Source organism: Lepisosteus oculatus, chromosome 8, assembly GCF_040954835.1.
Source record: "Lepisosteus oculatus isolate fLepOcu1 chromosome 8, fLepOcu1.hap2, whole genome shotgun sequence".
NCBI classification, from domain to species: Eukaryota; Metazoa; Chordata; class Actinopteri; order Semionotiformes; family Lepisosteidae; genus Lepisosteus; species Lepisosteus oculatus.
This window is the reverse complement of record NC_090703.1, coordinates 6,470,102-6,697,592: the sequence shown is the minus strand read 5'-3', so window position 1 is coordinate 6,697,592 and position 227,491 is coordinate 6,470,102. Positions and strand designations below refer to the sequence as shown.

Sequence of the window (227,491 nt, the reverse complement as noted above, 5' to 3'; positions counted from 1 at the left end):
AAGGCTTGTGAAACCATCTTAGCTAAGGCTGAGGAGTCTCATTTCTTTTTTAAAAAACAAGAGCAAGGCGGAAGTACCTTCTTGTCCTTCGCCTTTTCGTTTTCTCCAGGGCCTGGCCATTCCAGCCCCCGGGGGAGTCCCTGGACTTGAACAGAGAGGTCAAGCAGTTTTTTTTTCCACCTGTGATCCACTAGGTGGAGCCTGATCCTCAATTTTCCTTTCAGGGAAAAACATGCGATGAATGCTGGCGGAGGGGGGAGAGTAACTGTATATTAATATTTTTTTCTGTTGCGGATAAAATCTGTGACAATAATAGAACGGAACAGCATGAAACATCAAACCTCGCACGTTTAGGTGTGCCCTGGCGGCTGGCTCTGCAGCTTCACAGTCATGGGTTTGATTCCAGAGGTGTTTTCTTTGTAGAGTTTGCTTGTTCGCTGCAGGTTTTTCCCCCCTTGTTTTCCTCCTACAGGAGCACTATCTAGGTTATTTGGCGCCTTGGTTTAATCCTCTGTGTGCATCTGTGTGCCAGGTGACGGACTGGCATCCCTGTTCAGGGGCTATCCCACCCCGGAACCCACCGTCTGCCTGCTCAGACTCCAGCTCCTCACAATTCTGTGCCCGGACCGAGCCGTTATGGAAAAAGGATGGATGGATCGCGAGTTTCTCTTGACTCAAGAAGAGCTGATGTTTGGTCATGAAGGCAGCGGGGCAGCTGTGTGCGAGGTGGGAGTGGCGCTGTCCTCGGAGAGCCGGGCCGGGTGTGCTGTGTCACCGCAGCGCGTGGCCGGTGACTGTACTGGCCAGGCTGGAGCCCAAGGAGACTCAGCCTGTCTGGTCCAGGCCGGGATGGGAGGGGGGCTCTGGCTGCACATACCAGCCCAGAGAGATCACAGCGGCCTCTCGGGAAAGGGCATTCAGAAAGGGCACTGCAGGGAGAGTATGATCTACTATACAGAAACTACCAGATCAGCTATATCCCAGTAACCAAAGTAAAAGAAGACACATTTCACAGTGATTTTAATTTTGTAGGGCTCTCCTCTATTGCAAAAATAGTTTTTGCCTTGGTCTTGCACTTACGCACTAAAGCAATGCAGAACACCTCCTGCAGATCTCCTGACCATTCGATAGCAAGAGATGAGTATCATACTGTGATCAGAGTATTTTGTAAGGGGGTCATATAATTGAATTACAGTTTCAACTAATTACATTCTCTGTATCCTGTGCTGTAAATGAGGTGTTAACAAGGTCCTAGAATATCATGGGAACCACCAAACATCCTCACATTTACTGTGCTCTCCAGATTATCATCCAAGCATCATAATGTTGCCAGGGTAACAGCCAAGCTGAAAGCTGAATCGCTGCAAATCTTCTGAACGATTTTAATGATTTATATTGCATTAACAGGTCATTTCAAATCTTCTTCGTCAATGCTTTCGAGCTGTCAAAAGCGCAATGCTTCCACCTGGTGTCAACAGATTGTATTGCAGCACAAATTACGTTTGTTTTTTTTTTAATTCCGCACATCTGTCTTCATTCGCTCTCGCAAGCCTTCACAGACACTGGCTTTCACTTGCTATTATACTCACACGCTTTTAAATCTATTTTAAACTCGGTTCAAATCAAACTAGAAAACAAGTCAAGAAAGACTTGATTAACTTTGGCCCGGACCCTGCTGTTGACTTGCCTTAGCTATTCATGTAATAATGATGAGTATAACATGCTTTTGCCTTTGCTCAGCCTGCCTGTTTTCTGCATCCTACTAGAAAAGGAGAAACATGAGTCAGTTCCGGTCGCTGTCTTTCATCCTGTAGCTCTGCAGAAAGAGGAGCATTACCGATTTCACCCTTACGATGGCGCAGGCAGTAGGGAAGCAGTTTTTGCCAGTGGTACTAGTTCAGATTCAGAAAGCTAAACGTGACATCATTGGTCTATGGGTCAGAGAGCAACAGAGATGCCTGGAGTCCAGGTCTGGTGTTCCTCCGTTGGGAAAATAGCTCTGCGGTGCCAGATCACTGTCTGTGACGCATTGTGGGTCAGGAACACGTCTCTGATTTGTCCTTCCTGGACCATGTTGCAGACGCAGGAGTTTCTTAGGCAGTGTTTGAGCTGCAGAGCCCGTTCTTCTGAGCAGCGAGTATTGCTGACTGAGGCCTTTCTCTCCAAGCCTGTCTCAGGTAGCTCCCAGCAGTCGGAATGACGCCAAGCTGCAGTGACAGTCGGAGGTGACGGAAATGTTTCTGGGCATCTCTGTGGCCCCGCAGCTGGCACTTGATGGCACAGTGACAGCCCCCCTGCAGGAAAAAGGGTGGGCTTTCAATAGCACTCAGCAGTGCCTACAGGAGCTGCTCTTGCCGGCTGGCTCTGTGACCGATTTTATTCGGCAGCCTCTGCATGAAATTCCCTGCTGACTGGCTTTGCTCCTGACATGTTTGTGTGTATTTAAAAATATACAGCTGGAACGTACATCTCCTCTCCACGAGGGCTACAGGAGCCACCGGATTTCACTCCACCTCTGATCTCAATGGCTTCATTGAGTTGCTGGATTGAAAAGCCAAATCCTTCTGTTTCCAAACGCTACATAGTGAAAAGTACCTGTGAGAGCAGCAGCAGCCCAGCCCTAATGTGGAAGCACTCCGACTTATCTCGACCACTGCAGCCTGTTACCCAGTCCTGCACGTGTCTCTACCCTGCAGGTCTCATGAGTCCTGCTCAAATCACCTTCTCTCATCACTCTTACACGTACAACACTTCTGCTTTGACCTCTCCGCAGGGGATTTGAACCCTGAAGTAGCTGGGAGGTTGGCTGAAATGAACTGGACAGCTTTCACGGTCTACAGCTGGCTGTTCTTGACTTTGTTGAACTAGTTAACTGACTCGATGGAAAGTCACTCGTTCCACGTCTTTAACAACTGACGGTTTTGAAGCCGACAGAAGCCTGCCGGACTGTGGCTGTCCAGGGCCAGGACTGGCCACCCGTGACCTAGAGCCAGTCAGCCGGGGTGCAAACGTCTGTGAAGAAAACCCCCGAAACAGAAAAACCAGCCTGTCGCCTCTGGGAAGGAGCTTCTGCAGCTGCCTTTCCACACTGGCTGTACTCAAATGTTTGTTTGTTTGTTTGTTTGTTTTTAAGGCGGGGCCTAATGCCAAGCCTGCGATTATGGGGAAGAAGAGCAGGTGATTCAGGCTGCAGTTGTGCATCCCGGAGCTCTGGTTTATTCTAATTAGTCTCCTCGGAGCCGAGGGGAGAGAGTGGCGGCGCGATTTTTCCTGACGACCGGGGCTCGGGGAGCAGAGAGGCAGCAAGGGGCAGCGTTCACTCGTGAAGCTGAGGCTGCGGCTCCAATTAGCCCTGGGCGCTCGTTAATGAGGCAGAATTTTGCATATACACGGACCTCCAGCCTTCGCTGCCCGGATTTCAGAGCAGCCTCCTGCCTGTTGTCTGCTCAGGCCTGCCTCCTCATCTGAGGCTAAAGAGACAGAATGAGATTTGGGAAGAGGGAAAGGGGGGGCGGTCACGACTCACCGTGTCCCTGTCTCGGGACTTCACAGAGCTGTCAGAACTGATTATCATTTCAGCCGTTTTTTTTTTTCATTCACAAATGTATTTATGCAAATGGTGAACTTGTCTCGCCCTTCGGTGACAAAACAATTTGCCTGGCTGCCTGCCTCAGGCGTTTCATTGTGGAAATAAAACAGAAATTTCCTGACGTCTCTATTCTAAAATAAGATTTTTGTTTTATAGATCTCATATTTCTTTCTGGGGCCATCCTTTTAGCCTTTCTAAAGATGCCTTGATGAAAATGGCATGTCAGAATTAGAGTTCTTCTTTTGCAGTTTTGAAAATAACAATAACTTATTACTTGAAACTAAGAAGAAAGTAATAATGTAATGCACCACTAACTCATTGACTGGAGGAGGGACATCCATCAGGTCTGAGACCCCCAGAGGTGTCTTCCCTCCCGTTGGGGGTTTTCTTTAACTCCCCTCTCTGCCCACATGGCCACCTGTTGCTTTTTTATTGTTTATTTCCCTTTTAATTTATACATAATACAAGAGGTCATCAGAAAAAAAAACTACACAAACAATAATAAGGAAACAGAAAATAACTGGTCAAAAAGATAAATTAGATCGACTGATAATAGTCAATCAGACGTGTACAGAGAAAAATACATTTTTTCTTTTTATAGTCTACCTTCAAGCTCGAACCCTCCCCTGCTATTATGAGATATATAAAAGCCACATTAACTGGAAAGAAAATATTTTTTTTTCCCACCGTGCCCAAATTTTGATTTCAATATAAAGCTGCATGGAATGTCAAAGCCCCTCTAGGGCTTCAGGATTAAAATAATTGACAAAGGGGATGCAGATTGCATGGAACTCTTTCCTTTTATCCTTACACTCGCACGTAGGGGTTTCAAAGTTAAAATAGTCAACCATGAAAGAGAGCCATTGTGCAGAGGACAGTTCGTTCTTTTTCTTCCACTTAAGGAGAATTAACTTCTTGATAGTGCCAAAGAATTAAAGAAGAGCCTTGAAAAGAGACATTGAGCCTGGACAGGTCCCCGGTAAGGCAGAATGCAGGATCTGATGCAATGCTGTAACACTAGAAATGATACTGGTCATTTTCTCCCAAGATTCTATTACAGGTTTGCAGTTCCAGAACTTGTGCACGTTAAAAACACCATCCTTTGAGTGTAATGCACTCTATGCAAAACCTTGTGATGAATGAACTGTATTTTGGAAATGTGAAGGTGTCCAGACAGATGTTGTATCAAAAAACAGGTTGACAGTACAAGGTTTGTAGTCCACTTACATAGTGGTAGATACAGTAAACCTTCAACAGAGATAAATAGGGCATATAGTTTAGAGATGATTTTACCTTCCCATATCAGTTTTTTAATGATATAGTTGGAGTCAAATCTAAAGACAAATTATCTTTACATTTAATAGAGTGTAGAAGTAGGTTATATTGAAATATCTGAGTATTCAGAAGTGAATATACCATAGCCAGTTGATAAAAGGGAATGTATTGTAAGAATCTTATTGAAATGCAAAATTATCTTGTTTAAACACAAAAAGTATCTTGTTCCAATGTAAGAAATATCTTGTTTAAATGCAAAATTATCCCCCCCAAAATATTTTTTCTCTGTGGCACTAATAAGCTTCTATAGTTAGCATTTCTATCCCATATGTTGGAGGAATCTTGTTGAAATACAAAATTATCTCATTTAAACTCAAATTATCTTGTTTACATGCAAAATTATCTTGTTTAAATGCAAAACCTATCTTGTTTAAACTCCAAATTGATTTTTTTCTCCATGGTGCTAATAAGCGTCCATAGTAATGAATTCTCCATTGAGTATTAACGGGCCAAGCTTAGCAATGCCCTTGAACTTCCATACTGAAAAGTAAATAAGTTTGTTCAGTGAAATCTGGGTTGTACCCAACTGTTGACTCTAAGGATGGAGATATTTCACGCTAATTAAATGATGGAGGTTGTGCCAAACGTCTATTGTTGCAGAAGTACATGGAATATTGAAAATATTGAAAAAAAGTTTTTAAACTGATTTACTGCTGATAAAAAGGAGATATTTTAAACACAGTGGATTACAACCAAGTCTGGCCAAGAGCCAAAAAGGTTGTTTGTGATTTAGCCATCTAGGTAAATATTGAGGCTACTGTTGTTGTACAATGCTGTCAGCAGCTGTGTAGTTCAGTAAAGGGCTCTGTGGCAGACAGCTGTGAAGGGCGCTATAGAGAAAAACATTGAGTGATTGACAACAAACCATCAGGCCAGATGTGCCAGAAGAACAGATGTGGTCTAACACATAGAAGCTTTTCCGGAGCATTTTGAAATATTTACAAAGAGACGTTAGCCTCTCATTCCCCATGTTTTCAGGGTGTTTTTGTCGTGCCAGCTGTACCCTGCTGTACCCTGTAGCCTCGTGTGAGATTCTGCCCTGTGCTCTGCTAAGAAACGCAGCGATATCAGTGCAGTCCAGTGATCTGGTCAGCTGCCTCCGCTGCTTGCCAGACCAGCTGAACGGGAACCAGCCCCGATTTTATTCCCCTTCAGTTCACAATGGAGCCAGCCGGGGCAGGGCCACAGCTGTCATGCGCATTCAGGGGGGGAAGAAGGGAAACCCCCCAGGAGCCTGGCTTCTGAAGAGGATAATGTCATTCCCATTAGGACAGCTTCCTAGGAGTGCAAACACTGGCAAGAAGAGGGAACGTGTCGGGCTGTAACAGACAGCGAGCAGGAATCCAATATCGTCATGAATCTTTCAGGCGGAGACCATTTGCCTAATGATTATAATATTTCCATGCCAGCAGTTTAACTGCATTTTCTTTTCACATCAATTCAGAATCGACCTTGGGAGCAGTTCAGGATTTTGTGCAATGATGGTAAGGAGGTAATGAAAGACAACCTTAATCTTCAAAACCTCAGATTGGGATGGGAAACCTTCCTTGTCTGTACTTATTCAGTTAATGACCTGTCGATGGAGGTGCCGGGCGTTATGTCACGCCTGTGAAACTGCAGCAGGCGGAAATGATAAGTGCACCTGGGCCACACGGGGGGTCCCATTTCGCCTGGCATGGAGCCTGTGAGTGTGCCCCCAAAAACAGCCTCTCAGGGCAAGTGCTGGATCAGACTCACCACCCTCATAGAAATCTGTGAGCTCACGTCACGCGCTGGTTGGAAGGACGCCGAGTCGATAACACTGATCGTGGTTTAAAATAACCGGCTTAACTACTGATACTGACTCAGTGCTTGCTCCAGTTTTGCTAGCACGTCGCGGTAGATAAAGGTTTGAAGTACACAGTATTCGCAGAAAATCTGGGCTTAACAGTTAAAAAATAAAAACAGGCTACAGATCCTCAGGTCTGCCGTATGATGGCAGAGAGCCTCAGAGAGGTGTCCTGCCTGCACCAGGGCCGGTCAGGAAGCAGCTCCACTGTCCCAAGTGAGGATAGAAGTGCCTCATTCTCTGAGGCGTAATTGTGTTTAAATGCACCATGATACCCTGGCCTATAGGAATCTGTAATGGTTTATTCCACGCTGAAAGGAAAGGAAAAGAGACACAACATTTTGGCTGTGGAGCCTTCTTCAGGTGAACTATGGAGCCTTCTTCAGACACCTAAAGAAGGCTCCATGGCTGAAACGTTGTCTTTCTTTTCAGCATGGAATAAACCTTAACCTGTTCCTTTGGAGCCTACGCATGCTGCCACAGCTCCAGTACCTGCTTGAGCTTCTATTGGAATCTATAGGGTGAGGCTCTATACTTCAATATCGACTAGAGTGATACAGCATACTTAGACTGTGCATGTATTATTTGTACTTTGCATAAGGAATTTTAAATACTGTCCAGCTTGCAGGTTATTCCGTGACACCATCGTGAGATGCTTTCACTGCAATAACTGTAATAATGTGAACCACAGCTGATAAAACTGACATAAACTGAGCCCTCTTGTGTCTTAGGTGAAGGTCATACTCCCACTCACACATATGCCTGTTGTAAAACAATGATTGTTTATCCTTTGCATAATTGTTTTTCATATTTAAGATAAAGCACACTTTGTATATTTCAGTTGTCATTTTTTCCCAGAGTGGACTGGACAGTATAACAGTAAAACAGGATATGTAAACCACATGCACCATAGATACAGACTATTTACATATTCTGTACTTGCTAGATTTCCTGAGATAAAAAGTGTGTCACAATATTCTAGCCATACAGATCCCTAACTACAGGGGCTCGTTAAAATAATTTAAAAGATTGACGGAGGTGAGAAAGCAAAAAGGAGTTAATTTCTAAGTGTAAAGTAGGTTTTATTGATACATTTAACAGAGAGATATACATTTTTAAAAATATTCTGTCAAATACTGTTTTATTCAGCTACCAATTCAGTCTGTTTTTTAACACAGTTCAACCTCTTCATTAACGAGCATGGAGTTTGTTATAGATTTCAGAAAAGTGAGAATGCTGATAAAAGCATGATAACATTGTATGCTGACCCAGTGTGTACTGTTAATATAGCTACAGTCTCCACGCAGATAATTTGATAGCGATACTCATCTGCAGATCAGCTCCATGCTTCATCTTGTGACTCTTCAGCAGAAACACAGTTACATTTCAAGACCACAGTGCATGAAATGACATCAAAGTACTTCCAGAGTGAAGCTTTTCTCTGGCCAGCAGTGACCTCAAAGATGAAATTATCATTAGTTTTAGTAGTAATGTTTCTTCCTACACAGCTACAGAGCATTGACATCCACCCAGATTCGACATGATTCAGCTGATAGTCACTCATGTAACCCTCCAGCCCAAGCTGAGAATTGAGAGGAAAAGAGAATCGCAGAGGAAATATGACAACTGCACTGCAGATTATTTTGATTTACTACACTAAGGCCCTGTTTTGCCAAAGGTGCAGTTGTGCAAACACCATTTGCAAAAAGATACATTTGGAAAAAGACACACTGAACAGTACATTTACACACACCTTTGTGTTTTTCTTCCCAAAATAAGATACACTTTATTTACTCTTCTTTTGAGGTAATCTAAATTTACCCATACCCTTAATTTTTATTACAGTAAATCCTGATTGATTTGACAGATTTTGACTTTAATACCTGTATGTATTAGTAAAGCCCTTACAAACTGGGAAAACCAGACTATTTCTGATTTCTGCTGTAGGCACCCCTCTTGTGTTGCACAGGTTTGCAATGCAATATACAGCAGATTCACTTTTGTGAAAAGCTTCTGTGACATTTATTCTGGTTTTATAGACCATATCTAATTTTGGCCTTAAAGGCATAGTCTGCTTTATTTTCATATTTTTATGCCACATCTGTAAAATCTGGTATCACAAGATATCCTTACAGAGCGCTATGTTTTCTTTATGAAGGGTTTTTATTTTTAGAATGGCTGAAAAATGTATAGTCTGGTATCTGGGGACCATGTGCTCTGTAGTCTTGTAACAGCCGAAAGTCTGATGCACTGGAAGAACCACAGAGATTTGTCTGAGCTCCCAGATATTTATGGAAGCACGGCTGCAGAGATTGTCAGTTATGGAAATTGTTTCTGGAGTATTTGCTTAAGCTGCGGGGCAGAGACCAGCATGCATCTGATGGCTTCCCGCAGGCCCCAGAGTCCAGGAAGTGAGAGGAGCAGAGGCGAGGTGTTTTAGCGCACATCTTTAGCAAAAAATGCAAAGATGGCAGCTATGCAGAACATATTTAAAGCTTACTTTGCTCTGCCCTTTTAGAAGAAGGCTATGCACGCAGGACCCAGACATTCTCAATTTGTGCAGCCTTATTCATGTGATAGCTTTGAATGTTTCAGAAGCCTGCAGAATATAACATCAGTATTTAAATGCCCCAGGGCTTTCTGTAGTGCATCCAAAAAACAAGCATGTGAATTGTACATGACAGCATTAGTAGTTTGAGGGTTGTTGTCTTAGTATCAATGTGCTTATTTTTCCACTGTTTTACGGATCTATTTAGAGGCAACATTGATTTACACAAGCATTTTAATTACTTGTACTAAATGGAGTTTAAAGCAAAAAACCCCACTCCTAATCCCACTAATCCCACTCCTTTATGTGTAACTTTCACACTTCCCGCTGACTCGTCCGCTTGTCCTGTTTTTTGCATCCCTCCACCCCAGGTTCGCCCCAGCAGCAGCTCTCTGCTTCTGCTCTTCATGAGAGGGGGTATCAGCAGCCAGCCCCTCCCTGACACATGGGCTGTTGTTCTCCTCCTCCAGGTGAGCTACCCCAGTAAAGATCTGGGTCTTGATTGGTATCAAATCCAGACATTATGAATTGATTTTCTTAACTACAGGTAACAGGAAAAAGTATCCATTTACTCATTTCTTCATTCATTGAACAAAGACGTTAAGACATTCATGATGCAGCCGGTAGTTCAAGGTCGATATCTCTCCCTGCCTACTGCCTGCTCTTGCACAGCAGCCGAGATTTTATGACTTCAGAGTGGATACATGCTTGGCCACCATACACCCACTGTCAACAAGGAGAAGTGTTGTCTTGTATTTACCTCAGTTTCTCTGAGATACAACTTGCTAAGTGGAATATATGCACACGCAGCTGTGGAATTGTCTGTGATATCTTAGACAATAATATGTCCAATATATGTATACTGATGTAGCAAATAAGTATTGAACCAAAAGCATTTGTTGCTTTTTTAATGCCCCACGATATAGGTTAAGAGTATCAACAGCTTACGCAACTTACCTCCACCAGTGTTTTCTACTGTTCTAACAACTTTGACAGTAAAGACCACAGCTTAGTCTGGGTGGAAGGAAACAACATTTTTCATTCAGCTATCCTTAACTCACATTGATCAGCAGCTCCAAAAGCTTAACCACAACTCAAGGTGAGCCAAACATGAGCAGATGTTATGAAGTGTATACGGTAGCAGCTAATCCATCACATTTACCAGTCAAATCTGACTGACTCATTGTCAGGTGTTCCTCATCATGAACATCATGCATTTCTCTCTCCACACCCATGCAGCTCAAGGCTACTTTTGTTCTAGAAAATTTTAATCTAACTGTTAGCAAAAAACAACATGGCTTATTTCAGCAGAATATCCCCCTAGAAGTATTTAGGAAGGAACACGGACTGAAAAAGGGTCAAAAGTAAAAGTAATAATGTTCAACAATTATTTAACACGCAAAATGTTTAAGACTTTTTTCTATTATTATATTATTCATCCGTCCATTTTCCATACGGATGTGCCCAGGACAGTGTCATTGAGGAGCCGGAGCCCAACCCAGCATGCAACGGGTGCAAGGCAGGATACACCCTGGACGGGACGCCAGTCCACCACGGGGCAGACACACAGGCACACACGCACACTCACAGCAGGGCCAGTGTTCCCAGAAGCCAATTAACCTCCCACCATTTCTCCGGACTGTGGGAGGAAACTAGAGCACCTGGAGGAACCCCACGCGGACACAGGGAGAACATACGGACTTTGTGCAGATACAGACAGCACCCCAGGTCTGAAACCGAACCCAGGGCACCAGCGCTGCGAGGCGGCAATGCTCACTCCTGTGCCACCGTGTCTCCCATGTGACATTATATTATACCCATGACCCTGTACTGGATAAAGTGGATAGAAAATGAATGGGTTATTTTGTATTGTAAATATTCCAGGACAGAACCCCAGTCTGGCTTTGTAATCGCTGTCCTTTCACCACCAGTGCCTTAGGCAGTGTATAAATCGGGCCGAACAGCCTCCCCTCCTCCGCGACCTTTGTGGACACATCGCTCCAGCGCTCCTCTGAGCTAAAGTAGCCTTTGAAGTGGGCAGGAGATTAAAGAGAGGGGAGAAGGGGTGGAAGGCAGCAGAGAATCCATGGTGAAAGCTCTGAGAGGTAATATCCACTACTCTGGTGCTGGTGTCGGAGCTGAAGGGGGAGGGGAGGGGGGCAACCACTGAACATCAAACATCGGTGCAATCAGGTGTGAAAACCCATTAGTCTGTATGGAGTCTGTTTCATTCAGCCTGGTTCACTGGGGTCAGGCAGTGTTGCTGGACCAGAAATAAAAAGCTCCAGAAACAAGGAGTCTTGACAATCAACCCTCAAAAAAAGTAATCAGCGCATGTCAGGGCTCAATTTGCCAAGTCGACTCTGTCCCTCCTGCAAGCGCTGCATGAGGGAGGGAAGTACTTTGACATTGATGGAGAGCGCACCGGTCTTCACTGAGCTCATCTGATGAGGTTATATATAGTGCCTGATTAGAATGTATGAATTTTAATCTTGGTTTAATGAAACCGTGTAGCTTTTTGGAGCCTGTGATGTCTTTCCCACACCTGCAAATTAAAAAAAGGGAACACGCTGGTGGGGGGAGAGACTCATTGGCATGCAGCTCAGAGGCAGTACTGGAGTTTTCAATCAGCCTGGTACAGTAGCTTCGAATGATAGCCGCTCAGTGACTGAAGCCTCTCGTGCCCACAGGTACTCTGGTCTGTGAGCAGAGCATGTAACTCCGGGAGGCCCTCATGTCTTTTGGGTTTTATTACAACAACATTCTCAGCTACACAGGTGGTCTCATCATTTAATTATCTGGATAACTGTAACACTGCAGTCCAGGCTCTAAGCAGTGATTTATAGGTAACTATACCTTAAAAGAAGTGAATGACTTCTGTAATCAACTGTAAAAGACCTTAAGGCAAATATATATACTGTATATCCTATATACACAGTATGTCTCATTTAGAAAATAATTAGGTTCATTTTTAATTGACTACTCCAGCTGGAACAAAACCCAGAAGACACAGACCTTCCAAGAGCTGAGTATGAAACCCCTGATATAAAGGATGATAGAGCAAAACCCACATATATAACTGGAATTCCAGAGAGGAGTGTTTTAAACACACTGGACTCAGTGGTTGCACTGGGAGGTCAAAGTCTTTATTGTGAATACAAAAGATTCACGTTATTAATTAATAGCTCTGTACATGCCCATCAGATGGGACCTGTACAATTGCAAGAGGGCCTCTTTTTTTCACAGAACCACTAAAGCCTTAAATCTAAAAAGCCTTAAAAAAACATCTGGTACCATAGCTGAGGAAAGTTGCTAAGATGTGCAAAAATGAACATTTCAGACCGAGCAGTTTTTAGTTGACAGCAAAAACCCAAAGCACTTTGCAGTCTGCTAAACACCCAGAATTGGATTAGAGAAGCATTAAGAATGCAGACTGGCTAAAACCTTGAGATAATGCCTGGTGACCATGCAGTAGAAGATCCTCTTAATTAAGCTCGGCCCAGGCAGTGTGTGTGGGCAGTGACAAGTGAGACCTGGCCTTCAGCTCTTCGGTGTGAGGGCCTAGAGATCAGCCCTACCACATGTCAGGGCTTAGCAGGATTAGGCAGGACAGAGCCAGATCCCACAGAGAGGCTGCTCCGGCCATTTTAGTGCCAATATCCATTTCACACTTGTTGCGGCAGTCCTGACATCATGACACGAACTGTCCTGCTTCATGAAGAGTCGGAAAAAATAAAGACTTTATTTAATGGAAACCCAAGTACTTCCTTCATCCATCCATTTCCAGTCACTGTATTGTCCCTGGAGGGTTGCTGTGAGCTGGAGTCTATTGAGGGGGGGCACAGGGCACACCTTGGACAGGATGCCAGTCCATCACAAGGCACTTGCCCACAGAAAGCAGGGGAGGCTGGAATTTAGGGATGCCAGCTAACAGAGATGGCATGTCTTTGGACAGTGGGTGGACACTGAGTACCTGCAAAAAAAATCTATGTGACTGGGAGAGAAAATGTACACACAGAGGGTTCTCCATCCCATAATTGAGCCCAGCACCACACCAACCCCCTCATTTCATTTTTAATCACACTTTTACACCACTTCTACTGCCGTAAGTTGCTGTTTTTGAGAACAAAAAAAGAGATGAGGATTACAGCATGTCTTTGTTAAAAAATTGTTTTGAAGTATTGTTAAAAAAAAGAACAGCACCCATTGTGAATGAGTTAGAAATAAATAATAGGAGAAAAAAAAAGATTTTTGACTTGGGCAATTTGACTGTGTTCTGACACAGCTGTTAACTGAGAAACACAGACTGAGAGAGCCCTGCCCACCTGACATGATTCACTTCATGTAAGTTGAGAACTGCTTGGAACTGGCCTATGGAAATCAGTTGATTTGCATTCAGTGTGCCCACTGTCTTACTTAGTGGAAAAAAAGGTCTCATGATACTGTAGGTAGGATATAACCTGGGTCCAACCTTAACGCAATGCTCAGCAGAGATAACATGACAAAAGAGCTTTTACTGAACCCAAGGACCCTGTGCTGAGCTCACAGATAAGGAACTCAAGGGAAGGCTCCTGCATTCTAAAATTTCATGGAAAAGGCTTGGAAATGAGGAGGGTTTGATACTTTAGGTGGATATCATTTGGAGTTGCGGAGAACTGAAATAGTCTTTTTCACAGCTGTACTAAGAATAGAGCATTCACACCTGTCAAAGGGACCAGGGGAGGAATGGTATATCACGCAGGGATCGCTGTTCAACTTTACACATGAGCGCAAGGGCTTTTAAGTAACTGTGTGCTCAGCTCTAAAACATCTTCTTTGGAATAAGCTGTGCATTGAGTCCATATAATTGATGTTTGTTTTGTTTTTGACATTGGAGCTGCGGGGCTGTGTAATAGCTTGTTTCCTGTCTTATTTGGGGACATAGAAGAGATCTTCATATCTTCCAGTCTTCACAAGGAATTGCTCACCTCAGAGAATTACAGGAAATTAGAATTAATACTTGGCAGGGGAAAAAATGTGTCCAGCTGACCTCTTACAGTATTTCGTTTTTTGCCCTCATACGCTCTTAGATTAAACCCAGAAAGGGTTGCTCTGGGTTATCGGGAGAGGACGGTGGAATATCGAGGCCTCTGCGCAGGACTCAGCACCTCCACCTTGATGGATAGCAGCTGGGGTGACTGACCCTGGCAGGGGTCACAGACACCTCACAGAAGAACAAGATGAGTGATGATGGCATGATCCAGATGATGTGAAAGGATAAAAACTCGTAATGTCACTTCTAAAAACATGACCCCTGACTGCATGTCTGCTTCACTAGAAACTGCAATGGACTGTAGAGGCCATCACTCAGGGAGACTTTGTTTTGTGTTTGAGGTTGGTGTGCATTCTCCAGCCAGTATCTACTGAATAGCAAATTCCAAATGGACCCTCTCAAACCTCAAGACTGCTGGTCACTGTAGGACAGTCATTAACTACAGCCAGAGACAAATACCCCAGCTCGCTGTAGGACAGTCATTAACTACAGCCAGAGAAAAATACCCCAGCTCGCTGTAGGACAGTCATTAACTACAGCCAGAGAAAAATACCCCAGCTCGCTGTAGGACATTCATTAACTACAGCCAGAGAAAAATACCCCAGCTCGCTGTAGGACACTCATTAACTACAACCAGATAAAAATACCCCAGCTCACTGTAGAACAGTCATTTACTACAGCCAGAGAAAAATACCCCAGCTCTCTGTAGGACAGTCATTAACTACAGCCAGAGAAAAATACCCCAGCTCTCTGTAGGACAGTCATTAACTACAGCCAGAGAAAAATACCCCAGCTCGCTGTAGGACAGTCATTAACTACAACCAGATAAATATACCCCAGCTCACTGTAGGACAGTCATTAGCTACAGTGAAAAAATACTCAAATTTTTTCATTGTTAATATTTTAAATAATATTAAAATAACACTGGAAATAAAAATTGTTCTTATGGTTATGGTTATAGTTAGCTGCCACGCCTGTGATCTCAAGTTCTGCTGCCTTTATCTACCAGCACTTGGAATATGTGGGACTTTGCCCACACTTCCACCTTAGCTTGTGTGTCAACAGAGGTAATGCAATAACTCACAGTTACCCCGTAAACTTGTTCTTAATTTTTAGAAGAATTCTATAACGTACATTAGACACGCGTGAGGTACTAAGAGAGGGCTTTGTGAGAAAAGTTTCCTCGTGGCTCACACTGCTGGGACTACGTTTTGAGCCAAGACTGGGGCTTTCTGACAAAGCCACCTCTTATAACAGGTTTCTCTGTGCTGTGTTTTCCAAGTTATTTTTCCTGGATAAATTGGTATCAACAGACTACATATGGTTTTGTTTCTGACATGTAGAAAAACACTTGTATTCCAGCTCAATTGTCTTTCTCTGCTGATGAAACTACTCAGTCGGCATCGTGCCTGGGTTCCTTCCATAGATAAGAGATGAAAAGACCAAAGGGTACGAGCACTCGCAGATAAAAAGCACATACAAGCAATATATTTCAGTCTGTAGTCAATTTTCTTTGCTGTGACATTGCCATGAGATGTATTTCTAATGCACTTTTCATGTCCACACAATCTCATCTGGTCTCCCCGGTACAGGGAGGGCCTTGTGTCCCCTAAATAGAAAACATGTGCCGTCATAAACAGATCTCCGTTTTGCACACCGATTCTGAAGCTTTCAGCTTGAAATGATCATCTGAAATGATCCGAACTTTTCTACAGTATTTCTCCACAGTGCTAAGATTCTGCTGATAATCCTACTGGAAAGGGGGAAACACGTTTGGCAGCTGTGGGACGCCTGTTCTGATAGCGGACGACATGAATAGGCAGAGCCGTGTGTTACCATGGACTGCATGCAGCGAGGCTGATGGATGGGTAAGTGCCGAAAACAGATCCATTCTCGGCTTTTTGTGTGGCCAGATTTTTTTAAGCAGTCCAGGTTTTCCGAGTCCCCTTCTTCTTCCCCGTTGCAGGTTAATTGGGGTCGTTCCTGCTGACAGAGGGAGCCGTCAGTCTGCAGAAAACTCTCTGCTCGCCACAACCTAAAAATAGGCCTCCCGCGCGCGGAGTCTGGCGGAGGGGTCACCCAGCTGGGCTCGCACATCACCTCCACGTGCTGCCGAGGAGCTCCTGTGGAGCCCTCCACCTCCCGACTCCTCTGGGGACACGTGTGAGCAGCACTGGGCCTGATTGAAACAGGCAGGCGTCACCTGTGGTAATGGCCTTGCATAGATTTCACAGCTAATCTGGTCAAAACACAGCAATATCTGTCCAGAGCACGCTGCAAGTCTATCGCAGACTCAACGGGCCCTGTGGAGTGGGGTAACAGGATTTACAGAAGGAGGAGGATCGAGCTCGGGACAGGGGGAGATATAATTGTGCTGACACAGCCGAGAGTGAATGTTTTTATATGTTGAGTTACAGTTTATTTGGTACGGGCCATTTGAATAATTATTCTGTCTATTCACCTATCCCTTTTTCCTCCTGCTCTTCTGTAGCACACTCCCTCCACAACTCCTGGAGGTTGTACCCACATGCCAGCTTCCTCGCAGAAGTGTCTGCCAGACAGGAAGACAAAGGCTCTGATCAAAAAAAGCCTGAACACTGTCAGAAAGGAGATAGACCAGGAGCCATTCAAGTTAAATGTCAGGGCCTGCTCAGTGCTGTGAGCCTAATGACAAGGGATCCGAGCAAGGGAAGGGGTTGAAGATGGTGGAGCCCTTTCTTCAAGTGGATCCCTACTTACTTTTGTGTCCTTCTGCTTGACCACCCACTCTGTCAGCCCCGTGCCCTGCTGTGTAGACTGACATGCACATTAGTGAGAAGTTTAGAGTAGCAGACTGCAGCTTTATTCTGCCGGAACACACCTGGAAGAAAGACCTTTGCAATAATGCAGTTCAATCAGAAGTCAGTGAAGACCTATAGCAGTGAGCTATAGCAAACACCAGGTCTGTTCCTGATCGCCTGCAGGGAGTGTCATTTAATCTGTAAGAAGCCACAGCATCCCAACAGGAATTCGGTCTTTAGATTTAAAATGCTACTGCATCTTATCTCACAACTGGAGCACACAGCATTTACCAGCTTCTTCTAGTTTTATAAGAGACTGAGTGCTTGAAGCTGTGGGCGTATTCCTTCTAAAGTAATTTTTATGAGACTCAGTTTAGATTTAAAAAGTCTGTAAAGTTACAGATGAAAAACCTTAAGCATGGGTTTGTACAGAAATCCCATTGGTCGTTTCAACAGATTTCAGCCGGCAGCTATTTTGATCCCTTGTGAATGCACACTGTGCACGTACTCTGTCATTTTCTGTCTGTTTGGATTGCAAAGTGGCCTGAGGTCAGTAATAACAGGGTAATTTTCAGCACCATTAATCTCTGAGGAGATAGAGAGCTGAGCAGTACAATGACAACACGTGAAAACTGTTCAAGATCATGTTTGTAATCCACACATGTTGCCACAGTCATGACTATGCCGGGACATTTTTTCAGCTCTTGCAAAAGTGTCCAGGAGGACGCAGCATAAATATTATTTTCAGTTTTAGTCTTCTGTCTCACAAATCCAGGAAATAAGTTTACTCTGTGGGAAAAGGAAACAAATTTCTCCTTCCTGTCTGTGCTTCTAAAATAGAGCTCCCAGAGTCTGTCTCCATTGACCCAGCTCTGCAACCATGCCAGTCCTTCTCTTTGCAGACCAGTCTGAGCAGAAACTGCATCCCAAATGAATGTTAAGTGTGCATGCACCTAGGCCTACAGGTGTACAGGTGGAATTTCAGATGCTTCTAATTAGTGCCAGGGAGAAGGTAAAAGCAGTGTGGGAGGTTCAGAGCACTAGATCTGAATCATATTCTAAGGATGCCAGAATGCTGAAGTGAGGATCTGATGGAGTTGTGGATCCTCCCCACTGAAGAGCCACTCTCTCTGTCTTTCCGGATGGAGCAGTACACAGGCACAGAATCATTGCTGTAATAATAATCACCGCAGCCGAAAGGAATGTGGCTCATTAAAAGGGAAAGCAGACAAATTACACAGCGTTGCTGGGGCAGGACGCACAAGAAGGCTGCCAAAAATAGCTCTCTGCTGGTCTGTCTGAGGAGCAGCTGGACTGGGCCCAGCAAAGTCACACAGCAGGAAGCACACTAAGATTAGGGAAGTGGCTTTTGTTTTTCAGACAGACTGATCTACAGTAACACTCCAGTACACATAGATTTCTAGTCCTGCTCAAATACTGCACCTATACAATTCAGTCTCATCTTTCATAATTGTAAAAGATCCATTCACACATTGGAACCTACCAGATATTTCAGTGCACTCTGTTACCTGGGACAACATGCTAAAAGGGGGGGAAAATGGTGTCAAATCGCCAATCTTTATAAATCCTCGCAGATGTTTTGACAAACTACATTTTGAGAATTTCTAAGTAGTGTGGAAGAAGATTCTTTGTTTTTCTGGATAGAGCCTGAGAAGTTCGAGACTTCACTGCACATCCTGGTCCACATGGCACCACATCACATTGTGTTAATTAGCTCTGCTTAGGAACACGTACAAGATGAAGTGATCATCATGAGTCCCATCTGTCTCTCTGTTCTCAGCGGCTGTGTGCTGTGCCTCAGGGTAGCACCTGTCACGGCTCCTTGAAGGCACTGATATCCCCCTCTTTATGACATGAGAGTCTGTCTGAGCCCCTTCTCTCACCCACTTCTGTCCTCCAAACAAAGTGTTTACCAGAGGGCTCTTGAGGCTCCCAGTGACAGCTCTTCATTCCATGAACTGGGAAGAGGAGCTCATCTCTGAGTGCGAAGTTAATGAAGGAAATGACCTCGTGTCAGAGAGGTTCTTGTCCTGGTCACTTCTGTACTCCACAGAGTAAACAGCTCCGTGACAAGACCCTGTCCTGCTTCATTAACATCTACACTGCAGTCTGAGAGCTTGCACATCAGAGATCATTTGGGAAATGAGCTATAAAACTATTCAAGAAACTAGAAATGTTGACCACACAAATTGCCACACTTTGGAGCAAAATGAGGCAGACTAGGGGAAAATCTTGCAGAGGACAATTACAATGCTATAATGTCATATACTACGCACAGTAGTAGACTATTCCAGCCTGACTTCAGCTCAGCTGGGCACAGGAGGAAAAAAACCCAACTCTGCTTGACATTTTAACTGCAAATATCACTTATTATTTTTGTATCAGCGGTTCCAGTGACAGCTTGAAGATGGCAGCAATGCTATTTGAACTTTGACTCAGCGTGAGTCTTCAAGTCCCAGCAGGCAGCAGCCTTGCACGCAGTCAGTGGCAGGGAGAGCACAGTCACAGATGTTCCTCTGCAACCTGGGAATAAATATTGGGATTGGAGTGGGAGGGAGATGCAGCGAGAGCACAGCTCTGATGTGGCGGACGGGCGGTGAATGCTGGTCAGCAGTTAATGGTTTTGCCGTTTGCCAGGCAAGGTGGGGGGGAAGCACGGGCCACGTCATGCCTCGCTCGGGTTGAAACAGGGCACATGCGTGTTGTTAATGTTCCTGACCTGCTTTGGTTCCATCTTTGATCTGCACTGGCTGTTTGTGACTCTGCTTCCAATGCATGCGACAGTTCTGGATGGGCTGCAAGAACAAATATAACAAACCACAGACGCATCTCGCATTTAGACATACAGTACCAGCTGAGGTGTACGTGCGCACATGTGGTAAGTGCAATATAGTCAATCTTTCAAAGGAAACCCCCAATCATTTAGGAAAAAATCTGCACAACTTGTGCATAAGAAGGTTACAAATGAGAGCAGACCATGCAGCACCTCTAGCGGTAATAAAGCCAAAAACTTGGAGCACATTTAGCTCTCAGCGACACCTTGGAGAATTGGATATAATACAGAGCATCTCCTCCGTGAGCTGGGTGACCCTCTGTTGGCTGCCCTAATGGGAGCTGTAATCCGTCCGGAGAGGCTGGGCATGCTCCTCTCCCAGGTGTGTCAGCCTGAGGGCAGTAACCTGAGCCCACGCCTCAGGTCACTGTGCTACCTCTCAAGGACCGGTGAATGGGCCGCTGAAAAATGTGCATTGAGAGAGTGGGTAATGAGCGGGGCCAGGAAAGTATGCCGGCTCTTAAAACATGCATAACGCTGTAACATCAGCCCCGTGCACGATGGGGACAGCACACAGAGCAGGCTGCTGGGAAACAGGAGAGGCTTGGATTCGGTGTCAATCTCTCACCCTTCGACCCCCATCGCTCTGTGCCCTAGCCTGCTGCTTCCTCGGTCTCCGCACGGACGCATCCATACAGTGCTCTGTCAACATTCACATCGGTATCGGCCATCTTAAACATAGAGCACAACTAAACATAGGGCCCGAGAAGACCGAGCCAAAAATACCACTGAAAAGCACCACTCCTCGCGGCACTTAAGTACACTTAAGATCAAATTTAAAAGCCACGTGAGTCTGCTAAGCTTTTGCAGGTGCTTTTTATAATTCCCTTCTTCTGGCTACGTATAGGTTCCAGTCGGACAATACGCAAATATCTTCCGGTAAGGGATACTTTTAGAAATCGGGTTCTTTTGAACAAAGGCCCATTCAAGTCCCACACATTTCTCTTTATAGCAACAGAGCCCTTTGCTCTGAAGCCGCCCTCCTGCCACGAGTCTGGGGACCGGTCTTTGATGCTTTGCGTTGAGTGGATTTAGACCCATCCTGGCAGATTGTGTTCCGAGCCCCCAGCAGAAAGCAGGTTTGATTATTGATCAAGCAAGGCTGTGGGAGCTGTGCTGTGAGTGAACGGTGAGGGGCTACTCGTCCTCTACCTCCAACGCCGATAGCTCTCAACGCCATGAAGTGGCCTGTCTATTGATGACGCTCTGTGGATTTTGAAAGAGCTTTTTCATTGTGAGTCATTGCATTGCATTGCAAACAAAGCCAAGTGGCTGTCGCTTCTCTATTTATTGATTATTTATTTAATTTCAGATGCCTTTGTGTATCAGAGCCCACGTTTGCTCATGTGTAGAGGGCAGATTTGGCGTGGATGGTTACATCTATCACCCTTTTAGCTCATTGTTAGGATGACATTTTGCAGATCTTCAGATTGTTATCTCCCTTTATCAGGGACAGTCAACAAACTTTTTTCTTTATTTATATATAACAATAATAATGAAGAAAATATCTATAATCCTGCCTTGCGCCCGCTGCTTGCAGGAATCAGCTTTGGCTCCCCCTCGACCTTGTATTGGATGAAGCGGGCAGACAATGGGTGAATGCATCGGATTTCTCACGCTTCTTGTTCCCTTAGAATCTCAAATCAGCAACATCTGGTTGTCTTGTGCGTTATTAGGTAGTTATTACTTGGTGATTACGTAGTGATGAACTACAGGAGCCCCTCTGTGCCCCGCTCCGAGCCGATCGATCCTGATAAACGCTGACAGTCGAGCTCTCCGCCTGACTCGTGGCCTTACGAAGAGGCTTCCACCCAAGTTCTTGCTCCTCTTCTCCCTCTGCCAGTCTCCGGTCTGCCCCCAGGAAATTAAACGCAGGATTAACGTCATCACCCGACCTGTGTTGCACATGGCTGAGCATCTGCAGAACATGCTAGCAAGCCAAAACTGTTTTTTTGAAACCTTGGAGGACAGGAGAGGTTCAGATTGTCCTTAGCAAAGAAAAAAACCCACCCTACTCCTAAAATGACTTTGAGCTTCAGAGGCCAAACGTGCTCTCTTCATATCGGGCAATTTTTTCTTGACGATTACACCTGTGCAGTCAGTGAGGTATTTTTGGACTGTGAGCTGAGATGAGCAGTAATTTCTAAGCAGTGTTTATTATAATAATTTTCTATTCATCACATGCTTTGTACAAATAGGTTCTGTCTTTTCATGAGCCCATGGACCTAATCAATCATTCTGGACTCCAGGCTAAGACAACTGGTTTCTTCCCCTTGAGGTCCACTGGACAGAGAGTACTGGCCTGTTTTCTGTATGGGAGCTACACCCTGGTCTCCAGCATCTTCACAGTTAAAGAGCTGTGAAGATGCTTATGTACGGATGTTTTTACAAACATCAGAAAAAAACCCAACATGAATGCTATAAGGAAATTCAGCATGTTGTAATTGCATGAGATCGCAAGCATACGACACTATATCTATGTTCTAATCCAATGGCAAGTATAATTGAATTCCACACAGCCTTGCCTGCTATTCAAGTTGATGTGATAATACTGAGAAATCTAAATCACTTGTTGCTCATACTGAGTTATAGAACTAAAAGGCTAAAGGGGACTCTGGAGGCCTGGATTTCTCATCTCCTCTAATTAGGCCTTCAAGAGAGAAAGGTTTGAAGAAGCTGTGGAAGTGAGTGCTGGGGTGCTTTGATTGACTGCTTCTGTCAACTGGAGGGCTTTTTACATTATAATGTGTATCACAGTACATAAGGCAAAAGAGATAAGACTCCAATTGTATGACAGTTTAATCTGTTCCAGTTTTCAGAGCTGCTGACTCTTATGTAAACCACACTAGGTTCTGCGTGTTTCATGCTAGTAAGATTTAGCTTTACAGACAGTATTATAACGGTTAAATTTCTTGCTTCTCTGCTTCGTCTGTGCTGTTGGCAAAGGAGCCAAATGAGGACTGACTTGAACCACCACACAGTGGGTCCTGGGGGCCCTGATACTGGTCTTTCTCCCCTCGGTACAGATTCTGGTGCTGTTCTGGCTGTTGTCAACGAGAATCAAAGCAGTCTCTTTTCCATCCCTTGTTCAGCTCTCGGGTCACAGGTGCGCAGGTGTGAAATCTCTGTGGGAAAGTTAATGGACCAGCTCAGTTCAGCTCAGGGCTGACATCTCCAACGCAGTCTGGCTCATAATAATGGAGCTGCCACTGGACTCACAATCAAGATGCTGATGGAAGTAGAAGTTTGTTCGTTATTAAGAATCGTCGTGCAGGATTTGGGAAAGAAACGTATGTACTGCTTTGGAAAAAAAGAAATCCTGATGGGTCCTGTCATTGGATTCAAAAGTATAGTTGTATTTTAAGTTTAGAAATGTTTTACTTCTTAGTCATTTTTGTTTTTTTTTAATTCTGCCCAAAATAAACAGAAGAAATAACTTCAAAAATAAGACAATAATATATGCTGCCTGGGTGTGAAATTTCACCTTCTTCTGCAAAAGCAGAAACCCGCAGTAAATTAGACATCTGTCATGTACTGCATGAAATAATCACGTACTTTCACACTTCAAGTACTTTCACCCAAAATACATCAGTGCAACCGGTGCGCATCCCTTGCGTTATTCTGGGTAGGCGAGAAAGAATGTGATCGATCTGAAGCCGTTGTATTGAGACACTTGTGTTTAACGGGGGCTGTGTGTTACAGCCCAGCACCCCAGTCCCTCTCCCTGCAACGACAGGAGTACGATTCCTGCAGCCCGCACACGGCTGCACGGTATTGAAAAGACAGTAGCGTCAGTGATTCCCGCACACTGAAAAACTCATTTGTCTTGGAAAAAGGGATGAATGCCTGAGTTAACTGTGAGAGACACGCCAGTGGAGAATGCCATGATGTCACCCACAGAGCTGGGTTCCCACCTGCATGAAACACAGACCAGCGTTCTCGAGGTTCCTCCTGTCAGAAATCCATTTGCAGAATTACAGCTCCTTCCTGTCCTCTCCTTATTTTCTGCTGCTGCAGTGAGGCGGTGGGACTACGCCACCCACACTGCCTCCCAGAGTCTCACATCAGACTGCTGCTTGGAACAGAGCTAAACCACGCTTGTGAAGCGAAAGGGAAATTCCTTGCCACTTGTATGACTGGTACCATGTAATTAAAACACACAGCTGCTAAAAGTCTGAAAAATGTTACCAAATCAGGGACTTAATTCCTAGTAAAACAATTGTCATTAAATTACATTAAAGTAGGTAGCTGCCCTTTTATCATAAATTATTTTTAGGCATTTTATTAGCTCAATAAGACACAACAGGATATGTGTTCAACTTTTCTAATGCACAGCTGCAGTTTGTTCTTTAAAAATTGCTGGTCATTAATGGACTTCAGCTGCCTGTGTGGATGAGGTCCCAATGCTGGACTTGTGTTCATGCCTTTGATTATTGACGGCTATCATCAAAGCTGAGGAAGAAGAGCACCCAGATTTTTTTTACCGGTTTTAGATATTATAATTTCCCCATTGATCAAGGAAACAACAACCTTTTTTAACAGCTTTTCTCAGGTTTCCGCTCCAAAAAAGAGCCACACGCCCTTTCAGATTGAAATGCTAGTGTAATTGGTTTTTAACGGCGGAAGAGCCATTTCGTTTGAGGGGGAAGAGACTGTGAAGAGACTGTCAGGGTGGGTGGGGGCTTGTCGCTGTCATCCTGCAGCACAGCTCACTTTGAAAGTGAGCATTTGAAGCCACCAGGACTCGGAGATAAAAGTCCCTACCTGATACTGGCACAAAGCAAAGTCCCTTTCAACACTCTAAAAATATCCGGTTAAGTGACATGTTTCTATTGCACGCCATCAAAAAAGCATGAAAATAAACCGATTAAGGAGCATTTGACTGATGTTTTCATTAATTGATCTTGAAAGCAAGGTAGAGAATGAAAGTATAATATATGTACAGTGTATGTGCATAATTGTCAATCAGTTCTCCTTCTTGTTCTCAATAATAATAATTAATAATAATAATAATAATAATAATAATAATAATAATAATAATAATAGCAGTACAAATAGGTCAAGCGCATTATATTAAAAACAAGAGACAATGATTCTGTAAATGCGGTATGGTAAGTGATTACCATGGCGACCCTATTCTTATATGACGTTGAAAGATTAAAGCATTAAAATGCACTCCACTGGACAAAAGACTTCACTGCAGACAGTTTGCCGTTTTGACATTCATAATGCCAGAAAATCCTTAAAGGGGCAGCATTGCTTTACGTTAAACCTGCACAGAACCCACAACTCCCCTATGTTGTTAATACAAGTTTAATAATTAGATCACCGAGATAAACAAATCAGGCTGCTCTGCTCTGTCTGGAAGCGTGACAGGGGTGTATGCTCAAAGCCAGCTTGAGGAATGTCAGCCTGGGGTTTTAATGATACTGCCAAGGCCTAGACAGGGGGAGTCCTATTAATCATACCTGAGAGCTAATTGAATTCCTCTCGTTTTCTTCTAAGTAGAGCAGACAGATTGCAGGGTTCTCTAAATGGGCCGCATTTATCTGTCTGTTTGCTCTGATCAGCACAGGGCAGGCTGCAGCTTTTGGAAGGACGGCCTGGTGGACATTATGTCACTACCCAGAACTGAGGCCATGCTTGTTTCCTTCCAGTTGCCGATGCCTTCCGAGGCATGGCGCGGCACCAGCACAAAAACACGCGAGAACATGATTCATGCTCACACACGGCTCGGTCCTGTGCGTCCTGTATTTGCCAGTATCAGACGACACTGTGGTCTGGTATTCCAGCTGCAGGGCAGGAATGCAGTCGCCTGTGTCGAGCCCCGAAAACCCCTCAGACAGAATGAGCCCGCCTTGTGAGCACAGACAAGCAATTAAACCAACCGGCTGCCCACTTGGTGAGGGCCCGTGCCATGGCATTGCTCTTGACGATGGTGTCGCGATGAGGTCCAGGTGAACATCGTCATCTTCGTCTGCAGGACTGTCCCGGCAGCAGTGTGGAGTGACTGGCGTTGTTGCTCCAGGCTTATACTGTATCTCTGGTTGATTGTAGGCTCAGATCTCAGGTATAAAAATGCTGTTATCCCCTTGAGCCTGAGTTGTCCCAGTAAAATGCCCAGCTGTAAATGTGTAAGTTTCTTTGGACAGAAGTGTCCACTACCTAAATTAATAATTAGCTATAAATACAGATTATGTGGCTCTCATGTTTCCTATGCAAAAGTCCTGCTAAAGCAAAGAAGTTACCATTGTAACCATGGAGAAGGGATTTATTAACAGCTGCTGCTCGTCAGTTGCTCACCTGTTCGTGTTGCCATCTGGCAGAGGACTGACTTCAGTGGAGGAGGAAGCTGCCTTTGTCCCCCGTCTCTGCTCACATTAGGGAACAACTTTCACAGAAAGGCGCCCCTCTATTACTTATTACTTTTGTCACCAGCTCCTCACGTCCTGTTGTTATCTCGTTTTGTTTTTGCAGGTCAGTTTCTCAGGCTGAGACTTGTCAGCCTGTTTTACTGTGTTCACGGCTCTACCTCACAAAGCCTTTCAGTTCCCCAGAGTGATCTGATCCTTTGTTAAAGCGCTTTCAAGTGGTTGTCATGACAGGATCTTAAACAAAAACAAAATAAATTAAAGGTTAATAGACTAGAAGGGGTGACCTAACCTGTCATTATCTTACATAGATAAGTTTTTGTAAAAATTCTTAAGGGATTGTTTAAGTTCTAGTTTCTACAAACAATTACTCACTTGACAGCTACAACTTCCTTAGAGCAGAAACCATTGAATCAGAGTACTGTTATAGTTTATTTTAATGACCTTTATTTTAATGAATTCTTGCAGGTAGCCTGTTCTGCCAAGTGCTTTTGTATGAGTGCCCCAAGCTCCACTCTGATCTAAGCCCGGTGGTAACCTCAGTCAAGAAACAACCGAGGGAGACACCTCGACCAGGCCCCTGTATCAGTTATTGACACCTGAAGATTGCAGTGAAATTGGTGGTATAATCTGACACTTCATGTTTGACCTTACCCGTGTACTTTAAACCATAATTTAAAAAGCAGTTTTATTTATGCCGACATGCATTTCCTGGTCTTTTCACTCTTAAAACGTAAAGTGTACTTAGAGTGTACAAGTGTAAAGTGTACATCTGTCGCAAGCTTCACACCAAACGTGCTTAAATTGACATCGAGGCTGTAAACTCAAAGCAAAGACCTGTCACACTGCTCCACTTACACATCTGACCCATGCGCATACCGAGTGGGTTTTCACCTGTTTTCGTCAGCTTGCTCGATAGTAAACGGGAATTAAACTGCACTGAGGTCGCGAATTTGCTTCAGCCAGCGGGCGGTAAACGCGAGAAGAAAAGACCATTTCAACCCCGGTCCCCCGAGAGAGGGACGGTTCTTGCTCTAGTTCGTCTGGGAAGAAGCGGCGGAATGGTCAGACCCTACAGACGTAAGGAAAATTATTTAAGATTTACAAAAATGGGCATAAGACGAAACCCGAAGTAACAAAAGTCTAAAAAATGGTTGATATATTTTTATTTGAACTACGGCCGTCAAGGTGCAACTTTGTTCCAAAATTATTTTCTCTCTTTAGCTACTGTTTGCGATTTCGAGGCCTGCAGAGGGGGGGATGCCTAACCGGGAGCAGCTGACCTTGGTTGGCTATGGAGGACTGGGTCAGCTCGGAGACGTTAGTGTAGAGGGGTGCAGCTCGGTCGTGTTCTTGAGAAGCGTCACCTGAGGTCTCTGTGAGGAAATTAAGGGAGTCCGACAGCTCTCGTGGAGGTCGTCAGCAAAAATACCCTAGAAGACGTGCTGTTCCCTCGGGTAAATAACCCTGCTTCACCCAGTTTGTGGCGAGCGTCACATTGTCGTTACCGTCACGTCCACACAACTAATACTTCCCATTCACGTTAAAGAAAACACACCGCATCAACAGTCCTGTTCAACACTAGAATTTATTATAAAGTTGTTCTAACTGTTGGTTTCAGCAACATATCCAGATATTCAGGAAAGGTGTTTATACAATTAAAATCGGTCAATGCAGTTTTATCATTAATACAAACTTAAAATTTCCTTTATACAGTTCAGCAACAAAGAAAAACGTGTTTGTACTACATAAAATAGAATCTTCAAGTGAATTATTACTATACGCACATTGGTCATTGTTATACAAATAACAACTGATATTTATGTCGTTTTTTTGTGGACGTTACTGCCCTCTGAGACTCCCTACACCAAGCTAGGCTACCAGCTGGGACAGAAGGCACAGTTCGAGGTTTAGCACAAGGGCAGAGAACAGTCATTGTGCTTTTGTGATCACAATCCCCATCCGACCTCCACAGCCTTAAAGATTGCGCACAGACTTGCACTATGGAGCGAATAAGGTGTTTATCGTGCAGACTACTTAGAAAAATCACACAACTGTATGTACTGCAAATGGAATGTTCTTGCGTGACAGCTTTTTTTAAAAAGCTTGTGAAGCCAATCTATAAAGTTTTCATAAAAAGTTAATATCTACACAGTTAAAACAGCCAGTGCCAGCTGTGTTTTTTCATCCAGAGAGTCCCATCTCTTCCAAAGAGTTTTTTTTTTTTGCATGTGCTCCCTCCCATGGACCTCAGGACTTAAAATACCCCTTGTGGGAAAAAAAAACACAATTTCGTCAGATCCATGGAGACACACGCCACGATTTTTCCATCTGAGGCATTAATGTGGTCAATGCAAAACACACAAATGTGCCTTAACATCCACGGACAGCCAACTTGAAATTAAAGGGGAAGATTTTTTTTTTCCTCTGCCTCTGTGTGTATTTTAATGATCAGAGAACTCCCCCACCTACAATCACCAAACCCTGGAATGCATCTGGAAAAAAAAAATGATGAAAGAGATGAAACAAATACTTAAATACTGCGTTTCCAACATTCGATTTACACAAAGCGTAATGGAGTGCTCCTGCCAGATATCTGCAAAGAAAAATGAAAGGGCAGCCAATACACCAACATCTGAAAGACTTGAGCGGTTTCTGTACAGAGCAAGGAAGGAGCACCTAGAGTGTTAGGAGTGTGGACCTGACAAGAGGCTAATTTTAACAAAGAACAGCAAAAACGTTAGAGATTGAAAGAAAAAATTTAAGACATAAAAGGATGCTCCGGAGCGGGGGCAACAAAAAAGATGTTTGTAGTTTTAAGTGACTAAAGTTAATGCTTCTAATTTGGACAAGGTTTGAAGGAAGTCAACTAGACATTTATACACAGTACTGTAGCTACCACCACAGTTTGGCACATGTGAGCTATTTAAGACAGTTTACAGGGCTGTGCCCAACCATGAAGAACAAGGGCCGTCCCGCAGGTGTCTGGGCCTAGTGTTCAGGCTGCCCCCTGTCGGTCCTCATGGCTCCTGTCTGCCTGGAGACATTCACAGTGAGAGCTGGAGCTGGCGGGGCGCTGCGCTTCAGTTAGAGCCTCCCTCCACTGGGCTGTCCGCCACAGCGCTGTCTTCCTGGGTGCCCCGCGAGGCGTCGTCACCTGGAAACACAGATGCCATTGAGACCCGGCCCGGCGGGGGGCCGGACGGCTCGAAGAAGACCTAACCAGGAGGACATGTCCAACAGCCAACTTCCACCCAGAAGAACGTGTGTCGGCAGTTGCTGCTGTGCAGTATGATGGCCTGTTGCCTGCCCTGTTATATCAGGTGTAATTCTGTCTCTGGCCACAATGTGCCCGTGGTGTGGCTGACCCGAGGTGAGGTCTGTGCAGGGGGGCAGAAAAAATGCCCCCCCCGTTTCAAACTGTTCATCTGACTCTTGATAGAATCTGCCTTAAATTTCGGCTCTGCCACTGTGCTGTGGATGTCACAGTTTCCGAGGAATCTGGCCTTCCGTTATGGCATGTCCCTCAGCCTGCGTGTGTTACAGGAGCTTAAAACAGTGGAAAAATGTGAAAACCCTGAATTTCTAAATGGAGAAACTTGTCAGTAACCTTGGGATGTGCGAACACATTGATTCCCAGTGTAGCATCTGTGATCAAGAGGGAACTTACTGCAAGCGACAAGGCACACTCTGAGTCCTGGCATAACAGGTCTCTGAAGGAGATAACACCCATTTGCAAGGACAGTGATGACAGTTGGAGGAAGAGGACAAAGTACCAACATGCACAGCTTGCATGGAGCCAAGTCTCTGCAAATAGCACCGTTGTCTAGTGTAGGAGGCAGGTGATTGTGAGCTGGATTCTTTCATTTCCAGTTAAAACAAATTATAAATAAATCAGTCTTTCACTGCAGAATAATGAACCTCGTGGGCTGGTTTCAATGTGCACCACCCCCTGGTGGTCTGATACCATGAGATCCCACAGTGGCACCAAACTCAAAGAATTTCCCAGCTACTTCAAGCAAAGAACGAGGGGTCAAGGCTTGATAATGATGGAGGAAACGCAGTCCCCTGTCAGTGAGAAGCCGTACAAAAAAAAGCACAGAAAACTAGCCTGCCTTACGATCACCACCTGATTCTTTTTAATTTCTGTTGACGACATGGAAAGATGAGGGTTTTTGCATATGCAAACATTCTGTCTGACTGATCCTTCAAAGCTTGTTTTGTATAATACCCTCCAGAGATAAGTAGGCAGTGACCTTCGCAGGACGGGGGGGGGTCACGTTTTGGGGGAAAACAAGCTTTCCCGTTTCCCGTGGAGCCCCACACCGCGTCCGAGCGAAGGGTCGTAATCGTTTTCGCAATTAAGCACGTGTGCGGCTGATCTGCACAATCATGCTCACAACAGACTCGATCAAAAATGCAACCAGTCCTGTCACTTCCTGTTTCGCAGACAATCCTCCACACCTGGGCTTGTCAGCTGGAGAGTTGTGAAAAGGGTTTTTTTTTGCCCCACCCACCAACAACCCGTCTGGGTGCAGTGCGCGTCGGGGTGCCTCTAAGGTCCCGGAGTGTGCTGGGTACCGAGAGCCGGTAATTCCAGCCCTGTGCCGGGGCTCCCACCCGGGCAGCCCGCTGTGGGCTGGGGGGGGGGTCCTACCTGCTGTGGGATGGGGCGCAGGGGGCTGGCCCAGCGGGGCCTCCGCGACGGGGTCCGTGGTGCTCAGGTCATCGGGGGGCCAGCGCAGCTCCCCGCTCTCCACCTCCCCGCTCTCCGATGGCTCCACCACGATGGACGGCAGCCTCTTGGACAGCTTGGGATACCTCTCGTGGGAATCTGGGAAAATCTGACCGCGCAAGGCCCCAGAGGGCAGCTGTTATTCTTAGCTCCTGCACAAGCACAGGGAACCTGTCACGTCGCAGGGGGAAGACAAATTGAAGCAGTGTTTCTTGCCCTCTACATACATAGTGTGCACCCTGCGGGCTGTATTGAAATCTAAATATAAATGAATAAAATGCCATGATGTCTTTTATTTCTAAGTATAAATCTGTCATATGAATGCATTATGCAAGCACTTCATTTGGGTGTTTTTCAAAAATGTTAGCACAGAAAGAGAATAGGGTTAAAGACAGTAATATTTTCTGAAGCTTCTGTGATAAAAGGGTTAAAAACATCCGCATCACTCTTCAGAGAGTGAGAGGATGTTTGTGGTAAAGGCTCGGTGTTTACAGCTAATTAGCAGTGATTCTGTGAAGGCGAGTGTTTAGCTGAGGTTGAATGTTACATGATTCACTGGGATGAAGAATACTTATACATGTAAAAAATACAGATTAACAGTGATTTCCCTTAACCTGCCAACTTCACCATTGACAAAGCCATGTTTGTTACCAAAGTCACAGATCTCAACTCTGTTGATTACCTCCGTTAATATTTAAAAGGCTCATTTATCATTCACATTTTAAATGAATCTTTTAGATCCTAGAAGCCAGGAACTAAGCACTTCGTCCTAATAATTGATATGTCAGCTGTAGCTGGTAAAATTAATGAGTTTCTCATCGAATTAGTAGTTTTTGATCAAATTTCCTAGAACATGTACTAATGACAATTCCATAAACAAAACATTATTATTATAATTATTATTATTATTATTATTATTATTATTATTATTATTATTATTTTAGTAGTGGTAACAATAAGGAGAATTTTAATACTGAAAGCAAACGACTCCTGTTAAATATCCCTCACACTTGCTTGAAATCACTCCCTATCACAAGCACTCCAACAGCCAATTTTCCTGTTTCCCTTAAATTGACTTATGGAATAGATTATCAATTTATGAAGCAGGTAAACTGGCTTCCCCATCCAGGGTGTACCCAGCCTTGCGCCCACAGCTTGCTGGGATAGGCTCTGGCTCCTTCACAACTCTGAATGGAAAGGAGCATTTATAAAACAGCTAAAATAATGCTTTTGTCAAGACTCTGTCTTGGAATGAACTGAAACAGGGAGGCTAGCAACTGTTTCCCTTGGCGTCTGAGCAGGTGTGGACACCTGTCTCTTCCGTGATGAAGATGAAGACCTCTAACGCACCTGGAAGGAGATGCCCTGCTCCTCTGAGGCTGCGCCCACGCTGAAGTCCTCCATCGCAGGCTCACAGGTGTTCAATACCTCTGTCATTCTGCACAGACAAAACCTCCAAGGCATTAGTGGACTTCCAATAGAGATACTCCAACAGCTAAAATCAAAAGTACAGAATTTATTGAATGAATGCAGGTTTTGCATAATCAAGGCGAAGAATGGTATACATGTATAACTCTAGTGCTGGACTCACTACCTTGGTTTCAGTGTATTTTTAGAACCAGATACTAAAGCTCTGTTCTGCTCTTCTATCAAGGTTGTAATTGGCACTGCTGTCCATCTAGATAGTGGAAAACTCAAAGTCATGACAGATCCAGTCTGGATGCGTGGCTTAGGCACAAAAAGACCTCTGACACAGGGCAAAGTCTCTTTTACAATTTATTTCAATTTATTTCTTCAGAAGAAAAATAGTGTGAATCTTGTGTTTTGGCCTCACGGAATGTTTAAGAGATTGCTTAGTCCATTTTTGCTCATAGAACCATTTCTATGAGATCTCTTTATCAGATCATTACATAAGCAATAAATAATCAGATCATTACATAAGCAATAAAATACACTGCTCTCTCCAGCTTTCAGCTCTGCCAACAAGCAATCATTTTTTGTTCTGCATTTTACTTTTCATCGGGAAAGAACAGAGATTTTCAGGAGTAACGAGAACTTGAATACTTAGGAAAGGCCAGGACAAAGTGCACTTGAAAGAGAACTGGATTACCTCACCTGGTCTGTATACCCTTTGCTGAATAACTTCTCTGATGTGATTTGTAAACCTGTGTGAGGATTCTGGAGAGTGTTTCCATTGAAACTATTAAAATGGTTGCAGTGAAACATGCTGTAAACAACTATATACTGTATCTGTTTAAAAACTGGTATCTTATGTTAAGTGACTCTGAAGGCACTATTTTCCTCTACGACAGGCTCCTTAAAACAGGTTATTTGTACGAATGCGAAAGCTGCTGCTGTGATGGAAAATTTAAATGTAGCTCTGCATTGCTTGATTCGTATCTTCCTTTTGCTTTCATATGCAGCTCAATATGTAAATGTGTACCTCACACCCATATAGCTCTATATGTGCTGTTTGCTCACGTATTGCTATGTGAGCAATCTCACAAACTCTCTCTAACCACCCTCAATCCACACAGGCAAGCATGACTAACAGAGATCATTTGCGTTTTAGCCCACGTTTTGCAAAAGCTTGGAGCAAGTGTCTCAGATCTTTAGTGCTGGAATCAAACTGCTGAAGACTGTTTAGAGTTCAGCGCTTTGGCTCCTGTTAGAAACAAGTCGCAGATTCACACATACCTACCGGCTCCATTTAAAAGCCAACCCGCCATGGGGAAACATATGTGTTTTCAACTAGGTGAAAGAAAAACTGCTCAGCAGTATGAGTGAAGCACAGCCCTCAGTGACACGTTGCACAGACCGATTTATCAGACTTTTGTGGAGGTTAAGACTGTTTATACAGAGATCGCTCAGCCATTACTGTTCAGTTATTGTTGTTTTTTTTTAATAGCACTTTTTAATGTGATTTGCTCACTCCATTGAAGTATTTGAAAGCCGTTACCAAATTCGGGATGGTTCATTCTCTCTCTCTCCCCCGTCTCTCTCTCTCTCTCTCTCTCTCTCCTTTTGGCACAGAAGCAATTAATTGTGATTGCTGAAATTCAAGAGGTGACGACCCCGTCCTGCAGCAAAACAATGAGGTTTCTAGTGCACTGTCTCGCGGTACCCTGTTACGACAGCCCCTCCAGCTCCTCAGAGAGAGACGAATTCAAAGCGGAGGGCTGTCCTGTCAGGCCAGAGCTGAGCATCGGGATTGTTGGTTGGCCACAAAGTCACTCCCAGCTGCCCATCCGTGCAAATTGTGTACATTACCCCTGGGTTGCCATGGAAACCTCATTGTCGCAATTGGATGTCATTTAGTTGGAGAGTAACACTTCACGGCTTCGAGTGGCCGTTTCTCGATTGTTCATGTCATTTTTGCATGTGAGGGTGGAATAATTAAATAATTAAATTAAAACAAACTTAAACACCCTCCTCTTTCCAAATATCCCTGGTGTGAATAGGAATGTTAGATAATACTGCCTTGTCCTAGTTCTGGTCAGTAATTTGATTGGCTGGTCTCGTGAGTCTAGAGGAATGGTTTCTCAGCTCCTGGGGGGCTTATGTCTTTTGTTTACTGTTCCAACCTGGCTACTCAATTAAACAATTAACCTAATTATTTTATAGATTAGGCACATAGAGGATTTTTTCTTAAGGTTTTTTTAGAGTTGGTAACACAAGATGCTAATTTTAAAGATATACTGTAGTTACCTAGAAATCACCTCAGAGCCTGGTTAGAGGTTATGCAGTTAAGTAAAGTAAGTTAATTAAGTAAACTTAGCCAATTACGGAACTGACAATTTAGGTAAAACAAAAACCAGGAGACGCCAGGCCCTCCAGAAACTGGGTTTGAAATCTTTGGAATAGAGAGGATCAGGGAATATTCATTGCCATAAAACTTTCTTATTTCCTACATTTGGAACAGAAACATCAAAATTAATCTCTGCGTCAAACTCTACATGGGGGATTACATTGAAACAAATGATACTTGAGTAAAACCTGATTATTTTCCAGAGCAACTTAATCCTGTGCTGCGTGTCAAGCTGGTGTAGACAGGGAATGCTGGGACAGATATTCTCTCACTGAGGAGATGAGACTGCAGTGTGGAGGGTTTGAACCAAGAGGATTCTGCACAGTGGGCAGATTCCTCACAACAGTCTACCTGTTGTGAGTTCTGGGTAAAAGGCAGCCTGGCGTGAGTTCTGGGTAAGAGACAACCTGGCGTGATCTCTGGGCAACAGGCAGTCTGTTGTGAATGCGGTTATCTGGGAAGACTTCTGAGGCCAATGATCAGTCTGTAGTGCAACACGAAAACATTTCCTAAAAGAACCCAGCCCTCTTCTTCCCTGGGGCCTGGAGGGGGGGGAATGGGGTTAGAGCAACAATGCAACATTAGGGTCATTGCAAAACTGTTGTTTAACTCCAGCGTAGAAAGTGGAGCAAAGTAAAGCACATAAAATCCATTGTTTTAAATAGCTGGTTTGGGCAACAGGCAGCAGTCTTGTTCTTGCTTTTCTTTTTGAGGCTTCTTTTTGCGTCCCTGTGACACTGTCACAATGCAACCGCTCACACAGCGCAGCACGTCCGCAGGACGAGAAAGGGGAAGCATCTCTCTGTGTCACTGCTCAGTTAAAAAACAATTATCTTGTGCCCAGCACAATGAACTGATCTATCACAACCACTCTAGATGTAACGAGATATCTGAAGTGTGCCAAACACACTGAACGGACACCCGGAAAACTCACAGTGAGCTGAGACAGACAACTTCACGCTACAGAGAAAACTGTGCAGTGCTGATCATACAAGACAAATCAGAGGCTGGAATAGCAGGATAGGTGTGAAAAAGTAAGTCATGCTGTCTGTAGCCGAGCAGCATCGACAGCAATGTGCAAATGAATGTGCAAGAGCCAGAGCAACATTTGCAGTCGTGCACAGGACAGAGAAGACAGACCAGTGACTTCACATTAAAGAACAAGAATCTTCAAAAGAGTTGGTTCAGAGACCCCTGAGCCTGATATAGAAGAAAAGGAAGGATTGCATTGCCTGTGCCTCTACTAAAAGCAGAGATGGGTAATCCTGATCCTGGTGGACTGGTGTGTGTTCAGGTTATCTAGGTCTTGTTAAACCACCAGGGCCTGAAGAACTGGGAGAAGCCATTGAACTGGGCTTATTATACCAATAAAAAGCTGAATTAGCTCATTAAGATCTGTGATGGAAAGACAACCTGCAGGCAGTCTGTCCTTTCAGGACATAGATTGCCCACTTCATGTCATGACATTTGATGTGGTTCTGTTCCTCGTTAAAGCTTTGTGGTATGAAAACACTCACATCATATTTATAACTACTGGACCTGGCAATAGCTTTATTAGTGCCGATACATCCATACTGGGAATACCTCTTTTATGAACTGTAATCAGTACTATTCTTTGACTTGAGGGGTCTTTATTAATGTTCAAGTATTTATTGATGCTCCATGTGATCACCCTTTAAACAATAAATGCACCTTATAGTCATGTAGCAGTCATGCTACAATCATCATGGGTTACAGCAGTTTTGGATGGTGCGTATTTATCCTAGTGAATATGTTTGGACAGTGCACGCAACAAGCAGCCTCTGGTGAGTTCTGGGCAACAGGCAACCTGTCGTGATCTCTTTGTAACAGGCAGCCTGTTATGAGTTTGGGAATCAGGCAATTGTCGTGAATCTGGGGAACTGGCAGCTTGTTTTGTGCTCCGTGCAACAGGCAGCCTGTTGTGAGTTTGGGGAACAGGCAGCCTTTTGTGAATTTGTCACTTCTCTGTGATAGAGTTCTCCAAAACAACGAGCTGGTTGCTATTTTCTTAACATCAGGTACACAAAAACAGAACGAAAAGAGGCACACCACTCTTTAGTTGCCAAGGAAGCCAGAAAATCCTGTTAAGAAGTCATTTTCAACCAGTCACATCAGCATGTCTCTGCAAATTAGGAAGGACTGGACACGTCACAGTCAGATCCACCGAGCACAGACGCACCAGCTGAAGAAATTGCCCTGAGAAAATCCTGCGGTTTTCTATCAAACATTTTTTCACATGGAAAATCTGATGGGATACTTTTTGAGGGGGTGTTCTGGTGTCTCGGAAAAGCTTCCGACCCTGGGCTTCCGGATTATCTCATTCTGTTTGCTTTCGTATCACATCAGAAATAACTCAAGTGGGCAAGCACCGTAAATCAGAAACATTTCACTTTGAAGAAGCCTTCCTGAGTGGGAGCTGTGACGCATGAAGGGACTGAACGAGTACGAAATGGTGTTTGTCAATTATTGAACAAGGTGAATTCAGATGACAGACAGCAGAGGCGCATACAGATTGCACTTTTCACAGTCACTCTGGGTTTCCACGAACTGAAAGAAAGTTTAATTAAAAACCAAAGGAATGTAAGCAATACCCAATATCCTGCACCGACACATAAAAGCAATTGTACTGATCCTATTTCACCCATTTTATCATTTTTTATCTGAACACTTTTCTTTGCGTGGATACATGCAGTGCAGGACCCATTAACAAAATTAAATGATTGTCTTTATTCGAGAAGGCACTTTTTATAAACACGCGTTCAAATCGTACCACATATATGGTGAATTATTGGGGGGGGGGGACAGAGGAGATCCATCTGGAAGAACAAACGTTCAAAGCTGGAAGGAGAAACAGGCTAGAAATTAACTCTGCATTTGCATAATTAAATGTGTTTATAAATGGAAAATAATGTAAATGAAAACTGAACAAGAGCAGTGCTGTAGGTGTTCTAATAGAAATGCATGATAGATCTGTACTGCTAACATTTCAGCGTTTGACTTGCTAAGGAAGTTGAATACGTGTAAATGCACATACTGTATATATGATGTAAATGCAAATTAATATTAGAAATAATCTGATACAACGGCGGTATTTTTCATTTTGTTGAGGTCTCATGAGTATTGCTACAGTATAGTAGAGGTGGGAAGGTAGTTATATAATCAATGTTTTATATTCGCACAGGAAATATACAACAGTGCACATCAGATATCACGAGCAGTCAAGAGTATCCCGTCGCCACAACATACAGCTTTGTTGAAAATGAATAAATCATTTTCTCACAACACTTTTTATTTTCATCTTAATACAGGCCATTGTAGAAAAGTCGGGGTTATGTTTGAGGTGTGTTTTTGACATTTAAAAAAAGATATCGCACTTTAAAAAAAAAGTATACATGTTTTCGTCACAGACCACACACAGAGACGCTTTATCTTAGTTCCTTGTCATTACTGCTCAGGAAAGAGCTCACAGATCCATAGTCGGTCAGTTTTCCCCACCAGCAGTCTGTCGGCGAGGTGCGAGGTGCGACGCCTATTTCAGGAAATTACTGCCATAAAACAAATGCTGCCGTCTAAACCCCTCACTGGGTGTTCATTGACATCTGTCTGATTTTCTTCATTATTTGACACTTGCTAAAATAACTCCTTACACCACACACTTGTTACACACCAGCAGAGCATGTCCCTCCAAGACTGAAATATACTGGTGCCGTGAACTGCAACAGAGCCACAAGTTTCGGACTGCCTACCTCGGTGAACTTAGACGATTCTATTTACTGGAGATGAATATGACTACATATAACTAACTCGGCAGTAAACGAAGAAATGCATCGGCTTACCTTTCAGAGATGTCCCTTCTGCACTTGGAAGTCAATATTCCGTGTTTTTTCTTCCAGCAGAGAAGAATCGGGCTCCGCTAGGCGCTACCCTGATGTATCTGACTGTAAGCCTGCAGAGAGGTTGTGAGCGTCTATAGTTGGCACAGAGGCGGTGGGTGAGGGGGGGAGAGAGAGTGCCGATTTGCGCATAGGCTAAGAGAAAATCGGAAAGAACAGACAGATGGAGCCCTTGCTCTTTTTTTCTGTCCACCTGAATTGATTAGAGACCAAAAAAAAAAAACAACACCCCTCTGGATCAAAAATGACCTTCCGGTGAGAGTGACACGGTTACATCAGAGTTTACTACCACATCAAAGTATTTTTTTTCAGCGCCGAATTTAGCAAGATGGGCAACGATGCAGCTGTATCATAAAAATGAAAAGTAACACGGAATGAAGCACATCTGCCTCTGCTTCTTGTGGTTTTCCAACCTGTTCAGGAAGAGCAGAGTGAGGAGTCCTCAGGGATTGCAGGGGTGTATTTCTGTCCAATCAGATTGAATGATTGCCTCTGGAAGTCCTATATTCGCTCGCGTACAGTGTATTCCTTCACATTCCAGAAATCATGTTCGTGACTGGAGTTACTCTCACCAAACTGAGAATAGCTAGGCTACAGTAAGTCCCGATGGCAGGTCTACCTGATATAAAGAAATATTTGAACAGGAACTCCCACGGAACACGTGAACTGCCTATACAGTACTTCATTTCAGTCAGACGCCCGTTGTATTGTTTGTAGAGGAAGGTCGTCTAAAAATGGACACTGTAGCGGGGGTTGTTCGTGATTAGAGCACTGGACCTTAACCTTTAAGAATAAACTGATGGCCCGTACGTAAGCGAATGACCAATGTAGCGAGGCAGGAGGGAAGAACGGACTCTCGGAAGAGTTCAGCTGGAGAGACTTACTTTTGCTCTGAAACATGAAACTCCAGCATCTTCGACTGTAAAAATGCTACTAACAATAAAACTATAAAATACAAGGTATGAGGGCCATAGTCATTTTGGTTTTCCGAAAATAAATCAGTGAAGGTGTTTCAGGTGTTGCCCACTTGTACTGTATAAACCTTTTTGAGTCACGGCACTTCCTGAAATGATTGAATTAGTATAATTAATACATCATTCTGACTAATTGGGTGAATCAACTAATTAGTCAAGAGAAAATGCTGTTCTGGTGTTGGGTTTAAACAGAGAAAAAATAAGATTTGAGAAATAATGCCTTAGCTTACCTGAATTTGAAACTATATAATTTCATTGTAAAAACTCTTTATTGGACCAATCTTCAAGCCAAAATAAGGCATTCTTCAGGTTCTGTCAGAAAAATGTGCGTTTACTTTTCTCAGTCACAATATGCACATGGAAGTAAAATCAAGCTATTATCTTTCCCCACAGAAGAACTCTTGCTCTCTGGTATGTTATTTTATATAAGGTAACGTGAGTGAACGTCTAATCCAGCTGCTGAAGCATATACAGTATTGCACTTGAAAACATTTGGCTTTGATGCAGTTCTTTTCATCACTGTGCTCTGTGTGGTTATATGCTATTTCTACGTATTGGTACTGATCTTTGGTATCAAATCTTTGTTTGCCGAAATCCTCGCAGCATTGCCGCAGGTTTCGGTCAGGCAGTTTATCGGGGCTGGTTGCTCTGAAATCCCGTACTTAACGGTCACGAAGGCTGCTCTCGGTGTGTTGACCGCAGGTGTAAGAAAGAGCTGGTGAGATATCCACAGTAGTGAATAAATCATGAGCGGACCATAAATGCTTAATAGTTCCACATTGATCCTATTACAGGCTCCGAGAGAGATCGACTTACAACCAGAGTGTGTCTTTCCCTCGCTGCCCCTCCTGATCTGTTTGCTCAGAGGGGCGCTCCCCGGAGATGTCTTGCTGTGCGCAGCTGATGCCCGGGAGTGCGGGTGCCAGGCAGGCGGGGCCGGGGCCGGGGGTCCGAGAGGAGTCGTCCGTAGCCAGGCCCACGACCACATTGCCCACAGTCCTTCTTCGGGGTGCGCGCCCGCTGCGGCGGCCTGCCCTGCAGGGGACAAACCGAGATGTTTCACGCGTTTCTGTCCTTCAGGTACAAGTGCTTTGCTCTGTATGTACTTCAACACTTTGCACGTCTAGGAAACCCGTTTTCACATGTCAAAGAGTTCAGCACCCCGAGCTCTAATAAGAGCAGCGCCTAGATCTTTAAGACATCAAAGAATTTATTTCTTAAATGGCAGGGACGTATAAAGGCTGGGGTCACTTAAAACGTCTTTTTAAGGCTCTTTTCATCAGAACTGTGGCCAATCAAAGCCAACCCTGGACATCATGTGAGAAATGAGTGTGTGACTTTTACTGCAGACACACCATTTCTGTATTAGATAGCTCGTGGAAGACGCCTGTGCCGAGATTCATTGCGCTGTGCTCTCAGTTCGGAGGAGAATACAACCCCTGCACTCTCTTTATGAATGAGACCCAGAGTGCCTGTTCTGCCTTCCACTGGTGAAATGAAAGTGGGACTGAAACACAAGCATTTCCTTCCCTGGTTAAAGCTAACCTCACAGAATAAACCCAATTCTTCGGTCCTGGCTGAGGACAAAGCTGAAAAAGTAATTTTAGCATCGTTGAACAGCTGGCCATTACGGAAATCAGAAAGGCAATTTCACTGCTTTCAATTTAGCGGCTCAACCTGAGCAGCTGTAATCTGGATTCTGCAAGAGAGCGAGGAGAGTAGCGTGTGACCCCAGAGCCCTTACCTGTTCGCCCTGGGGCCCCGCAGGGTTTTCATCAGTGACTAGTCAAGAGAAAGATCTGTCCTGGTCGTACAGTGCAAAGGACTGTCATGTGGATCGGTGTTTAAATGACTGCATGAATGACCCAGTACTGTATGAATGACCCAGTACTTAGGTCAGATGCATTTCACCCTTTTATGCACCTACACCAGGCAGACAGATGAGAATACACTTGTGTCTGCGCCCCTCTGCACAGACGTTGAGACGTTGCAGAGAGATTTAAATTCATTTCCATTTAAATGCATGGATGTAAATAAACACCTCCGTTTGTGAGATTTTGTGTATTACGTCTGTATTTTATGCATTACCTGGAGAGCTTATATACAGAACAGCGCGCTTGAGTCACAATAACATCATCAGCTGTTTGGAGTAGTGCGTGATCAGTATATAAAAATGGCTATTCAAAGAGGAGGCCCATCTCGCCACTTAGTGACAGGCGGAGAGGAGAGGCACAGCTTTCTGTCTGTACAGACTCAGCACTGATAGCACCCAGCCCCCATCCCAGAACAGCGCCCAAGACAGAGATGTCTCCACCATCCCCAGCACTGAGCGGACTCTGACACAGCCAGTCCACAGTGAAGCACACCCAGAAATAGACAGCTAAGGCAATCAACACTGCCAGATTTCCCGGGTGCTGGTATGCTAAGTTTTCATTTATTTGAGGTATAGTAAAAAAAATATTTAAAACATTTTAAGAAATGCATTATCATGGTTAACTTCTATCAAGTGGTACAAACATTGGTACCTGACAGATGCAGTGTTAGTAACAAATGTTAAATGTTAGCTATTGAGTTTTAGGCGTACAGTACCACATAAAAATGATCTCAGTGTAAAAACATTCTCTTTTAAAATCTCAGATTCTCTGAATCTTAACCATATTCCCCCACCTCCCCACCGACCCCCTAGAAACCCTCAGACAGATACCATGATGTCTAAATAACCTGTGTCTCTCTATTCTGTTCCTGCCCTGGAAACACAGAGCATGAGTGCAAGCTCACCTACTCACCTGGCTTCTGCAGCATGACTGGCCAGGCCTCCTGATTATGTCACACACCAGCGGGTAACTGGAGAAAGAGCTCACCGCTGTTGCAAGGCCTCTCCTCATGATTATGTGACTTGAATGTTCCAGCAAATGATACAGTACATGCCACAGTGATGGTTGGTCAGTTTTTCCAGCTCTCAGTTGCACTGCAGGCCACAGTGACAAGGCAGCCTGGTAAACTGACATAAATAATGCTTTGCTTTGAATTTTTAAACATTATTCCATTGTTTTGTTGCTGAAGTTGCCAGCAGAGGGCGTTACCTGGAGAAATCAAGACTCTGGTGCCACACTTGGGGTCTGCCTGAGGTGACTGTCCAATAGGGCAATTTAATTAAAACCCAGTGCCAGTGATAGCTAGCAAGCCTCCCTTAAACAAAGCTTTTTCTCCAACACGACAGTCAATCTCAATGCCCTGTCCCCTTGAGTGTGGAATTATTGTCCTTCTCTCCAGAAAACAGTCAAGTGAACACCAACCTGCCCTGCAGCGAATTGGAAATGACCTTTTCTGTGTCTAACTTTTGTATTCAATGTTCTTTCTTAAATGGTGTCTGCCTCTGTCTCTCTGTGCAGCTTTAATTGGGGCTCAATTTCTATTTGGTGTGTTTTAAAATATTGCCTTGCATTCAAACCAGTGTGCTCACATTTTTATTTTGAAGCAGCTGAGACAGAAGGAGAAACAGGACACAGTATTCTACCAGAACATCACAGGGCTGTTCCTTTACTAATGAAATAAGTACAAGCAAGCTGAATTCCAACTGACAGCCATGCTGGCCAGACACCGGCCCTCCTGCAGCTGAAGACGACTGCATAACGCATAACTCATATGGTCAGGGGTATTCCTTTAATCCTCTTTCAGCACAGCGCAGTACTGTCAATTTACCGAAGTCTTGAACAGAGGAATCCACATTTTAAAACAAAGGTCGAATCTTTCAACAGAGTGAGCATTTCAGCACAGATTTCAAGGCATTGTCAGTGGGTCAACCCATCACACACCTGGGGTTCAAGAGCAAGATGAGTGCTTTTATCACAGTCAGGTCTGCATACATTTCCACTGGGCATCACTTCATCGCATTGTAGTAGAATTGTCCTTATTCTCCAGTTTCTTGTGTCCCTTTGCCTGTGAAACCAACAGCCTGTGTTTATCAGAGCAAGATAGACATCTCAGTCTCCTTAGGAAGCTGTTAAGAAACTAAGGGAGGGCTCTTTTTCTCTCCTCCCTTTCTGGTATAACTGGATGTGGATTTCCTTCTTTCTGTTTTTCTGGATTTTTAGATATTTTTGTATTCCTTGTGCTGTGATGTAAGGCCCCAGGTTCCCACACCAGGCTGCTTATGAAGAGGTTAGGGAGTTTATGTTTTAATCAGTGATGCATTTTCTGAAATATAGTCCAGACACGACTGAAGTGAACCTATTTAAAGCAAATGCGAACACATTTACATTGCCTGTGGGATTCTTTCTGAAGCTCGTATTCTCAGGAGGGTATCTGTTTGCCTCACATTTTCTGTGCTTTTTTATTTTTGTTGAGGAAAAAAAAGTCATTTCTTTTTGAAAAAGCTCACGTGCACTGGTTCATCAAGATGCAGATGAATACTCACTCGAGATTTTCATAAAAGAAATGCTGCAAGTTTTTTGTGGCTCACTCCTTTCAGGGCCACAGTTCAGATCATACTGTATCTTTGTGCATTCCAGATGAAGTGAAACACAGCTGCTGTTGTGAGTAGAGCTAGCGCTGAAATATGTTTAGCAGTTATTGCACATTTTTTTTAAAAGAATGACACTTTCCAGAAGGTTATCAGATACCGTGATAAACAAGCTGGTATAGGATCATGATGTGTTCACCTGGAAGGACCACATCAGAAAACCCCGGCTACTAGACATGTCTGAATGTGTTTCCTCTTGTCCCCTGGAGCCCAGAGAGCCACACCAGGACACTGTGACCCAAGCAGGTGAGACAAGCATCCTAACATCAGCCACAGCGTTCGATGAACAGACTGGCTGCAAATCCTCTCTGGGTATTCAACATGTCTTAGTATCCATTTGGTGTTCCTGTCATGTCAGGTCCCTTCAGCTCAGGATAATTTCATTCAGATTAATCCCTCCCAACCTCTTTTGACATTCTGTTTTCAAGTACTGTATCAGTTTCTCAGCAGAGAAAATTTGCATCCGGTTCGGTCGCTGGTGAGTACATCTAAGCAGGGTTTAATTATCATCCCACTAACGAGAACCCTTGAAAGTCATAAACATGTCTCAGATACCTGGTAATATGAAGAAGATAATTTTAGTGCATCGTCAGGCAGCTAGACCAAAACAAATATAATGGTAACCAAATGGAATAACACTTATATACACATGAGCCTTCAGTATATAGTTAACCACTGTATACGCCATAGTAATACACCCTTATTATTATTTGTAGTAGTATTTCTGGTAAATCGTTTTTTTTCTGCTGGGGATAACATACAGCTGTAAATTGTTTCCTAGGAACTGATTCAACTTACAGGACCTTAGATATAACTGTGCTGTTCTATAATAAAAATGTTTTACGTCTGGGTAGTGGATATTCTCAGATTATTACAGGGATCCCACAGACAAACATTTTGTGCTTCAGCACTCCCGAATCTCCCCCAACACAGTGGCTTTCGATAGTAATGTAATAACACTGAAGCCCTGCAGCTGATCTGTGCCCCCACACAGCAGGACAAAACATTCAGGGTCCCCTTAGCATCTCCACAGCTACTGCTTCGGGACCTAGGTCACCTGAGAGATTATAAAGTATGATTATATGATTATGCGATTATATATAAAAAATATTGGACACCTTCCTCTGTATGGCTCTTGGGATCTCTCTTATACGTACCACATGTATAATCGATATTGGCAATATTTATTTGCGTTACCATGAGAGTCATGAAAGACGGCTTGGGGAATATTAAACTTCGTGGGTTGACTCCAAAGAGGGAGTCGTTTCAGAGTTGAGGGGGCGGGGGGCTGCAGGCTGCAGGAGGCTCCCAATCCATGCTGGAAGACAGAAGCTTTGCATCAGGGAGGTTATCCGGAGTGACCGAGAGTCGGAACACCATGGTACTGGCTTCTCATACACAGCACTTCCAGCAGGGGGGGGTGAGGGCAGACATCCTTTTCCAGGACATTACAATTCCTGTAAGCAGCTTAAACGGATTGGGAAGGATGGGAGCAGTTTGTTTAAATAGCTTTTCGGATTACCAGAGAAACACAAACGCAATCCACTGCTCGAAACTGACCGCTGTGAATCAGGATGCGTGTCTGCTGTGTCTGCTGTGTCTGCTGTGTCCGCGTGGGAGATTAGTGACCTGTGCCTTGTCCGTAGGCTCACTGCCTGCTGCACAGAAGCCATGTTCATGTTCTGCCACTGTCTTGTCACCACGTTGGCGTATGGTCGCCGTGAAGAATACAGTTAAAGCCAAAATTAACAGATTACGTGCTCATACTCCAGTACCCAGATTATTTTTTAATTACATGTCTGTTACAGGATTACCATCAGAGTATTGTTACTCTATATCAGACATGTTGCTGCCTCCTAGCCTAATCTCTTAAGATCTCAGAGCTCAGCAAGGCTGGGCCTGGCCAATACTGGGATGGGATAACAATCTGGAGAAACCAGCTGCAGCTACAGGTGGTGGTGCTGGACCAGTAAGTGGCGCTCGTTCCTCTGGAACAGGATTGCCAGACCTTTGCCCCAGTATGGTGGCGGATCACATGTGCTGTAGAAGATGCCATCCTTTGGATGAGAAATTAAACCGCGGTACTGAATGGACGGTCAAAGATCTCATGGAGCCGACTCCACAATTCCACGGTCTGACCTGTCTGCTGTTCCTGCCTGAATTCAACAGATGAACCAGTGTCTGGCTTCTGTGCCTGAGAGATGTGGCGTGTGACCCCTGGAGTAGATGGGCCGCCACACAGCAGTGAGTGAAATGAGTCTCCTCCTGTACGTAAAGTGTCTTGGTTAGAAAAGTGCTCAGTATAAACGAATTAATAAGAATTATTTATCTTGTTATTTCCATAAGACAGCATAAATGCCACTTGCTAGAATATGTCAGTGTTCAATAATTTAGGAAGAAGTATCATTTACAAGCATAGTTAAACAAACCATCTTTTACACATGTATCTCACTTGTTACATGAGGGAATAACAGGTACTGTAAATGACGCAGTATAAGATTACGTAGTAATATAGAGACAAGAATACTGTCATTAAAGGAGTGACTGGAGTCATTTATTTGACACGGATACCATGACTGTGTTTTATTAATGGTGTTTCAGTGAACCTGTCATTGCTTAAGGGCAGCTATACTGTACATCTTGGGAGTTCAAACTGTATGTGCAGTCTGTGGATGCATGCACTGTACACAAAGAAAACTGCAGTGCTTATTCTGAAGCAGGGGTCTGCAACCCTGATCCTGAAACTCCAGTCCCATGAGTCTTTCAAGGCACCCTAAACTGCTTGTTTCTAAAAACCAGGAACACTTAAATGTTATTGATCAGCTAAGCAAGTAATGTGCTCAATTAAGGGACCTCTGCTCCCTGAGGGATAGATTTCTTTCCACATGACTTAATTTACCAATTCACCTACAGCTGATCCCAGCTGAATTGTTCCTGGAATTTGCAAACTGATGATTTAATGATTAGGCATAAAATCTAACTGCCCTACAGTTTGAGAACCTGTGCTAGAAAAAGTGTCTCAAACATAATTTATGTACAGACTGCAAAATAAAACACAACATTTTAAAAGAAACATATAACGACACAATATTTTTGTTATTACATACCCATCTGCACAGCCTTGTGCCATGTGGCAGGCTGTGCTGATTCAATCAGCAGAGTCAATGCTGATTGGAGGGGCTGTACCTCTCTCGCTGACATCACTGCATGTCAGCAGGGGCCCAGCAAATAGCAGGAGTTGCTATTGAGCCAAGGGCTCAGTTAAGGATTCCTTATTAATTTCAAACCTATCCTGGGAACACATAGCCAATTGCAATAGCTTTCCTGGGGGAGGGGGTTAAAAATTAAAATACCTATACTTGACCTCTGTCAGTGAAACAGTTACTTGCCATGGTTCAAACAAGCTCTTGAAGACTCCGCCCCCACAGTGATGCATGCTGCTGCAGGATTGGGCACAGGGGAGCAGAGCCGGATTTTTATTGGACGATGCAATGTTTAAGAGTGAGTTTGCAGAGGGGATGAAAAACTTCCTGAGTCTATTACCTTTACACCTGGGGACACAGAGGAGGGGGTGAGACACACACTCCATAGTGCTTCTTAACTACCCACTGCTTGTAGGGGGCATTAAGGTGGATCTGATCTACCCCAGAGATTTTGCTACTTTGCTGTTCATCAGATAAGTTGACAAAGTTAGCTCGAGTTGGAAGTGCAACACAAGTAATACGCTTGGGCAGATTGAAACAGTAAGATTGAAAAGGTGTTGGAATAGTGTGAACCCCAAGCAGTAAGGACACGAGCCTGGTGCGGTGTACTCCAGGTTTGGAGCGCGTAAGAACACTGGGAAAATCACGTTGCCGGCCTGAGAGACGAGATCAGACTGGAGGATGTTATTGAGAGTTGAGGGACCACAAGTGTTATTTAATAGATGAGTCCTGAAGCCTTGTGTTATCACAGATACTGTAGTGCAGACTCTGCCCCAGTCTGCCACAGCCGTTGTGCATCGGAGCTGCAGTCAATACGTTACACTGGCTCAGAGCTCCCCCTGCTGGTCGGATTGGATTTCACTCCGGTGTTGGGGAGGAAAATGGAAATTCAGATTGTTCAGATCTAACCGCCTGTTTCTTAGTTTAACCATTTAAATTCTAGCTCCACCGTCGGTATAGTAGTCACAAAATCTGTGGGACGTGAGAGCAGTTCCAGTTTCAGCCCACAGTCCACCTGTTGCGTACTCTGATGCTCGTCTGCCTCGTTCTCGGCTGATTTGACTCCTCAGTGCCTGACGGGAGAGCCAGCGGTGACGTCATGAGGAAGACCCCGGAGCCGAGGCACGAGCAACGCTGAACACAGATCCAGCTGGTGAGCTCAATCGCCCAGGCTGAACAAATAGCATGAAATACCATCTTTTTTAGCTTGTTATACAGGAGGGAACATGGCAGACAGCCCTATGTGCGATACGAAAGACTTCTGGAAGCCTAGACTTCAGGGTCAAGTAGTTCGTTTTTTAATTATTCAAACTTCCTTTATCTCGTTTCTTTGTTTAAGAATTAAGCTAATGTAGAGAAACGCTTGTTTTTTTTTTAAAAAAAAACTTTTTATTCTTCTGGAATTGTGATGAAAGAAAAAAGAACTTTAAAATAAAAATAACTTTAAGCAAACATACTCCAGGCTGCAGATTGCTCTTTGCTTTACAATCACCTACATCGCCTGTCTGAGCCCTGCACCGGAACACAAAAGAAATGCAAATCAGAGTGGCAGGGAGAAATTTAAATGACGACCCCCCTCCCCAATGCACCCAATGCAAAATACAACATTTGGGTAACCAGGCTGTAGAGGAGCAGAGCCGAGTCTGCTCGCGCGGAGCGGAGATTTCCATTTCAATGGGGAGCGGCACGCGCCGGCCCGGGCGTTCTGCAGGGCAGGTGCGCTCGCTCTGCCCTTGAGAGCATCTCCCTCCCCCGTCTCGTCTACAACAATCACTCGCTGATCATCCCCCCCCTCCTCTCTCGCTGCCGTTGCTCGGAGTAAATATTGTGTCATTTGCTTAACTGTCGTTCCCTTCCCCGGGCATTGTTTCCGCGCGTTGCCATCAATTCTTTTCATGCTGCGCTCAAGCTGCAGGGTCTGCGTTGTCAAGCGGCTCATTACACGTTGACGGACGCCGCCCCACGCCCCACGCATGCTTGGTGCGCTGTTTGCCGCTGGGGGGCGACAGTGAGACGGGCGCGTCTGCCTTTCTCCCGCATGCCCGTGGTCCGGCATGAGAGAGAAGACGGGGACGATCTAACGAGTTCGGGTGATGACCGGTCTGGGGCACTGGAGAAGCAGGCCTTGGTGTGCTTGAAAATCCAGCAATGCTTTAATCCAGCCACAGGATCGAGGGCCCAAGCATCGCATTGGATAAAGCTGTTGAGAAAATGAATGGAGGGGTTAATACTGATAAAACATGAAAGCAGAGCTGCTCATAAACAGTACTAAGTGTAATCAAGAGTAGTTTCACTGCCTGAGCATGCTGATTTTAATCTCCGCTAAAACTCGGGGGTGAAACATTTCCTTTTGTGTCTGGGGAACCCCTGGACAGTCCCTGTGGTCTGTAGCTCTGCTTGCGGTTTCTGTGGAGGAGCATCTTCATCCTGACTAGGCCCTCTTGCGAACAGACAGTCCCAGGTCTGCCCCAGGGAGACAGGCCGCCCGCCTGCGCACCTACATTAACAACGCTGGTCTCTGACGCGCCCAGAAATGAATGCTGGGACACAAGGATGACCACCTGAATCGCAGTCGGTCTGTGTGGTTACATTTCAGGCAACAGATCTGATTAAGGCCAGTTCTGAAACCCAGAAACTGGTACAGGAGTGATACAAATTAAAAATCCCACTAGTAACTGGCTTGAGCAAAACCCAGAAGAGACAACTGTTCCCCAGAACCAGGGCTGGTAACCACTGTCCCCTTCCCCTCCTCCGCCTACTACTGAACATAAAGTAGTTCTTGTAACTTTCTTGACAGTATCTTGGGGGCTACAGTGTGTGGTTAAAGAACTCACCTCCGGTTGCACCTTGTTTTACACCAAATGCATCCATCTCTGTAATTCTTAAAAGTCCCCAGTCCCCAGTAATTCGGTTTGCAGTGAAACGCAGAAGTTCTGTTTTCTTGCAGTATTTCTGGGAACTCACCTGATCAGCTTCTGGCTTCCCGACTCCGTCTGTTGCGTACATGTGTGTTTGTCTCCCCCTGGTGGGAATACGCCACATTACCACTGATATTACAGTATTACAGCATGTCACTTTCAGATTAATTCAATTCAACTTTATTGTCATTAAACTTACACAGGTGCATAGTATAATGAAAAGTGTTTCTCATTAGTCACTCAGGTGCAGTATATAAATAGGACAGAAGATAAGACAATAGACAGTTACACAATAGCAATAACAGTAACGTAATAACATAAAATAAATAACATGTAATCAAGTAATCAAAAGTATCGATTAAATCGAACTGATTTCAAGTTAAACTTCAAAATTAGCAATACTTCCCCTTTTGGAAGCTATAAATATAAATGCATAATCATTTCAAAATGTGATGTGTATATATATATATCAAGATTAATGCATTCCAAATTTGAGCTATGTATGTGCACCTTAATTCAACACGTTATCTAAATATTTTTCTGTTCGACACCCCTTAGTAATGAGGCCGCTGACATCTGGGAGTTTTAGATAACAGTAAATATTCCGAAAACCCTTTTTCTTTCAACCTTTTAAATTCTGCATAAAATCTGGTACCACAGATGTATTTATTTCGGTATGTATGCTAACCCCTGAGGCCCTCAGATTTTACAAAGGATAACAATAATGAATTAATCTTATTTGAAATATACTATTTGTATTGTGTATGTATTGTGATTGTGCCACAATGAAGTATTATTCTACTTACGTTTATGACAACGCTGCTTTAAGAATCAAACATTCAGATCTGTTTTGACTAGTAAATCTGTATAACACTGAAACGTAATTCTTAGAATTACACATTTAAAAATCAAAGTATTTCCGCGTATCACGGTGTTCACAGCACCGTAGCACCAATCCAAACCAACAGCAATGTCATTTTCAAACAATTTTGTCCCTCCAGGTGGCGTCCTGTACAAACTTTTAATAGAAGAGAAATTGTGGAATTCCCGCGTGGTAACAAAGTTGTAATCGTAATCAGATTTTTTTTTTAAAATCAATGACGGTGAATATTTAATGCTGTAAGTCGGACATTCACATTTTTAAACTTTTTAAGACGCACTGTCGTCGGCCTGTGTTCCTTTTTGAGGAGGTGTCTGCCAGAACAATTTCAAGGACTGTGAAAAGCGCAGACTTTAAATCGAGAGCACTGTTAAAATTGTATTAAGAAACTGGTTTCTAGTAGCTCATCGATCCAAGGATCCCATCCAGCCCTTTCTTTCAGGGCACAGGCTACAACAACACTGCGGGGTGTTTTGTTCCATACACCCACAACCCTTTGTGCAAAGAAACGCCTGGTGGTCTCAGTTTTGAGCCCTCTGGTTCCTGTTTCACGGCTGATCCCGAAGAAGCCCACTGGGGTCGCCTTTGTCAGTGCCTTGGAGGATTTGGTGAGGTCTCTTCATAGTCTTCCCTATTCCAGACTAAGGAGGTTCACCCTCTCCGGCCTGTCAGAGTGGAGCCTGCGGGTGCTGAGGTTGCCTCTGGGCCTTTGGCTCAGCTCCTTTGGTTTCTGTTGCTCATCAGCTGCTGGGCCCTTCTGCTCGGGGGCTACCTGCGCTCCTCTTACGCAGAAACTCATTTGCAGTCATCAGCCACTATTCTTGAATTCAAAAGAGACTGAATTTAAACAGATCTCTTTTTTAGAAAATAGCTGCGATGTTTTTGGAATGGCTGCATTGTTTCAGACGTGGGCTGGCCTTATGGGTAAAACCCACACTCTTCTGTGGCTGGCTGGGGTTCGAGTTCCCCTGAGGACAGCGAAGGGGTACACGCAGCTGACACGGCGCTCGGCTGTCTGTGCTCACTGCCCTTCACACAGGAATGTCTGCTTCCAGGATCACTGTGCTTCGGCAGGCAGGGCGGCCGAGCTGTGGTGAATCTAATGGTCGCTGAGTTACTCATGCACGGCCAGCAGACGAACAGACGTTTTAAGCCTTTCGGTTAAGGCAGGGAATGCTAAACAAGGGCCACATACTACACCAAGCACTCCGTCACCTCTCAGGAGGACCCCTTGTCGGCTATTCACCACCACTAGGCCATTTTTCATTCTTCACCGCACCCCACATTGACTCCCCCCTGTGTTCAATTACCTGTCCACCCGTCCATCCTGGGACACCAGCCCATCCCCGGACACACGCAGAGGGGACAAGAGAGATGGATTGTGGGGAAAAAAACTGGAGCACCTGGAGAAAACCCACATGGCACCAGGCAGAACATGCAAACTCCTCACAGAAGGCACCCCTGTGCTGGATTCGAACCTGAAACATGGATCTGTGAGGCAGTAGCACAATGCACCACAACACCACGCTGTCCTACAGGACAAATTGGCCTCCCCAGTCCTCAAGTCGGGAACAAAATCTCGGGCTTAATACTACTAGTATTTTAATGTTGTCCTTTGTTAGTTTACATTGTTCGCCTTATTATCAAAACTTGCCGTTTGTCCGTCGTGTCGGGGGCTCGTGTCTTTGTCCTCATTTGCCCGTTCCCCCTTGCTCTCTGCCCGTCTCTCTTCTGACCCACTTGGAAAATCGGCGTATGTGCAGCTACATATCTGACCCGTGAGAAATGGAATGTTCCACTTTCCGTCTCTGAAAGCTAAATAAAGACCTTGACAAATGCTGAATCCGTGGAATGCAGAATTGCGGTGGGGGTGCTGGTTCAGCCAACCACCCTCCCCGAGCTGCTTGTTGTCTGAGAATGCTGAGTTACCGGCGGACTGGTTTATGACACAGGCTGTGGAATGTGAGGGGATATTAACTCCGAAACACAGGATGGACACACATGACACAGCACGGACACAGCTGAGTCACAGGACTCGCAGTCGAGTGACGCACTGCTGATCGGTCACTGGGGTGTTGAGGTGAAATCTCAAGGCCCGCTGTGCTGCTATAATGAGGTCAGAGGCAGAGCCTCACTCACGAGCTCTGCTCTAGCTGGGAAGCAGGATAGGGTAACAATGCAAACAGCCCTCATTGTCTGAAACATCTGCAATGGCAAATGCCCGTTTTCCCCTGCAAAATTGCTTCTCTCTGTTTATATTTTAGCAAAATGATTCCCCTGTCTCTGGATCAGAGTAGCTCTAGTTTGTAGTTCTTAGCACACAAAATATGCAAAACTGGAAAACATTATTTTACAGACTTAAAGTAAAACTATTGCAAGGTTTATTTATCGTTATTGGATCAAAGAGAAATATTTGTTTATTTCCAATGAAACTGCATCCAATGGTCTACTGATCACATGGTATTTACACAACAAATTAAATGGTTTGTCCCAACTTCCATGTCTTTCTCCCTGCAATGTTTGCATTTTATTAAAATGTTTTCAGCATTTTATTCTTTAAAACTGTGTATGATTATCATGTAGACACAGTGGAATTAAAAATATATTCATGCATTTTCAATACATGTACAGTGGCTATACACTGTGCAGAGATCAGTAGATATGTGTCTAGCAATGCATATATTATTCTATGTAGGTACATATAGTATCTTGCTCTAATGCCTTGCTATTTCTGCAGTGTAAAGGAGGGGTCCCACTATAGCTGTAGTAGTTGGTGAGTATAACATAACATGGCTTTATCAGCCCTATACAATTCCTTTTACAAGTCTTTTAGGAATTAGTCTTCATACTCCAGGTTGCTCTCCATGAGACACAGACAGGGAGAGAAGCTGGGGGTCAGAGCGCAGGGTCAGCCATTATACAGAGCCCCTGGAGCAGTTGGGGTGAAGGGCCTTGCTCAGGGGCCAAACAGAGTAGGATTCCTCTGCCAGCTGCGGGATTTGAACCGGCAACCTTCCAGCCACAGGCGCAGGTCCTGAGCCGCAGAGCCACCACTCCGCCCAGCTGTCCATACGGAGTACGTACCAGTTGCACAATTTGTAGGGGTGTGTGTGTGAGGACAGCCCATTGACAAAGGACTGGTGCCTCCAGTCCTCAAGGCTGGTCTCTGTGGGCGAACAGCTCTTCCCAAAGGTTACTGGGGGGTCATCACCTCACCATGTCCTACCGCCCATCTGCGCTGCCCAGGATATCCTGCCGGCACAGGAAAAACAAAAAAAAAACAGCCTTTCTACCTTTGAGGCAGGAATTACACATGATTTAAAAACTAATGGCATTGAAGAAAAACCTGTGAGAAAGGATATTAGGAAAAGACCAAGAGTGAACAGCGTTGTCATCTGATTTTCTGTGGATATGCGTCCTGGTTACTTGTTGTCGGAGAACAGGATGAGCACAGATATATGACGATGGCTATTCAGAATAATTAGGCCAAGGAGCTGTAAGAGCCTAAATAACATTGGAAATAATTTTGTACTTTTCCCTGTGTGGTAAACATGAACTAATGAAATAGCTGTACCTTACAAACACTGTTAAATAACTGTAAAATCTACCTGGTGTAGAAAAAAAAGGCTTTAGGTCAATAATCTAAAATAATGAGGAATTATGAATGGATTGCTGCCATGAGAATTGAGTTTACTTTTATTGATTATACTGTAGGCGTCCGGTGTGCCTCCAGTCCAAATGCATAAAGTCATCGATAGCAGTTAAGAATATCATAGGTTATAAAATCAAGAAAATGGCAACTAATCAGTGTGATGTTAGTTATTAGTTAGTTATTATTAATAAGAGGGGTCACTCCTAGGTCCCACGTAGCCAGCCTGGAAGGACAGACTCAATAACAAAGACTCAGAGGCTATTTATCAGAAATCATCAGCAACACAGTTATTTATCTTTTTTTTCCTCCAGGAAAAAATAAGGGATATTTACTGTCTTCATGTGAGCTGCGTAACTATAGAGAAAAGCTATTAACGTTTGAGGAACCTCTAAAATAATCTCTTAATCTTTTCTCATACCAGTTTTCACTTTCAGGATGTCTGCTTGTTTTCTTGTGTTGGGTTTTATTTGCTTTAAACGACTGGCCAGTTAACCACGCTATATCTTTAAAGTGACGTCTTATTTGTTTGATACAGGACCTTGACGGTAAAGTACACATGATAAGGTTATCTGCAGATAAAACGTATTTTACTGCAGTGCTGAGGCAACATTGCAGCTGCCGACCCCAGGAATTATAACATGGGCAAGCAGGGGTTGAGATCGCCTGCCGGAGTACAGTCTCGTTTTGAATTCAGTGTGAGGGCTACTTGAGACATTTTAATCTGCAAGTATACCAGGTCTGTTACCACGTTTCGCTTCGGGTTTCGTTTCGAACCGCAGCTTCCTTCAGCACCACTAAGTATTTCAGCTAACAGTAGATCCCACGCCATCAACACCTTTGGGAGCTGCGTATCCCCCTTGCTCAGACCTCAAGTCACGGTGCTTGCTCCAATTCGGTGGGAAAGGTGTGTATTTTCATTGCAAAAGGAGACGGTTGGCACAATGCAGAAACAAGACAGCGGAACAAAACCGGACAAACTTATTGAACAGTACAGTATAGAACAGCAAACGTATAGGAACGTATAGGAAGGCTAGCTGGGGCAGAATGCCTTCAGTACGCTGCGTTTTTGGCATGTCCACATAACACTGCTCCAAGCAGCTTGTTACTGCAGAAGCTAATAAAGGAGCCAAACACAGGGCCACCTCTGTAAATGCGTGTTTGTTCCCTTCCAGCGTACGAGCCGTGCGGTGTCTTCCAAGGGTGAAGTCCGTGCCAGCTCTCTTCCCGGCGGTTGTCAATCAGCACATGACGTCACCCGGCTCGGTAGCGTTTCCGGTGTGGATGGGTGGGCGGGGCGCTGTGGTCCCGGCCTGGATTCACAGAGAGAGAGAGGGAGGGCTGGGAAGAGGCTTCAGCCATATTCTACACACTGCCGCTACCGGGCAAGTTGGAGCCGTTCAAAGGAAGATAAATATCGTGATCTTCAGAGGCCGGAAGGGGAGACCTAGAATTCATCCGCTTGCAAAGATGTATTCCGTTTTACGGTCATGGGGATATCATAGTTTGCATTCTTAAAGCACTGCGGATGGAAGGCGTGTGTTAGCTGAGCCTCGCTCGACGGGAAAAAAAACAACCTGAGACATCCCCTCACCCCCCCCCCGCCCCTTCCGAGTGGAAAGTAGAGATTTGTTCAGGATTAGATCAAATGGGACAAGCTGGGCCCGGAATCCGAACGTAGAAGGACATGGTGGCGACGGGAGCAGCCCAGGCCGGGGGAGAAGACCGCAGAATCCCGTTTTAACAAAATGTCGGGTTTATTCTAGCTGAGGGAGTCTGGGAATCGGCAGTGCACCTCGGCCAGATAAATCCTCTGCTTTTCGCTTGCAGAGGAGGCGGCAGCAGGGTCATCCCCATCCCCCGGCGCGCTTCCCGGTGGAAATTTGTCGGGGGGGGTGCCCGATTTTCTTGGAAAGGAGCGGAGGAGAGAGAAGGAGAAGGAGGAGGTGGGGAGGGAGAGAGGGGGGTTGCGCAGGCTGTTATACCACCGCGGCGTTAGAAAATGTCAGCGAAGGTGAGGCTGAAGAAGTTGGAGCAGCTGCTCCTGGACGGGCATCAGAAGAACGACAGCGCCCTGAGCGTGGAGACCCTGCTGGACCTGCTGATCTGCCTGCACAACGAGTGCAGCAGCTCGCCCCTGCGCCGCGAGAAGAACGTGTCCGAGTTTCTGGAATGGGGTGAGTACGAGCCGGGCGCTCCGGGCCGGCGTTCCCGAACTCTCCGGGCCGGCGTTCCCGAACGCTCGTTCCGCGGAACCATTCTGTCTGCCGGGACCCACAGCGCTGGTGACAGCAGCCGGGCCTGGCTGTGATTTACACGGGCTCTGTCTCTCTCTCTCTGTGTCTGTCTCTCTTCTTCGGGTCGCCGAAGGGCCCTGGCTCCCGGCTCCCCCACCCGAAAAAACAACGAAAAAGCCTGAATGGTGGTGGCCTCGATCGTTTTTGGGCCGGGCCGGGTCGGGCGTGCTCGCTCGCTGGCGGGGTTGGAGCCGAGCAGGAAACTTGCTCCGTTGTTAGGGGTGCTGCGATGCGCAGAAAGGCGACGTCCGGAGCAGCTTGCGCGGTGACACAACGTGCAGGGAAAACTGGGCTTTTTTTTTTCTTCTTCTTCTTCTTCTTCTTCTTCTTCAACGGCGACCTTGATTGAGACGTTGAAAGCTGGACCCGTTACAGTGAGGGAGAGCGTGTGTGTGTGTGGGGAGGGGGTTACGTCCGGACAAAGCGAGCACTTTTAAGTTTTGCGATATACAAATATTAAGCCTCCGCGTTAGGGTCACCAGTGAATGTCACCACCACCACCTCCGGCGGTCTTGTCCGTGCGGAAGCGCCTTGTGCCTTACTCGGGGTTTACTCCCAGCGTGCGAACCGCGCCGGCCTGTGCTCTGAAGTTAAAGCGCCCCAGCCGGTCTTCAGTCAGGGGGGCGTTTTATCTGTGCGCCTCTGGGTTACAAAGCAACAGACTTCGGTACAGCCGGCAGCTTTCTGAAGCCCCCAGGTGTGGAGTTAAGTACTTCGTGGCATTGGGCATGCCTCTCTTTCTCTGCAAGGGTACTGACAAAAGCAGACACTCCACCACCGGTAGGTGGGTGGCTGGAGAACGTTTTGGTCTTCGTTGTTTTAAGACGGGGGTCAGTACGTCACGACCCGTCTTGAATCAGGGCCTTCGGATTCCCTGATGTTTTGCGAAGGGTTTCGGGTTTAAGAAGCCAGGTGAGAAGGTTTGCCGAGGTGTACACAAGGAAAACTCCACACCTACCATACACTCGCATGTGTGATAGTAGATGATGTTCTCTGGATGAGAGCTTGGGTCGCTGGCAGACTTAAGCGCCGGGAGACTGTGGAGGTAGGCAGGCGACTTGTGCTGGTTCGACAGACGCTTGGGATCACTGGCCAAGCTGTCCGGTCGCTGTCCGTGCAGGCGCCCTGCGCCGGCACCTGGGTGCTGTTCCGTCTCCGGCGCTGGCTCCCGGCCGGCCCCGGGATCCACATCAGCGCACTAAGAGGATTGGCTTCCTGGAGCGCCGTGCTGACGTCAGCGATGGGATTACACACCGTCGGATCTGCTCCCCCAGCTCCGCGGCCCGGTGCTTCCCGGCCCCCGCGGGAGCTGTCTGCCGGAGCGGGAAAGGAGGGAGAGGACACAGGTGCAGCCTGGGCCGGCCAGGGCTCCTGCAGGCCTTCTGTTAACGGGCAATGAACCAGCGGATGGCAGTTTCCATTTTCATCATCATCATCATCATTGTCGTTCTTATTACTAATCTGGCAGGAGGACGAGCCCAGGTACGCTTGGATCCGCTCAGATCCCGGGAAGCGGACCACGCAGCGCTTGCGTCCCGCTGCTGGGAGAGAGAACTGCCCTCCCAGCCGCGCGTTCCAGGTCCCGGATCACTAGTGCGGCCCTGCAACGCGAGCACAGGCGTGGGCGTCTCTCGGAGCTACAGGGGCACCGCGGAGTTCTCACCCACAGTGCAGTGCGGAGGAGGCGCTGTGCTGCGGTTCAGTAGTGTCGTAACCGTCTCCTGTAACGGCAAGGCGTGTTAAGGTTCCCCTTAACACCAGAGCGACGGAGCGATGCGGAGGGGAGATGCGGCCTTTGGCCCTGGCCCGCTCGTCCAGATGGCTCTATTGATCCAGGGCTTGTCCGTCAGTGGAAACAGTTGCTCAGCGGGTGGCTACGTTGTCTCCCCGGAATTCTGTTCCGTACCCTCGCCCGTCCCCGTGTGGAGGGCAGGAGCGCCTGATCTGCCCCGCGGCGTTCTCGTGGGCCAGAGGGCGCAGTGGTGCCCTGGGGTCCAGCAGTAGAAATCGCAGCCCTGCGGGGCTGACAGGTATTTGGCTGGGCTGCTGTGGTGTTCCCAGCGCCGCACGCTGCCGGGACATTAATAGCAGGGTCTTATCAGCTGTGTGTCTGAGCTGCGTGCAGCCCTTAAAGCGCCCTTGATAGCAGTCAAGTGTCCAGTTGTGACCAATCTGAGCCCAGTTACCATCGGAGTCCAGCCGGAGTGTCGTCTTATAACTCACTGAGCTCACAGTGGGGTCCGTAATTCGGCTGTAGTGTCACTAGCAAGAGCTTTGGTCCTGGTAGCCTTGGCTTTTGATGTGATGAATCGGCATAATTTTCGGCAGATTCACCAGGGTCTTTCGTCCCCTGGTTGTCCTGGACACTGCTGTAAATGAGCACATTTAATATATGGACCTAGTTTTCTGTACTTATGTGTGCCATGTGGATTTAGAAGAGTATAGCCTTGCCTAAGAATTGTGCACTGTTCAACTCGGGCTCGGAACTAAATAGGTCTGTGCTCTCCTGTTTTTCTGATGCAGTCTAAACCCAGGTTTTCTGGACAGTCGGACAATCGGCAGCACTCAGCTAAGTGCTGAACTGAAGAAAGAATATGAGATTCATTTTCCGTATAATGACGATATTCCCTGCATTTGTGCTTATTTTAATATTTTATTTTTCATTAGGCATTGTGCGACTCTATTAAAATTGTATTTGGAATGAGAGTGTAAAAGCTGTGCGTTAGACCTAGCAGACTCCATTTTAGAATTTAATTTCCATTCTTCCAACATTTCTTTTTTTTTTTCCTTGACAAATGAGAGCGTTCATGCGTTACAATTTCAGGCAGCATCATGGGTGAATCGTAAGCCCTGCTTTCCAGGCCGAATTAGACTCCGAATCTGCACGGATGAGTTTTGAGCAGATTAAACCCGGTGAGATATAGCTTTATCCCTGCATTAACAGCCACTGTTGACCTTCTGTGTTCACTACTGTTTGCCTGTGCTTTAATGAAACCAAGTTAATACGCCCTGTTAAGTGAATAAAATAAGCAGGTTAATGCTTTGCTTGCTTGCCTTCTAAAGATGTCCGTGGAGGCTGTGAGGAGGGCTTGCTGTGCTGTCCACAGTGCCAAGAGGAACAGGAGAGCGTTACCTGTGTCCGATAGAAATGTGCATAAGCAAGGTTATACATGAGAGGAGGCCCTTCGGCTCAGTGGGCAGTAAGGAGTTTATTGGAACAAGTAAAGGGTTATTCCATGCTGAGAAGAGAAGCAGCTCAACGTTTCGGCTGTGGAAACGTCCTCAGGTGTGCGAGCCGAAGAAGGCCCACGGCCTAAATGTGCTTCTTGTCTTCTCTTTCCAGCGTGGAATAACCCTTTACGTGTTCCTCGGCAGTCTAGGCCTGCTGACGCAGCGCCCTTGCCCGAACAACTGGTCGCTTATCGATCCAGTGATCTCACCCAGCCACATCTTAAAGGAACTCCCACAGCTTGTCCCACACTCCCGCACTCCCTGTGGATAAAGAAGCGCCTCCCGTCCTCAGTTTTCAACACACCTCCGCGTAGTTTCCACCTGTGCTTGGCTCCCCCCCCGCCGGGGCGTGTTGAGGTGTGCGGGGCCGAGACGGTGTTGGTGCCCCCAGGGGTGCGGAGGTGGAGCGGCGCTGGGAGGGACGAGGAGGCTGGGAGTCTCCTGAGGAAGAGCGGAGAGGAGGTCAGGGAGGGAGGCAGGGAGGCACACCTGCTGCAGGACCGGGTGGTTTTCTGTCAGGCTCAGCTGTTGGAGCAGACCTTACGAAAACACGGAAACCGAACAAGGAAAAGGGTTAAAAAACCCCAACAAATCGCTAGACAGAAGTTCACACCACCTCGGGGTTCTCACAACCTTATTTCCAGTTGCGCTACTCCTTCCCTTCTTTTCAGACAGGTGACAGAGGGGGGAGGGTTGTCTCGCGTATGAAGTGCTCGGCTCCAGCAGTGCTTGGGAAAGATTCCCAATGCCGCTTGTAGTGGCATTTATTTTTGGGGGGGGGTGGGGTGGATCGATTTCCCAATGTCCGAATGCGAACGTGACTGAAGATGAGCTGAGACGCGCAGAACCAGAAGAGGGCGGACATCCGGTTGGACCATCGCTGCCCTCGGCTGTGCAGCGGGCAAAACTCAGTTGGAGGTATTCGAGAGATGGTTTGAAACCGAAATCTGATTGCTCCCTTATCCTGCAAGGACCGGAGTTTTTGTAATTGAGCAGATTAGGGTCTTAATTGATTAACTTAACAGTGGTTGCCGATCGTCGGACGCGGGTGGCTTATATGATTAACATGTAGCTCTCCAGGACTGGGGTTGGGGTAGGAAGTGCTCTTTTGCCCACTTAATCTCCCCATCATGTTTCTAGCAGTACTTTATTTTAAACCAATCCTATTTTATGGCCCTTCTTCCTCAGGACTAAGTAAATCCATCACTCGTTCCTTGTGCATGTAGCGTCTTGTCCTCCCTCCACTTTAGCAGATTAGTGGTAGGAGTGTGATGCAAATGATACATGATGCATGTCCACACTTGGTGTAGAAAGAAGAACATGGAGTCGCATTTGTAAAGTAATGGGCAATTTGTTCAGGGTGGGAAAATAGGAGATTCGTCTTTGCGCAATAAAAAGTTGTTTCTCTAGAACTGGCTTCAAGTATTCAACACAAGTATTTCATTTCAGACCCTGCGAGACCAATGTTGCAGCTTTTTTTTTTGTAGCAACGTTGAGCTTCCAAGCATTGTACAGGGTTTGCAAGTCGTGTCAGTTGATTTATGCAGCCAGAGGTAAGAAACATGTGAGGAAGAAGGACAGCTGGTGCTTTATCATAGATACAGAACTGAAGAGCCAAAGTTTGAGTAGACTTTCCAGCACATTGAGCCCCTTTAATTACCAAGACTAATGTTTAACACTCCCCCAGATATGTGTACGTATATATGTATTTAGCCAGATGCAATGTCAGTGCTGTCAAGAGTGTTGTGGAAAACCTTTCCAGTTGTAGCGTTTCAGCTGCAGTGTTGCTGTCATGTGGAGGATTTTACTGGCAGCTCTGTTCTGTCTTGGGTGGGGAGTGGGAGACGAACTGGACGGTTCTTGTCTGACCGGCTGAAAAAGGACCTTCCAGCGTTGCATTTGAAGTGTTCCGTTGCCAAACCCGGAGCGCCGCTCTGGCCGAGCTTGCGTGGGGGGCTCGAGAGGACTGGGAAGTGGAAGGGAGAGGCTGTGGGCCCGAACAGCTGTTCCCAGGTAGGGCCGCGCGCCCGTCGCCATCTTTAATAAATAAGACATAAACAAGAACGCGCAGTCGATGTGGAAAGGTTTAATTAAGAAAAATAATGTTCTTGGCTGCCTTCAGCATTCTTGCTACTGAAACGAGGAGGTCTGGCAGCCTCGACCGCATTCTTGAAGAATTTATTTCCACGCGCAAAACGGGAGAATTTGGATCTGGGGAGTAGATAATTGCTGGGAGTCCTGCAGAATCGCCACAATCGCCGTACAGGCTGCCGCATTCCTTGTTGTTCTGCTCCGTGTGAAATCCTGGCCCAGTTCAAAAGCTTATACCTTCCAGTTGCTTTTGGTGGTGGGCGCCAAGGCCCGTGGGGTGGAGCCAGCAGCCCCTATACTGTAGCTGTCAGAAAAGCAAGGAAATCAGAAAGTATGTTTAAAAAAATGCCCGTCGTGGAATATATATCTTTTACAGCGTACTGCATCCGGTAATACGTTTGGTACCAAGAAAGGATGTATACAGTTAGTTACCATGTGAACAATATGGGATTGAAAGGGCTTTTGTTTTTTCTTGGCAGCATCTGGGGGAAGTTTAAAAATGAGTAACATGTGAGTCAAGGTAGCTCCTATGTTTTTGAAGCCAGTTTCCTTCAGGAAAGTGGTCACTGCGCTGAGCGTGCGCAAAGATTCCATTCATTCCATTGCAATTTCCTCTCCGGCACCAAGGCTGGATGTCCTAAGCCACTGGGGTGCAGGCGTGAGAGAAGTTAGTATTTCTTGCCTCTCTGGGGCAGTATCTTGCTCGGTGGCCCCAGTGCCATGTCCTGTTGGGTCACCGTGGCGTGTTGAGGTTTCTCAGCTGACCCCTGGTCCCCACAGATGCCAAATCTTCATGCCCTTGAAATGGTACAGATGAGTGGATACTTTGCCCAGTGAGGTTCTGCAGGAAGTAACCAGTGCCAGCCTTGGAGAGAGAGTGCAGGGAGTTCTTGGGGGAGCATGCAAGGATTCCCGGGAGGAATCCTGGAGAAGGTACACAGGGATTCCCAGCAGGCACTGCTGGAGAAGCTACAAAGGGATTCTTGGAGAGGACAGACAGCACTTCATGGGAAAGTGTATAGGAATTCCGAGGAAGACCCTGCTGGAGAGGGGATACAGGGATACAGGGTATAAAGAGATGAATGTTCTCGGAGAACATTGAGATTCTTGGTAGAGTGTGAGGAGTTTCCAGGAAGCAATGTCTTGGTAGGCAGGTTTCCCAGGAGGGTGATTTTGATACTCTTGAAGGCCTTCCCAGGAGAGTTGTTGATACACACAGTAGGAAAGATTAACTCTAACATGAAGAAATACTTTTCACTTTGATGATGCAACACTAAGGAGCATCAGAGACACTGCGTTTTGCAGCTCATTAAGCAGCCACTGCCAGATCGAACAAAGTGTAGATGTGAGCTTGCCATTGGTGTGCCTCTTCTACAGAGGGGGGGGACACCAGTCTTTAGGTTGGATGAACTGCGTTTCGCAGCAGGTGGGTGGCAGCGGAGGCCCAAAACGTTGGGTTCATCGTCTGAGGGCCCTGCTGATTTGAGTCTTGGTATGGTGGTTCAGCCGGCTCCCTTGTGTTTCTTGAGTGCGTGAGACGCATCGCCTGGCCTTGGGTTCGACTGGCCTGTTCCTGAAAGGTAGCGCTCCCAGGATTTGTAGCTCACCGATGTGTTTGCAGTAGTGCCCGGCGGCGCTCTGCTTCAGGGTGTGCAGACGCACCGTGACGTGCAGAAATCCCTCTGTAAATCTGACTTCACATAAGTTTACATAGGATTGCACACAATTGCTTTACTGTGTGGAGTAAGAGCTGCAGAGCAGTGAGACAACCATCTTTATCTTTGTGGCCAGCATCGTCAGTCCTGTGTCACAACGCTTGGTATGTGCATGAGCGCGCTTCCTCTTCCAATATGTTTAGCTATATGGATAGTTGTATATTCCTATATAAATACATCTATATAGTTATAGATCAGAGCAAAACCATTCCAGAGGAAGTGCTGGCAGCATGTGAAGGCAGTATTGTATTCCGTATGGTTGGTGGGAAATGTATTTGCATTTATCTATTTCAGCATCCAAACTGCTGGTGGAATTATTTTATGTTGCAGTACTATATACTAGAGGTTTTTTTCTCATGGTTGGGATGCTGTGATATTAGAACAGGCAGACAGAGTATTTTATCAATAAAAATAACAACTCATAGACCATACAGTTCCAAGGGCGGTGTTTTAGAAGCCTGTGAGCACTGGACTATCTGAAGAACAGAGGCAAGGCGTGTGAGACGCACAGTCTGAAAGGATTCTATTTTATGTCTCATCTTGTCACGTCCATATCGTGATATCCCACCCCCACCTGATCTTAATATCAAGAAAAGTCCCATCCTGTGTGACATATAGCTCTTAGTCACAATGCTGGAATCCTCACGTGCGCAGTTTTGGTCTTACTCCAGTGGAGTCACTGCCTCAGGATGCTCCTGCTCCCTTCCTGTTCCAGTACAGCCCATGCTGGTTTCTTCCCCCTCGTGTGGTGGGAGGGCAGTGTCTGTCGCTCTTACGATTGCAGTGATCAATAAGTGGTTTTCCTTTCTGGGAAGCTCTTAATGGACCCAGCCTCTGGAAAGTGATGGAGGAAGATAAGATTGGTATACCCCTGGGGCCGTCACGCCCTGGAGCGAGAGTTTTTTCCTCTTAGCTTCAGAGGCTGGTGTGGTGGTGCTGGTGGGGGGTGGGGGGGTATATTTACAGAATGCTTCCTTTCATTTCCTTTTTTTGGCCTAATTGAAATTCTCCCTGTAAGGGGGGGCTGAGGGGGGAGAAGGAGGGCGTCTGAGGTAGCAATAGCGGGAGCTGTTTTGTGCAGAGGAGTGAGGGCTGGGGACACTGGTGCTCCACCGCGGAGCGAGGCGCCTTGTTGGAGCTGTTTCAGTCCTCCATGCTGGATCTGGGCCGGGAAGCAAGAGAGTCCCCTTCCCTCTGCAGAAGCTGCAACCAAGCCATCTGACTTTGCATGCAATTTTATTTTTGCTTTCTTATTTTAAATCCGTTCCTCCCTTCCCCGCAAGCGGTGCTGTTCTTTTCCGCGGGGCTGAGCGCTCGCCGGGCCGTCCTCTCGGTCGACGGTGCCAGAGCTCTGAAGGGAGCAGCTCTGAGGGACACCTGCCCCGCCTGCCCGAGATTTCTTCCGGGTGAACTGTGCTTCCTGTTCCTTTCTCGGAGAGGCCCGCAGAAGCGGAACTGAAACGGTGTCTGAGTTGTCCGGGTCCCGGATGATCTTCGGTAATCGGAGGGGATGTGGCCTCACAAGGAGGTAGAGCTGTGCAGTGTCCCTTGACAGTAACTTCTGCGTTCATCCTCTTTCAGGCTGTCGTCTGCTGCAACCTAGCAGGTTCCATATCCCTTCCTCTTGCCATGCTAGAAATAAGTCTGATTTTGTGATGCAGGCCGCATGGGATTCAAGAGAGGCAGTGTAAAGATATCCAAAGGTTTGCTTGTCCCACACACAGCTGCCACATTTGTACAGGTTCGGCAGCCGTTAAAACATGATTAATTAAGAGTGGCTGGCATTTGAAATCCCTCCCCAAGGATCTCGAAGCAGTTTGCGTCTAGGAGGGGCGGGGCCACCAGTGACTCCTCCCACTGTAGTGCAGCCCACTCCTGCGGCCGATTGGCTAGAAAAACTGCTCTGGGTGGGGTCTGTAAAGCAAGTGTGTGCAAATGGGCCTTTCTTGTTCTGTCGTGGATTTTTCTCTCTATGAAAAACTAGCCACAGAGTGGGAGTTAAGTCCGGTCTTAGCCTCTCTTTGGCAGCCCCTTGAAAGTTTGTACATCTTTTATTTAGGAGGGACCAGGAGCACCTGTGTCCTTCTGCACTATAGAACGTATTTACTTCTTTAAGGTGTACAGACACTGGCTGCTGGGTATCTATCAGCCTCTTGACCCCAGTCTGAGCCCGGCGCCGGCCCGTCTGTGTTCGACTTCGTTTGTGGGATTTACAGAACCGGGTGTCTCTGCGCTCACTGGGTGTCTGGGTGCCCCCTGGAGTTTGGGGCATCGCTCTCTCTCTCCCTCTCTCCCTCGGTCCCGAAGGTCGAGAATGGTCAGCGTGCTCATGACGGTCTGAATCCGCTCCAGTGAGAGAGAGTCAGGATACAGGACCAGGGTGTCACCCACGAGGCCGAGGAGCCGCAGGGCCGTGACCTGGACAGGGACACTGCCTGGAGAACCGGGAGCCAAGAGTTTCACTAATCCTCACGCTGGCGAGAGCAGAAATAGTCATCCGGTTTTAAGTTGTTAGTGTACCGTGAAATAAACCTTTATTGAAGGGGCTTAACAGAATGTTTGCCATTAGTTTTTAGTTAGTTTTTTCTTATTTTTTTCCTTTTTTGTACCGGTCGGCTAAACAATTTTACTTTGTGTGAAATGGTCATAATCTGGGCCTGTTCAGGCTTTTTTTGTTGTGCTCCTAAATGGCTGTAAGTGCCTTTGCCGTCACATTCCCTGGCCTCCACCTCCAGTCCACGCTGGTGCAGTGAAACGCGTGGTGGGGAAAAACGGGGATGGGAATTGGGAAGGAGCTGGTGCGGGGGGAGTACAATGGTGCCGAGCCCGGAGGAGGGCCGTCTCAGCAGGAGGGCTGGGACTGGGGGTGGGGGTGGGGTGACTAGCCCTGGAAGTGAGTGGCAGCTGTTGGGGGGTAATAGATTAACCCGGGGCAAGATGATTTGGCCTTCCTGCTTTTAACTGCACCTCCGGCCGTCTCCGCCACTTCAGACCGCACAGGGCACTGCTCCCGGCGCTGCAGAGAAATGGACGTCTCCATTAATGTTTAATAACCCCATTAGTGTCCGCCAGCCTCACCGGCCGGGCAGGAGCTTGCTTAATTGTAATTGTGCATCACCGCTGCTCAGCGGCCGGTGATCTGGGCTCGCGGGCTCCCGTCTCGGCGCTCTCTAGTCTTGACGGGGCAGAGTTCAGCTATTGATGGGTCCAAAGTGCCTTAACAGAGCATCGGGCTGTGTCAGAACAAAACGCACGAACAAAAGGTTTTTGTTTCAGGGTTGTGATCTGGGATGAAGAGGTCAAACACAGCGCCAGAAATTAGTGACTGCTCTCTCGTTAGGGCAGCCTTTGTAATGAGGACCGCGGGTGTGCCCTTTACCGATTGTCTCTGGCTGTTCTTTGCCTGAAATGAAGGAAGATGCATTGACATGCTTCCTGTACGGCAGTATCACACTCTGGCCGAGTCAGCAGTAATACCCTTCCGCTATGCTCCGTCAAGGTTTGCCTGCCACATGTTGTGTAATGGGGGAACTCGGCATCTTCTGTCTTGGTTTTCCGCATGTTTTAGGACAAAGCCTTGGGGCTTTACATTGACACGGCGTTTGAATCTTCTGGACACGGTGGGGCTGCAGCAGAAAAGGCAAGCAGAATGTTTGGGATGCATAATGAATAGAGTAGAATAGAAACCGAGAGGTGTTATAATTGAGCAGTGCAGCAGTTAGAACCCATTTAGAGTTAGCTGGGAGCAACCAGGTGAGGCGATGAGCGTCTGTAATGTTAAGGGAGCCCCCCCCCAGCAGCAGTCTCTTCTTGGGGCTGTCCTGAATGCTCTCTGCAGTCTGTGCACTGGGCTGTAGCTGTGTCCCTACAGGCCGAGAGCTGATGGGATCGCTCTCCGGTCTGAAAAGCACGGTGCTGTTGTGTGCCACAGAAAATACAGTGCTGAACAGGATTTCAAAGCTGGGCAACGCAGAGGAGTGGCCAGAGTAAATCTGGTGTCCTGCACCAAGTGGACCACCTCAGAATCACCACGAACCAAGACACAAGTGAAGATTGCGTTAAAAAGTGCTTTTGAACACCGAAAACGGGAGGCAGTTCTTTTTGCAAAGGGGTGTGGGAGACTACAGGGGCAGAATGAGTGCCTCCTGTTCGTAACCCTCCTTTCACTCTAATGCTGTGTAATTTAAAACAACAGTTTAAAATGCGGTTTTAAAAATGACAAGTCTTTTTACTGGGGAAAAAAGGTAATCTTAAGGCAATTTGGGTTTGAAGTGCGTGGGGATGCTTATAAAACCTAGCTGTATTTTGAAAAGTGTCCACAGTGGAGCATTGAATTTTGAACGGGCTCCTGTGGGCAGACTAGGCATTGAGATGCTCCACACTGATGAGCTGTCTTTCCAAGCAAGCAGCCTGCGTCGGGCACAAATGACGATCACATGGAGCTACTGTGGCAAGACAGTGTCGTGTTCTTGTCTTTTGGGATACATCCTTAACGTGTTACACTTCATTTTGGTCAGTGTTCAACTCTTTTCAGAAGTGCAGTTTAAGTAGTCCAGCTTCAGCGGCTTCATAAACGCCCCTGTTAGACTCTTGCTGGATGGAGTTTAAGGATCAGTTTTAAACGGGTTTTGTTTGTTCCTCGACTGTTTTCCCTGGACCTGAAGAGGCGAAAAGAGGGCTGGAACCTTTCTCTACAGACAGGCTTGTTTGTGAGCTGACGCAGTTCCTGCAGGAACAATAGGGACCTCGTTCCTGAGGGGTGTGCGGGGCTGCAGCTCCTCCGAGCCCCGGCTGTCTCTGGGAGGCTGTGGTTCAGCGTCGCCTCGGGCTGGGACCTGACTTTCTCCGACCTCTCCTTTCAAAAGCAGCTGCTTACGGAGCTCTTGCACAAACTGGGCGTGTGTTCTAAACCAGCTGAGCGCAGCCAAGTAATCTGTAGGCAGTCGCGAAGAAGTACGGATCAATGGAATACAACAAACATAGTTAACTCCACGCACCAGGCCAGTGAGGTCATCCGAGCCGGTTGATGAGTCGATCGCTTGTTTCCTCCCCGCCCTGCGATCTCAGGTGCTGGAACGCCCTCCTGCTTTTCAGGCTCGGGAGCTGGTGAGGGTCTGCCCTGTGGCACTGTGGCCCTGGGCCTTGCAGTCTTACCGGACCTGTTTAAAGGGCTGCTTCTCTGAAGGTGATGTGGCAGGGAGACAGAAGGAACTCCTTTTTCCTGCAGTATCCTGCAGCCTTGTCTTAGACACAAGTATACTTGTCTTAGATGCCTTGTATAGGAAACATGTAAATTAATTCAGAATGTGGTGACTTCCTAATTTTTTCGAATCGCCTTTTTGAAAGTGAATGTTGCTTTTTTTACGCAGCAGTCCAGTGAGTCCGGGAGCCATGTGCCCGGGGGGTTCGTTCTAAGCCGCCTTTCCGGCCTGTGGTTTCGGAGGATGGTGTGGAAAATAAGCAGTGTGGTTCATTGTCAGGTGTCTGTCTTCTACAGCCCCATGAAGACACCAGCGGGTGGAACATGAATGACATGCCGTATGCACAGAGACGCAAGCAGAGGTGAATTGCACGCTGTAGGGAAAAAGTGAAATACAGAATGCTTTGATTTTTTTTTTAAGCCCGACACTGTCCTCTCCTTGTTGGACTGGCTCCCTGGCACAGGTCCCTGCTCGAGCTATCTTAATGTACAGTGCAGTTTGTTCAGTTTCGACTGGGACAGAGACACGGCGCTGCAGCGCTTTGAAGCTCAGTGCTGTCCTTGACCAGGCGGTCTCGTGACCGCGGGAGGTGACTCTGTGTATCAGAGAGAGGGATTGTCGCTGGATTAGGAGGTGTTAGAATGGGAGTCATGCACCAAGTTCGTCATTTGGCTTCAGAGACGGATATAAACACTCATTGTGAAGTGATTTTTAGCATAGTGGGTTCTAGAACATATTTAAGGGTTTGTTCTGGGTTAAAAAGCACTTTTTCTCTTTAGCGCATATCATTTGTGCAAGACAATGTGGTGAATGCCACAGTGCACAGCATTGAAAGGTGGCCACACCGGTGTGCAGTAATGCTGGTGTATTCCTTTTGTGAAACTCCTGGTATTTGATTTAGTCTCAGTCCATATGTGCTGTTTAACGCTCCAGTATTTCAGATCAGATTGTGAGTTTTTGTCGCAGAGCAAAACTACAGCGTGGAAACTGGTACTGGATAGGTCCCAAGTTTTTCTACACTGGGAAACCCTCGATCGCTGGTGGTGTAGTTGTGGCAAAGCGAAGGAATAGCAGCAGCAGCAGGAGGTGTTACAAATCATCAGCTCGGGGCTAAAGAAGCAGAAGTGTCCTTCTCCATCGATTATCTCTGCACAGGAGTGCCATCACTCTGGTTGAGTCCTGTAATGGCTCTTTTGGGAGTCGGAATACAAACGTTGATAATCACTCCACAAACACTGCGGCAGATAATGAACAAATAAAAAATAATCATGTTTGCCTGCTGTGGTAGTCACTGCTCTGCCTGCCTGGACGTGGAGCAGTTATCCTCTGGCCTTTCTGCAAACCCTGTGATGAAATTCCTAGCTACTGGGCCTCCTGCACAAGGTGCATTTTTCTCCCAGGTTCAAGACTAGCAGCAGCTTTGGAAGGCTCTGCACCGAGCTGCTGTTCTCACTGGAGGGTGGTAGGTTCAGATCTTGGATGGGACACTGCTGCTGTACTCTTTATTAAGGTACAACACTCAGATCGCAGCTCAGACTGCTCCAGTAAGTGCAACGCTGAGCAATTCTTTCAAATAATAATTCGTTCTCCATGTGCTCATCTGGCTAAATGATTGAAAAGACATGACTTCCTTCCATCTTTATATCTCATTCTGAGGGACCAATTAGATTAAAAAATCACTAAGTAATACAGGGAACTTGTGGCTAAATTTGACAGTTCCTCTTTTCTGAACCTCTTGAGCTTTGGTGCAAAAGCTAGGAATAGCATAACTTCTGCTGACCTTCAAAATGAGTATTATTTCTTGTCCGATCTGGCTTTTTAGCCGTCACTGTGGTTGCTGTCTCATTGCATGGACAGTTGGTTCAGCTGGTGGTTTGGAAGATAACTAAGTGAATTTCTTCACTTAGCAGGGTGATAGGTGTTCAGCCCTGAAAGAGTGTCCCTACTGGGTCAGTCTGCTGGTGCACCAGAGGAGCAACTTGGAGGACTGAGGATGGTTTGGGAGCATGCCAGGGTAGCTGGACAGACCCGCAAGGGGCAGGCATGTGGAGTGGACCCCTGCGGGGCTCACTCTGAAGCGGGATCTGCAGTCTTGCAGCTGTTTAAGAGGGCTGAGTGTTTGCACAGGGATCGTCTGCCACCCCGCTCTCGATCGTTGGGTTTGTTCTTTGTTCAGTGCCGCTGTTAATGCTGGAGGCATGGCTCAGGGGTGGGCAGACACCCTCACTTTGTGTAGCATATCTAGAGCTCAGGCTTTTTATTCTGTAAGGCGGCTTCCACAGCGCCCTTTACGTACTGTTAGATACACGCCACAGGCCAGAGAACGGTCATCCCAGGCACATTCCAGTGCACAGTCCACAGGAAACATGATGCCCACTTAATCTTTGGAATATGTCAGGAATTCTAATGGTTTTGTTTTTTTTTCTGTATTTTCTGGTGATTGTGTTTTGGACGTCTCTCCAGCGTTTAGATGGCCACGCATTTGTGGGAAACACATTTATCATAATCATTGTTGCTGTTGGTGCTATTATTATTACTGTTGAAAATCTGTCACTGGACCTGCTTTTCCTCAATCTCTTCCTGCTGTAGCGTTTATTTTTAACAGCTTTTTAAGACGTTGCTTTGAAAAAGGACGATTGAATGCGAATGCCGGGATGGGAGATCATGTGTTCCAGTGCTGTGAACTCACATGATATAAACATCACCACCTTACTTTCTAAGCGTCTTTTCAATTCTTTATTGGAGAGCATCTTTTTAAAATGCAGACCATTCATGTGTGGATGGTGCAGTTCAGGCCTTATGATTGAGTCTGCCGCAGCGCGGCCCCTGAGACTGGAGAGAGCGTCTCCTGTGAGCCCTTAGTGAGGGAGCCGTGGTCTTCAGGAGTGGGAAGGGGGGGCATTATCAGAGTTTGTTGCCCCTCCACTTCAGAGGGTTCCTTTGGGGGTGTGTGGTCGACGCAGGCGCGTGCTCCGAAGCGCAGTCGGCTCAAGAGTGACGTACAGCACAGTACGGCGAGACTGAGCAATCTCCCAGCCGCGCAGCACAGCGACCCTCTGCTGGAACTGCAGAGCACATTACCACTCGCATGCCTCCTGTCCTTCCGCGTACCAGCCCTGGCCCGTGTGCAGGGCTCTGCTCTTACAGCACCACTGGCTGTTAATGAGCCTGACCAGGCTGATGTTACGCACTGTGAACAGGCAGTACTTGCCCTCCTCCGCGGCTCTCGCAGCTGATTTTGACCCAGTTTTTGGGAGGGAGCCACAGCAGCACTGCCCGGGGGGCACCGCCTCTCCCCTCGGCTCTGAAGAAGGAGCAGAGAAGCACAGTGAGCCCGAAGAGCAGCCTGGGGAACGCTCGGGCTTGGGGAGGGGGGTTTCCCTTGACCTTTGCTGACCTCTTGACCTCGCGCTGGAAAGGTCACGGCGATGGGCTGCGTGGACAGGCTGCCTGTGACCGGGGAGGGGGTCTGGGCCTGTGTCCTGCTCACTGTACACATGGACTAATTAGCGCATCCATTTAATTGTCACCGATCCCAGACACTTCCCTTGATGCGGAGCCGGCGACAGTTCCTTTGTCATTGCTCCAGTGGACTTAGTGGCAGTGCCTGCCTGACGGAGGGCTGAATCATACCGGAGATCAGAAGGTTTTTTTTAATTGGCTGGGAACATTTCCCAAAGCTCACGAGAGCAGCAGCGGGCATATTCCCACCCACGGTTTCGGAGAATGAGAAGGAGGTCGTTCTATTTATGGCTTCACAAGGCAGACTGATGAAGGGGGGCGGGGGGGCGGAATGGGAAGTGTTGTGGGGTGCTCTTCCCCGGTGAGCGTGCACGGAGAGGAGCAGGAGCTGGGCTCGGCATGGACCGGCCTGCGCCCGGAGGAGCAGGTGGTCCCGGACGCTTGGGTTCGAGCCCCGAGAGACAGAGAGAGCAGGCGAACCCTCCCCGCGGCTGAATCAGTCCAGCTCGGGAGTGCGGATTTCACATGACTGCTCTGCGTCCTCGCTGCAGTTTTAGTTTCCCGTTTTCTTTGCGTGTGTGTATGTGTGTTGGTCTTCCAGTTTGTGTCGGCCTTGTTGTCATCATTTATGTTTTGCCTTACACGTCCCTCGTCTTGACAAGCGCAGAGTCGCTGTGAGGGAGGGGGTCTGTTAAGTGAGTATACACCCAGGCCCATACTTCCGAAATGTAAGCCTAGCGTTTTGATAAACAGTCTTTGTCGGAGGAAGATGAAAGGTCACGGACGGGCTGCCACGCAGCGGACACGCGGACGTGGAACATGCGCACGGCATAGAGGGCGAGCCGGTGGGCCTGTCCGCATCAGGCCTGCCTTGCCGTCTGCTGGTGCCACAGGCTGGTGGGGAGCACTGCAGGGTTTCTCACGGGCTGCAGATTCCTCCCTCCCAGGTCCCGGTGTTCCGTCACCTTCTTCCCAGTTTTAGCGCTGTGCAGGTGTAGCCGGGGGCCCGGGCAGACGTGAGGCTGGTGCAGCACGAGTTTCCCCGTACAGTGCCATGCCCGTAGGTCGGGACTTGGCGTCTCTGCTCCGAGACGGCCGCGGGGATCGGCGGAATGTGTAGGTCTGTCGCGGCCCCCTGCGGGCTGCTGTCCCCCGCCAGCGCAGCCCTGTGTCTGCGCCTGCTGGGAGGCAGGGGGGCCGGGGGGGCGTGATTCAGATGAGCCACAGCAGGCGCGCGCGGCAGACTGGCCGACCCGGCGACTTGTTTTCATTACACGCCTGAACTTTAAGGACTCCAGCCTTTTTTTGGGGGGGTTTGTTTTGCTCTGTTCATTTCCTTACTACTTCCTGAGAAGCGCTTGAATCCTTGGCGTGGCGAGCAGGGATGTCGCCGGTGGATGTCACGGGTCTCGGGCTCGTTGGCCCCTGGTGTAGCGCAGCCGGGTCCCAGCCTTTACTCTGCGAAGAGCTGCGCTGGTTACTGCTCTGCCGGCAGGCGATGTCACATGATTTGCCGACGGTGACGTATGGATGTCATTGTCAGACACTCCAGCTCATTGCAGTTCTTCACAGAAGCTGCAGATTGCTCTCTCGGTTATGAATGAGCAGTTAAATTTAGCCCTGCTATTAATTCCTGAGTGTAAAGGGGAGAGTCATTTTTAGCCCTGCAGTGACTAGGGCACTTGTTTGGCATAAGAAGCTCTGTTATGCCCTAATAAATTTGTGTGAAATGACTGTACGTCATGAGGCTGTCTCATGATGCTGAGAGGCTGCTGCTTTGAATATACAGTACAGTCTCCGTTATCTGACAGCAATCAACATGCTATATATATACATGCTATGTACTGTATGCGTGCGCATGTGTAATATTTTGCCCAATCCTATGCTGCTTTGTCTGTCAGTGCATCGAATACTGCCATTGACGTAGCTTCGCTTGTTCGTTTTATGCTCGTATATATATATATTTGAATGGTTTTAGAAACACGACAAGTGCAAAGAGAAAGAAAATAGTTCTTTTAATGGAACAAAAGCTCATCTAAAAAAAAGACTAGACAAAGGCGAGTCCGTGCAAAAAATTGCATCTGAATTCGGTGTGGGACGAGTTCCAGTTGGTGACTGGAAGAGGAAAAGAAATGAGATAGAAAAGTGGTGCTCTGATCAGGCCTCGGTTGAAGGACTGAGGGACAGAAAAATGCCGAAGAAATGTAAATATGAAAAGGTCAGTGAAGCTCTGTTCTTGTGGTTCATGCAGCAAAGGGACAAGGGCATGCCTGTCACAGATCCCATACTTCAAGAGAAAGCTCTGATTTGCCGTAGATTAATAAACCAGATTTCATAATTACACTGCACTTCCATTCATCTATGATTTGTCTTCTCAGTTTCTGCATTATCCGACATTTTCAATTATCCGACATCATGTAGGTCCCGTTTAGGTCGGATAATCCTGTATTACAGTATGTGTATTTACCCTGTGCTTCAGTTACAGTTTTCATGGTTTTGTTTCCTTGTCCTAAAAAGAACAAAAGTGTTTTGCATGTCTGGGTGCTGTGTACATGTGTGTAAAATATTCAGTCGTTTGTTCAATAACGAATATGCACCCATTAGAGAAAACCATGCATGAATCCCTTCACTCGCTAGTTGCAGAATGATACCAGGCGACAGATATTTCAGGTTTGTTTCCTTTTGTTTGCAGAGGCAGACCTGAGGAATTAGAGCCTCACATCTGGTGGTCTTCTGCTGCATAAGTAGGAGTTTACATCAAAAGCCTGCAACTTATAAATTCTGCAGTAGGGTTTAGCCTGCTGTGCATTGAGGATCATGCTGGGTCGGTTTTCTCCTGCAGTGTGATCTTAAACAAAACTGTATGTAGAATTAGGGCTGTTTACAGTCGACTCAAAACAATCATGAAGAATAATCCAGTCCTGAAAAGTTTGATCTACTTGATCTCAGGCACTGAAAGTCTCGTCTTGTGGAAAGTTGGCCTTTAAGACGGAACATGAGGCTGTTCTGTGTACAGCTCTCTCTTTTTACTATATTCATCAGGATTTTAATCTCGCTGAGATCTGGAGCTTTAAAATGTGCAGAGAATCCAGTGCCAGTCAGACACATCCAGTCAGAGATGCTAAATGTCCTCCAGAGGTTTAGAAATGTGGAATAAAGGAGTCACAGTTCTGATGGCAGTCCTGCTATTTCTGGATAGTAATCTGTGTGCAAAAACATCATCTGACGGGTTTATTGTGTGAAAATGATTAAGTGATAGTGTCCCACAGCCCTGGCTAGTGCGTATGGATTAAAAGACAGAGTAGGTTGCTGTGCTCGACGGAGTCTGTGAAGCTCTGAATAGATCTGCGCTGCCCCTGTCGAATCAAAATGGGGATTTTCAGTTCTTAACCCCAAAAGAATTTGTCGCCTTGGGGACTTCTCTGCTTAGCAGTAGCTTGCAGTACCCTGCTCGCTGGCTGGTAGTTTCTCTGAACCTCTCTCCTTGACCTGAGGTTCATCTTGGTTCATTTTAATTAAACACAAAAGATCTAACGCTTTGCTTGCAGGAGCACGGGAAGAGCAGCTGTCTCTTCCACACCTTGAAGAAGTCTTGAAGCTCTCGTACCTGGCTGTTCAGACAACAGGAATAAATAATTGGATTCAAAGTGCGTTATCGGTTACGTCACTGGGCTGGGCATACTTTAACCTGCTTTTTAGTTAGCAGAGCCCAGCAGACTTGAGCTTCCGGTTTTCTCTTCCAGCATGGCTTACGTTTTGGTTTGGGATTGTGAGATTCTACCTAATTTTAAGGCACTACTGCAAATATTCTGTCTGCTGTGTGGGGAAAATTCCAAGCAGATGTGATTGTATTGATGTCTGAGTAACAGTGCTATACAACTTGAAAAAACCTGTCCATTGCCAGCACTCTAAAATCCCCTCTCCCACTCCCCCCAGTAGTCTCCTTGTGCTGTGACTGGCTGTTGATGTGCCAGGTCACAATTAGCTGCACCTGATGGGTTGCTGACGAGCTGCAATTTGCTGCGCCTGATTGGTCGCTGACCTGCTGCACCTGATTGGTTGCCGACAAAGCCGTGTGGTTTTGCCACATCTGATTGGTCATCACTTCGGGACCTGCGCCCTCTGATTTCGAGGTTTGATTTCAGCAAACCCTGCCAGACATGTGAAAGAGAGGGCAAGTCTGAAGAAACAGGAAGCAGGACTTGGGTTCCTGCGGGGGGGGGGGGCAGGAGGGGGCTCTTTAAGTTCTTTCTCTCGCTTGGGCCATATTCATAAACTTTTAAAGCAGGTTCCTTCGTTCAGGCAAGCCAGTTTGCGGGAGACCAGTTTGCGGTCACCAAACTGTTCAAACTAATCAAACTGAGTAGATTGATATTAATTCAAAAGGGAGTAGTCAAGGGGAAGTGGTTATCATTAAAATATGTGAAGTGCTTTCACAAAGATGCAGACCAGCTCGGCTATTGGTAAGCTGTTAAGTACAAAATGGAGTCTGTGTAGTTTTAGCTGATCTTGCTTTGTAGTTATGGGAGTTTAAGCATCTACAGGTTGCTTTAATCCCAGTCATATCTGGGGAGTAACAATGTGCCACTTCAGGAATACTAAATTTAAATGCCTGTTGCCATACATAGGAAGAGAGGACTTTTCGCTGTTCAAAATATGTTTCCAGTTGAAATTATTTTTATAGGCAGAATACTCCAGACACAGGGGCCTTGCAGTGGCCTTGTCCGAAATGTCAGGTGGGCAGGCAGAGTGGACATGAGTTCTTCAAGTAAGGAGCTGCGTCAGCATGCGTAGGCTGCAAAGGAACAAGTAAAGGTCTATTCCATGCTGAAAAGAAACGACGTTTCGGCTGTGGAGCCTTCTGCGGGTGTCTTGTTGTTTGTTGTTCCCCTGATTCTAAAGTGGCGCTGAGTTGCGATCACCCGAAGAAGGCTCACCAGCCCAAACAGTTTCTTTTCTTCTCCTTTCAGCTTGGAAAAAGCCTTTACTTGTTCCTGTGTGGTCATGAGGCCCTGCTCGCCCAAGGGTGTGGCACTGAACTGGGTCTGTTTAATATGGGCACCCTGTCACTGATCCTGTATTCTCATCCCTCGCTGGCACGGCTGACTGCTTCAAGGCTTAAAACTGTCTTAAATAACCCACACAACTTAGGGGGTGTCATTTACCATCTAGCAAAATAACAGAACCTAACGGAGAAGTCTAAAACTATTACTGTAATTACTGTAGTTGAAGGCTGAAAAATCCTTCAGTATGTCAAGTATGTTATGGCCTCAATATGACCCTTTTTGGCGCAACGTGTCGCTGTAATGAAGCAAGATCCACTCTATTTCCAGTGGCCTCACTAATAAAATCCTTGCAGGTGTTAACGCATCAGAGCGGAGGTGAACGAGCACTTAGAGGAGGCATGTCATCAGTCCCGGTGGTGAGTTAGAGGCTCTACGTCTGCTGAGCAGCAGTGAAGAACAGCAGGAAATACCCAAGGCTATTATAGGCCATTATGCTCAATTTTATATGTAAACTGCTAAATCACAGGGCGTTTCAGGCAGGACGAAGAACCGCCGAAAGGGAAATGGGAGACACGCTGGTTACCCTCACAGCATGACTGCGTGCATGAGCAAGCCCAGGTCCTGTTCTTCAGACTTACAGGAAAAACCAGTTGACCACGCACGCGAATGGGGGGGTGGAAAGGCAGTTGTTCTCCATTCAGCTGACTTTAGGATCAGGGGAACGACAAACTACTGGGCTCGAGGAAAACAACCAGGCGAGTGAACAGTCGCGGGGGACAGTGGAGAGGCGGCACTGGCGACTGGAGAGGAGAGGCCCGCCAAACTCTGCTGCGCCGCGGGGATAGTCAGTCACTGCTCCTACTTGACCGCACAGAGAACAGGGACAGAGCCTTTCTGGTGACCCGACTAGATCCCATTGATCTTTTATCCGTTACGGGGGTCGCTAATCTCAACCCGGCGCCCCCGCCGGCAGCTGGAACGGCACAGGCCAGGACCCGGGTCCGAGATCCCTCGCCGGCACGGCTGACTGCTTCAAGTCGGGCAGCCGAGGGGGGGGGGTGTGGAGCCGCGTTGGGAGCGAGACCCCGGGTCGTGGGCTCACAGGGCTTCACCGCTTCCTCGCTGAACCCCGAAGCTCTCCTGCGTCTCGTCGCGCCCGACACTCTGACCCACGCGGCGTCTGAGAGACGCCAGCGCCCGTGATCTTCCACTGCGGCCCTTGTGTTAACCAGAGCAGTATTTGGGCTGTCACTGCCGTCCTTGAACCCAGGCTGTGGGCTAGCAGTTTGAGACTTGAGCATGCCATGACTATTGCCCGGCTCAGGCAGCCTCTTATTGCCAGCTGGGGTCCCGCCGGGGTTCGGGGTGCCCGGCGGCGCTCTGGCTGAGCACTGCAGTGTGTGTTCAGGTGTCCCGCGGGTGGTCTGCGCTTGACTGGCACAGACTGCACTGCGGCGCTGTTCTTCACCGGACGGCGCCGCACTTCAGACTGTCCCATCGGTCCCTGTGCCGCGGCGATTGTAGACCTCTGGCGACGGGTGGAAGACATGATTTTTTTTCTTAATCATGTGTAAGCCAGTTACCTTGGCATGCATGGTCATTTTTTTACCCTAATTATTGAACTTGTGAGTGTTATGTACAGAGTTCAGTTTTTATCCAAAAGATTAAAAAAAAACTAATGATTTTTGTAATAACCGCATTTTCTGGGTGCTATCCCTGTGCAGTGTTCAGTGCCCATGTGCTGTAGTGGGCGGTATAGCGTGTTCATCGTAGTGCAGTTTATCAGAAAGCTTGAAATCTGTCCCAGTATGCCCACATTGCTTAGGGTGTGTGAAGTATTGGTAAGAAGAGGTGAGACCTTGGACATTTAGTTTATGCATGAAGCGTTTTGTCTTGTATAAAAAAGGGGGGTGATGCAGGTTTATGATCCAGGCAGAGAGGCAGTGTTTAAAGTAAGGCTGGCGAAAGATAAATACTTCTGTGTATGGTTTTGAAGCGCACGGTGTGGAGCACATAATCTTTTTTTTTTTTTGCCCTCATATGGTAAAGAGCACGGTTCTGCTATCAAAGCAGGCCTGGCAGGCTGCCTGCTTTTTGTGTGGCTGCCTTCTCAACCCCTCCTCCTCCTCCTCACCTGAGCTGGAGTGCAGCCAGACTGCTGAGTGTCGGAGACCGGGGCACAGCTGGGTAGTTATTGCCCTTCACTCACATCCTGCAGGGCCCTGCAGTCCTACCTCACTATCAGTGGAAGACACGTGCTCCTTCCTGGTGACAAGGTGCTTTTTCAGTAATTTTTTAGAAGACTTTCATGTATATGGGGTTTTACGCCTAGGAGGGACCCCACCGCTGAAGTGCAGCAAGGCTCAGCGACATGGGTCACCACACTGGGACGCTAGCGTGGAGGTGCTGGTTCAGAGTCAGAGCGCCACCTACTGGTCCATCAAAAGCACCTACAACAGCAGCACAGATGTGTCCCTTCCCAATGCCCTGCACAGTTCTACCCCAGGCCCAACCTTTCCTGCGTCTGAGGTCTACCGGGTCGGGCTAGGAGGTGGCGACGCTGTTGTCTAATAACCTGTGTGCCATTAGCGACGAGAGATGGCACAACACATCTACCCCTTTCGCTACTGTACCTGCTTTATTCAGTTAGTTTTAGTTTGCACAGGCTTGATCAAATGGTTTGGTTAAAAACACACAGATATATGAGAATGTACAACTGTCTTACAAAAGTCCCAGACCTGCTCTCCGTTAAAAAAAAAATAATTAGATGCATTCCTTGACAATGTTTTTGACCCTAATGGAGCCAGTCACTTAATATAGCACACACAGAGTGAGAAACGCATTTCAGATGCACATAAAAGGAAAATGTCTTTTTAAAGACCGTTACACCAAGAGACTTTCTTTGATCAGAAACTGCTCCTTGTGGTTTCGTTTTACTCTAGTGATCCAAAGTTCAGCACCAGAGCCAGTCTTGTGGAAACAGTGACAAAGAAGAGACGTGGTCTAGTTTAGTCACAAACACGCCTCTTGTTCCAAAATCCAAAAGGCTACCTTTTTCCCTTTAAAGCAGCAGATGGTCAAAGTACGTATTTTCTCCTTTTATCTAGGTGAGCTGTGATGAAAGGCTGGCCTGCCTGGACTGATTTCCAGCTGCCAGGAGAGGGAGGGCCAGATTATTATGCAGCCCTGGTGGTCTTTTGTTCTGTAGCTGTAGTTAACTGTCACTGCCCTTAGACTGCAAAATTGTATTTTATTTGGGAAATCGTTTCGTTATGCTAATTTATTTAAGCCACAAAGACGAGCAGCAGCTTGTCTAATTATAAAAAAAAGGCAGAATACCATGTATTCATCCCGTCCTGGAGTACTGTGCGATTGTGATCAGGCGCCGTATTGCACATCTTTTACCCAGAAAATTATCACCGCAGATTTTTTGAAGCCTCCTGTTCTGAATGGTGCCGATTGTGACAGATTTATTGATATTCTTCTGGGGCTGGACCACATTATTGAGTGAAATTAATAGTTTTTCTTTTTCCTTTTCTGGAGTTATTTTAATTCCCAAGGTGTCCCTTTTCCTTGCTTTTTGTAAAGGGTGTCCGCTGGAGTCAGTTTATATGTTGAATAAGTTCCTGTTGGGGGGGGTGGGGTGTCGGCGATCACACAGTCCAACGCGCTTGTCTCTCCTGTTTGCAGTGAAGCCGTTCACCACCGTCGTGAAGGAGATGCGGCTGCACAGGGACGACTTCGAGATGCTGAAGGTGATCGGGCGAGGGGCCTTCGGCGAGGTAAGAGTCCGCCACTGTTTTGTGCCCTTTCCAGACTCCCCCCCTCCCGTACGCGGGAGCCCTCATGTTGGATGAGCGCAGGGAGACTCCTCCCTCTTGTGCGCGGGAGCCCTCTGTTGGATGAGCGCAGGGAGACTCCTCCCTCTCGTACGCGGGAGCCCTTGCATTGGCTGAGCGCAGGTAGACTCCTCCCTCTTGTGCGCGGGAGCCCTCATGTTGGATGAGCGCAGGGAGACTCCTCCCTCTTGTGCGCGGGAGCCCTCATGTTGGATGAGCACAGGGAGACTCCTCCCTCTTGTGCGCGGGAGCCCTCATGTTGGATGAGCGCAGGTAGACTCCTCCCTCTTGTGCGCGGGAGCCCTCATGTTGGATGAGCGCAGGTAGACTCCTCCCTCTTGTGCGCGGGAGCCCTCATGTTGGATGAGCGCAGGGAGACTCCTCCCTCTTGTGCGCGGGGGCCCTCTGTTGGATGAGCACAGGGAGACTCCCCCCTCTTGTGCGCAGGAGCCCTCTGTTGGATGAGCGCAGGGAGACTCCCCCCTCTCGTGCGCGGGAGCCCTCTGTTGGATGAGCGCAGGGAGACTCCTCCCTCTTGTGCGCGGGGGCCCTCATGTTGGATGAGCGCAGGGAGACTCCTCCCTCTTGTGCGCAGGAGCCCTCTGTTGGATGAGCGCAGGGAGACTCCTCCCTCTCGTGCGCGGGAGCCCTCTGTTGGATGAGCGCAGGGAAACTCCTCCCTCTCGTGCGCGGGAGCCCTCATGTTGGATGAGCACAGGGAGACTCCTCCCTCTCGTGCGCGGGAGCCCTCTGTTGGATGAGCGCAGGGAGACTCCTCCCTCTTGTGCGCGGGAGCCCTCATGTTGGATGAGCGCAGGGAGACTCCCCCCCTCTGGTGCGCGGGAGCCCTCATGTTGGATGAGCGCAGGGAGACTCCCCCCTCTCGTGCGCGGGAGCCCTCATGTTGGATGAGCGCAGGGAGACTCCCCCCTCTCGTGCGCGGGAGCCCTCATGTTGGATGAGCACAGGGAGACTCCTCCCTCTTGTGCGCGGGAGCCCTCATGTTGGATGAGCGCAGGGAGACTCCCCCCCTCTTGTGCGCGGGAGCCCTCTGTTGGATGAGCGCAGGGAGACTCCCCCCCTCTTGTGCGCGGGAGCCCTCTGTTGGATGAGCACAGGGAGACTCCCCCCTCTTGTGCGCAGGAGCCCTCTGTTGGCTGAGCGCAGGGAGACTCCCTCCTCTTGTGCGCGGGAGCCCTCTGTTGGATGAGCGCAGGGAGACTCCTCCCTCCCGTGCGAAGGGAGCGCTTGCGTTGGATGAGCGCAGGGCAGGGTTTTCCTCGGCTGAGCAGGGCTGCACCCTGTAGGGGGCGTGACTCCACCACGCAGGTCAAGGCTGAGAGGGTGGCGTGTCCAGAGAGGAAGAGCACACAAGCTTATCAGGATCATTCATACGGAGGCACAACTGCCAAAAGAATCGTTTAAGCCCCTCTGGGCTACACTTGGAACATAAGGGCCCAGACAGGGACAGCTGGAATACAATTGGAGAGCTGGGAAGAGTCTGGCTCGGAGGCAGGATTTGTGTCCCAGTGTCATGTGTGCAGGGCTTCCTGTAGCTGTTGTTCAGACTGGGTTGGAGGGCTTCCTTAGTACAGAAGTCCTGGCTTGTCTTCCCGTATCATAAGTTGTATTTTTTTTTTACTTTTAAAAGGAAAAATATGGGGGTTGATGGGAAGCCAGGCACTTAAAATTGATTTAGCCTTTTCTGTTGTTTTGGAAAAGTACTTATGATTGTCTTTTGATTCGGGGATATCTTATGTCCCAAGGGTACGGAGGCGAACTGCTTGTGGAGTGAAACGCGTCTTTTCACTTCCACAGTATAAGAAACGTATTCAGCAAGAGAGGCCCTTAGGATAAGGAGAAGCTGAGGAGGTGAAACAGGGCTCTTCCTCACCCATGACCTCTCTCTCTTCTCCCGTGTGACCTCTGATGGACAGGGCAGGGAGCCCTCTTACCAGAACAGTAAGAGAGACAGGCCCCTGGACTTGTTTCCTGTTGTTCCTTAGTGTGTGGTGCGACAGCCTTTTCATTCATCTGCCAAAGCTGGAGGCACTGAATTCCAAAGAAACGCTTGTGCAAGGGAATTTCCAAGTAAGGCTCGTGATCGGGGTTTGCAGTTTCACACGTGGGAAGTTGTTGACCTGAGGCTGCTGGGCAGGTGTTTTGTCCTTACTAATGTGACTGCAAGCAGACATTGTGTCGACAATCCCCCTGGTGCAGGAATAAATTACGGTAGAGCCTGCAGTGACTTCAAAAGCAATTGAACATTGGTCTGTACTGGATTAGAGGAAAAACAGGGTTTCATTTTTTTGTGAGGGAGTAACTGGATGTGGCTTAATTTATTGTTGAAAAGGGGAGAAACTGCTTCACCAGGTGAATTAAGCGGTATCCTGAAATTGACACCCCTAGTATTACGTACTGTGTGCCCTGGGGTATTTGAATATTCGTCCTTCAGTGCCGTGATCTTGGTTTCCGTACAGGGGCATTGGTTTGGAATTTCCGGTCCTTGGAAAACTTGGAAGGAAGAGCATCACTTTCTGGTACAACCACACCTCTCACAACATGCTTCTTTTTGGGGGGGGGGGGGGACCTCCAAAAAAGTACTGACCACGCCCGTCGGTATTTATATTATTTGCTGGATTTGTACCTATTTAGTTAAAAGGAATGCTGACATAAAAAAAAAGCTTATTTCCTGGCTCGTATTTAAATACTTGTGCATACAGATCCGGACCTGAAGGCTTGGTTTCAGTTCCTTGTTTAATTTCATGGAATTGGGAAATGGCCTGAAGAGGGAATTGGATTTGGCTCCGACCAGGCGGAACTGAAAAGCGGCTGTCCCCATGTTCCGTGAGGCGCCTCTCTCCCGAGGTTTGGTCCTGCCCGCCGGCGTGGCACAGGTCTCCTTCCAGAGGAAGTGGGAAGCTCCATTTTTGATATGGGGGGCGTCCACTGCCGCAGGACTCTGCAGTTGATCTCGCAGACGGGTTTATGCGCGGACACTTGAATAGAAACCGTTAAAACTCTGAAGCGCCGCCAGCCCCTGATTTTTTCGTTATCTTCAGTCATAGCTTTTTTTTCGTGGACGGACGTATCTCCTCACTGATGTCAATCATTGGGCTTCTCCAAACAAGCAGGCTTGTATCTTCTCCCATCAGATCCCCCCCCCCACGAGAAGTGGGCAGAAAATTCCCGATAGCTGCTGCTGGCGAAGTGGGAGCGGGCACAGCGGACACGGCTGCTTCCAGGACAGCCTCAGGAAAAGGATATTTTGTGGGAGAGGAAGCTGCGATAAAATAGGGCTTCCTTCAGAGGACTGTGCCTTTTCACACACAGGATAGAACTTAACACAGTCCAGCATTTTTTCTCTCCGTCCCACAATAGAGTGCTACCGACAGGCAGGAAGGTTCTTTTTACAAGTTCCTCTAATTGTGTGTGAGTTATGGTGCCCACAGTGTGTTTAATAAAACTGAAGCGGGGGCACACGCTGGGGCATTTGCCTTTGGAAATCATGGGGAATTAACTGACACATTGAGACAAAAGGCTGTTTTTTTCTTTTGGGGTCGGTAGCTGTCAGTGAAGGTCACGGTCATGGGGCTTGTTTTTGCTTTCTTTTCACTCCCTGGAGCGTCGCATGTTGTGGGTCCCGCCTCTTGCCCGGGGTGTTTCATAGCCTAATTGCCCCCTGGCCTCTGCCTTGCTCATTAATACAGCCCGTCCAATATCTGGGCCTGTGGAGGCAGGTCGTTTCCGGGACTGGGATTCTGAAGGCAAAGAGAGGAAGAGCCCTCGGAGGGGGGGGGGACTTTGAAGGAGGGGTCAGCAGTTCATTCATGTTTTGTTGAATTTCTGCCATAACTGCAGAATTCTGCAGCATCTTGTAAAGCATGACCTGGCTTTGTGTGTGTGTGGGGTTGTACGATTTGTGAGATTTGACATCTCATAGCTCAAATCAGATGCTACCAAATGTTCCCTCATAATAATGGTTGACCCTTATGACAGTGATCATGCGCTCATTGACTACCGGGGAGCTACAGATCTCCTCTGCTGCCTCTCAGAAGGGGATCTAAGGCGAAGCTCCTGCCTGTGCATGTTTAATGTCTTGCATGACAGTGTCTTGACAGGACAGGGGTGTGGACCCTGGCGTCTGGCGTCTTGATCGAATCCAGTCCAAAGCAGGAGAAAGTTAGCGCTTTAACTTCAGCGCCGCCCTCCCATTCAGTCTGTTCCAGGCCGTTGGCCTTTGGTCTGCCCCCCTGTTGGGTGTGTTTTGTGGTTTGACGTGCCAGCGCTGTCACAGAGGCGTCCCCTCTCCCCACAGGCATGGCTAAGAGCACAGTCCCGTGTGCTCTCTGGAGCGCGCCTGGAGTTCCTGTGCGGTTGAGGAAGAGCGAGATCTAAATGCAGGTTGCGTTCAATATTATTTGTGCAGGGCATCCATGTGGTGCATTGCCAAAGGGCAGGACAGGAAGAGACGGGGTCAGTGCTTCCTGCTGGCCCAGCAGCATGGGCAGGGAGTGGATGGGTGGGGGTGTCAGTTCCAGGGCACAGGCTGGGCCCTGGCTCCTTCCCCGGGACGGTCCTGACCCCACCCCCACCTCCCAGCTCAGCCACTGTGCTTCCTTAACGCCCTCATTTGGCTGGGTGGTAGAGAGGCGGATGGACCTCTGAGTAATCCCACAAGCTGCTTCATTAGCTGTGCAGCCTCACATCCTGACATTGTGCCTCTTCAAGAAACTTCCTTACCAGGAGAGATGTTTATTACTGCTATTTTTGCTAGAGGGCAGCAGATAAGACTCCGAATTTTAATCGAGTTCTGGGTTTGAGGAGCAGTAGGTTTCTGCTTTGGTACAGATTTTGCTGATTAGCCTGATTAATGAAATACAGAATTATTTTGGGGGTTCTGGTTGCTGGATATGTGTGCTCTGTTTGTTACTGGAAATCTGTTTGTCAGTGGTGGGGGTTGTGGTTACCCAGAGCTTATCCCTGAAGTACAGTGCACGAAGCACATGAGGACTTGCACCCTGGGTGGGACCGTCAGTTCTGGGACGGCTAGTCAAACGCAGGCAGCTTGACAGGGAAACAGAACGCCCAGGAAATGTTCCTGCCGACGGGAGCAAAGCAGGCAGTCTCTATATAGAAGTTGTCGCAGTCCGGAATCGAACCCAGGACCCAAGGGAAGCAGCGTTCCTAAAAACCATGCTGCCGTGCCATCTTCAAAACACTGTGCTGCCCCTGTTTATACTCATCCATGCAGTAATTAACGTTGACAATTAACATTCATCATTAACGTGCTGCTTAATGCAATAGGCTGCATCCTGTGGAACAGTTTTGTGCAGTATTTGATCTTATTTTTCTGTGGTATTGTAGTGTTGATTAAAGAAAAGATGGCTTGTGCGGTTTAATATTAGAACACTATTGGGAATTTAGAGGTGGATGTTGGTTTTGGACTGTAAACTGGATGTGCTCCTGTACACAAAGGGTTTGAAACAAGCTTCCCTTGGCCCTTTCGATAAAAGACCGAGTGAAATGAGCAGATCAATAACATTATGAGCAGCCGCTCGAGCCAGCCAGGCCAGGTTGCCCTCTCTTAGGGTCCTTAGTAACATTTGTGGTTCTGTTCTGGTGTCGGTCGGTCCTCCATCGGGAGGCGTGTGTGCAGCCCCCTGCTCCTCACCTGTGCCGTGCTCCGTCGGCTTATCTCCCGCCGAAGCCGGGCTCCGATCTCGGGCCGTCGGCGCGGACGGCAAGCATTCCCGTGTCTAAAAAAGGAAAGGAAGAGGGAAGGGGGAAAGTGGCTCTGAGCAGAGACCCGGGCTTGTTTCTGGAAGGGGGACAGTTCTCGGCTGCGGCGAGGGGGTGCGCTCTGAGCCTGCGTGTGGGCACGTGGCTTCAGCCTTGCTGAGGCAGTGGAGCAGCTCGTGCCAGATGTCTCAAGTGCTCAGGGGGAGGTGTTTTTTTAACTCCTGTGTCGCCACTGGAACGCTGCATCTGCCGTAGGATAAATCCTGTGTTTAGGAGGGGAAAGACTGTCGCACCCTGAGGTCCAAGAGTGTCCGAGCAGCACAGCTCTGCGGCGTCCCGATTCAACACAGCTCCACTGGGAAAGGAGCCCTGATCTCAGAAGGAAATATTAATAGATGCAGAAAAAGCATTCCGACTAGGCTGAAGCAGTTGCTCTTACATGGCTAGTGGACAGACTACTTTGTGCAGTTACTTGCATATTATATTTGGTTGAAACCAGATCTGATGCATTGTCAGATTCAGGATCTGTGTATTGATACAGGGTGGTGTTTTTGCCTTTTCATTCTGTTTGCTGAAGTGCAAAACTTGTGCTGCAATAATACCAAATATCCTAAATCGCTTATTCAGAAAAGAGGACAAAAGCAAACTAAAGCAGACCCCAAATATTTTAGGTATCCACAAGTTGAGTCAGATCTTACTCCATTGTCTGTTGCTCAAACACGCGTAGTCCAACTCTTCACCCTCCTTACTTCTGGGCTTGAAAAGTAAAAGCTTTCCAGAGTGCATTTAGTTTCTGTGCTGGTTAGCTAGGATAGAAAGTGCTTGGACCACCTGGGTCCTGACTGCTGGAGTCTGGGGTCATTGCTGCGCCCAACAGCGACACAAGAAGAACGGGCTCTTGGCATTTCGCTCTGCACACCTGCAAGAAACAGAGGTGTGGAACGGGGCATATTCAGGCAACGTTAAGGCTGTGCATCTGAGGTGTGCTAGCTTTGTCCTCAGTTCTCAACCTTTATAGTGTTTTATTCACTTGACTTTTAGTATCATATCGACAAAATGCTGGTCTCCTTTGATACATATTCAAACTTTTGTGGCAGTAAAGATGGCAAACGTCTATTGGCTTGAGGCCACAAAGATATATCATGTGGTTTCTCAGGAATGCTATGGCATCCCGGAAAATATTTGCTGTGACTAAACCACATGCTTTCCAGCTTCTTCTTCTGAGTATGTTCTTGCTCTTGTGAAGTCCATTCTTTGATGTGATGTTTTTTTTTCCCCGTTAGGATGGAGCTAACTGGATTTTTCCATGCAGGAACTCCTACTGCATGTCTGCTTAAGTCTTTTTTTAATAAATAACTGATACATAGTCTTTGCTCTGTCCAATAAAACTGTCCAGTAAATGGTTAGCTAGCAGGAGTTTCTTGTTCTGGTGTAAATATACCACTGGCTCCCTCACTGACACACACCATCTGCTGAACTCCAATAAATTCATTAAACTGGGGAGCCAGACTCGGGGATGTTTTACTGAAATCCATGTGGATGTTCTGCCTGGAGTCACTCTGACATGGGGAGGAAAGAGTTTGTTGGCTTCTTTTTCTCTATAAAAACATGCTGTAGAGCGTTTGCAAATACGCCCTTCTGGGCATCACTGTTGGGTTATGTGTGAGGTTATAGCAGTCTTGCTGCAAATTGTGACCTGTTCACAGCACACGCAGGAGCAGGCCAGTGCTCGGACATTGGATGATGGACAACTTTGGCTGCGAAATAAATGAAACAAGGGCCAAACCTTGGTGTTATAAAGGTAGTCCAAGTGAACACGTATATCACCTGGACCCACATGAACCTCTGATAACATTCAGTGGGGAAAATATGCCAAAATTCAGAAAATGTGTAATAGGGTGAATATTCTTTGACGGAAATGTATCTGTGCACATACGATGCGTGTGAAGGTGCAGCTGTCCAAGATAGGGTGCGTGCATAGAGCATGCAGTTGCCAATCGTTATGCACATGAGTATAAAATGGCTCTCAAAGGGTGCTCATTCTAATAAATAGAAACGGCTGTGTCACCGGTCAGGGCTAGCTGCCATGCTAATGAGCCCTCACAAGGTGTGATGATAGGTCGCAAGAGCTTTCCATCTCCGTATGGTTGTGATGGAATGAGGTCGATATTGATTCATTGATATTGATTCCCCTAAAATCCCAGGCAGAGAGTCCAGTCCAGGGTGTGGGTTAGCACCAGTAGTGTGGAACGCGCCCGGAATGAAACCCCTCAGACACGGGGCTGGTCGTGCCCTGTCCTGCGCGTTTCCCAGGGAGAGGGGGGTGACCGAGGTGGCACCGCACAGCGGCCGGAGCCGGAAGTCCCTCACGCCTCCGTTCCCGACCTTGGAGCGCGTTTGCATCCCGTGACCAGAGTCCGCCCGTCTCTCTCTCTCTCTCTCCTGATCGCCTCCCCCTCGTTTTTCAGGTGGCGGTGGTGAAGATGAAGCACACGGAGCGGGTGTACGCCATGAAGATCCTGAACAAGTGGGAGATGCTGAAGCGCGCGGAAGTAAGGCCCCTGCCTCCTCCTCCTCCTCTTCCTCCCCCTGCCAATCCTGGAGCAGCCACACGGGCCGCCTGCGGGCCTTCTGGGTGTTTCGTCTTGCTCCTCTCCCTCTTTTCCCTGGTGCCGTCGCCTAGCTCCTACGTAAATCCTTCGCTCGGTAGAAATGGGAGACGGACCCCCAGCTGGGTTATATTTTAGCTGTTGTCAGGAGGGTAAGACGCCTGCCAGAGTCGACAAGGCAGCTTTGCGATGTGTGCGCGTGTGTGTTTTTTTTTTTAAACTTGACCCAGTTTTTCCGCAATGAGGTCTGTCAGCCCCTACAGGCAATCTGGTCTCCTGTACCAATTTTAAGTCACTAAGTCTTTTGTCAACATCACGTCGGTCATTAATCCTTCAATCCCCATAATATTGTGTGTTACACAAGACGGAGGGCGACCACTGTGTTGCAATAAGCTACTTGCATAATTTGGTTTTCTCTGTTTTGCCATTGTGCTGCTCAGGGTCATTTCCTACCACCTCTTAACGAGAGCCACTTGACTTCGGTAATTGAAAACAGTCTGGAGTTTGTTGTTATTTCTTTTACACGTTCCCTCTAAATGCACGATTTCCAAAGCTGCTGGCTTCTGGGTCGTTAACAGAGGCTCAGACCTGGGCGTTTTAACACTCCACTCCCCTACAGGGATAGAGCCGTTCTCTAGAGCTGAGAAGAAAAGTTTTAAAGCTACAGTTTAAAAGGCAGAAGTCCTAATGATACCTTCTACGCTACTAAGATTTCAAACATGATGGTGGAATTTTAAAACACTTGTTAACTTCTTGCAATGTGTGTCTGCAATGTCTGTTTTCTACAAAGCTAAAATGCCCAAAGTTCATTTCCTCACGCAGAAGAGAAATAATGAAACACTTCTCACTAAGGCCTCTCTTCCATCTCTGACAACCCTTCCTGTAGAGCTGTCAGAGGCAGGTCGTGTTACAAGGAGGTCATGTAGTCGATTGATTTAATTAAAGGTAATGGCCACTTAGGATTGCAGTGAGCTGTCCAGGTTCATTAGTGGGGCTGGTGAAAGGAGAAGACAGAGCCAGTCATGTGTTAATGGATAAAATGGAAGGGGAGTTGCATTGCTTTCTAACGCACGTGGATCGCTGAAACGCTATATTGTGTGTCCTTTCCCCCAGACCGCCTGCTTTCGGGAAGAGAGGAATGTTTTAGTGAATGGAGACTGCCAGTGGATTACAACGCTGCACTACGCCTTCCAGGATGACAACTACTTGGTAAGAGAATGTGTGTGATCAATGTGCACAGGACACGTTGGCTTACTTGGAGAGTAGTGCCCCTAGAACCCTAGAACAGGAAGTATGTCTTTACGCAAAGGATGGTGGGAGTGTGGAACAACAGCCCTGTTGTTGAAGGCTTGTTTCAGGAAATGGCTAGGTGAGTTCCTTGAATCAGTTATCTTCTAATGGGGGAGTCCTCTCACTTCTAATCTTTATATTCTTGACTGTCAGTTGCTTTAGATTTTTTTTTGGGTAATGTGACAGATTTATGAAGGAGTTTTAATCAAAATGCTCACGCTTTCTGCATGAAAAGGTGCAGATCCTTCTTCTTACTCTTTAAAACATTTGTTTTATTTTATGACTTAAACTGGCTAGGCGTCACAGTTTGGAATCGCCAGATGAGTCTCATAAATCTGTCCCTGACTGTTTTCTCACTCACTCCTGCGCTTTGGCCTGTTCAGTATCGCTTACTAGTGTTGTCTAGGGAGGGGGCTCAGATTGATCAGTGACCACCAGGACCTGGTCATCTCAGGTTCTTTATATAACGCATCGAGGCAGCACAGCACAATAAACGCAATTCAATTAACTACAAAACATAAGAGTCCATAAACTCGTCCCAGATGAGGCTAGTGTTGGGTTCCTGTTTCGTTCTCAGAAGATCAGGAACAGTGAGCCTGGGAAGGTTTGTACCTCCCCCAGATGCCAAGTGGAAGTGAGAGTGCCCGTTCTCACGGGTCTCTGACAGTGCCCGGCTCTGGCGCTTGAAAAGAAGAACTTCATTTTAAAACGGGAGGCGTTGTCTTTATTTTTCCAAAGTGCCAATGTTCTGCTGGTCGCCTTGCTTGCTTGACACAAAGGATGGGTTCGCGGAAGGCGCGTGCATCTTTCTGACTAATAAAACGCAGCTTGCAGCACGTCAGCTGAGTTTGTGGCAAGACGAGCTGGGGCTGCTCAGACATGACCTTGCACTGGAACTCGGCAGCCGCCTGCTTGTGATACCAGCTCATTGTTGCGGGTGCTGTTATTGTTGGGGCGTATCCAGTTTCTATGAGGGATGAGTTCTATTAATAGAGACTTCGGAGTATTTCATAAACACTCTGGGAAGAGCATGAGTATTATACAGTACAAGGGGAGCACCACCGGTGTCCTCCAATTGTGCACTCTTGGTTGTCCGTATTGATAACTTTGACCTTGAGGTTTATTTCATTTTTGACCACATGAACTTCTTTTCCCTCTTGAGTCCATTTCATTCATTTAAGCGACAGCAATGAAATATCACATTTTGTTTTTGTTATACAGTGTATACATCTACAACTCTATTCACACTGCCTTAGATTAGAGATATTGAACAAGTATCACCCAATATTCTGTAGCTTTGGCACACTCCCTGTCTAGAGCTGAGCGAAATAATACCGCCTGCTCTGCTTTCTCTAGTATCTCGTAATGGACTACTACGTTGGAGGGGACCTATTGACGTTACTCAGTAAGTTCGAAGACAGGCTTCCAGAAGATATGGCCAAGTTTTACCTGTCAGAGATGGTCCTGGCTATCCATTCCATTCACCAGCAGCATTACGTCCACAGGTAGGTGTCTGCAGCGTTGGACTCACTTTGTCAAATTACATTTTTAGGGACGTTTTGCATCAGTGCCGCCAAAACTCAGAAGGGCTTTGGCTGAACTCAGAACATATCTCTCTCTCTCTCTGAAGACTTTGCTCGTGTTTAGGAACAGGCTGTGGTCTAGGAGAAGGGAAGGGCCCTGGATTGAGTGATTCAGTGTGTCCCAGAAGAGGGGTTGAAATTCACGTGAGCTGTTTGTGGTTGGAGCCGTAAGGACTGACAATCTCCGTAGGTTCGGTGACCCGCTGACCTCGGCTTCCTGCTTCCTTCTTGTCCAGCGAGCAGAGGAAAGACATCCGGAACTTCACCAGGGTCTTTTTGTGTCATCTGTTCCCGGGAATCTTTTTTTTTGTACCAAAGACATGACCTGAGGAGTTGTTATGTAGCATTGCTGTCTCCTTAGAAAATTCAGAATCCTCTCTAAAAAAAAAAAAAAAAAAGTACTGCTTTGTGGTCTTTGAGCAGGAATGGCGCCGGGGCAGGTCTCAGGATGTGTGCAGACTGACAGTACTCGGTTATATTACCATGAGGCCACATGCGCTGTGTAGTTTCCTATTAAATAAGAGAAAAGCCTTAGCATTTTGTTTTTAAGCCATCACTTACACTTTAAGAAGGGCTGCATTGAAAAGAAGATTGGATTGCTTTGTTCACTAGTGTTAACGTTGTCAAACAAACAACTTTGATTTCCGGTTTCCTTTTTCCCCTCTGTGCACGCCTGATGCTGTTCTTGTTTGTTTTGCTCGTCTTTCTCCTGCTGGTGAGGCAGTGACTTGAAGCCCTTGCCAAACTTGTACAACAGAGGGCCGTGTGTGCCCAGCGGGCTGTGTGCCCAGCTGTGGCTCTGCCACTCGAGCAAAACATGGAGCAGGAGGCATGGACAATGCTCGGGTTGTTTAGGGGGCGCACAGTTAGGCCTGTCTGCGTGCAGCTCGTCACCTCTCGGGGAGGGGCTGCTGGGGGGCGCAGGACTCTTGACTTGTCGGACTGTGCCGACTCTCCTAGATGTTCCTGTGGTCAGACCGTGAGCAGGCTCCCCTCTTCATCCAGAGCTACAGTATGATAGTGACCTTTCCACTCTACACTGTTGTGTCAGTGCGAGGGTTAGCTTTTCCTCTGGGGGGGGGCAGCACAGGCCCCTGTGGCATGACGGGGGGGGGCGGAGCTCTGGATTAAGGGCAACACGTTGCCGTAGCAACCACAGCTGCCCTGGCTAATTGACGACAAGCCTCAGCTGTGGGGGGGCCCTTTAGCAGGCACTGAGCAGCGCCCCGGAGGGACAAGCAGACCCCCACAAGGGGAGAACCTTCCGGCGACAGTCCCAGTCCCGATCGTGACGCGAGCGTAAGGCCGGCGTTTTTACTTCACTTTGTTTTCTTCTTCCTTTCTCCTCTCCTGCCGTGTATCTCCACTGGGAGAGGTCGAGCTCTCTTTGTGTTTTTGGCCTTGCACCCCTTTTCTCCCAGGCTGGACCCAGTTAGATAGCGGATGTCCAGTCTGGGTACCGCAGTGCCGAGCGGTTCTTTTTCCCAGGCTGCACCCCACTAAATAGGGACAGTCCAGCCTGGACTTTTCTTTTTCCTTTTGGCCTTGTCCCTTTTCACTAGCCTCACACCAGTGCTTCTGCCCCCTCAGACGGGACGTAGTCTTTCACTGGTGTTCGCCACAGATCCTCCCACCCCCGCACTGGTACACCCCCTACGGTCAAGGTTGAAGACCGTGGCCTCTGCTGTGCTGGCAAGGAGGGAACAGGAGCTCGATGGACTCATGCCTGCTGTCAACGGTGGTTGACCTGTCAGATACACGCAAGGCCCATTGATTTACTGTTCAGCTCTGACTGTTCCTGCCTGTTAGTCCATGCTGCTGAGAGAGCCACTTGAACTAGAGAAAGGATAATCCCTAAGCATAATTTGGGCTTCAAAGTTGCAGTCATCATTTCTGTCCAGTCTTAATCCCTTGTCCTCTTATTTCAGTGTTGCTATATAAAAACAGCAATTAAAAATAAACGAGAAGTAATTTGATGTTTCAGATTTATTTTTTTATAACGCCAGAATAACTCTTCTCTTTAAATGCACAATAATACAGATATTTAGATCCTTCTGCATAGTTGGAATGCTCCTTGTCATCTTATATTGATTTTCAATATATACCCATGCCTGTAAATAATTAAATGGTGGATTTTTCTCTCTTTCAGAGACATAAAGCCAGACAACGTGTTACTGGATATGAACGGCCACATTCGCCTGGCTGACTTTGGGTCTTGTTTGAAGATGATGGAAGATGGGACTGTAAGTACAGTGCTCAGTTCAGGTTGGCCACTGTGACATGGCAAACACTGTTCCTGGTGAATGTTCTGTGTGCCTCCGGTTGACCAATGTTAGATGAACCGTTGCTGAATGTTTGAAGAATCTGAGGTGTCATGCTTAGGTCACCCAGTTCCCTCTGCCTTTTCTGTTTGTGTTAAATTCTGCGTGCCCAGTTTTAATCTTGTAACAGTCTTCAACTGTTATAAAACAACAGTTGTTACTTAGAAACACTTTTATGGTTCTGCTGAGCAAAACAGTTGTTCCCAGAGACTGTCCAGAAAGCCTCCAGACAGAAAAAGTATCTGGGAGGCCTGTTTACGCAATCTGTGTGAATCAGTCTGTTTAGGGTCAATGAACCGCCTTCAGATCATTGCTCCACATGGTTCTGCTTCAGTGTAGGGAGCCACAGAGCTGACATGTACACATCCTATCCAGGTGACTCTGTGGTATCTATCACTTGACAGGCACCTGACCTTTACGTTGGGGTTTTCATTGGTGAGGGATCTAAATCACATGGAAGGCACGAGTTCTTTCTTTATCCAGTTAAATGAATGGCATCTGCAACATTCATCCTGAACTGGCTTCATCATGCCCCCCTGGAAATTGCAACAATGAAGCTTACTGTGTGTGTGTGTTGTGCAGAACTCTCTTTTCAACAGGGAAAAGTGCATGGGGTTTGTAAAATGAGCGCATGTGTCTTGATGTGGAGTTAATCTTCAGTCATCTTGATCCTTGCTAGACTTTGGGACCAGTGGCTGATGGATAAAAAGCTCCCTTCTGCTCATTGTCCTCGAGCCCAAACAGGTTCCTGAATGAGAAATGTTTGCGAATTAAGCTTGGGGTCACCCTTCCCCTTGTGCGTGGCCATGAGAGCTGCCCCTGGCCTGCTCCATGCTGACACCCCTGTGCTAACCTTGCCTCTGGCCCCTTTCGTGTCTTCAGCACCTTGCACACATTGCCTGCCTGCAGTGGCTTTGCTTCACAGGAGCTAACACTGAAATGAGCAGAACGCATCTGGATTTAAAAGAACATCGTCTTGCTAGAGTAGTCATTCTTACTTAGGCTGTACCTTTAAGAATTTTGATTAAAAAATTCAGTCCATGACTTTACTTATACTGAAAAATACTCGTATCACCCAGTAATTAGAAGGTAGGAAAAAATATTTTTTGCAAGCTGTGATGCACACATTAAAACTGGCAGCAGTAATTTAACATGCAGAATAATTGTTTTATAGCTCGAGTATTAAGTTGAATTTTAAGCCTGATGCACAACCTATTCCTAACTTCATATCAAATATCTTTGCTTTAATGCAAAAGGCCTCCATAATGGATATATTAAGCTGTGGGTGGGTTTGTTTAACTGTTGTTCCATTTCATTTTGCAGTTGTTTCAATTTACCCTGCTTTCAGTACTTTTCAGTAACCTGCCACTGCCATACTCTTCCGTAGCTTCACTTGGGTCAGGTACAGGAGCTGTTCACTTTCTCTGCTCACCCCTCAGTACACTGGAGCAGGAGGAACGGATGACTTTGGCACTGGGCATCTCACTGAGGGAGTGCAGGGGAGTTAGGCCCTTTCTCTGTAAAGTGCACTATACAGCAATACAGTACCCAGTGCAGCTGGTAATAAATTAGTGGTTGTGATCTCCTCAATGTGTTCTACTATAATTTGCACAGTTCTAGTGGTTACAGGCCTTATTCTTGATAATTTATGTGTTGTGTGGAATGCATTGCTTTTAAATGGGCTTCCCTTTCATTGACTTTGTAGGGAGCAGTCAGTTTCTGCTATTTGCTCTGCGTTTCATTATTGTTTAATTTGTTTTTTCCACACAAGGGGGAAGCTTTTTGCATGTTTGCACTGTGTGGCGGTGTGTGGTGACCGGCAGTAAACCAGTTTAATTTGAGCTGCTGCTTTCAAAGAGGGGCTGGGATTTCTGTTTTGTGTGTTGTGAGTTTTCATCACAGTGTGAAGTACAAGGCTATGATGGCAACTCAATGCTAGAGATATATCAGACTTTGGGTTTAGAAAGAATAGCAGTTGGCATTGCACTTTGCCTTGTTATCATTTTGAGTTTTGACTCCCTGATCATAATCAGTGTGAGAATTGGGTCCATGCTTGTGTATTTCAGACATGAGAGCTTTTGAAAGACCTATGTCAGTGGCCCTCAAATTGAGACTACACACCATCAGATATGGGCAGGGTGTAGAGCTGCAGCCAGAGTCCTTTCTCGGTACTCTGGAGCCATTGCCCAGCTTAGCCTGACAAGTACACTGGGCTTGGGACTTCGTCTGTTTGCTAATGTGTTTGCTAATTGCAGACGCAGACCCTTTTACCTGAGAGCATAAGACTAACTGGCACTAGGATTTTTTTTTTCAAAGAATCTCCGCAGGAAGCAGTCAGTGAGCGAAGCACAAGAAGGTCTTTATTTCTGCACTGTCTGGACTCCCGATTTGCTTTGTGCCAATGTGTACTGTAGAGGAGCTAGTCCAGCCATTGGGCTTTGGAGGAAAAAAGGTGAAAAGTTGGGATAACACTCTGGGTCCCACTGGAGCTCCGCAGGTGTGAGCCTGGCCAGTACCTGGATGGGAGACCTCCTGGGAAAGCTGAGGTTGCTGCTGGAAGTGGCGTTAGTGGGACCAGTAGGGGGGCGCTCACCCTGCCATCTGTGTGGGTTCTGGGGCCCCAGTACAGTGGCAGGGACACTATACTGTAAAAAGGCTCTGTCCTTCGCATGAGACTTAAAACCTGACTGTGGTCATTAAAAATCCCAGGGTGTTTCTTAAAAAGAGCCTTTATAATCTTGGGCTCCTTATAATCCCCATGTTTGATCTGGCTTCCTCACTCGGCTCTCCGGCCCACTGGTTGGTGGCGGTAGTGGGATCGCCCAACGCCTGTCCAGCGCTTGGCGTTCAGTGTCCAGGGCAGCGCTATGTAAGTGCAGGGAAGAGGCTGGGAGCAGGACCCGGGGCTTGGGGGGAGCTTCTCAACGCGGTGTTGGCGGTTTGCAGGTGCAGTCGTCGGTGGCGGTGGGCACCCCGGACTACATCTCGCCCGAGATCCTGCAGGCCATGGAGGACGGTATGGGCAAGTATGGCCCGGAGTGCGACTGGTGGTCCTTGGGGGTCTGCATGTACGAGATGCTGTACGGGGAGACGCCCTTCTACGCCGAGTCTCTGGTGGAAACCTACGGCAAGATCATGAATCACGAAGTACGTCTTTCGCCGCTCGCTGGTCTTTTTCTTCCTCGTTTCTATCCCAGCCTGGATGCCCAGTCGCCCCCCCGTCTCTCCCATCTGCTTTAGAATTAATTGCAGTGTTGTGTCAGTTTATTCGTCACAGGCGATAATCGATAACGAGGAGATAAGCCCGGTTCATTTTCCATCTGCGTGTTGACTGGAGAGCCCTGCTCTCTTTACTGTACTGTGCATAGCATGCTGTTATCAGGCATTTCGCAATGCTGTTTGAGGTTCCGGGGGAAATGTGCCAACTGGGCAGACTGCCTCACCCCTGCACGGCATTGTCAGGAGTAAAGAGAGACTCGCTGGTATCGACTTCAAAGGTAATGGGTTTACCCTGCAGCAAAGCAGTCGGAGCTCCTTTGAATTGAGTGTGTCTGGATGGAAGACTGTTAAGTGTGGGGGACATTAAGAGACGTTTTGCTCAGCTTCAGAGTGCATGCTTTCCGTCTCACATTCAATTCCCAGCATCTCCAGGGATTTCACGACTTCGTTGCACAGAAGCAAACTGTTGAAATGCATTTAAAACCGAGAACAGTTGGCACTTCTGTACCCAAGGGATTGTGGGACATGCTGACCATGCTGTCGAAGCCGATATCCTGGCTTCTATCAGGAAGCAGCAGGATGAGATCCTCGTATCAGTGGACTACTAGTTACTCCTCTCGTTTGTAACCGTTCTTATGTTCTTACTGGTTCTCGGCACCTTTTCAAACCCTCTCTCCCGTCCCTGTGTGCCCAGGAGCGGTTCCAGTTCCCGTCTCACATAACGGACGTGTCGGAGGACGCCAAGGACCTGATCCAGCGCCTCATCTGCAGCCGGGAGCGCCGGCTGGGCCAGAACGGCATCGAGGATTTCAAGAAGCACCCCTTCTTCAGCGGGATCGAGTGGGACAACATCCGCAGCACCGAGGCCCCCTACATCCCTGACGTCAGCAGCCCCTCGGACACCTCCAACTTCGACGTGGACGACGACGTTCTGAAGAACCCGGTGTGTCTCTCTCCCCCCCCCCCCCCCCGTCCCTCCTTTCTGGCGCCGTCTCCAGACCCGCGTGCCCCCGGTTGATCTGTTCGTCACAGAGAAACACGCTGACCTTTAGAAAAGGCTTCGACTTGCAGCGGTGCAGCAGCTGTCCGGGGGTTCAGTGACACGGCAGCAGTGGGAATGCTTCGGGCCTGGCGCATCGCTCGTCAGATTAGAAAGATGGCGCCCGTTTCCGAGTGGCGTCTGTTCTTCAGCAGTGCTCTCTCTCTGGGGTGTCTGACCCCCTGCTCTGGTCTGCCTGCTCTCTTCCAGGACATCGTGCCTCCAGTGTCCCACACCGGATTCTCGGGGCTCCACCTGCCCTTCGTCGGCTTCACCTACACCACGGACAGGTGAGGGCGGACGCTCCCCGCTCACTTCCTTCGCAGTCCAACGGTGTGCGTCTGTGCTCTGACAGCTCGAGGGAGTCTTCAGAACAGCAGTGCAGACTGAGGAATGGGAATAGCAGAATTTGTGGTTGTGCTGTTGCGTCAGGAGTACGTGCCTGCTGTGTGAACAGTGTCCAGCGATGTTGCTGTCTGCGTGTTTCAGAGTGCTCGGTTTCAGTACAGAGCTGCGTTTACCCATCACACAGGGGAGGGGCAGGGCAAATGTGTGGGGCTTTTTGTGATTGGAGGTGATTTTTCCAAACACATTAAGTGATTAAGGACCTGCACTCGGCCTGTTTCTGATACTAAGGCTGCTTCAGGCATTAAGAAGTACCAATTCTGTAGGTTAATAAGCCCAGTACTGTAGACCAGACATTGGTTTTCATTCCATCCAAGCTAAATTACCTCACTGAAGCCTTAATTGAACTAACAAGTTGCTTGACTGGAATATTTAAGAGTTTTTTTTGCACAGGAATTTGGGATTTAACACCTCCAGCACGTTCTTAGAGCTGAAAGCAGTCAAACAGTTTGAAGTAAGTCAAAGTAAGGGTTCAGCTGTGTACCTGGGAGTCGGGCTAGAACAGACATTGGCGGGTCTGTGGCGCCCCAGGCCCATTCTGCAGATGGTTGTGGGTGTCGTGGGGTTTGGGGGTGTGTGACGCGCCTGCGCTTTGTGCCGTGCAGCTGTTTCTCAGACCGCGGCTCTCTGAAGAGGGTGCTCCTCTCGGGCGGCCTGGACTCGGACGTTCAGCGGGACGTGGAGAACAGCCTGCAGGTGGAGGCCTACGAGAGGAGGATCAAGAGGCTGGAGCAGGAGAAGCTGGAGCTCAGCCGCAAGCTGCAAGGTGCGAGAGCAGACAGGGGCTCAAATCGTGGGATGCCCCCCCTTTCCGAGTGGCAGAAATAGATGTCCTGCAGCTCGTAGGAGTGTCCTGCTGTGACAGGCTGAAAGAGCTTCACCCTCGTAGTCTTGAAGAGGTCCAAGTATTCCAAGTTGATGATGGGCCAAACGACTTCCTCGTTTCTTACGTTCTGTTGAAGTGAAAATGTGATTTTACAGATTCTCCAATGTGGAGGGCAGATGCGGAATCAGAGCTGATATCCGTTTCTTCCTCGCCTCAGCTTTGGTTTCAGCAGCTCATTCCTCATTTTGTAGTTTATGCCTGGTGACCATAGTCACAAATACATCCTGGTGTCGCAGTCAGAGCAGTGAGGTGGTCTTGAAGGCAGCGTCGGCTGGCCTGGGGCTTTGAGCAGATCAATATGCGACTGCCTTTCTCTCCTGTTTTGCTTATTTTATTGTCCCAGAGGCGAAATGTGCTTTGCAGGCAGGTAAAAGGTGTAAAACAGCACACCGTGCATTTATCACAACATGAGCCCATTAACAAATAGGGGACATGCGCTTGTGAGGAGAAACACACTGTCAGTTGTCTGTCTGTCTGTGTTTGGTTGTGTGACTGTGCCATTTTGCTCCCCAGAATCCACACAGGCGGTCCAGACCCTGCACGGCTCAGGGCGGGGATTGGGAACAGCCAACCGGGACAAGGAGATAAAGAAACTCAACGAGGAAATTGAGCGGCTTAAGAAAAAATTAGCAGGTTTGGAGTTTTACGTGCTTCCCTCCTCCACTTTCAGACTTCACACAGGAAATCCCACAGGAGCCGAAGCGGTGACGGCGGATATAAACTGGATGGTCATCGTCCTTAGATGGTTCTCAAAGCATTCTTGCCTATGGAGTGCAAATCCTCCATTTCATTCTTGATGAATTATGTGAACATCAATGCAGAAAGATTACGAGTCCGAATTTTCACAGCTGACTCACGCGGGGCGTTTGTTTTGGTTTTTTCCCCCTGTGTCTTCCTCCCAGACTCGGACAGGCTGGAGCACCAGCTGGAGGAGGCCGTGACTCTGCGGCAGGAGTACGAGACCTCGTCCACTAAGCTGAAGGCGCTCGAGAAGCAGGTCAGGGCACTCCGGCAGGAGAAAGAAGAAATCCACAAGGTAGGAGAGGGCTGTCGGGGGGCTGTCTGTGTTCTTGGGGGTGGCCAGCCCACCCCAGGTACATGGTTTGACAAGAGTAGCATTGGGTTCAGCGGTCTGTGGAGTTTTGTCTTTAGAAGGCTTTATAAATTGTCAAGTTTCCGTTTTGGATGGCATTGAACAAATACGGGTGTGTTTAATGGGAAGGTGGGAAAGCCCCTAGGCTCAGTTTAGCTCCTCTGATTTCGGTTCGAATGCATGGGGAGTGAGACGCCTGAGCTTGCTTCGTTATTAAGGTATAAAAAGCCCACTGATACCTCCCAGAGTTTCAGGACAGAAGCAGGCAAGGTCCTGGCTTTATGCACTTATCTGTTTCTGGATCATTGTGAGAAAAACATCCCTGCCCTGCTGTTGTTCAGATTTTTGGCAGCCCTGCCTCCTTAAAGCACAAGAGATCCTTATGAAATAAACTTGGTCTTGTAATTTAATTTATCCGAAATGCAAGAGGAGTTTATTAAAAGGACGTTGGGGGCTTAGTTAAATCTAATTTCCTTTAACTGCGTCAAATCCAATCAAAGATTTGGTTTAAAGATGTGCAAGTGGAAAACGTGCGGTCAAGCCGAGACAGGGGTAGAGTTTTCCTGTTGAGCAGGTCAGAACTAGGGTGGGAGGTTTGGGTTATGTTGGGATTTCATTCTGCGAATAAATATGTTCCTTCTAAATCAATTCAAAGTAACTGAGAGCTCCACTGCAGAAAAGACAGGGTGGTTCTCCAGAGTAGATCCCAGTCCTGGTCCTGTTGACCCTCAGACCTGCTGGGTTTCATTCCATCCCTCCTTCATCAGATAACTCAGGCCTTGCTCCATCTGAGAAGTTGCTTCAATTAAATGCTTGCATTTGTTTCTAGGCTCAAGTTTGGGGAATTTATATCGCTTATGAAATACAACAGTCAAAGCACCAAAATATTTAAGGGCTGTGAACGAACAGTTGAAATTTATTCTTGTTGTTGTTGTTGTTGTTAACACCTGAGGGGTTTGGTTGTGTAACTGGGGGCTCGGCTGGTGTGCGGGTCACCAGCACCGGGACTGGGAGCCCCTGTTCCAGAGGTTTAGAAGTGACTCTTTCTTCTAAAGCCATGCTGGCCGTCCCTGTCCCAGTCCCTGACACGGTTGACCTCTGCCCTTCCCAGCAACTGGTGGAGTCTCTGGAGCGGCAGAAGTCGCAGACCAAGGAGCTGAAGGACGCGCACCAGCAGCGCAAGCTGGCCATGCAGGAGTTCTCGGAGCTCAACGAGAGGATGGCGGAGCTGCGCTCGCAGAAGCAGAAGCTGTCCCGCCAGCTCCGCGACAAGGAGGAGGAGATGGAGGTGGTCATGCAGAAAATCGAATCCATGCGCCAGGAGATCCGCAAAACGGAGAAGGCCCGCAAGGAGGTAACGCCGAAGAGCTCGTCGCGCTGGGTTGTCAGCTTACAGGTCATGTCAGCGCCCGAAAGGTTGACATCGGCACAATCCAAGAATTTAAAGCATTTAAAATAAACAGTGCGAGTTGTTGTTTTTTTTTCTTTTTTTTTTCTATTTTCCCCCTGGGGCACGTATCTTCCTCTGCCGGCGACGGCAGCGCATTCCGCCCCTGGAATGCGTCGCCTTCGGTTTCTCTTTAACCACCACGCGAAAGACCGGCCAAGGGGCGAGTGCGTCGTCTGTGTTCAATAGCGTCTCCGCGGGCGACGGCAGGAATGTTTGCGTGTCTCCCCCGACGGGCCGGGTCGCGCGGGACTGCCCCCACGCCTGACTCCAACACTCGCTGCTCACACCTCCGTGCCTAATGACATCCAGATGGGTGACACTGGCCTTCGCAGTGAGACACCAGCCAGGAATGCGCTGCTTTATTGTGAGAGTGAGAGGGATGTTTGACCCTTTCTGCTCTGCAAGGGCTCTACCCATCTCTCTCTCTCACACACACACACACACACACACACACACACACACACACACACAAGTGAGAAAGGGATTCTGTTGTGTGTCGCTGGAAGAAGTCATCTTTCCAGAACCCATGCATTGTTGTCTGCAGCCTTCCTGGAAGCCTCATGTGAAGAGTTTTAAGAAGCAAAGTAGCTGTTTTCTTTAGTGTTAAGATACACACAGTATCTCTAAATGAGCATCCTCTTGTTTTCGCTTTTGTGAGTTGTGGGTTTCCACTCGGGTTCAGTTTTCTTTCTGGGTTTGGGCTTGGGATCACTTCTCTGGTACCTGCGTGTGCTGTATCGCCTCGGTCTGACACTGTGTTCACATCCTCAGTGTCCAGCAACAACATTACCACTTGCTTCGAATTTTTACTTCATCAAAGGCTTAATTTAAGAATGTAGTTAAAAGTTTTAACATGGAAAGTTTTGGTTTCCTTTGGATTTCTTATTTTTTCATGCACACCTGTCTTTTCAGAGTGTATAATATTTACAATCCTTTTCTAAAGTACAGTACAGTAAGCAGTTGAATGGGGGGAATTACTGCTATAACTACTCAGGAATGTTATTACTGTAGTATGTAAGTACTGGTTGTGGAGATGAAATTTAGTTTTACTAAGTGATTTTCTAGATCTCTGGAATGTATTGTAAGCCTTTACTTGAAATCGTATTCTCACTATATGTGATTGTGCTCCCAAGCTTATTTTCTGGAGAAGCTGAACTCCTATATGAAGGGATGACGAGTTCCTATTGCAGACGCTGAGTGTGCATCTATCCAAGCGAAAACTCGCTTCCTTTGGTAAACTGTTACTGAATATAGCAGAGGAGAGCTCTGAACAGGAGTGTTCTGGAGGGATAACGTCTTTGTGGGTCAGCGGTTATTCAACAGAAAATCTGTTTTTAAGCCGAAGCTGGTAGATAGATATTCTTCACGGTTTCTAGAAACCTTGAATCCTGAAGCTCCGGCCCCGGTTGGCGTGTCTGTCCCCTTGCCTTCCGACGCGTCTCGCTGACGGCCGCGCGCCTCTGTCGTTGCAGCTGGAGGCCGAGCTGGAGGACACCAGGGCGGAGGCGTCGAAGGAGCGCAAGCTGCGGGAGCACAGCGAGAGCTACTCCAAGCAGCTGGAGAGCGAGCTAGAGACGCTCAAGGTCAGGGCGCCGGACAGCCGAAACTCTCGCCCTCCTGCGCGTCTCCGATACCTGGAGCCGTGTGTGTGTGTGTGTGTGTGTGTGTTACTGCACAGCGTCGCGTTTCGTTTTGGTCTGGTTGCATCGTGCCGTCTCTTGAAAGAGGTATTCCACGGGGGCTCTCATCGCAAACACCATAACTGATGTCAAAGGAGCGTTGACTGTTCTGTTCACTGCGTCTTTTAGAAGTGGGAACGTTTTTTTTTGCATCTTTCAATCATCTGTTTGAGTGTCTCTGGGATTCAAGACGGGTTGCCGCTATTAAAATGTTAAAAGGGGTCAGACTTGTCCAAATCGTAACGGTAAATGAAAATTGCTTCAATATTGGAAGTCAAGGTGCGAAGAGGAAGATTGTTCTTTCATAGCATAACTCCCACGTCTCAACGCGCGTAGCAGTCGTTTCACGGTGCTGGTGGATGTTTTTGTACTTGTTGTGTGCTTGCGTGGGCCAGGTCGTCCCTGGTGACCGTGTGTGTGCTGGAGAGTCATTCGGCCGCCATGCTGGAGGTTCTGCGGAGTCATGGCTATTGAGGCAGACGTCCCTGCGTCACTCTGGCCTGCTGGTTAAAATCCGCTGGTCAGCCTTGAGGGGGGCACAGTAACCACAGGCAAGCACAGTGCGTCAACAATAGGTCACTGTTTGGTTGACGGCAGGTCATGATGCCTCACTAAGACCGGCGAGGAGGAGCAGGAGTGGTGGTCTGAGCCTCACTGTAGGGCTCTGGATCGATCAAGTCCTGAGACCTCGCTCGGCTGCCTCTTGTGCAGGCTCACCCTCACGTGGCACCATTCCAGCAGGACAGCACTAGATCCAGTTTCCCTACAGCCTGCTGTTTATTCTTAACGGCCCCAGATTTCCAGATTTTGTGTGCAACACCGCCAGTGCCAAAAAAACAAGTCTGCACGGAGGTGCAGGCGTCCTGCGAGGCTGGAGGGGGAAAGGCGCCCCCTGAAGGCCTCGCCCTTTGCGTCCGTGTGCTCCGCAGCTGAAGCAGGGGGGCCGAGCAGCAGGCCTCAGCCAGGAGAGCCAGCAGGAGCTGTCCAAGGTGAAGTCGGAGCTGGACAAGAAGGTCCTGTTCTACGAGGAGGAGCTGGTGCGCCGGGAGGCGTCCCACTGCACGGAGCTGAAGAAGCTGCGGAAGGAGCTCCACGACACGGAGGGCCAGCAGCTCACCCTGCACAAGGAGGTCCTGATGCTGAAGGACAAGCTGGAGAAGGCCAAGCGCGAGCGGTAGGGCGGGGGTGGGGGGGGGCTACGCTAGGAAGAGGGATGGGGGGGGAGTCTCAGCCCACACCCTCAGAAATGTTCTGATGTACGTTTTCCCTGTAGCGCTGATTCTGATCATATCGGCTGTTCTCAAAATAGCTGAAACGCTGCACAGGCTTGGAGGTGGAGATTTTTTTTTTTTAATTATTTATGGCCCAGAATCTCAGATCGCTAGGAAGTGCTGTGCACATGTTGAGTTTGCACATGAAAGATTGTCTAATCAAAGCCAGGCAAACAGTGGCAGCTCGGCAGACCTGGCCACATTTCCGGGTCAGGCTCAGTTTGGATTGCAGGACCTCCAGTACAGGTGGTGTTTAAAACTCCTGTTGCACGGTGATTTGCCCCACAAGTGTCCTTTTTTTTTTTAATTCACTTGCCACACAATAACGCGTACGATCGCTTGTCACCAGTGACTTCCTCTCACACAGTTCCCCGCAGTGGGATGACCGTGAGATCTTCCCTTCCCCTTCCTTGAGCTGTGACTGAGTTTACACACCCGTGCAGCAGGTTCAAGTCCAGCCGCAGACAGTGCAGATTTCTCTCCCCATCGCGTTCGCTGCTGTACTGCAAGTGAACGTGTGTGTGACAGCTCTCGTGTTGTCCACGCCCAGACACAGCGAGATGGAGGAGGCCCTGGGGGCGCTGAAGGAGAAGCACGAGCGGGAGAAGAGCATGCTCACAGAGGACAACCGGAAACTGACCGGCGAGACCGACAGGGTGAGCTCTTTCGTTCTGCGAAAGAAGCGCCGCGCGCGCGTCTCTTGTCCCTTCGTGGGCGTCTCCTCGCTGCCCTCCGGCCGCCCTGACGCGTGCCTCTCCCGCCCTGCTGCAGCTCTGCACCTTCGTGGACAAGCTGACGGCGCAGAACAGGCAGCTGGAGGACGAGCTGCAGGACCTGGCGGCCAAGAAGGAGAGCGTGGCTCACTGGGAGGCGCAGATCGCGGAGATCATCCAGTGGTACTGCTTCCAGCTCCGTCGCGATTGTTTTCTCACGGGTTTAAAACGGCAAGGCGTGGCTCAGCCTGTGTCCATGCCACGAACAAGCTCCGTGTCCCTAGGAGATAGAAATGCTTGGCACCCTTCAGCTCGTTAAACAGTATTTCAAAGGTGTGCTCTGCTGGGCGGAGGGCTTGCTGTGTGACTCCTGTGCATGTGATGCCCCCACCCCCACACAGGGTCAGCGACGAGAAGGACGCCAGGGGTTACCTGCAGGCGCTGGCCTCCAAGATGACAGAGGAACTGGAGTCGCTCCGGAACTCCAGCCTGGGATCTCGACCCCTGGTAAGCCGGCCTTGTCTTGTCTTGTCTTGCCTTGCCTTTCTCTTCCCTGCGTTTCCCCTGTAGCTTGTGCCAGAAGTGAGCTCAGCCTGCAAGCACAGGAATGAAAGAGCCACCACTGCCTGTGTCGTCGCTTTCTTTGAAATGGTTTTCTTTCTTCCTTGAACCAAGCCCTGAAGCTGCAGTACGCTTTGAAGATGTGAAGCGCCCATAAAAAAAGAAAAGAAACCAAACAACTCCCTGCACTAGAGACTGAGGAGTGGGTAGCGTTTGCAGGCAGTGCAGCTCGAAGCTGTGCTGGTGACTGATCACTTGGGGTTGCGGTCAGCGATACAGCTCCTGCTCGCTCTGGAACGGAGCTGACATGTTGCAAGATTGGCCAGTTTTCATAAGAGGCACTCCACAGCAAAAAGTGAAATACATTTCCTTTTTGTTCCCCCCCTCCACCTTCCATTAGGTCTCTGAGTGTTGCTACGAGACTCTCAAATCTGACTTTGAAAATTCCCATGATGTTGTGGCGTGGTATTGACAATCTCATCAAAGCCCGCTCATTTTGTTTTTACTAACTTTTTTAAAATGGCATGAATTTCCATAACGCAGAGAATGGAGGGGCGTTCTGGAACCAAGCCTCAGAGCTCCGGAACCGCGCAGGGATTCCGCCTGCTTGTGTCCCTTAATTCCGCTGGTCCCCATCTCTCGCCGGCTGTGAGCTCTTGAGTGACCGTCCATAGGGAACACTGCCTTCGGTGACCCCCCACCCCCCCCTTGTGCTCTTGTTTCTCCCAACTGTACAATGATGCAGTGTTGTCTTGCCACTGCAGCAGGGCTGGGCCGTAAACAGTCCGTTTCAGAGGTCTGTGGCGCCGCACGTAGGCGAGAAGCTGGTGAGTGTGCGCGGGCACCTGGGCTCGACTTCTCGAATCAGTCCGGCCCGGGGTGATCTTTCGTTTTCCAGCCGCGCGGAAAGGGGCCGGAATAAAATCTCTGCCGCTCCTAGACGCATTAGTGCTGCTTTCCGTGGTGCTCTGCTTGGTGCTCCTCTCTCTGAAATCATTTTGATCACGCGGCCTCGGGCGATTCCTTTCTGGGGCTGGGCGGTGCCTGAAAGAGATGATTCGCTTCTTCCCTGACTTCATTCGTGCCGGCGGGTGACGGCTGTTGAGACAAATCAACCGCCTGTTGCGACAACCCCGAGTGTGAACCCCCCGGCCGCAAGGGCACTGGGCTGGCACGCGCTGAGCAAGAGGCCGTGGACCGGGTCAGTGGGCTGGCACACAGCGCCAGTCACACCTCGTTACATCTTTCATCAGGGCCCCGCTGTGCTCATTCTGGGCAGGTGACAGCCCGCCATCTGTTTACCATGCAGCACCAAACGCTTGTTCTTTGGTGAGAGGCCACAGCTTTGTGCACAACAGGTACCACCACGGATGCTTCCGGGATCAGCTGTCAGTTCCTCGTTTCGGCGGTTTGTTTTTCGAACTCAAAAGCCTGATCCGATCTATCCTTCTGAGTAGACGCCCCACAACAATAAATTGTGTTTTCTCAGTACGGGGCTATTTGGTCAATATGAACGGCTGTTTCGACAGAATATTTTGATCTCTCTGCGGTTCTCTGCTGATAGCCGTGGTTAGGTTAAAGAAGGAGAAGGGAAATCCTGTTCCAGAGCATGAGACTCCTTTGTAAAACTCCAGAAAACCAAAAACTGCATGTTGAAAACTTCCCAAATCTGACTTTTGGAGGCCAAGTCATTTTGGCTTCTTTTCCCCATTGACTTTTTTGCAGATGGTTTAGCTTTTCGTCCGTGAAAAAAATCAAGCTGAAGTAGAATGAGTGCTAGTCTTAGTTGAAATGATAGACGTGAAAAGGGAAAGAGGAGGTTTATGATGGACCTTTGGTCTCACATGATGAAATAATAAAAGGAATGTGCCAGTGATGAAAATAAATCTACGCTGTTGCAGTGTGGTTTGCCGTTTGTTTTACCAATAAAGTGCTAGCTCTTCCTGGTCATGGGAGAAGCCCCAAAGTGCAGCACAGCTCTGCATGTCAAAAGGCATGTCCAAAACTGCCAGTCTCCACCTGTCCTCCACCTCCAGCCAAAGGAAACCTCAGCTTTTGCCTTTCTCTGCTGTTTGTTGAAGATAAGGACAGTTCTTCCTGGATTCCGGAGCACCAGGGCGCTCACTTTGAACTGGGGCAGCTTCTTTTGAGGAGATAAAGGGTCTGAATGAAATGAGCAAAATATAATAAAAAGAATTCACAATCACAATTCACAGAAATCGGTCGTCTTCATCTCCGTAGGATTTTTTTTACTTGTTTTCCGATTTTGATCATTTCACCAGTGCCGGCCTGTTTGGTAATTAGTGGATAATTGATCTGAAGATCTCATCCAGTTGTGTCTTGGAAGAAACCTGGGTATAGCCTTCAACAAGGTAGACTTATTCAGTACTCCCACAAATGATGGACTTTATAACTCCCAATATTTCTCAAACTTGTCGAAACCTTTCCACATCATGTCCAGCCTATAGGTACAGTATGTAGGTAGAGGCCCAACAGCTTCTGATCCTCATGTTTTAGGCAGTGCACATGTGTTGCCAGCGGACCTGATCAGATTAAGATGACGCCGCCCTGATTTGTAATGGCTTTGAATATGATTTGATCAAATCTTGATGCAAATTCTCTCCTGTCGTCTTCCACCCCTGTGATTTTCCTGTTCCACTGTGCAGCTGAATGTTTTGATCTTGGTGCATCGGTGCTTGTGCCACTAATAACGTATCTGGGAACAGCTGGGTCTTCCAATCCTGTGATCCATTTGCGCTACGGGGTGATGGGGGGGATTATTAAATGAATTAAATAAATAAGACTTGAGCGTTTGCAGGCAGGTCCCAGAACGCCTCATGATTGGCAAGTAGCTGATTTCACCTAGATTAGAAGAAGCAGTGAAAAGTAATTGAACAAATTTACGATGAAATCCTGAGCTCGCCATGTTGGCTGATCTGTGCCCTGAGTGCAAAAGCATTGGCTTGCTTTCTGAAAGGCTCGAGATGATCCCAGTGTGTGTGCACTGAATGTGCTCCGCTGTGCCATGTCACGTCCTCTCGGGACGCGGGCCTGGTTGTTCCTGCCCAGCGTGCCGATCGAGATCCCTGATCCTCTCCCTCTCCCCCCCCCTCAGGACCCCCTGTGGAAGGTGCGGCGAAGCCAGAAGCTGGACATGTCCGCGAGGCTGGAGCTGCAGTCGGCCCTGGACGCCGAGATCCGGGCCAAACAGCTGGTCCAGGAGGAGCTGCGCAAAGTGAAGGCGGCCAACATCTCCCTGGAGAGGTCAGCGGCTCTGCCGTCTCGCTCTTTCACCTCCACAGGCTTCTCGTGGAAACATCTCCAGCAGACCCAGAAACACAGCGGTGTCGAGGAGGTGTCGGTTTTTTATCACCGCTTCAGCATTTGTGTTTGTGCCAGTTTTCCCTCTCTCTCGATAATTTAATCTGGCTCCTAGTTTTTAATGTGCACGGCGTCATAAACATTTCAGAGTCTCCCCCGGGTGTTTTGCACAGTTTTTTTTTAGTTCCACAAACTGGACCCTTTTGGCTTAGTCTCTCCACTAAGAGATCCAACCAGGATCTCTTCTCCCAGTCGCGTTACGTGGCCAAGCGAAGAGAGGCTTTCAGTCTCTTAGATGAAGTCACGCGTCACATGTCAATGACCGGGCGCGTCTGTCCGCCTGCGGGCCGTCAGTCGCCCCTTCCCACCCTGAGCTCCTTTTCTGTCACAGCAAACTGAAGGAGTCCGAGGTCAAGAATCGCGAGATGGCGGAGCAGGTAGACAACATGAAGAGAGACCTGGAAGAGAGCAGGTCGCGCTCGGACAAAGGTAACAAGCACTGAATGTCTTTCACGAGCTGGGCAGCTCTTGTAACATCCCTGGAAAGATTCAGCTCTGTTTAGTTGCTAACACTTCATAGGTTCAAAGGCCTCCCCAGGCTGCTTCCTGAATCGCAGTCATTTGTTAGCTGGTGCAGATGAGTAAAACGTATTTAATTAGTAATGCAAAACCACAAATAACCTTTTCTCTGCTTTTCTTCTCATTCCTTTAGGCTTAAAACTTCCTGACTTCCAGGAATCTATTTTTGAATACTTCAACACCTCACCATTTGCCCAGGACTTAACATTTAGAGTGAGTCTTATCTGTTTTTTTCTTGCTTTGTTTGGATTCACTTCTTTGCTTTTATCTTGATGAGGCTGATCTTAATTTGTTCCTTGTTTAAAGCGCACACATTGAGAAATCCTGCATAGGCCCAGGCTTTTAGAGTAGTGCCTGTAACCCAGGCAGAAATGCATGAGGTCCCTTGTACATGATCAGTTAAGGGAGACATCAAAGGCTTTTGTTTGTGCAAGTTGTATCAGGAGCTTGATAATCAGCTGCTCTGATCTACTCTATCCAACCACCTATTCATATCAGACACTTCAAACAAACACAGCTTTCTTTGGGGGAAAAACTGGGAAACACTGCATCCTCAGTTAAATCTTTTCCTGCTTTTTCCCCCATTTGTTTTCTTGAGTCATCACTGAGCCATTGCAGCAGCCATAACTGTTTTGCACACAGTGCATCTACAGATCCTCTCACAAGAGCATATATATGGACAAGATAGTCCTAAGGTGGTTTTATGCTTTTAACAAGTAGGATTTCATTGAGCTGGACCTGCACTAGGCTGCTGTGCCATCTGATGTATACTCAGTACTATAAACACAGGGCTAAGCTCTCAGATTCTTGTGATCCCTGTCAGTCAGTCAGTAGCCTGTGTTTCATGATCTACAAGCTGTTCATATGCGCTGCTTCGGTTGGGTGGACATGTGGCTCTTTGTCTGCTAGATCAAGGCAAATTCAGATCAGTCGCTTCTAAAGTTACAATGCGCTGCCCTGGAATGCAACAAGCTCCTGTTTGTCTGCGCCTGAAGAGAGACTGATCCCAGCCCCTCAGATTTCTAAAAGCAAACACGTCTGTCGGAGGCGTCGGCAGCATGAAGGTAGGGCATCATCAGTGTGGCCCTCTGGAGCTGCAGATGGCCTTGGGTTGTGATTGAATTGGGAGTCATGTGCCACATGTCCACCTGATCCCACCTGAGATCATCTGGAGAGGTTTTTTCTCTTGGAGAGGAAGAAAGGGAGACTAATGTAGCTTTTTCACATTGAACCTCCACACACCCAATCCCCTTCCCACTGCTGTAGAGATCTGATTCCAAATGCTGAAAAAGTAAAACGACATGATTTTATTTTCTGTCCCTCACATCTGTTACCAAAAACAAAAAAGGACTCTGTCTCTTCCTCGTCTGCGTCCTCTCTGCTAGCGTTTTGGGATGAAGTAAGTTGGCTGGAAAGAGCTTTTCCCTGCCGTAACCTTCCTACCCTGTGCTGTAGTCTGAGTGCCTTACAGTATAACCCACTGACTGCTCCCCACTCTGCTATCCCTCGTAAACTGCTGCTGTAGCTCTTAGCTCCTAACCATTAGCAATTTAATGTGTAGGATGTGCTTCTGAATTAGTGACCCGGACATCTGCCATTGCACATTTTCTGAACATTAACCCTTAATAAATGAAGATGACTCTGCCAAGCAATACTTTATTTGTCGTGACAGTGGATTAAAACGACGTAAGTACTGGTTATTACCGCTGACCTGCTGTCCAATGTAGTACGCACTTCGTACTGTAGATCTGAAAAAGACCCCGTAGGAATAAAGCTGAAACTGGTGCACTTCTTTCCCATTCACTGATGGACAGTCTTTTTTTTGTGCAAAATTCGCCATCAGTTGGACCTTCTATTCTACATATTTGTTCCTTTTATGAAATAGTGAGATTTCCAGTAAGCAACAAGATTCACTAAATTTCCATTTGTGTTAAATCTGAAGTGAGTTTAAGAAATTGCAGAAATCTGGGGCAGCCTTGTTGTGAAAGGCGCTATATACAAATAAATTGAATTGACTAATCCCCTTTTTAATGGAAATTGCAAGGAGCAAAGTCTGTTGTTTGCATCGTTCTTATTGAGTTGTATTCACATTCGCTGCAAAACATGCTTTTCTACAATGGAGTTCTGTTCTCAACGGTCAGCATGACTGCCAGTAAGAGTCTCACTGTCAAAGCAAACATTATTATTGGCTTAGTTTGGTCTTAATGAGATCACCTGAATCTCCCCTGTAACCTGTTAGACCCTGTAAGACTTCTTAACTTTCTCAAATTTGCTCAAGGTGTTGTATCTGCCCTTGTGGTTCTGTCTTTGTTTACTGTGTTTTAAGCTTTTCCTAGCCCTGAACCGTGTGAAGAACAACAGAAAGTGGGTAATAGCGCCCCCTGCTGGTAAAAGAAGCGGCAGACTGGCGTGGATCTCACCAGCTTGCAGACATCTGGAACAGTTGTTCTGTACTAGGGAAACGGGATTTCCATAGGCTGCCCCCTAATCCCACAGTATATGTTTGATAAAAGGTTTAAGTCTCTGAATTCTGCTTCAAAGTACTGTTTCAGTACTATCCTTCTGTATTGTTGAGCTGGCCTTGTTCATGTGATCAGTAGCTCACTGCCTGGAATTGGACAGTAGTGATTTCGAGGCACAGATCACAACCACGCTGCCTGGTCCTCACAGTTTGTTCACAAGTGTTTTCTAATGATTCTGCACAGGATTGCATTTTTTATCAGAAGTGTTTTTCAATCAGCAGCACGAAAAAACGAATAGTAATTATTAGCGTGTCTGGCTGTCACATTTTGCCCAAAGCAACTTGGACCCAGTTTCAGAGCTCAATTTACAGACGCAATCCTAAGTGAGGCACCTTGCTCAGTGGTGCAACAGCAGCTCCAGGCAGGAAGGCAAAGCCCAAGCCAGTAAAGGACAGTGAGGAGGTTCGAGCAGTTACAACAAATAACACTAGGGGGCGCAATCACGCGTGTAGCTGTGGTGTGGTTCTGTAATGTGGCTGCGCTTCCAGTGACATAATGGATCAACAATCTCATTCATCCTTCTGCAAGTGCAGCCTGCCCCCTTTAATGAGCTCTCATCAGGCACTGCTCAACCTCAGATTAGATCTGGTTCCGCTTTCTGAAAGAAATCTAATTCTAAACCGAGAGGCTGTCGTTTTTTTATTTTACTTATGGGGGGAGGAAGTAAAGAGTGGAAAATTGCATGGACTCAGCCTGGTAACAGTACTGATTAGCTGGAGCCCTTTAAGAAAGCGGCCCTTAATCGGGACTGTGCTGACTTGTGCCCGCCTTGCTTCTGCAGACCAGCTCTGTCGGTGAGCTCGACACCACGCTCCAGAAAGCCGATGCCTCCTCTTCGCCTGCTCTGGCGGCAGAACAAGATGTAAGTATCCGTCGCCCTGCCCTGGGAGACTGCAGTGGGCGAAATTCAGTGTAGTCGGTCGGCAGGAACGCGTTAATCCGTTAACGCTTGCACAAAATTCACTTGCTCGGTTCTAAATCCGTTTCATTGTTTTGTCGGTTTGGGAGCTGATGAGCTCCCAGCCTGTGTGGCATTGGGCCCCGTCCCTCTGTGCCTCTGCCCGCCTGGTTTAAAGCGCTCCTTCTGTGTTCTCTCTCCCAGGAGCCAGCGAAGCCCCAGCCGGCTGCTCCAGCTGCTACTTCTCCGGCGTACCAGTCATCACACCTGACGGCACCCAAGGTCCCTTCTTCTAGTACTGTGCTGCGGCAGTTGTTACAGTGTCCCTCGGTTAGCCTGTCCCGTGTCATGCAAGTGGTCATGCAAGTGGTCATGCAAGACCGGATAATGTGGAGTGAGGAGGTGTGAGGTTTCTTCCCACCCGGCACAGCCCGCTGAACAAATTTCTGTGGAAACTCAGCTTCCTCTTAATAGAGCTTTAATTACTTGTTCCCCTCCGCTTACAAACTGTAGCGGTTGTGTAGAGATTCGTTAGGAGCTGTGTGCTCCTCAGTGCCTAGAGGAGAGTGTTGCCGCCGGTGTAGACCATGTGTGTGAAGGTCACTCTGTTGTCTCCCAGCCTAAGGCTCATCAGCTCAGCATCAAAACCTTCTCCAGCCCCGCGCAGTGCACGCACTGCACCTCCCTGATGGTCGGACTGATCCGCCAGGGCTACGCCTGTGAGGGTGAGTAGCCAACCCCGGTGCTGTGCCCTGGAAATGAGGGAAAGGAGGTGTTACTTTACACAAAGGGTGGTGGGAGTGTGGACCAAGTGCGTGTTCTCTCTGTTCTTGTACCCCATGCTGGAGGTGAATATACTCAGTTTGCAATTGCATTAAAAGTCATTTAGAAAAAGGGAAGTAGAAGAACTCCTGGTGCTACAGAGACTGTTTATTATCCATGTCTAGTTGTCCCTGGAAAACGGTCAGACTCTCAGAAAAGGTGTTCTGGGTTGCATAAGCCCATCGTATTAGTACACAGATCTCTGACAGACTCACCTTGAGCCTCACAAGCAGACGTTCCTCGTGCTTTCTCTCCCGATGAGTGCCGTCCTCTGAGAGCCCACTGTCTCGTGTTCCCTCCCTCACACCTCAGTCTGCTCCTTCATCTGCCACGTGACCTGCAAGGACCACGCCCCCCAGGTGTGCCCCATCCCCCCGGAGCAGGCCAAGAGACCGCTGGGCATCGATGTGCAGAGGGGCATCGGCACGGCGTACAAAGGCTTTGTCAGGGTGAGGCCAAGCGCTCAGCAGCCCTACTGTGGTGGCTTTCTCACATCCGACGTTTCGGATTTTCTTTTCCTGAACGAAGTACTTTTTTATTTGGAGTTCTTAGAATGGTAGGGAAATTGTGAAAAATATCCAGATTTTTAGGTCATTTTCTAAAGGTAAGGCATGTCTGTTTTTCAATGCTTTTATTCTTTTAATCCTTTCAGCCGGCTGTTTTTAGTGTTTATTTTGATATGCACAGTAGATTAAATGTCATATCACTTGCCTTTCCTTCATTCTCATCTTCTTTAAGTGAAGTTTCCCTTTTTCCCTGTGCAAAGCATTTGAGATTCTTATCTCAAGATATCGTTTTTGAAACCGTAATCCAGTAATGTTACAAACATCCGTTTCCAGTAGCAGAGCTTGTCAGTTTTGTGCCGCTGATCGGATATGGTCTTGTCAGAAACTTTGATGGAAATGAGGTGATTATGGCCTCGGAAACTATTTTCTGTGGTCTTGTGATTCAGTATTGAACAGGCAAACTGTTTGTTTGTGACACAGGATACCAAGCTAATAATTGTTTTAACTGACTGTAATGTCTGCCGCTGTTGGATGTTTCTGTCTTTCAAAAACTTTTTTTCTTTCTTTTCTGTATATTTTATATCTTTTTTTATATATTTATGTGTTAAACATGATTTCTTATTATCTATCACTTTGAGACCATATGATCTCTTTTTTTTTTTGTCTATGGGCATATCTGTTTTACGAAAATCAGTGCGGCTATGTGCGATTGCCCAGGAGTGTGAATTTAGATCTGCAAGTGCGGGTGTGTGTGTTTGTGCAGGAGGGAGTTGGCTGAGTTCATGCGTGGGTGGGTGTGTCGGTGCGGGTTTGTTTGGTGGTGCAGGATTGGGCTTGCCCATGCAGGTGTGTGCGGGAGGGGCCGTGTCTGCGCAGGTGTGTGTGGTGGCGCGGGAGGGGGCGTGACTGTGCAGGTGTTTGCGGGAGGGGGCGTGGCTGTGCAGGTGTTTGCGGGAGGGGGCGTGGCTATGTGGGCGTGTGCCCTCAGGTCATGTGGTTATGCTCTCCTCCTTCAGATCCCCAAGCCAACAGGCGTGAAGAAAGGCTGGCAGCGGGCATACGCCGTGGTCTGTGACTGCAAGCTGTTCCTGTACGACGTGCCCGAGGGGAAGTCCACGCAGCCGGGCGTGGTCGCTAGCCAAGTGCTCGATCTGAGGTCAGAGGTCACATGCAAAGCAGCTGCATACACCTGGTTGAAAACCCATGAGCTAACTTGATGTTAAAAGCCTGCAAGGTGTCGAAAGTGACTACTCCAGCAGGTCCCCATTTGTTTCTTTATAAACAAACATCGAAGAGGTGTGAGTTTCAGCAGGCCTTGTTATGCCAAACTGCTTGAATAACTTACACGATGAAACTATGAGGCTCAACAAAGCGAAAATTGGTATACCTAAAATACATAGTCGAGATTGTTCGTGGTGTGCTGATGCCTTAAAAAACCATGAACATCAGGAGTCAATGAAGTTGAAGGCTGGGTAAATTGCATGCACTGCATTAAATCGTGGTGGCAAGAGTATGGCAGACTTGAGGAAACATCCCAGAGCTCAGAGTGAGTGTAGAAAAACCGTTTGACTTCCCTGTGAAAGTATTCAGGTTTGAGGTGCCTTAAAAGTATTTTTTTGTTACTGGGTTTTTCAGAGATGAAGAGTTTTCTGTGAGCTCTGTCCTGGCCTCTGACGTGATTCATGCAACCCGGAAGGATGTACCCTGCATCTTTAGGGTAGGCTGCTTTTACACCAGCCCCTTTTCACTTTCCTGTGGGCATTGTTACAATTAAGTGAATAAACCTTTGCTCTGTTTTTTTTTTTGCCTCTTCTTTTGTATGTGCTTTTTAGAAAAGGGATTGTGAGCAGTTTTCTATTGTATATGAAGTTCAGATCAAGCTGATATTCAGCCATCTGGCCCAGGCTGTTTCAGCTTATGTACCTGCTGAAACAGGGGGGTTTTGTGGTCACGGGGGGGGAGCTGTTCAGTGTGGTGGTCCTGCGCTGCCTGGGACTCATGCTCCTGATGACCGGCTTGTCCATCCCTCCCTCCCACTGCCCCCCCCAGGTCACCTCCTCCCTGCTGAGCTCCCCGCCTCGCACCTGCTCCCTCCTGATCCTGGCCGAGAGCGAGACGGAGAAGAGGAAGTGGGTCGGCATCCTGGAGGGTCTCCAGAGCATCCTGAACAAGAACAGGCTGAAGAACCGGGTGGTGCACGTGCTGCAGGAGGCCTACGACAGCACGCTGCCCGCCATCAAGTCCACCCTGTCTGCTGCTATCATAGGTGAGAAGTCCCGATCCTTCGGGTGCAGGTCCGCCGCAGGTCTTTGCTGCAGCCCAGCTCCGTGATGAGGTCGCTGAATAAGCGCATGAAGTAAATCGCGCGCCAGGTCCCGGTCTGTTGTTTTTGCCTGCTCCACCTCTTTCCTGCAGCTCATAACGAGAGATGAGGACTGCTGCCAGAGATGTAGCCCGCGGCCCCAGACATCTCGGGCATTAGGAAAGCTAGCTTTTGTGAACGTGATGCAAAGTACAGAATTGGCCAGAGAGGGATGCTTTAAACCAGATGCCTAGATATTCCTGTCAGGGCCAGGAATTCCGTGATCCATGCTTGCACTTCTTCCCAGTGTGCCAGGTGATGCTGAAGGGCTTTATACGTTTGAGAGAGACCTCCGAGTCTGTCATTGCTACCTCCAGCTTTGGTCCAGAGAGATGGGAGAGTGTTACGTTTCGGCAGCTGCTGTTTGCTGTTCTTGTCCCACCCCCCACCCCCCCGTCAGAGATGAGCCTCCTCAAAAACGCACTTACTGCTCAGCAGAATTTCCTGAGCAAATTGACTGAAGGTACTTCCGTTACGTTAGTAATCCTCTGGCAGTCAGGCAGCAAGCAAGACACAACAAGAAGAATCACTTTCCCAAGGAGAGGGAGGAGATAAACCTGGAAGCCCTTCGGAGAATGTGCCGTTTCATTTAACAAGGTCAGAGGGGAGCAACTGGAAAGCTGTTGTCTCTCATATTTACATCCAAGTTCAAAGTCAAGCTGACTTTTTTTTTTTGGTTCACATACTGGACTGGTGCCCATTCATCTTTCCCAGACGTGTGCTGGCTCCTGAGGAGCAGTGCAGTCAGCTTGGCTTACGTCCGATTCAGTCCGACCCCACGATGGAGTCGATAGTGTTACTTTTTTTACTTTATGTAACTGTCCTCCTTTGCTTGACCGGTGCTCAACACGGCCAAGAAGGTAACTGCGGTTGTCCTGGAGATGTCCGATACCCGCTCCCTCCCCATGACCTCCGCTGACCCCTCTGCAGTAGCGCTGGGGCCCGGGCGGTGCTAATGAAATGGCCATGTGCCTGGAATTATGGCATTCCGTTAATGTGATCGCATATCACTGGGACTGGCTCGGAGCGCCGCACTGCCTGCTGATGTATTCCCGGCATCAGTTAATTAAGTGAATGTTTCCAAATTATGTGAAATCTGGAACCCAGGAGAGACTTGGAGTTCAGGGCTGCTGCCTGTGCCAAGCCTGGAGGAGGTTGAATCTGGCTTTGAAACCCTAGATCAGTAAATACTTGCAAGTGGTGTATAGCCCTGGTTCGTGCAGAGGAAACTGGCCTCTTGTAGGAGGAGCGGGATCGTTCTGGGATAAAATCCACGGTCCTGCCCCGCAGGAACTGAAAACAAGACATAAATGACCCAGATACCCAGATTCCGCTATAATTTACCAGGTTTTCCATTTGTAGGTGATGGAAGGTTTGGAAGACTAGCTTGTGTTATTTCTGGCTCCACAAAAGCATGAGGCAGGCACTGACGCATACGAGATAAACACGTGAAGTTTTAAGTCCGTAATCTTGGGTAAAAACCACTTTTGCTAAAAAAAAGCCGGTTTTCAGAAGGCAGTGTGGAGCTGTGTTGCTCACTGCAGGCTTCCCTGTCTCCTTCCCTCAGACCGCGAGCGCATTGCACTGGGCACGGAGGAGGGGCTGTACGTGGTGGAAGTCACTCGAGATGGTAAGAGCGCCACCTAGCGTCTGATTTACATGAGTGATTTAGTCTAAATCTGATTTTTTTTTGTCACCTCCCTGTGGTTGACATTATTAATGTCCAAGAGACTATGTAATATCAAAAAGTCAAAACACTGTATTGTCTTGTGTCAATTGCGTGTTTTTGTATTTAGTATTTGTGTATTACAGTCAAATGTTCTTTTAACAAAATCGCCTGCAATATAAGAAAGATGCATGATGGCTGAATGGTGAGAGTTGGCCCTGGGTGTCTCGGATCCTGCCGGAGCTGTTTGGATTCACCGCGACCTTTGTTTGGCAGTGATTGTGCGGGCCGCAGACTGCAAGAAGGTGCATCAGATCGAGCTCATCCCCAAAGAGAAGATCGTGGTGCTGCTCTGCGGGCGCAACCGGCACGTGCATCTGCACCCCTGGGCTGCGCTGGACGGAGCCGAGACCAACTTCGACATCAAGCTGCCCGAGACCAAGGGCTGCCAGGCGCTGACCACGGGCATCCTGCGCCAGGGCGGCCCCCCCTGCCTGCTGGTGGCGGTGAAGCGCCAGGTGTTGTGCTACGAGATCTACAGGACCAAGCCCTACCACAAGAGGGTGTGGGAGGTGCAGGCTCCCGGCGTGGTGCAGTGGCTGGGCCAGCTCTGGGAGCGGCTGTGTGTGGGCTACCCCTCCGGTTTCTCCTTGCTCAGCGTGCAGGGGGAGGCGCCCCCCGTCGGCCTGGTCAGCCCCTCCGACCCCTCGCTGTCCTTCCTCAGCCAGCAGCCGCTGGACGCCCTGCACGCCCTGGAGGTCGGCTCGGGCGAGGCCCTCCTGTGCTTCAGCCAGCTGGGCGTGTACGTGGACACGCAGGGCCGCCGGTCGCGGACGCAGGAGCTCATGTGGCCGGCCACTCCCCTGGCATGCAGTACGTCGGCTTGCACTCTCCTTCTCCCCGTTCGTGCCCCCCCCGGGGCGAGAGAATAAGACAAAACAGACGAGCTGTCTTAGCCGAGGAAAATGGTTCATATTGTCGGGGCTGTTCTGGGGGGATGAAAAAGGCTCCGGTCAGAGGGTAGAGGTCATCTGTTCCTCACCTTTAGAAAGGGTTAAAGCCCTGTTTCTAAACGCTACAGGAAAACCTGTTCTCCCTCATGTGCTTAATGGAGGTGACCTCCTTTTCCACTGTCAGCTGACTTCCTGTTCTGTCCAGAGCTGTGCCGAGGGAGTCCCCTGACCCCAATTGATAAACCACAGTGTAGATACAGAACAGTCTGTTCTTCAGGTTCTGAGCCTTGCACAGGACTATATAACCTGTACCTCTCACTTCAGATTCTCAGTCAAGATCAGCTTCTTACCCTTTTAGACCAGTTTGTCTTATTTATGTTTAGCTGGCACAGTGTTTTGCTTCTGGGGAGCTGGCATCTCCTGTGTATTTGCTCATTGTCCGTCCTCACTGGGAGATCCGGGCCAGAGATTTTCAACACGATGCAGGGCTCTCTAAATATGAGCAAAATAGTGCAAATGTTTTTTTTCAAAATGAGAAAGTTTTGGTTTAATTTTGTCAATGTTTTTCCATTGTTGGTATGTTATTAACAGTAGAAGCTCTTAATAAGTTCCCATTTGCTCGTATGTCTCCGGTGTTCAATCGCAGTGGCCTAGCTGTTGTGAGTGTGTCGTTACAACTGTGGTTTCCTCTGCCAGGCTCCAGTTCCTCTTACCTGACCGTGTACAGCGACTATGGGATTGACGTCTTTGATGTGAACACTCTGGAGTGGGTCCAGACGGTTTCTTTACGAAAGGTATGTGCATTTCATACAGCTTAACCAGATTAAGCTCTGTTCAACTATCTTTAGTGTAGAAGCCATAGGCCTGCCGTGAAGCTTGTCAGCCTGACGTCTTGTTTGCAGCTCAGGTGTGAATTGCTTGCATTTTTTGTTCTGAATTTTTCCCCCCTGTTAACAAGCTACCATACAATCAAGGAGGCTCGGATCAAAAATAGCATGCAAAGCAGTGCTGCGGTCAGGATTGTTAATCGCTCCGTGTGTCGGATTGCTGCCGTCGTCTCTCTCTCTCAGCTTGTTTCTCTGCTCCGCTGGCAGATCCGGCCGTTAAACGTGGAGGGAACCCTGAACCTTCTGGGCTCGGAGCAGCCGAGACTCATCTTTTTCAGCAACAGCTCCTCCTCAGGTGGGTGTCTGCTCTGCGCCGGGTCCCACCATTCCTGAAACTACAGCACCGACTCCCTACAGCCCTCGTCTTCACGCCTAGAAATTGAACATGAACGTACACTGGCTCAAAAGAAGTCTTGAATTTCATCATGAAGGTGTCTGATTTGGCTGTTGCTTTTCTCCAAAGCGACTTAACTTGTGCCTTTACTTACAAGGCTGGGTATTTTAACAGAAAGCCAGTTGTGCAGTGTTACTACAGGCAGGTAAAATGCTTCAGTGCAGAAATATGTCGGTGTAGACTGAACAAGATGATAGAGGAATAAAAGAGTTGCGCAGTATCACGGGGGGAGACATCTTGGTTTCCCTTGTGTTACTTTGAGGTCCCTTTCCTGCAGACAGATAGGTATGTTCTGCTGCTGCTCACACCTGAGCCTCCGTGAGTTTTAGTTCTCGATCTGTTCTTGTGAGTCCGAAGACCCTGGATCCTCAGAGGTTTCCTCCTGCCTTTGTGCGGTCGGTTATTCCCTGTCAGTTCTGTCCCCGCCGAAGCCCGTTAACCCCGCAGCAGCGCCTGGCTTCAGCTCAGGACTGCGAGAGGGTGGCGTGTGGGGTGCTGACAGGGGCTGGGCGTTCTTCTCTCTACAGAGGTGGCTGACCTGGCCATCCCCGAAACCTCGGACAACAGCAGGAAGCTGATGGTGCGCACGCGGAGCAAGAGGAAGTTCCTGTTCAAGGTGCCGGAGGAGGAGCGGCTTCAGCAGCGACGGTGACTTGGACTTTTACGCAGATCCTTTACAGCATCCCCTCCCTCTCACTCCATCCCAGCCCATCCCAGCCCAGCCCAGCCCATCCCAGCTCACCCCAGGCCATCCCAGCCACAGGATGTGCGAGGCCATGAACACTCTCATTTCCAGCATAATTAAGTCGAAACATGAGTACGTTTCTTGGGAAGAGAACCGCTGGCGTTGCTCACTTCAGGTCCCCAGCTCTTGAGGCGGCGAGGGCTGTATCAATCCTAACTGAGGGCTTCAGTGATGTGAAGGCATGAACAGGCACCGCCTGGTTATTTACTAGCGTGAGCCCGAGAGTAAACGAAACCATGACAGAACACCGCGTCGGAGCCCCAGGGGCGGAAATGTTTCCTCTTTTTTTTGGGGTTACCCCCCCCCCCCCGACACACATGCTCTCAGACCTGCTCTGGTTTCTCCAGCACTGGTATCTCGGAAAAAGAGAGGCGGTTACCCCCCCCCCCCTCTGTCTGGTGTTAGGCAATGGCGGAGGCCGGCATCCTGGGAGAGGTGCAGCAGGAGAAGGGCCAGCTGTACGGGTTATCAGTAGGGAAAAAAAGACAGAAGAAGATTCAATAACGGTGCTGAAAATGGTGTCTTATTATCTTATTTCACAGTGAGATGCTGAGAGACCCTGAGCTGAGGTCAAAGATGATCTCCAACCCCACCAATTTCAATCACGTCGCTCACATGGGCCCTGGGGATGGCATGCAAGTCCTCATGGACCTCCCCCTGGTAATACCTGACCACGCGCGCCAGGGAGCAGTGCGGGGGCGGGCGGAGGGGCGGGGCCGGGGGAGGGGGCGTGGCAGGCCGGCTCCACACGGCCAAGCAGAGGTGCTGTAGAAACTCCAGACACACTTGTTAGGAGATGCTTGCTTGCTGGGATTGCTGGGAACACCGTCGCCCAGGCCTGAGGGACTAAAGGGACGAGGCTCGGCCCTTCTTCCGGGGCCGAGCCCCCGGGTCCTGGGCCAGAGCGCGGCGTGCCGGCACGCAGGGTGAGGCTGGGGGGGTCTGGGTAGCGTCAGCAGCTGTTGCGCTCCAGGAGAGGGGGGGGCTTCCCTCCATCTGTGACACGGCCCCTCTCATTAGACGGATCTCAGCCATCTGCCAGCCTCAGACTGAGTACGGGGAGTGGGTTACCCTGCAGTCCTGGCTCTTTGATGTTACCTTTTTTCTTTTCTCCCTTTTTTTGTCTCTTTCCTTTTTTGGAATTAACTAGTATCTCTCCTTGCTCTCTCTCTCTCTCTGTCTCTTTCTCTCCCTCTGTTCCTGTTTCTCTCCTTTCTGTTGGCGTAGCAGAGTGAATTTCCCTCCCCCTCATCCTCTCGACACCATGCTTTGATATCTCCTCCAACCAACTTTGAGCACGTCTATCACATGAGCCCTATTTCTGCCGAAATCTATCTCCAGAAAGAGCCTTCCTCACTGCAAGGCCTGCCTCTGCTCTCCTCTTCTTCCTCCTCTCCTTCCACTACCTCCTTAGGAAGGGTAGGAATAGCTCTTCCTCACTCCCACCCCTCTGCTTGTCTTCCCTGCCTGCTCCCTCTTTTCCATGTCCTCTTTTCATCCGTTTCTCTGTGGAGTGGCGTAACTATCAAAGTGGCTGTAGAGGGTTGGGGACCTTTCTGTCATGCTTTCTGTTCTCAATGTGCTGCCCCTTGGCAGCGCATTGCCATGCCTTATCTTTGCAGTCTGAACTACTTCACCAAAAAGGCAGAAAGAAAGAGGCTGTGGGGTCTGTTCCTTTTTCTTCAGTCTGCTCTACTGTATAAGGATCACATGCTGAGCACTCAGTAGTACATGAAGCAGCTCTGCAAAAGCATCCCATCACGTCTGAATCAATCTGACCTTTAACACCTTCATTTTAAGCAGTTCCATTATATAACTATGCATAATGCATTCACACTTTTCTTTTTTTTTATCAGATTGTCAGGAGTCTGATTTTACTTTTGTTTTTTTAATAAAATCATGGTATGCTTACCCAGCGGTCCAGGCTAAGCCTTGGTCAAGCTCCACTAGTTATCTGTAGCAGACATGAGTCATTCCCATGTTGCTGTGGGGCCCAGTGAAGGAATCGGACATGTCTGAAGCAGAGCTGGTGAACTCTGAGCTGTCAGTAGTGACTGACTGCGTGTGTGTGTATCCAGAGCGTTCTTCCATCATCCCAGGATGACCCAGCCCGGGACCGAGCGCGCCCCGTCTCCAGTATCTCACGGCAGCAGAGGAGCAAGACGTACATCACGCGGACCGCCTCAGGTAACACAACCCAGAGCCTCCTACCCACACCTCTTTCTGACAGCCAGGGGCGTGCAGACACTGCGTGTGAACAGCCGAGGGAGCAGCTTTGTGCTCTGTCCAAAGGGCTAAAGACAGGTCTCCCCCCCTTCTGCCCCAGCCAGCAGGGGGCAGATGGAGACGCCACACTCTTGTGTGAGTGACAGGTGACCCTTTTTTTTTATTTGGCAGAGGCACTAAGACTACCTGAACAAACAAACCAAAAAGAAATGAACAGGTCAGGCTCATTTACGCACTCTGCCAGTATCTCGTTACTTAAATGTTTGTGAATTGTGGGTAAAGTATTGGCATATCAGAAGCGAACCATCTCATCTGTGTGCTTGCCCCACACAAGCTGGTCCTGCAGGGGGAAACACAGCAGTTAAGGGTAGACTGTCCGTGCTCGCTGTGTGGACCTGCATCAGCTGGGCTTCAAGCCCAGTGATCTGTCCTGTGCAGTTAATCTGAGGGCATGTTTTCGCTTCCCGGCTCTCCAGGAGGCGGGGACTTTGGTGGGGCAGTATCATCCCGGAACATCTCCGACCCCGACCCAGACTTTGAGAGAGAGGTGAGTTCCCCTCCCGCTTGCCCGCCTCTGAATTTGTGTTCCGGTCTGGCTCAGCTCCCTTCCTCTCGCCGTTCGTGTCCATGCTGTTCAATCCGGCCTGTCCTTATCCTCATTTCTGTGAACACTGGTCCCACGCCTGTGGATCGGGCTCAGCTCTCGCTTCATACTGGTGACATACGATTTCTCTAAAGACCTGCATACAATTTAGAAACCCAAGGCTTCCCGAATCTGATTTGATGGTAAGTTTTGACTCTTCAGATACATTTTAGGAAGGACAAAATGCCCTTCAGAGCCTCTTCCACTTGGCAGTGATGTCGGTGTTTTTCCCAACTCTCGGCATCTCTTGCCTTTGTAGCCGTTACTCATGTGATGTGTTTGGGTTATGGGGGTGTAATGTCCTGGGGCTCTGACCAGCACGCGCTGCCGTCTCTCTCCAGCCTGACTCGGACTCCACCAAGCACTCGACCCCCTCGAACAGCTCGAACCCCAGCAGCCCCCCGAGCCCCAACTCCCCCCACCGCAGCCAGCTGACCCTGGACGGCCTGGACCACTCCACCTTCGACGCCTGAGCCCGCAGCCGGCCGCGGAGGGGACACGCGCACGCGCGCGCGACTGGAGCTTCACGCCGCTGCAGAAAGTGCCAAGAATAGATCCGCTCCCGCCCGGCCCTCGCTCCTTCGCTTCCTCGGCCGCCTGGGAGCCGCGCCGCCCCGCGAGAGGGCGCCCACGCCCCCTCCTCGTGCAAACCCCGCCCGCTTGCAGGCCGGGCTCCCCGCCGTGGCTTCGTCTCTGGACAGTCCGTGGATCCCTGGTGTAGAATAGGCTCCAGGATGTGGACCGAATCGTGGGTCTGTCTTCTAAAAATCATTGTGAAGCATTTCTTTGTGTTGTTTTGTTCGTTTTATTTCTAGCTGTGAAGAAGCTGCCAGTAAGTTTAGGTTCTAGGGGTTGGGGGGGGGCTGGGCAGTGAGGCAGAGTGAGGAACCCACTCCAGCTGGTGGTCTCTCTCCTTGCCTGAGGCCAGGCTGACGGAGCTGTGTTCTCTGGAGCGGGGCAGGAGCGGGTATTTTAAACTACAGGGTCAGAACCAAGTCTGTTGGGGTTAGATAGGAGTGGAGAGTGTGACGCAGGTGGTCCTCTAAATGGCCTGCGCGTGCCGATCTGTTTTGTTTCTTAAAAACTTCACTAAGCAAGTTGTCTGGACTGCTGCTACATCAGTGACAGCCGCTGAAGTGATGGGGACCTTCGGCTCTTGGCAAAGAGGGATATTAAGAATAATGGCACGCCCTCATTACAGTTCTTTTTTTTTTCCCTCTGAAAAGCCGTTTTTTATTGTATAGCGAACGTATCAAGGTGTAAACAAAAGATCATGAAGAATGCAAGGAATGTTAATTTTTTTTTTGTTCTGAAAACTTGTTAAAGTATTGGGCACCACAGGAGGACTGAATCTTGGCAGTAAGAGATGCCTCTCTCCCCCCCCACACAAAGAGCTCTGATCTGTCCTTCCTCCTTTTTTTTAGAATGACTTCAGCTCTCCCGATCTTTGCACTGTCTCCTTAAAAAAAAACTAGATGCCATTGTTGACTATTCAGGGTTTATGCAATACCAGTAGGCACTAATGTGAACATTTCAGAGAGTATTACGTTAATCTTCTAAATGTAGGTCTTTGCAATAATCTGCCATGTATAGATGAAAACACTGCGAACTGAAAAAAGAAATAATTGCCCGACTTCTAGTAGTTATTATAAACACTTCCTAAATAAAAATATACTTCACACGACAGCATTGTTCATAGGATTTCTTGCACAGCACACACGGCTTTCTGCTTTTCAGTTTGCAGGGCCATGGTGCGCTTGGAAGCCCCCACAAGCCTGACTTTCACATTCCCGTGTAGTTGTGGATGTTTCCACTCATGTAGAATGACTGCAGCACACTGACAGACTCGCTCCACAGCCCTGTGCAATGACCGGCGGTCCCATCTGTCCACACGTCCCATCTGTGGTGCTGTTTTGTGTAGATTTCACTGCTGCTCCATGTGTTAGAAATTGAATCGAAACATTTGTGGCCATCTTTCATTAAAGACGCTTGTAATTTAAGGCGATGGCTGGCATATCCAGTTTGTCACACTAGTGTGCCTTCAGTGCCATTTTATATGACAGTATGACATCAATTATATATTGATTATCTTAATATTACGGGCTATTAGTGATGTACTACAAATGGTGGTGGTTCTTTCAGAAACACTGTATCAAACTTGCACATTTTATTTGATCAAGGAATCTATTCGTTGGATTTCATGCCATCTTAATGCCGGTCTCAGTTAATCTCTCCTTTTTATCATTTTTATTACACTCTCCCCATCCCCACCTCCCCCTCCGTTCTGTTTCTTAAAATGGGACATTACTAAAGAAAAACACTACTGCTTCTTTTTTTTAAAAAAAAAATAATTGTAAGTCTGAGTCTTTGTAATTATTGAATTGTGAGCAACTTTTTTTTTTGAACAGACAATAAAAAAAGAGGGAGGTACTCGTATTTTTTTTTCTTCAAAATGCTGTCTGATCCAATAAAAGGGGTTTCGGATTCCTTGCATACGACTTTATTTCTGGAAGGAACCAGAAGGAAAATTAATTTCACCCTATTTGTATGTAGCTGTAGGCATAAGCGCCTTAAGTGCTTGGGTGACGCCCCTAGGTGTCGATGAGTTTCGATGGTTTGGTTTCTCTGAACCCTCAGTCACAGTGCAGGCCTGTCTGCAGGAACTGCTTGTCTTCAATCCTGTCTGCTTTGTGTGACCACACAACACCCTCAGCTCAGCTGCCTTGTCACAGACAGGGTCCAGCAGGTAGCCCCAGCACATACAAGGAGGCCTTCTGAACACCACCTGCTGGTGCTCCTTACACACCATTAAATGGACAAAAACCAATTCCAGCCAGGAGGAAGAAAATCGGTCAGCTGTCAGTTGACGATTGTGAGTGGCGTGTGTGTCATTGCGAAGCAGTTTATTTTTCAGCGGTTAGGTGCAATGCAGTCAACAGAAATTGCACAAGACAACAAAAGACAACAGTGTGCTGGACCGCTACAGAGCAGCAAAAAAAAAGGCATTTTAAATGGTCAGAGCCTCGTTCTGCATTTTTAAATCTTGTATCATTCTAAGCTTCACTGGTTGTTTCAGACTTCTTCAAGCTGAGGTTTTTGTAAAGTGGTGTGTGGAGGTTCTCTGCCACACTGGCCATAGAGAAGCCAGTTTTGGACTGTTTTTAGCCGAAAGCAGTAAACCGGATCCAGACATTTACAAAACATGCACAGATACAGACTTTGACCCCTCTTATGTTGTTGCTTGTCATGTTTGTGATTTTCAAAGAAACTTTGTGAGTGATCAGTTTGTGACTTGAAAACTTGATGCGTTTTTTGAGCGTTGCAGTTTAAGTGTTATGATCAGAAGTGCAGCCTTAGACGTTCAAGTCTGTCTCGTCATACACAGGATTGACAAAGTGCACGCCAGACTGTGTGAAGGAGAGGGTGTTAAGGGCATTGCCTCCATGCAGCCCAGGGATTTCCTGCAGAGACAAAGAAAATCACAGGCCAGGATAGTTTACTTCTACCATGTTTACCTAAGAGCAAATTGGTTCACTCAAAAGCTGATGAAAAGTTTTTAAAAATCAGAATGACCTGTTGTCTTAAGACCTGGCTATCAGCTGTAGGACTCCTGTACTGGACAGGTTTGTTCTGGACTGTTAGCACAGACTGGAGGAGTGATAGTCACTCTCTGACTGATGACACAGTGAGCCTACAGGTACAGGACATTCACCAAAAGGTGATGAGACCCTGAATGACCAGCACCCAGGTTTGAACCGGTGCTCCTTTGGCCTTAGATTCTACCTCCATTCTCAGATGTCACGTTTATTAGCCAGTTGAGAAGCTTTTTTTTTTAATATTTGAAGAGAGAATCTGCCATTCGGAAGTAGGCCAAGCTGAGTATCCAGCTATTGGTCTTTTAGAAGGTCAGGGAAGTGACCATGTGTTTTCTTTCTCAGGCAGACTGTTGAGTGTTCACATGTCAGACACAAAGAAGAAAGGATGATAGACTCCTTATGAAAACACAAGTGTAGCAATGCTTACTGGCAATTCGGAGGCCTTGTCAAAGATGGGGTTGTCAAAGCCTTGGTCTATAGGACCCCCGAGGTCATCAGACTCCCTTTTCTTCCAGCTGGGGAAGGAGGGCAGAGGGGGTGGCCTGCGAGAGAAGTAGACTGTATCAAACAAGAGACAGATGTCACAGTACCATTTTCTGTAGCCTTTCTTGTGTTTTCACTGTTCAAACATTTTTATCAAGTATATCCTTGTTTGGGTACTTTGATAAAATGACCCTTTTGCAAAGAAAGACAGCCAGTGCCTCCATCCTCCATCGATACGTTTTTGGGGAAGCTAGACTGGCACAAAAGAAAAGGAGACTCTCAGAGCTGTGCCCTCTTGCAGAGCCTCCGGGACAACAGGCAGGGATCAGCCGCTGCCCCCAGATCTCAAGATCGCCTCACCGGATCACTCCGCAGGTGAACAGGAAGGCCACAAGGGCTATCCCTCCGAGCAGCACCAGGGCCCCGATCACGGCTCCCGCCACCACCCCACCAGACCTTCCCGCGGCCTCGTTGCCGGAGGTCTGTAGCTCTGCGTCAGCTATCCCCAGGTGACCGCCTGAAAGAAGAGAATGTGCAGGACGGACACCGCTCATGACTTAGTTTACACTCCTATAAACCTTCAAACTACTCAACCCACAGGCTCTGCTGCTTTCTGACCGAATGTGCATTACTGATGTACTTCCACGCTCTCCACATCGGTCCTCTGCTTCATGTTTTACCGTTTCTTCTAAAGAAGGCCACTGGGTTGACCTTTGTCGGTGCCTGAACAACCATTCACAGTAGTTCATCTCTTCTCCGAGTTACATGTACACCTATGGATGTGCACAAGGAAACCTGTCTGTAAGAGATCTCGTCTCCATCAGCCTGCCTGCCTGAAGTACTTGGCAGGGGATAGGTAACTTGGAACGGTAGTGGTTTGGGATGGGCTGCTTCTGCTACACCTTGTGTCTTGATGTCCTCCATGATTTCACGGGCCAGAGCCTCCGCCACGCTCCCCTTCGAGTCCACCAGAACCACCTGGATCTCTGGCTTCCCCTGGCGTGGGATCAGCCACAGCCCCTGCTGGGTCCCGGGCACCTTGGACACGGCCATGTGCACCTCGTGATAGCGGTGCTACAGGGACAGAGGTGCGCAAGAAGAGAGTGAGAATACAAACTTGAATAAGGATGGGTGATCATCCGCATAGGGAATGTGTTTGATTATTATAATTCCTGGCGTTTCTGTATCATATTGCATCCCAACACACTTCACACACGGGAGGGGGCCAGCATTGTTTGCCACCAAAGTGCAGCCCCACTGCGCAGCAGATGAGTGAGAGGAGTGAGAAACTGCACAACCAATTTGAATTGGCAGAAACGTGAAGACAACACTCAGGTCCTCCTCTCTGGAGAGGCAGCTCCTGTCACTCGGCTACCAAAGAAGCCAATGTGTGTTGAGAGTTTATTCATTTACCCCCCTTTAGTTTTGCTGCCAGGGGCCTGAAGCAGACCATTGTTCAAATGGGGTTATCAAATCTGTACAGGTCAATGGACACCCATGGACGTCTGTCCAGAAAATCCCAGATTGGAATGAAGGGCTGATCACGAAACTGATCGTTCCCCTTGGCAGAAGGTCACTTAAGACCCCGGGGGGAGGGGGGGTCATGAGTCATCTCACCTGGCTGAGGAAGAGGTGCTGCAGTCGAGCGCGATATGACTCCAGGTTGAATTCCTGTGAGAACTGCAGGGTGATTATCGCACCTGGAACACACACGCAGACAGACATCAGAAACGAGCACCTTGTTTCACTGCATGCTTCACACCATGTACAGTCAATTCTGGGTGAGCATTCATGCCAGACAATTATAATAAGAATGTGCATTTAAACAGGGTGAGAGGCAATGAGAAACACAATATAATGCGTTCTGGGCCGGGAATCCTTTTTTAACAGAACAAGCAAAGGATTATTCCATGCTTAAAAAGAACAGAGACAATGTTTCATCAGACCTGGAGAAGGCTCCACAGCCAAAACATTGTTTCTCTTTTCTATTCTTTTCAGCATGGAGAAAACCTTTATTTGTTCCTTTGCAGCCTTTGCATGCTGAAGCATCTACCTACATGATCCTTTTTTTAGCAGTGGAAATAGGTTTTTGAGTGGTAGCCGGGACACATTTTAGCAGTGTCCTTATATTTGGATAGTTACCAGACACCAGATGCTGCTGTTGTGCAGTATGGCCTGTGAGCCAGTTAAGATCCTATGAGTTATCTCTCTACTTTAGAGAGAGAAAGAGAGAGAGATGGGCCTCCTCACCACACACAGTACAGCAGTGTCCTGTGGGCTGGAGGGGTGTCTTACAATCCAGTTGTGGACAATTCTGGGTAATAGCCGAGCAGATCCGCTGGTGATTCTGAATGAAAGCAATTAAAATGGTTAGGATGAAAGAGGGTGGTGGTCTAATCCAACACTACTGGGGGACAAGGCTACCATTAATCCTAAAGCAAGCCCTAGTCCAATTTCCTTAACCCAAACCTTATTTCTCTACCGTGCACCATTTCAAACACCAACCCTAACGGATGTTACAGCCTAATCCAACTTCAGATCATTCCCCCTGTCTAGTTAGCCCGCCAGTAAGTCACCCCAAGATCTGATTCAGCCACTTCTTCGAAGAGCTCTAGCAGCAGGGCTACAGTAGGTTCTCATTGACTCCCAAAGGTCCACCTCGACCCCAACAGCTCTGACTATAACTTTAACGTCTGTCCTCTACCTTCGTCCCAACGCGGTTGTCTCCAGCCTGGATCTAAACTGGAGCAAACTACAAAGAGGTTTTCAGGTAATGCTAAAACAGCCTGCAATTTGCCGAGAGATTAATTCTATTTCGAAATCCCTCGGGTCCCTAAACTCTGGCATCAGTGTTCAAGTACAGAGGTGCTTGTTGAGGACAGATGTCGCCCTCCTGTGGTCTTTATCGAGCACTGTCTGTTTCAGCAGTAGAGGAAGGAACTGTGGGTACAGGGAGATCTCGGCTGTGACGAAAACTCACGTCTAGAAACATTGGTTGCAGTGCTGCACAAAAGATGGACCACCAGCAAGAATAATACTTCCAACTCAAAAAGTCAAAAGTCATTTTGGAAGCCAAGTTATTTTTGTATAAATATCTATTTAGACATATTTTAGAATACCAAGAGTTTGTTTGCATTTAAAAAAAAACAAATGCAGCAGCCTTATCCAGGCCGTCAGTTGTCTGCAGTACCCGGCCCGGTGTGGGGAGAAGCCTGCCGGACTCACCTCCGAGTTCCCACAGAGGCAGCCCGAGGGGTCAGTGCAGCGAGAGCCGGTCACCTGGGGGCTGTGGTCTCCGTGGAACTGCAGTCTGCCCAAGGGAGACTGGAGGTACTGCGAGAACTGGGGCTCGCTGCTGAACCGCTGACAACACAGAGAGCAGAGAGGGGCGCGTGAGAGAGGGGGCAGGGCAAGAGAGGAGAGGGCTGGCCTGACGTCCGGACAAAAACCTTGAGGAAGGGGAGACGAATGGAAGCGAAATGAAGGGGCTTTACTAGCATGGTCCATGAATTACAGTGCTGCCAAAGTGGATACAGTTTACACAACATTAACAGACATTTACAGCACAAACATATTATATATAGCTGTGACAGGAGATCTCATACTAGGCTGCCGGCTCTATTGAGTTTCCTCCCCCAGCAGGACTGGGAGATCTCTCACTGTATCCCCTCAGAACTTCCTTCCTTGAATCTCATCCCTGCCCCCCAACTGACCCAACTTGTCCCACACCGTCCCCCTCTGTCTCTCCTGTCCACCCTCTCAGTCTTTTCCCTTGCACCCCTCGCTGTGCTCCCGCTCACTCTCCCCCCTGCTGTCTCAGAGGTACCTCTCCCTCACCTTGCCCAGAATAGAAACACTTCTCACGGGAATTCTGGGTGTGTCAGCAGAAGTGTTAACTCGGAAGGAGGTCTCAGGCCTGAAGATGACGTCATCGTACTGGCAGGGCACACTCTCCGCGTGCACAGAGAACAGGAAGTTTCCTTTCTCCAGGTCATCGGAGGAAGAAGCCGCTTGCCACAGCTCAGGGTCAAACCACTGCAGTCCATCAGCATCCTTGAAGGTGATTGTGTCGCCTCCACAGGACAGAACACACAGCTCATGCACACTGACATAAAAACAGGTGGTCCAGCACGTGGATTACAGCACAGTAAAATAATGCAGAGAGTTACGAACAGGTACACAGGGATTGGTATGAAGACACAAATAAAGTGCAGATGCTCACATGTATTCTAGAAACAAAGCTTTTACACCATCAGAATAACACTGTGTGAAAGGTTGCTACTGCAACAGAGACTCAGGACAAGAGTACAATCAAGGTTCAGTTAGTGAAGTACAGACCTACAGGATTAGCACAGACCAGATCAGGTGATTAGTTGAACAGACACCAGGTCCAGGTACTGTCCTGTTGCTCACCTCCTTCACAGCCCGCCTCCAGTCCATCACTGGCCACGAAGCCTGCGTCTGGAGCCAGGATGAACTCCCCGTCCCTGGGCAAAGTCTGGAGCACAAGCACATTGTCAGCCACGCTCAAAATGCATCACCCAGCCCCTTGCACTGAAGCAAATGGAAGATCTCCCTTTCAGAACTTCATATTTTGTCCTAAGGGTTCTGCAGCTCCAAACTTGCTCAGAGCAGCAGGCACAATCAGGTTGCTGAAATGATACCACTGTCTCTTTGTAACTGAGTTGCACTGCACATTTTTATTTTACCAGGACATGAGAGCACACGGGACAGTTAATGAGCCCTCTTGAATGTAAGCAGTTTGAACGGCACCAATGGCCTGCTTGTGTTCTGATTGTTGGGGTCGTCAGCCTGCATCACTGTCGCCCAAGTACGGAGCAGAGGCGCGCCGTGCCTGGGAAAATATGAAAAACCAGACTCCAAAGGAGCAGGAATCTGTGTGTCAGACATTTTGTGGTAAGTCCACAACTACATCAATGAAATAAGCTGATTCTTACACCCATTGTTTCCCACTGAGCGCAGCTGTTCTTCCGGTGCACACTGTTCTTACACCACAGAGAGAGTGTCGTCAGAAGTGCAGATGTGACAATGCAGACCTCAGCGATCTGAAGCACTAACCAAAAATGACCAATTTACTAGAGAGGGAGAGGAAGCTTACTATCTTTTCAAAGAACAGGAAGCCTTTATCCTAATAACAGAGAAGTACAGAGCACACAGCGTCAGAGTGAAAATGAAAGTTCATTTGTTGTTTTTTTTTTTTGTTGGAGTCATCAACTGTGACAGCTTCTTGCAAACTTGACACCAAGCCAGACGAGCCTGAACAGACAGTGAGGCACCACCCCAAACAAACACGCCCCACACTAATTACTTCAGTAGTTTAGGACTGCACCAAAATGCATCCAAGACGTGGGAAGACAGCTCTCTGCTGCTATGTTTTTTTGTTTCATTGTCCATATTTTATATTTATATTGTGCAATACGACTTTTTTGTGTACCGGTTTGTTCTTTGTGTGTTCTGGACTGTGAGTAACTCTTCTTAGTGCACTTCTCACTGTACTGATTGTATTGTATTATTATTATGATTGTATCATTCGTTACACTGTGGCTGTGTCTGTTAAGCTGCTGTTACACTGCAATTTCCCTCACAGGATCAATAAAGCATCTGTCATAGACTAATACATAACTTTCATATGTAAATATGTCATTTTCCCCCTTCAGGTTATAATTTCTCTTCCAAAAGCATGGGAACAAAATACCCACATCCTCTAAACAATGAATGTGCTCTACCAAGCAGGGGATTTTCTGTTCAGTCCCAGTGGAGCACTCAGAATGAAAGTCACAGTGTTTTGGAGCTATTTCAGAAGTTACCCTTGGAGGAAAAAAATGAGGAAAGGTTCAGATACAAGGCGGCTGTTCACATGCAGAGTTCAGCTAGGTGACAGCCGAACTCTGGACTTTATCTTCTATAAAACTTAAAGCCCAACTGAGTGTGACCTTGTTAAGGAGCAGAAGAATCTAAACAACCACTTTTCAGGCTGGAGATTTAATCTGCTCATCTAGTCAATGCTTTTTTAAACAGGAAAAACAAATGGCGATCATATTTACGATACGCGAATATTTACTGCTTTCACAAGAGATTAACATGGTACAAAAAACAGCAGATAAAAGGCTTGTATTGAAAGCAATCAAATATGGGGAATAACAGAAGAGGCCTAAAACAAGCCCAGATTAAAAAGAATTTTCAGTTTGACAGGTGCAAATGTCCACTAGTATTCCCCTGAATAAAATAGAATACAAAACTAGGTGGATTCCGTAGAAAATCAGCAAATCATGAAATGGAGAACTGTAACTGTGTAAATGAGATGTGTTTTTAACAACGAGATTAGTTGGGTTGCTTGGCAATCTGAGTTACCTCAACAAGATTTACAGAGTGTCTTTGAGACTGGTTTGTGTGTGTGTGACTTGAAAGGCTCAGAGCTGAGGCTCTGGAACTTGAGAAAGAATGCCCACAGCCGTAATGTTCGGCACTGGGGTTGAAAGCTGCAATTGTCAGAGCAGTGCTGGTGTGCACTGGGATCAGTCGGGTGCAGGTATTTACTCACAACAGGAGGCTTCATTCACACATCTCTGCCAAGTCATGCGCGTTTGACTGCCAAAACCACACACCAAGTTTAACTTGCCAAAGCCTAGCACTGCGGGCAGGGGAGATAATTGTCTCTACTTAGATATTCAGTCCGTATGCCTGAAGATGTTCGGTAATTGCCTATCCTGGGTCACGGTTGTCATTTAAAACTGGCAACATGTTTGGGCAGCAGACGCAGCCGGTGAGCTAACCTTAGTTTGGGTTGAAGTTTCTGCCATCTTCATGATTTAAATACCAACTTGGACGGTGTTTGAAGAAAGGCTTTCTTTATAACTTGATTCTAAACAGAATGCTTCTACGTAGGCCTGTGGCCTTACGAAGTTAGTTAGAGACCTGTTTCACTCCAGAAGATTTCCTGTAAAGTGATCACTGACTGTTCCACTCTCCACCCTGTCAGCTACACTGAGCTTACGCACAGTAAGAGGGACAAATGGCAGGTTTCTGCTGGCAAACAAAGGCAAAACATCACACGTTTTATTTTCATTGTGTTTGCTGCCGGGCAGATCTCTGACAACAGAACCACAGGGAGGGAGGTTTGGAGCACAGCTCTGATCTTTTTCGAAATCCTCTCGTACCAGGGCTATGGCTCGTGTGAGGCTGAGACACCACCTAGATCTGATAACACTGAACATGCAAATTCCTCCGTCCCCATCACCTGTGGTTGGAAATCCCAGAGGCTCCTGGAACTGAAGGAGTGTGTGATGAGTTTGTGCCTGCGTGCGTGTGGCAGTGTGAGAACCATGGCAGAGAGGGAGAGGAGATGAGTTAATGGAAGAACCACTCATTCCTGGAATAGTAACCAGCAAGGTACCAAAAGGCAGTTTTGGCCAGGCTTCTCCGATCCCATTAGCAAGTACAGGGGCTTTCCACACTAACTGATGAAACCCCATGCCAGGTGGTTCCACAAGCGTAGCAGACTGCACTGCTAGTCTGCTCCAGCACCAATCCACTCAAAGTTGCTCTACGTACCATTTCAGAGATGGAGTGGGCAGACTGGACATACACAGACACTTCCTGGAAACGGAGCATAAAAAAAAAACACTTAGTTACATTTTCACGGAGATGGTGTTTGTTGCCTTTAAACGTAAAGTTCATTAGATAAACGTGTTGACTTGTGAAGAGGCTGGGTACCTTCTGAGGCAGAAAGCTGAGCCTGTCATTGGCACAGGGCACTCTCTCCTTGTCCCAGTTGCTGGCCCGTTCAAAGTTCGTGTCTGGAATCCACTGCTTGTACAGAGCACGGGAGGCGCCTGAGAAAAGAACACAGCAGCTGTGTGAACAAGGCACAAGCACACGCAGTCCTTATCAGCATCCATCCTGGGTCTACCCCGTCTAAAACCAGTCCAAACGCAATGGCGGAAAACTGTAACAGTATATCAGGCTTAGACGAAACAAGAGAAAATGCTGCTGAAGGATTTGTTTGGTTAGGGGGTTAGTATCATTGTTTTAACCTGACCCCTTAACCTTACAGTAAAATACATTATTTCATCTGGTAATTAACCATGTCCAGCAGGTTTATCCAGGATTAAAAACAATGGTATCAGATCACTGCTCTTACAGATCCTCGTGCTGGAGAGAGAGAGTTGGGGCTCAGAAAAACAAGTCATTCAATCATTCCTTGCAACCAGATGACACTCATTTCTCTGGGTCTGCCATTACAATGACGTGCAGACCATCACAACCTTATGATACTTGACAGCAGTACTTTTTCTAGCACTATATTATCATTCATTTTAGTGGCCCGTTAACAGTATAACGTAGCAGAATTCCTATAACGAATTTTTCCAAGAAACCATGTAAATACTTATTGGATTCATACTCTGCAATGTGTATCTACATCGCATGTTGCATATAATATTATGCAAATCATTGCTCAGAACCATTTGCAGCTTCCTGAATCAGATTTGTGCTGTCTCTTCTACAGTTATTATACCACAGATGATTTCGACTGAACTCTTAATGTGGTTTTTTAAATTAGCTATTTAATCAGACTCTTTAGAAAATGTATGATTTTTGGAAACCTAAACCATTTGGTAGGCCAGTAGCTTGAAATCTCCAATAACTAAGCAACTGAAAACAAGTTCTTAATTCAACTGTTCCGTTAAGCATAATTACAGGAAAAAAAAAAACAGAACTTGAAAATTTCTAGTTCACATAAAAGGAGCTTTATTACAGAGACTAACAATAAGAGCCCTGTTCCCAGGTCAGATTTAAGACAATAAGAAAGTTTACAGTAGCACAACATTTTTAAATTAAACTCCCCAAATTCCCCCTTTTTCTCCAGCGAGCAGAATGTGTAAGTAGATACTTACTGAGCAGGCAAAGGAAGACAATCAGCCTGAGAGCCATGATGGAGTATCTTGCAGGGACCTGAAAGGCAGCCTTTGCCCTTCCTCAGGCTGAGCCTCCGTCACATGATGAACAGCAGACTCAGTCAAAGGAAAAACTGGGCTCCAGTAAAAATTAAGCTTTATAGGCCGATAGGCTGTCAAACATTCACTGAATCTACAATCATGAAACGTGGCACTCAGGAAATGCCATGCTTGCACTTGAAAAGGACTTTCAGCCTAATTCCCTTAGAATCTGAGTGTCCCCCCCCTTACATCAATTGATGGAGTAAACTCCCTTCCGATTTCCTTAAGCTCGACAAGGTGGCAAGATGTTGCACCTTGTAATTGAACTGTATAGGTACATTTCAATTAGGCTTTCAATACAGAGTTCATTCACAGCAGACCAAGAGTTCCTTGTGTGTTTTATGTGTTACAGCCCATGAAAATGAAGTACAGCTGCCTCTTTGCCCTCTCACAACATCCCTGACGATGAAGACTGGAATTTTTTGTTAACACAGAATTCTCACTGTTAGTGGGTTTCACAAGCACCCAGTGGAAACTGGGTCTGCCTGTGCTTGACTGGGCATGTTTGGATACGCAACATTCGGAGAGGCACCTGCATTGTACACCGATCTCCAGAAGGTGAAACGTCTAAACACACAGGAAACAACCACATGACGTTTTGAAGGATTAATAGGTAGAAAATACACTTTTCCTCCTCTTAACTACCCGATCCCATGAATTGCAGCAGGAAGTGCGTCATCATGCACAGAGCTGAAGTCAGAGGTGTCTTATGAAATCCTGGTACCCTTTCATTTTTTTTTTCCACATCTAACCGCGATACTTGAGAAGATGTGGGAAGGGCCAAGACGTTGGCGCTGGTTTGGCAGAGCTGGGTGAGAGGAGAGGACAGGCTCTGCAGGTAACTGTGTGCGTGCGAGGAAGCCTTCATGACTCACAGTAACCTAGTTCAGAGATTTACCCATTCTGATAGGGGTGACTTCAGATGTAAATGTGTTCTCGACCCGTGGGTTTACTGTATGTGCTTAAAAGGGAAGGAAGAGCTGTTGCTGTAGGAGGACGCCGTGCAGTTTCAGTCTGGTGCCTCCAAGCACAGCTCCCAGAATTAACACACTGCAAGCCAGCTGAAGGTATAGCTTGGTGGAGGTTTGCTCATACTGAGATGACAAACTGCAAGCACAGCAGTGCAGTGCTCTTATACTTAATTATGTTCCCGCCCGTTTTAATCATCAAATATAAAAAGAGGAAACCGAGATCTAAGCAACACATGTAAATATACGAACAATGCCTTATTTTTCAGACTGTTCTAGTCTGACAAGGGTTTGAAAGCATGAGCTGTCCCTTGTTGCTCTTTCACCTTAGTATACAAATGCTGCAGTAAATAAAATTAAACGGCACAAGGGGCGATGTTAATATTAAACCTTGGTGCAGATGATGATCACAGACCTTTAACATCAACCTTTCTGCACATCAGAGAAATAAACACAACAGACACCGCTTTTAAACCAAAAGTTTAATAAGAAACATAGAAACAGATTTTCCAGTAATACCAAAATAGTCGGTACTACATTTATGAAAACTACTGTTTTGAATTGTCTCAAAATGACAACAAATTTTCCTATGTATTATACATTCAGAAATAAATTGTGCAAATAAAGTGACTCTCCCTCAACCACCAGACTTAACAGGTTTCATCTAATTTCGCTTGTTAGCTGTGGCTGGAGTTATGAATAGAGTAATTATTTCAACTTTTGTAAAATGTAAACAACGATGCACAGCATCTATTATACTGGTTTTGTGTATTATGACAGGTCTAGCAAGTTTAACTGGTGGGTTTCAATCAACCAATTTACCCAGTGAGTCCAAAACCTCAAAATGTTAATCAAGTTTTTATTGAGCAATCAGCACTCTTGCTGTTAGCAACTTAGATTTCACCTCCCATAATAAGGCACAGTTATTACTCATTGGAATTCCCTGTTCTCTGGCCAGCTGCCCAAGAAGGGCTTGGTTTTTGAAATCACTGCTAAATCAGTAACATACATCAGTGATCATAAGCCACCAAGACTGATACCACTGCTGAAGACCATTCACATTTTCACCCCTGTGACTAATCCTAGGTATTCACGGTTTTGAAATAGTGTTGCCTTAGAAGAAATGTGTAAATACTTTCCATCATCTGTAATCACATGGCTCTGTAAGCTTTTGGGTCACTATGAGCCAGGACGAGTTTTAAAACCCATTTAAAATCAATGCCAAAGTATCATTCACGTCTTTGCAAAATTGAATATTGCTGCTTAATTGCTCAACCAGCCCAAATGAAAAGTCAAAAACATGACTGATGCAATATAGCCGAGTCAGAGGAACTGCTCATTAATAGGCTTTAAAGTAATTACACTTGAACAACAGAAAAATAAAGATTTGAAAAGCATGTTATTAATGTCTACTCCTGGCTAATTAAGCAACACTATTTGCTGTTGAGCAAAAGGCCTAATTGGGACTTATGTCAATTTCTGAAAGGTAACTGAAATTGTAGCGATTTTGTTATTTATGCAAGTGTCTATTACTCGGTTAAATAACACTCTTATGAATGACTGAAGTTACACAAACCTTTTTAAACAAAAACGACATCTTTGAATTCGGCTTGTACAGCTCTCTTAATTGGTGGCACTTAAGCAATGAAAGAGATCACTCCAACAGTTATTGATGTGGTACTGATTTGGCATGCTAATTATAATTATAATAATATTACTGTGGCTTGACTAACGTCTTGAGGTCTTGAACTGAAAACCAAGATAACCATTTGTTTGAATCCACCCATGAATTTCACACAGCTTTAGCTACACTTTGTAAATCACAGAAAAGTCATCACAATTCCAGGGTGCATATAAAGTTATCTGGCAAACAGCAATGCAAACAGCTGTATAGGGATACAGCGCACTGCAGTGCAGGAAAGGAACAAGCAGTGCCCCAGGGCCCTCAGCACACCTACTCCCACTGACAAGGAGTGACATGTCCCAGATTTCTACAATACAGATGTCTGAAAAGGCCAACTAATTTTAGAGACAGATACAATGCACATCTCATCACAGGATTCTCAAAATCTCCCAGATACCTCAGAACAGATCTGGTGCTTGGAATTGCAATAATAAACGCGTTAACAATTCACACCTGAACAAAAATATTGCCGATACCTTGGATTAAGAAGTGTTTCAAATTTGATAAACCTCCAAAGTACAGGGGGTAAAAAAAAGCCTGGAAAAAGAACTTCAGACATTTTTCTCATTACTAACGAGAGCAAGGTACAGCTATTCTTGATTATAATCAAAGGTCTTGTTAAGATGCCTATAAAAACAAAACAGCACTTTAAAGGCCAATATGGTGTTTATGAAAATCTCAGGTAAAAGCTGCAGAGTCTTGACTTTAAATAATGTGGAGATCAACTTGATCTGTCCATCACATTAAGAGCACATGTGTAGGAACTTTCACTGGTTTAGCACAGATGGAAGACAGTTTGTTATTGCTCTGCGCAGGACGGCCTCGGTGCTCGATCCCTAGTCTTACAGCTGACTCCATGGCAGCGATTCAGGGTACCTCGCCCAGGTTCCTTCCATCCGGTTTGTGTACGACACCGGCTCTTGCTGGGGCTGTCCTGCGGCCTTCGGCATACAGCCACTCCAGCTGTGCACAACTCCACTCGTCCCAAATGCACTGGGCCGCACCCCTCCACCCCTGACCCTTCAGGACCCTAACGATAACTCTGGGGGTAGTCACGGTGAGAGTGTGCTGCAGCCTCTGCTCTGCAGGTCTGGGGAAAGACAGCAAACTGTACTATCTCATAAAAAAAAAAACAAGCTCTCTCTCTTCTTCATAACTTGTTATATTAACTTGCATCTTGAGCACCGATGAACCTTCAAACCCCTGTGAAAGATCCACTGTGTTCCTGTAGCCTGCTGACCCAGCTCTTGTCCCCCAGTGCCCCTTACGGCTGTCTTGTCTGGGGTCTTCTCTCCCCTGGGACGCGCCTCCGTCCTGTGGGACAGAGGAGCACCCTTGAGCCGCTGTTGCTCTATTCGCATGCGCTGTCATCTGACAGCTGCCCCACGGGCTGGGACAGAGGTCAAGGGTCAGGCAGGTCAGAGGTGTCGACTGTCACTTTAATAAATATGGTATCGTCCTTTATGTACGTCCCGTTCTCCAGCACCGTCTGCGCCACAAACAGCGGGCAGCCCGAGGCAATGTTCATGTCCCCCACCGGCCTCCGGAAACTGCTGCTGTTGGGGTCTGGCTTGAAGGCGTCCCCCAGGTGCTTCCGGGACGAGCCCTGGTCCATCAGCATGAGCGTCACTTTCTGCTTGAAAGGCCACGGCAGCAAGGCATCGTACTCCCCCCGCATCACCACGAAAAACAAAGACAGGTGCGTGCCCTTGCCCATCCCGTCCCCGTTGAGGTAGACCCGGGCGCACATCTTGTAGCCGAAGTACCCCGTGTAGAAGGGCTGGCTGTACAGGGACAGGGTCTTGGCGGCCACGGCCTCCTGTTTCCGCCGCTTGTAGTCGCGGATCTTCCAGATGAGCGTGCCGTTGTAGCTGGCGGTCTCCAGGACCTGGAAGCGGAGGTCCATGTCGGCCAGGCGGATCTCGTGCATGCTCAGCATGTTGTCGTGCCGGGAGATCTGCGTCTCTAAAGTGCCTGCGGACAGCAGCGCCAACAGAAAGCAACAAGAGGATGATGAGCGCCCCCTTTCCTCTGACAGGACACACGGGACACACAGGACACGGCAAAGTGTCTCGGATATCTGCCGTAGGGGCTTCAGTTTTTCCTGATGCTTGATTGGAAAATCAGTCATTTCGTGTGCTTGGGGCACAAAGAAAGCCGTTCACAGCTTAATAAACTGAACGCTCTGAAAATTGTTAGAATTTATATGATCTAAAAGTACAGTACGAAAATGAGGACTTTTTTTTTCATATAACTACAATCTGTGGAGAATTATCCTATTTGTATTGCGAAAATAAGTTATCAATACTTGTATACAGCCCAGCAGGTTGTCTATGCCTCTTCTAAATGGTTTTCTAAAAAAAAACACGTGAAACATTTGTTTCAGTTAGTTTACTCAATCGGTTCAATGAAGCCACTGGTGGCCGGCTGTGGTCCTTCAGAGCTGCAAGAAGTTGGCGTCTAAACCATTTCACTGAACACATCGCTTGCTTCAGTGGTCAGAAGCAATTTTTCCCCCAAGTGCTAGGGTTAGGAAACTGAATGTGCTGGACACGCCTTGTATAAGAAAATCCTGTATTTAATTTTAATCCTTGATTATAAACCACTGGTATGATATTGGCATTATTTTAGTCATATGAACTATTTAATTGTACCATTGGGGGTCAATTATGTCTGAATGCCAGTGTTGTTCTCTTGTGTGGCTGCAGAAACTGCACCCCACTACCTATTAAGGTCAATTCTTCACCTCAGGCTGTACAGCCAGGCAAAAGGGGTCTCCTGCAGAGGTTTCAGCAATAAGAAATGCTACGGGGGACTGCTGTTATTTAAAACTAAAATCTCAAAACAATACAGAAGCAGAAAACAATCCATCTACACTTTACTCTAGACTCAAAGGAATGAGATGAGCTCTCTGTTACTTTAATCTTTACACCGAGACTATCTCCTACGACACATGAGAGTACGATTTCTCTGACTTTTGTGGGTTCGGGACAAGGTCAGCAGGGTGACTGATTCTGCACTTTGGAGTTGGTGTAGGTACAGAAGAAACAAACGAGCAGCACGTTTCTCCCGTTGGGCGGGCCAGAGGCACGCTCGGGTCACATGTGAAATCGCCCCCCCGGAGAGGTAAGCAGAGGGGTTTGCAGCAGCGCCGCGGGGCGTGCTCTGGGTCGAGCAGAACTTGCCTAGTGTGTGTGTGCCGGTGCTGGGCACGACCCGGCCCCCCTCCAGCAGCGTGACCCGGCTGCGGATGGCCTCCATCGTCCCGCGCAGCGTCTCCATCTCCTCCCGGGCCATCCGCATGGACCGGACCTCCATCTCCATCTCCAGCAGCTTCTCCGAGTGCGAGCTGGCCAGCTTCTGCTTGGACGGGGGGGGGAGAAAGAGGACAGCCCTCAGACGGCGTGGCCGAGGATAGCTCTGATGGCCGACAGACACCAGGGGGAGCCTCTCCTCGATGGGCTCGCCGGCGCGCACGTGCTCAGGGGCTGGCGGGCGAGAGGGAGTTGCTCCCTCCGAGGGCACAGACAGGAAACCCGAGTCCCGCGAGCTGTCTGACGGGCCTGTCCTCGTCTGCGCTCTCTCGCTCCTCCCATGCACGTGCTCACGACGGGGGAAGGGAAGCACAGTGATCCACTGCAAGTGATGCCGACTGCACAGGCTGAAGACGCAGAGGGTCTTCAAGAACTTGACACTGTACGAGTATAAGGGTATTCACGACGACTCACAAGAGCAGCCGTGGTAAGATAATGGGGAAACGTTCAACGAGAATAAAACGGCAAGTTGATTATTTTGTTATTTTTCCACGGCTACCGATCTCTACTGGCTGACGAGGGCAAATATAAAAGGCTCATTCAACTGGAGACACGGGCCGGAGCGTTAAGGTCCCTCAGTTTGTTTTGATGCTCAACTGCAGGATTCGAGACCTGACACCAGGCCACACAGGCAGGCCTGGCCCCGGATCAGAAGCCGGGGCGCAGTCTTTCTCCAGGGTGTGTCGGTGTGGAAGGCGATAGCTCTCTCTCCGCCAAACCCCTGCCGCAGCGCGGGTCTGGCAGTTGCCGTGGAAACCAGGATTCTCACCTAGCGACTGTCTGGAATTTCAGACAGCGGCTTGGAGGCACCAATGAATAAATGAGCTGGGGTCGGGAAGTGTTTTTTTTTTTTTTTTTTAACGCCAGTGTAAGTTTTTGCACATTTAATTCAAGCTCATTGCCTTAAAGAAAAACGCACGCACGGATTGATGCAATAGCACTACTCACCTGGATGCTTCCGATCTTCAGTTCCATTTGCTTGGTCTTTTCTCGGATTTCATCATACCGCGTTTCCATCTCCGAGAGGCGAGCGTGGAGCCCCGGCAGGACTTTGTGCCGCTCGTTAAGTTCCCTCTTCACATCCTCCATCTGGAAGACGACAAACGGCCCGTTCGTTATTTTAGGGCGACCTTTACAGGTTTGTGTGCGTGGAGGAATGACCGCATGAGAGAGAGTGTGAAAGGATTCACTGCAGATCTCATGAAACACTGCACAAACTTCCACTCGGGAAAAGAGAAAGGAAGGAAACAGGTGTGACAGTACATGTGTTTCCAGCAGTGTGGGCCAGTGGCCCGAGCTCTGGGTTTTTAACTGGAAGGTTGCTGGCTTGAGTCGCAGGTCAGGCCCTTCCCTCAGACTGCTGCAGTAACACACCCAGCTGAGTAAATGAGTACACATCTAATTTCCTCTGGATCAAAGCATCACCTGAACAAATCAACTGTAATAATCAAATATTTGTTAAAGGGGGGCAAAAGCAAATGATATGACGATCCAGAAGAACCATTCAATCTCTGTACGGGAGTGCTGCTCAATGAATGTCTACAGCACCCTGTGGGAGGCTTCGCAGGAACCTGTGAACACTTACACAATCGATTCAGTACTCTTCTCTTAGGATTTGGGCGGGACTGTTTCACACCACTACGCACTATGCACAGCACAACCCATCAATGGTCCACAGCCTCCGCACTCCTGCGGCTGTCCCGGCAGGTGTCAGGTGAAGGTTCACACACTGGCTGCCCCTCAACAGTTAAGCCCCCCGGCGTGTTCCCCTCTTCACTCTTCTGCCCCGCCTGCCTCCCCCTGCCCTAATCAGAGCTGTGATGCTTCCACAGCGACTGCAGCGGAGCCCCCACTGCCCGGTGGGTTCACAAGAGAAAGGGGAAGGGGATTCAGAGTGCTCTGAACCCAAAGATATAAAACGCTACTTAAAAGGAGGAGGGCTAAGCAGGGGTTAATGCTTGAAGACTTGGGGTAGGGGGTTCTGCATTTTTAGAATCAAGCCGGTGATGAATCATAAAGACCGTCCTCTATTAGAAACCAGGCTTGTCCCAAAAAAAAATAAAATCTGTCAATTATCAGAAAGCTGCTACTTATGACAGTCTGGAATCACAGGGCACAAGGCAGCACCTACTTCTTGGATACCAGGCTTCACAAAAACACAATCACCAAGGAGCAATTTAGAGACACACCAATTAACCCAGCCAGCACTGGGAGAAAGCTCATGTGAAGGCAAGAGTTGACAAACTGCACACAGATGGCAGATCAGGCAGGGCTTGAACCCAGGACCGAAGAGCTCTGAGGCTGCAGTGCTAATAATAATGACACCTGAAGAAGGCTCCACGGCCGAAACGTTGTGTTCTCTTTCTTCTTTTTTTCAGCATGGAATAAAACTATTACTTGTTCCTTTGCAGCCTACGCATGCTGACGCAGCTACCCACCTGAACTAATAATAATAATAATTGCTAACACTTATATAGTGCTTTTCTGGACACTCCACTCAAAGCCCTCTACTCCACCACCACCAGTGTGCAGCCTCACCTGGATGATGCGACGGCAGCCATAGTGCACCAGTACTCTCCCCACACATCAGCTATCAGTGGGGAGGAGAGCAGAGTAATGAAGCCAAAGAATAGATGGGGATTATTAGGAGGCCATGATTGGTAAGGGCCAATGGAAATTTGGCCAGGACGCCGGGGTTACAACCCTACTCTTTTCGAGAAACACCCTGGGATTTTTAATGATCACAGAGGGTCAGGACCTTGGTTTTACGTCTCATCCGAAGGACGGCACCTGTTTACAGTATAGTGTCCCCGTCACTATACTGGGGCATTAGGACCCACACAGACCGCAGGGTGAGAGCGCCCCCTGCTGGCCCCACTAACACCTCTTCCAGCAGCAACCTTAGCTTTCCCAGGAGTCTCCCATCCAGGTACTGACCAGGCTCACACCTGCTGAGCTCCAGTGGGCTGCCAGTTGTGAGTTGCAGAGTGATATGGCTGCTGGCTAACTGTCACGACACCCTACTGCCCAATTTAATAGACTTCTCTTTTGTAATCCCTTAGACCTGTGGCAAGACATGGCTGTGTAAAACCTAGTAATGGAGTATTATTCTAGTTTTTTGTCATTGGGTGAACTGCAAAAGAGGAAACCATTTAGCATTCAGTATCGTTTCTGAAAAGGGATTTTTAGATAGAAAAAAACCCTCTTTTCTTCTTTTCTCCGCTGTTTAATTCTTACTTCTCAGTTTTTCTGTCTCCATGCGTAATCCCCGAGGGTCCCAAAGGACAGACCAGGTGACAGATATCAGAGCACACCGAGGCAGCCAGTCAGGACAGCGCTACAGGCAGAAGGCAGAGCAGCACAGTACTGCCATCAGCCCGCAGAAAGAAGGAAGAGGCAAGGAGAAGTAGGTCTTTCTGTAGTCTAGAAATGAACTCATGCATCAGACCGATCTTTGTCAGTCCAATCGGGAGTTTTCATTTCCCACTTGAGAAGCTCATTCATGCAAATGCATGTCTCAGTTATTGTCAGCTTCCACAGAGTTACTGTAAGACGCTCAGGTCTGCTGGTAAATGCTTCAGGTTTTCACCAAGCATCGGGGGGATTCAAAGGGTAATATATGGGAATCCTGCACAGCTGCCTGCAGTCGGTCCTTCCAGGAAAGAGAAGCAGAGGGGGCCCAAAACTGTTTCAAATCCCAAGTGAGCATGAGAATTGAAATGAGTACGAGGCAATGAATTCTTGTTATTTTTTGTTAAATCTTCCCATAAAACGTTAATAGAGGCCTCTGCTCTCAAAGGGAAGACCCCCTTGAAGTATCGGCATATCTGTGAACACAGGATTTTCATCCCCTTGGCTGGGGAAAATGCCCAGGGTTCACATGTTAAGACACTGTGGATGAAAGCATCAGCCATAACTCTAAACTCTGAAAACCACTGCATCAGCTCAGGGGCTGTAACAAGTCTGAGAAAAACAGACCACGATTGGACACTGCCTGTAATTTGACCACCGGTTTTTGTGAAAGAATAGTTTGATAAAGGGGAGCCGCACACTCAACCCCGGCCCTTCCGTAGCGTGGTCTGGTCTGGCACTGTGGACAGGCTTTTCACACCTCTGAAAGGAAAACGGGCCCCGAGTCCGGCACGCTCCTCTATCGTACCTCCACAGCAGCTGCACTTCCTCTCTCCCAGCCCAGGCATGTGACTGGAGCATGACTGGGCCGTCTGGGAAGCGCAGACTGGGCCCTGGGATTTCCAGTGATTCAAACAGCAAGCGTACCTCAGACCAGGAACGCACACTCATGTTCACACTCATTCTGATGACACTCTGCAGCGTTGAAGAGGAAAAGCCACCCGCCCCAAGGACAGCTAATCAACATAAGACTTTCTTCGGAGTTTCAGCAAAACAATGCCCATATAAACCACTCTCTGAAAAAATGCCCCATTGGTTCTTCAAACAACTAACAGTGTACAGAGGTCATCCAGTAAAGTGATCACTGAATGAGTTCCATTCATGCTAACTGCATACGTGTAACTTTAAGACGGGCTCAAAGCAAGCAAAGATTATTTAAAACAACGCCAACAAGCACCGAGCCCCCTAGCACGGTGAGTAAGTGTTTTGCAAGACATTTCCCGAAATCTCAGCGTAGTATCGCACTCGGCATGTGCGGGACTGAGCTGAAATCATCATTTCGCACCTCTTCTCTGCAATCTAATAACTCCTGGGCAAACCAAGCGAGAGTTTCCCGATTAAAACGCAAACTTATTGTAACTGTATAAAGAGCAGGGTGATCTTTCATGTGCTGCATGACACGCTTTCTCTCCCCTAACCACAGATAGCGAAATTACTAGTAGAGGCTGTCATTGCAGCCCAGTGCAGTGCAAAATGCACAAGCGTTTTGTAATATTTTCATAATTCCCTTTCAGCAGATAACAGGTCGCGAACAGAAGAGACTGAACACAGTGACATTAAGATAAAGAGGCTCAGCATGTTAAAGCAGATCAAGAAATCTCACCCCACACCCTTCTCTAAATACAGCACACAAGGACAGCCCCATCAGAGGGCTCTCCCCAGGAGGAAGAGACTAAGACGATGCACTGTTCTGTGTTTTTTAGCACCGTCATATTAGATAAGCTAGGACTATCGCTCTTGAGCGAGTTCAGTTAGGTGGCTGATGAAGTCATTCTGAACGCTAGCTGAAAATGCGACTCTTGAAAACACAAAACAGTTGGGCTTTTCTTCTCCACAGATCCCTACCCCCAAGCAACGCGCTGCGTCATGAAATACCATCCTCAAGGAGAGCTGTGCTTCGGCAGAGGGAGGATACAATCCTCACTGAACAGCCCCTGGCAGAGGCAGTCGGAAAGACAAGTACTTACCTTGGTTTCCAAAGCAAGGTTCCTGGTGACCATAAGCTTGAGGTGATCCGAAATACAACTGGCTTCGTGGGCCCTCATTTCCTGATTGAGACCCTACAGGAAAGATAGAGACAGCGAGCTCAGTAAGAGGCAGTGGGGGGTCTGTTTTACCCATTCTTAACAAATTCTGCCGTAAATTAATTCATAGTAATTACCACGGGAAAAATTAAAAATTTTTTGGTGAAATCCTCCCTCTGGATTTTAAAATTGCTCTTCAATTATTAAACCAGCCTTTTTGTATTGCTCCTCTGAATATATGGTGGCCGTTTGACAATCCAAAAACATTTTCACATATATAAAATTGGATGCATAGGAAATATAATCTCCTTGTAACAATGTCTAATGAGTGTTTAAAGATGTGAGCATTACAGCATTCTGGAGATGAGGTGTGGGATTGTAACTTATTGGAATAGAAACAACTGTTCCCACACTCCCAGAAAAAAAACAAGTCATATCAACACTGCTTCACCTTGAACGTGCATCCATAGCGACTGAACACACAGTTAGTCTGGGCATTTGGGCAATCATGTTGGTGATTAGGGAGCTAGAGAAATGGGGAGGAAAAAAAAAAGACACTGGATTAATTCATTTGATTCAGAAATGTGTTTTTTACAGAGCCTTCTCTGTATTGCGTAGCATTTTAAGAATAACTTTATTCAAAAAGGGGTCAATGCTTCACTATGCGGTACCGACCAGATGTGTCACAGGAAATGAACTGAAGTGTCATTTTCAATTTTATTCACGCTGAACGACTACATTAATGACTAGTATTTGCCATGGCTCTGTTAATTGACTACATTAATGAATGTACGGGGGCTACTGCACTGCACTTTCAAACTCAATTCCCTGTAAACCTCAAATCACTCACAAACTGATGAAGAACCACACACTTACTCAGTCACTCACTACTCACCAAATTACGCCCATCACTTAATATATAAAATAACCAAGAGAGAGGAACTAAATTCCACAGATATCACTATCTGTAGAGCCAGTGACAAGCAAGAAAAGGGCTTTACTTACCTCACTCCTTAAAATAGCAGTGTAACTACATTTATTGGGGCAGGGCACTGGATAGGAAGGACATACAGTCTCTTTGTGTTTCTGAAAGACATGAAAAAAGGACAGCTAAGCTGAGCTGGGCCTTGCCAGTACTGGGAGATCCTTAAGAAAAGCCAGGCTGCTGCAGTCAGTGGTGTTGGTAGACCAGTAGGTGGCAGTCTTCCCTCTGGACCAGAATTTCTAAACCACCGTCCCGGTGTGGTGATGGCGGACACTTTGGGAGGATTTGACTTTCAGATGCAACATTTATCTGAGCTCCTGACTACATAACCTGTTGTTAAGAGTAGGGGCGTTAGCCCCACTATTTTGGCTCAGTTCTGCTTTAGGCTCAGATGATCTGGCCTATCCAAATTCTGTCCTTTAAAACTGGTGAAGATCTGATCTACCGCTGCAGAATGGCTGCTGCACGTCTCCTCGGTTCTGGCTGCACGTCGGTGGTGGGTAACTCCTATATGTAAAGCACTTTCGAGTTCCTCTGGGATGAGAAGCACTATCCGATTGGCAAGGAATTATTATTATGAGGCCCTGCAATAGGGAACGCTCTGGGTTCTTCTGGAGCTGGTGAACACAACACAGACATACATCCTGGCAGCTGAATATTATTCTTTTCAAAGAGGTCTGGTGTACCACATGGAGGCACCAATCTGCAGTCAAGAACTTGTACAAACTGTATTTATAATAATTCAGGCTGTGAGTACAATGTTGATTTAAAACTCACTAAAGTTTAGTATGAACCAGTTTCACAAAATTACAAGAATCTGAACCGAAGTGAACTTGTTTTTTGAAGACATTTTCTGCGAAGCTGCTGGAAACGAAAGAGCTGAGAAACCAGTATTCGGAGCACAGCATATTTCTTCACAGTGTTTGTTGTTTTTTTCTAGCCTACGCGGTGCTCAATCGGGAGGAAGGGTGTGCCCTTTTGTTTCTTGTTTTGTCCAGCTTGTGTGGTTTCAAGAGGTTCTGAGGTTCAGTGGGGGCTTCATGGCCTGAACCTTAACGGTGTCTTCAGACCTTCAAAGAGTACCGCGCTGAAGACCACCCCTCCCGCAGGTGCCAGGGAGGCTGAAGAAAGGAGCCTTTCCTGTAACTCCACTGAAATGAACTGGCCGTGCTGGGGAGGGGAGGGGAGGGGAGGGTGTTGTCCACCAGGAGAAACGTCCTGAGCAGGTTTAGACTGAAACATCACACTTCTGCAGAGAAACGCTCAGAATTACTATAAAAGATACCCTCTGCTGGGAGGTAATCCCCTCAGGGCGGCTTTCATGAAAACGAATCCTGTGCAAGGAATGATAATGGTATAACGCACGATCAGATTTAACTCCTTCCTCTCCGCGCTACAGTGACTGCAATTCTCTTACCTACGCAGAGGGCCTGGGCCACCCTGCTCCGGCACGGAGAGCACTCCCAGGCTGGCACATGAGTAACACTTCCTCACGTGTTCTCACTGAAACCCGGCAAGGGACAAGCACATGGTTCCAGACTGCGCAGCTGAGCTACCTGACATCAGCGCACCGTTTCCAGAGGAGACGGACGTTTTAGGTTTTTTATTTTCCTCTTACTGCTTCTCATAAGAAAGTCCAGTCAGGAAACCGCACTGGATGTAGCCGGATAAATATATAAGAATCTCAAATCTACAATTGGTCTAGCAACACCCCACCAATTTCTAACAGCTGCTTTGTGAAAAAAACTGGTTTCACCTTCCTTACTCACAGAGTGGACTACCGGCCCTTTCCAGTCACTGCAAAACCAAACCAAGGAGTTCAGAGGAAGTTCCAGAGCACAGAGTACAAAGCAGGGTGGGTGTCAGCAAATAAAAATTCCTTAGGTTTTTATTTCAAAATGCTATTACCCTATTTTACAGTCTATGACTCTATATCTCTAACAAGGCGCAGGTTTATAAAACAAAACCTAGAAAATCTCCAACCAATGAACTCATCTTTGCTGGATGTCATAATCCACGGCTCTTACTTCACCTCCCCTCACTCCTCGGATCCTCAGACCAAACTTCTCACAACACGTTAATAAGCCCTCTGGCATAACCCAGTAGCCTAACTCAATGAGACTCAAAAACGCAGTGTAGCTCATTGTTCCTTTTCTTTTGCACTGTCGTAGTTCTGAATAAAGTTATTACATCCCTCTAGGTAGAAAGTAATTTATGGATCACGTGTCGTAGATAACAATAGCAATTCCAATGCCAACTTGCATTCTTGCTCTCAGCAGACTGAAAGTAATGGAAACAATATGCAGAACAGAGGTCAAAGCTGGATGGCACATCTGCACCATGTAAATTGTAGCAGCAGGATGACAGATTTGATGTCAGGGCAGCAGGCTTGCCCACTGTGCACATTTCCACCCAAAGTTGTGCTCCCAGAGGTCAGTCCGACCAGGAGGGACACATTGCCCATCTGCTTGGCCAATGTCTGGGCCTGTCCTGGCCACTGCACAGTGACCACAGGAGGGAAGGCCACTATACTGATACACAGCACAGCACTGCATCCCCAATACTCCTGATTTTTTGTAAACCACTGTTGAAAAGGTCTGAAAGCAATCGCGTTTTTATTTACACGATTAGGATAGCAGGGCTACCGCCCCCACTCTTAAGAACAGAGCCAGATCATCTTTCACTGAGGACCTCAGCTAACTGCTGCATCCGAAAGGTGTAAAATGAATTCTGTAACAGTGAGCATGAAGGTGTGGATGGCCTGAAAGTTTTTAAAAAGTTGAATGCTGCATCACAGCAGTTTGATTTTCTTCCATGTGTTCACATCAGGTTTGGTATAGTCGCTTTTTCGTGCATCAACATCAGTAATAGCAGGACAAAGCACACGGTCACTAGGTAGGAGAAGCAAGAATAACACACACACCTGTATCTCTGTGACCGCCATCTTCCGCTTGCAGTACTGGCAGGTCTCCTCCCGGTATTTGCACTTCCAGTTCAAGTGCTCAGGCATGTCCTTCCTCATCATCTTCTCCTTACATTTACCAAGGGGGCAGGGGACTTCAAAATACGGGCACGCGTTCAGGTGATCCTGCGAAAATCAAGACGACAAAGACATGACGAGGGCAATTCAAACCCCTTTCATACTCCTCTAGTCTGCCGCTGTCCGTCATGTAAAAAAAAAAAAAAAAAAAAGTCTGGGCGAGAAAAAGAGTTGACTTGAACTTCTGGGAAACTGAGGAGCCCAGGATCGTGAGGAGTGACGTCTTCCTCAATATGAAGAAAAGTTGCAGGTTGTTTCCCTGTTAGAGTAGAGTGCACAGCAGCCGGAAGAGTCATCAGGGTGACCATGACTGACCCCCAGCCCTACGAAAATGGTGGCAGTATGTCCAGCTATCTGATTCGCAGACTGTGAACTGTGAATTGCAATGAGCACCTTTACTCTGACATCGATCTAGCTTGGAAAAGTCCATGCTCATTGTCAAAGCAATCCGTTGCCTTCCTGCAAGCTGGAATCTCTGAATCTGTCAGAGCCCTCTTGTTCCCATGGACGCTGACTGAGTGGTCCACAAACAGTGCCCTGCAGTCAATTCGTACAACACACCATAAACCACTAGGTGCAGATTAATTACCGATTAAATTTCCTTTAGCAATCTGTCATGGTGAAGCAATCAGGACAGTCCCGGTTATTTTATATTGCTGCGCACCTTGTCATCTGTCTTTTCCATATGAAAAGTCACCAATGATTCTGATCTCGACTATCTGACTTTATTGCCATGTGCACTGTCAAACGGGTGATAATGGAAAAGACTTCTTGAGCTCACTAAATAATCATTAGTAAGACAATGAAAATAAGCCACTATTTCACAATCGATTTAGAGCTACAAATGTTCTTGGGTTCTCTTCTTGTTCCAGCCAGTTGTGCAGCCGGAGAAAGTGTGAGCAAGTGTGGCGCAGCCAGTTCTTACCGGATAAGGAACAGAGGAAAATCCACCCTCCAGTCACCCCCACCTTTTCAGACATACCTGACCCAGCCAGCCTGCGACAACCTCAGCCTGCACGCTGTGGGTTACTCTGAACCGGCAGGGGATTTTGTTTCAAATATCATGGACAAATTATAATTAGAGAGGAAATGATTCAGTTTTCTTATTGGGGGGGGGGGCGGTGACGTAAAACATTTTACATTCTGCAGCCCGGGCTGGAAGGAAGTGGGATGAGAGTCTACAGTGGCCTGCCCTTTAAAACCACCTGTACAGCAGTGAGAGTTTACAACACCTAACCACATGGTTCTTAACCCAGAACAGTCTGTGGTGGGGAGAATCTGGCGGCTCACTTTGAAAACACAATGGATTAACTCTTTTCCAGTTGCCTGAAACAGCTATAGAAAAACTGCGGCTTCAGTGTACAAATCCCTATTTTTTTAAATAAAAGCATGTCTACACTTACCCCCCAAAGTTTCTCTCCATTCCTCTTGGTGAAGGCGCTTGCATTATGGTTGCTGCTGAAGCTGCACTAAAAGTTCTTCTAACATTTCTTTTTATCGTTAATCCACCGGTAATTACCACACTGATTTAACTCTCTGCAGTACGCAGATGTCAAGTACCCTCTAAACATTTGGAATGAGTGTGCAATTATCACAGATGCAATATACAAGGTATAAAGAGAGGGTCTCAGTCTGCCTCTAATTTTCCTCTTCCGTCTGGAATCTGGAATGCCTCTGCCATGGCAGGAGAACTCCCATGTCTTCAAGTCCCAATCTGGACCTCTCCCCACCTTGTAAGCGATCCTAGACTGCTAATGAAAGCACAGCACTTACCATAACGGTTTGTAAACTCATCTGCTCTTTGCACCCGTTCTTTTCACTCCTGCAGTGCACCTTGAGCGCCATAATCTCTCGATGGCAGCACACGTCCCTAAATATCTGGAGAAACAAATAAGAACGTCAATACAACTTTCGGAACTCGAGCATAATAGAAACCTTTTATTAGTAATTAAATGAACAACTAAACTGAAGTCCCTAGAATAGCTTCTAACCCTCAGGACGTATGCGGATTCCAAGATACTTATGAAATACATATACATATGCAAAACCGCGAAAGCGGTTCATTTCTTTTTTAAGTAAAGGGGGATTTTTGCACATATATGACATTCTGAAGCATAATTACATCACAGTAGAGTGATAAGTGAATAATATTGCAGGACCGCAGAGACGGGCGTAGAGTTTTTACCTTGTCTGCAAACAAAGGCTCATCGTCTGCTGGGCACACTGCATTTGGTTTGCTGATAAAGAAAAATGGTAATTGTTGTTAAGAGCAATATTTCTACCGCAGTGGTGAGCAGACCTGGTCACCGACTGACCTCTGGGTCACTTAATTCCACTGTAAGCGGTCGTTTATCGAGCCACTTATTTTCCATATTGATCAAACTGCACATTTCTCCCTGTGCTTTACGCAGGTGATGACTAAAACAGACCTACAAATCCCTGGAGTTCTGGTCTAGAGGCCAGTGAAGCCTCACAGGATCTCATGTCCAGCCTACGTGAGACAACTTCACATTCTCCAGACTTAATCATTTGGGAATGTAAGGGCCTTTTTTGTGCATCTTTGCCATGTTCACCAGCGTATTTCAAATCGAGGCCTGTACTTTTCTTAATTGCAAAGTTGGGATAAAAGTAAAAGAACAGACATTAGCAATCGGCTATGGAAACAAATGAAGCAATTTGTTCAGAAATCTGTAGCGGGATGTTGGAAGGGAAAAACAAAAACTGAAAGAAAGGGAAATTACAACATGCATCATTTCCTTAGAAATGCAGACAGTATGATCAGTATGGCGCTAGGCTTCAGACAGTGTCCACTGGGTTCATCTGTGTTTACGCGCACGTTTATAAAAACCCACGCATGAGCACACAGGCCCTTGTGCAAAGCACAGTAAAGAGCGCACGTGTGCACGTGTGCACGAGTGCACGAGTGCTTCTTGGCTCTCCGTCCACGTTACGCGATTAGACCACACACACAAACCAGAAGCTGTGGATGAACCCCCCAGGATTACACTGCAGGCTAGTGGACAGGTGTCCGGTCGTGGATGAAACACACCCAGCCTCTCCCAGCGAAGCCGGAGCTGGGGTGCCCGGCGAGAGCCCCTCACCTGAGCAGGTCGGCGATGCAGGTCTCGCAGAAGCGGTGCCCACACTCCGTCTGCCGCGGGTTGCACAGCACCAGCCGGCAGGACTCGCAGCGGTACTTGTCCTCGGGCGGGAGGACGAAGCGGTCCCGGAAGCCTCCGTGGGGGGGCAGGAGGCCCGGCTCGGCCCAGGCCCGCTGGGACAGGGAGGGGTTGGGCAGGGAGGCCAGGCGGTGGTGCAGGGGCACCTGCAGCTCGCGGGGCACTTCCGCATTCCGGCCCGATGACATGACCTGCAGGCGACGGCACACCGGCGGCTTTGCGTTAGACAACCTCCCCGCGTGGGCCACTCCGACACGAGACACCCTCAACGAAGAGGCACGCTTGACCTGAAGCGCCTGCACCTTATCCTCTGACACGAGACACAGAAAGACCGTCTCCATGCACAGGCCTTGGCTTTCTAGTGTCAGGTCTGAAAGCCGCAAGAGGGGGATACATTCCCATCGACGGGGCAAGACGCCTCTGAACTAAACCCCGAATGCCACACCAGTACCAGAACCAGAACCAAACTGGGACCTCCTCGCGCCCCGAAGGATGACTGAGAGGTGTGCAGAGGTGTGATGCACTTGCCCTCATCTTTGAGGATCTGAATATCCAGCACACAGAACTACAGCGCCTGCAATGCTGTATCCACCATATACGATTAACAGGCTTTCGAAGCGCATCTGAAAACACCTGTTCAGCAGCAGAGTCTATTGTGTTCACAGTGGCCATGCCGCTATCGCCAACCTGCAGACAGGGAGGGGTAAAGGGAGTGGAAAAAAACTTCTTCAATGTTAACAAGCTGTGACGGCACTGGAGGAACTGGTCTGTGTCATTCCTGTGTAAAGAATCCACACTGTTCTTCTTTCTGGTTGTGAAACTCCACATAAATGCGATATGTTCTTTCTTGCTAGGCCACATCAATACCCCATGACTTTGAAAAAAATCCTGCCCCGGGAAAACCCTACCTTACATTAATAGACGCGTGCTGCTAATTTTATCCCAGTTCTGATTAATGTACGGGCTGACAGGCCCTGCGAGTAACTGGAAATAACACTCCTGCAGGCTGCATGGACATTCTCTTGCTGGTTCAGGTACTGGACTACAAGCAAGACTGTTGCATTTCTAAGTCTTTAACCTGACTATGCAGAGATACTGGACATCAACTCCTCAGGCAAGGACGGCTCGTGTCAATGCTCCATTACAGCACTTGGGTTGGTTAACCACTAAAGAACTCCTGTTCTTTTCACAATTCAAGTCATTCAAAATCCTCAAGGGCACTAACAAAGTCAAAGTCGTCAGACATCTTCAGAATCAAGAATGAAACATGCACCACAGGACACAGCTGGAAATTACGTGGAAGTGTACTTAAAACCAATTACAGGAAGCGCTTTTTTACCCCAAAAAGTGGAGGGATTACGGAAGGAGCTATTTTCAAGAAACAGCTGGATGAGATCCTTTGATCACTTAGCTAACAACTAGCCAAAGGACTAGAAAGGCCAAAAGGCCTCATACTGTATTGTAACAGATCTCATGTTTCTTAACTTCAGGCAGAGAGAAAAACTGGCATCAGCTAAATCCTAATATTCACCAGAGAGAGCTCTGGCCAAGCATAACCAGCATGCAAGCTCTGTACCCACAGAACCATTCCATGGTGGAAGGGGAATTTCTTATTCATCACCAGTAGGAGCACAAGTTGCCAGTAAACCTACGGGAAGGAAAAATGTTGCAGCAGGGCATGGTACCTGACATTTAATTATGTCTTTTTTTGCTAATGTGAGTACTGAGATGATAGCTAGAACGTACTTCCCACTACTTGCTCAGAAGAGAAGCTACCTGTTACAGTAAATCACTGGAGATAATGTTGAAGCACTGTTTCTCCACTCAGACAGGAAGCATGGCCTGTCCCTTTGCGTGAGTGACATTTCATATTTCTATCCACTGTGCCCCTTATGGGCTGCTGCATTTGCATATCCCTTGCATCGCTTTCGAAAAAACACCTCTAATCAACTGCAACAGAATCGCGTTCTCAGCGCCCAGACGACTACGCTCACTCTGTATCTCGTGCGCCTAACGGGATTGGTATTTAAAAGTCGCTGATGAACGAGAAAATCATCTATATCCATATTCTGCATAAACATGAGTGTATTTTTAAAACCGTGCGCTTGAGCAGAAGAGACTCGAAGCAGAGATAGGAAAGGTGACTCAGGCTATGAGGCTTAAAACCTTTCTCGGTGCAGTCAGAGGGCTCCTGGAGGAAACATGAACTCTAGTCAATTTTTAACATTTTACAGAGCTGTAAGTCATACAGACAGGAGCGTAGCTGTCTCTACAATGTTACCAGCAGTTTCAAGAGTACACTACAATCCACACTCTGAAAGGGACACATCGCACGGATAGCCAAGACAAAGTTGTAAATGCACACGCACCACAGTCTTCCTCCAAAAGGCTAAATGAAAGCCTGAGGTTCAGCAGCAACAACTAGGGTTGTCTTCTATGGCCTAGAATAGAACACCTACTCTCACCACTCTACTGTCTTAGCTAAAACAGCATGAGTGTAGTTGCAGGCTAGAACTTATCCCAGTATCCGTAGGAATAGACAAAAAGGATGCGACTCTCCCTTTGACAGCATGCCATTCCACTGCAGGATCACACAGCAAAGCTCATCCCCATTTTTACAGCTCTGTTGCCTGCCGCACTGGGGCCGAACTGTTTTCAGGAAGGATGCGAACCCGCAATCTTCCCGACGGGAAGAGCCAGAGCTTTGACCCAGCGCTCTTCTGCTCACTGTCCTGCGTACAGGCAAGGCCCGGCATGATCCGGGCTCTGCGTGCTAACGGTACCTGCACCCCCTGCATCCTGACGGGAAGCGGCCCGGTCACTTCGGACAAATGAACGAAAGTATAGTGAACAGAAGTGCCAGCAGAAAGATAACAAGTTAGGAAATTCGTTTTTTGTACACTCTGTAGGGAGCCTACTGGACTCTACATGGGCCCTCAAAAGAGCTAATCAGTCTCAGTTGAGTGTTTTTTTTATTTGCACGGGAGTGCAAGCCCCGATCTCGCTCAGGTGTCGGGTGCCATTATTCCCACAGTCACACTGCAGGGCACAGGCCTGTGGATACATCAAACTTCATCTGATCCGCAGGCGGCAGGTCACAATGCGCATGGTGTCCTGTACCCCACGGGCCTTCCCGTAACACCACCCCAGTGCTGTTTCCTCCATTAGCTGCTACAACTAAACTCTGTGAAATCTGTATTAGAGAACTAGGGTTTTACGACCTTTACTCAGCACAATAATGATTCCACAAAGGGAAACCAAATGCGTTGGCATCCACTGAATTGCAAAAACACCATTTTCCGCAGGGCAGGCGGTGAATCTCACGCTCGACAGTATGTCACCCAGGAGAAGTGCCTTTCCTGGGCCAGAGGACAAAGAGCACACAGGGGGCACAGAACAAGCCTGCGGTACTTTGAGAAACTCACCCCCAGCCCAGTCTGCAGGGTGTCCTGCCCAGCCTGGGCACGCGCCACACTTTCCGACGGACCAACGGGCTCCAGAGAGCCCTGCACAGACATTCCCGCGGTCCAGTACGCTCTTCTGCTGGACTCCATTTTAGCTCTCAGATCCTGAACTGACTGTCGGTTCACCACACTTTTGCATTTCTCCCAGGACTAAGCCGAGTCGGTCATTTAACGCCGTCTCCTGCTCCTTCTTCTCTTTTGTCAAAGATATTTCTATTTCTGCGACGAGGCTTTGCTGGCGGTGGAGAGCAAATCAGAGAGGCAGGTGGGCAGGAGACCTTGAAATGTTAACTTCAACAACAGAAAGTCGGATCTTTTCCTGTGCGCCTGTTTTTTGGTTTTAATTCCAGCCCAGGTCGGCAACCTTCAGAACAGAAATCTCCTCCAGTAGCTCTCACTGTGTTGTGCTCCTGCAGCTCCACATGCTAAATGTGGTCCTGGCTCAGGTCTCCATCCACTTTTATCTCACTGCTGAGGAAAGTCCCTAATTTTCTGCACAGCGCACAGCAGAAAAAATTCCACCTAAAGGGAGAAGTTGCCTCGCTGTTGACACTACGGCTGCTCGCTGTGGCCTGAGCGCAGCAGGGATAGGAATCTCCATCTGCAGTTTGACGGAACGCACGATTTCTCTTTACAGAAAAGACCGTCTGGGATTTTGCACAGGAACTTTCAAATGATTCAGTGCAAGTACAACCCCGACTCCTGACGATTGCCCTCTTCTCATATCAATCTATTCATGTGTGTAAAAATACCCACTTAAACAAAGTCCCCCTCTCAACCTCCAAAAACCACTAAACAATCCCTGAAACAGACAAGATAGCAAAGCTCAGTCTATGCTATTAAGACCCCTACAGTAAGGGACATTTGTCAACATTGAGATTCCAAGCAGTCAGGTCCTCTACCTGTTGTGTGCCAACAGTTTATTTTAATGTACGCGTCTTACTACAAGGGCAGAAGGGCAGAGATATGATTGCCCAGTATATAAACGGGGCTCCTAAACACTGTGTTAATTAGTAATCACAGTCAGTAGTCAATACTGCACAGGGCAGTTGCACTGGTCCTACCCTGCAATCACACCTTTGCACCTGTCCAAAAGCAATCCAGTACAGCTCTGTAACAAACAGAATTTAGTTACTGCTGACATATTGTAGGAGAATTGAATTCTGTAATATCTTTCATGGAAAAGGTGTGCGTTTCCATGAAAAGCCCCAGACAGAGCTGGGAATGGTGAAAAGGTAGTTTCCAAGCAATAACAGAAAAAGGGATCTCCACGCTGGGCAGACGCACTGTGCTTTCAATTTCACTAATCTCAAGGTTTCCCTCCTGCGTTAAACCTAGGGCGTCCTTTATTCCACGCACTCCAGTAGTGCCGAGGACATTTTACAGGAAGTCCATGTACACAACACGCCCCCGTCCCTCCCACATCCCTTAGCTGCCTCATAAAGGAACAGAGCAGCCTCCTGAAATGAACAAGATTAACACACAAGACTGAAGTCACATTAATAAATACCAGACCACATGCAGCATCAGAAAGCCCCCAGAATTAGACAGGTGTCTCTGCAGCTGCGTTTCAGCACTGATCTGGCTGACATTTGCTTCCAATATTCCCCTGATGGCTCGGATCAGCTCTTGTTTCGGCTGGTTATGTTCCTTCACTTTTGCTCCATACAGTAAAATGTCGACTCCGTTCGCTGTTACCAGGACAGGACCTTCAGTGGGACTCCTGCCCTTTCGCTTTCCAGAAAGGGGTCTGAAAGAGAAAAGGTTGTTCGGGTTTCTCTCTTAACACACAACTGACTGTTTTGTTGTTGTTTTTTTCCCCCCTCTTCCAGAAGAAAAGCACCCCGACGCCTTCAGATAAGCAACGTGATGAACTCAGGCCAGGCTGACGCAACACCCCAAGAATCCCTGGGCTCCTACTCATTTCAGAACAGCCTCTGTAACTCGTTCTCAGAACGCGCACAAGCGTATGCAAATTCTTTTCAAAAGGACCAAAAAGGGTGTTTTTTTTTAAGAAAAGCAAAAAAAGAGTAAGAACGCCCCTTTTTCCTGCCATTTTGCATTACGACCTTTTGCCCTCCAGGAACAGGATCAAAATGAAAGAAAAGGGAGGTTTCCCCAAACCCTGCCTGGGTCACGTATCTCAAGACGATAATCACTAAATGTAAATAAGCAAGCCTTTCTGGTAAAGTCCCTGAAAGCTTGTGCCAAGATAACCAAAATAAAAAAAAACTGGCCCAACAAGCTCGCCATCCCCCTGCTGTGGCAGAAACATCCGATTATTCAGTATTCCGATTCCCTCGGTTGATTTAGCATGAACCCCACCCCATGCAAACTCCGTGGAATGATACCTCCCTGTCTCCGCTTCTCTCGGGGCTCAGGAGGGGGGCGCAGACGAGAATCACGCCCCCCGAATCGCAAACCGCTACGATCGTCAAACGCCGAACAGAATTCCGAAAGAAAGATATATCAGCACGTGGACGTCTTGCAGAAGGCACAGACCTGTGTGTGTGTGTGTGGGGGGGGCTTCTCTACAGTGAGCAGGGAAAGGGACCGCTCATCAGTCATTTATCTCACCAGAACGACAACGGACTCCTGGCGGTGTAGACGTTGGTACAGTATGTACCAGTATGCTTGTTCCAGTGGCTAGTATAACAACAGAGCAAGAGATCACGGAAGGAAGAGGGCTCGCACTGTCCTGGCAACGCAGGGTCTGTTGGTTTCTGATCCCGATGAACGCGTCACGAGGGTGCTTCAAACGAGACTCAGGAAACATCTCCAGGGCCTTCCAAGGGGCTGGACATTAGGATCAGGGGTTTAAGCCTGGGTCAGATTACGAGCCAACTGCGATTCCTGCTGAGGGTCCGGTGGGATTAGGTGGCCAGGGCTCAGAGCTCTGGGCACACCTCAGCCTCTGAAGTCTCCTGTGCACTTGCAGGCACGATGCTCCCTGACGCGCCCAGATCCAAGCAGCGGGAATGTGGGAGGGGCAGAGGGCTCTCTGGGAGTGTGGAGACGACACGCAATCCGCATTTCTCTTTTAGAAAAAGAGAAACTCTTTTAATTTCTAAATGTGTCATTACGGGCTACGTTTCAGACCCCCCACCTGCTTGATTGAACTGATTAATCAATCCCATTATTTGTAGCCCTGAACTGCTAGAGCTTTCTTTTTTATATATATATATAAGCAGTTTAAAGCTTGCACCTCTCCAGCCACCGAGAAGGATGACAAACTTTAGTCAAGCACAGCACTATTTAATGTAGGGGTGGTCTGTATGAAGTAACAGGAAATGAAGAGCAACTGGAACATCGACCAGGTCTGGCAATGCTGTGGGTCAGTGGCAGCATGATCCCACGGGATTTCTAGTTATCTTCACTCCTTCAGTCGTTAAACACTTAGGGGTAAACGGAAGCCAAGAGATCAAGTAATTAGTCCAATTTCCGCTCGGGGCACACAGATGCCAAGTGGCGTTCTTGTACCAGGGGGTACGCGTGGGTTAACAGCGGCCAGGCAAAGGGCAGCATTTCGTCCTTCACCTCCAGCTCAGCCAGGCTGTCGAGAGCCCCTCGGAGTCTTCCCACCTCTCACTGGGGAAACGCAGACGAGAACAGACCCCCGGCCCTCCGGCTTGTTCCCCCGAGTTCAACCGAGTGCACCGGTTACCTTGCTGCCGCTGCGCTGCAAGTGCAGTATATGGGAAAACCACAAAACCAAGAGATTAAGCCGCTACAGCAACTTGAAAAAAAAAAAGCAAGAAAGAAAGGCTTCCTGGCTGGGCTCCAGAATCCCTGGCAGGCAGGCAGGGGGAATACCGGCACCGAGGAGAACTTGGCGCGGGCTCCCGCGGCCGCGGCCCACACGCGGCAGACTGCCCCGCTTGTGCACGTGCGCGCGCGCCCGCAAGACGGGGGACCGCGGCGCGGCGATCCGTGCAGGGGATGCGGGAGGCGCTGTGGGGTTTAGCCCCCGAAATCCGACGCAGACGAGGAAGAGAGATCGACGGGACACTACGAAGCCAGCGGTCCCTTTCAACGGGGGAGCGGCTTCCCGAAGCTTTGCCGCCTTGTAGGCTTGGCTTTGTGCGTCATCATGGGAAAGAACGATTAGCGCCTGTATTTCCAAAGCTTTTTTTGTGCTGCATTCAACCACTACTATTCTCCTGGTGCTCAATTTCTTTATCCATAAAATATGGATATATGCCAGAATTATAGAGATCTAAAGTCACAGAGGTGTCCAAGTTTCACAGCTTGGCTGAGGTTGGGTGTAATTTACCGGTGACATACAAGCCTGTAGGAACCTGTAAGGTGTTACCCAAGTTAAAGCTCCTTTTGTCCTCCAGAAATCAAACAGTTAGACTGTAAACGTGCTGGGAAGAGGAGCATGTCAGCACTTAGAAGCCTTTCATTTCAAAACACTTAATCGCATTTGAGTAGTATTTAAAATACTCCTTAAGGAGTATAAATGCAGTGGTGTGTCCTGGTTAGAGCCTACAGGTGAGTCAGCAGTAGCAAAGCACATGCAGAGTTATCGTCAGCTTGATTTTCCTTATTAATACAGTTAGCAGCTTTAAAAAAAAAAAACACCTTAAATTGAAATTACCTTCCTCTTCACAAAAAGTTATTTTTCAATGTCTGATCTTACTCTGAACAGTTCTAGATTTCGGGATATGTGCGTTGTCATTCATAAAGAACTCGGAAGACATCAAGACTCCCTTTTTCAGATCACTGAATAAGAAAACAAAACAAGAGCAGAAAAAAAAGTTTCCCGCAGTGCTGACTGTTCTGCTTACCTCATTTCAGTTTCCCTCCAGAAAGAAACCATGACACACTTCACTGACAAGACAGGAAGACGTTCTACCTTTTGGTGGTTACCTTGGCAGCCAGGCCATATCGCAGTTACTCAAGTAAGAAAAAGGGGGACTCAGCTCTTCCCATTAACTGGTCTTCCTAGATCCCAGTAACACCCCAAAGGCTGCCTCCCACAGCTCCACAAGGCAGATCACACCTTCGTGGAGGTGTTTAAAAAGCACGCTCGAACGCTAAATCGACGCTGTTCAAATACAACGTGAAATAACAGGCAAGGAGTGAAACAAAAAAAAGGTGCCAGGAACGTACAGGGGCAATTCAGACAACACAAATGCAAATTTGGAAAATGCCTGTGGAAGCCAGAGGACAGGAAGCGCTTCTTCGTGTAAGGGGTTGTGGGAGTATGGAACAAGCTACACAGCCATGTTACAAGGCCAATACCCAAGCTTTTCTCACAAAATGGCTGAATTTAATTAACTACCATCAAACGGGTAAGAATGGCCGCCTTTCATTTTTAGCTGTACTTATGTTCTTAAAATCCTACATAAAGCTCTGTTTATTATATCCACCAAATTTCTGCGCCCCTGTATCAGGGCTTATGGACACTTTGAAGCTGTTGTTAATTAGGTGTATAGTATGTAACTGGGCAGTTGACCTTGTGGGGGGAGTTTGATGGTTCTCTAGCAACCAATTTACCCTTACATGGCTCTATAGGAAACCAACCAAACTCCTGCCACAACAACAGGTGCCCTGTTACAGTGTACCTGTTAAACAAAACGTTGTTGTCACTAGCTTAGTATAAGGATTCAGCCTGGCGTTCCTACTACATGCTGTAACAGCGCTTGCAGTAATTCCAAAAAAACATCACTCATGTCAAGAGCTCTCGATTTTACGATGTTTTCCAGAGTTTTGGTTTACTTCGTATTTTCAGAGGCCGAAAAAAAAACAAAAAAACCCCAGAGTGCAGAATCATTTTTCTCCTTATAATATGAGTGTGTGTGGTTTCCAGGCTCGTCGCCATGGAGACCTGGATTCCGAGGCCAAGTTTAACAGCCGCGGCAACGCCAGACATCAACAAGAGGAGGACAAAAACAAAAGAGTGGCCAATTCAGGGGCGCGGGTGACTTCTGCGAATGACAGGTACCCCGCTTTGTCCTGGAATAGTGGCCTCCGTAACTCCACGACCTTGCAGGCCTGGTCTGCCCCCCACCTTTTCTGCCTCTGCCTCACCATCACCCGCAACGCTGAGTCACCTCGGCCCCTCGCGTGCGCGCCGCCATTCCCCACCCCCCCGCGAGTAAGGTCCCACTTTCACTGGCGGTGTCGCGGCTCTCGGTGGTCGCGTCACCAGAACGACAAAAGATCCCGATCCCCCCCAGTCTACCTTCAACCATGTGTGAAGTCGAAGCTATTGACAGAGAAATACAGTAAAGCCTATTATTAGAATTATATTACTAGAATTATATTTTTTCAGCCCCCAAACACAATATTATATGAAAAGTATATAAACACTACATACAACATGTGCATTATGGATCTTTTGACTCTTGTTACAAGCGCAATCAACACAGTTAATGACAACTGCTCCTCTGCCCTTTTGCCCTAAAAGCACAAGCTCTTCAGTTCATGTGTCATTAACAGACCGTATAAAGTCCGTACCGAACACAAACAGCATCCATCATCAGCAACGGACATACCCCTATAGGGCACCATTGATACAGTATCCCCGAGTTTTAAACCTTTTTTAAAAGTTTATTTCACATTGTTTTACTCCATTGGTGCAAAGCCGGTTATTTCCTTCTTTACAAACAGAATTTCCCTTTAGCAGATTTTATTCCATAAATAAAAAAACGGAGGGTTTACCGTAATACAATACCGAGTTTTTTTATACAGGCTGGCTATCCGGGATGGCTCATACGCCAGATTTTGCCTTTAGAATGTAAACACTAAGTAACAGCACGCCCCGAATAAAGAGAAATTTTGTACTGGTTTGCAAATGGTAAAAAAGGTTACTTCCAGTCCCCCGGTCTAACACAATCCTTGGTTTTTCCAACCGCTGTCTGAAATTAAGTCTAAAAATCGTTCTCTATGCCAACCAGCTCTGATTTTTTTTTTCAGAAGACAGATAGAAGTCAGTCACTGATTAAATGCTTTTTGCCGTGTTTGTTTTTAGTTGACACACTAGGAAGGCTATGTGAAGCGATGGATTCCAGGAATGAAAGTTTTTATGAGAAGTAAAATTAATCAGCTGTGATCCCAAGTGAGGAGAACAACCAAGCTGTTTCTTTTTTTTTCCCTGTAAGAAATTCAGGAAGTATAAACAACCCCCCCCCAGGAGAAGGAAATAAAAGGCCGAAAAGCCCTCTCATGACGTCCTGCGGTATTTCCTTCAGTTTTTGGGCCAACAGGGGCTGGAGGTGCAGCTCGGCGAAACAGCGTGCAACACTCCACTGGCAGTCCAGCACTGGTGAGGCAAAATGCAGTGTGGGACTAGCAAAGGCCATAACATTGAGGAATACCTGCGCTTTCTTTCATCATGCCTGTTGTTTTAAATTTCCCTCTTAGTGCAGTGGTACAATGACACCCAGGGAATTGCACAACCCTGCGCGCAGGTTTTCCTGCCCTGTACTTAACTTTCAATAGCGTTACACAACTCTGGGACCAATAGCCCGGTCCTAGTGCTGATCTCGACACCGATCCAGGTGGAGGGGCTTGCTGTTTTATGGGAAGCCGTACCCTTTAATAAAACAAGCGCTACGGACTACTGTCAAGAGCACGGGCGGACATCTGCTTCGGACCGCTCGTGAGGATAGTTAGGACTTTCCGCCTCAGAGGGAGACAGGCAGGCGGCCCCTCCGCTTGCAAAACTGCGGATGACAAAACTTCATTCTCGCAGAGCTGCTCAGAGCAGCACACCCTGTACTGCCACAGATCCTGGAAATACCATGACACATCACTTTATCTTTACAGCACTCACTCGAGCACAGGGCTAGGGCCCAGACTAAACAAGGGACTGCATCTCCCCTTCCTACTGACTTCAAATGAAAAAAATGTTAATGACTCAGGGGCAGAAAAGGAATTCTCACTCTCCCTTTGACGCCTTGCGCTGACGTTCTCCTTCAGGATATCCAATTCCCAGCACGCTACCACAGAAGGAAAGGGGCCTCCGTTCACCCACCGCGAAGTCTCTCTGACGAGCATGGCCAACAACAGAGGCGGTGGGGCTAGCTGCACATGCCTGGTAGCCAGGATATACACATGTAGTAGGCACTTAAATCCCCAGCAATTCTGCCTTGTGGACCGAGAGCCATCCACAGCCCGTCGCCACAGTCCACAGTGTCTGGACCGAAGGAGTCCAGGGCCTTTGGCAAGACACAGACTAGCACAGCTTTGCAGATCCCAACCCAAATGGTTTTGCCCCTCGTTATTCTCCCTGAACAACCCTGCTTGTGCCTTTTTTTGGGTGAAAAAGAAAAACCAGGCAGTAGTATGTGCAGGGGTGTTCAAAACAGAACACGTACGCCCCAGTCATCCGCAGTTCCTTGGGGGGCGGGGGAGGGAGTTTGTGTGTGACAGGATGGCACAGGTGCCTACCAACACCGACAGCATTTTACCAAAATGCAAATCCCCGTAGATTAGCATGATAAACTGCTGTCGTCTGTAAATACTGGTACCTTTAAGCCTCTCTGTGCACTCAGAATCAGGGGATTCCCATGGACTGCGTCTCTGTAACGGATGTTATTTTATCTGTACAGCCCAGAGCTGCAAACCTACAAATGTGTAAAAGTGCAAGAGTGAGTCTTTACCAGGTGCTGAGGATTCTGGTCAAATGCATAAAGAATTGATTCGATTGTACTAGCTTTTTTAAATTATGGTACCTTTATATTATGTGCATGCTTTAAAAAGCAAAACTCTGAGCTTTTATTATTATTCCATGGCTGGATGTTTCCTGTGTGTGCATTTAAATCTGAGGCAACGCAGATGAGAAATTGTTAAAGTTAATTGCTTTTGCTTTGTCTTCCAAAATCCCAGCTTCAGATCATGCCGTCTGAAGTCTGAAAAGTAAAACAAGACAAGTAAAAGCATGTGATTTTCGTAAATCTCTTTACCATATTACCTGTTTAATACTGTATCTGCAGGTTTTAAACTGTAAGAATTTTCGCATGAGAAAAAAACATTTTTGTTAATCTATTTCTTGTTGAAGCGCACGAAAAATAACATAGCCAGAGATAAATTAAGACAGGGTGCATTTTGCCTTTTGCAGTCGGTGCTGTTGGGGAAAAGTGAAGTGAGTTCCTTGCAGTAAAAGATGCATCCAAGCCTTTCTCTGGAACATTGGCGATATGGGAGGAACAGTGCAGTCCATTAGGAACAGGGCACTTACCTATCTAAGAAAGCATTGCTTGTTGCTCGTACAGTATCTACATATGCCTTTCCTGCTGTTCCAAGACACCGCGGCTCTCATTCGAATACAAAGAATAAAACTCCAGCTCCCGAATTTCTCCACCATCACTGTACATCACAGAATCCACTGCCAGATCCTACACAAGCAGCTATGGGCACAGCACACAGAATTCTTCACACCTTCAGTCACACTGTAGAGTGCTGAGGAACAGGAATGAGCATCTACTTACGCTAAACGCTTTGACACAGCTGCTGGGGTGGGAAAGAGAGGATCCAGATTTCTTCAAGAACTTGTGACCTCCTAGTCCAAAGGGCAGCACCTGCATGTGCCGAGTGTGACAGAAAGATCACAGGATACTGATGTTGGGTGCAGCTAAGTGCACAGAATTTAACGCTACACTTTTTTTTCCAAAGGAACATGTTTACGCTTACAGGGCGAAGACAAACAATTGTAACGGGAAATCTGCGCATCAGAACGTATGCTCTGAGATTACGGTAAGGACAACACCCAGGTGTGACAAGGTTTCGCGTGATGAGGCGTCTCTCCCTTGCTCTGCAATGCTGTGGCCACAGACACGTGGAGACTGAGCTTCGCACAGCACAAGCTGAAGGAAGGTGTTTAAAGGCACATGTGAAACGATCCGAAATATTTCTCCCTTATTAATAAACAGGTGAACGCTGATCACGTTTATTACACCCATTGTGCACAGATTCTGAGAACAAATCAACCTCATGATTGCAAATGATGCTAAAATAATGTGAGGTTCAGGACTGTGTAGGACTCTACAGTATCCAAAAAATCCTCAATACAGGCAAGAGGGAGAAGAATACATCCTAACACCGTTACACCTGCTTTGCATAAAGAGCTGTGAGCCAGCGAGAAATCAGGCAAAAAACATGAATTAGGCCCAACTCAGGAAAACAGACCGAACTACAGTTCAATAACCAGCTCGGGATTCACACACAAGAATACAACTTATTTTTTACATTTCAAACAAACCAGTAATTGGGTTGCAAAAAAAAAACAGATTTCATGGGGGCTCCGGGGATAAAGTAGGTGATGGACTACGGTACGAGAGCAATTTTCATTTTCTCAGACTGCGGCTGTGAAGAACCTCACGGAACATTGCTCTTGTTCAGAAGCTGTGGGCCATGTTCCACTCTCAGATGGAATTAACACGTTCTAGTTATTAGGTTATCTAGTTATTACCATTGTTCTGTGTGTGAAATACAGTATGACATCCTTCCTGTCTTTTACCACACCAGGGGTAGAATAATTGCACAAACAAATTTTCCACCTGAACCTGGGAGTTTTTTTTTTAATGTTTCCTTTGCACGCTGTTATTTCATCAGTCAGGTGTGTGGATAAAAAAAAAATGCTATGTCAATTCTCTTCTTTCATGCTCCAAAGAATGGACCGCTTGGCTGAAGCTGTCGCCTAAACACTGCAACACGGACCTGACAGACGGGAGAGCTGGGAGAGCCTCGCTCACCTCATCACCTAGCCAAACTTTCAGAAGGACAGGAAACCAGCATTCGGTATCTTCTTTACATGACCAATCACCTGCTCGTAACCAGAATCTGCAAGCCGCCATTCACCCCCCTGCTATAGAGCAACTTTTGTGGGTCTCTGATAGAATACTCTGACAAACAAGTTAAACAAAATGCTTCCAATACCTAACTCTCCCTGTGGAGCTTCCCTGGAGGACCTGGGAATTAAAATTGTCCCTCCCATTCTATCAGCCCGTTCCGTCCAAGAGCTGACTAGCCTGGACAAAGCCACCACAGACTCTCACTTCCCAGGAACAGGCTTGCAGTGTGAGACACCGCCACGTTTAATCTCTTGCAATCGTACGAGTCTGTTACAAAAACTGGGGATTTTAATGGTGACTTGGGCAGGCGATGAAAGCGATTTCTGCGTTTTAGAGACATCTGCGATTTAAATTCAGACTTTAAAACCTGGTGTGATTAGCATTTTTTTTAAATCGCTGGAACAGCAGTGAAACCTCCCACAGCAGTCGGAATGGTCTACCATATCCTGTGCATGAGCTGTATTCCGTAAAGGCAACTTATCTTGGAATGGGAGCTCCGGGAGTCTGTGCAGCGCTGCTCACGAGCGATGTCAAGGGCAGAGGGGTGACAGCTCCAAGAGCCGCGATTTTCTCGAACCGACAGGGTCAACGTCAAGGTCCCCAGGAAGAGAACACACAGCAGCCCTGCGGGCGGACTTCACCCATGAGAACCACAGGCCTCTTTATACTGTAGCGCAAACACCCTTTTTTTCCCAGACACCAGCCTCAGAAGCTGAGATTTAACAAAGGGGGAAAGGAGGTAAACACTCATGTCTGGACTAACTGTGCTTGGGCGAAGCTTTGCCCTCTCTTCCCAGAGACATCTTCCCCCCCCCCAAGGCTGCGACATTCAGCCACACAGCCGTTTATGTGGAAGAAAACTCCAGCAGTACCATTCATCCAGACACCCGACAGAATCCATCCAGAGACTCTAGCCCAGTGCTGCTCTAGTGTGCAGCTCGATTACAGTCCACCAGGTTTCCAGCCTTTGTCAGAAACACCTCAACAGGCTAGCTAGCATTTACCAGAATCGGACAGTTTCCAATCACTACGATGGTCTGAGAAGTAAGAACAAACTCAAGAATCGCACAGTTTCCATACCTGCATTTCATTTTCCACTGTGGGTCTGGGAGAAGAGGTGCAGTTGTTCCAGCAATATTCTTCCTAATCTAAACTCCTCGCTTCAAAAGATCTCTGCAAATACTTCATTTTGAAACCACACAACACATTAACTCTACGGTTAAAATGTTTCTTTCATGTCCGTGATCAGCTGAGGGAGCCACAGTTAAGCTCAGGTATCCCTGACTCTACACAGCCCTTCAGCACGGGCGATATGGCTATGAGATGAGAAACTGCACTGTAAAGGGTACCAGTGCAACAGCTCCCTGCAAAAACTCCACATGACTGTGCCATTGCACTAGTCAGGCATGCCAAGTAGTGGCACCAGTCACATGTCCAGTTTTGAGAGGACAGAGTAGACATGGATGTCTTGTCATCTGCTGTGTTCCGGCATGTCCTTCACGAAGACCTCAACAGGGCCTGTATCAGCATGTCAGCAGGGCGTCTTCCCAGAGGCCTGGCCTGTGTTTGATTCAGCTCAATGAATGAGGTGGGCTGACATCTCCTGGGGCCAAGGCTCTGTGGGATCCAGGGGACTTTTTCACTGACCCACGTCGCCACATCATCCCTTTTCCTACCCTCCTCCGGTTTACAGGGCCCACAGTCTGATGTCAAATTCGCTGTGAGACCTCACCAAGCGGTCGACTGTGCCACAGAACTGATACGGGCCATGATCACCACGCTTCCTGCAACTGGCTGTAAACTGCTTTATACAGTGTTCCCTGAAAAAGCACCACATGACTGATCAACCCAGCTAACAGCTGGAAAAGACTGCGTACTAATATACCTCATGGCCTAACACTCAAGTGGGCTAGACTTCACCACTTTTACTTTTTAGAACATTTTCTTTCCCTGGAGGAACAAAGAAAATGCATGATAACTGATCAACCGTCCCCCAATAAACTTATACGAGGTTCTTGACCTCTTCAAACTGTCCACACCAGTAAGACATGCTTTACGAGCTGCGTGGGTTTCATTATCAGCAGATACAGCAGCACCAGGCTACATCATGTGCATGGCCACCTTCTCGCAGGTGCACAAGAGGGCTGGCAGCTGTAAGAAAACACACTTTTAGGGTGTGAGCTACCCTCCCCACACCAGGATCTCCCAGGTTAGTGCTCGAAACGAAGTTTCCGATTTCGGCGAATGTACTCCTGCAGACATCCCAAATTTATAAGGCCACATGGGAAGAAACAAATGAGGTGATATTGCATGTGACAGCTCCTTTAAAGCAGCTCTCTCAGAGTACAGGCATTACACATTCAGATTGCAAAGACAGGGGCCAAAGACAAGTTTTTTTCACAACAGGGGGTCTAGTCCCCTTTTGTTGTTTTTATAATACCTCTCAGTATAGAATTTAATCTACAAAGAATAGATAAAGGTTGAACAGAGAAATTATTACACAGTCCTGCGACAGTACATTGGCCATCATCCCTTCCTTTATCTATCAATTGCTGTATATTCTGTTCAGGAGTAATATAACTCTCCTGCCACTTTACTCACCTCTAGATCATATTCTATACCGAGGGGCATTATAAAAGCCACAAAAGAGTACTAGACCTCATGCTGTGAAAAAGCTCGTCTTTGGCTCCTCTATGCTCTTGTTCAGATCGCTGTTGCAATTAGACCGTCATTAATGATGAGAAGATCTTCAAACCAGTAATTAAATAAAAATAACCTGTAACATCTAAACAGCTACCGGCCAATGAAAGGAAAGCTCCGACACTCAGGACGTGTGCTCATGTGTGTCGAGCCCCCTGGAGAGATCCACACATCCACTGTCAGTCAAAGCAAACCACACTGTATACTTCCACGTCAGGGGGGCACCAGACCCAAACCACGAAGAAAGGGTTCTTACAGTTTTCACTAGATCAGAAGGAACGGTTCCCAACCAGACATACAACCGCGCTTTGGTCCAAACCCCCTGTGTAACCCCACACTTTCTGCTGGATATCTACACTCAAATTCCTTGCCGTCTTGGCAAGAAGTGGGCCCTATGAAAATCTAAACCTTCCACTGCAAGCACAGAAAGAATTTCATAACGTGCAATACTTGTGTGTCTGTGGGTGCGTAGACAGGGCAATAATTTAGATGTCTACTTACTGTTGCAACTTGTCCCAGAGGATTTAACTGCGACTCATTACAAGGTGGCTTTTATCTAGTTTTAACTTGCCACTTACTTATGATGTGCTGCTCTGTCTCTGCTCGGCGCAGGGAGTTTTGCTTTCATTTGGAGAAGGGGAATACCTCCCAGCTCAGGAGGAGCATCAGCAGCAGCAGCTCCTTCAAGAGCCCAAAGGTCCTGTACTTCCCCTGTGACAGCAAGGCCGAAAGAGTGTGGGAACGGAGCCAGGGGTGGAACATTCTTAAAAAACAGAGCGGACGGGTGAGGGAGTTGCGTCCCTTCCGCAGCAGAGCGCACAAGAGCCAGTGAATGGTGGGTATGTCCTCCGGGGCCACTCTTCTTTAAGTTTCTTCAAATATGCAAAAGGTACCGTCGACGGAGATTAAAGAAAAGATGGGGGCCTTTCCTGATGAAAGCACACACAACATATGGAAGCAGGTTTTTCGGGGTTCTGAGCCCCCTATATCCGTCTCTCTTTCAGGACAGAAGCACCCGAAGGAGAGGGACTCTTGCAGCGTCCAGGGGGGGTGCTACTCAGTTGGCAACACTCAGCTATACAATAGAGCATGTTACAGTCCAGACACCTGGAGGCGTCCAGGCTAAAGACTAATTAAAGGACCATAGATGTGACCTTGAAGGACTCTAGAAAGCACAACAACTGGCACAACTTTCCTAAGGAAGTTTCAGGCATCGCAGGAAAGCCCAGCTCTTGCATTTCGTGGAGAGCTGCTGCGTGCTCAGCCACACCTGGGAGCAGGGCCTTCTGCAAGGCCACAGTCTTCCGGATTTGACTGGCTGAATAAGCTCTAGATGACCAGGCTGAACTACATCAGCTCTTAACTGGACAGGTCTCATCGCCGGTGTGCACGCCGTGGGGAAAGCCACAATATAACGGGCCTCGTAAACTCCATCCTGCATCTAAACCCGGCTGGCACAGCTGTGCAGGGGACAGCCGAGCCCCGAGGTCACTGTAGCCCGGCCCGGCCCGGCCCACTCGCTGGCCACCAAGAGCCCTCGCCTGCGTGTCCCTGGGGAGCCCCCAGGTGAACCCCTCACTCAAACCGCGGTCTGTGGACAAGTGAAGTGGCGTAATGGGAGACACCAGTCCTGTGCTCCATCACTCAAAAGGCAGCTGAGACGGAGACTGAAACAGACGGCGCTTTGTGTGAAAATGTCAGTGCTTCCCCGCCACTCATTCTAAAATCACAATATCTCGGGTTTTTTCTGTTTCCAAAACCTTCAAAGGCCATTGGTTTGTTTATTTTCTCTGAATGGGTTTTAGCCGCGCAGAGGTTAATTCCAAGACAAAAAGTAGAAGAAAAACAACAATTTGGCTTCCCTCCTGAAGAACACTTTCCAGCTGAAATGCTTTGCTTCTTTCTACTTTTCAGCACGAAATTAACCTCAGCTTGTTCCTTTGCGAGTCGGAAACTGGCACTGCTCCCCATATTAATCTCTTATAGCCACCGTTTGGAATAGAAAGTTCATAATAATAAAGCATTTTTATGTATTAACGCTGTTTATCCATGTACTATATTTCTTACCCTGTTACAATTTACAGACACAACATGATAGTTAGACACCTTTTTTTAATCGATATTGAGTGATCCCCCAGGTGAAAACTACCTAACATATACCGAAACAATTCATAACAACCAACTCCCTGCGATTAATGAATGAGATACTGTGAAGTCAGATCTTAAAGGGGACAGTCAGTAACTCGCGATTCGTTCAAAAACAGCACTAAATCACGCAGTACGCTTATAAGAAATGAAATTGATTAAAAGAAGGTTAAAAGTACATTGCAGGAGGCCATTTTCATCATGCAAACTGGAAAAATACAATGTATCAAATGCTCAGACAGGCTTCTGTTACCGTGAGACTGTCCCTTTAAAACGCTGGCCGCCACACATGGTTCATTTTTAAAATGGATGGGATAGTGACATTCAGACCAAATCAGGTACTTTAAACAAACCGACGTCTCAGATATTGGTTTAGAACTAGAACAGAAACTTAAAAAAAAAACATCGATGTGATTACTTACATATAAGAGATCGTTGACGTCGTCCTTCTCAATACTGCTTTTCTGTGACCAATCTTTAATTTTTTATATAACGAGTCCCGGTTAAACGTTATGTGCAGTCTTTTCTTTTTTAAAAAAAAAGACACACACACACAACGGTCAAATCAAAAGGAAACTAGAGTCTTCTATTTTAAAGACGCAGCCGGACGGGACTGATTCATCAGTGCCATTGTTGAACGTGTGTGACAGCAGAGTGAAGACATTGCACAAACAGAAAAAAAACCCCATATTGAACGCCGCGGCGGTGCATCTCCGTGGCTGTGTTGTCAGCGCTCAGTCTGCTGGAAAGCCCCTCCGTCTGACTTCCTCTGGAAATCCCCGTCATGAAAAAAAAAAAAGGCATGTGTCAGTTTGAACCCGCCCATCGCATTTCACTGGACTCTTTTCTCCCCCCTCGCTACTACTTTTTATTAGATAGTATAACCCTCACTTAAAAAAAAAAAACAATCTGGAGGACTGTTGCACGGGCTCAAATGAACAGGCTTTGACCTGTAGCTCTGGAGCACATATACGTACATTGTAACGTGTTTTAATTTTCGCTCGCGTGTTATGAAGCTACAGTATCCCGGACGGTGCAGGCTGTTGGAACATTTTTTGTTTCTTTTTGGCAAACCTGCTTGGATGTTCGCTGCGAATTAACAGCTGGCTGTATATTGTGTATTAATTTAGCCGGAAGCCCTCGACCCATTTTATTCCATCAGTGTAGACGTCAAATCACCCGATCCGAAACGGCTTCTGAGCACAGAAATCCCATAATCATTGACATTACCCTACGGCTCAGCCCCAAGGGTCAGCCGAACGTCTACTCTGGTTGCCAAATGCCGGACACCGTTTGAAAAACTGTTCCGGGGCGTTCATAAGAAACACGGCTCTTTAGACGGTCATTTATAACCACACTTACTTGGGTTTACGGTGCAGCGGCTGGAGGGGCTACGCTCTTCCCTGCAGACGGCCCCCCCAAAAAAACGGACTACCTGCAGTTTCAGTAGTCCCCTTGTGTCCCTGCCCCTTCGCCTTTCGGGCGAGCTGCTCCGAGCGCGGTGTGCACGCAAGAAGCCGGTCCTCCCAGCCCGCACAAGAAAGTGAGTCAGCTCTTACAGAGACGCGGGCACGGCTCTGGATTAGCGCTGAAAATGCAGAGACGAGTAGTCAGGCCGCCTGTGCCGACTCCTGCAAGCGGTGCTTAGGCCCGTAAACATGAACCGCCTTACCGCCGTGTCCCGGCGGTTTAATTTTTTTAATGTAAAGTTGAGTATTTATACCAAAGACAACCCTCTGTCTGGTGATCTGCTCGCCTAAACGCAAGAAGAGAACGTATTTGTAGGATAACGTGATGCTGTTCACGAGTACATATTTAAGAAAAATGTAAAATCCAGCTAATTTCCACAAACTGGCTGCGTCGAAACACACAAATCTTCCTCGGATAATAGGATTTTCTCGTGAAGCGAGTCCGATCATTTACCGCGTGTGGACGGTTACGGCTCATCTATTGGCTTTACTTACCAACTCAAACACATCTCTCTGATGTTAGGTCTTGTTCATTCCAGATCAACAATTAAAAAAGCCCACCCAGGAAAAAAAAACACTAAAACGACGGGTACTAGTCTGCAGTCACAGATAATGGAGAAAGCAACCCGCCAATATGATCGCTCCCTCATTTCTGGATATTTCACGGGATGATAACTTGATGTGTTTATGAATGCCCGTGAGGCTATGACTCCAGCCTGAAAGAAAGGTTTATTATATTTTAAATAGCTGTAGAGCTTTTTAATGTAGGGTAATATCATGTGAAAAACTTATGATGGTGCACATGCTCAGTATATTGATGTGCTACCGCACAAAGGTCTTCAAAGGTCAACTCAATATTGAGATAGTGGCAAAAGAATTTTAAAGCAACAGCAGGGAAGCTTACATAGGTATGGTCTTAGTTCAGGGTATCTGCAAGAAAAGGCAATTGAATAAAGGCTTTTAAGTCCTTCTTTATAGAGCAGCTCAGCACTTTTAAAAGATCCTGTAGAGAATTTCCTTTGTTCAGTCTGTCTGGTGCATACTGTAGGAAAGCCCCTACATGCTCGACATGAATTTCCTCCAAAATACTTCAACTCAGCACATATTTGTAACATTGTCTACGGCAATGTTATTGTGTTTATTTTAAAAACAATACATGGCTTCAGAAGTTAAGCCGCATCGACTTCTGAAGCAAACCAGTAATTGCCATGTTTGCAGCACATTCAAACGGCTCTCTGGGTTGGAAGCCCACTGCCTCTTCAGCCCTCAGCCCCAGACAAAAACAAAAGTGGAAGAGCTATTTTTAAACTGCAGGGCGGCGCACATTGGGAAGATGGACCCAGAACAGGAGGGCAAGAGACCAGAACACAAGACGATTCTGTGACCCTCCGGGAGCAGAGAGAAGGTGCTCTGGAAGAAAGACTCGCACCCTGGACTTCCACTCAGACCAGCAGCCTTGGCCCCTGAAGACAGCTGTCATTCCTGGCGATGTGGTCCTGCTTGCTGATCTTGTATTCAGTGATCACTAAAAGCGCTGCATACGTAAAGCAGGAAAGACTGTGGTACTCTGGGACTTGGGTTCGAGGTTCCTGAAACTGCCAGGGTTTGAATGATGGTGTGCACGTTCGCTGGCGTCGGGGTCTCTTGGTCAAACTTGATTGGTTTGCTGCAAAGGAACACGCAGATGTTCATCTCCCAGTGGTTTAAGTAGACAGAAGAATCGCAGATGAGGCTGTTGAGACCCAGTGTCCCTTTCTTTCTGCTTTTCAGCGTGGAATCAACGCTAGTTTCAGAAAACAATGACAAAGCCTTGTCGTTTTCATCCCACAATCTGTGGAATTTCTGCAGAACCAAGGAAGAAATGAAACAAAGGAGGTTATCACAACCAACTACAAAAAAAAAAACATTCCTTCATGCAAGGTTATAGGTCATTTCTCATTTATTTCAAAACAGTTTTAATATAGCTTTTCCAAAAAAAATTGAAACAAATGACAATTACATATTAAACCTTAAGAGGAAGTTCAAATGTTTAAAACTATCTAACCAGACACTTAACTCTATAAATTCCAGAAGCATAGAAATGTAAACACTCATTCTCACACAACAGCATGCATAGACCGGGCTTTCCTTATGTAAAATGAACTGTGCTTCAAATATGCTGCATTTAAGTCAAATTTCATGGCTTCAAAAGGACAGACTGCCAGCACCGAGCCGGTATATGAATACAGGATTGTTAGATAAACCTTCAATGAAACCAAGCTGAAGAACACCAACAATTCCCTTCAAGACGCAAACCTTTCCAATTTACTATAGGGGCAAGCTTCACTTAACACAACAAATTATATGGGAAAAAAAACCCTGCAGAGTACACGCGTACAAATAAATGTGATGCACTGTTGGAGCTACTCCTGAATTCATTTGCAAGCTTAGAAGCAGAAGTACATCCAGCCTTAATGCTGCAGTTCTGCTACTGCATTTTATAATGGAAATAAAATTGTCCACGATGTACAACATGTGCACTACTGGAGAAATGTTAAGGCAACAGGAGGTATTTGATCAACTCACACAATCCACTAAACATAGGATAAGAAAAAAAACAGCAGGTGTTTGCATTTAAGCAACTGGCTACAGAGTGCAAAGTTCCACCCCAATCCTGTCAGAAGCTGCAAAGACCAGGTGCGTCTAAATAAATGGAGAAGGTTGCAGTTTATCAGTAAGGGTCTGTTTCAAAAGGGGGTTTAATGGTGATGGTTGTCACTGTCCGTCGCGGACTAGTTTCAGCTATTTGTCTCCTAGCTTAGTTTTGCCGAGCCATCTTCTTCCAAGAGTCTGGAGGAGATCAGACAGGCTTCAGCCCCCTCTCGGCTGAGCAACAAGCATCCGTCCCTCCCAGCACAAGATGAGCACTCGCTGCAAACACACCACAGCAGAATGGAAGTGGGACCACGGCCACACCGTCCGCCGACTAGGCCACTCGGCACAGGAGGACAGAGCGCACTCTGGATCGAAATGCGCACGTTTGGAGGGCAGACCTAGTCGGTGCAGCTCTGGAAGGCCATTGCACCAACGGCAGCTCTCTCTGCAAGGGCAATGCCAGCCACAGCCACTACTGTGTCCTTCTGCTGCAGTCTCCACACCTGCCCCTGCTACTCCACAGCCCTTCAACGCTCAGCGCCGCCAGCATGGGCCTGCCTGCAATCAGGCCTGAGGCCTCTGGAAACAGCAATCAAGCTGTTAGAACTGCCTGGGTCACTTAAAAATCCTGCCCATACATAATTCTATGTAATAGTTCAGTGTGAATGGAAGTTAACGGGGATCTTGAAAGCCCACGATATGAGAAGGGCACGACTGCTCGGCGCTGGAGGACTCCAGCTGGTCCACGCAAGAAGAAAACCGAACAACCGGAAAACGAGTTCTCTTCCCCGCAAGTCCTCCGAGAGCCACGCCAACCCTTCACGCCCCCCTGAGCTGCTGCAGGACTGGCACACGGGCGCCAGGTTTCCACTCAAGTCCCTGTCCATCCCTTTCGGCTTCTGAAGACGCTCCGAGCGCAAGGTCGTCATGGTGAGGAGATCAAAAAAATAGCACTAACTGTACTAAAGCTTGTTTCGCGCAGAGCGGAACTTGTCAGGAATTTCCAGACAATCCGTCAGGCCTGTGGTTTTACCACTGAGAGAAGCATTTAATGCCACGAAGAGGGTTTAATTCTAAGTTCCTAGCTCGCTCTTGGAACCTTATAGGCTACACCATTGTATCCTACTCTTGTATCGGGGAATAGGAGAAAAAAAAATACATAGCAAAACGCTTACCCCTAACAGACCCACCTAGTGGTGCTGTAACCGTCTGACGATTTCACAGACCGAAGGCCCATGGGATGTGATGCAACCCGTGTCCACCAGGGGGCAACAGCTCGAAACTACTCAATCCACTTTCAACAAAAAGGACACCCGAACTGAAGAGTAAATCGCAAAGACCACATGGCCTCCTAAAGAAAGTCATACAAAAAAAGGTTGACTGAACCTTCGTGAAGATGGACAGACAATGGACCTAATGAAAATCCAGGAGTCAGCGTGTCACACAAGCCTGTGCAACAGGGCGTTAAGTGTTGCGTGCTGCCTTGAACCCTCCAGCAAGCCCTGATCTCCTAGTCAGTCCAGGTCCCTCTGACTTTTAATGCCAACTTTCAAGTAACATTTTAGAAAAAATGCATATGGAAGAGCTAAATTAAAGAACTATACAGAAAAGGTTTAAATAAAATATTAATGGAATAAAAAAAATAAAAAGGCAATAATTTGTCCCCTAATTCCTTTAGGCTATAAGGTATACTCTGAGCTAGGCTTTGATTACACTATTGTATATGTATGCAATAAATTATACAGAATGCTTTAAAAAATCCCATTTCCAATATTATACAAATATGGCATTCACATTATTTAATAAAATATCAAAGTTAAACAAAAATATATAGAATAATATTGTTACTAGTACAGTGACAGCCACGCTTTTGGAAAAAAAAAATCAGCAGTCTGTAAGGTGAGTGGAACCGGTAAGAATCAGTTTTTTTTTAAAAAAAAAATCTAGAAAAGGATAAAGTGTCCGAGCAACGGGATCAGAGCGGGCATCCAGTGAAAGTAACAGGGAGAGGCGCAGCACGGATGACAACGTCAGGGATGTTCCTCCGGGACACTCTGCCACTCCTTCCCCTGCCCTGGTGGTCGTTTCACATCATTTTCAACTTCCCCTCCGGCCGCCCTCCCAGGGCGAGGGGGCTGGAGCTGTAGCGCTCTCCCCGTGTCCCCCAGGACTTCCTGGGACCCCCCACCCCCTCGTTCCTGCACCCCTGCCCCCGGCCGCGGCGCAGGGGGGGGGGGCCGGGAAAAAGAGCACAGGAACTCCGTCAGGGCTCGCCGGGCTCCGCCACTCGCGCTCCCTGCCCTGACCTGGGAATGTGCGCGCACGGGGGGGCCCAGGGGGGAACACGAGAGGCAGCCCGGGGTCTCCCGCCCCCCTGCTCCGGGCGGACGACGGCGGAAACCCCGAGTTCCTCTTCTCCGGAGCCCTGTCCTGGGGCGGCGTCTGGGGCGGGTGCCCTGCTCGGCGCGGGTTTGGGGAGAGTGGCGCGCGAGAGGAGGTTGAAGACGGAGCGGCAGCGGGAGACCGATGGGGACACCACACCTGCACGGCAGGAAGTCCGTGGGCGCCGAGGGGGGGATGGGAGGGCAGCCGGAAAGATGAAAGGAAAGCCTGCCGGCACGGAAACGACGGCGAGGACCCACGCCTGCGCGATCCCCGTCTTCTCGACTCGCCGTTGTGGTTTGGGGTTTTTTTTTTTTGGCGACAGCGGCTTGTCCAGAGGGGGAGCCCCAGGCGGAGGGTGGGGTCAGCGGGCGGGTCCGCCCCCTGCGCCCTGACGGCCTGGCCTTCGGAACAGGAACTGAACGGAGAGAGGGAGCCCAGGACAGCTTCCCCCGCGGGCCCCCCGCTGCTCCTGGCCTCACGACGCCGAGGGGTATCGCACATCCAGAACTGGACAGACCTGCAAAACAAGGCGGGCTCGTCAGGCGCCGGGGGCGAGCGGCAGACACCGCGGCAGGAGATCCTGCGAGACTGGAAATCTGCCTGCTGCTTACGGCTTTGCACGTGTGCCTCATTTCTGAGGGCTGCTCCCCCGAACTTCTATATTCTGCACCCCAACAAAGAGCAAGGCCAGGGAGACCGGTCACAGGGTGCAGGTTTGGAACGCAGCACCACAGAGATCCAGCGTGTTTAAGGGCAGAGAGAGGGGATGCTCTCCCACAGAACTCTGGGACGCTTTGCAACAGTGCAGCAGTGAGAGGAACATGGCAGCATTTTTTTTTTTACACAGAGCAGCATCGCTATCTTTACCCACCATGAACCACGTTGCGCTGAAGCTCAACATCACTGTACAAGCTCATCTGGCTGATATAGAAACTCATCTCCCAAAACCAGAATCTTTGAGCTTAATGATCAAGCCTTAGAGTCACCATACCTCCAATTCATGAAGCCAAGTCCAGTGAAAGAATAAAAGGCAAAAAAAAAAACTGACTCCGAGAGCTCTTCGTCAGTCTGATTTGCTGTGAAGGGCGAGTCTGATTTTCAGAGAAGTTGGTCATATGCCGTTTCCACAGTCTGGACCATGTGCTTCTATCTCACTAGCCAAGGCCCCAAACCCCTAGGCTAGTAAGGGCAATTCTCTAGAGGTGATGCAATGTTTTTTTCTGTATAAATATGAAGTTCTTTTAATGGCTTCAACGTGGTAAGAAAGTCCTACAATACACCCATCACTCCTTCTCTACAGCACCATGGCTTTGTACAGACAAGAGGCCTGGGAGCTGTACTGTTTGGAAGTTACTGGAATATTACAGACTCATTGCCCACATGGGTTTAACAAACTGCAGCCTGTGGAGTGAAAATGTAGAAAAGCTGAGCTATTTTTGATTTGGAGGGGGATCCTATCACAGAGTGCCGTCGGCCTGAGGCCAGTGCTGGGAAGCCCCTGCCAGCACTGCAGCGCCTGGACACCTGTGCCCTGGGGCGCTAGGACTGGGCCGGGGGAAGGGGGGGGTTGTGCTACCTCCTCCTGCTCCTCGGGGGCCAGCTTGGTGGCGCAGGCCTCGGGCGAGGTGTCCATCTTCTCTCCCTCACTGCCGTTGGCCTCCTTGTCCCCGTGCTCCGCCTCCCACTCCTGCAGGACCTCGTCCAGGTTGAAGCGCCGCCGGTAATTCACGAAGAAGTTCTTCACCTGCACCACCGACTTGTTGCCGATGACATCGGAGATGGCCTGGAAGTCACGCCCGTACTTTCTGATCGCTGTGGGGGGGGTCAGAAGATCAGACAAAAAGCAGCTCTTTAACGCGCGCCCTCACTCACTTGCAGAACCAGTGCAGGCATCTGAAGCCTGACCGCATCCAAACACGTTTTGATCACAGTAGATCATTTATAGGGGTTGCCAAGACAATACCTTGCACAGCCAGGAGCTGCTCCTCTGTCGTCCAGCGAGCATTGAATTTCTGAGCCACCTGAGAGAGAAGGCGCAGGTTAATGCAGGACTGCATGGGTCTAAGGCCAGAGGACCGCGATGCCAGACAGCCTGACAGTCGTGAAGAACTATGGTACGAGGCCCAGCCATTTGTTTTCTCCAGTTTGAGCTTGCAAGCACACAGCACAGGGTCTCAGAGCAGCTCATGTCACCCTGGCAGGGCTGTGCATGATGGGAGACTGCAGCACACCATACCTCCGGCAGCCTGTATTCGTCCACTCCCGACTCCAGCTTCTCCTTCAGAACACTGTTGGTCTGTTTAATGCTCTGGATCTGCAGAGAAAGGTTCACAAATTTGCAACATTTCCACTACTTAGGCCAAAGCACAGCTGGGCATTTTCAGACTGCAAATAAGGCCCAAGATGCACCCATCACAAAGACATGTACATTTCTTCTAACTTTTCTTAAATTGATCCCTCTCTCCCACTAGTATTACAGACAGGTCTCAACCTAAGTATTCTCTTACTGAAAGCAGATTTCACTTGATCGTGATGCACAGGAAAGATTTTGCACTCAGCTCAGTTAAAAAAAGAAAAGACTGCAGTTCCGTGCCTTGCTTGCAAAGATGTCCATCACGTAATGAGGAAATTACACTCATTTCTGCTATAATGCATAATCGGCTATAAAGCGACTGATTTATGGGGGAATGATTTGTCCACCGTGCAGGAGCATGCTCAAGCATGCCGGCAGTAGTCACACATGTTGAGTAAATAGACTCGCGGGAGTCGCCTGAGCGTAGTGACACACTCGGGATGCTGGCGTGTTCTCTCACACATCGCCTTCAGTCTGTCCAACCTGCACACACAGCAGTGTCGTGCATCTTTGCTCATGCTACTACATGAGCCTCCCTTGGAAGGCTTTGCTCAGCTACTATCATTCTTTGTAAACACATATATAGGCCAGGGTGTGAAGCGGTCTGCTGGTCTGTGTGGTGCCAGTAAAAAGAGAAAAATACTCTTGAACAAAAGCTTGACGTTATAAAGCTTATTAATAAAGCTTCTTACAAAAACTGTTCTTGCCTATCCTCCACGGCAGAATTCCTCCTTGCTTAGTGATGTAAATACAGATGCCTTTTTTTATTATATTACTGTTTTCTGTTTGAACTTATCCCTAATGCACATTATTAACTTGAATGTATGTAGAAGCAATACATTCAAACCTATGATGTGAGCAATTACTATAGTAGTGTGAATCCAAACTCTCCACCGTTTAACCCTTTAACTCCCACTGAACCAGTGGTTCCTACTGCATGGTTTTCTGGAATCCAGTGGCTTTCAGGAGCACCACTGTAGCTCTATCTACTGTTTCTACTGGCATTCCTGTCACACCACTGACCGCCACTGCTACCGTTACACCCTAGAACTGCCCGACCGCCCACCTGCCTGGTGCATGTCCCACCCCGCCACCCGCCTCCCCACCCCCACCCCCCACACCCACACCCACCCTAGGGGCTCCCAGCCCTGCTGCCGCCCCCCCGTGCGCGAGCTGGGGGCTGACCTGCCGCTTGATGGACACGAGCTCCATGTCCAGCTGGCGCAGCACGCCGACGGCCGCCGTGGTGCTGCCGGACATGGCCTGCACGTCCGCGTGGCACAGGTGCATGCCCTTGGGGGGCTTCTTCTTGGCCCTGTGCAGGTGTTTGCCCGGGGTGACCTGCGGCTCCTTCTTCACCTGCACCGGCTTCTCCACAGGGCTGCCCTGCTGCAGGGGCACAGCGAGCAGAGGAGCAGACGTTAGGACAGCGGACAGGCGAGGAAATAAAGACATCCTTCCCCCAACAGGTCTCCTAACCCACACTCCAGCGTCTCCAGCTCTCAAAGCAAATGAAGCCGTTTTATGAACTGCAGTGTGATTTTTTCCCCACTTTTTTTTTTAATTTACAGAACAATGGGGTCTCGGGACACGCTCAAGACTGAGTGCCGTTCTAAAAGAAGTCCACCACCTTCTTTGGTTCACACTTCAACTGGTTGGGGCTGATACCGTTTCCACATCGGAGCGGTCCAATGACCTCATGGAAATCGGTCCACATACTAATAGCTAAAGCTGTCCGTGTTTAATTTTAGGAACGAAGAGGGCTCGAGCCGCAACACAAGGTCGTAAACGAGCAGTTTGGAGTCAAGGCGCCTGCTGGACAGCCTGGGTGTAGACTGGTCCTGCACTTCCTTGACCTGGAGAGGTGACCCAGACACCCCGGGCAATTCCCAGATTTTCCTTGCTTCTACATTTCCTTAACCTTAATGTTTTCTTCTCCTCTTGTTCCAAGCCTGTACAACTGGTAAAGATTACTCGGATCTTCATAAACAAGTTGAGAAGGGACTTTCTAGATATGCTCATAGTGTAAACAAAGCTTAAATCCCCCAGTGACTACAGGTGTGATTACAGGGAAGGGAAGCTGAGCAATGACTCTCGGTACATACAGGCACTGCACAAAGTCGCTATTTTCTTGCTTACTACAGTTCATGGTTTTGAACTGCAAGTCCTGTGTATTGAAGCATAGCACTTCAAAACCAAATGAAGCAGAACCATTATGTTCACTTCCCCTGAAACAAAAGTTTAAAACCCTCCTTTAAATTTTAAATACCGTTATAATGCATTGCAGTTTAATTCTGCAATATGAAAGGAGCCCTCTTCATTCCTAACATTAAACACAAAGAATGGCTTTAGCTATTAATGAGACAACACGCAATTTTAAAATGCCATTCTGTAGAGTAAGTCAGAGGGGCAGTGCGGTGGCTCTGTGGCTAAGGATCTGCGCCTGTGGCTGGGAGGTTGCCAGTTCGAATCCCACGGCTGGCAGAGGAATCCTACTCCGTTGGGCCCCTGAGCAAGGCCCTTAACCCCAGCTGCTCCAGGGGTGCTGTATAAATGGCTGACCCTGCGCTCTGACCCCCAGCTTCTCTCCCCGTCTGTCTGTCTCATGGAGAGTAAGCTGGGGTATGTGAAAAGAAACTCATAATACAAGAAATTGTATATGGCCAATACAGTGATCTTATCTTAGCTTGGATCAAAAGCATTGTGTGCAGTCTCATAGCTTCCCTGCAAATTCGGCACAGCCATTCCTCACTTCGCACCTCAAAACCCCAAATTTAAAGTAACAAAAAAACTGAACAAAACTATACTAACTCAAGAAAGTAAGGAAATAATAAATACTAAGTTGAAATTCTGAGAAATACAAGTTTTTAGAAAAATGGAAATAGATGTCAAGTTCTACTCCAGCTCTGACATACAGATTATAATCACGCAAAGGCTCAGAAAAACACACTGAATATCCATTCTGCTACCGCAAGCACCATTCTGTATCTGTGCAGTTTGTTGACAACAAAAGAGATTAAAATGAGTTGTGGATTAAAACAAATCTCCCCCCCACAACCACCAATTACAAAAAGGCACTACAAGTTTGTGTCATTCTACTGCAGCCTCTCCACTAAGCATTTAGCAGGTGGATGAGTTTTGATTTGATCCTGGTTTGTCCAAAATCCACAACAGGTCATGTAACATCACGCGTGAAGGGGAACTGCAGGGGGACCTCATGTGTTTTTACTGTGAAATGACTGATGAACATGTCCCCCATATTCTGGAATCTGTCAGATTTCAGCAGTCAGTAACATCGAGACTGTGTTCAGGAGTATTCAGCAATACAGGCAAGGTAATCTTATGACATTTAAATGAACACAGTTAAGTATTGTCGGTGTGGTCAGTCATTATTGAAATCTTCCATTTATATGGTGCTTTACTGTAGGGCACTGACACCAAATGGCATCACCCACCTGTGTGATGAGCAGATGCCATCCTGCTGCAACTACAGGGTAAATCAAGAATTAAGAGGGAACTTTAGGGAGGACAGACTCTACAATCTAGAGAGGAATTTTCCAAGGACTTATGAAAAGTTCCAAGGGATCTTTCATCTTTGGTCTTTAACATTGCACCTTGCAGAGCACAGTACAGGGGAATCAGTAGTTGAATATAAAGCTGGGTATTTTACTGCAGTATGACAGCAGTGCTCATCTGGGATCTGAACCTTCAAGATACAAGTCCAAAACCCTGGTCGCTGCTGTGACCACAGGCTCGTTTGAAATGTCACTATGTAAATGGGGAAAAAAAGTCCTAAATAGGGAACACAGAGCACAAAAGTCCTGTGCTATATATCCAGACTTCAAAAACCAAATGTTCTCAACCTTCCAGGCTAGCCAAGATTAAAATCCAGCCAAGTCCAGAAGAGAAATTAAGAAGACACCTTGAACCAGATGCCTGAATTTCAAAAGGAGGTGGACAACTGCAGGACAGCCGTGGTTTTTGGGAAAACGGGACGTGAAACTGAAACACCACCTGGGATTCCCCCACATCGCCCAGTCACAAGGACTTCCTCCCGGCTCCGGGAACCGCAGTTCCTACAGGGATTTTGCAGGCATGACAAGGCAGGTTTACACTGAGGAAGTCGAGGAAAGACTCTGCCCACCTCGGGATCCACAAAGTGGATCTGCAACTTCCCTCCAACAGAGAAGTCACAGGAGACAGCACATTCATGCATCCGCCTCGGGCTCCTAACGGATTTCAGGTTTTTCCGTCTCTTCCCGAGACACCGAGAGACCCACGGGCCAGGTAATGTACGTCGGTACCTGGACCCATACACGCCAAGGGGGAGGAATTTGGCCAGACAGTAGAGCCACATGCATGCCAACGACACTCATTTCTTCAAAACAAAGAGCCTGACTGCGTCAGCACCTTTCGAGCCAACTGACGTATCCTGCATAAGCTGAACTAACTCTGCAGACTGCAGGCTGAGACAAGGAAATGGAAGTGGTGCAGACGCAGTTCTTCAACAAAGACTGGAGAAGAGCAAAGCCGGACTCGGAAACGGCGCAGCGAAGCCCTTCCCGACGGCGAGGGCGTACCTTGGAGATCACCACGGGGTTCGGCTCCTGCTTCTCTGGTCCTGCTGCGCTCTGCAGAACGACACCGCGACTTGTTAAAATTCGAGGAGGAAAAAAAAAAGGCAGAAAACAATGCTGTAATGTCCCAAAAGTAAACCTGAAACAAAAAGTGTCCTTGCCTCTTTCTTTTCCTCCTTATTCGCGTCGCACTCTGCGTCACTGGGGTGATTGGCACTGTTCTCCTCCATTTCTTCTTCGCTGCAAGATAAAAAAAACACAAAACAGCCTTACCCAGCTGCAAGGACTCACGATTACCCCGCAGAAACAGAAGACCTGCACCCATTTTCCTCGTTTTTGCTGTGCAGGAGTCGACTGGGGGGGGGATGTTTCCCGACGGAGGACAGGTTCAGGTTTTCCCATCTGGGGCTCGGGATCGGGAGGGCCCTCTCCTCGGGGTGCTCCGGCCCGCGCGGCCAGGCGCTCGGCTCACCTCTCCTCCCTCTCCCGCTTCTGCTTGCGGGCGTGGCGGTCCATCACGCTGGTCCGGCTGCGCGTCTTCTTCCAGGAGTAGTAGAACTTCACCAGGCTGGCGATGGACTTGTCCGGCAGCTGCAAATGAAGACAGGCCCACAGTCACCGCAGGGGCACCGGTACCGACGCGCCGCCGAGACGGGGACTCGTGCAGCAGGGGAGACCTGCGGCATTGCTCTCGAGATCAGCCAGTAGTGTACAGAAACCACACTCCGAGCTCTTCTCCGCAGACCAGTCTATTACAGGAAAAAGGGGTGTGTTTAACAAAGTTAGCCTGGCGGCTGTAAGTGACTTCTTGATTTACTGTAGTATTTCCTTGAGGTTTCCTGCAAAAAAGTAGTTATTACACTGCAGTGTCGCAGATAATTCACACTCTTAGCACACAGACAGGAAATGGGTTGCACTAATACCTTGCGCTCCAGGGCCTGTTTAACTTGCATGTCAGTTCTTTGGTTTTCACAATCTCAGCTCAAAGAGAAGGAAATGTCTTATGGTTGTTGGGTTTATTTCTGCCTACCATCAAAAACGGCATTAAGACATGCTGGGCATCATCAAACCCATCACCATCCCTGCATGTTCTGAAAATAAAGATCCGTGACCCTTTTGATGTTATTCTGATGAAATGATTCAATGACTGACAGCAATGCTCTCTAATGGCTTTGACTGTTGCATAAACACTTCTCCTAATTAGGGAGAGCTGATCAGGCACAGGTGATGGGGTAGTTTAATCTGTCTCGTCAACCCTGGCGAGAAATCAAGGAATAAAAGCACAGAAAGGAACCAACACGTCCCCCCTTATCAAGAGAACGTTGTGGGGACATTGCCACGTTGGAGCAACACTGCAGGAGGACTCCCCAGCAATAAAGCCATCCCCTACTTTAACCATGAACCAAGTTTCTGTGTTGACACTGGTGGGTCAGAGTGTGGCACAACTGTGCAGGATGATGCACTGCTTGTCTCCAACAGACCCTTCAGCGGGGAGGCCTAAGGAAGATATTAAGGACCAGAGAGCCTCGTCCCCACAGAACCCCCACTTGTAGTCACTGCTGACAACCTGGCTGCGCAGGGCTACATGGAGCTTGCTGCTCCTCCTGGGGGCTCATCCCCACGTGCCAGCATTTGAGAAGGACAACCCCCCCTCCACCCCGTGCTGCTTGTGTAAGTGCCGCGTGTACCCTTGCAAGAAGAGAATGTGAATCATGACGTGGCTGCTCTAAATCGCCAGACTGAACATCATTATGGGAGGAGCTGGGATTTATGTCTCAGGGCCACACGAACGGGCACGCGCGGAGCTTGTCCGGGCTCAAGGCCGCCCCCGCACCCTGCTCGGAGCACGGGTCCGCAGGTGCAGCCGCGGGCCCCCCTCGCTGGCGGCCGCCTCTCACCATCTGCTGGATGCGCTGGAAGGTCTTGCCGTGGAAGCTGAAGCCCTGCTCGAACAGCACCCGGTCCTCCACGGTCCACTCGTCGGGGAAGGGGGTGAAGTTGGGCAGGTCGGCCAGGGACTTCTCAATGTTGTGCTTGTGCCAGAACAGCATCCCCAAGGCCTGCGGGGAGACGGAGCAAAGGTGTTCGGAAAACGGAAGGCTGTGTGTACACACACACTGGCATTTCATGACGGATAAAACCCTCCCTGATCAGTCCAGCACAGCCATTTTGCCCCGACATGCATCTTCTCAATCTTCTCGTTCTCTTTACTAAGCACACGAGAGCGTCGATAAGCACTTCATGGTAGTTTAAGTAAAAGTGAGGATGTCAGGATTCCCAGGAGAAGTACTTACTGGGAGCCCTGACTGATTACCAATCAGATATCATCAGCTCTTGAGACACTAAATATTAATTGGGCTGATGCCTTTATTCAGTGACCTGCATCTACACTGAGTCCACAACCTTAACCACTGCTCCACACTACACAGCTTGTATTATCAAAATTAGAAACTTTAACGAAAGCCAGATAATGAGTAAAATGTACACTTCTTTTTGCTTTTATTAATATAGTGCTTTCCGTCCCCAAAGGATCCCACAATACTTATCTTATAGGATGGGACCCCCTACTCAACACGAAGTGCTTAGCCAGACTGTACAAGTTCTGAATTCATCTGCTGTATCTACGCAATAGTGTACATCACTTCTTCATCTTCAAGGAAGCAAGCTTTAGGATTTTTCATTCCAACCCATCTCTGGAAACGGGCTGGGGGGTTGGGACCGATCTTAGACTGCACAGTCCGAACAGAAAGCTGTACTGGGCCGAGGATTGGAGCAAACGAGCCTGACAAATAAGACTCATTCTGGAGGTTGAGGGCGTGTCCCATATTGACAGGAACAGATCTTTTCCTCTGGAAAAATCTCTGAACCAAGTACATAAAAATTCTAAAAGGAATAAACAAAACCCAACTGAATGGACTTCAGAATAAAGTCCAGTGAAAGAAATGAGAGGACAAGTGGAAACAATTTGGAAGTGCATTTAAGACTGAGAACGAGAAGGACTTATTTACTTGTGGTAGTGGGGAACTACCCAGCCATGATGTTAGCATCGATACCCCGGTGTCCTTCAAGAAACAGCTGGATGAGGTCCTTTATCAATCAGCTACTAATTACCAAAAGGCCTAGATGGGACAAACAGCCTCAGCACTTATGATTTTAATGTCCTTAATATTCTCACTTTGAGATCTTTCAGTTCTTACTGCAAAATGATACACAAAACCTGTAAATGTGACTCATGGCAAAATGAGGAAGCAGACCATGATGAAGCATTCAAAAAAAGATCAAATCATCCAACATCCTGAAAAGGATTAGTTAAAACCCTTTCTATTTAATGTGCGCCAAAACCTGCTTTGGTTTAAGGGTCGTTGATTAAAGAACTCAACAGATGTATCAATAGCTGGCGCCATACTCCAGGCCCATCGCCCATGACTTCAAACTTCACGCTGGAGAACATCAAAAGAGCAAAACCCAGCACAACAAGGGTTCGTGGTGCCAAGACGAATCTTATCCAACAACGAGGTTTTAAGTTTGTTGGCCTGTAAATATTTACAGAACCGTGGTGAGAGAGCGAGTTCCCCCTTCTTGGGGGTGAGATTCAAAAACAAGAACCCTAGACAAATGTTTCGACTCCCTTTGAGCGAGAGGCCCAGAGAGTTTGCTGGCTGGCACGGCGCACGACTGCCAGGGCTGGAGCGGGTTTCTGTGAACCCAGTGGGCAGCAGCTCTGCCATGCGGGCATGGGCTGAAACAAGAAGGTGTGGGCCTTCTACTGCCACAAAGTCGCTCTCCTGATATTCATGTCATTGCAGGGATGCAGTCCTGCCAGCCCCCCTGGAACAGGAATGACTAAACTGGGGGGAGGGAAAGGGCAACAGAGGAAGAGACTAACCAGCACTGTAGGTTCTCAGGAGAGAATTCAGCTCAGCCCTTTCAACCAGGCAGCTGTATGGGACACCCACAACACAGAGGATCCCCAAAAAGGTGAAGGTTTTTCCTTTGTTGCAACGAGAGATCAGCCACACAAAGACATTTTGCACATGTATGCATTTATTGCGTTTATAACTAAAGCACCACAAGTGTTGAAAGGGATTCATGGGGGGGTAGAAGAGAGTAGAAATTGTCGTCACCTGCTCCATGTTGTAGCCATGCTTCTCTTTGGCAATCGTAATGTACTCATCCACTGCAATACAAGACAAACAAGATGGTTAGACAGGGTGCTAGAGAGACCGGCAACTCGGCCAAGTGATGCCTCCTTGAACAGACATCACACATCAGTCCCTCACACACCTGCTAGAGATGGCTGCTCACTCGTGGACTCGCCATGCACTAAAAGACTGGCTCTCAAACTTCGACCAGTTTGTGTTCCAGCCTTAAAAAAGGACGACAAGCTAGAACGTCCCCCGTTTTTTCCCCAGGTGGTGCATCTTTCTCAGCACAGCCCCAGAGGCACCAGAGACTCCCCGCATGACGGCAGCGGGAGGACAAGCACCACTGCAGAACTCCACCTGTCCAATCCCTACCCCGGGGGGGGGGGGAATCCCGGGATCGGCTCACGCGTGCTCCGAGAGGTCTGGCATACCCACACAGCCCAGCTCACGCCCCCTCCCCCCCCAGAACACCAGGGGCTGTCCCTGCGCCAGCCAGCATCCGCTCGCAGCTTGGCGCCGCTGTCAGAGCCCGCTGGTTTCACTGCTCCAGCTGGCGCCGGCCGCGCGCTCCAGAGCCGCCGCGCGCCAGAGCCCGCGACCCGGGCAGGCGCGGGGAGAGGGCCCGTCTCCGACACTCCTGCCAACCTGAGGCCGGGTGATTCCGAGCGCCCACGCCCTGTGCCGAACAGAGGACGCATTTCGGACGTTGGGGCCGTTGGTCTCGATCTTGCACGCGGGACCGCGAGCCGCAGCAGGGAGATTTACCGCTGTGACGAGAGAGCTGCGCTCCTGAAAGCGAAGCTAGGAAATATAACAACCCAATGACGTGAACAATCAGGACATTTCCATGCTACCTGCAAAACCTACCCCTCAAAATGCTCCCTACCCCCTTTGCAGAGTTCAGTAATAAGCCTTAAATATTAACAAATGAAGAGCAAAGACGTGTCTGGATCCAGGGAATCGTTCAGCGTTGTAGTCAGATGTGGACCATTTTCAGTGGTTTACCAAAATAACCCAGATTCAGTCTGCCGCATGTTCCAAAACATTTGTTTTTAGAAACTGGCGATACAGGCTGGGTAAACGAGTTCAAAATTTGACTGCCGAGTTTCAGGAAAACTGGAAAACAAAAACACCACTGTGCATGTACTGAGAAATGCTATGACAACCTTGGTGACCTATATGAAGAAAGAAGACGAATGGGATAAGCAATAAACTACAGAACGAAAAAAGTCCTATCGGGAAACGTCTCCAACTCTACGAACAGAGGTCTGGGTCTTTACCGAGTTTAGTCAGCCAGGCTGGTCTGAGCTCAGTAGCAACGCGCCTCAACACTGCAGACTCCGTTTCGAATGTGAGTGCCGGTCCCCCCCCCCACCTTCAAACCAGCCCAGGGGAATACACTTCGAAAAAGAGAACACTGAGTGCATTTCCTCTCTCTCTCTCTCCTTATTTCTGATGTAGGTCTACAGTTCTAACAGAAAAAAAATCTAAGTTTCCTGTATTCAAAAAATGCTAAAGTAAACCGGTTTGGTCTCAGAAACTGAATAGCAACCAAGCATTCTGACCACAGTGGAAATAACCCACTAGTGCAGTGTCTCACTACTTACAAATCGGCAGACCCAGCTCTTGAACAAGGAGCACTCTGGCTCAGTCTCGCAGGACTAAAAGCGCTGTATCACCCAGAGTCAACATGCAAAACGAGGGCAGGATATTAAAAAAAAAACTTCCTTAGATCAGGACAAGTGTCCAGATGGCCATCTGACAGGTTGCATCACAGTGTGGTATGGCAACTGCAGTGCTGCTGACCGCAAAGCCCTACAGCGGGTGGTGAAAACTGCCCAGTCCATCACCGAGGTTGCCCTCCCATCTATACAGGATATTTATGACAGACGGTGCTTGAGGAAAGCTCTAAGCATCATCAAAGACCACACACCCCAGCTACAGACTGTATGATCCTCTACCACCTGGAAAAAAGTACCAGAGCATTCAGGCCCGGACTACCAGACTCAGAGACAGTTTTTACCCCAGCACTTTCAAACTATTAAACTCCCAGCCTCTCTCACTCTCACCTATGATCCGAACCTCACAGTGCCTTCATTCTTACCAAAAACTCAAACACACATTGAAATCTACCGTACATGTCAAAAAGCTCACTACCCATAATTTCTATCCTTTTATTTCATTCTGTTGATGCATGTTTTTGCACATCTGATGTTGTTTTGCAAATTACCTGTAGCCTGTTGTTGTTTTGCACACTGCCTGTTGTCTCTGTCTTTCTTTTATTATACAATTGTATTGTTGTTTTTTGGTACTACGTATCGTCTGAGAGCTAGCTAAATAGCATTTCATTATACCATATACCTGTATATGAGTATAATGACAAACTTGATCTACACTTCAAATGTTCCCAGAAAGAGCCCTGTACTGCTTTCTTATTCGGGCTAAGGCTTCATATATCTCCCTGGAAAGGCAGATACTATACAGAACACCTCGTCACTCAAGGTCAGTTGCACATGTACAGACTGCACTCCCACATCTTACCTAGCTGAAATGTTTGATCATGGTTTTCAACAGCATTTTACCCTGGTGTCGTAGCTCACTTCCACTCCTGAATTCTAGCATCACCAAGTCCTTCAATAACTACTCGATTCCCTCTCCTGCATGCCTTTGATTGTCAGGTTAAAGTCTCTTATTAAAAGAGACTGTCGGCAGATGCATTCCTAATGGCAACAGATATGTTTATTGAAGTTGGCTTGAAACAAATCTTCCGTACTTCATTACTCTGTATACTCCATACTTCATAAATCATAGGTATCTAAACTCACTTAACTGAACAAATTTCTCCCTTGTCCCACAGCTAAAGTACTCACTCTTTACGAGCCCTGAACAAGACAAGTGTCTCCACTTCAAGGGCCAGAGGAAACCCCTGCTCTACCCTCATTTCACCAGTGGGGGTATTTAAAGAGAAGGCTAAATGCATGTGGGGGAGAACATAAAATAGCAAAGGTGCTAATGCAGAAATCATATAGAAGGTATTCAGACATTTGAGTCAGAGAGAAAAGACTTCCTGCGAAAAAACTCAAAGGCTTTACAGAGCAAAGAGTTCAGAGAACTTAGAGACTGAGCGTCAGTCAGGTGTCAAACTATAAGTCAGGTGGTTTACTCTGCACAACTGAGCTGTGAAGTCCCTGCACTCATCATAGACAGAGCAACACACAGGACACTATGTCACTTATCAAGAAGATTACAGACCTCAGCACAGATTGACAACCAAGGGGACTTTCTGTGGCAAAAACGCCCTGCTGGCTATTATGAGCAGCTAAAAACAACCCAATCAGATCTTTCTATGAATTAACCTCTGGCCAGATAAAGCTGAAAATACAAAGATTGGAAAGATGGTGAATCGACGATTCAACAGATCTGAGCTGCACGAGTAATTCACACACACACCGAGAGCTTCAAGAAAGGAAATCTGGCAGCGCGCTGAGTCAGCGCTGTCGACAGAATTCAAAGCGTGGGGAGTGGGAGGAGAGGGTGGCCTTTTCTGCATCCCCTTTGATGGTAAAAAGGAGCCGAGTCAATGAATCGGAATCCAGCAGCTTCAGGTTACCAGGATACAGAGGCTTTCGGAACGTGACGATGCACTTGCTGGAACTCATAGCACGATGACATGTACAGTATTCTAGCAAAGGTATCAATTTCGATAGATTGCGCCAACGGGTGGTTTTTCTACATGTAAAGTGGTGCAAGATGAATCATTTCAACTTGATTCAACTAACGATATGAGATGGGGGGATAGTTATTCAATTTGTAAGCTGGGACAGCGATGAGGCAGAGAAATCCGAGGTACCACAGATTGCTTTGGGGGGGGGGGCACCTCCAGTCACCCGACTCGCGCAGTGGGCACCAGGCCAGGTGATCACTCACTGATGTACCTGATGAGAAAGAGACAGAAGCTCGACTTGAGCATCTTTGAAGACGAGAAAGTTCCCCTGAAAGCATTCAATGTCACCAATCTCCCAGTCAGAGAAAAAAATGGGTCAGAGCCAAGTGATCCGGTTCTGGAGAACTTCTTGAAATCTTGGAACTCCAGTCAAATACCATGCAGAGGAAACAAGTGCAGTTGTGCTGCACTGGCCACACATTCACCATTTCCTCCCAGACACTGCAGGCTCCCTGCCTGCCTCGTGTACAGCACTGAAGGGTTTGCGCAGATTAGACTAACCCCATTCCCACAGGGACCGGAAGGAAAAGTCCAAACCCGGCCCAAAGTAACTCGGGCTGCTATCACCCTCAAAACTCCCTTGAGATTGCTCAGGCATTGTACAAGCCTGCTCTGTGAGTCAGGGACGGGTGGATCATAGAGTTTTCCAGTGAGGCCTGTGTTGTTTGCGAGCAACAGGAGATTTGTGGGGAATCTGGTGCTAAATCATTCACAGATGACCCGATTCTGGGCATCTACAGTCTGTGAATCACGCGCTACAGAGCAGCCACTCCAGTGACACTGAAAATCAGCCCCGATCCAAGCTTTTTCCTTATTTTTTTTAATTAACAGCACATGAGCATCAGTGGTCAGAGGCTCTGGACTGGAAGGTTGTGAGGTTAAATGCCAGGTGGCACACTGCTGCTGCACTCTAAAGTAAGATCACTCCAATAAATGCCCTTCTGTGTCTGTCTCTCTCCAGGTCTTCCCAAGGAATGAGAATTTGTTATTTTGAAATAGGTGATTAAAAGAAAAAATGGTCTTTTCAACTACAAAATGCATCCCCTGCTCACTGTCCCACAATGGCACAGAACAAAAATGCTCTTCGACCTGTCCTCTAGTTTGGCAATAACTTATCAAGCATAATAAGGGAATGAGCCAGGTCTTTTTTTTGAACGATATGACAGGGGCTTATGCTCATGCGTGCGTGCTTGAGTTGCACTACAAATCTGTTAGCCTGCAAAATTGCTGATGGGAGTTAAAGATGCTGGTTTAAAAGAGCTCAGAAATTCAGCTGCCCGGCAATACCAAATATCCACAGATCTCAGAGAGGGCAACAGCATCTAGTCCGGTGCGCTAGAATTTTTAGATCGTAGGGTGTTCGCCATGTGTGGGGCTCAAAAACTACAAAAGGTAAATCACCCATAGCACAGTTTATAGTTACAAATGAGAACGGTGAGAAACAAGCAGTAACATATGGACAAGCAGAATTCATGATGGAGAATAAAAGTGGTGCTTTTTTATGCCAAGACGTGGGCGAGATGAAAAAATGTGATTCAAGATTATTCGCTGGGATTCCTCAGAAAGCAGCATTCTGACTTGGAACAATAAATCTGAAACCAGATGAGAAAGGCGACTAAAATGCACAGTCTCTGGTCGCTTGCAAGCTCTCTCAGCTATTTATGTAGCATTTCCCCCCCCAATTTTCTCCTTGATACCTCGTCAACTGAAATCTTCATCCACCGGCAAAAAGAAGAACGCCTCTCCCAGGTCTTCGACGCTTGCTCGCCTATTTTCGGGACGGCTTTTTTTCAAGCTCACGAGCAGATGTGACATTCTAGAGCTAGGTTTAATTTAAATAAACAGGACATTCCCTTGTAAACGTGGGCTCAGCTGAGTTTGTTTGCTTTTACAAGGAAAAAAAACTTTTCCCGACAAAATCTGTAAGCATTTAAGTTACAAATGTATGTTTTAAGGAGAGAAAATACGGCACATTTAGGCTTAGCTTTGCAAGTGAAACCCAGGTTTACTCGATGCTTAAAAAAAACGCAGCGTGCTTTGCACTGGAGTTCAAAACCCAGCCGGAGGGCGCCCTTCGACTGTCCAGACAAACTGCCTCGAAGAAAGTTTTTTACGTCCTGACAGAGAGGACAGACCTGCAGCTCTCTCTCCCCCACCAGGCGGTGACTATGAACTCCCCACACGCATCGGTTTCACCCAGGGACCGGTATAGCGCCCACCTGGCGGCTCACAGCACTGGGGTTTCGGTGAGGAGCTCGGAGGGACAGCACCATGCCCAGGGGAGATGCCCCCCCCCGCGCGGGCCCCCCTCCTCCCCGAGAGAGGACCCGCTCTGCTGCGGCACGTTTCAGAGCAGGCGGCCGCCTCGCCTCCACTCCCCTGAACCACCTGCCAAGTCCACGTCCCTGAAGGCGCTCAAGCTTTTCCCCAAGGGTGGCGGGAGCGTGGAACGAGCTGCCCAGCCACGCCGTCGAAGCCGTTATCCCGGCTTACGGCTGGATGAGATACCGTGATCAATCAGCTGCCCGCTAGCCAATGGGCTGGAAGGGCTGCATGGCTCCTCTCGCTTGCAGGGCTCTGCCGACCGAGCTGGGGGACACAGGAGGCACAGCCTGTGCAGGCACAAGCATGCAGCCAGCTCGCTGGCCAGCCAGGGGCAGGGTTTAACAAGCACACCATACCCCCGGGGGGGTGGGCAAGCTCAAGACGACCTGGATATCTTAAGCCGTATCACCCATGACCCCGTGGAACGCTGGGTACCTGAAAGCTAACAGTACAGGTCTCACCACAGTCCTCACAAAATGACGGTATAGGGTTTGAAAAAGTCTGCTGATTCAATTGGGCATCGGTGACCCCAAACGGGGGGACATATAAATGGTGAAAGCAGTCTAAAAATAAAGGAGAAAAACATAGCTTCCACGCAATCCCACTTCACTCTCAGATTGAGTACTTAGCAAAGGCTGAATACAGCTGAGCAGCAGGGCCTCCATGTCCCCAGAGAAAACCTGCCATCTGGTGGTTACTACATCACATGACAGGCAAGACAGCTGCACTTCCAGAGCGCCTCAGAACACAGCAAATAGACTTTAATGGCTCTCTCTCCAAGCCCTTTAGTTTTACACCAAAATGCATGTCCCAATGAGCCAGCAAAAGAAGCTCACCTTTAAAATGTCCAACAGAAATTTTAAAAAATGTGCAAGGTCCATGTTTTCACACTCGTGTCCAGTTGTGGACACCCCCAGCACCCCCCACCCTTCCCTGCCCAGGTGCAGACAGGTTATGCAGGCTACCTCATGCTGTCGAGAAGCATGGCGAGTCGTGATCCAGTTAAATCACAGAGCTCAGCTGGAATGAAAACCAGCATGTCAGGGTGACTCGACAGGACTGGAGCTGCAGATGGCAGTAGCAGCACAAGGCTGCCCTCTAGTGGTCAGTTCAGAGAACAGCGTATTCGCTGCTTGGCTCTGGAGAAGACGCACTGAAAAGCCCCTGAACCCCAGCAGCTAACTGGAGAGCAGCTAGTTTGCAGGCTAACGCGGGATCCTGAAGCAAAAAAGTGAAGCTGCTGTTAACTCCAATCCTGGGCCCAAACCTCAGCTTCAGTTCTAAAGCTGAACTCCGGGTCTTGAGAAAGCAGTTTGCCAGATCGGCATTTCTCAGTTGGTGAAATTCCCCTACTCCGCCATGTCTGGTGGGGGGTGATTTTCAAGTCATGCGGTGGTAAGTTATCATAACGTGCTCGTGCCAGTGATGTACGGGGGAGGGGGGAGGTGCACTGCAGGGCTTTTAGATTTAGTCAAGCGTGCTGACTCGGTGGGAAATCGGAACAGGCTGGGAAACATGGTTCCATGGCTCTTTAAACTGCACACCTTTGGAAAGTGTTAAACTGGCCCGTTTTGGGTGATGATCAGCTGAGGTACAAGGGAAACCCTGGAGACACTAGGGTGATCCAGGACCCGAGCTGTGCACCAATCCTATACCCTTCACCCCAGTGCTGCCTGCTCTAGCCCCTTCCTTAACCCCAACCCCTTCTGGGCACCAGAGCCAGAACACTACCCCTCCCTGCCCCCTCTGCTGCAGCAGGGAGGAAGCCCCCTGACAGCTGTTCCGAAGCGCCAGGCCTGAGGTCAGGTTACTGCGCAGGCAACCATGTGACTGGCGAGGCACACCCCTGCTCCCAGCGGCAGCCCGTACAGCTTGTGTCCCCAGGCTGGGCGACAGGCCCCTGCCTCCTTCACCCGGTTTACGGCCCTCTCTTTATGTGCTTGAGGTCTCCCTCTCCAAGCCTGTGCACTGGCTCTGCTCACTGGGGCTGGTTAACTGCGTGGGCCGACTCGGTCTGGATACTACACATAAAAGGCGCAGGTTTTGGTAACTTTCCTCATTGGGTGTTCTGGGCTAATGCAATTTAGTCTGGCCCTTATGAGACACGTGGGAGTTATTTTGACTGCTCTCAGAACATCAGAAGCACTACAAAACACGATGGGCCCATGCAGCATGTACTCGCTTCGAGCACACACAGAAGTGCTGGCCAATTGTACTGGCAAATCTTTTAACAATAAGGGTTTAACTTAAGCTTCCGATTCGCATACAAACAGGCTGTAAAGCTGCAGGCTAGCACTGAGACGTCTCTGTCTCCCTGGCACGGAGAGACACCGGAGGAGGTTGTTATCTCCCGACTTTCAAAAGAGGTATTAAAACTAATTTTTCCCAACACAGATGCACAAACCTCACAAGCACAAAGTGTCGTCACCACACACCTTCAGAGGCTGATGGTGTAATTCTTAAAATTAAGAAAGCTGGCCCTCCTCGCACTCCCAAAATGCTCCGTTTCTTTACACCATCGGCAAAATTTACACATCCCACACTTAAAACCTTTCAGCACCCCCCCTGCTCCCCCCTAGAGCGTATCCCCAGTGCAGCTCAGGAGGATCCAGGCGTGTAGGCAGGCAGGTGCAAGAAACGGTTAACTCACACTTGGCTTCTGCGAGGTTCTGGTTAGGAGACCACACCAGCATTCCCAGGTTCTCCCTCTCCTGGCAGACCTTGGCCAGCTCTGTGGGGAAACAAGCAACAGAGTCAGAAATTCGCACTCCAGCGTCACCGCCCGGACCCCCGCACGCGCACAGAGCCTCTTCGTCACCGTGAGAGACAGCTCGTTAATAAACACGTCTGAGAGGCTGAAGCCCAGAAGAAAAGAGAACAGGAAAGTCACCCTGAGTCACCCTGGCTTCTGTCATCTTCAGTAGCTCAAGCATCTGTCTTTTTAAGCTTTCCAACGAGGGATGGTTTGCTTTTGCGACAATTTTTTAAGGCTTGCTTGGAGACAAATTTCACTGGGCTATCCTGTCCTGTAGGCCACTGAGTGTATATTTTCTAGGTCTTGTTAAAGCAGCACAACCGAAGAGCTCAGTGAAGTTGGTCAACTGGTCCACTAACGAGCAGATTTAGGTCAGTAAGAGCTTGAATTAAAATCTACAGACATATCGGGCTCTCCAGAGCTGGTCCTTCCTGGTTTATAGGCAAGCCCAACAGCATGTATATGTGCAAGAAGTGTCCTCCTAAGAAGACCCAGTGAAATGGATGGGTTATTACAGCAGTCACAAGATGAAACGCTCTCAAATGAGAAATGCTCCCAAGTGCAATTTCAGGGAAACAAAATTAGACTTCCACTGCACAGCAGGATGATCAATTTCAGGACTTGTGAGCCGCAGGTTCCTGCAAATCCAGTTACGATGAAGGAGAAAACGCAAGGCAGCCAAGACTGCATTTTTCACAAATTAACTAGAAGTGAAGGCCCAAGGTAGAAAATTCCAGCACCCCCATCATTTAACACCTGGAATGGATGAGACCTCAGTTGGCTCCATTTCCAATCCCTGGTAACATTACCTGCAGAACCCCGACTGCAAACAGCCACATCAATAGAGCAAGCACACACACTTCCACTGCGGAAAAAGGCTGAATTCTCACGATGCACAGGGAAGCATCATTAATACCGGGGAAAGCAGCAGCTCGCCCTGCAAGCCCTCCATCGGCAGTGCCCCACTGCCACCTCTCAGACAGGCCACGTGGGGCTGCGGGACCAACCGCCAGCTGGGCTCGCCGTTCAGACTTCCGGGTTCGAAATAGAACGAGACCCTCTGCTGTTTGTTAGCGCTGCCGTCAGCAAGATTAGAGGACACTCGGCCCCCTCTTCCCTTGCAGGTGGGGTGCACAGTTTCAGCCAAGGGACTTTTCAAGGTGGATCTCTCTCTCTCTCTCAGGGAGGGAAAACGAGGACGAGAGCACAAGTTCCCCATTGGCTGAGGGGAAACCTGAGAAGGAGCCGCTGACAGAAGTTTGCAGGCCGAGCATCACTGTAGAGCAGCCTTGGCATCAACTACAAGAGCCGTCCGGGAGCGCAGCACAGCTTCTGATCTCCTGGAAGGGCATATCGCATTACGCACTTTTGGTGTACATTGGCCTGTGTGGTTTTACTTTTCACACGTCAGTGCATCACTAGATAAGCCCACAGCCTGGGCTTAAAGAGGACACTCGTGTCTAGAGGGAAGAAGGCAGCGCATCACTCACTGTGAGTGACAGAGCGCACAGGTTCACCTGACGACATACTATACCTGGAACAAACATCTGGAGCTCACTGGCTTTAGCGCCACTGTGCTCTGCCCATGCAGCTACCAACACGGAGAGCAGAGAGCACTGGCAACGTCATCCACAGCCAGCTCTGAAGCAATTAGGATCAATCACGTTCCAGAATTACAGCTTACGCCACTTAAGAGTAGCTGGCAAGCTGGCTGCAAGTCGCTCATTTAGAAGCAAACCCAGCTGTACTGTAGTTCCTCCTGATACAATGCATCCTTTCAACACACGAATCTCCAACAGCCTCGCAATTGTTCATGTCTTTAGGCAGGACTTTAAAACCTTGAAAGCATCAACGTGGCTACAGTTTAAAAAAAAAGTGAAGACCCAAGACTGCCAAATGTGGAGTTCCCCCCCAAAAAAAACTAAAGTGCTCAATTGTTCTCTTCTGGATTGAATGTCTTCCTCACACTTTCGGCTATGAAACCTGATGGACAGGCACGTGCTGGTACAGCTTGCTGAAAATTCAAATTACGCACTCAAACCCCCACCTGTAATGAGGGCGCTGTCCATTAGGGTGAAAGAGACGCCTCTCGCTTGTGTAAGACAGGACGACGGGACTTGAGCTAGGCCCACAGTCACCCCCACACCGCAGACACTGAGAGAGGCACACAACAGCTGCAGCACTACACAATGAGGCCAGTGAGAAAAGCCCACGGTCACTGAGACAGGTTGCCAGTGTGAACAGTTATTGACCCCACGCCTGCTGAAAGCCAGTGCTGTTCAACATAACCAGCGATTCCAGTCCAGCCAGGCTGCAGGAGAGAAGGAAGGGCAGGACAGCAGTTTCGCAGTGCCTCGCAGCCCGCGTGCCTCCAGACACTGCCCAGTGTGGCGAGGAATTCTGGAAAGGTCACGCAGGAGAGAAATAAATGAAGAAACCCAATCTCACTTCCGCAGACGAGCGCCGTGGAGTGACCGAAAGGCGGTGGCGCACCACCACAATCGGGACAGGGGCCACGCTCGGATATGAGTCACGTGAGAGTTGTGTGGGGGTGCAAGTTCAGCCTTTGAAGGTCTGACGGACAGGAAAAACAAAAGCAGAGAACGTCCGAGAGCAGCTGAGCCCCAGCCCCACGTGTGGCGGTGAGAACCGACCATGGACTTCCTGTCGAACACGTCAAACAGAGAGAAGCTCCGCTTCTGATAAAAATAAACTCGTTTAGAAGTGGCTTCTCACAGCACTTGACAGTAAGAAACAAGGACACCGCATGAAGAGGTAATGACATGGAGGGTTTGGAAGACAGTAGGAAACCAGAGACAGAACCAGTTAAATAAAAGGGGGGAAAAGTGCTCAGGCAAGGTGACTGATATTCTTAGGGATAGAATTCCACAGCTTTGGGGTACAGCAGGAGAAGGCACCGTCACTCGGAGCAGACAGGTGGCCACAATTACACAAACACAGGTTGCGAGGTGGGGAGTAGGACGATAGTAAATCAATATATCTGGATATTGATCATATTAATGATGTGCTCGGGCTGGTGACATAAGTAGGGGAGAAGCATCCCGATTTAGTTAACGTGGGCTGTGGAAAATGTTGAGAAACACTGCAGTCGTGTACAGAACAGACATCAGACTCCGAGCCATCATTCATTTCTAAACGAAAGCAAGCCCTTGCTCTGTGCTGGACTCAATAGCCAAACAATCTTGCAGCCGGAAAGCAGTCTAGCCTCCGGAGGTTTCACAGCTGGGTTTGTCTTGTTTTGTCCTGCAACACTAGGCCATAAAAGGACTGCTAAAAAACAAACCAACATTAACGAGCGCTACCCTATCAGCTGCTAAGAAAAAACACCCACAGTGAACATCTCGCTAAAAGACATTCTACAGAATACTTCTCAGTAGGACTTAATCTATAAACCTTTTTAAATCGACCAGAACTTCAAACTCAAACCATTTTTACATCGTAAATTGGAAGATATAGATTTGTTTACTTTCTTTGAGCAACAAAGAAAACAAGAAAACTAAAAAAACTAAGCGCTAGCTATTATCTACAGAAGCGTTCAAGCAAGGGAGATTTTTATCAGCTCAAAGCTGGTGGCTGAGCTTTGAGATCATAAGACTAGGTAGACATTGTGCAGTTATTTCAGACTGCATTGTGAATTGCTGGAAACAGTACTATTATAAGAGTTATTGACTACTGCCTGCTAAAAACCGTGCCTCAACCATGGGTCTGGGCACCCCCAATATTTCTACAACACTGCCAGCAACTGTCTCCAGAAACAGGTAAATCTTTCTACCCCAAGACTATCATTCGATCGGCTATTAAAAGTGCATTTCTGAAGTGCAGTTTTCTTGACCCACATAGCCATCTATTGTTTATTTGAAAAGGCATCTTACTTACACTTCTCAAGTTTGACAAACTAAGGTTCGGAGAGACAGACAGATTCATAGCACTCCTTTTCTTTATCCAGATCCTGTTTTTAACCACTTCATGGAGTGCTTTCTTTTCCTTTACTTTGGTTTCGGCTGAATGTTGACTCATTTGAGCGGCATTTTGTTTTATTGACAATTTCGGGATTAAGTTGTTCTGCGCTATAAATGAAACATTTTTTAGACTTGCCCTGAATACTCCGATTCCACATCTATCATATCCCGGTCTTAAAATGTCTTTCCTTCAAAGCCTGCTTTTCTGAAACGACAGTTTCAAAGTTTGCTTCAGGGCACTCCACACTTTCCCAGTTCCCTAATGGTTTTCTCACCTCTTTGCCTCACTCAGTCCTGAAGATTTGAAAAGACAGGTTGATACACACAGTTCGTGCTGTAGGTGTTCGACAAACGAAGAAAACAGTCATTAACCAGGTCCACCAGTTCAGTTTCTGCTACTGAAATTCCTGTCCCCCCCCCCCAATCTATATGTAGGGAAACGAAAAGTTGCTCTCACAAACTACTTGTGCACAAACTTCTTAATTTCATTAATTATGATTCATTGCGGTTTAACATCTTGATTAGCAGAACTATAACCAACGTCAACAGCTGGCTTCTCTGTCATTAGAAAAGAAATTCCCGATACAAGAAACTGTATACGGCCAACAAAGTGATCTTATGACCAACAAGCACAACAATTGCTTCACTTCCAGACCCACAGCCAGACTCTTTTTCTTCCTTAGCAACGTGTGCCCGATAACACTGCATCTGTATTGTGGTGTCTCAGTCAGCTCCGGGTGACCCTTCTCGCAGGAAGTCTCTCATTGTAAGAGCTTCAAAAAGCAGGAAGACAGGAGAGGAGAAAGAGAGGAGAGGACATGCACGCTTGCCAAAACAGCTTCAACGTCCATTCCCCACAGAGCTCTACCAGAGCCCCCTCATTGTTCTTCTCCGAGAAGCCAATCTGTTAAATCTTTCAAGATATATTCCCAACACTCCTCCCCGTCTCGTTCGCCCAGCGACTCCTCTCCTGTGATGCGCCCTCCCGAGTCCCGCGCTGCTCCGGAGCGCCGTCTTGGCTTCCCGTTTCTTCCTCCGTGGAGGGCGGATTCTACAACTGCCCCAGTTTCCTCCCCCCGCCGGGGCAGTCTCGGCCACCTCCAGCGGACAGGCCCGGTGGCTGCCTTCACGGCCCTGACCCCTCTCCTCCCCCCTCCTCGCCGCCGGCCGGACCTGCAGCTGTCCGACGGGGGGGTGACTGTCCGACAGACAACCACACGCACAGCACGGTGCCGACAGGCGGAGAGAAACACTGCTCCCCTGCATAATGCATCTGGCCAATATGCTGTAGAAAACGTAGCGCTGCTCTATTCACCATTAAAGCACAGGCCACCAGGCTGGAGAACAGCCTCTACACAACGGCAGTGTGGAACAAACAGCTCCCTGTGCAACGCCACAGGACTCACTGCACCACTGCACTATGCACCATTGACTTAGACTACCATGGGTACCCCCCACCCCCACTACCAAATATTTATTGTTCTCTACAACGTATTTATTGTCCCGGTTGTTGGTATTTAGGAACCGTTTTGCGATGTACTCTCCACACTGTGTGGTGGTGTCTGCTGGGCATGTCCTGAGAGATCGGCGCAGGTATGAATCCCAGTGGACAGGTACATAAGGCAAAAGGCTCCTCTACCTAGAATTGATCTGGACGAGAGCAAGCAGACATCCCAGGGCTTCACACCTGGGGGATTTCTTCGAAACGAACAAAACCACTTACCAAAGGGCACAAGTGGAACACTGAAACCAGGAGGCATATTTTGTCCCCCACCAAAGGGCTGTGGGAGCAGGGGAGAAGCTCCCTAGCCATGCGGTTGAGGCCGATATATTCGCTTCTTTCAAGGGGCCGGATGAGATCCTGGAATCTCGAGTCAATGTTTTTGCTCACAGTCAAGTGCAAACACACCCTGGAATACTAATGCTTTCCACACACAGCCAGCCCGTATGTACGGGGGAGATGTGCAAGGACGCATGGCAAGCAAGACACAGAGAGAACGGACACGGGGCCCCTCGGACAGATGCAACCCGTACGGCAGACGCACAGGTACACAAGGCGCACGCACCCACACCGTCCTGATCCTCGGCTGCCCCAGGACCAGGCAGGAGCACACACAAACCAGTGCCACACAACCTCCCAACTATCAGGCTGCACCAGCAGCAGAAGATAAACAGCCGAGTGGAATGACTCCATTTCTGTCTTCAGCACAGTTTCGGTTATGAATGGCTACAGTTCAAGTTCAAAGAAAAAGAGGGCTGGATTAACAACTTGTGAAGACCGCCGTTGACGCATCAGGCAGAGCTGATACCACAAGCGTTAGTTACGGCAAAAACCATTGCCAGCACACTGGTACGACTGGTATTCTGGTACGACTGCCAGAAGAGGCCAAGGGGGGTTACCAAGCTAGCCCACACCAGCGTGGTGAACAGTGAGAACCGATTCCTCCCCCTGCTCTGCAGCCCTGCATGGAGCACACAGGCACAGCACAGCTGCCCAAGAAATTACCTGCCAACTTTACCCCGATTTTCTGCTTCTGCGAACACTCTGCAAGCCAAACTGAATTGCTAACAAGCCACAAAAACACAGGTGTTTAACGACAAGGAGAAATACATCGATTTCTTAGGGAATCATAACCAATTCATTGCTTCTCCCATCCAATGGTACAATTACCACTGCAATACAAGACGACGGCTTCCGTCCTACAATATGTTAACCTGTTAACCTAGGTTATTTACATTTTAGAATTGCCAATCACAGCAATCCCTCAAAAACATTTCAAAAGGCAAAAACCCATACAGCAAATTTAATTCCCATTTCTTTAACATCCAACTGGTTTCAGAACTCAAACATCTTCCCTCAAACACCTAGGCTTCACCTTACGGCAACACAGAACAGGACCCAAGTATGAAAAACATCATTCCTGGTTCATTATTCAACAGGAGGAAAACTAACACCCCCGGCTTATTTATGGTACAGTAATTAAAAGTGTCAGTCATTGGCGAATGTAGAAACATTAGGTGCAACCCTGCATTATACGCACTTAACACACAGTAAGACTTTACTATAGAAGGTTAAAATCCTCATCTGACAAGAGGCGAGCAAAGAAAAAACTCTGCAACACTTTATGAGAGCACAGCAATTAAGAGTGAAAATCTGCTAGGAATCGCTACACCGAGGGTTTACTGTATTTTTTCTTGTACCCACCCACTTGTGCATTTTTGACATCGTCCTCACAGGGGAGAATGAGGAAGAACTGGCAGCCTGCTCTCAGCTGATTAACGCCCCACGGGCAGCCCTGCCCTGTACCGGGGGGGCGGGGGCGGAGAGACAGCGGCACACGTACAGGAGTCCCCGGGGGGTGGGCAGCTTGTAGGAGGGTCCGCGACACCCAGCGGAGCACCTTCTCCAGCCAAGTCACTCTGCAGTGCGATTCTGCAGCCTGGCGGGTCAACCATCAGAAACTCCACAGTGGGAAGAGACAGAGAAACTGGCCATTACAAATTTGAAAAGAATATCTGTACCCATGGCCCTGTGCATCCAGAAGGTTTATATGAAGGGGAAGATGGTGGCAACTTAATTTTCTGTTTGCTCATTCGGGTTTTTCGTTTTCTTGCCGGCACACCAGGAGGGAAAGAGCCACGTCAGAGATCTCCCACATATTGTTGTAGTAGGTCTTTGCAGCAACGGGCTGGAGCCTGAGATCTCAGAAATAGAAATGCCTTAGGTGCCAACATCCAAAAACAGCCACGTCAAGTACATGTATCATCACAGACCCCCATTACCCAGAACATCTCATGGAGTAATGTGCTAAAAACCAGCTTCTTTATTGACAGCCTACATAATAAATAGTAATTAAATGTTAGCACTGTTAAAGGAAAGCAGCACAGTGGGAAAGGGCCACTTGGAAATCTTAACATGCACATCTACTTAATGTGCTTAGAAAGGCCATATTAAAATAAGCAACGTTAGCTAACAGTTCAACTGAGATGACAAAACCACGGTGGGCCTTTGCAAACATGCAGATACTTGGGCAAAAGGTCGCTAAAGTACTCATATGATAGTGGCGCCTTGTGGGGAATGCTGAAAAGTCCCACTGCAGAGGGGTGCCCTGTACCCTGGATTCCGTGTACAAGAGCTATCATTTCCCTCAGCTATCAGTAGAATGTGCTGGTCTTAAAGGCAACAGAGCATGGGAAGAAGAGGCAGCTATAAATGAGTGGCAGGGGAAAATGTATGAGATAATTAACTATGCTATAGTGTAAAACATGTAGAGTAAAGATGCACGTTGCAGGGGTCTACAGTCTGCAGTGGAACCCAATTAACCTCTGTGGCAGTGGAGCTCTCTCTGCAGTGAGAATCTCTTCACACAATTTAAATTACCAAACCGAATAACAAGCCGCGCCGCCGGTGTCACTTTGAGGAACGCCATCTCCCAGCTAGCAGGAGCGTCTCGGCCTGGCAGAGGAAGGGGAGAAAAGCCTCCGAAAGTAGCTGTCAGCCCAAGTGAGTGCCGGGACCACAGCAACTCGACCCCCCCACCCGACCCCTGAACACAGCGCTCACAGCACCCTTTTCTGTGCAAGGAAATCAGCTTAATTACTACACAGGACTCCAGATGAGGCTGAACAATATTGATTTCTTCCAAGGCAAATACGGAAAATTTCTAAAACAGGCAGCCAGCAGCACAGGCCGATAACTACATTTTCTCGGCAAGAATAACAGAATACTCATCACTCAGACAGGGTTTTCAGAAGCAGACTCAAGCTGCTGGTTTCCCCCTTCATATTTATAGTTTCTGCTACCAGCATGTAACACACTGTGCTTGACTGCGTCTTGAACTGTCCGATTTTCTTCGCAGTCTCTGACAATTCCATAATCTAGATGATCCCAATAAACTAGGGAGAGTAGCGGTCCTAATGCAGGTCCCCATCGTACACCACTAATTACATCACCCCCAATTCCTGTACATCAATCACTTCTCGATCCAAATTCATCATCTGGAACGCCGAATTTCCACTGCTTCCATTGAGGAACTTGATCAAACACATTGCTAAACCCAAAACATACCATACCATCACACTTTGGCCAGATCTCCTGTTGTTTTCAACCCCTGACTGTAAGGTTACAAATACAGGATTGGCTTTTTTGAGCAGAGACATTTCCCTCATCCATATGAAGTTGATATAATTCCATGCTGCCGCATTTAAGCTCTTGTAGCAAAGATGATTCATTCTTTCCTTCGGTGAGGTCTCTAAAAATCTCCGAGACAAAACAGGTTCAATCACATTCAACAAGTTGAAAGAGCAGCTTATCCACATGCCTGAATAGGAAAAGCTGCACTTACATTTTGAAGCAATAAACTTCACATGTATACCAGCATATCAGTTGTAATGAGGAAAACGGAAGGATGTCAACAATGATAAAAACAAGTGGAAACTTTACTGACACAGACCTTCATTCAATAAGCAAAACTCTTGCATGAAATATAGTGTATCTGTTAACATTAACTACACAACACATTAAAGGGTGCTGAGTATTAAGCACAGGGAACCCAAGACTTGCTTACTGTTCAGGTTTTTGTGTTCCTAGTCTGGGACTCCTCCTTCGGAAAACGGTTTAGAATCCACATGATCCGTCAGACATAATAAACGATTACCAGTCCCCCTCACTTGCCAGCTAACCCAACTGCAGCTCTGTATTTTTGTGCTATGATAAGGTGATGGGCAGCAAAGACAAGTAAGACCGCTGGACTAATATACCCCCACTTGACCCGACACCTGTACGTCCACCAAGACAAACAGTGGCCGATCACCCCAGTCAACCTCTAGACCAGATCGTTCCGATTCTTTTGAACTAGAGCAGCGGGGATTTGGAGGAAGAAAGCGCTCACTTCAGCAGAGTTTGTGGGACATTTTCTGTACAGACCGTGAAAGAAACTTTCTGCTGGAGGAACGGCGGTGTGGCTAGCACACAGTTTAAAAAAAAAAAACAGCGATCCTTCATTCCCCTCAGTGCGGGCACGAAAGCCAAAACGCTCCGGTTATCTGGCGAGAAAATACACCAACCCCTTGTGAAAATATGACTGAAGCCCGAGCAGACGATCAAAGGCCTCATCACCGTCCACCTGGTAGGAAGGGTCACTGGGGGTCCCTGCATCAATCCGCACAGCAGACACACATCAGAGAAAGCACGGTGCCCGGAGCAGGACAGGCCCGTGCATTATTAATGAGCAGGCTGCTGCAGAAGGGTACCTGACACTGCGCATCGCCGCCACCACCGCCAACACTACCCTAACCGGCACTGTGTGCAGCTGCCACTTTGAAGAGGAACAGAACATGTATTGGAATCCACCCCTAAAAACCCCACCGATAATATCCCAGACCCGTGCATGCCTGAAGGCTGATGCCCAGACAGCAGCGACAGGACTGAACCCTCTTGGGGGTCTCGCAGTATCAGAGGGGGAATCCCAATGGAGCCAGTCTCTGGACACAGAGCTGCTCACCCTGAGCACACGAGCTCAGAGCAGTCAGCGAGGCACAGCACAGACACCCAGCTGATTCTCACACACACACACACACACACACACACACACACAGTCTTGATTTCGGCTTGGAGTACCCGTCCTCGAGGAGATGGCACACTGCTCTTGCATGGGGGATGCCGGGCACACCAGCTGACTCTCGAAACACCAAGAAGACATGCAGTTGAAGTTCAACGTGATTGCTCTATACTTCTCCAGGTGGCATTTCAAGTGTACTTGACACTAGAGGGATTTGCCCCCACTTTCAAAAGCGCTGGCTCTATCGCCTATACAAAAGTGGAGCCAACTGTTCACAATGGGCCAAACAGCATCCTGCGATCTCAATGGCTACTCTAATGTGATGAGTCTTCTTTGCCCATAGGTCACAGTGGGTCAGGTGATTCGCTTGTCTAATTCCATTTACTCTACCCTGGCATTGTGTCACTGGAGGGTCTGCCTGCAGCGACAGCATCTCACCACCAGGTGGCAATCCCAACCCTCACCCAGGTGATCCAATAGCACATATACAGTACATAAAGAGATACAAACAGCCATGACCGTGATCGAAGATAAAGACCAGTAGCTCAGTCGTGCAGAAACAGCAACTCGCATTGCAAAAAGACGAGTTACATTTAATCTGCTATACCATGAAATTCAGCATATCCGAACCTGGCACAGAACAGTCTAATGAACTAGAAACAAAGGATTAAAGTAACAAAAATTGATGCTGTGAGCTCTGCCTTTTGCAGGTTTACAGTGCATGCTTTATATATATATATCTTTGCACTTAATGTCATTTTGTTTTCTATCCAACCATTGCGACACAACCACTTTGAATATCTCCCATGGATGTGTTTTAGACTGGGTTGGTTTAGTGTAAAAGGGCAACTAACAGCACTTCTAATACCGTCAGACCCTGACAGTAAACTGCCCTTTCAGAAGACAGGCTCCATTTACAGATCCACATGGACATCAAGAGCTGAAATAACTAGGACAAAAGAGGGTCTTCTTTTCCATATACTGCGGCAGACAAATAAAATGTTTGTAGGACCTTTGGATAAAGACTACATTACACAATATACAATGTCGACTTAGAAAAGTAAAAACAAAACCGAAATCACTCCTTCTCAAAAGGCGTTATCAGCTCAGACTCTTTTTTTTTTTATAATTGCCTCACACGAACCTTCACTTCCTCTTCAGAGAGACCCTGGCCCCACAAGCAGAACATATCTAGCATTCCATTAGCTCGGCGTGGCTGCCTGCCTCTGGGGTATCACTGCTCAGAAACTGGGCTCCTCTCTCCCCCTGTTCTGCAAGCAGCAGGCAGTAACCCACACCACGCCTGCTTCCCCAGACAGGCACCCCCCCATCACAGGCAAAACTCTTCCTTTACTGCCCGGAAGGGAGACTTTCTACAGAGCTACACTCCTGCTTCACCTATTCTACTTGTGCATGAATCATGACCGTTAATGTCTTAGCCCTTACTGAATTCAAGAACTCAACATCCTTCAACATGTTGCCAAAGCCCATCCAGTGGACAGCTTCTGGACCAACACTGAAATACAAACTAGAGGTCATGAGAGGAAGCAAAGCAGAAGTGCATTTAAACAAGAAGCCCTTTTTCTACCCTAAAGCGAGTGGGTGGAACAAGCTACCCAGCCATGTTGTTGAGGCTGATGCCCAGGCTTCCTTCGACAGATGTGATGGAAACAAGCTAGGTGGGCTAAATAGATTCCCCTCGTTTCTAACCATTATATTCTTACCAAACGGAATTTCAATGCAAAACCTTGCTTACAGCTTGTTCCATTTTATAAACGGGCTCCCCCTGGAGTTATTTCCAGTACAGTTCTTTACAAGACTCTCAGAAATCCTGAAGCAAAAGACCTGTCCTGCAAGAGGAAATCTCCTCTTCATCCATGCAGTTTTAACAGACTCGCTGCAGAGACTCCTGAAGGAACTGTGCGCATTCTCTAGCCCGGCTGTAGACCGAGACAGGCGTGGTTTGAAGCTGCCATGGCATCAGTAGGAAACAAGCAACAGCAGACCAAAAGCTCCTTTTAACTGCAACAACTTAAGACAGCAAGTACTGCTGTGCCGAAAGCACTTAGCTTATAAGTTTCAGCTTATTGAACACCTATGACTACTTATTTGCCCCAACAGGTTTATTTTCACTGTTTCTTTTACCGTAAACATGTAAGGACATTTCCTTTAATGTATTTTACCACCTGGTTATAAATAGAGTCAGTTAAGGAACGAAAGTGTTAGTGTTTGCCTGATATTAGTCTGATTTAGGGGTAGCTGTCGACACATCTGCTGCAGGGTGGAACTGGACTGAAAGCAGCCAACAGAATTCCAGCAGGAGTGAAGGCTGAACTTTTTATCAATGTGACCCCATTCTGAGCTCTCGTCTCAGGGGCTGCGATCTTGTGCGTCTTTGTGCTTGGGAACCCTTACCGCAGGGGCCCCAACTCATCACACGGTTAGTGAAGAGATTGGTCTTGTTCAGAGTTCGCCGATGTTTTCTTATAATGTTTTATGCCAAATCCCAAACGTGCTTTAGTAGACCACGTGAACACAAACTACACCTTGTCCAAGTGAAGAATTCAAAAAATAAGGAAAGAGATGTGAACAAATCCAGTAATTTGGTCTGACAACCAGTGGCAAGAGTCTTTAATAACTTCTGGTACACTGATTTGATTCCAATCTTATATGAACTTCTGGCCAAGAATCAAGAACTTCCCTTTAGTGTTAAAACGTAACAGGCTTAGATGAATAAAAACAAATGAGTGCATTATGACACAGCACAGGGCACTGTAACACCAACAGCAGTATTTCAGACACAAGAGAACCTAGAAACTCAAATGGCAAGTAACTTCCCTCTACACTGGGAAAGCTTTGAGTCATTCTCTCAATTGATACAACTAGTAAAGGTGCTCCCCTCGGTGCAGGTTGTGCTCTGTGATCTAGATGTTGCGGGTTCGAGTCCCGACCACATCATCAGCCAACTGGGACCAGGATTTCTCAAGTGCTCACAGCCGTGAGCCAAGACATGAAAATACACGACTTGGATTTCAGATTGACTAGTAGGAAAAGAAATCACTGGGCAAAAAAAAAAATTGTTCAAAAAGAAACGCTTCCAGGAGATTCACTTTCCCTTCACTCTTTCGTCAGCGTTATGTTGAACAGGTTTTGTGCTCAAGTCTACCTTAACGAAGCATTTCCTTGTTCATGACTAAACTGAAGACACACCTAACTTCCCCAGAACGAACTCCAGCTTACGAAGCACAGCCACCTTTACATCTCCAAAGGGAAGCGGTCTTCTACTGAACTGTAGAATGGCTTACAAAAGTTCTTATAAATATGTTAAATCACTACTTTAAAATGTGAAGTTCCCCATGCACTGCCCCTCAGGTTATTTTAACTACATGATTAACCTGCTGCACTTGTGTTAGAGGCAGGCTAATTCTGCTTTCCTATACCTACAGCCCTTTTGCAACAACTTTCCCGAAACAGTTTGAGACTGTGCTCACAATGAAAAGGAGTCCTGCAGTAGCATACTGTAGTATTGTTAAGAGCATACTAGTAACGTGCATTATATTGACCAGCTCAGTAAAGAACCTACCCTCCTTTGCGAATGACATTAGCACCCTCCCCGTACTGAAAGACCAAGCTCTCACTTACACCTGTACTCTCACATCCCCTATACCATATACTGTATGCCTGTTTGCTTACCCTCGCCTTGATGAACAAGCAAATGAGTTCTGCACAGCAGAGAAAAAGCAACTTGGTATCAGAACTTAGAAAACCGTAAAGGTCATTCACAGCACAGAGCGAGTTTTTTTTCCCAAAGCAGACATTTTTCCTTTGGAGTTGATTGCTGTCAGGATGCCTTTTTACACTGAACAGCTTCAGCTGGAGTCACAACCATGAGCCTCAGAAAGACCTCTTTTTGCTTTACTTACTGCCCACACTACAGGGCATCCCAGCCACTGGAGGCGGGGTTGAAGAAAAGCGACTCTACCCCCATCACAAAGTACCAGAAGGCTACAGGAGGTGCCACAACAGAAGTGCACACATCTCCGCACACAAAGTGGAAGGGACAGCTGTCTCATGACATCTTGGGCGGACAGTTGTTTCACGAGTTCATCTGGCTTCCTCCCTTCATCATTCTAACAGCGGTGTGGAATTCTTTACACAAAAGGACCATGCGTTAGGAACACCGACAAAACTGCCTTTTCCCCCAATCCACTTCTCCACCCACACCAGGCAGGCACACAGACGGACAATCTCGCGTTTCTCCAGCTCTGAATATGTAAATGGACAAATGGCACAGAAACTAGCTGTGCTTTTTAGAGGAGCTCATCTTACAACGCTATTAAGAGATGCTCCAACATAGTCAATAAGAGTTCAGTGATCAATTTGTTCCATTAAGCCACCCAGACAGCAGACTACTTCGGACTAGGAAAAAAAAAAGGCTGTAACTGGGTCTGCCACAACACTAAGAAACAGAAAGTGTTGCGTTTAGCCTGCCTGCACTCCAGCTAGATTTAAATGAGACAGTTCCACTCATCAGGGAGCTCTCCCACCTGAGTCACTGGACAGCAGCAGAGGAACCTACACACACAGCTCTGCACCTCAACAGCCCTTGCCCTGGCCCAACAGCAGCTAGGCGGGTGACTGGCGCAGTTTACTCATCCTACAAAATAATCCTCAAGGAGCGTACGCGTGTGCCAAATATCACTGTGTAGGCTGCAGGCATGATAGTCCATGTTTGTGTTGGTCACCGGTTTGGTCACAAATTGGACAGGAGGCAAACGGAAGAAATAGGGTAACCCTTGTTCCAAAGCAAAACTATGAATGTGCACTGCTCGTCAAATTACTGCCTTAAGTATGGTTTTAACACATACCCAAATCTTTTAAGATATTGAAACTCTCAGATCAACAACTTACATACCTCGCCGCACTAGGGCATATCTCCAAACACTTCACAATCATCGCTAAGATCTGATTACATCGTTACATATTTCATACATTGACAATCCCCCCCCCCACCGGTCAGTGCACTTGAGACAAGCAACACAATGCAATGGTTTGGATCCCACATGAACGGGGGCGACACACAGGTGGAATCCATTATACTCTTCCGAGAGACGCCTGCGATTCTCCCCAGCAGCAACACTCCTTCCTCCAGCCGAACAGCTAAACTAATTGTGAATTCTCCTCGGCAGGAACACACGACGCGCAGCCACAGACCCACCACGTTTCTGAAACACCTCCGAGACGGATGAAACCTCAGACTACCGCTGATCAAATCACTGGTAGAAAGGAGGGGTGTTGTAATCGATTTTCTAGAGAGTAAGCGCTGCGACCGTATCAGCAGCAGACACAAAGCTGATTACGAGCAGAGGGTGGGAAAAGAAATAGCTGGAGAAGTTAGCGCCACTGATCAGAAGCGACTAGAATTGACACAAAAGATTGGGGAAGTGGCGAGGCAGGAAAATGACTCAAATTAGGGTCGAACTCTTCTGCTCACCACACTTAGTAAAATACTTTATATTTCCCGACTGCCAGCTGCATACAAATATCGGCTACAAAAGTTCACGTAGTTTATACTGTGCAGGGATTGTCTAATTATTCGGAAAAAACAACGAGTGCTATGCCACAGCGGTTAGCTCACAGATCTGAAGTACTGTAATACCTTACTTTCCAGGCCTAGGGGGCAGTATGACAAAATACCAGCCTGTCTGAAACAAGATTTTCTGAGAAGTAAGGCTACATCAGGATTTGTGAACCTAGGAAAGGAAAATCCTTTGTCATTTCGTTGCTTGTGAAATGAGGAAGTTTCTGCTTTCAACTTAATTTATTCCATTTTCGCCTCGCCCCCCCCACCACCACACCACACCACACACACACCTCACTCCTATCTTTCAGTTCAGGTAGGCTCAGGAACACAGGCGCACAGGAATCAGGCGACACCTCTTTCAATTTCTTACTCAACGTGCAAATTGCTTTACCCCTGATATTCACGACTCCTTTTTCCACACACACACCCCCCCAAGTCAGAGCCGCTGGCGGAGAGGGGGCACCACGAGCAGGGACGCAAACGAGGGACAAAATCAGCCCACCCTTTGTTTTCTGTCATGTTGCTCAAGGCATCCGCGCACACACACACACATGACGAGAGGCTGGCTGGCTGCACACGGCCGAAGACTTGATATAGCCACAAATGCAACAGCGACGAGAAAGACCAGGTAGTTTACAGGAGGAAACCGCACAGCGAGTATACCCCCGGGCCCCAGTCTCCTCAGGGTGCACACTCCGCTCACAGCATCACATACGCCTTTGTCTTTCAACGGTGTTACTTGGAACAGGTGAAACCCGGGCGCTTGCAAGAAGACGGAACCCCCAACTCTCATGCACAGTCCAGCGCAGTTCCCCCACACCACCCAGTCAAAATGTTTTTTTTAAATCGTTCTGCTGCCGAGGGAGAAAGCGCCCTCGGCCATCGTTCAACACCCCGAAGTTCGCCCGAGCAGATCCGGGTTTTAATATTTCACTTGATCTCCCCCCACCCACCCAGAACACAGCGTCGGAACTTGAGGCAGAAACCGAACTGTGCATGGCGTTCTCTCCTGCACAAATACACTATTGCAATATCTGTTCGTTGTTGGGTTTGTGTGTGTGTGGGGGGGGATCATATGCGTGGATGTAGAGGTCTGAGATGGAGCTAATTCATCCCGACTGTAAAACTAACCCAGCGAAGCGCTGTCTTTGTGTTGGGGAGGAGGGCATGGGGAGGAGGGGGGGGCGGCGGCGGCGGCGGAGGAGGAGGAGGAAAATGGGAAAACTGGGACGCAAAGTTTTCCCGAATAAAAGAGATCTTCGCTGACGGCGAGGGTGAGCCCGCACCGAGATGACCAAACAACCAAAACAGAAACCCGACGGTGGGCACGCGTGGAATTAGCCATCACGATTCCTGTGAAGTCTGAACAGGCACGTTTGCAGAACACGTTTTCGCTGCTTGCAGTTCGCAAGTTTGAACAGCAGGGGCGAGCATTAAAAGTTAGAACATCTATTTATTTTTATTATTCCCGGATAATTCCCTTTTCGCCCACCACCCCCTCTCTTATTCCGTGTTCTGAAGCATTACGACATTCTTGACCTTCGGAGCGGACAACAGTTTAGGGTAAACGGGGGTTTCATTCTCTATCGCGAAGAATAAAAAAAAAAGAAACGCCTATGAAGTATAAAGTGCGACTCCCTCACCAGCCCACTGCTGATGAATGGCTGTGTTTGAGGCTACCAACACTCGCCAGTCACAATTTAATCAGTTTTAGCCGAGCACAACACAAAAACGCCAACTCACCAGGGTCGTACTCGGGCACCGTGGCTTGGTACTGGGGTCCCACCCGCATGCCTCCTGCACCTAAAAAGTATGCACAACCCCGTCACAAGGCGCAGTATCCTTTTCAACAACCGCAGTAACACAACTTCTCCGGGAGGGTGTTCGAGGCTATCATCCTGTTGACCTACCGTGCTCATCATCACTGGAGGAACCCGAGCTTCCTTCTTCCCAGGAGTTACTACTGTTCCCGTTTGGTGCAAAACTTTTACTATTGCTGGCATTGTTAGCTGCAGAATTTCTCCCCCTCCTCTTCCCAGACACCTCCGAAGACCCCTTCTCTATCATTGCCGGCATTTGTGTTTTTTTTTTAACCCTATTTAAAAATATATGCAGATGTATATAAATATATACGGCGATGTAATTCTTAAAAGCGTTACGGTAATTCCACCTAGTTTAATTCCCAATTTGGACTATTTCTAACGATAGCCGATTTGATTATTTAGAAGCTCGGAGATGCACTTTCGATGTTAATTTTCATATCCTGCGGAGGTTTCTGATTGGAACAGACCGCATCGAAAAAGACTTAAACTTTCCAGGTTCATCTCAAACCAAGAGCTCTGCTCCTCGCTCTGCACTGCCACTAACGCCGCCTGACTGAGCCACTTAATCAACCTAACCGGACCATCCTGTAGGCACCGCCCTCGCTGGCTGCTCATTGGGCGAAATCCCTTTTTTCAGCGACTACTTGCGATCCGATTGGCTCTCCCGTCAGTCACTTTGCTCTGGTCTCCACGCTTCCGTCGTTAGGGTAGGTGGGCCGGCACCCGTACGTGGGGTTTGTGGTGGTGGTGACGGGGGGAGAGATTCAACGCCCAAGAGCCATCAGTATGAGACAGTAGTCGGGAGTTTTTTTTTTTAAATGTCTCTTACTCCCCCTTCATCTGTTAATTAAACGTGTTTAGATATTTGGATGCCGTTTTTTTTTGGCAAACAGTAGCCTATTGTCTATACTCTGACTCAATATAAAATGCGAATTCGACCGTCAAGTCGTCATTGTCGACTTTTAAATGAGACTCGTTTAAAATAAAGATCATAGAATTAACTCGCTCCGCAAAAAACATCTGGTGTTAATTGTATAAGAATATAGTGGTCCTCAAAGGTTTCATGATGTACACATATAGACTTGCTGAAGCCTTTTCACCGTCCACAAAATGCAAACCTAGTGGGGAGGTGTATATTGAACTTCTTCTAAACCTTTTTTGAAAAACAAGTTTTCAAAATGTCCCAATCTTGTGTCGCCAGTACTCGAGTGGTATTTTTAAAGTATGCACTTGAGGCTCCAGGCGCTGTATTTGTGTAGCTGCGTATACATGGTAGTCACCTTTCGTTTTTATTCGTTAGTCGTTAGCTAATTAAATAGATTCAAACTAGAATCCCCTAAAACCGACTACAGTAGCTCTACTGCTCCATCTGTCCCACAGCCTATTATCAAACGACGTCGTGATGGTGTCCAATAGCAGTTTGCAACTGCGCCAACTAGGTCTTTCAAATCCCAGCGTTTTAAATCGGTTAACAAGAGATTGCTTCTGCAGATATTTAAAGGCATTATTTTTTTCATTGCCTGCGAAATTAAATTAGCATGCCTTACATTAATACGGTGTTGGGTGATTTACAGTGAAGTTAATGTTAAAAAAAAACATTTTTTTGTCATTTTTATTCTTGCGATTACAAACCCCGTTTTGTCTACCAGACTCTTTCAAACCGCCTGCTTGTTTAGGTTGTAACGTAATCAGTTAAACGGCTCAAAAACGAGAAGATCCCCTTATCGTCACATAAACACCGACAAACGACATGTTGTGAAGGGATGAAATCGACACCATTTTACGAGTTGAAACGACACCAATTGTTTCAAAGAGAGCATGAAACACAATGGAGGGGTCACGTTAGTCTGCCCCGCTACTGTTCGGTATTATATCGTCCTCTTACCGAGTTGGCTCAATGTCCATTACTTATGGACAGCGATATTCTTCAAAAGCTTTCCACTGCCAGCTTTATTTCATTTTAATTTTGATACCATCTACGTTTTTTTTTTTGTAAACACTACTTGCTGGTCGTTTGCATTTTATCCAGACATAGCAAGCATCAAATTTGTCAACTTTAGTCGATTGTTCGCCGTAGATCTTTACAGCTGAAACGTTTAACAGTCTTTTACAACATAAACATATCATGAACAAAGATGATCCAACGCACTTTCTCACCCAGCTGATATTTCATAGACCAGAAAACACACAATAGTTTTCCCCCGTGATGATGATAAGCAGAGGCTATCCCAGGTGAAAAAAAAAACATGCGTGATACCCACAATGTTGGCATAGGCAATATCAGCTTTCCAAACTTACACCAGCATAATCGTAGTTAATTATAATTTATTTTAGAAATATTCCACCGAAAATAGTTTAGTAACTTTACACTTGTGATGGCAGGAAATTTCTAATTTTAACCCAAGCTTCCCAAAAGCCTTACCAGGAAGGCCAGGCTAAGATTACTTTATAGAAGTCCCCACCTTAGCAAAAAGCGTCTTTTTATGACTTTTGGAGAGGGGGACATATAAAATCCAGTGTCATAGGCTAGCCATAGTCTGGTAATTTTGAATAAGACACGTTTATGAGACCTAAGAAATTGAACCATACAAACTTTGTACTACTGCTACTGAATACTATAAATCACAGGGCCCTAAAAAAATAAAAAGGGGGGTCAAAACCTCTTTCTGTAATGTGTGGGGTTAATCCAGCATCCCTTCTCTAGAGTGAGCTGAACTTGTTGCTATATTGAGGAGGCGAAGCCTGTTCTCACAGCTCCCCTTAAACGGGAGGAAGTGAGCTACAGAGAGCCTTCAGAACAGAGGCTTCTGTGGTGAAGCTGTGTGCTCTGTCAGTGCAGGTAGGCTGGGGGCAGGGCTGCGTTTCAGTCCTCGTACGTCACTCACCGCTGCGATCGCTTGCACCTCCTAACACTGCTGCTGGAACAGACCTCCCTCTTTCGTCCCAAAACGCACACACACATTAACGTTGTCATCACACGTACGGTAAGCCGATTCACCAGCTCCCTCTCTGTCTGTTGTAGTACTCCTTCTGCCCATGTCTGACTTCAGTGGGTTCTGGTTTATCCCTCGTTTCAGTAGGTCCCTGTACTTACTGCACTATGTCATGTAGTTGCAATAGCCTGTGAAATGTGATTGCATAAACTGTGATTATTATTTTTTTTGGAAGCCGTCTTAGAGAGGAGCTTCGCTGCAATAAAAAAAATATTTACTTGGCTCCCAGGATCCAATGAACAGACCTGACATGAATCATGACAGTGTCTTATAGCTTAATACACACAGGAATGATCGCAGAGGTTCAGACATCACGTGGTGCAGAAGAAATTAGACATTAGACAATGTCCTAACAAATGTTGTTTCAGTTTCTCTGTTTGACTGCATTCTGAGTGATAATTGAGTGAAAAGCCTAGGAGGAAACCAAAGAACTTTGTCTCTTGAGTATATCCCTTTGATCAAGTGAGAGAAGTGGTTTGCAGTAGGCTGCTGCGTGCAGACTGGACAGTTACCCTGTACATCTTTCCATTCCAGTGTTGAGCATGAAGAGAACCTTATTAACCTCATCACTTATCCCCCTAACCTTTGCCACGACAGTCTGCAGTCTATGACTGTTTAAGTCAAGCAATCTCATCCCTCCTTCTCAAGACTAGCCAAGACTAGGTTTCTGTATAGAGATGTCTTCCGTTTGTCACATTAAGCCCTTTCCTCATGTCTGAAGTACATATTTCAAAGAGAGTGAAAAAACTATCGGTTCCAATAAAACAGGTCAGAGGTTAAGTAACACACACTTTAGTTGTAGGCTAATGATAATATACTGTACTCTTTAACCCCTACATTAGAACTGGTTACTAAAAACTGATAAGGTATTTTAATATAATTCAGCACTAAGCACTTAACTAAGGCTGTGATTATTATTAAATTCAGGGAAGTTTTACAACACTACAGTGTCTACACAAAGAACGCGTTTTTATATTTAAGAAATACAACAATTTCAAAATTTCCCAGAAGTAATCTTTCAAGACAATTAAAACTAAAAGCTAGGATTCTGTATTAGACACAAATAATTTTTTTTTTCATTGGTAACACAGAAAATGTTATGGCATGTGTTTATTTAAATAATCGATTATGGTGACATCCCGTACATGCATGCTGCCACAACTGACTCAGGAACACCAAGCTTTCTGTCATGAAGCACTGAAATGTATGACAAATCCCTGCAAACTGTATAAGCAAGTAGTGTGGACATCTCTTTCATCAAGTACAGAGAAACGCAGGATTAATCTTGTGCACAAAGTGGTTCTGGGGAAATTTCCAACTTACCTTAGGACTAGCAAACCCATATGAATTAAGATCTCAGTCAATATTATAGGTTCCAGTTCCAAAGATATGTACAATATACAGAAAATAAATGGATATTTTGCTCCATGGTCTTGGAGTTGTCTTCACGAAGGCTGCCTGAACTTAAAGCAGTTGAGGGATTTCGGCATGTAAGGTGTTGACGAATCCACTGGTTTTAAATGACATATTGCCATAGTCTGTTCAGTAATATGTTCCTTTAACACATGCAAACATTCAGAGGCAAATCTGTGTGGACGATGTAGCAAAACAAAGCATGCGTGCTCTGACTGCTTAGGAAAATATAAGACAATAAGACTTGGTTTCAGACATAAGATGAACTATAGTTTATTAAGAGCCATTTATTAGAGTTAGTTGTGCAAGGTATTCCTTTTTAAAATGATCATGATGTGGGTGGAAATAGTTTAATGTAATCAGTTACAAGATCTCTATATAATGTGTATAGTTACAAAGGAGCAAGTAAAGATTTATCCTTTTACTTTAGTAATACACTCACTGTGTAAAATATACACTATCGCTCCAAATTAAATTCCCCCAATTTCTTACTGAATTAAAGAAGTAATTCCTTAAGTAACCTTTCCTAACACTACCAACAGTTTCTGGTATCTTCTGATGTTACCATGCTGAAAATTGATTTAGCACATAATTATTTGCTGAAATCTTTCATTTTGTTTCCTTCCAGTCCTGCGCAGGTATAAGTCATGACTACGAATCTGAAACACGAGCAGGGGCTCCAAAGACCAGAGCAAGGTGCTCATAGGTGCTCCCTGTGCCCCAGGCTAACTGCTTACATTTATTAAACCTGTTTTAGCAATTCCCGTTTAAACAAAGGCAAAACCACTCACACACATTTTTGGTGCAGTGCATGATTCATTTTCAGTAGCAACACAACAGAAAAAAAGGGATTACAGCACAGTGCAGGAGCAGACAGCACTGATAGAGCAATAGTCTTCACCTCACACAAATACATGCAGTTGCTCTTTTTCCCAGTATACAGTTTTCTAATGACGCTTACTCACAACGCTACCCCAAGTCTGGGTGTTTGCCCGTTCCTTATACAAACCCAGTACGCTGGAAATATTTGGTAGCTTATTGCCAATCACCTTAAATAACGTAAGACACAATAACTGTAACACAACAATATCTCCCTACCTCTGTTTCATAAAAAATGGTGTTTGTGGTCACAAGTGTCAACAACACATTCTTTCAAAATGACATAAAGAATCGTCCTTTTTTTTTACAGTTCATAATAATCTTTCATCCTTTTTAAACTGACAGAGCAAGCGAGGGTCTGTCTCGGTGGTACAGCACTCCAGTGCTCCACCCGAAGCTGGTGGAATAAAGGCCCCAGTGCATGAAAAGAGAACGCTGCAGACTGCCCAAGGTCCCTCGAGACAGAACAATCCCAGCAACCTTGGACAGCAAGACACTTTCCTGCCTGAAAACAAGGTTTTTTTTTTTAAATTGTAGAAATCAATCAAATTACAGTACATCATATTTAACCTTCAGTTACGTGGTATGTAGTGACAATGGTGCATACGTTTTTAATGATACATTTTAGAGTTTTATCACACTGCCTGTTCAATGTAGCATATTATTTCTCTTACTTTTTTCTTCTTCATCATCATCATTATCATCACCACCATGCTTTATATTTAAACAGATGGGAGGCACAATTCTTTCCTCCAAATGAGTCTCAAGCAGATCTCTGAATTTATTTTTCCTCAGGTGTTCTGCCATTGTCATCCATTTGCTGAACCTCTCATACTCCCCCAGTTTGTTTAGGTGTCCCGTTCACTGCACGCTGCTTATCATTAATCCTGTCTGCACTGACCCGGAGGGTGGG

The 227,491-nt window shown here is 47.5% G+C and overlaps 5 protein-coding genes and 1 long non-coding RNA gene across 15 annotated transcripts; 1 reads left to right on the top strand and 5 right to left on the bottom strand.

The window, feature by feature from the left end:
- Nucleotides 1-27,906: 27,906 nt before the first annotated feature.
- On the bottom strand, nucleotides 27,907-39,439 carry LOC102696451 (protein LBH). Its single transcript, XM_069193076.1, has 4 exons — nucleotides 38,738-39,439; nucleotides 32,423-32,510; nucleotides 30,995-31,181; nucleotides 27,907-29,494 (listed from the first exon to the last, which is right to left on the bottom strand). Exons 2-4 carry the CDS (start codon nucleotides 32,507-32,509, stop codon nucleotides 29,421-29,423), a joined length of 348 nt encoding a protein of 115 aa, XP_069049177.1. The 5' UTR covers nucleotide 32,510; nucleotides 38,738-39,439; the 3' UTR covers nucleotides 27,907-29,420.
- A 14,260-nt stretch (nucleotides 39,440-53,699) lies between these two features.
- On the bottom strand, nucleotides 53,700-57,024 carry LOC138241014 (uncharacterized). Its single transcript, XR_011190202.1, has 3 exons — nucleotides 56,926-57,024; nucleotides 56,086-56,253; nucleotides 53,700-54,543 (listed from the first exon to the last, which is right to left on the bottom strand). It is a non-coding gene; the product is annotated as an uncharacterized lncRNA (long non-coding RNA).
- cdc42bpb (CDC42 binding protein kinase beta (DMPK-like)) lies at nucleotides 56,248-128,597 on the top strand. 6 transcript variants are annotated; one of them, XM_069193069.1, is made up of 40 exons: nucleotides 56,248-57,117; nucleotides 81,634-81,725; nucleotides 89,993-90,076; nucleotides 91,247-91,342; nucleotides 92,780-92,928; nucleotides 95,156-95,249; nucleotides 98,274-98,474; nucleotides 99,241-99,489; nucleotides 99,796-99,875; nucleotides 100,596-100,756; nucleotides 101,390-101,509; nucleotides 101,779-101,912; nucleotides 103,081-103,323; nucleotides 104,892-105,002; nucleotides 106,028-106,272; nucleotides 106,920-107,025; nucleotides 107,141-107,265; nucleotides 107,484-107,589; nucleotides 108,408-108,470; nucleotides 110,759-110,907; nucleotides 111,356-111,453; nucleotides 111,677-111,756; nucleotides 112,892-112,942; nucleotides 114,847-114,927; nucleotides 115,168-115,245; nucleotides 115,583-115,688; nucleotides 116,098-116,234; nucleotides 117,308-117,447; nucleotides 117,927-118,008; nucleotides 118,341-118,557; nucleotides 120,221-120,283; nucleotides 120,596-121,192; nucleotides 121,969-122,066; nucleotides 122,367-122,454; nucleotides 123,081-123,201; nucleotides 123,841-123,958; nucleotides 124,526-124,717; nucleotides 125,377-125,485; nucleotides 126,001-126,071; nucleotides 126,509-128,597. In XM_069193069.1, exons 1-40 carry the CDS (start codon nucleotides 56,943-56,945, stop codon nucleotides 126,638-126,640), a joined length of 5,442 nt encoding a protein of 1,813 aa, XP_069049170.1. In that variant the 5' UTR covers nucleotides 56,248-56,942; the 3' UTR covers nucleotides 126,641-128,597. The 6 variants fall into 6 exon arrangements, with proteins under 6 accessions (XP_069049170.1, XP_069049172.1, XP_069049171.1 ...); XM_069193071.1 differs by lacking the exon at nucleotides 108,408-108,470; XM_069193070.1 differs by lacking the exon at nucleotides 112,892-112,942.
- A 456-nt stretch (nucleotides 128,598-129,053) lies between these two features.
- On the bottom strand, nucleotides 129,054-139,278 carry amn (amnion associated transmembrane protein). The gene is made up of 12 exons (XM_006632309.3): nucleotides 139,162-139,278; nucleotides 137,981-138,099; nucleotides 137,819-137,863; nucleotides 134,660-134,744; nucleotides 134,084-134,319; nucleotides 133,472-133,609; nucleotides 132,497-132,593; nucleotides 131,864-131,946; nucleotides 131,149-131,320; nucleotides 130,607-130,763; nucleotides 130,191-130,305; nucleotides 129,054-129,628 (listed from the first exon to the last, which is right to left on the bottom strand). The coding sequence occupies exons 1-12, from the start codon at nucleotides 139,196-139,198 to the stop codon at nucleotides 129,521-129,523; spliced, it is 1,392 nt and encodes a 463-aa protein (XP_006632372.2). The 5' UTR covers nucleotides 139,199-139,278; the 3' UTR covers nucleotides 129,054-129,520.
- Nucleotides 139,279-140,698: 1,420 nt separating this feature from the next.
- traf3 (TNF receptor-associated factor 3) lies at nucleotides 140,699-178,535 on the bottom strand. Of its 4 annotated transcripts, XM_069193068.1 has the most exons (13): nucleotides 178,342-178,535; nucleotides 177,402-177,748; nucleotides 162,843-163,082; nucleotides 157,791-158,059; nucleotides 156,875-156,926; nucleotides 156,463-156,567; nucleotides 154,573-154,737; nucleotides 151,670-151,750; nucleotides 151,116-151,190; nucleotides 150,608-150,700; nucleotides 146,178-146,318; nucleotides 145,101-145,275; nucleotides 140,699-143,889 (listed from the first exon to the last, which is right to left on the bottom strand). In XM_069193068.1, exons 4-13 carry the CDS (start codon nucleotides 158,054-158,056, stop codon nucleotides 143,318-143,320), a joined length of 1,725 nt encoding a protein of 574 aa, XP_069049169.1. In that variant the 5' UTR covers nucleotides 158,057-158,059; nucleotides 162,843-163,082; nucleotides 177,402-177,748; nucleotides 178,342-178,535; the 3' UTR covers nucleotides 140,699-143,317. The 4 variants fall into 4 exon arrangements, with proteins under 4 accessions (XP_069049169.1, XP_015206026.2, XP_069049168.1 ...); XM_015350540.2 differs by lacking the exon at nucleotides 162,843-163,082 and having other exon boundaries at nucleotides 178,342-178,534; XM_069193067.1 differs by lacking the exons at nucleotides 162,843-163,082; nucleotides 177,402-177,748; nucleotides 178,342-178,535 and adding an exon at nucleotides 170,773-171,200.
- Nucleotides 178,536-180,369: 1,834 nt separating this feature from the next.
- Nucleotides 180,370-221,830, bottom strand: rcor1 (REST corepressor 1). Of its 2 annotated transcripts, none has more exons than XM_015350553.2 (13): nucleotides 221,381-221,830; nucleotides 221,214-221,273; nucleotides 203,242-203,322; nucleotides 194,522-194,574; nucleotides 192,296-192,457; nucleotides 190,870-190,988; nucleotides 190,559-190,637; nucleotides 190,401-190,451; nucleotides 186,952-187,209; nucleotides 185,704-185,781; nucleotides 185,431-185,488; nucleotides 185,044-185,279; nucleotides 180,370-183,984 (listed from the first exon to the last, which is right to left on the bottom strand). In XM_015350553.2, exons 1-13 carry the CDS (start codon nucleotides 221,544-221,546, stop codon nucleotides 183,943-183,945), a joined length of 1,443 nt encoding a protein of 480 aa, XP_015206039.1. In that variant the 5' UTR covers nucleotides 221,547-221,830; the 3' UTR covers nucleotides 180,370-183,942. The 2 variants fall into 2 exon arrangements, with proteins under 2 accessions (XP_015206039.1, XP_015206040.1); XM_015350554.2 differs by having other exon boundaries at nucleotides 187,006-187,209; nucleotides 221,381-221,828.
- Nucleotides 221,831-227,491: the final 5,661 nt, after the last annotated feature.

Coding starts and splice junctions, on each gene's coding strand:
- LOC102696451 (XM_069193076.1), bottom strand. CDS start 32,509: ATGACAGAGGTATTGAACACCTGTGAGCCTGCGATGGAGGACTTCAGC. Junction 31,182..32,422: donor AGCAGGGCATCTCCTTCCAG/GTGCGTTAGAGG, acceptor TTGCGCGGTCAG/ATTTTCCCAGATTCCCACGA. Junction 29,495..30,994: donor TGCGCCCCATCCCACAGCAG/GTAGGACCCCCC, acceptor CTGTGTTTCCAG/GTGACGACGCCTCGCGGGGC.
- cdc42bpb (XM_069193069.1), top strand. CDS start 56,943: ATGTCAGCGAAGGTGAGGCTGAAGAAGTTGGAGCAGCTGCTCCTGGAC. Junction 95,250..98,273: donor AGATGATGGAAGATGGGACT/GTAAGTACAGTG, acceptor GGCGGTTTGCAG/GTGCAGTCGTCGGTGGCGGT. Junction 101,510..101,778: donor GCTTAAGAAAAAATTAGCAG/GTTTGGAGTTTT, acceptor TCTTCCTCCCAG/ACTCGGACAGGCTGGAGCAC.
- amn (XM_006632309.3), bottom strand. CDS start 139,198: ATGGCTCTCAGGCTGATTGTCTTCCTTTGCCTGCTCA. Junction 134,320..134,659: donor GGAGGCGGGCTGTGAAGGAG/GTGAGCAACAGG, acceptor TGTCCTGTGGAG/GCGACACAATCACCTTCAAG. Junction 130,306..130,606: donor TTCACCTGCGGAGTGATCCG/GTGAGGCGATCT, acceptor CTTCTCTCGCAG/GCCACCCCCTCTGCCCTCCT.
- traf3 (XM_006632170.3), bottom strand. CDS start 161,422: ATGGAGTCCAGCAGAAGAGCGTACTGGACCGCGGGAATGTCTGTGCAG. Junction 154,738..156,462: donor TGAGTTTACAAACCGTTATG/GTAAGTGCTGTG, acceptor TGATTTTCGCAG/GATCACCTGAACGCGTGCCC. Junction 151,751..154,572: donor TGGCGGTCACAGAGATACAG/GTGTGTGTGTTA, acceptor CATGTCTTTCAG/AAACACAAAGAGACTGTATG.
- rcor1 (XM_015350553.2), bottom strand. CDS start 221,546: ATGCCGGCAATGATAGAGAAGGGGTCTTCGGAGGTGTCTGGGAAGAGG. Junction 190,638..190,869: donor AAGCGGGAGAGGGAGGAGAG/GTGAGCCGAGCG, acceptor TTTATCTTGCAG/CGAAGAAGAAATGGAGGAGA. Junction 185,782..186,951: donor CAGGGCTGGGAGCCCCTAGG/GTGGGTGTGGGT, acceptor CTTTCTCTGCAG/ATCCAGAGCATTAAACAGAC.